Here is a 288,358-nt window from a genome sequence, read left to right as displayed (position 1 = left end):
TCTCGTGCATTTATCTTACACTACGAAGAGACCATTCGTAACGGAAGAAATACTTCAGTTGATCGATGAAAGAAGGAAGTACAGAAACGTTCAGGGAAATGCAGGAATGCAGAAATAAAAGTCGCTGAGGAAGCAAACTGATCGTCATCTAGCACATCATCAATTTTCTTTTCCATTCTTCTGTATATTATTCTTCTCAGCAAATTGGATGCATGAGCTGTTAAGCTGATAATTGTCGCACTTGTCAGCTCTTGCCGTCTTCGGAATTGTGCGGATGATACTTTTCCGAAGTCAGACTGTATGTCGCCAGGCTCAAATATTCTACACACCGACGCGAATAGCCATTTTGTTGCCACTTCCCCCCCCCCTGATTTTAGAAATTCTGATGGAATGTTATCAATGCCTTCTCCTTTATTTGATCTTAAGTTCTCAAAAGCTCTCCTAAATTCTGATTCGAATACTGGATCCCCTATCTTTACTAATTAGACTCCTGTTTCTTCTTCTATCACATCTGACAAATCTTCCGCCACATAGAGACCTTCAATGTACTTTTTCCGCCTATCCACGTTCTCTTCTGCATTTAATAGTGGATTCCCATTGGACTCTTAATGTTACCAGCCTTGCATTTTGTGTCACCGAAGGTTGTTTTGACTTTCTTGTATGCTGAGTCAATCCTTCCGATATCATTTCTTTTTCATGCAGTCATTTCGTCTTAGCTTCCCTGCACTTCCTGTTTATTACCTTCCTCAGAGGCTTGTATTTCTGCATTCCTGAATTTCCCTGAATATTCTTGTACTTCCTTCTTTCATCGACCAACTGAAGTATTTCTTCTGTTACCCATGGTTTCTTCGCAGTTAACTTCTTTGTACCTATGTTTTTCTTTCCAACTTCTGTGATGGCCCTTTTTAGAGATGTCCATTCCTCTTCAACAGTACTGCCTACTGAGCTATTCCTTACTGTTGTATCTATAGCCTTAGAGAATGTCAAGCGTGTCTCGTCATCCTGTAGTACTTCTGTATCCCACTTCTTTGCGTGTTGATTCTTCCTGAGAAATTCTCCTCCTACTCTTCATCACTACTACACTGTGTATTGTCTATATCTGCTCCTGGGTACGCCTTATGGTGCTGTGATTTCAGAATCTCTGTCTGACCATGATGTAATCCAACTGAAATCTTACCGTATCAATCGGTCTTTTCCAAGTGTACCCCCTCCTCTTGTGATTCTTGAACAGATTATTCGCTATTAGTGGATGAAATTTATTATAGAACCTAATTAGTCTTTCTCCTTTCGTATTCCTTGTCCCAAGCCCACATTCTTCTCTAACCTTTTCTTCTACTCCTTCTCCTACAACTGAATTCCAGTACCCCATGACTATTAGATTTTCATCTCCCTTTGTTTACTGTATTTCCCTTTCAGTATTCTCATATACTTTCTGTATATCTTCATCTTCAGCTTGAGACGTCGGCATGTATACCTGAACTATCGTTGTCGATGTTGGTTTGCTGTCGATTCTGGTAAAAACAATCCTATCGCTGAACTGTTTACTGTAACACACTCTCCACCCTATCGTCGTATTCATAACGTATCCTACACCCGTTGTACCAGTTTCTGCTGCTGTTGATGTTATCCTATATTCATCTGACCAGAAATCCTTGTCTTCTTTCCATTTAACTTCGCCGATCTCTTCTATATCCAGATTGAACATTTGCATTTGCCTTTTCAGATTTTCTAGCTTCTCTACTACATTCAACCTTCTAACATTCCACGCTCCGACTCGTAGAACGTTATCCTTTCGTTGATTATTCAATCTTTTTCTCATGGTAACCTCCCGCTTGGCAGTCCCCTCCCGGAGATCTGAATGGGGGACTATTCCGAAATGTTTTCCCAGTGGAGAGATCATCATGAGACCTCTTCAATTGCACTGCATATGTCCTGTGAATACACGTTATGTGTCTTTATGCAGTGGTTTCCATTGCCTTCTGCCGTTGATCATTGCTGATTCTCCCGCCTTTATCGGCAGTTTCCCATCCCAAGGACAAGAGTGTGCCTGAACCTCTGTCTGCTCCTCCACCCTCTTTGACAAGGGCGTTGGCATAATGAGGGTGACTTCTTATGCCGGAAGTCTTCGGCCGCCAAATTCTGATTATTAATCAAAGTTAAGCTGTGGGGTTTTGAACCGGGGATGGGGTTGACCTACAGTGGGTGAAATATGCAGGAGCCAGTGTGGTTGTCTGTGACTTGGTGACAGAAGGAAGCTGTAAGAAGGAGGTAGTTAACTGGGAGTGCATATTTTTGTAGCTTGACTTGCAGTCCAGGATGGCATACGTGTTTAGACACCTTTAGGATGTCAGAGAATAGAAATATGGGAGAATAGAAATATGGCGGATTCTGATTTATTAACTTGATGGTGGATAAGTTGGGTAAGGTAATGAAATTGGACATCAATTTATAGCTGGAACGAAAGGCATACTAGATTTTGGGGATGGGTTGATGTGATCTAACATACTGCTGGATTCATTGAGTAATGGTTGTTTCAATGAATTTGCTGAAAACTGACTTGAAGCTGATAGGTCGATAGCATGAGCTTTGTGAGCGTGGTTTGTCAGATTTCTGGGACAGCAGGACTTTAGGCGTTTCCACTGCGCTGTGTAATAAATTTGTGGGGGAGGGTAATGTAAATTGTCTTACCCGTTCTCTGACGATGCTTCGAAAGTATCTCAGTCTAGTACTTAATGGACGAACGCAATAACTTCAGTTTTAATTTAAATAAATTTCATACCCTAATTTTTTTTAGTAATGTATTGATAGGTGCTACAGCTGACTAGGGTTATCAAGAACTAGAGATACGATAGGGTGAGAAACATCAAGTTTCAGGCAGAACCCAGAGTATCGAAACTTTATGAGGTTCGGTGTTGGGGAGGAGGTAAAAGGACGGCAGAAATTAGCTTAGCGTTAGGGCTTGTCGTACCGCCGACGATGTTGTCGCTACAGGCGAAGCGTATAAGAACAACGGTGGTCTTTATTGGCCGCTTTTTGTGTGGGCAATGTACGACCTAATTTGTTAGCATGACTCGTTAATGTCGCAATTGTCGGTTACGCTCCCGCTGAATTTTTGTAAATAAGCTAATTAGCGAAATTATGTATAAATAAGTAAACTACTGGATAAATACCGAAGAATTAATACTGTAGATGAAACGAAATTAGTAGTTACAGTTAAAACTAAATAATTCCTTATTACATTCTGTTTACATGTACGTGAGTGGTGGCCACATATAAATTGAGGATCAAACTAAAAAAAAATAGTTAAATAATTATTGATATTTGTATTTGGTGCGAACAGATCACCGAATACAGAAACGCGCGCGACCGAAGTTCTTTTAACTGCTCCGTAAATCACGAAAATTAACAGAAAACATCCAAAGACCGTAAGGGCAGTTTTCTCCTTTCAGTGGCGATGTAAACAAGATTCGATATCCCGGTTAAACCCGCGAAAGAGCGAGAAAGTCATAATGAGTACACGATTAGAAATATCACCTGCAGGAAATAGGAAATAGTTAGAGTTCACAGCTGCCTCTTATACCCCCCCCCCCCCAAAAAAAAAAAAAGCCCATGCAGTCATTATTGAAAGCACAGTTAAAAAGACCAAGTTTCGTGAAAATAAGTGTTTCAGATCCACTACGATGCTAAAGAGTTCACTTCATACTTAGCTGCTCGGCGCACAGACTCGCGACAAAAGCACATTCACCCACACGGACCAAAGACAAAAGAATTCGACAAAATTCCGCCGACCAAATGTCTTGCCTACCCTAAACACCACTGAAGTCAAGATACACATCGATAATAACCACCCTTAGTATTTATTCATACACTTAAAGTACTAGATTACAGGGAAAATTATGGCTGTTGTTTTGCGACCTTTCATTAAAATATCCAAATAGTATTAAATAAGTTATTGACAAAGTACATATAGCATGCCCATATTTAGTTTTGCAACGTTAAGTCGCCTCCTAGGATCCGTCTGTATGTACAGGCTAATCTCAGGAACTGCGGTAGAGATTTTAATCAAATGGTTCAAATGGCTCTGAGCACTATGGGACTTAACATCTATGGTCATCAGTCCCCTAGAACTTAGAACTACTTAAACCTAACTAACCTAAAGACATCACGAGGCAGAGAAAATCCCTGACCCCGCCGGGAATCGAACCCGGGAACCCGGGCGCGGGAAGCGAGAACGCTACCGCACGACCACGAGCTGCGGACAGATTTTAATCGGTTTTCACTAAATGTACTGATTCACGAGGGAGCTTTTAATTTACAAACGCTTCGTACAAATTGTCTGAATTAAGATAAATCAAAATTTAGTTGTGCAAACGATTCCACTGCCACCTACCGAACAGCGGCCACTGAGTTATTATAAAGACTCACCACGTTTACAACTGGTTTGATGGTAAAAGAAAATGGTATAGCGGGAGGTTAGGATAGAAAAGGCTTCAGGATCGAACCCTGGCCAAGTCAGTTTCTTTCCCTCTGCCTTTTAACCTAGAATTCACCTGCCACTGATGTATAGATGCGCCAGAAACTAAACTTGGCTCGGAATCCCCATTATATTTCAACTACCCTATCCCCAGTTTCAGAATTGTTTCGGGACATGCAAGTCACCTAACTGGTATCCATTTGATTGAAATCGTTTCAGAAGAACTGCCTAGTGAAGAAACATGCAAATCCAACATCTGTTCTTTTCAATTATTTATGTCCGGAGGAAAACACAGCATGGTGTGCAGCTTTACTTCGATTATGTAAAGAGAGTTTTGCATCAGTGCAACAAATGACTCAACTTCATGCTTTCTGCTTCCCTTGAGTCAAACACAGACGTGAACACGATTCTCTGCGTGTTGGAGCGAAAATTAGTACTTACCTGGACTCTTTAAAATTACACAAAAGGCTGTTAAATGCATCTTCATTGGCGAGAATGAGATTTAGACATGGGTACGATCTTCTGGATTGTACTTTAGAAATGCCTTCCGTATGAATACACAAGATTTTTAAATATTTCTACAGATGGTTCGGGGACGCATTTTGAAATATGACCACAATTTCAAATTGCCAATTTCTGCGTCCCTCAGATTACCAGTCGCATTTCGCACTGTTACTTCTCTGCAGCTCCTTCCAATAATGAATAGGGAGTTACTCAACTTTGAAGTATTGTAATAAATATGATCAATAACGAAAAGATGACCACCACATCATCAGGATGTGATGTGAGACTTACAATTTAAATTAAAAGAAAATTTTAACCAATAGTTTCCATGCAGTAGTTTGGGAAGAACTGCACAGTGAAACAATATGCGGATCATAAATACGCGGTGTTTTGTTTTTGTTCTTCAAGTAAAGTGTTTTCCGAAAACGTATACTATGTGATCAAAAGTATCCGGACACCTGGCTGAAAATAACTTACGAGTTCATGGCGTCCTCCATCAGTAATGCTGGAATTCAGTATGGTGTTGGCACAACCTTAGCCTTGATGACAGCCTCCACTATCCCAGGCATACGTTCAACCAGGCGCTGGAAGGTTCCTTGGGGAATAGCAGCCCATTCTTCACGATTGCTGCACTGAGGAGAGGTATCGATGTAGGTCGGTGAGGCCTGGCACTAAGTCGCCATTCTAAAACATCGCAAAGGTGATCTATAGGATACATGGCAGGCTTCTGTGCAGGCCAGTCCATTACATGGGCGTTATTGTAGTGTAACAACTCCGCCACAGGCCGTGGATTATGAACAGGTGCTCGATCGTGTTGAAAGATGCAGTCACCATCCCCGAACTGCTCTTCAACAGTGGGAAGCAAGATGGTGCTTAAAACAGCAATGTAAGCCTGTACTGTGATAGTGCCACGCAAAACAATATGGGGTGCAAGCCTTCTCCATGAAAAACACGACCACAACATAACACCATCGCCTCTGAACTGTGCTGTTGGCACTACACAACCTGCCAGATAAGGTTCACCTGGCATACGCCATACCCATTCCCTGCCATCGGATCGCCACATTGTGTATCGTGATTCGTCACTCCACATAAGGTTTTTCCACAGTTCAATCGTCCAATGTTTACACTCCTTACACCAAGCGAGGCGTCGTTTGCCATTTACCGGCGTTGTGTGTGCCTTATGAGCAGTCGTTCGACCATGAAATCCGTGTTTTCTCATCCCCCGCCTAACTAAATGGTTCAAATGGCTCTGAGCACTATGGGACTTAACTTCTGAGGTCATCAGTCCCCTAGAACTGAAAACTATTTAAACCTAAGGACATCACACATATCCATGCCCGAGGCAGGATTCGAACCTGCGACAGTAGCGGTCGCACGGTTCCAGACTGTAGCGCCTAGAACCGCTCGGCCACCCCGGCCGACCCCCGCCTAACTGTCATAGTACTGGCAGTGGGTCCTGATACAGTTGGCAATTCCTGTGTGATGGTCTTGATAGATGTCTGTCTATTACACGTTACGACCCTCTTCAACAGTAGGCGGTCTCTGTCGCTCAACAAATGAGTTCGGCCTGTACGCTTTTGTGCTGTACGTGTCCCTTCACGTTTCCACTTAACTATGACATCGGAAACAGTGGACCTAGGGATGTTATGGAATGTGAAAATCTCGCGTACAGACGTATGACCCAAGTGACACTCAATCTCCTGAACACGTTACAGGGTCATCTCGCGTACAGACATATGTCACAAGTGACACCCAATCACCTAATCGTCTTCAAAGTCCGTGAGTTCCGCGGAGTGCCCCATTCCGCTCTCTCTCGATGTCTAATGACTTCTGAGCTCACTGATACGAAGTGCCTGGCAGTAGGTGGCAGCATGAATCACCTAATATGAAAAACGTATATTTTTGTGGGCGTCTGGATACTTTTGATGACGTAGTGTACTTCAGAAACTTTGCTTCGTTTACGTACAATAAGTGCTTTCAGTAGCGCAGCAGATGTGTCAGCTTTATTCTTCCTGCTTTCCCTCACTAAAAGCCACATATGGAAACGATTCTTTGCGTGGCGCTGCAAAGAAATCTGTCACTAGGAGTCCACTACAAAGAATTGTGGCATGAGTCTCAACAAGGCATCATAGTGCGCACAGAGCTTCACAAGAGGAGTCGTGTAACACGAACTACGTGTAGATCATGTGTGTTTCATCTTGTTTTTTTTTCCGCCTTTTATTAGTGCCACCTCAGACAGTCTTCGATACATACTGAATCATTCGATACCTATCGAGTCTTTCACGCACACGTACACCCATGATAGGCGTACTTTGGTTATAAACTTATTACTTACATGACGATTTACTCTCATCACTGGCATGAAATGTCACTCCAAACGCCAGTTCAATATTGCACACTTAACAGACGTATCCCCAGACAAATTTTCTGGAGTGCGCTGCTTTCATCGCGTAAGTTATATGAAACTGATGATATTCACTTACTTAACGTTGTTCTCTGAATTTTATTCGTGGGTTTACTCGTGGCACCAAACAAAATACACTACAACAGTTAAGTCGTCTGGATATAGATACTTAATGCTACCGGTGAGGATCTGGGCCGGGTGGTTAGTGAAATAATAAATTATGGTTACTCGTTCATTAGGAAATCTTAGGTAAGGATCTGAGACGTACTGCCTTCCTTTTACGTCTAGCTCCGGACGATTTATAGTTGTGGTACATTTGCATATCAGCCTTTAATAAATTCGATAATAATCCTTTATCCAAATGCTTGATTTGAAAATTAGTTTATTACAATGTTAACTGACATCGTCATCTTTGATATGATTCGTCGTATGATCAGAATGCTACTGTGGTTTAATTGTCATCAATTTTATAATTTATCATAATTAAAGACGATAGTAATTTTTATAATATTTCTCCTTGAATCATGCTTGAAGCGGCAAAAAGATCATATCATCGTTACGATTATTCTGGTACATTTATTAGGGGTCCGTGCATCATTCGGTAAAAGTAGAAACCTTTTAGAGTCACCCTGTTGTTCATCTGCCTGTCTGCTCTCCAGGAATGAGAAGAAATATCATAGACATTTCTATCACATACTGAGGTCTATGGTCTCTTGGAGGTGTAATAAATGTAAGGTTGTGAGATAATGAGGCCAAAAGGAACGGCCGTTTACGTCACATATTTTGATAGTCTTAAATTCACTCATAAAGACCTATAGGGTACTTTCCATTGTTCTACAATGATGAAATACGACGAGACGTAAGGTTACACAACACATATAGGAAAAAAACAACTAAAATCGGTAAGTTCTCATTGTTGTTGTTGTGGTCTTTAGTCCAGAGACAGGTTTCATGCAGCTCTCCGTGCTACTCTACCTTCTGAAAGCTTCTTCATCTCCAAGTACCAACTGCAACCTACATCCATCTGAATCTACTTAGTGTATTCATCTCTTGGTCTCCCTCTACGATTTTTACCCTCCACGCTGTCCCTTGATGCCCCAGAACGTGTCCTACCAACCGATCCCTTCTTCTAGTCAAGTTGTGCCATAAATTAAAAAAAAAAGAAAAAATGGTTCATATGGCTCTGAGCACAATGGGACTTAACATCTGAGGTCATCAGTCCCCTAGAACTTAGAACTACTTAAACCTAACTAACCTAAGGACATCACACACACATCCATGCCCGAGGAAGGATTCGAACCTGCGAACTTGGCTGTCGCGCGGTTACATACGTGACCTACCCATCAAATCTTCAGCATTCTTCTGTAGCACCACATTTAGAAAGCTACTATCCTCTTCTTGACCAAACTATTTATCGTCCATGTTTCTCTTCTATACAAATACTCTCAGAGAAGGCTTCCTGACGCTTAAATCCATATTCGATGTTAAAAAATTTCTCTTCTTCACAAAAGCTTTCCTTGCCGTTGCCACTTTATATTGCGTACCCTCTCTACTTGGACCATCATCAATTATTTTGCTCCCCAAAAAGTAAAACTCATCTACTACTGTGTCTCACTTCCTAGCGTAATTCCTTCAGCGTCATCTGATTTAATTCGTCCACATTTCATTATCCTCGTTTTGCTTTTGTTGATGTTCATCTTATTTCCTCCTTTAAAGACACTGTCCATTCCGTTCAACCGCTCTTCCAGGTCGTTTGCTTTCTCCGCCAGAATTACAATGTCTTCAGCAAACGCCAAAGTTTTTATTTCTTCTCCATGGATTTTAATTCCTACTCCAAATATTTCTTTTGTTTCCTTTACTGCTTGCTCACTATACAGGTTGAATAACCTCGGGGATAGGCTAATACCTGCCTCACTCCCTTCCCAACCACTGCTTCCATTTCATGCCCCTCGACTCTTATAAATGCCATCTGGTTTCTGTAAAAATTGTAGGCCTCTACATCCTTATATTTGTCCTGCCAGCTTGGCTATTTTGCACTTCCTGTCGATCTCATTTTGGAGCTTCTTTTTTCATTTGTTATCCAAATTCAAATAAGAAATAGAAACAAACAGTAGTTCTGCATTCTAGCCGACTGGATCCCAATGGTGAAAGTCAAACATCAGGCCAGGATTGTCTTGATTGCTTATATTACGCGTTTCTAAAATTATCCTTCATCAGATATCCGGGCGCGATTACTACATATGATACGGCATTTCAAGATGTATCTGAAACAAACACTCGCAGACTAAGGTAGTAATTGCTCCTGGATATGTGATGATGTATAAATACCTAAATGCGTCATTCGAGCAATATAGCCTGTTATTGAATGGTGTTTGACTTTCTCCGTTGTGATCCACTCAGCTTGAATGGAGGACTACTGACAGTTATAATAGTAGTCGCTTGCCTCCTGCGTGAATATCTCTCATTTATACAGGGCGCACATGAAGTCCAGGAATACTTTCAATTATCTATTGCACGAGATCCAAACATTGTACAGATATGATACATACGTCATTTTGAAACCCTGAATTTTTTTTTTTTTTCATTTATACTGCCACAGCGTAGTTTGCTAATTTGCCGATAGTCAGCGCTAGTCGCAAACCTGGCGAGTTGAGGTGCGGACCGAGCTTTCTGTAAGTTGGTGTTGAAATGGTTCAAATGGCTATGAGCACTATGGGACTTAACATGTGGGGTCAAAATGGTTCAAATGGCTCTGAGCACTATGAGACTTAACTTCTGAGGTCATCAGTCCCCTAGAACTTAGAACTACTTAAACCTAACTAACCTAAGGACATCACACACATCCATGCCCGAGGCAGGATTCGAACCTGCAACCGTAGCGGTAGCGCGGTTCCAGACTGAAGCGCCTAGGACGGCTCGGCCACATCGGCCGGCTGCTGGTGTTCGACAACAACAAGTGTGTTACAGCTGTTCAATGGATGTTTAGAATCAAGTACCGTAAGAAGCCACTAACAAGGAAGGCTATTTACCACTGGCACAACAAATTCGCTGCGACGGGTTGCTTGTGCCCGGAAAAGAGAGGCGGAGGTCCCAGTGTGAGTGAAGTGAATGTGGAGCGCGTACAAGAGGCTTGGACATGTTGCTGCAATTGCTGATGCCTCAAATGAAATCGGTCTCTCCACTCATCTTTCAGCAGGATGGGGCTCCACCCCATTTTCATAGTGAAATTCGTGGGTACCTGAACACGGGGCTGCCGCATCAATGGATCGGCCGTGCTACATAAGGAGACAGCTGTTTCTTGAAATGGCCACCCGTATCATCAGATCTCACTCCGTGCGACTTTTTTCCGTGGGGACCCATTAAAGATCTGGTGTAAGTACCGCCTCTAGTACGTGACGTAGCAGAGTTCCGGGAGAGAATACGGGAGGCGACTGCCACAGTCGACGACGCCATGCTGGGACAGGTATGGCAAGAATTCGATTACCGGGCCACTCATGGTTGGCATATCGAATGTTTGTAAGAAAAACTTTGCGAGTTTGCCTTCAAAATGCAATATTTATGACATCTGAACAATGTTTAGTTCTTTTGTAATAAATAATTGAAAGTGCTCCCGAACTTTATGTACACCCTGTGTTATCGAAATTAAAACATTCTCCAAAATCTTGGAATCCTAGGGACCGGTACCTTGTCACTATCAATTCAGACAGTAGGCAAAAATGGTCGACATTTTCCATTCCCGGAATGGAGAAACAGTCTATATTCATAATTAAGTTTGTACGGAACCCTCTATGCACGATCCCCACTCGCACCTAGCCAATCCTTTTTAAGCGTGTTTGAAGGCTCTGTTACGCAATTTCGTTGAAAACATATAATATTAATCCTTCATTTCGTCCATCTTTGTTGCTATTGTGTCGTCTCTGCCCTTTCAGCCAAGTGCCTCACGCTACAGCCTCGCATCCGAGTGTTCCACTATGCATTCCACAAATACCTCGCTCGCTTCGCCTGCCCGGCTGGCCGTCAAGACATTAAGCACCGCTTCTTACATTATGAGCTGGCTTCTCGTAATGTCACACGTACAAGATCCGATATTGAAAGGGTGGACGCAGATATTTGCCTTGACCTGAAAGGTACCATACCATTATCAGGTCATGCTATTCAGGGAAACCGTGGAAAATGTACATCTGGATACTCATATCAGGATTTGAACCGTTGTCGTCCAGAATTCGAATCAAGTGTTGTAAACCACTGCGGCACGGTGCACTGCGCCGGTCCTTCGAAGGTGCCTCTGAAACAGTAAAATCTCTGATATAAGAACGTAGGCTTCCACGGCCAGTGTCACAGTGATTAAAATTCTTCTGGGTATTATGCCGCGCCATTGCTAAAAACTAACAACAGTCATAAACTAAAACCGACGTTTCGGCCCAATTGCAATGGCCTTCCTCAGGGCATGACTGGTTTTACATGGGAATAGGTGCTTCTATTTATTACAGACTATCGGTGTCTGGCGCCACTGTAGTGAAACTTTTAATTGGCCCTCTAATATGATTGGCTAGTCATGACGTAAGGGAAGATGGAAGGAAAGAGGCTATTCGTGGATGTCCATATCGTCAACGATTGGTAACTGTCCGCCAATCAGCGTTCGGCTTCTGGTCGGCAAGTTTTCCTCCTGGTGTGCGCGGAAGTAGACTGACAGTTGCTCTACAGCTGTTTGTGCAGCTACATCCGTGTCCCATGTAGCTTCTGCGCCGCGACCGCTCGCGGCCCGTTGGACTGGGATGGCCGGCAGCCAGGACGCTGGGAGTTTGTAGCCATCTTCTCTGTTGATGCTGTCAGGCTGCTTAATAATTTCGGTCGCCTCCCGTATTTTGCGTTCTCGCGTCCACGATTCTTTCGCCGGTACTCGGGCTTCCTGGAACCTGATTGGCTGTCCACAGTCACGGTGGTGTTCCGCTGTCACAGATTTATTACGTTGTTGTAATCGTACATAACGTTCGCGTTCTGCTACTCGTAAGCTGACAGGTCTCCCTGTTTCTCCTATATAGGCAGCGCCGCACTCACGCCGTAGTTCGTAAACGTCTGCAGTGTTAAGATTGTTGACTACATCCGTGGTGGAACCTATCATTTCGTGGACCCTGTGACTGCTTCGAAAAATCGGTTTGAAACTCGTCGGCGGAGGATGTTGCCTAGCCGTTCACTGACGTCTTTTACATATGGTAAGTTTACCAGTGGAAGCTTCTCTTCTTTTCCTTCTTCTCGTGTTCTGCTCCCTTTGGTTTTAGCTACCTTTCTTATGATGTTGTCATCATAGCCGTTGACACGAAGCATATGTTGTAGCTCGTTTAATTCTTCTTTGATGTTATTTTCATCGCTTATCCGGTAGGCTCGGGCAGTTAACGTATGCAGAACAGAATACTTTTGAGCTGGATGGTGGTGGTTCTCCGCGTGCAGGTACCGATTAGTGTGCGTTGGTTTCCGGTACACTTTGTGTCCCAGTTTACCTTCGGCAGCTCTGTATACTTCCACATCTAGAAATGGCAAGGTACCATTGTTTTCAGTCTCATGTGTGAACTTTATATTTTTGTGCGGGCTATTTACGTGCTCGAGGAAGTTTCCCAATTCCGCTTCACCGTGAGGCCAGATAACGAATGTGTCGTCCACATATCGTAGCCAACAATTCGGACGTAACGGAGCAGAAGCTAGGGCCGTTTGCTCAAAGGCTTTCATGAAGATGTCCGCAGCTACAGGGGAGAGCGGGGAACCCATTGCCACTCCACCTAAGTGTTCGTAATATTTTCCCGCCAGGTGAAGTACGTAGATGACAGCCATAAGCGCACCATATCGCAGATATCTGGTGGGATCCGATCCTGTAGAATGCGCATAGTCTCCTGAATAGGTAGGTTAGTGAAGAGAGACTTGAAGTCAAAACTGACCATAATGTCTGATGGCTTTATTTGCTGTTCCCTAATCAGTTGTATGAAGTGGAAGAGTCTTCCACGTGGGAGTCTGTTTGTCCCACAAGACGGCGTAAATTAGGTGCCAGATGTTTCGCAACATACTCCGCTATCCTGTTTCCCGCCTACCCACGCACGGCACTCTTTCGTGTTTGGTCGGTAACGCCACCAGTCATTCATAATATTAAATTAATTCTTTTGTTAATCTTTGCAGGATGATTTTGAGTAACTGAAATTTCAGTTATGTAGACAGTAGAGTCAGTCTTCAGTATTGCCATATTGGTTTCTTAATGATTTAAACATTAAAGACCAATATTAGAAGTTATGCATCTTGGTGCTAAATCTGATGTGGTACTCCCTACTATCCGTTATCGCTCAAGGACAACTCAGGCTACTCTCATCACCTTTCCGCACTCCCGACCCATATGGCATGATGGAGTTGTAAAAGTTCCGTAGGCTTCCGTAGATTACATTAATTTTTCTAACGTAGTCTTCCTTGTAGCTTTTGGTCAGTTAAAGTCATACTTTCGTTACCTGTACGTCGTATGTATTGCGTACCAGTCGAGGGTTACCTCACAACGATCGCTTTCTTTACGTAGGCGATCAGTGTCTTACTAAATTCCCCCAAAACTCGGAAGCGGTGAATTGTCGAGAAACTGAGTGGAGATATACGAAGGGCCGGTAACCTACAGAACATTTTTGTCGTACGTAGCTATACTCCTGTCTGTGAAGAATAACCAGTATTTATAGCGAAACCGAAAGCGCCAATTTTTAATTCAGTTTTTATCCAAGAATTGTTGATTTGTGTGTGAAACAGAGTGATGCTGTAGTAACAATGAAGGCTTATCGTATATCGCTAGAAAACGTAATTTGCTCAACAAAAAATAAAAGAATAGGGAAGCAAAATATATCAACCATCGCTTCAATACTTCGCCTAACTAACATGAAACATGTTTCTCTAATTCAAAAACAACTTTTGTATTTACAGTAATAACAGGAACCTCTTGCCTTCGCTCATGATGAAGAACGCTTTACTGAGTACAAGCTAACAACAATAATTACACATATATTTTTATGTTTGGCCGGCCGCGGTGGTCTCGCGGTTCTAGGCGCGCAGTCCGGAACCGTGCGACCGCTACGGTCGCAGGTTCGAATCCTGCCTCGGGCATGGATGTGTGTGATGTCCTTAGGTTAGTTAGGTTTAAGTAGTTCTAAGTTCTAGGGGACTGATAACCACAGCAGTTGAGTCCCATAGTGCTCAGAGCCATTTTTTATTTTTATGTTTGTGCATCTAAACTGTCCTTGAAGAAAATAATTGCTTTGGATACATATAATCGCAAAATTTACGCGATGAACTAGTTTTTATTACTTACAAAATGCAATTTATTTTTGCTAGAATAGAAAATACACAATGGACTATCATTGAATGATGGGCGGTTCTAATAATGGGCAAAATAAACTACAAACAAACAGAAAAAAGCTGAGGGAAGTCGTCGGCTCCCATTTTCTCTCTTACACGTTCATTAATGTCTCTTTTCCTACGAATTTTACTAATACTGTGGTAATCCTACTATTTCCTACGTCATTTATGTTGGGTACCAAGGCTACCGAACCTTAGTTTTGGTAGAGCGCAGCTCTAGGCATGATCATGTCACTTGTGGGTGGGTATCCTGTCTTTCCCACCGGCTCGCACAACTGCACCAACGTGTACAGTTAGACACGCTTATTAAATATACCAAATTTGGACATGTGGGGAAGTTTGCATAAGTGAGGACAGAGCTGATTTTTTTCTTCATATTTATTGCCTGGGGTTTTACTCATACTAATACAGAGGTAACACTAGTTCTCTATACCAACTAGTTCGATTCAAACTAAAAGATACTTATGCTCAACACAGGCTTCCGAATTCCGGTGTAGAATAGAGATGAAGATGGAGTCAGATTGTGGGCAGTTAATGTATCCTAGGAACGTGTAACCATTAAACATGTAAAATAAGATCCGATGTTTCAGGATTTTATACTGTTTACGATTTGGTGGCAGACTGAGTTTGTTGATATATAATCAATCCAGTTCGATATGAAATGCATTTTCCAGGAGTATTTGCTTTAAGGTATGGTATAAGTATGTAAAAATATTATTGAAACAACATCCCTACACTCAACACAGTGTAGTCGTTTTACAGCAGTTACAGCGTCAGTTCTCTTTTCTCGGCAGACAGGTTTTTAATTTTCTCCCGGACATTTGCCAGGAGGTACCACTTTTCACATGAATTGTTCGCATTGCGATTTTCAGTTGAGCATCCGTGAAAATCGGTGATACGATTTCGTTTAGCTGAATGATTTTTAGATATATTTTTATTGAAGGTTCAGCGAAATATATTTATCAAATCGGACGCGACATATCGCATTCGAAATAATATCCTTCACAGCAATAGTATGTGTTTGGTTCACAGGCACTATGTATGAAAATTGATGTCAAGGAAGAAGTTCTATATGTGTGCAACACGAAGACAAGTATTTTTTTTCTGTAACTGACTACTAAATTAAGCGATTTAACATATATTGCGGCTCATATTTTTTTTTAAAAAATTCAGAATTTAATTAATTATTAGCCTTAAGATACATGTAAAGTTAATGTGAGAAACCGCAACTTTCCTAATCCTTACCTGCCAATAATTTTAATGCCACGTAATTATAGTTAAAGCAGTGATACACACGACAATATCGCCTCCTCTAAGAGTTTTAACCTTCCCACTACATTGGTACCAATCTGAAATCCAGCCCAACTTTATCTCCCACTCTATAGAATCTACGTATTACCAAAACCTAACTCCCCACAAACTGTTATCCAACTCAAAACCGTATGCTAAACTTTGACTAAACAGAACCTAATCTGAACTGTAACTGATCTGTATGCTACTAGTCTTTACGTTAAATGCACAACTGAAGTAAAACTATTATCTGGCCCTAATCAACATTTCACCTAATCTCGCGTCATGACGACATCATTGCAGAGTTCTCTAAAGCACAACAGCAAATAGCAAGCAGGCAGCGGCTAAGCTGTATTTCTGTTTCTGAGTACATATTCAAACTGTTGCATGTGGTAATGAGTAATGATAAACAGTGCGATGGGGAGAGTAACTTCACTTGATCTTCACTCATAGCGTTGGTGTGAATAATGTGCGTAACAAAGTGAATAATGATTTAAAAAGGGTAGAATGTTAACAGAGCATTTTTATAAAAATCAAACAAATTAATCAATTGATATGTTAATGCGTGACTCAGAGAAGTGAGGTGGTCTTCCTCTCAGCTCGGAGCAAGTTAACTAGAGGACAATTAATCATTCCTAGCTGCGCAGTGCTGCAGTCTCACCTCAAACTTCTTCTCTTCACAAATAATAACTTTATGCAAAATATATATTCTCTTCGCTTTCTAATGTAATCGTCTTACTCGTCCTTGCTGTCCTTTACAATCAATCTTTCTTCATCTAATAGATGCCATCACAAGTCAACACACCACTACTGAATACGTCAGTCACCTCCATACCTCAACGATCAGAATGTGCAGATGCAAAGACCAAGGATTTTTTAACATTAGCGTAATTTGCTCTCGCTCTGATGTGCACATCGATGACATACAAAAAGCAAATGAATTGACACCTTACTGAACGTTGGATTTCTTCTCCCCGAAATAAATGTAAATACATTGCAGGAATGTCTGTTTTAGGTAAGAAGTAGCGACAGGCTTCCAAAAAGACACTATACAACAGAATCTTTCGAATGACATTCTGCACTGGAATAACTCAGTAGTCCAAACAGAAAAATTAATATTTTATACAACTGGGTTTCATTAGTTTTCCAGAGTTCAAATGTTGATTTTTTTCTGTATCGAATATTGTCATAAAGCGTATTATTCGATTTACCTAATACAACAGAATAAGAAGAGAGGTAATACGACATGTCTATAACGTTAGATAATATTGCTGGACTGAGTCAGTAGTGACATTCATGAAATTGATAGAACGGCATAGCATTGAGATTTCGATGTACTACGAGTTACCTAAGGACAATGCCTAATTAATCGTATTTCTTACTGTCTGGCATGTTATCTGCCTTGCAAATGATTTTCAAAAGACAGAGTACCAGCTATGAACTGAATATTCTTGACAAACACGATGACAAAGAACTATATTCCATTTAAAAATATACTTTGACTCTTGGTCGACAGCTGTGTCATTATTTAAAATATGAGTCATTGCTCCGCTTGAATGAGGGAAAGAAACGATTGTGGGCTGGAGAAATAACTGAAAGATTCAAAGGAGTATCAAAACGACCAGTGTCTAGACAGATTACAGCTATCTGGAAGAAAATATTTTTATTGTTAGGGTAAATAGCTCGGTTTGACAGTAGACCTGAAGCAATAGTCACTCATCAATAATTTTTAGTTCGTACAAATTCCGGATTTAAACTATGTGTCATCATAGTCACAGGCTTACGCATGAACTTTAAACAGTTTCAGTACCTAGTCTCTAGCTACAATCCTTAAAAATAGCCTCACATGTAGACTGTCATAGACGTAATGCCTGTAATCTTGGGAGATGGGATGAAAGGATATCAACACCTGCAGTTTAAATTGCTAGTATTTTTCAAACCACGCTAGCTGAAAAAAGACCCACTTCACTTCCACTTCATTTTGATTTCTTTTCTGAAAATATTTATTATCACTCCATAACATTAAAGCACATCGTAGATTTGAAAAATCAAAAGTTATTATTCATCTGATAAGTTTCTTTGTAGCTTGTTCATTTTCTTCCATAGCTACCTCTCAACAACAGTTGACGACAGATGCCTTTTGCAATTACAATATCAGCGCACATCCACATCAGTGGAGACGGTACTGGTCTGAAGATAATCTATGTGTGGCTGAAACCGGCTACGATACAAGGTCGCTGAGGTTCCAATTATGAGTTCATAAACGACTTGCAAGCAATGTAGACTCACTGGATTTTCCTAGTATGAACCGAAGTCTGCAATCTGCCTTATCTACGACTGAGGCTATGTGACTATTCCATTTCATATCCCCAAAAATTGTTTTACCCAGGTACTTTATAAGAGTGTGCCATACTGACAATGTAGCTAAAGTATATTTTTTTTCATTTTGTTCACTGCATATTTTTTCATTTTTGTACATATGAAATTGCCTGTCTTCGCATCACTTGTAAACCTATTCCAAATCTGACTGAAGATAGGTGCAGTTTTTTAGAGGATACATCATCATCTATAATAGCATCATCTGCCAAAAATTAATATTGTCTGCGACTCCATTAATATAAAACATGAACATCAAGGGGTCCAATCCACTTCCCTGGAGCAGTGACTAAGTTACCTCTAAGCCTGTCACTGACTCTATATCAAAGATAACTGCGTCCTCCCTACAAAGAGACAATCAAATCACAAACTTTGATACACCTTATAATCTTACTTTTGTTATTAACTATTGGTATGATGCTGTGTCCAGTGCTTTTCGAAAATCAAGAAATATTGTACTTAGCAGACTGCCTTGATCCATGGCTTTCAAGATGTCATCGTGTAAGAAAAACCGAAATTGAGTTTTACATGACCGACGTATTATGTTCCAAATTCCTCATGTTCTCAGAGCTCAGAATATGTTCTAGGATTCTACAATGAAATAGAATGATAGTTTTGTGTATCACTTACTGTACCCATCTTGTAGATGGCTGCTATTTTGAATTTTCCGAATCAGTGGGAAAAGCTTTCTGGTCTAGGGACCGATGGTATATTACGGTTAAAATGGAAGCTAAATCATCCGTAAATTTTGTGTAAAATCTGACAGAGATTCCGTCGGTTTCAGGAGCTTTGTTTAGTTTTATCAGTTTCTTGCTCTTTCTTAGCGCCACTGATACTCGTCCTTGGAACGGTGCGACAAGTCAGCTGGGGATGTAATTCTGCAAGTTCCTTTGTACGGAAAGGTAAGAAAACGGAATTTAGAATTTCTCATTTTGCGTAGCTACCCTTATTTTCCGTTTCTGTATCATCCAGGAGCGTCGGGACTCTAATCTTGAACTCCATGGCAGCCTTTACGTATGACGTGAATATCTTTGGGTTCTATGAGATGTTTAGGTAAGATTCTGCTACGGTAGTGACTGAAAGTTCCACGTTTTGCCCACTTGACAGTCAACGCGTTTCATTCTTCATTTCTTTCTCTCAAACCTATGTATGCTTTTGCACCTACAGCGCATAGCTGGGAAACATTAATCAGAAAGTTAACTTCGATAATCGTTAATCCGTTTCTAAAAAAGTTAACTTCGTTAAACGATAAAGCGTTACTTTGCGGGAGATTTTCCGGAAGTTAAAGTTAACCGTTAGTGAAATGAGCAAGTGAATTAAGCGTATTACCGTTGCTTAAATAGAAATGTTTTGGCTGGGGTAGATAAGGTAGCACGTTGAAGATTAATAAAAACAGTTTAATCATTTAATTATTTGGTTTTATAATTATTTATTTACAAATGTTAAATCACGGGAGAATCAAAATACAGGTGCATATTTTCCTTCACGAACAACATGTCAAAGTATCCATCCGAGAGAGGTGGTCATTTAGGAGACATAATGTCTAACATTGGAGGGCATAGGGGTATTATACTCAATAAATTAATTCACTAAAACATTTTCCCAAAGAAATATAGCATCGTTAAATGAGTCTTTTGACTTCATGACTAGATACATTTTGACTAGGCTCTGGGCTTTATTTTTTTATGAATGTGTTACTACTTGGCTTGCTTTCAGATTGTTGTGACAGATAGCATCCGATTTTATGACTTAGTTCCCTCAGTCAACGTACTGACAAAGAGTAGTACTTAACGCGAACTCAGTAAACAAACAACAATAAACAGACAATGCCAACGCTCGCACTCAATTGCTCACATCAACCGACCGCACCCCGATGAAGCTACACACCTACACGACCCTAACTTGTAAGAACATGATTTCCTCGTGTGGCGCGGCGTCATTTCTGTCATAAATAGGGGGCACCTAATTAATGATTAACAGACACAAAGAAAGTTAACGGAAGATAGAGTCCGTGGGCGTTTTCTAACATTAACTTAAAGGTTAGTCCGTTACTCGGAAAGTTAACTTCGCTAATTAACGATTAATGGATTAACGGTCTTGTGCCCAGCTATGCTACGAAGCATAGTTTCTCTAGAAGAGTATTTACAGTGATTTCAAGCGATGCAGGGAGTCTCCCGTCATGAACTGTTCTACTAGGTTCCTATCCTGTGCATGGTCGACTACTCTTTTCGACGTGAGCCCCGATGCCATTACTTACTCCTGTCCAGAGCTAGACATTTTGAGCTCATCTTTGAGATATGACACCCCTTCCTCTTCACCTACGCAACTGTAAGTGTAAATCTCCCACTTATTTTAACTACCCTTCGTACTTTTACTTTCTACGACTACATAATGCACACTGATATCAGTTTCTACATGGATTCACACAGAAACCAAGAGCCCATCTTCTTTAACTTACTCTAATAACTGCACTGGGGAATGGTATCCTTCAACGTGTAAAGAGTGGTAAAACTTTTGGGTTGCGGATATGTAGGACAAGATAGTATGTGATGAGATTTTGGATAAGGATTTTCTAGGTCTTGATGACCGTGGAAGGATGTAACGGTCTTTTGGATACATTTCAGTTCTGCCCACCCAAACACTTATTGATCTCAACAGTTTGCTGCTCCGCTGTGCTCCGAAGTCGCACCCGCGGCTCCTCAGTTGGTGACACGTCTCGCGGGCGGCAGTCAGGTGATGGAGGCGGCCTTCCAGGGGGAGCCGTCGGCGGAGGCGGTGCGGCAGGTGGTGGGCCCCAGCGGGACGCCGCTGAGGCTGCTGGCGCTGTGGGCGGCGCCTGGCGCCGGGGGTGGCGTCGGCGTCTGCCACAGGGCTCTGTGCCTGCTCTCACTGCTCATGCTCACCGTCATCCCCATGTGCACTGCCTCCAAGCTGATCATGGCCGACGACGTGGACTTGGAGGAAATTACAACTTGCGGCCTCGTGATCGTGTCAACTGTGGGCATCCTTATTAAGGTGAACACCTGTGTTATTTCCAACTCAGGATCATTCGGACCTCTTAGTAGTCACGTATTGCACACATGGGATGTCTGCTGTTTGTTCTTTTGCTCTCGACGTCTAGCTTTCGTCAATAATAGTAGTGTGTGGTGAGCATACGAGCCAAAACAATGACTCATTACAGTAAAAGTATTTTTATCTGCTCCGTCATGTTACAGCTGAGACAACTGCATGTATTATATTTCGCTGTCAGTAGCATAAACACTTCCTTAACTACAAATTCGTTTCAGAAGTCATGATATCCTGCCATTTGCCAAGGTTGGAGAGGAGGGGAGGGGAGAGGAGAGGAGGACCACCCCACACCTCAACAACTTTTGCTTGAAGCATCGCCATCCTCAACGCCGAGCACCTGAGATCAGCATCAGCACTGCTTAATCTCTAACGTCACTCCAGGAATAAAAACATCCTGCCACATGCCGAAATCAAGGAGAGGAGGGTCTCGCCAACCTCCGGCACTTTTGCCAAACATCATGAAACACTCCTGTGTTATGCCCCCACACATGTTACCTCTATCCATAAACAGTAAAGTATGTAAACTGACAAGCAGTTGTCGACTATTTTTGCCTTACTGGCGTCCAACATTCGTTGTAGGACAGGCTCACGAATGACACTGATCAATTTGATTTGAAGCTATATATCATGAGCCATGGAATATTGGAATGAGTAGACACCATGTTTCTCTACAAAAAATTAAAAATCAATATTTGCTTGTATAAAAATAAAAAGAATGAAATAGGAATTTTTATTTTTTTGAAAATGAGATTTTCACTTTAAATACGATCCCACAAGCGCTCAAAATACAAATGAAAGCGAATAAACATTCACTTCACACCTGTTCCTGTCACCAGCAGATTGTTGCACTGTAGATGACATGTACTTAGCGCCACCAGCAGATGGCTACACTGAAAAGTCGACCTCGGTTCGATCTATGTACCACACCAACCCATGGCTCTACAGTGAAAGCCGTCCTCAGATCGTTGGTTGACCCATAATTAATTAGTTCTCATATGAGCAACAGATGGCTCTTCTGTAAAAAGGCTACAGATTTTTAAATTAAATATTTTTCACATTTTCACAGTTAGGATGTTGTAATTAAAATACCTGCAAACTATGTCGGCACCGGAAGAAATACAATGTGTACATAATGTTATTTGTTGTTGTGGTCTTCAGTCCAGAGACTGGTTTGATGCAATTCTCCATGCTACTCTATCCTGTGCAAGCTTCTTCATCTCCCAGTACCTACTGCAACCTACATCCTTCTGAATCTGCTTGGTGAATTCATCTCTTGGTCTCCCTCTACGATTTCTACCCTCAACGCTGCCCTCCAATACTAAATTGGTGATCCCTTGATGCCTAAGAACATAACCTACCAACCGGTCCCTTCTTTTTGTCAAGTTGTGCCACAAACTTCTCCCCAATCCTATTCAATACCTCCTCATTAGTTATCTGATCTACCCATCTAAGCTTCAGCATTCTTCTGTAGCTCCAAATTTCGAAAGTTTCTAATCTCTTCTTGTCCAAACTATTTACTGTCCATGTTTCACTTCCATACATGGCTACACTCCATACAAATACTTTCAGAAACGACTTCCTGACATTTAAATATATACTCGATGTTAACAAATTTCTCTTCTTCAGAAACACTTTCCTTGCCACTGCCAGTCTACATTTTATATCCTCTCTACTTCGACCATCATCAGTTATTTTGCTCCCCAAATAGCAAAACTCCTTTACTACTTTAAGTGTCTCTTTTCCTAATCTAATACCCTCAGCATCTCCCGACTTAATTCGACTACATCCATTATCTTCGTTTTGCTTTTGTTGATGTTCATCTTATATACTCCTTTCAAGACACTATCCATTCCGTTCAACTGCTCTTCCAAGTACTTTGCTGTCTCTGACAGAATTACAATGTCATCGGCTAACCTCAAAGTTTTTATTTCTTCTCCATGGATTTTAATACCTACTCCGAATTTTTCTTTTGTTTCCTTTACCGCTTGCTCAATATACAGATTGAATAACACCGGGGACAGGCTACAACCCTGTCTCACTCCCTTCCCAACCACTGCTTCCCTTTCATGCCCCTCAACTCTTATAACTGCCATTTGGTTTCTATACATATTGTAAATAGCCTTTCGCTCCTTGTATTTTACCCCTGCCACCTTCAGAATCTGAAAGAGGGTATTCCAGTCAACATTGTCAAAAGCTTTCTCTAAGTCTACAAATGCTAGAAACGTAGGTTTACATTTCCTTAGTCTAGCTTCTAAGATAAGTTGTAGGGTCAGTATTGCCTCACGTGTTCCAATATTTCTACTGAATCCAAACTGATCTTCCCTGAGTTCGGCTTCTACTAGATTTTCCATTCTTCTGTAAAGGATTCGCGTTAGTATTTTGTAGCCGTGACTTATTAAATTGATAGTTCGATAATTTTCACATCTGTCAACACCTGCTTTCTTTGGGATTGGAATTATTATATTCTTCTTGAAATCTGAGGGTATTTCGCCTGTCTCCTTCATCTGACTCACCAGATGGTAGAGTTTTGTCAGGACTGGCTCTCCCAAGGCTGTCAGTAGTTCTAATGGAATGTTATCTACTCTCGGGGCCTTGTTTCGACTCAGGTCTTTCAGTGCTCTGTCACACTCTTCCCGCAGTAACATATCTCCAATTTCATCTTCATCTACATCCATTTCATAATATTGTACTCAAGTACGTCGCCCTTGTATAGGCCCTCTATATACTCCTTCCACCTTTCTACATTTCCTTCTTTGCTTAGAACTTGGTCCATCTGAGCTCTTGATATTCATACAAGTGGTTCTCTTTTCTACAAAGGTCTCTTTAATTTTCCTGTAGGCAGTATCTATCTCACCCCTAGTGAGATAAGCCTCTACATCCTTACATTTGTCCACCAGCCATCCCTCCTTAGCCATTTTGCACTTCCTGTGGATCTCATTTTTGAGACGTTTGTATTCCTTTTTGCCTGCTTCATGTACTGCATTTTTATATTTTCTCCTTTCATCAGTTAAATTCACTATTTCTTCTGTTACCCAAGGATTTCTACTAGGCCTCGTCTTTTTACCAACTTGATCCTCTGCTGCCTTCACTACTTCATCCCCCAAAGCTACCCATTCTTCTTCTACTGTATTTCTTTCCCCATTCCTGTCAATTGTTCCCTTATGCTCTCCCTGAAACTCTGTAAAACCTCTGGTTTAGTCAGTTTATCCAGGTGACATCTTCTTAAATTCCCCCCTTTTTGCAGTATCTTCAGTTTTAATTTACAGTTCCTAACCAATAGATTGTGGTCAGAGTCCACATCTGCCCCTGCAAATGTCTTACAATTTAAAACCTGGTTCCTAAATCTCTGTCTTACCATTATATAATCTATCTGAAACCTGTCAGTATCTCCAGGCTTCTTCCACGTATACGACCTTCTTCTATGATTCTTGAACTAAGTATGATTAAGTTGTGCTCTGTGAAAAATTCTACCAGGCGGCTTCCTCTTTCATTTCTTACCGCCTATCCATATTCACCTACTACGTTTCCTTCTTACCCTTTTCCTACCACCGAATTCCAGTCACCCATGACTATTAAATTTTCGTCTCCCTTCACTACCTGAATAATTTCTTTTATTTCATCATACATTTCTTCAATTTCTTCGTCATCTGCAGAGCTAGTTGTCATATAAACTTTTACTACTGTAGTAGGCGTGGGCTTCGTGTCTATCTTGGCCACAATAATGCTTCACTAGGCTGTTTATAGTAGCTTACCGGCATTCCTACTTTCCTATTCATTATTAAACCTACTCCTGCATTAACCCTATTTGACTTTGTGTTTATAACCCTGTATTCGCCTGACCAAAAGTCTTGTTCCTCCTGCCACCGAACGTCACTAATTCCGACTATATCTAACTTTAACCTATCCATTTTCCTTTTTAAATTTTCTAACCTACATGCCCGATTAAGGGATCTGACATTCCACGCTCCGATCCGTAGAACGCCAGTTTTCTTTCTCCTGGTAACGACGTCCTCTTGAGTAGTCCCCACCCGGAGGTCCGAATGGGGGACTATTTTACCTCCGGAATATTTTACCCAAGAGGACGCCTTCATCATTAACTTTACAGTAAAGCTGCATGCCCTCGGGAAAAATGACGGCTGTAGTTTCCTCTTGCTTTCAACCGTTCACAGTACCAGCACAGCAAGGCCGTTGTGGTTAGTGTTACAAGGCCAGATCAGTCAATCATCCAGACTGTTGCCCCTGCAACTACTGAAAACGCTGCGGCCCCTCTTCAGGAACCACACGTTTGTCTGGCCTCTCAACAGATACTCCTCCGTTGTGGTTGCACCTACGGTACGGCTATCTGTATCGCTGAGGCACACAAGCCTCCCCACCAACGGCAAGGTCCATGGTTCATCATGTATCCACTGTTTAATTGAGATTAATACAAGAATAAACGTTGTAAGACACAAATTAATTAATGAGATGTCATAACATTGCAATTAAAACCGCAACAGAGTTGTAAACTAATTACTTTCTGCATCTAAAATGTTGAAAAAATTGAAAAATCTGCAAACTACATCTGCAGCGTGGAAAACGCCATGTTCACATAGTTAACAGGATAAATGAGGTCTTTAGCCCCCGATTTCACACTGTCACGAATATATTGCTGCACGGTTAAAAAACACTACTGCGCTCTAAATTAATTATTTATCCATATCTAAAATGTTGAATATCTCCAAAATAGTTCAGCAGCGTGAAAAGGTAGAGATGTTTACATAGCTTGTTGAGATTAATACATCAACAACGCTGTTTCATGACACAATGTTGACAAAAAAATCTGCATATTATAAGAAAGTACAACGTAACTTCCACATACACACAAATTCAACACATTAGTGCCCATAATTCTGAAGTATGCACCCAAATCGTAAATTTCAAGGACTAACAACGGTTGATATTTTAGAAGTTAGACCTAATACTACGATAGACTTACTCACAAAACACTCTCAAATTATAAATTTACGCGTCTTAATATGTTCCCAAGCACCATTTCAGAGGGCAAAGATAATACGTGTTATCTCTAGAAAAAAATATAAACGAAGCTATAAATGCCTATTATCGCTATTATTATAAATGACTGAGGCCTACTTCAGACTATGTAAATCATATCAGTTTGCAGTCAAAAGACTCCCTAAAGCCTTTGTGGAACGAATTTGTCAGACTTTATTGCTCTCAATATTCTAAAACATAGCAGTACATAAAGGACGTTGTTCACACATGTAAATACCTAAAGTGAGTATTGCATCTTCAGAAACTATGGCTCAAGAAAATAAAAAACTATACCAAAAACACATGCATAAAACGGTCGTCATGCTGGGGGAGGAAAGAAGATATAAGGCACTCTTATTACCAAAATATTACTTAGAAAACACAAGAAAACGTACATTTTGTAAACAGGTGACCAAAGATGGTAATGAAATGTTACATTTCCAAAGACAATACAGGTATCAGTGTTGATATCTCGGAAAACATTCGTATCATATACTGCGAAACGTCTAACACTTTGCAATCACAAAGTAAATATTCCTGCATAACCTTCCTGTTTAACACTTTAAAATACATGTTGATCGCAATACAAGCTGAATCTCTAAACAAATTGAATTTTTACGCCTTCCAGACACCAAGAGCCATTATAATACTCCTGAAATCTAACACAAGGCTTTGAATGATTACCCTTCATTACTATAAATGCTAAACAAATGACGCAACGCATCTTAAAGTGATGCTATTTTCTGTAACGTATAGATACACTATGTGATCAAAAGTATCCGGACACCCCCAAAAACATACGTTTCTTGTATTAGGTGCGTTGTGCTGCCACCTACTGTCAGGTACTCAATATCAGCGACCCCAGTAGTCATTAGACATCGTGAGAGAGCAGAATGGGGCGCTCCGCGGAACTCACGGACTTCCCCGTGATCAAGTGATTGGGTGCCACTTGTGACATACGTCTGTACGCGAGATGACCCTGTAACATGGTCAGGTGATAGGGTGTCACTTGTGTCATACGTCTGTAAGCGAGATTTCCACACTCCTAAACATACCTAGGTCCAACGTTTCCGATGTGATAGTGAAGTGGAAACGTGAAGGGACTCGTACAGCACAAAAGCGTCGTCTGTTGACTGACAAGAGACCCCCGACAGTTGAAGAGGGTCGTAATGTGTAATAGGCTGATATCTATCAAGACCATCACACAGGAATTCCAAACTACATCAAGATCCACTGCTAGTACTATGAGAGTTACGCGGGAGGTGAGAAAACTTGGATTTCATGGTAGAACGGCTGCTCATAAGCTACACATCACGCCGGTAAATGCCAAACGACGCCTCGCTCGGTGTAAGGAGCGTAAACATTGGAAGATTCAACAGTGGAAAAAGTTATGTGGAGTGACGAATCACGGTACACAATGTGGCTATCCGATCACAGGGTGTGGGTATTTCGAATGCCCGGTGAACGTCATTTGCCAGTGTGTGCAGTGTCAACAGTAAAATTCGGACGCGATGGTGTTGTGGTGTAGTTGTTTTTTTCGGATAGGGGGTTTGCACGACTTATTTTGTGTGGCACTATCACAACACAGGCCTACATTGATGTTTTAACACGTCCTCGCTTCCCATTGTTGAAGAGCAATTCGGGGATGGCGACTGCGTCTTTCAACACGATCGAGCTCCTGTTCATAATGCGCGGCCTGTGGCGGAGTGGTTACACGACAGTGATATCCCTGTAATGGACTGGCCTGCACAGAGTCCTGACGTAAATCCTACAGAACACCTTTCGGATGTTTTGGAACGCCGACTTCGTGTCAGGCCGCACCCACCGACATCGGTACCTCTCGTCACTCTGTGAAGAATGGGCTACCATTCCCCAAGAAACCTTCCAGCACCTGATTGAAAGTATGCCTGCGAGAGTGGAAACTTTCACCAAGGCTAAGGATGGGCCAATACCATATTGAATTTCAGCATTACCGATGGAGGGCGCCGCGAATTTGTGAGTAATTTTCAGCCAGATATCGGGATACATTTGATCACTTATGGTAGTGTATGTAGACGTAGACGTAGAGATCATGGTGTTCTAGAAAAATAGTGGATAACAGTTTGAAACGACGGTAGAGATACTACCAGTGTTTGATGCTGCTTCAGCTGGAATATACGGTTAACATCAAGCCCTCAGACAGATTGTCCATGTTCGGCCTTTCGATAAGCAAAGCACAAACAAATTGGCTGTAGCCTTACGAGGTACGATACCTCAACATTGTAGGTTAACAGCACGCCAGTGCCGGTTTGCAGAGACGAAGAAATCAACGTCGTAATACCCGGAAAACACAGACAAAACAATGTTATTACAGCAGCAATAGTAGTGCAGAATCACCAATAACTGCCGATGTGAAGTAATTATTTCCTATAACATAATAGTTGAAAAGAAAGATACAAGTGATCATATACATACCTAAGTAGTTTTTCAGAAGAATCAGACACAGCCTATTCCGCAGTGGTCTCCAGCCTGCTAATACAATGTTCCTTAGCCAAGGAAGACGTGATAAGTTTCTGGATACTTTGTAAAAATCAACTGGCACCGAGTGAAGCACATCGAAAATTTTGTTGGAATACGTTTAATACACTTAAGGAGTCGTACACAGGGTCAAAGCACATGTTCCCTCCTATTCTCAGGCATAAGATACTGTTACAGACACTATTTGGATTCTGAATGTAGTAGTGTTCTGTCCCGATACATACTAACTGCAAGTAAAATTATGACGATAACAACACAGTAATAACCATTTCAAGCGATTAACGGTGATGGAATAACAGCTTGTAACGACAGTTTAAAAGCGCTCCATGGTAGCCTTCTGTCATATTCCGATGGTGAGCCTCTCTGCACACAGCAAAAATGTCTATTCTTGTGTTTGACTGCCATTTTGTTATTCCTTTGGTTTTAATCTCTACAAAATATTGTTCTATTGCTAGGTTCCCAAAAACGAGGCCACCAATTTTTATATGCAATTTAACCATCCTCTATAAGCAGATGTAAGTGGGAATGGAGCTTTATAAAGAGATTTTTCTTGTGTCCTTTAATGTAGTAAACAAGCTTCAATCCATCATTTTCGTCTACGACTTACTGCTGTTACCACTGCTTTTAGAGCAACTGCAGTTTTCTTCTATTCACCAGTCGTAGGCGTATTTCACCATACACATTGTTTAAGGCAATATATAAGCCCGTCCTACACATCTGAATTTCACTTGCAGTTTATTGTCTCCAGTTTTCCTTTTTTGGCTTCCATTCAAAGTTTTCTTTTTGGTAGACGCATCACAGTAACTGCACATAAGTCTGTATGATACATTCACTCTTTTTCTTAGGACTGGTGGGATAACATTGATCGTTAGCACCAGTCCTAATCCGGAATTTTCTGTATTTGACGATATTATGGAGTACAATGTCATTGATTTAGAGTAGTATGTTTCCCGTGCTTTTATACAGCAAGTCCGTTTAGTACTTTGCTGTCTTTGTTGGAGTTAATCTTAAGACTCTCCACGTTGTTTACAAGTAAATAATTAAAACTGTACGCCAGCAGACCATAGTTTGTACGACTGCAAAGGTATGTGTTTCATGACTTGTGTCTGATTTTCAACTACTCTGTCATGGAATAACAGTACGTCACTTCGGCAGTTATTGGTGAGTCTGTACCGCAATTGCTGTTGTAATACCATTATCTTGTCTTTGTTTTCCGCGTATTACGGCGGAGGCAGCAAACCAGCACTGTCAAATTGTTAAACTGCATTGTTGAGGTACAATACTCCTTAAAATTTGTTGTCGTTTTGTTTGAGATTTGCTGATTCGAAATTCCAACATGCAAGATGTGGTTGAGGGCTTGATATTAAGCGTATATTCCATCTGAAGCAGCATCACGAGCTTGTAGAATCTCTAATTTTTCAGTTGTGATCCACAAATTTCTTAGAAAACGCCGATTTCCACATTTACGTCTACGTATCTATACATCACAGAGAACAGAATTTCTCTATGCGTTGTGTAATTTTTTTAGCATATATAGCAATAGAGAGTACTCATTCAAAGTCTTGTGTTAGCCGTTAGATCTATTATGGTGGCTCAGTTCGTCTGCAAGGTGTACAAATTTTCGTATGGATTTAGCTTATATTACAATAAACACGTATTTTTGTAAGTTAAATAGATAATTCAGGTGCAGCAATATATAATTTTTGCTTAAAAAGTGTGTGACATCTCACAGTATACGACAAATAGTTTTTTCCGAGATATCGACTCTGACACTGAAACCTACACTTTGGGGCCATACTTAAGAATTGTTGAAGCACTGGTTCAGGGGATATATGTATACATGGGAATTAATTCACACTTTCTCTTACACTGTAGACATTTGTGACGTCACCTTGCCTGATTTGAGTCAACGTTTCTTTTTTCATATATTAACCTCAATTAACTTTGTATGCATCGTGTTTCTTCCGTTACCTTGTAAATATTTCATTTGAATGTTGTGAGTTAGCCTAAGTAGTTTGTCTGTTTGCCTGCTTAGCTAACATTTATACTTCTGCTTGTATAAGCTTTGTCAGGGCAGCTTCACAACATCGAATTTTTAAGCCTAACTTCTAAAACGTCAAACGTTATTAGGCGTTAAGAGGTTCCATTTGGGTACGTACTTTATAATTTGAGACACTAATTAGGAGCATTTGTGAAAGTTAGCTTTCGCTTTGTTTTACATTGAAAAAATTTATTGCAATATTGTGATATTAAACAGCGTTTTTCATGTATACACTTCAACAGTCAATGTAGACTCGCCATTTTTCGTGCTGCATGTGTGTTTTGCAGATATTTTAGAGTTTCTTCAACGTCTGAGACGTGGAAACATAATTAATTTAGAGCTCCGTTCCGTTTTTCAATTATGCTGAAAAACACTGGTGACAGTACGGAATCGTGGTCTAAAGGTCTATCTTCTCATCAACTGTCTATGTAAACACTAAATTTTTTCAACATCTTAGATTAATTGATTTACAAGTCTGTTGCGTTTAAACTACAATATTATGACGTCCCATTAATTAACTTCAGTCTTGCAGCGTTTTTATATGTCATCTTAACAAAGTTCAGGATAAATATTGCGCTCCCTTACCTCCCTAGGTAATTATCAAATCCTTGTGCAGCACCATATCTCAAACGATTGTCTTCACATTTTCCAGCAGTCTCTGATTCACTGCCATACATTGCTGTGCTCCTGCAGTACATTCTCAGAAATTTATTCCACACATTCTGGGCTGTGTTTGGTATTAGTATATCATATACTAGTAGATTTCGTTAGGTCCATTAAACCTTCTTTGCCTCTGCTAATAGGCTTCTTATGTTCTTCTCACTTCGTCTGTCATAGTAGCAGAATTCCTTCACTTCATCTACTTCTTGGTCACGAATTCTGAAGTGAATTTTCTAGCTGATCTCATTTCTGGTACTCCTCATTAATTTCTTCTTTGTTCGATTTACTCTCAATTCATATTCTGCACTCATTAGACTGTTGATTCCATTCAAAAGCTCCCACAATTCTTATTCATTTTGACTTAGCATAACTAAGTCATCTGCAAATGTTGTCATTTATTTATTTTAATTCTGAATTCTAACACCATTCTTGTAACTTTCTTTTATTTATGTAACTGCTTCTTCGATGTACGGATTGAACATTATTGGTGAAATATTACATCCTTGTCTTACACTGTTTTTAATTCAGGCACTTAGCTCTTGATCTTCTTTACTCTTGGTTCACATCATATTACTCTTATTTCCCTATAGCTTACTCCTGTTTTTCCCGAAAGTTCGAACACTTTGTGCTGTTTTATATTGGCGAAAGGTCATTCTAGGTCCACAGTTCTTTCGAATATGCCTTCATATTTCATAATTCTAGCTCCCATTATCAAGCACAATGTCAGGAGTCCCTCTCTCATGCCTTTTGCTAAAGCGAAACTCATCGTCAGTCTAGCAGATATTCAATTTTCTTTTGCCCACGTTGAATGCAAGAGCCTTAGCCTTAGTACTCGGGCTTATTTGTTATTATTATCTCTAGTACTGTAAGGATGGTATATTTATAAATGTCCCATTATGTCTTCAGGCTCATAGATTCTACACAACACCTAAAATAATCGTCTGCTTGCCACCTCCCCCAGTAACGTCAGACATTCCGAAGGAATGTTATCTATCCCTTCTGACTTGTTTGATCTCAAGTCTTCCTAAGCCCTGTTAAATTCTAATACTGCATCCCCTATGCCTTCCATACCGACTCCCATTTCTTCGTTCACGTCATCAATAAGTCCTCCTTCCTCTTAGCTGCCTTTAATGTCTTCCTCCTATCTATCTGCTCTCCAGCTGCACTCTTTATTACCACTATCACTTTTGATTTCACTGAAGACTGTCTTGACTTTCCTCTAAGTTGAATCAATTGTCTGACACTCTTTCCTTTTTTCGAGTTCTTCACATTTTTCGTGCAGACAATTCGTCTTGGCTCCTCTGACCTTTCTACAGACATCCACTTTTCTGTGTCCTCGGTAGGTCTTACAATCCAGTGTGCGATTTCGGAATGTAGCTGAACACCATGTAATGCAGCCAGAGTCTTCCTGTCTCAGGACCTATTGCAAGTAGACCTCCTCTTGTGTATTCGTTATAACTAGCTGAAATTTATTGCAGAACCTACTATTTCTCGTCTCTCATTCCTACTGTCAAACCCCTCTATGGTCTACCTCTTCCCCTATTATAGTTTTTCTATCCCCCTTGATTAGTGGATTACCTTCTCTCTTTACATACGGCATTGGACATTCAGTTTCTCCATATTCTTCGTCCAGCACTTAATCGTTTGCTTGTGACGTTGATATGTACACCTAACTGTTGAAATTCACCATCAATGATAAGATCCGCTATCTTTGTAAAAAATTTTATTTTCTTTGTGCTTTACATGTTGAAAATAAAATAAATCACAAATATATGGAATATTATCTTTGATGATAAACTTTTGTTGTTGAGGTTTGTTTGCTGCCGATTCTGACAAAAACTATTGCTGAAACGTTCACAGTAATTCACTCTCTGACCTACCTCCCTATTCATAACGATTCCTATTCCCATTATGCCATTTTCTGCTGCTGTTGATACTATCCTATATTCCTCTGATTAAAAATACTTACTTTATTCCCATTTCACTTCACTGACCGCCACTATATCTACACAAGTTCACAACACTTAAGGACGAAAGTAACTTTCGCATGATGTGACAGTGCCAAGCAACATAGTTGGATGAAAGAACTGTTACAGAGTAGTACAGAAGGTAAGGGAAAGAAATACCTAATGACAAGAACAGGAATAACACATTTGTTTAAAAACAGTGGGGGGGGGGGAGTGTGATCGCCACTGATGGATATGTTTGCTCTACAATGAGCCCCTGTGTTGGCCACATGATTGGTCTTGTCGTAGGGCGTTCTATTTCTCCAACTGCTGGATGGTCGTCGCTTCATGGATATGTGCTGCAACACATCTCTCCCAACGCATCGCACACGCGCTCAGTGGGATTTAAGTAGGGAGAGCGGGCAGATCGTTCCACTCTCGGAATATTTTCACGTTCCAAGTACTCCCCAACCTGGGGTGTTCCTTGCGGAAGCATGTTGTCATCCATAACAAAGGAGTCAGTGGCGAATGCACCCCTTAAAAGACGCACTTGGGGAAGGAGTACAATGTCACATAACGTTGACCAGTGAGTGTATCGTTTGTAATGATTTGGAGGTCTGCGTGCCAATGCAACATTATATCCCCCCACACCATTTCTTGGACCATAATGACTATGTTCCATGGTGGTGGATGTATTCGTATATGGCCGGAGGAGGGCACATACAGGGTGTAAAGGGTATAAGTGCAGTTATTTCTACTGATGCCTCGGAACGATGTACTGAACAACATTGCATAAGTATTTACGTATTACCACACTAAAAATTATAGCCATTACTAATCCTATGGTGGTCTAGCGGTTCTAGGCGCGCAGTCCGGAACCGCGCGACTGCAACGGTCGCAGGTTCGAATCCTGCCTCGGGCATGGATGTGTGTGATGTCCTTAGGTTAGTTAGGTTTAAGTAGTTCTAAGTTCTAGGGGACTGATGACCACAGATGTTAAGTCCCATAGTGCTCAGAGCCATTTAAACCATCTTTATTTGCATGAAGTGTTGAGTACCATTTGAACCAACTAATCCTATGTTATTAATTTGGTTAGTATCTCCAAGTACACTTGGCAAGAGCTTGCCATTAGTGCTACTTTTACCCTGGACAGCAGGTCAGGCGTCGAAATATGGATGCGTGGACGCAAAACGGTTAGTCTATACTGACAAGTTGTAACCTCCCCACAAAAGTAAATTGAAATTAATAATATTATGGATAGCAATTCTAATTTTTGTGTGACCTCAGAACAAAACTGATTCCCATTTATAATCTCCGTGCACAAATGCATTCACATTTAATGTACCCACAAAATTCTTTTCTCATTTAATGTAAGCTCGAAACAGAAAAATTCCTAAACCTCATAATAAAAAATAAATTCAGTAACCTGGTAAAATTTGGACGACAGCAGTGCTGCGTCATGGCCCTGTAAGATCATTCTGAATAAAAAGCAAAAATTCTTACCTCAATAAAAAAACGGCGAATATATCTGCTCTTACCTATATTTTTTTTTTTTTTTTGACGCAGCTCCGTGCAATGCTGGCTTATACATTTGTGATTTGTGAAAGGAAGCAACTGATTTTTTTAAAATGAAAGCTTGTTTTTTTAAAAAAATTAATTTATATTACCAAAATTATTATTAGGACATTTTTAAAACATTTGGATGACAGTTCAGATACATTACTAGATATGCGCGACGCTGCTTCTTTACCTTATACAATAATACACCATCTCCAGATTCCTGACCAGAGCAGACTGCAGACAAGCGCAGACAACCTCAGACAAGCGACTAGCCACAACTAATTGATACAGTTACACGGTTCGTACTGCAGTCAACACTGCTCTCTGGTCAGCGATTCTATATCGCAGGCAGCGCATACCTCTTACATAACCCTCCACTGGGGGGGGGGGGGGGGGGCAAAATTTTGGCAGCGATGGTGAGTCAATTGGACTTGCCATGAGCAACAAATTTTTCTTAATTAACTAATTTTACAGTCACAGAATATATATATATATATATATATATATATATATATAAGTGCAGACAATTCTACGTTGGCGACTAATTCTACGTTGGTGTACCTTACAAGAACGTGGTGTTGACACGACATGCTGTCCACAACCTTGAGCGATAGAGATGTTATTATGGTCCCACTGTTTGGTGTACCTAATGTACTATGCACTTATATATATATATATATATATATATATATATATATATATATATATATATATATATATATATATATATATAAGTGCAGAACATGAAATAAAATATAGTGCACATGCACTGAGTACAGAACATATCAAGCAATGACAAAATGTATACGCAATGAGTACAAAACATATTAACAAATGACATAAAGTGCATATGCACTGTAGTACAGAACATATCAGGCAATGACAAAATGTATACGCAATGAGTACAAATCATATTAGCAAATGACATAAAGTGCACATGCACTGTAGTACAGAACATATCAAGAAATCATAAAATGTATACGCAATGAGTACAAATCATATTAGCAAATGACATAAAGTGCATATGCACTGTAGTATTTTTTTACCATTTTACAAGAACTAGGATAGGAAAGGGAAGGATTGCATCATGGTTGTAGCACAGTAGGTTGCACGTAGCTGCACTGAAAGTCCATATCTTTCTACAGAAGCACAGCACCAAGTGAGACAATCTGAAGTTCTCTTCCCTGAAGTATTAATCAGTGTAGCCAAGACACTGAAATGTCGTATTAATATTCAATGTTATCATTTTGGTAGTACATTAGGTACACCAAACAGTGGGACCATAATAACATCTCTATCGCTCAAGGTTGTGGACAGCATGTCGTGTCAACACCACGTTCTTGTAAGGTACACCAACGTAGAATTAGTGCGAAAACCAAATATAGTGCTCCATGATCATGAGGATAGACAGGACAAACGGATATTGCAGTAATTCCTGGTAATTAGGTCAGAAGGTGAAGGACATTAAGTCTTATGCCAGTCATCATTGAGAATTACACTAGTCTATCAACTGATTTGAGTAATTGGAGGCACTCATCGCCTAGCTAGTGAACATTTCTGTACTATGTATGAAGTATTACAGAATAATGTTCATAAGTCATCTGATTATAGTGAACATTGGCACTCATTGCCCAGTTACAAACAATTTTATGCATTATTCAAAAGTGATCATTCAACAAGAGTTAATTAATGGCATACTATTTACATAACTCAGCTACTAATAGTTATCATTGGCACTCATTGGCCAGTTACAAACCATCAGAAGTCATGCTTCAAAACAGGAGTTAAGAAGTGTAGCATCAAGCTACTAGTATTCATATATATAGCATGTAACTGACATAATACAAATATAAGGAACAGTGGCATTCATTGACCAGTTACTAAACATATAGCAAGTATTAAATATTACAAAACATTTTTCATCATTCAAGTGACATACGACATATTTAAAATAATTATTGGCACTCATTGGCCAGTTACAAAACATCAGAAGTCATCATTCAAACGGGAGCTAATGAGTGTAGCATCAAGCTACTGGTATTCATATATAATAGCATGTAGGTGACATAAACAAATATAAGAAACAGTGGCATTCATTGGCCAGTTACTAAACATATAGCAAGTATTAAATATTACAAAACATTTTTCATCATTCAAGTGACATACGACATATTTAAAATAATTATTCGCACTCATTGGCCAGTTACAAACCATCAGAAGTCATCCTACAAAACAGGAGCTAAAGAGTGTAGCATCAAGCTACTAGTATTCATATAAATAGCATGTAAGTGACATAATACAAATATAAGAAACAGTGGCATTCATTGGCCAGTTACTAAACATATAGCAAGTATTGAATATTACAAAACATTTTTCATCATTCAAGTGACATACGACATATTTAAAATAATTATTGGCACTCATGGCCGGTTACAAATCATCAGAAGTCATCATTCAAACGGGAGCTAATGAGTGTAGAGCATGTATGCATTATTACAAAATATCATTCACTATTACTCAGAACTCATCATTCAAGTGACATATGACATATTTAAAATGTAACACATTGTAACTATTACTCAAGGTCTGTGATTAGAAAAACATCATTCAGTATTACTCAGAACTCTCTTAAACTGGTAGCATTATTTGGGACTGGTAATACATTTTTTATGCTAGCAATGCATTGCGTTGGGATCGATAATTAATTGCTGGGGCATAACAAAATTTACTCTTGACTTATGAGGATAGGTAATGTCATTCGTCATGAGTCAGCTGTAGCAAGGTTATGAAACAAGTAGAGTATATGTGATCACATTCATGAATGACACACACAAATGGATAAAAAAATGCAAGTACTAGAACAGGTTTAATGACCAACTGCTTATAGATTAGATTAGAATAGATTAGATTAGATTAATACTAGTTCCATGGATCATGAATACGATATTTCGTAATGATGTGGAACGAGTCAAATTTTGCAATACATGACATAATTAAGTTAATTTAACAACATACTTAAGTTAGTATAACAACTTTTTTATTTTTTTGTTTTTTTTTAATTTTTGTTTTTATTTTTTATTTTTTTCTTAATTTATATCTAAAAATTCCTCTATGGAGTAGAAGGAGTTGTCATTCCGAAATTCTTTTAATTTCTTCTTAAATACTTGTTGGTTATCTGCCAGACTTTTGATACTATTTGGTAAGCGACCAAAGACTTCAGTGGCAGTATAATTCACCCCTTTCTGTGCCAAAGTTTGATTTAATCTTGAATAGTGAAGATCATCCTTTCTCCTAGTATTGTAGTTATGCACACTGCTATTACTTTTGAATTGGGTTTGGTTGTTAATAACAAATTTCATAAGAGAGTATATATACTCAGAAGCTATTGTGAATATCGCTAGATCCTTAAATAAATGTCTGCAGGATGATCTTGGGTGGACTCCAGCTATTATTCTGATTACACCTTTTGTGCAATAAATACTTTATTCCTCAGTGATGAATTACCCCAAAATATGATACCATATGAAAGCAATGAGTGAAAATAGGCGTAGTAACCTAATTTACTAAGATGTTTATCACCAAAATTTGCAATGAACCTTATTGCATAAGTAGCTGAACTCAAACGTTTCAGCAGATCATCAATGTGTTTCTTCCAATTTAATCTCTCATCAATGGACACACCTAAAAATTTGGAATATTCTACCTTAGCTATATGCTTCTGATTAAGGTCTATATTTATTAATGGTGTTATACCATTTACTGTACGGAACTGTATGTACTGTGTCTTATCAAAATTCAGTGAGAGTCCATTTACGAGGAACCACTTAGTAATTTTCTGAAAGACATTATTGACAATTTCATCGGTTAATTCTTGTTTGTCAGGTGTGATTACTATACTTGTATCATCAGCAAAGAGAACTAACATTGCCTCTTCATGAATACAGAATGGCAAGTCATTAATATATATTAAGAACAACAAAGGACCTAAGACTGACCCTTGTGGAACCCCATTCTTGGTAGTTCCGCAGTTTGAGGAATGTGCTGATCTTTGCATATTATGAGAACTGCTTATTTCAAATTTCTGCACTCGTCCAGTTAGGTAAGAATTGAACCATTTGTGCACTGTCCCACTCATGCCACAATATTTGAGCTTGTCTAGCAGAATTTCATGATTTACACAATCAAAAGCCTTTGAGGGATCACAAAAGATCCCAATGGGTGGTGTTCGGTTATTCAGATCATTCAAAATTTTATTGGTGAAAGCATATATGGCATTTTCTGTTGAAAAACCTTTCTGGAAACCAAACTGACATTTTGTTAGTACTTCATTTTTACAGATATGTGAACCTACTCTTGAGTACATTACTTTCTCAAAAATTTGGATGAAGCTGTTAGAAGGGAGATTGGACGGTAATTGTTGACATCAGATCTATCCCCCTTTTTATGCAAAGGTATCACAATAGCACATTTCAGTCTATCAGAGAAAATGCCCTGTTCCAGAGAGCTATTACACAGGTGGCTGGGAATCTTACTTATCTGTTGAGAACAAGCTTTTAGTATTTTGCTGGAAATGCCATCAATTCCATGTGAGTTTTTGCTTTTAAGCAAGTTTATTATTTTCCTAATTTCAGAGGGAGAAGTGCGTGAGATTTCAATTCTATCAAATTGCATAGGTATGGCCTCTTCCATTAACAGCCTAGCATATTCTAATGAACACCTGGATCCTACTATATCCACAACATTTAAAAAATGATTATTAAAAATATTTTCAACTTCTGACTTTTTGTTCGTAAAGTTTTCATTCAATTTGATGGTAATACTGTCTTCCTGTGCTCTTCGTTGACCTGTTTCTCTTTTAATAATATTCCAAATTGTTTTAATTTTATTATCAGAGTTGCAGATTTCAGACATGATACACATACTTCTGGATTTTTTAATAACTTTTCTTAATATAACACAGTAGTTTTTATAATGTTTGATAGTTTCTGGGTCACTACTCTTTCTTGCTGTCAGATACATTTCCCTTTTCCGGTTACAAGATATTTTTATACCCTTAGTAAGCCATGGTGTGTTAAAAGGTTTCTTACGAGTATATTTAACTATTTTCTTGGGGAAGCAGTTTTCAAATGCATTTACAAAAATGTCATGAAATAAATTATATTTTAAATTGGCATCGGGTTCACGGTACACGTCATCCCAGTCCAACTGCTGTAGGCTTTCCCTGAAATTTGCCATTGTTAAATTGTTGACTGAATGTACTACTTTGGAGGACTGTTTAGTATTGCTGAATGGAGTTATGTCATATATTGTAACTAGCTGTGCACCATGATCAGAAAGACCATTCTCAACAGGCTGAGCATTTATCTGGTTAAACTTATCTTGGTCTATAAAGAAGTTATCTATCAGTGAGCTGCTATCCTTTACCACCCGAGTAGGAAAATCAATAATGGGTGTCAAATTGAAAGAACTGAGTAATACTTCAAGGTCATTTCTGCTATTACCCTCTTTCAGAGAATCTACATTGAAGTCACATTAATTTCATGAATAGCTTCTCCTGGGAAAAAAAAAATACAGAATGGACTATTAAGCTGAAAGAAGAAACGCATATTATGCTGAAAAGTAGTGAACTTCGAATTAACAGGTAATGAAATGTGTATTAAATATATGTGTTCTCTAGCTGTCCTTTCCAAAACCTTCAGTCATCATACCATGCGACATAAGACATACTGTCAAAACGAACTGCAACAAATACTTAAATAACTACATAGCATTTCTTAACTAACAATAAATATATAAACTTAAAACTGGTGCGTTTAGTGGCCATATAAAGTTTATTACTATCAACACCTGTAAACAAAAACTTCTTTATTCATATCACCATAACTTCATTATTATCATCACCTGTAAACAAAAACTTCATTATTCATATTACCATATTCTTCATCACTATTCATCACCATTCATTATCATCTACAAAAAGACACTTAATTATTCATTATTCATATTACCATTTACTTCATACAACAATTCATAGTACAGAGTTTCATATTTCTAGCATATTTCATCACTAAAACTAAGATGTGTAGTTCGGTCTGACAGCCTGCATCAATCGCCTCGTATTCTGAAAGAAAAAATTTGTTAAGACCGCTATCATACGATGTGTATCGTAGATTCTTGTTAATGCTTGTTAATTCTGATCCATTTACTCTTCGTGACGAGGTATTGCATCTTCTTTCGTTCATTCCGAAGGTGAAATTCCCATTTCATGGTAATCCACTGTGGTTTGTTTAATTTATTTCTTTTACACGTTATTGCTTTCTGAAAATGATAAACAATGATTAATGTCTTGCATTTAAATCATATACCCATTAAATAAAAACTGGTTTCTAGTGATATAATTGAGCATACAGCATAGCATGACAGAAAACGTAACATGTCAAAAACATAGACAGTGTGCAGGTGCAAAATTGTACACAGAGTATCACAATGTAGCAGCAAAAAAAAATGTAAAATAGTCACGATGTTGAGATATCATAAGACAAAATGTCAAAGTCAACTGGTGTTTGTTATATCTTAAAGATTTCATAGTGCATACAAACAAAACGGGAAAACAATCATACATACATCAAAAATGGAAAATGTGCACGGTCTGACGTGTAACGACAAGAAAAGCGACCTGCTAACCTTACCTTGCCGGGCACTTGCCAAGAAAAAATACGATAATCATCAGTAAGTAGTCACATAAACATAATTGCATCATTGGTCATATAAAAATCAGGAAACGGCATTACAGTGTGATAAATCATAAAGTATATTCATTTAATAAAGGTTTTATTATTGGAGACATGGTGATTGCCCTTACTTTTTCTGGTTCTCAAAGTTTCGACGTGTACTACATTGGGGTGAGGAATGCTGCGAATTCGATATGGACCTGCTTATAGAAGCTCAAATTTACTACACCTATTCTTTCCTCTGCTGGATAAATAGTGTGTACGTACTAATATCTTCTGTCCAATGTGAAAGTCACGGCGTGTACAAACCTGTTTTTGCTGTCTTCTCCGGCGCTCTGCGTCACGTTCGATGTTGTTCAGCGTAATGTCAACTATTTCATGGTGTCGTAGTCGACGAGATGTAGGAAAGGTTACTAATTCTTTAATTTTGTTAGGTGGTTCAACATTTTTCAGTATAACAGTCGGAGATAGCATAGTAGATTCATTTGGTTTGGAATTAATTACATCTTGGAATGAGTGTATGTGTGTGTGTCCCAATCAATATGTTTTTTATGGCAGTATATTCTACACAGTTTACCAATTTCTTTCATTAGTCGTTGACAAGGGTTCGAAGAAGCATGGTACCTGGATATATAGATCGGAGAAATGTTTCTAGCTCGTAACATACGTGTCCATATAGCAGATCGAAACTGTGATCCATTGTCGGAATTTACTTTCAATACATGCCCTACATGAAATAAAAAATGTTTTAAAAATGCTTTCGAAACAGTTTTAGCAGTAGCTTTGCGTAACGGAGTGAAGGTAACAAATTTTGAAGTGAGTTCAACAGCGGCAAAGATGTAACAAAAACCTCTATTAGTTCTGGGAATCGGACCAAAAATGTCTACAGCGGCCATGTGTCTCAATTTAACAGGTACAATGGGATGTAATGGAGGAATATGTGAAGTCGTATCTGACTTAGCTTTCTGGCAGATTTTACATGACGCTGAAACTCGTCGAGTACGTTTCTCCATGTTGGTAAAATAACAGTTCTGTCTCAGTATAAGAAAACATTTTCTGGCTCAGTAATGTGCGTAACTTAAATGAGTATACCAAATTAATTGGTTAACAAGCTCGTCAGGAATACATAATAACCAATTGTTGCTGTCAGGGTGAGAGCGGCGAAACAGAATATTATTCCGTACAGTGTAATGGTTTCTAATGGTAACATTATTCCTATCTTGCCAAAGGTGTTTAATTTCTTTCCATACGTTATCTTTACTCTGCTCTTGTGCTATGTCTTGTAATGACGACGAAATGAAATTTTCAAATGCAACTTGTTGAATGTACATGACGCTGAAATTTGCTTTGCAGAAGTTGGTTGCGATGTCTTGCTGATTGTTGCTGAGAGAACGGGATAGTGCGTCTGCTACAATATTTTGTGTGCCGGGAATGTGAACAATTGTAAAATTAAATTCCTGTAAATAAAGTTTCCATCTGCTTAATCTGTCGTGTGTAAATTTAACGGAAAGTAAAAACTGTATAGCTCTATGATCTGTGTAAACGGTAGTGTGTCTTCCATAAAGAAAATGCCGAAATCTCGTAAATGCCCAGACAACATATAATGTTTCAAGTTCTGTAACAGAATAATTGCATTCAGCAGGTGACAGAATGCGACTCGCAAAGGCGATGTTTTTAATTACTGTAGTGCCATCTTCTTCAATTTCCTGAAAAATGTGTACGCCTAAAGCGGTGTTAGAACTGTCGGTGGCAATGGAAAATTTTGTGGAAGATCTGGATGTGATAAAAGTGGTGCATTCAACAAAACTTGTTTCAGGATCACAAATTCAGAATGTGCTTGCATATCCCAGGACCAAATATTGTTTTTACCTGTCAATTAACATAATCTAGGGGTGTCTAAAGCAGAGTAATGAATAAATTAACGAAAAAAGTTAATTAAACCCAAAAAGCTGCGTTGTTGTTTCTTCGTCGTAGGAACAGTAATGTCACGTAAAGCTTGAAGTTTTTCCGGGTCAGGCGCACTGCCCTCTGCTGAAATTACATGTCCAAGAAATTTTATAGAAGTTTTGTCAAAGTGCGATTTACTGAGATTAACTGTGAGTCCTTGTGCACGAAAAGTTCGTAACAGTTGTTCAAGAATCAGATTGTGTTCAGACCAGTTAGCTTCTGCAATAAGAACGTCGTCTACATACGTTGTGATTCTGTCTTTAAGTTCTGTCGGAAGTATACTATTCAAACCGCGAATAAATGCTGCTGAAGAAATAGTTAAACCGAACGGTAATTTACAAAATTGATACCAGTCACCAAAACAGAGAAAAGCCGTATACTTTCTGCAGTTCGGATGGGGTTGAATTTGCCAAAATCCCGATTTCAAATCTAATGTGGAATAAATAGCAGTACCATGAAATTTCTGTAGAAGGTCTTCTAGTGTCTGTGGGCGATCTGTTTCATTAATAATAATGTCGTTGATGTGACGCGAATCAAGTACGAGGTGAAGTGAACCATCCTTTTTCTTAACAATATGGAGCGGGTTTATGTACGGACTAACTGCCGGTTCAATAATTCCTTGGTCAAGCATAGCTTGCAATTCTTTCTTAACTTGTTCTCTGTGAATATACGGAATGGGATAATGATTGGCTTTAAATGTGTCGTGCTGTTTAACTTGAAATTCACACATAAAACCGGACATAGCGCCAGGAACGTTGTCAAAAACTGGAGCTTGCTGTAAAAGAGTTTTGCGTAGTTGCGTGCGTTCATCGTCTGTATTTGGACTGCTCTGTTTAACTTTATCAGAAATCATTTGCATAACGTCATAGTCAGCTTCGTCTGGAGTATTATACGTACGTATCTGTGAACAATGTGGAATGACAGTCTATGTTACGTGATGCGGAAATAACCTCTGTACAATTAATTGTTTGTTCTTATGCAGATAAAGAGTGCTGAAATTCTAATGCCAGTTGTACATTTTCATCCTTTAACATTAAATAGGAGTTTTGAAAGTCAATAATTGCGTCGTGTTGTACCAGAACATTCGTACCTAAAATAACGTCTGTCGTCAATAAGGGAACAATCCAAAAATTTGAGTGAAATGTATGACCTGCAATACAAAATGATAAATGTGTCTGTAATTTTTTTTACATCTACTCCTTTAACAGATACTGCTCCTTTTACTTTAGTTTTGCCTAATGGTAACGTGGGATAGGTATTCTCTTTGTTACATTCGTTGAGAGTTTCCTCATTTATAACTGACATAGGTGATCCGGAATCGATTACTGGTGAAAATTTGGATGATCCAATCTTTACTTCAATGAGAGGGTGTGAAATGGTTTTTTGAATAACTGGTCTTTCCTGCAAAATAGTGTCTTGGATGTCGTCAAAAGTAATAACATTTTCGTGAACAAGATTCTGCGTGTCAAAAGCATTGCTTGCGTTACTGTAAGATGCAACCTGTACTGTATCTAGTCAAATTCTATCTGACGTGCTATTATTTTTGGGAGGATGCTGTGGCATTTCCACTATTTGTACTGTTCTGTTATTTCGTCCTGACGTATTACGTTCGGGATGATATCTACTGTCTGGTTCATTCATGATAATATGTTGTTGCGGATGATTTTGTTGTTGGTAAGACCAACTGTTATTAAACGTACGCTGAAAATTATGTGCATTACTTTTACGTCTGTCATAATAGTCATTTCTATACGGTGCATTGCAATATGAGCTGAAATAGTGTGTTTTCTGTACGTACTGATTTCCTTGTTGCTGTGCGTTACTATTTGTTGGAGCTGACTCTATATGTGTAGGCGGCGAAACATTAAAGCTTGGTTAACCTTGCAGACTGCATTATTGGTTAGGTATGCTAACCGGCTGGCTTTCATGCTGTTGCGGTGAAAAACGTCTATTGTTACCAAAATGCGGTTGCTGATAATTTTGACGATTGCTGAAAATGTTGTACATGCTGATGATTAAAATTTTATCTGTTATTAAAATTACACTGGTAGTTCTTGTCGCTTCGGGACTGTCTAAAGAAAACTGTCACTTTCGGTAAAATTTGTCATATCCGGTTTTCTTTACTCGTTTCTAATCCTAGATAGACCGATATTTGAAGAGCTGTTTTGATAGATATAAAGGATAGTAGAAGAGAAAGCAGCAGTGCAGAAAATTGAAGATGAAATAGCACTACTACGGCTCGGGGCCCTGTGCACGCTACGGCACATATTCATTAAAGCATAATGAATCCCCTGAGGTCAATTACGCACTGCAAATAAATTTTGGTTTCTGTGTTACAGGCAACGCCGGTAAAAATTAAAAAACAAGTTGTTGTATCCAATCCAATGCTAGTTTCTGCATTACAGGCAATGGTGGTGAAAGTACAAAAATAAATTGTCGTATCCAGTTCAAAGCGTGTACCTGTGCTCTGTCATTTTTAAATACCTTAGATTTTTTTACGGATAAAATTTGCTTATAATCAACGTTATCGTCTCTGAATGTGTGAACAGGTTCAGGATTGCATGAGAATCTATTTGTTTGTGTCATTTCGGATTCTAAGTCGCGTGGTCTCTGTAAATTACCTAAGTTACACTGGCTGTGTGAGTGTGACAAATGTTCAGAACGTGGCGTATGCTGTGACGTGTTAGTGACTGAAACAATTTTCATTTCTGTCACTTTAAAACATTCGTCAATTTGGCTGTTCTGTTGTTCAAATTTCTTATCGACTTCTGTATCCAGAGTGCGTGGAACTTCTGCTGACATTAATTTAAACTCGTCGCGTATCTGTGTTGCGTTTCCTGAACATTGTTCAGTGGCTGCACTACTTTCATCTCTAAGTAATTTTGTTGTCGCTGCATCTGTATTACTTAATTCTTGTGCAACAGATCTAATTTCTTCACTACTGTTACTAGCACAATCCTTAATTTCCTCACATAATTGTTCTTTAGTATCATGATGTTGCACGGTAACGGCTGTAATCTGTTCACTAAGTTGTTTGTTCTGTTCATTAAGGTTGTCGTGTTTTTCGTTCGACTGTTTGAAACTTTCATTAAATTGTTTGCACGATTCATTAAGTTGTTTATAATTATTGTCTAGTTTTTCATTAAGTTGTTTGCAATGGTTGTCGAAATTTTCATTAGGTTGTTGTACGATTCATTAATTCGTTTGAGATTTTCATTAAGTTGTTTGTGCTCATTGTCTTAGTTTTTCATTCATTTGTAGTAATAATGCCATAACTTGATCCCAGCCAAATTATCAGCTCTATTCTCTGTACTGTGTGATGGTGTATCTGCATGTGTCACGTTTTGTGTAACCATTTGGTTATTCTGTGATTCTTGAAAATGATTGCTAATCGGATGTGCACTGTTGGTCACTACACCGGAATCAAATAAATCTAACGTATTCTGATTACACTGTTCATTTTCGTTAAAAAAAATTATCTGTTCGTTACGTAAATTTTGCAAATTAGGCGTGTCAAACTGGGCAGCGTTCATTGTATCGGAACGTGCCGCGTCATCAATTGTTACATTTACTCTGTACATAATTGGATTTGTTTGCAAATCATTAGGATCAAAATCAATATTAGTGGTCGGTACACACTGATTATCTGTAATTAGGGGATTATCACTATTACACTGAGTGTCGCAAATATTATCGGTCTAGCTATTCGAGTCGGCTATTTCACTCATTGCACATCGCGATGTACTGTTAACAGTTTTGCAAACTACATTTAAGTAAATAAGAGCAGATATATGACTACTTCTCAGAAATTCACAAAGAAATACGATCCTGGCCGGATGTCGCCAAGTGTAACCTCCCCACAAAATTTTTCACCGCAAAACCTCTCAACAGAAAATGTGAACATAAATAATATTCACGCCAAGTGTAACCTCCCCATAAAATAAATTGGAATTACATAATAATTATTATGCATAGCGATTCTAATTTTTGTGTGACCTCAGAACAAAATTGGTTCCCATTTATAATCTCCGTGCACAAATGCATTCACATTTAATGTACCCACAAAATTCTTTTCAGTGCTGCGTCGTGGCCCTGTAAGATCATTCTGAATAAAAAGCAAAAATTCTTACCTCAATAAAAAAACGGCGAATATATCTACTCTTACCTTTTTTTTTTTTTTTTTTTTTTTTTACACAGCTCCGTGCAATGCTGGCTTATACTGTACATTTGTGATTTGTGAAAGGAAGCAACTGATTTTTTTAAAATGAAAGCTTGTTTTTTTAAAAAAATTTATTTATATTACCAAAATTATTATTAGGACATTTTTAAAACATTTGGATGACAGTTCAGATACATTACTAGATATGCGCGACGCTGCTTCTTTACCTTATACAATAATACACCATCTCCAGATTCCCGACCAGAGCAGACTGCAGACAAGCGCAGATAACCTCAGACAAGTGACTAGCCACAACTAACTGCTACAGTTACACAGTTCGTACTGCAGTCAACACTGCTCTCTGGTCAGCGATTCTATATCGCAGGCAGATATTCCACGTAGTGCTGCAATACAATCATCCAAACAACATCCGGTGGTAAAGTTCGTGGTAAGAGTGTTCAACGTAGAGAAAAAAATAACCAACACACTGATGTGTTTGCATGTGAAGGTAACACATATAAAATCATCTGCATTTATACGTGTTATATCCTGTATAGTGCACCGAAGAACATCCTCGAACATGATCGTTTTGGTGATCCAGGTAGTATTATGTGCGGAGGCATAATGCAACATGGGCATATTGTCGCCATGTTTGTCTTTCAGGGGGGAATTCGGTACCGACTTTGTTTTCACGGACGACAATGAGTGGTTGCATCGAACAGTGCAGATACTCCCGCTCTTGAAAAGAGAGGATATTCGGCGAATGGACTGGTCTGAACGCTCCCCAGACTTAAATCCGATCGACTACGAGTTGGGGAGACATTTCACAGCACATCCAAATGCACCAACGACCGTCCAGCATTGGTGGAGGAATGAAACATCCTGCCACGACAAGTCCTTACCAAACTTGAGGTCGGCATGGGAGTTTGTTGCAGAATATGCACTGCCGACCATGGTGATCAAACGCCCTACTAGAAACCATGTCCCACGTATTGTACTGTCCGTGTTACCATCAAGATTCGTGGTGACTTGAGTGTAATTATTGTCTTTGAATTGAAGTGTAATTTCTGTTCGTCTTATTGTATATTTCATTCAGTTACCTTCTGAAATATATACTGAGAGAACAAAAGTCATGCGATACCTCCTAATTAATATCTTGTCAGACATGCTTTAGCCCGATGTATGGCAACTACCCAATTTAGAATGGATTTAGCAAGTCGCTCGAGGTTCTCTGCAGAAATATTGAGCCATGCTACCTCTATAGCTGCCCATAAACGCAAAAGTGTTGCCGGTGCAGGATTTTGTGCATAAACTGACGTTTAGAATGCTCGATGGGATTGATGACTGGGCGTCTCACTCGCTAGAATTGTCCAGAATGTTAAACTCATCTATTCGGAAGAATTGTGGTCCGGTGACATGTCGCATTGTCATCCATAAAAATTCCATCGTTGTCTCGGAACATGAAGCCCATGAAAGGCTGCGAATAGTCTGCAAGCAGCCGAACATAACCACGACCCAGTTCATTCCATGTAAACACAGCCCACACCATTATGGAGTGACATTAACTTGCACAGTGTCTTGTTGACAACTTAGATTCATGGCTTCGAGGGGTCTCATCAGCTCGACCAACTGGAACCGAGACTCACCTGACCAGGCCACGGTCTTTTGGTCGTCTATGATTCCAGCGATAATGATGGTGAGCCCACGAGAGGCGCTGCTAACTATGTCGCGCAAAGGCACTCACGCCAGTCGCCTGCTGCCATAGCCCATTGAGGCCAAATTTCACCACACTGAACTACAGATACGTTCGTCGTACGTCCCACATTGAGATCTGTGGTTGTTGCACGCAGTGTTGCTTATCTTTTAGCACTGAGAACACTTCGCAAACGCCGCCAGGGCCGTCGGCAGCTGCTTGTCCGTGGTGAGAGGTAATGGCTGAAATTTGGTATTCTCGGCACAGCCTTGATGCTGTGGATCTCAGAATAGTGCATTCCCTAGAAATTTCCGAAACAGAATGTCCCATACTTCTAGCTCCAACTACCATTACGCGTTCAGCGTCTGCTAATTCCCATCGTGCGGCCATAACCACATTGGAAACCTTTTCACATTAATCAACTGGGTACAGATGGCTGCTCTGCCAAGGTACTCTCTTTTTGTACTTTGTGTACCCGATACTACCGCCATCTGTATATGAGCATATCGCTATCCCATGACTTTTGTCACTTCAGTGTACTGTAGCACATCTCTCTATGTATGGTCCAAATTTCATCGAGGTACACTACTTCGAGTGACACCTCATGCGAAAATTAATGTCGTCCTTATGTTTTACACATCACTGTATATTAAATAAATTTCCCTTACTTTACGTCTGTGATCACAAATTTTCTGTCATTAGACAACCGGTTTCAGTCTATAATGACCATCTTCAGATCTGTTCTATAAAAATATGTCCTAATGTACTGTAGCCATAGTGGCATTGTGAAATGTTAAACACAGTACTAGCACCAGCATCGTCAAATACACTCCTGGAAATGGAAAAAAGAACACATTGACACCGGTGTGTCAGACCCACCATACTTGCTCCGGACACTGCGAGAGGGCTGTACAAGCAATGATCACACGCACGGCACAGCGGACACACCAAGACCCGCGGTGTTGGCCGTCGAATGGCGCTAGCTGCGCAGCATTTGTGCACCGCCGCCGTCAGTGTCAGCCAGTTTTCCGTGGCATACGGAGCTCCATCGCAGTCTTTAACACTGGTAGCATGCCGCGACAGCGTGGACGTGAACCGTATGTGGAGTTGACGGACTTTGAGCGAGGGCGTATAGTGGGCATGCGGGAGGCCGGGTGGACGTACCACCGAATTGCTCAACACGTGGGGCGTGAGGTCTCCACAGTACATCGATGTTGTCACCAGTGGTCGGCGGAAGGTGCACGTGCCCGTCGACCTGGGACCGGACCGCAGCGACGCACGGATGCACGCCAAGACCGTAGGATCCTACGCAGTGCCGTAGGGGACCACACCGCCACTTCCCAGCAAATTAGGGACACTGTTGCTCCTGGGGTATCGGCGAGGACCATTCGCAACCGTCTCCATGAAGCTGGGCTACGGTCGCGCACACCGTTAGGCCGTCTTCCGCTCACGCCCCAACATCGTGCAGCCCGCCTCCAGTGGTGTCGCGACAGGCGTGAATGGAGGGACGAATGGAGACGTGTCGTCTTCAGCGATGAGAGTCGCTTCTGCCTTGGTGCCAATGATGGTCGTATGCGTGTTTGGCGCCGTGCAGGTGAGCGCCACAATCAGGACTGCATACGACCGAGGCACACAGGGCCAACACCCGGCATCATGGTGTGGGGAGCGATCTCCTACACTGGCCGTACACCACTGGTGATCGTCGAGGGGACACTGAATAGTGCACGGTACATCCAAACCGTCATCGAACCCATCGTTCTACCATTCCTAGACCGGCAAGGGAACTTGCTGTTCCAACAGGACAATGCACGTCCGCATGTATCCCGTGCCACACAACGTGCTCTAGAAGGTGTAAGTCAACTACCCTGGCCAGCAAGATCTCCGGATCTGTCCCCCATTGAGCATGTTTGGGACTGGATGAAGCGTCGTCTCAAGCGGTCTGCACGTCCAGCACGAACGCTGGTCCAACTGAGGCGCCAGGTGGAAATGGCATGGCAAGCCGTTCCACAGGACTACATCCAGCATCTCTACGATCGTCTCCATGGGAGAATAGCAGCCTGCATTGCTGCGAAAGGTGGATATACACTGTACTAGTGCCGACATTGTGCATGCTCTGTTGCCTGTGTCTATGTGCCTGTGGTTCTGTCAGTGTGATCATGTGATGTATCTGACCCCAGGAATGTGTCAATAAAGTTTCCCCTTCCTGGGACAATGAATTCACGGTGTTCTTATTTCAATTTCCAGGAGTGTATATACAAATAGCATCATATACAAGAGTCAGCTTGTCAGCAATACTACTGTTCAAAACAGCAGTATGTTTTGAACAATAGTGCTGCTGACAAGCTGACTCTTGTATATAATCTTATTTATGACGATGCTGCACGAAATAAGTCCTTTGCTAGTCAACTGTGATACACCTGCAGTACCATCTGTCACTGCAGGCCTAGTGCCCGGCCTCTCATCTGCACCGTACTGCCATGTATCGAAGGTTCTCTGTCTATGTCGAGAATATTTCTTGCGTTTGGGCCTTCTGTACCTTCTTCCCGCATCCATCTGACCCTAAGCGTTCACGTTTAGTTTACGTCCTCTCTATGGGAGTTATTTCGCGTCCTATGACCTCTCCCGCAATGGTCAGAGGAAAATCTTCCTCTTTGAGCAGTGTTAACTTGATACAGATTATCATTTTGCTCATGATTGTTGTTATTCCGATTGTTTCTTTCATTCAGGCGGTTATTATATTTGCTAAAACTGCAGAAAAAGTACGGTGGTTATTGCCTACAAGTCTCTTGTAATCTTCTGGTAATTTCTTCAAGAGTTTCCATATGATTTCGGAATCACTCCTTCGATTCCTTGAGTCAGCCAATCTCCTATACCATGACTAACAAAATTCTTTCTTGTTCATTCAGTCTTTACCTCCGTACATTTTCACCATTATAATCTCACGCCAGAGGCTATTTCGTACCTGCTCGGACCAATACTCATCTGAGAACTTCTGTCTAATTCACTGGAGGTCATTGCTTCAGTGCTTAAGTTAACTCCCCATTGTTTAGCATCTCATGCTAAACCACTAATTACAATATTTAGTTTTTCCTGATGTGTGATAATTTCATGAAATAGCCTTTCGCAGTTATTAATAAAATCTACAGGGGGTAATCCACTGTTCTCGGTAAGCATCAAATTTTTCTCCGCCCTATAGTACCTTGTAAATTGGTATTCTGTCTACCACATAATGGCCGTTACATGTAATCTTCCTTTCTGGGTCACTAAGTTTTTCTTTTATACTGGAAATGTTATTGCAACACTTCTCTTCGCAATAATCTACTTTCCTTTCTAGGTTTTTCTCAGGCTCTCGAACAGTTAGTCTCGGTTGAGAAATCTGTTCTTTGTTCGCCTTCGTAATTGCTTTCTTAACAGGAGAAAATCTTTCCTCAACCCTTAACTCTCCCATAGGCTTGAACTGTTCCTGTATTTTCTCTGCTTCGGTTTCATGTCTGTCATTAATGCCCACAATTTCGGCTGTATATGACTTGCAGTTTCACCTAAATCTTTCACATCTTTCTTCATGTTAATCAGTCTCTCTGTCGGAAAACCTATTTTATTATTCACTTTTTCTAACTTTTGGGTATTCCTTTCCATTTGTTCACTCGGTTTCTTAAGTTTTTCGTTCATACTAGCAGTGTTTTCAGATAGATTTTTAGTAACCTTAGCCTGTTCCTGACTAATTTTATTCTGACTTCCAAATTTTTCATTTTGAGCCAGCATTTGTTCGCTGAAATTTGATGTGTTCTTGTTTTGCGCTATCAGTTGCGTATGCGTACTGTGTAGTGATGCATACATATCAATCGGTTGTTGTTCATTTTGTTGACTATTGTCTACCCCCTTGTCTTCCTCCTCTTTTTTTCTTAACCTGAGATGGGATTAACAGCATAGAAGTCTCTTTCCCCAAATCAATATTTTCTACCTGCTTTCCCATCAGTAAAATCGATTGCTCTCTGACCTGCTCTTGATCACTGTTTTCAGAAGTGTCATCGCTCTTACCCTCCTGCTGTACTCCTCTATACTGCATATCCATTTTTAATAAGTGCTTAAACCACATATATAATAATTTATACTGCTGTACCTTTCTACTAACTGCTTTAACAAATTCGTGCTCCTCGGACCTTTATACTTCTTCCAAAAGAATCCTATCTATCTGTACAATGTATAACTGTACTTAGCTACTTATGGATTCTTAACTGCTGTAAAAGGTCCTGTCACCAGGTGCCACGTACAACGCTGCCTCCACTATTGTAATTTAGTGTGCTTTGACCTAAATAACACAAAAACCTTTCTCTATGTTGTCACGTATAATATACCCCAAAAGAACAAATAGTCCTGTTATCAGAAAAGCCACATATAGCCCTGTTACTAAGATTTAGCTTAGTTTCTGAATAAAGTACACTATGTAAGGGTAGTCTTGTTATTAGGAAAAGCTAATCAATACAGTTACCCTTTTTGCAGGATTTGACCTTATGTCTGGTCTAATGGATAAGTAAATCAGACTATTCATTTCTTTTCCTAGGATTTTACCCAGGACAACTCAGTTCCAAGTTCATTTAGTAGTTCAGAACGTGTACTAATGGTCGCCAGCCTATCTAGGCAATTAAGCAGTGAAGTATTTGAAAAGCAGAAGTATGAGTTTCTGCCTACTTTCTTCCTACTGTTTAATTTGGTTCTTCAAATAAATATTACTCCGTGTAAATAATGTTGGTGTAGACACTGGAATTTCTTTTTGACTACTACACCCTTATACATTACGTTTTCAGAAGAGAAAAAGCCGAGTAGATAACTTCAGGAAATTCCCCATGTGAGACTTTCAGAAAAGCATTTTTTATAATAAACAAATTTAAATACTAAATTACATAGATACTGAAGAACACACTTTTTATATTGAACATTTCACTTCAAGAAAACATCCTTACTGGAATTTACTTTAAAAAGCTATTATTGTTTGAACTAACTCTGTATATTCAATCACCACATTCTAGAAACTTAGCTACACTCTGATTGAATTTTACGTAAGCAAACTTTTACTATAACACTTTGCAGTGGTTCAGAAAACGCAGAAACAATGTAAATGGTGCTTCTTTATATTAACTTGGCACTTCATAAGTCTGTAAAATAGGATACTCGAATTCATCAAACACCAGGAAAGAACCTTATATAGGTGTGTGATTAAGATGAAATAACAGGGTGAACCAATTTCTTTAAAGCTCAAGAATGATTATTAAAACATAGTTTAAATTAATGGTTCACCCCGTACAAAAGTAAATTTACTATAAGAAACTCTTATCCGATGGCTGTAGGCTTGGGTGTGGCGAACAGTTATAGTAGCTACACTACCCACAGTACGGCCTGCAAGTCTCTTGCTGCGTGGGCTCAATTTCTCTTCTTTGCGTCGTTCAGTTCTACTTACAGTATCCCAACAACTCGCAGCTATGTCGTAAGCCGTTTGCATTCTCCATCCGAGGCATTCTGTGTGAATTTTCGGGCAAATATTTTCCTGCTCCACAAAGGTGTTGCCTCAATCGCTGCTGCCTACAGACTGTGTGACTTACTTTCCGCTCGGTTGCTCTAGGTAGCTCGCCAATTCGTCCTTTCACTTTTAGCACTCCCCAGAGCCACTTTCGTTTTAAACGAAAGCACAGTGGCTTTTACACACCACCTGTTTTTATATTGTTGCTATTTGTTTAGATTAACATGAACAATTTATACACACAAATATTTTTAAATACGAAGGGTCATCAGAAAATTATTCAACGTAATACACAATTTACATAGTATTTTACCTACATTACTCACATACAACGCAAAGAACTTCAATCTCCAGTATAGTACACTTTACATTGCACATACAGAAAATGTAGTACCAATATGCGTCAATTTGAAAGCAAAAAAATAATTATAAAAATCTAAATGAACCAGAAATAAATATTGCTATAAGGAGACTTCTACATTATCTCATGTATGTTTTCTGAATTTTCCTTGCAAGTTTATTTTTAATCATGAAAAATGCGTTAAATATCGCAAAGTGTACTTAAATAAGGTTTGAATGTAAACTGTAGGCTGCTCCGTAGGTCAATCCCTTACCGCTTTATTTGGCACTGAAAATCGTTCCTTTCTGCATGTCAAATCAAATTATGACCGTTCAACTAAACTGAGGCCTCGAGCTTGCTACATGTCAGTATATCACAACAGATAAAGTTTTTGGCATGGTCTGTATAATCCTCTAGCCCCAATTTTGAGCAGACGAAAATATATCGTATTCTTAAGATTTCATTCGCATAATGTGTTCACCTAATTGCAATAAGAAGGAAGTTTCCCGCATGTCAGCGGTATTGAAACGTCATCACGAAATACAATTTCGTAAGCTTTCCGTACATAGTATTAAAGATAATGCTGCCATAAATAAACCTGAGAAGAAAAGACAGTTCAGCTCTAACATAATATTCTGCTGCCAGTTTCATCTTGGTACATAGTTCGAAAATTTAAACAAGTTGAATGAAATTTAAAACTTTGCGTGTGATTTGTGTAGGATGTAAAAACTCTCCTCCTTATATCAGCATGCTATCAATCGTTAATTTTTAACATATGGTCGAAGTCTTGTAATTGAACGAGTAACCCATAACAAAATAAGAATTTTTATTGGCTGATTGCGAAAAGTAAAAGTCGCTGCGTGCTCAGATTACTATTATTATTATTCTAATTAAATTTACGTCCTGTTTTTGCTATTTGTCAGGCCTTATCTTTCAGGCTGACATAAAACTGAAACTGTGTACAACACGGTTATAACACCGAGCGAGGTGGCACAGCGGTTAGCACGCTCGCCTCGAATTTGGGAGGACGATGGTTCAAACCCGCGTCCAGCCATCCTGATTTAGGTTTCCCGTGATTTCCCTAAATCGCTTCAGGCAAATGCCGGGATGGTTCCTTTGAAAGGGCACGGCCGAGTTCCCTCCCTAATCCGATGGGACAGATGATCTCGCTGTTTGGTCCCCCCAGTATCACCAAACTCATCGAAGTCGTTCTTTCCCATAATGTCGTGGCAGGCTCTCGTTGATAATTCGTTTAATAGTTTTTTAAGATAATGTGCCTGGTAGAAAGAAAGGCAATGTATTATTTGATTGCGACGGGCAAATACGTTTGCGGCTAGAAAAATGAAACTAATCCCAGTTTTCATTCACAATATTAAATTCTATTAGATGGGAGACCAAAAGTTTAGTTGTAATTATCAGGGATGAACGCTCCACTCATATTCTCCAGTTGGACGCTCAGCTGCTTTTAGCGAATGCTAGAAAATGGCAGTACAACATATTAACATAAGCATTAAATTAAAAACTTTTGACAAAGTGCATTCAGAGGAGACTCCGTCGAATAATATGTGCATTTGTAATGTGCGAAATAGTTTTCACTGTGCCTTCCTAAGGACCCTTTTTTATGAAATTGTTTCATGAGACATTTGGATCGTTACATTTACCTAATTACCTAAAAGTTTATGCTGTGCTCCTGTAGGTTAGGGAAACAAATCTTTTTGTTGTCAACAGCACTTTGTTTTATTTGTGGACTAAACAGGCAGCAACTCGTTGAAACATGTCAATGAACTCAAGTGCGCACGTAGTTCTTAATTGGAAACATTCTGTCGGACGTGACAGTCCAGAAACGTTCGAGCAGAAATGATCGAGTGTGATGCATTGACCAAACTTTTGTTCGTTTCAGGCAATATGCTTCGTCCATCAGCGCGGCACTTTGCAGCAGATGGTGAGACTGATGGCCGTCGCCCAGAGAACGCACTGCAACGCAGAGGCGAGCACTCGTATTCGACACGGCTACCAACGGTTCGCAACCAGGCTTTTCCTCTGTTTACAGGTCAGGTAAAACATGAGTGTCTTCTAAAATCGTCAGTTCCGCCTAAATTCTAAAAGTAATTATATAGAAAGCCCGCCCCCATTTAATTAATTTAAACCTGTCACCTCACGGCAGACAAGGACCCTGGTTTTATGCCGTGCACCTTCATATCAAATGTGACCTACCTGTAAGTAAATGCAGTCTACGATTATTAAAGGACTGTCACAAAGAGCAGATAAAAAAAAACCTTCCAGTGAGGGTTCCGTATAAACTTAGTTATGTATATAGACAGTACATTCATTCTGAAAATCTAGAAACTCGACGAGTTTTGCCTGTTATCGACATTGGTACTGACTAGATATCGGTCCCAGGGATTCCAAGACTTTCAAGAATGTTTTAATTTCGAGTTTGAAATCGGGTAACAATACAACAAAATAATATATTTTTGGTGATATATAATTACAAATTAAAAGATTTCTAACTTTTTCCTTGATTTGTACTGTAAAACCATGCTTCTTGCCAAATTTCATGGTTCCATATCAACAGAAAGTATCTTATAGGTTTTAACTACACTATGTGATCAAGAGTATCCTGACACCTAGCTGAAAATTACTTCCGTGGCGCCCTCTATCGGTAATGCTCGAATTCAGTATGGTGTTGACCCACCCTTACCCTTGATGACAACTTCCACTCTCGCAGGCATACATTCCATCAGGTGCTGGAAGCTTTCTTGGGGAATGGCAGCCCATTCTTCACAGAGTGCTGCACTGAGGAGAGCTAGTCTGTCGGTGAGGCATGGCAGGAAGTCGGCGATCCAAAACAACCCAAAGGTGTTCTATAGGATTCAGGTCATGACACTGTGCAGGCCAGTCCATTACAGGAATGTTATTGTCGTGTTACCATTCTGCCACAGGCCGTGCATTATGATCATGTGCTCGATCGTGTTGAAAGATGCAATCGCCATTCCCAAAATGCTCTTCAACAGTGGGAAGCAAAAAAGGTGCTTCGAACATCAATGTAAGGGCTGTGCTTTGATAGTGCCACAAAAAATAACAAGGGGTTCAACCCCCTTCCATGAAGAACACGACCATACCATAACACCACCGCCTCCGAATTTTACTGTTGGCATTACACACGCTGGCAGATGACGTTAACCGCACATTCTCCATACCCACACCCTGACAGCGGATCGCTACATTGTGTACCGTGATTCGTCACTCCACACAGCGTTTTTCCACAGTTCATTAGCCCAATGTTTAAGCTCCTTAATCGAGCGAGGCGTCGTTTGGCATTTACCGGCGTTATGTGTGGCTTACGAGCAACCGCTCGATCATGAAATCCAAGTTTTCTCACCTCCCGCATAACTGTCATAGTACTTGCAGTGGATCCTGATAGTTTCAAATTCTTGTGTGATGGTCTGGATAGATGTCTACTATTTACACATTACAGCCCTCTTCAACTGTCGACGGTCTCTGTCAGTCAACAGATGAGGTCGACCTGTACGGTTGTCTGCTGCACTTATCCCTTCACGTATCCACTTCACTTTCACATCGGAAGCAGTGGACCTAGGGATGTTTAGGAGTGCGGAAATCTCGCGTACAGACGTATGACACATGTGACTCCCAATCACTTGACCACTTTCGAAGTCCATGAGTTCCGCGGAGCACCCCATTCTGCTCTCTCACGATATCTAATGACTACTGAGGTCGCTGCCAGTAGGCGGTAGCACAGTGCACCTAATAGGAAAAACGTATGTATTTGGGGGATGTCCGTATACTTTTGATCAAATAGTGTACTTGTGTGACCCACAGGCCGTATCTTCTGACAGCACTGACTTAGCAGCTTCAATTCTTTACACCACCAAAGAGCCGTATACATCAGTACATGACATAGATTTCAACTGGATACCTCTATTCAATCCTGGCAGAAAATGGTCTTAAGAGACTGAGGATAAGACAGTCCGATAACAAATGGAAAAAAGTTTCTTTTCATGTGATATGACAACAAATTAATAATTTCAAATTTTTCCCTCACTTATACATTTCTTCTTGCCAAATTTTAGGATTCTAGACTAACGGGAAGTACCCTACAGGTTCTGATGAGTGAGTTTCCAAGTGTCAAAATACATAAAATAAAAAGCTGTATCTTTTGATTTCAAGGAATCAGAAGCTAACTTTTATTACAGCAACAAGGAGCCGTACACGTAAATTTCAGCTTGATACGTAAATCCGTTCATAAGAAAAATGGGTTTTAACAGACGAACAGAGAGTCTGACAAAAAATAAGATATTCTTTCGTATTATATAATTACTAAGTAACGATTTTCCGATTTTTCCTTCCCTTGTAAAATAAAACATTCCTTCTTGCCAAATTTCAAATGGATTTTGTAGACCTTATTATATGATACACATTTAAACATGTCCATCGCTGAGAAAAAGGGAAAGGCGGACAGACAGTCAGATAACAAACGACAAAAATACTTTTTTCGTCTGATGAAATGGAAAATTCATAATTTAGGGATTTCTTTTCCTATGATTGTTCTCTGAATTCTTGCTTTTTCTCAACTTTCATGATTATAGACCAATTTCAGGTAACCTGTAGATTTTGATGATTGAGTTTGCTTCAAAATATTATTGACGTTAATGGCCGTCCCTTTTTACTGCGTTGACTTAAATGCAAACTTCCATTATACCGCCAAGGAACCACACATCTTAGTATATGATATAAATTTAAAATTAGAAATTTACCCATTATGGAGAAAACTTCCCCCATGAACCATGGACCTTGCCGTAGGTGGGGAGGCTTGCGTGCCTCAGCGATACAGATGGCCGTACCGTAGGTGCAACCACAACGGAGGGGTATCTGTTGAAAGGTCAGACAAACATGTGGTTCCTGAAGAGGGGCAGCAGCCTTTTCAGTAGTTGCAGGGGCAACAGTCTGGATGATTGACTGATCTGGCATTGTAACATTAACCAAAACGGCCTTGCTGTGCTGGTACTGCGAACGGCTGAAAGCAAGGGGAAACTACAGCCGTAATTTTTCCCGAGGACATGCAGCTTTACTGTATGATTAAATGATGATGGCGTCCTCTTGGGTAAAATATTCCGGAGGTAAAATAGTCCCCCATTCGGATCTCCGGGCGGGGACTACTCAAGAGGACGTCGTTATCAGGAGAAAGAAAACTGGCATTCTACGGATCGGAGCGTGGAATGTCAGATCCCTTAATCGGGCAGGTAGGTTAGAAAATTTAAAAAGGGAAATGGATAGGTTAAACTTAGATATAGTGGGAATTAGTGAAGTTCGGTGGCAGGAGGAACAAGACTTTTGGTCAGGTGATTACAGGGTAATAAATACAAAATCAAATAGGGGTAATGCAGGAGTAGGTTTAATAATGAATAAAAAAAATAGGAGTGCGGGTTAGCTACTACAAACAGCATAGTGAACGCATTATTGTGGCCAAGATAGACACAAAGCCCATGCCTACTACAGTAGTACAAGTTTATATGCCAACTAGCTCTGCAGATGATGAAGAAATTGATGAAATGTATGACGAGATAAAAGAAATTATTCAGGTAGTGAAGGGAGACGAAAATTTAATAGTCATGGGTGACTGGAATTCGTCAGTAGGAAAAGGGAGAGAAGGAAACATAGTAGGTGAATATGGATTGGGGGGAAGAAATGAAAGAGGAAGCCGCCTTGTAGAATTTTGCACAGAGCATAACTTAATCATAGCTAACACTTGGTTCAAGAATCATAAAAGAAGGTTGTATACCTGGAAGAATCCTGGAGATACTAAAAGGTATCATATAGGTTATATAATGGTAAGACAGAGATTTAGGAACCAGGTTTTAAATTGTAAGACATTTCCAGGGGCAGATGTGGATTCTGACCACAATCTATTGGTTATGAACTGCAGATTGAAACTGAAGAAACTGCAAAAAGGTGGGAATTTAAGGAGATGGGACCTGGATAAACTGAAAGAACCAGAGGTTGTACAGAGTTTCAGGGAGAGCATAAGGGAACAATTGACAGGAATGGGGGAAAGAAATACAGTAGAAGAAGAATGGGTAGCTCTGAGGGATGAAGTAGTGAAGGCAGCAGAGGATCAAGTAGGTAAAAAGACGAGGGCTAATGGAAATCCTTGGATAACAGAAGAAATATTGAATTTAATTGATGAAAGGAGAAAATATAAAAATGCAGTAAATGAAGCAGGCAAAAAGGAATACAAACGTCTCAAAAATTAGATCGACAGGAAGTGCAAAATGGCTAAGCAGGGATGGCTAGAGGACAAATGTAAGGATGTAGAGGCTTATCTCACTAGGGGTAAGATAGATACTGCCTACAGGAAAATTAAAGAGACCTTTGGAGAGAAGAGAACCACTTGTATGAATATCAAGAGCTCAGATGGCAACCCAGCAAAGAAGGGAAGGCAGAAAGGTGGAAGGAGTATATAGGTGGTTTATACAAGGGCGATGTACTTGAGGACAATATTACGGAAATGGAAGAGGATGTAGATGAAGATGAAATGGGAGATAAGATACTGCGTGAAGAGTTTGACAGAGCACTGAAAGACCTGAGTCGAAACAAGGCCCCGGGAGTAGACAACATTCCATTAGAACTACTGATGGCCTTGGGAGAGCCAGTCATGACAGAACTCTACCATCTGGTGAGCAAGATGTATGAGACAGGCGAAATACCCACAGACTTCAAGGAGAATATAATAATTCCAATCTCAAAGAAATCAGGTGTTGACAGATGTGAAAATTACCGAACTATCAGTTTAATAAGTCACAGCTGCAAAATACTAACGCGAATTCTTTACAGACGAATGGAAAAACTGGTAGAAGCGGACGTCGGGGAAGATCAGTTTGGATTCCGTAGAAATGTTGGAACACGTGAGGCAATACTAACCTTACGACTTATCTTAGAAGAAAGATTAAGAAAAGGCAAACCTACGTTTCTAGCATTTGTAGACTTAGAGAAAGCTTTTGACAATGTTGACTGGAATAATCTCTTTCAAATTCTGAAGGTGGCAGAGGTAAAATACAGGGAGCGAAAGGCTATATACAATTTGTACAGAAACCAGATGGCAGTTATAAGAGTCGAGGGGCATGAAAGGGAAGCTGTGGTTGGGAAAGGAGTGAGACAGGGTTGTAGCCTCTCCCCGATGTTATTCAATCTGTATATTGAGCAAGCAGTAAAGGAAACAAATGAAAAATTCGGAGTAGGTATTAAAATTCATGGAGAAGAAGTAAAAACTTTGAGATTCGCCGATGACATTGTAATTCTGTCAGAGACAGCAAAGTACTTGGAAGAGCAGTTGAACGGAATGAACAGTGTCTTGAAAGGTGGATATAAGATGAACATGAACAAAAGCAAAACGAGGATAATGGAATGTAGTCAAATTAAATCGGGTGATGCTGAGGGGATTAGATTAGGAAATGAGACACTTAATGTAGTAAAGGAGTTTTGCTATTTAGGGAGTAAAATAACTAATGATGGTCGAAGTAGAGAGGATATAAAATGTAGACTGGCAATGGCAAGGAAAGTGTTTCTGAAGAAGAGAAATTTGTTAACATCGAGTATAGATTTAAGTGTCAGGAAGTCGTTTCTGAAAGTATTTGTATGGAGTGTAGCCATGTATGGAAGTGAAACATGGACGATAACCAGTTTGGACAAGAAGAGAATAGAAGCTTTCGAAATGTGGTGCTACAGAAGAATGCTGAAGATAAGGTGGGTAGATCACGTAACTAATGAGGAGGTATTGAATAGGATTGGGGAGAAGAGAAGTTTGTGGCACAACTTGACTAGAAGAAGGGATCGGTTGGTAGGACATGTTTTGAGGCATCAAGGGATCACAAATTTAGCATTGGAGGGCAGCGTGGAGGGTAAAAATCGTAGAGGGAGACCAAGAGATCAATACACTAAGCAGATTCAGAAGGATGTAGGTTGCAGTAGGTACTGAGAGATGAAGAAGCTTGCACAGGATAGAGTAGCATGGAGAGCTGCATCAAACCAGTCTCAGGACTGAAGACCACATCAACAACAACATGAGGAAAAATGTATCTTAACGGACAGACAGCCTGATAACTAAGGACAATTTATTTTCTTGTGATATACTTACAAATTAATGATTTCGCGAGTTTTCCTTTCCTTTTACTGTGAAACCCTGCTTCTTCCAAAATTTCATGATTATAGGTAAACAGCAAGACGCTTGTATATTTTGATGACTGAGTTTGCGAACATCACAGTACAGGATATAAAACGGCCGCATCCTTTGATGGCACTGACGTAGAAGCTTCAGTTTTCTCTGCTGACAAGAGACTGTAGAGCTTATTACGTGACATAAATTTCAAATTGATACATCTAATCTTTCCTGAGAAAAAGGGTTTTTAAAAGTCGGACAGACAGACAGACCGACAACAAAGTGTCTATAAGGTTTCCGTTTTTACAAGTTGAGTTAACGAACAGAAAACTGAAATAATATTCACTGTAGACTTCATGCATCTACTAATAACAAATCGTGTCGTCGACGGACTGCAGATCACGTTACGTCACGGAACGTCAGGGTTTCTTGGGAAGGAAGTTTTGATAGTATCGTCTGCTAGCATCGTAAATTAACGTATTTTCTCTTCGTCACTCGTGTTATAGTAGTGGATTACTTGCTTCTGCTTCTTTGTTATCTCCATTTTCTTATTATGCTTTGTTTATGTAGCAAATGCAACTGTTCTATGCTGGATATTTTTTCAAAAAAAATGGTTCAAATGGCTCTGAGCACTATGGGACTCAACTGCTGTGGTCATAAGTCCCCTAGAACTTAGAACTACTTAAACCTAACTAACCTAAGGACAGCACACAACACCCAGCCATCACGAGGCAGAGAAAATCCCTGACCCCGCCGGGAATCGAACCCGGGAACCCGGGCGTGGGAAGCGAGAACGCTACCGCACGACCACGAGATGCGGGCGATATTTTTTCCATTCGGTGTTCTTACAGAAACGAAAAATTATTTAGGTTTTGTAATAACAGAAGATAGCTGACGCCCACAATGTATACAAATGAGAACATAATTCAAAAGAAACAATTTCCTTTTCGTTACATTTTAAGTGAAAAGGTCAGCTTCAATGCATTGGTTATGTCGTTATTAGTACATAAGGGGGGAAAACATAACTGGTACGGTAAACGGGCTCTCTCTATTCCTTTACAACTATAATTTCTTGTGTTTGTGTGTCTGTATCTTCCCTCTCAAAGGAACGTCGATATTTTGAAATTATATTTTACTTCTCGGCACCTTACCAAACAAAAGTAATCTACAGAATACGTTATGAAGTTTGCCTTGGCTGTTAACAAACTTTGTCGGTGTTAGTTTCTAGATTTAGATACTAAACTGTTACTTTTTGTATCTCGGACGGTAAGTCATAACCTCTTTTTCGCAGTTTTGCACTGGGCTAACCGAATCGAAGTGACATGACGTGACTGACAGTGTATATAGAAGCGGACGTCACGGCACCATTAAGGGACGCCCATTGATTTTGCTCTTCAAAGCTAACAGCCCACGTTATCCCACGTATCAGAAACAAAGTGTTTCTACAAAATGCCTATGTCGAGGTAACAGAGCTTTAATATTACTGGTATTTAAAAAAATAATGTAATATTATATTTATCCCTTTTCCTGGTGGCAAAGCTCCTGAAATGGTGAAGTGGTGCACAGAAAATTTTTTCTTGTGGATAATGAAATTATATATTTCGCCAACCAGCATCAGATTCCCATCAGACCGACAAGAACGTTGACCAACGGCATTGTTTAGAGACCAGTGACCGATCTCAAAATTACCCAATGTGCGTAATTACATTGCCCTGATACTGATAGAAAAGACCGGTAAAACGGTCTTAGGGACGCTGAAATAAAATTTTGGTAAAATAATAGCCGATTTAACACTAGTAGCGTTCGGCTGCGGCCACCAAACAATTCGCCGGAAACTCTCCTTCGCTGCAGCATGAAAAAGTTCTAAAATGCAGCATAAAAATTTGATATGGGGAGTTAATGAAAAAGGGAAGTAGATTGTTAATTTAAACGCGGCAATTGTAATTAAATTAGCGTAACTATTTAATCAAAGTTACAGATACGAGAGCGACTATTACATTTTGTGAAACAGCCATCGAAAACAAACGAGAGAGAGCTCACAGCGCCTGCTTTTATACAGGGTGGAGCAGAGGAAACGTAGGTTTGCATTACTGAATGATTGGGACACGGTTTGATGAAAATAATAGAAAGTGATACATTTCATAATGCAGTTTTGAAATGTATGTACAATGTCTTGGATATGACGTCCTTCTTGCTGGATACAAATCTGGATCCTATCCCGAAAGTTACGCATGGCTCTCTCCAACATTTGACTCGGCATAGCTACAATTTCCTGCCGAATGGAATTCTTCAGGTCATCGATTGTGCGAGGCTTGTTCATGTAGACTTTTGATTTTAAATATCCCCACAAAAAGAAGACACATATCGACAGATCGGGTGAGCGAGGGGGCCAGTAAATATCACCATATCTCGAAATAACATGCCGTGGGAACATTTGTGAAACCACTTCCATGGATGCTCTCGCCGTGCGGGCTGTGGCACCGTCCTACTGAAACCATGTTTCTCTCATGTTCACTTGACGCCATTCAAGTTCTGGACGAAGAAAGTTGTTTAACATTTTAACGTAGCGCGCCGATAACACAGTAATTGCAGTTCCTTCCTCTTCAAAAATATAGGGTCCAACAATCAAAAAAATTGTTCAAATGGCTCTAAGCACCATGGGACTTAACATCTGAGGTTCTCAGTCCCCTAGACTTAGAACTACTTAAACCTAACTAACCTAAGGACATCACACACATCCATGCCCGAGGCAGAATTCGAGCCTGCGAGCGTAGCAGTCGCGCGGTTTCGGACTGAAGCGCCTAGAACCCCTTGACCACAGCGGCCGGCGTCCAACAATCCCCATCTTTGAAATGCAACACCACACTGTTACTTTTAAACTGTGGAGAGGTCTTCAGTGTTATAGATGTGGGTTCCCCGGCTCCCAGTACCGACAATTTTGAACATTGATGTAACCGTCTACGTGAAAATGTGCTTCATCACTCATGAAGACTGTAGCATCTGCATCCACCGTAAAAATTTCGTCAATTACGCGACAAAACTCTCTGCTCTGGACAAAATCCCCTTCACTAAGCTGCTGGACGATCATTATCTTTGACGGGTGAAGCTTAAGATCATTGTGTAAGATGTGGTGACGCGAACGACATGACACCCAGCGCTACAGCCTGTCGTCTAGCCGATCGTTTTGGACTAGCAAGAACTGCCGTTCTCACTCGGTCTACATTTTCTGGAGTACGAACTGAACGGGCAAGACCAGGCGGTTTCTTTTTCATCACAGATCCTGTACTAAATGCTGCAACCCATCGGAGTACAGTATTTCGACGAGGCACTGCACCTCGACGTCCAACTATAAAACTTTGACAGAAAAGACGTTGCACTGTGACTACGGAATCACTGTGTCTAAAGTAGTGCTCGACAACGAACACACGATGCTCTACGTTCCAACGCTCCATAGCGACTGAAACAGCATTGTATGGGCAGTCTGCCAAGATTCATTCAAAGTCAATACCCCCTCTCGTCACCGCGTACTAGCGGTTCAAAAACCATGCGTTTCCTCTGCTCCATCCTGTATAATGCGAACAAACTAGAGAGAGAGAGAGAGAAAGAGAGAGAGCTCACAGCTCCTGCTTTTATATACTCCTAAAAGAAATTACGGCGTCTCCCTTCAACTTGCTTTACAGTTGCGATACATAAACATTTCTCTGGAATATTCTTTATCGGAACGGCAAAAAAATACATTCCTTACATTAAATCGTGATCTTTTCTCTTTACTTTACAGATTTATTTACACAGTAAATGTATTTTAGCCTTAATTAAAACACTGGGGCATAGTCTATTAATTATTAAAAAAAGTAACTTTTCAGCGTCTACAAAGGGAATCTCTCTATTCTAGCGATATAATGACTTTCTAAATACATAGGACGCATTACAGACAAACCCACGTCATCCCTAGATCACGTGACCACTGTGCCAATGTATATTGCCAACACAAAATAAATTCTGCTCATCTTAATGCTTACTCCAGAGATATTTCTACTGTATGGAGTTGAAGACTGTCGTCATAATTCACCTGAAACTTTGAATGACAATATAAAAGTGGAAATCGATCCGCCCATATTCTAAACTCACTGAAAGCGCTAACAGAAACCTATCATTTCCCACGGCAGATACGATTACAAAATGTATCGCAGACAGAAATCTATGACACGAAAGTTTACTTAATTGACCTTCACGTAAATGCGACACAAATGTGCAAAGCTACGAACAATCTATACAGAATGAAGTTGATTCAATGGGCCCGTATCAGTATCGTAAGACAAAGCATCGATACGACAACGAAAATTGACACGTCCTATCATGACAGTAGCCAGAATGGATTTCTACATGTCCGGCCCCAATAAAAGCTGACCCGATAAGTCATATCTTCCACCACCAGATGTGCTGTTTCAGCAGGTAGATGATTATAGAATTTCGAAGCTGACAAGGGACTATCGTAGCTCACGCTAATATGCGTTCGTGAGAATAAGTGTTCGTGTAAAAGCAGACGCCCTTCAATGTAATGTTTTCGTATGTCCGTTGGCACAGACAAGTTTTACGCAGGAGTCGTTTAGAAACTGTCAAATTCATCATCACAAGGAATGAAAAATCGACTCACATTTTAACTCTTGTACTAGTAGTACGGCTTCCGATCCACTGGGCTGAGTCAATCTTTCCTGTTCTTTAAGCGCAGATACAGGCACCATTACTCGTCACTTGTAACCTGTAATAAGATCCCTCGACGATTCTATGGCCACTTCCTATTCTGTCACTAACGAAAATCGTTCAGTACACCAATTTTATACGTGGCCAACGTGTACCTAGTAGTTGATAACATACGGTGAGACGCTGCGTAAAGAAAAATCTCATCGTCATTGTTAGTAGTACTTTCACGTTATGCATTGCCTTTCCATGCACTGTTTTCAACTGTAAAAATACTATTGTTGAAAACAGAGACGTTCACAATCAGCAGGGGCAACGTCTGCTCTTCTAAATAGTCGAAAGTGTGTGGACCATGAGGTGAACCCAGACTTCAGTAGAACTGAACACAACCCGAGCACGAGTCGATAGGGACGAACTGGGTCGGTTAATAAGTTTGTGCCATGATTTTTTTTGTTAGTACAATGTACAGTAGCTTACATTACAGTACAATACACAATAACAAGATTGATGAACAGACAGTTATGTAATCGCCATCCTTATTAAAGATGGCGTGTACTGGAGTACGAAATTATGGAAATGGGAGAGGATGTAGATGAAGATAAAATGGGAGATATTATACTGCGTGAAGAGTCTGATAGAACACTGAAAGACCTAAGTCGAAAAAAAGAGCCCTGGAGTAGACAGCATTCCATTAGAAATACTGATAGCCTTGGGAGAGCCAGCCCTGACAAAACTCTACGATCTGGTGAGCAAGATGTATGAGGCAGACGAAATACCCTCATACTTCAAAGAGAATATAATAATTCCAATCCCAAAGAAAGCAGGTGTTGACAGATGTGAAAATTACCGAACTACCAGTTTAATAAGTCACGGCTGCAAAATGCTAAAACGTATTCTTTACAGACGAATGGAAAAACTGGTAGAAGCCGACTTCGGGGAAGATAAATTTGGATTCCGTATAAATGTTGGCACACTGACCCTACGACTTACCTTAGAAGACATAGTAAAGAAAGGCAAACCTACGTTTATAGCATTTATAGACTTACAGAAAGCTTTTGACAATGTGGACTGGAATACTCTCTTTCAAATTCTGAAGATCGCAGGGGTAAAATACAGGGAACGCAAGGCTATTTACAATTTGTACAGAAACCAGATGGCAGTTATAAGAGTCGAGGGGCATGAAAGGGAAGCAGTGGTTGGGATTGAGTGAGAAAGGGTTATAGGCAATCCGCAATGTTATTCAATCTTTGTATTGAGCAATCACTAAAGTTTATCGATGACATTGTAATTCTGTCGGAGACAACAAAGGACCTGGAAGAGCAGTTGAACGGACTGGACAGTGTCTTGAAAGGAGGATATAAGACGAACATAAAAGTCTTGTTCCTCCTGCCACCGAACTTCACTAATTCCCACTATATCTAACTTTAAACTATCCATTTCCCTTTTTAAATTTTCTAACCTACCTACCCAGTTAAGGGATTTGACATTTCACACTCCAATATGTAGAACGCCAGTTTTTTCCCCCTTGTAACGACGTCCTCATGACTTGTCCCCACCCGGAGTTCCGAATGGGGGACTATTTTACCTCCGGAATATTTTACCCAAGAGGATGCATGCTCTCGGGAAAAATTATGAATGTAGTTTCCCCTTGCTTTCAGGCATTCGCAGTACAAGCGCAGCAAGGCCGTTTTGGTTAGTGTTACAACTTCACATTAGTCAATCATCCTGACTGTTGGCCTTGCAACTGCTGGAAAGGCTGATGCCCCTGTTCAGGAACCACACGTTTGTCTGTCCTCTCACCAGATACCCCTCCATTGTGGTTTCATCTACGGCACAGCTATCTGTATCGCTGTGGCACGCAAGCCTCCCCACCAACGGCTAGGTCCATGGTTCATGGGGGGCTTGGCAAGGTGGACACCCAAACGGAACAGATGGCGTCGCAGTGTCAGGCATGTGCCGAAAATCTTTCCGCTCTGCCACAAAAATTCTCTCCTTGGTCGAAGTCGCAATCACCATGGCGACGTATGCACATATAGACTTTCCGGGACCTTCTTGGAACTCGTTGGTTGACTTTGGTAGACTCTTATAGAAAGTTTCCTTTGCTGTGTCAATGAACTCGACAAAGTCATGTAGTACAATTCAGGCGTTGTTCTCAACTTTTTACCTCTACGGTTTGTCTTAAGTCAGTGTCGCACAACGGCCCTCATTTGCCGTCAAATGAATTCGAATCATTCTGTGTACGCAATGGCATACAGCATCTAACTAGTGCACTGTTCCATCCATAGACAAAAGGCAGAGCGCAACGTTTTGCCAGAACCTTCAAGCAGCAGATGGCCAAACTTCACACTTTACGCATCAGAGATCAAGCATTGCAACAATTTCTCGCCTCCTATCGCTCGCAGTAGTAAAGGAGTTTTGCTATTTGGGGAGCAAAATAACTGATGATGGTCGAAGTAGAGAGGATACAAAATGTAGACTGGCAATGGCAAGGAAAGCGTTTCTGAAGAAGAGAAATTTGTTAACATCGAGTATAGATTTAAGTGTCAGGAAGTCGTTTCTCAAAGTATTTGTATGGAGTGTAGTAATGTATGGAAGTGAATCATTGACGATAAATAGTTTAGACAAGAAGAGAATAGAAACTTTCGAAATGTGGTGGTACAGAAGAATGCTGAAGATTAGATGGGTAGATCACATAACTAATGAGGAGGTGTTGAATAGGATTGGGGAGAAGAAAAAAATGGTTCAAATGGCTCTGATCACTATGGGACTTAACAGCTGTGGTCATCAGTCCCCTAGAACTTAGAACTACTTAAACCTAACTAACCTAAGGACATCACACACATCCATGCCCGAGGAAGGATTCGAACCTGCGACCGTAGCAGTCGCGAGACCACCACGGCCGGCTTGGGGAGAAGAGAAGTTTGGGGCACAACTTGACTAGAAGAAGGGATCAGTTGGTAGGACATGTTCTGAGGCATCAAGGGATCACCAATTTAGTTTTGGAGGGCAGCCTGGAGGGTAAAAATCGTAGAGGGAGACCAAGAGATGAATACACCAAGCAGATTCAGAAGGATGTAGGTTGCAGTAGGTACTGGGCGATGAAGAAGCTTGCACAGGATAGAGTAGCATGGAGAACTGCATCAAACCAGTCTCAGAACTGAAGATCACAACAACAACATCGCTCGCATTTACGAGATGGACCTTCGCCGGCAGAATTGCTTCACGGCCTCCGCCATCGGACACTGCTCCACCATCCTCAACATGCGGCTTTGAAGGAAGACCGGAAGTATCGCTTCGCGCCCCATTATATTGTGTTTTTCAGGGGTTTTAGCGGCAGCAGAGGGTGGGCGAGAGGTGAGATTCTTCGTCGATTTGGCTCATGTACGTGTCTCATTTCAGGCCCAAACGGATTGCAGCACCGACATCACGGTCACATTCACCACTGTCAAGTGCACAGTGATTCTTCTATATCACTTCCCACAGATTCACGGATCCCGAGGCCGGCTCGGCCACAGCATCCGCAGAGGGTTTTATCACGACATCATGGGACGACCCCATGGAGACGGAGCATTTACCTCCTCCGCTTCCTCTCTTCCTACCAATGGAGTAGGACCCCCTCACGCCACAGCAGCCAACGCATTCTATATCTTGTTATGGGCCTCAGGGGTTGAAATCGTACCCTTCTGGTCGTTTTCCGGGGGGACGTTTCTGCCAGATGGCGGAGTACGACTGAAGGTCTGCCGTCCCCTGCAGCTCAAGCTTCTAGTCCATCGCAGTATCCACTCTCCTGCCTCCTCAGCGTTGTCGAGCTCCCTATATGACGACGGCCCGTCGCTTTGAGGTGGGGGTGGGGGGAGGGAGGAGGAATGTTACGGCGTAAAGTCAAGCGCCGTCACGCCAGGCGGGGATTGGAGAGCAGAAATGGCTGCGACAAGGCGTCGATGGCTGGGTGTTGTGTGTGATGTCCTTAGGTTAGTTCGGTTTAAGTAGTTCTAAGTTCTAGGGGACTGATGACCATAGATGTTAAGTCCCATAGTGCTCAGAGCCATTTGAACCATTTGAATTTGACAAGGCGTCAGCCAATTGCATGCTGACCGACCCCTCTCCAGGAAGACAACGCGACAGCAGCGGCCTCTATACGAAGATGACATAAGCGCCACGCAGGACATGTCGCGGCCCAGCTCAACATCAGCATCAAGACTGGCAACTAAGACACAAGCGTCAACTCATTTATTTTGTCTGTTGCCCATTGCTTACGGCACATCTGTTTAACACATCGTTAAGTACTGTTTTTTTTTTTTTTTCCTTTTCGTAATAAAAATTCATTCATACTATTTGCTTGAATGTTATCTAGCGATCCGAGAGTGTAGGTAGACACCCCACAATTCGACGACTAGGCAGGATTCAACAGTGCCTATGTTTTTCTTTCGAACTTCTGTAATTTTCCGTTTCAGAGATGTCCATTCCTCTTTAAATGTACTGCTTACTGAGCTATGCCTTGCTGCTGTGTCTATTGCCTTAGAGAACTTCAAGCGCATCTCGTCATTCCTTAGTACTTCCGTATCCAATTTCTTTGCGTATTGATTCTTCTTGACTAATCTCTCAAACATCAGCCTACGCTTCATCACTGCTACATTGTGATTTGAGTCTATATCTGCTCCTGCGCACGCCTTAGAATCCATTATCTGATTTCGGTATCTGTCTGATCATGATGTTATCTAATTGAAATCTTTCCGTTTCACCTGGCCTTTTCCATGTATACCACCTCCTCTTGTAATTGTTCAACAGAATATTCGCTATTACTAGCTGAAATTTATTACAAAATTCAATTAGTCGTACTCCTCTCTTATTCCTTATCCCAAGCCTATATCCTCCTGTAACCTTTTCTTCTACGCCTTCCGCTACAACTGCATTCCAATCCCCCATGGCTATTAGATTTCTATCTGCATTTACGTACTGTATTACCCTTTCATATCCCTATATACTTTCTCTGCCTCTTCATCTTCTGCTTGCGGAGTCGGTATGTATACCTGAACTATCGTTGTCGGTTTTGGTTTGCTGACGATTCTGAAAAGAACAAGCCTATCACGGAAATGTTCACAGTAACAGACTCTGCGTAAGTTTCTGTGAAATTTCCCTTCTTCAGTTAAGAAAAACTGAAAGCTGTCATTTTTGTTGTTCGTCAGATTTTCAGATTGATTAAGGATCGCCAATTTGAGTGTACAATGAACGTTAGAGAATAGTGTGCATAGACTGCTTTCTATTCTTCACCGAAAACTGTCTAGAGAATCAAAAATAAAACAAAGGAATTACAAAACAATCTGGGAAATTATAGGGAAGGACGGGCTTAGATTATCTTAGATAATTACTTGATAAATAAATTTACTGAAGTTCATTCAATTACAATTGGTATAAATTGTGGTTTTCTCCACAAATTTCTGAGCATTGGCCGAAAAATACATCATCAGTACTTGCAGAGGATGTACCAGGGAAGATGGAATAAAAGTGCGATGGCTGACTCTTGTTGCGTGTTAAGAGGGACGAACGTTCAGTGACGAAATCAGAAACGCGAAATTTCGAAAATTAAGTGTAACAGACTACTGACAATGCTGGCAAGAGTACTGTGTATAGTTGTATTTTTACGATGTTCCTATAAAAATAAGCAATAATTACTATAAAAATATAGAACTTGACTGAAATTTCGGTTTAGTATTTGTGCTTCAGCTACTTAATTCTTTAAAATACTACACCTTAGTTTGTGAAATGTTCGTATGTGAAAGAAAACAAATTAGAGTAATTTTAAAAATCGGGTTTACTAATTGATTATAGAACACTTATTTGTGAGCAATTGTGTGACAGCAGTTTTAAGGCTGGTTCGTGTTACCTGTAGTTCAATGCAGCTGTTTAGCTCCGATCCTCTGCAGGTGGTGGCAGGTGTGTTTCCAGTCGTGGGGTGGGGCCTGGCCCCCGTACTGTCGTGCGTCTTCTACTCGGCCAACTCGTCTCTGCCATGTGGGAAGACGCCCTTCCCTGTGTGGCTGCCACCAGCCCTCCAGGTGTCTCCAGGATACGAGGTGATGTACATCACGCAAGTTTGTAGCCACCTGGTGACAACCAGCACGACCACTGGCGTGAATCTGTTCTTCATCAATCTCATGCTGATGATCGCTGCTGAATTGGATGTCCTGAATGAAAACATTTCTGATGTCCGCAAGGCCACTGGTACATCAGCTGGTGGTGAAGTTGAGGAGGACGCAGTAGCATCCTATGTTTTCACCGCTGATCGGCGAACCAGCACGCAGAACGTGTTCGGAAGACGAGACATCTCAGATGGCGTGCAGTCGTCGGCCTCGGTTCAGCGTCACCCGTCTGGAGACATCATCATCGATCCTGATGATGAGATGTACCAGCAGCTAGTAGTGAACATACGGCATCATCAATATATGATCGAGTAAGTTATATGAAACATCAATCAACATTTCAGATATACATCATAATACTAAATTGAGTATATACACTGTTGAGCCCAAAGATTACGACCAACTGGTAACTGGCGCTTTGATCCATCTTTGGAACGCAATACAGCAGCTAATCTGTGGGACACGGAATCGACAACTCCTTGGTAGTTCTCCGGAGGTATGTGGCAGCAGACGTCTACGCAGAGGTTATGCAGTTCCCGTTAATTATGGGCCTCTGACTAGTGGACGCGGATCTGTCGTTCGTTAGCGTCCCACATGTGTTCCTCCGGATTCAGATTAGGCGAATTTGTGACTAAGAGCTTAACGTGAGTTCACCATCATGCTCCTCAAACCACTTTAGGAAGAATCTGAGTTTTTCACACCGACTGTTTTTCTACAGGGAAATACCATCATCTTCAGGGAAGCATGAAAGGATGCAAGTCGTTTGCAATAATGATGATATAGTCCACAGCTGTGGTGATTGGTTACGAACCTATGTCCCTTGGAAGCCCTAGTGAACTGTATAATACTACCGCCAAAGGCCTGCGTCCATGTGACAGTGAATGTTTCGAGCAACCGTTCGTCTCGATGATGGTATCCGGACGCAACCATCACCTGATGTAACACGAAAAGCCATTCATTGGATCAGGCGACATACATCCATTGACCCACAGTCCAGCCTCGATGTCTGTGAACACTGCAGTTGTAATTGACGATGTACTTGCGTCAGTAAGTGAGCATTTAGGGGACATCTGCTGCAGAACCCACTCTTTAACAATATGCGCTGAACGAAGAGCTCGGAAACACTCTCACCTGCACCAGCGTCGTACCTTGCCATCAGATCTGCCACAGATCGTCGCCTATCCCGTTCTACACTGCAAAAAAATGGTTCAAATCGCTCTGAGCACTATGGGACTCAACTTCTGAGGTCATTAGTCCCCTGGAACTTAGAACTAGTTAAACCTAACTAACCTAAGGACATCACACACATCCATGCCCGAGGCAGGATTCGAACCTGCGACCGTAGTGGTCTCGCGGTTCCAGACTGCAGCGCCTAGAACCGCACGGCCACTTCGGCTGGCTTCTACACTGCAGTTAAGCCTCCACCCTCCACGTTCTGTCACGGCACGTGGACGTCTGACACCTTGTTAGTAACTCGTCATCTTACCATGCTTCAACCACTTTGCATAGATGCTCACGACAGTAGCGCCCGAGAGGCCAATTGGCTTCGTCGTTTCTGAGCTGCTCATTCCCAATTGCCAGGCGATAAAAATCCGACCTTTGCCACTCCTGTCCCTATATTTCCCAATTTACCACCCGGCATCGTCAATAGAACGATTCCTCATTCGTCTCGACTGCGCTTACGTACTTTCCATATCGTATCAAGCGCCTGCAGCGCCAACAAGCAGCATTTCATCTCGGGGTGGGCAGTGGTCATAATGTTTTGGCTCTTGATTGTGTCACAGTGAAACTGGTTGTGTTACTTTAAGACGGATCGCAGTATAACGATGAGTATGGTCTGAAGATGGAGAACAGTGCCTGAAACAGGTAATCTTGAGTTAATAAAACAGCGATCGACTACCTTTCTTATAAGGAGGAAGACTTTATGGAAAGTAATTTAATAGCTCCAAACCCTAATGATGTGAAGCACAACCGTAAGTTTGCTTTATATTTTGGTTTGTCTGAAGCACCTCATTAAGGGGTATAACTAAGGATCCCCTACAAAATTATGTTACCAATATAAGGGTCATAACTAGTGCCCCAGCTTCAGGCATGACTGCAATGACCGCTCTAGCTCCCCTACAAAAACGGTTGAAAAGAAAACATTAATACAAGCGATAAATTATTTTAGCTGAGAGTGCGATTTAAAAACAGCAATCCAAGCAGAATTACTTGGAAGCAAATAGAGCATACTTTCATGTCAGCTGATTTTGTAAAGGAAATGACGAGCTAATGTGGACCAGACATTAATCATTTCTTCTAAAATATTGCCAGTACTGGACGTCGTAGAAGAAATGTTTTTAACAAACAGCTTTGGTAATACCTGACTGACATGATGAGCAGCAAACTGCAACAATCTGCTGATGATGCAGCACTGTATGGAAAAGTGTTGTCGTTAAATGACTGTGCGAAGATACAGGATGACTTAGATAGAATTTCTATGAAATGTGATGAATGGCACCTTGATCTAAGTTTTAAAAAAGAAAGAGTAAGCCGGTGCAGAAGAGGAGAAAAACAATCCTATAATGTTGGAATAAAGTATTAGTAGCATACTGCTCGAAACCTCAATTAAGTGTCGAGGCGTAATGGTACGAAACAGAGTGAGTACGGGTAGAATGACGTAGAGAAGGATAATGATTGACTTAATTTTATTGGGAGAACGCTGGGAAACTGCAGCTCATCTATAAAGGACACCATATGTAAAACATTAGTGCAACCCACTCTTGAATACTGCACCAATGTTTGGGATTCCCACCAAACAAGACTAGAGGTAGATCTCGAAGAAATCTAGAGGCGCGATGGTGGATCTGTCACAGGTTGGTTCACTCAACACGCGAGTGTTACTAAGATTGAAGATTCTAGGTTTTTAGGCCAAGTCATGTTTCTTCTGTAATTCTGCTACCCAGATTTTAGCTAAAATAATGAGAAGGAGAGAGAAAGCCAACATGAAGTAATGCATTAACAGCTGCGGGCTGGTAGCTGTTCTATGCGTGGTGACACTTGGGTCGGATTAACAGGTTTGCGAGATGAGGCTAGCCGCGCTCTGCGTTAAACTGCACCACACCACGCTGATGACCATAGCAGGTGGGTCGACGTCATGACACCACGGCAAGTCTCTTGTCATGGGTGACATAACTAGGAACAAGGTATTAGTGATACGAAAGTGGCTTAGAGCGATATACGTACGTCTGGATTTTGAGGCAGATGACATTTTCTCATGACCCAAATTCAGCACCGTCACCACAACGCCAAGGGCAATGCCGGACAATGAGACGACTGGCCATCACCAGCTGCGGCCCTGGGTCAAGACCAGGACGCACCTGCTGCCACAGCATTACGTTCCTCATGGATCTTAGTGCTACAACCCCACCAACATGCCATCCACGTCTGCTGCCACCAGCACTGAGTTCCTAGCTCGACTTAAGTGCCTCAGTGCCAGCCACAATTCGACTTTTGCCTGAGGGCAACAAGACGACGCCCTCGCACATCCGGCCTGCCACGGGCCTTCTGTAAGTATCGCAGGATGCCTATGCAACCTCTTGGCGGAAACCGGCGCGAACATCAGCGCCGCCTGTCACGATAGTGTGTGAGGCGTGTTTACCTCACCAATCTGTGATGCATCATGTGCTGGAATTAAACAAAGGCGCTCTTTACTGGCAACAGCGTTTGCACTGGGCCTACAATTCTGTCACCACCACTCACTCACCAATTGAGTGCAACTAGACTCTTCACTCCTACACGAACGATTTTTCGATTCCTCTGTTGGCATCGTCTTCGGGAACTCGTAGTGTTTACAGTTAGCCTAACACTGTCAAAGACCAATGCACCGTTCTATTCTCAATCCTGACACAAATTTACAACAGGTTAGCTCTAAGATGAATGCAAACCAGACTACTTCACGAACAAATCTTCACTATTCCCGGTTAAAAAGGAGCAGCCGCTGGTAGGGTATGTAGTGCCTCTCTCTTGTCCCATGGTGATTTTTCCCCGCCTCCATCCGATCCACATTACATGTTTTAGAGTGGACATACAACAGGTTGTTACAAGGCCCTTAACAAAGAATTTTTTCCGACTTGCCCACTTGTCACCATCCTCCTTTATTATATATATACTCTTGTGTTGCTGTCATTCATTGTTAAATGCTTGTGGCGATTGATTGCTAGTTTGCCTCATTTTGTGCAGACAGTCACTGGATCTGTGAACTAGCCTATATCAAGGACAAATACACTGCTGCCACCGTAAATGCAACACCAAGAAAGACAAGAGGTAGCACAACAAAATTTATTTTGTAGATAACATGTTGACCAAGTATCAAATGATTACGTTTACAGACGTCTGTGACATGTGGTTCCTGCCAGAATCAGTAGCCAGAGTAGCCGCCATTGTTGGAGATCACCGCTGCCACACGTCTCGGCATTGAGTCAAAGAGACGTTGGATGTGTTCCTGGGGTATAGCAGCCCAAGCAGCTTTCACACGTTGCTAAAGATCATCTGGTGTGACAGCTGGGGATGTAATCTGGGTCACTCGTTGAGCAACCATGGACCACATGTTTTCTATCGGCGAAAGATCCGGAGAGCGAGCCGGCCAGGGAAGCAATTCAATCTGGTTATTGGCGAAGAACCTTTGGAAAATGCGTGCCACGTGTGGTCGCGCATTATCCTGTTGAAATATGGCTGTGGCCGAGCCCTGAAGGTAAGGAAGGACAACTGGCTCCAGCACCTCGGATATGTAGCGCCGGCTATTTAAAGTACCGGCAATGCGTACTAGAGGCGTGCGAAAGTAATATCCAATACCGTCCCATACCATAAAACCCGGTGCAAGACCAGTGTGGCGGTGCATAATGCAGCTGTCCAGCATCCTCTCTCCACGGTGTCTCCACACTCGAATCCGACCATCGTGGTGCTGCAGTGCTGCAGACAGAAGCGTGCCTCGTCAGTAAAGACAACGTCATTCCATTCTGCCGTCCACATCCGTCTGTCATCACACCATTGGCGACGGAGACGTCTGTGGTTCTGCGTCAATGGTAGACGAAGCAATAGACGTCTTGCGGACAGACCACTCTGCTGTAAACGGCGTCGAATGGTACGCGCAGACACTGGATGATGCGTTACAGACGCAATGTGCGGTGCTATGGTTCGGGATGTCACTGAGCGATCCGTCACTACCATGCGCACAATTTGCCTATCATCACGTGCAGTGGTGCACCGAAGTGAATGCGATCGACCACGTCGGTCCGTCGTACCCTCCTGCATCCAACGGTCACATATCCGCATTACAGTTGTTTGGTTTCGTCCAACACGACTAGCGATTTCTCTGTATGATAATCCACAATCTCGGTAAGCCACTATCCTTCCTCTGTCGAACTCGGATACTTGATCAAAAGATGTTCGCTGTTGTCTACGAGGCATAACTGATCGTCTTGTGAAACAAACACAAGGTAAACACACGTGCCGAACGTACACTCGTCGAAATCGCCAAGCCTTAAATGGCGCTATGAGGTGGCGCCACAGGCGCGCGTGATGTGCATCTGCGCTGAAATCCTAATCAGTTGCATATCTCATCGCTGCAAACCCATGGTGTAAATTTCACTTGATTCGGATGCTTCCTTCAGGGTGTTGCATTTACAGTGGCCAGCAGTGTAGTTAAGGGTAAACAGCGTTGACACCACCAGTCTGCAGAACTACAGAAACTCGTCCTAATCAAAAAATCCCGCACCGCAGTGCTAAATCAAATGTCGCGTTGTATACTTTACGATTGAGTCAGCCATGGTACACCAAACTGCATGTGAACACTACTTACAGGCTGCTTGTGAGCCACCGTTCAGCCTGTCTCGGCTTTGCTCGGTGTTTCTCAGAAGCACTCGGTACAATGCGACATTTCAGTTAGCACTGCGGAGCGGGATTTTTTGGTCAGCACGAGTTTCTGTAGTTTTGCAGAATCGTGGTATCAACGCTGTTTAACCTTTGCTATTTGTCCTTGATACAGGCATGGTCACAGATCCAATGGTCTTTCGCACAAAAGGAGGCAAACTAGCAATCAATCGTCACAAGCATAAAAAAAAAGTACAAATGTGTGTAAATTCCTAAGGGACCAAAATGCTCAGAAAATCGGTCCCTAGACATACACACTACATAAATTAACTTGTACTAAGAACAACACACACACACACCCATGCACGAGGGAGGACTCGTATCTCTGGCGGGAGTGGCTGCACAATCAGTGGCATGGAGCTTCTAACCGAGCGACCACCCCGCGCGGCAAGAATTTAAATATGAATGATAGTAACAGACGAGGAGGATTATGATTCTAAGTATCTAGCAGTAACAGAAAGGGAGGATGATGGTTCTTTGTGTCTATTAAGCAGTCGCATAATAGACGGGAACCGCCAATTTGCTATGGAACACCATTACAACGCCGTGCGGAAATTAAATAAAGATTTAGCTGACGACGAAAGAGCGAAAGAATGCAATAGACAAGATTCATTGTCCTGTACATGTAGAAGCACTTTGTGCTAAATTTGCAGGCGTGGAACACGTGATTACATTCTTGGTACGAAATTTGATGAAGTCGCACACAACTTTTTACTGTCATTTGAAGCAGTTCTGGGCAGAATTGAACGAAGAGTAAGGAAATTTCAAACATTATTGCAAAGTACGATGGTTAAGCCAAACGGACATTTTTTGAATAAGTTTTCGATTTAAAATATGCTATTGTTGAATTTAAGGAGGAATAAGAAGACAGGAACGAAAATTATAGCATCCGGAAAGGATGCAAACCATGAATTTTAAGTGAACTTGACAGCACACTGCCCAAAATGAGATATTGCAAGGTGATTCTGTTTTGATAGAGATGACTTTGAAAAATAAACTCACATTGTGGAATGGACGAATTCTGGCAATAAGCAAGTTCTTTTCACTAAGCTTACTGACGTTAAAGAAGACTCCTGGTTTGAAGAAGTCAATGTTGCCTTGAAAGAATTACCAGGATAATTTTCTAAATGTTTTGAGCACACTGCTAACCTTGCATCTGTTTTCAAGCTGTTTTCTCGGTTATTTGCTGTAGCTGTTAAAGCACCCCTGTGCACGCATATATATAACTGACTGATCAGCAGGGCTAATCCAATTTAAAAGATAAATACTGTTGTGTTAGAATTGTCAAGGCAGTCTCTGTTGTTTTCTTCTGGCAGAGTTTCCACATCTCCATAATGAGACTGAGAATGTGACAGAATATGTCGATCAACATATGTGTGTGGAAGGCTTTCTTCAGTTACGAAAGTAAATACGTCATGATTATGGGACAGCGTAACAATTGCTGTTTGCCGATAATTTGTACCAGATTAAGAATTATGTCCACAGTACTCCAAAAATAACCGAATAATACCGGAAAATTTGTTTCGTTCGTGAAATGTGTTGTTGAGAAATATGAAATCTGGTCAAATGCAGTGCAACTGCATTACCATTTAAATGCGGCACATCCGTAGATTCCACCTCTTCCCCCTCCTCATACTCATTCAAGGGACCTGGCGGTGGGAGAAGTATGCAGGAAACCAACAGGGCTTTGGCATGCGGGCAAGAGCCACTCTTGCATGCCGATTTCTTTGCTGTCCCTGTTTCATGAGGTAACTGTACCGTTACACTAACAGGACGTAAAATTTTGGATGAGAATTTGGTTTTGTCGTGCATTTAACGTGTACATCTAGTTGTTTTACAGTAGATACAGCTCTACAATTTCATCTATTATATAAGGCGCAGTCAAATTAAAACGAGACAGATGGTAAACTGTTCATTATTTTAAAAGCAGTCTCCATTTTAATGCGTTTATCCGACTGTGGCACGAGAAGGTTCGAATGGCTCTGAGCACTATGGGAGTTAACATCTGAGGTCATCAGTCCCCTAGAACTTGGAACTACTTAAACCTAACTAACCTAAGGACATTACACACATCCATGCCCCAGGCAGGATTCGAACCTGAGACTGTAGCGGTCGCGCGGTTCCAGACTAAAACGCATAGAACCGCTCGGCCACACCGGCCAGTTGAACGAGAAGGACAATGCCTTCATGGAAAAGAGGTTGCACCGCCTACGGAACCATGATTGTACCAAGGTATGCTCCTCTTCACCAGAAGCAAATCGATGGCAATGAATGTCTTTCTTCAGTGGTCCAGAAATATGGAAATTGCGTGAGGAGAAATTGTGAATGTATCGAAGATGTGTAAGAGCTTTTCAACGAAACTTCTGCAACGTAGTCTAAACTACCTTGCCAACATATGTGCAAACTTTATACTGCAACAGAGGGATGCCATCTGTCAATATTCCCGTGTGTTTGGACTACAGTGCTGAAGTTTCGAAGGGAAGCCATTACAGTCCCGATATCTCCCTGCGTGATTACCATATCTTTGGTGGCCTGAAGAAAGACGTCCGTGGCCGTCTATTTCCTTCGGAAGAAGATATTCACGCCTTTTCTTTATGTTTTGTAGGCAACCATAAACATTTTCCCACGAAGGCAGTGACACTCTTGTCTCAAAGTGGGATAAAATGTTAACAGTAATGAGAATTACTTTTGAATTAATATAGAGTTTTCTTACTTTTTCCATATGTCTCGTTTCCATTTGACTGCCCCTAATACGTCAACCAGAATATTACATCGCCGACATGGGGTAACACCAAAGCAAGATATCATTTACTGTCGGAACAGAGAAGAAAAAGAAGAACACAAAAAAACTCCATTTGACACTCGTTAAAAGATTCACGAATATTCCATGGTTAATCTTTCATACACAGCTGTGTTTGGCGCTATTGTAAGACCAATCTATTGTTTGCTAAACCGGTACCACTGCCCCTCGCGGTTATCCCCGTAGCGACTCTTTTGTTTTGAATGACATACTATAATCTGTTTTCAATTACTGCATGTTATGCGATTGTAAAATTAAATGAAATATCATTATCGATAAATAAGAAACTACATTTATCATAACATGTCCCGGACGATTTTGCTAAGTGGGACAAACTGCAGGAAACGTGCCCTTAGACTATAAGGAGCAGGAAACCTGATATGCACATATGGTCGGAAACACATTCCAAGAGAGTTACACCCACTTGGAGGCGGAGATGAAAGATCTTTGGGTGTGTAGGTTACAATGATTGAAAGAGCTCTTGAGAAAACATCAGGCAAATGGGAATTTTCTGTCTCTACAAGTGTCTTAAGCTGTCGGCGCACCGACCGTGCTGTCGAACGAGTTCAACTTCCTGCTGAACGCTCAGAAACGATGCGACTTCTACACACGATACGTGGACTCCAACGTGGTATACGCGATTGCTACGCGCTCCAGCGGTCGTTGTCGGCTATATCTGGCTCATGAATCGAAGTGTTTACGAAATGTTCAAAATGTACAAATGTGTGTGAAATCATATGGTACTTAACTGCTAAGGTCATCAGTCCCTAAGCTTACACACTAATTAACCTAAATTATCCTAAGGACAATCACACACACCCATACCCGAGGGAGGACTCGAACCTCCGCCGGGACCAGCCGCACAGTGTTTACGACATGGACGGGGGTAAAATACCTATATTAGTTCTCTTTAAATGTACTTTCCTCCCTTATCCATATCCTAGTCAGGCAGTTCTGTCTGTGGTATTCATAAATTAAAACTTCGACATCCTTGAAAATATTATGATGCAATAGGGAAAGTACCATGTCGTGTCAATAAGGACATCGGCTTATAAAAGTTCCATTACAAATGTGCGATACAAATTTACAATAGTTCTCCACGTAATATAAAAATTGTCTCATCATTCTCACTTTTTAGTGAAACATTAAGATCACTCATACTTGATCACTGTCAGTATTAAATAGCAGAATCTCTACAACAGTTGAATTAGAAAACTTAAAAGAAAAAAAGGGCGAAATATCTTACTGCAGGTAGTGCAAGATATCCTGCAGATTAAGCCAACAGAATAAATTCACTCGTCAAAAGGAGTGCACTTTTACTTACTCAACATCTAATATTATCGTATATACTTAAACAAATAAAAAAGTGTTCAAACAAATTTCGGGCTTGCAGCCGGTCGTCGTTCAATACTTCGCACGATATTTCAACTGGGCACCTGCCAGTCATCTTCAGGTGAGCCGTCGCAGACTGGCGATAAAGTTCTCCGCTCCGCAATATATAGCGTACTGTAACTATTCTGCGCATACGTCGAAAACTTGATAGTTGAACCAACACTGCCCGCCGGCAGCGCCCTCGCTGGTGGAATAGCGGAACTCAGTCGCCCTCTGCGTTGCTGTTTACCACGGCCGTCGACGCACTCTGTCGTCTTCGATTTGAGCAAATCGTGGAGATGATGGGATTCCATGCACTGTCCAGCTGGTAGCCGCTGTCACGGTTTAACAGATTTTCCGCCAGTCGTATTTCTACGGATTCTTTAATAATGGAGTCCCAGGAAGACGTTGCTGTAGACAAAATCATTGTTTTCTCATACTCCATTGAATGTCCAGTAGAAATACAATGTTCAGCAAGAGCGGACTTGCTTGGCTGCAAAAGGCGGGTGTAACGTTGATGTTCAGTGCAGCGTTCTTTCACGGTGCGTGTGGTTTGACCTATGTAAGCCATACCACATTGGCACGGTATCTTGTAAATTCCGGCCCTTCGTAGTAACAGATTGTCCTTAACTGATCCCACAAGGTCCGCAATCTTCGATGGTGGGCGGAAAACCACTTTTACCTGAAATTTTCGGAGGATTCTCGCTATTTTAAACGAAGTGTTGCCAACGAAAGGAAGAAAAGCTAAAGATTGTTCCGGCATGTTCTCCTCTTTATTCACTTCCTGCTTCTTAGTTTTAACTGTTAGTGCCCTGTTAATCTGCCGGATGGAATACCCACTTTCGCTGAATACTGTCTTTAGATGGGCGAGTTCTTGAGATAAGCTATCTAGATCTGAGACAGTATGAGCTCTATGAACAAGCATTTTAAGCAAACTCATGGTTTGCGATGGGTGATGGCAACTCGATGCTTGCAGGTACAAATCAGTATGAGTGGGTTTCCGGTAAACTGAATGCCCTAGAGAACCATCATTCTTCCTTCGAACCAGGGCATCCAAGAAAGGCAAACAACCATCTTTCTCTATTTCCGTGGTGAACAGGATGTTGCTATGAATGGAGTTGAGGTGATGTAGAAACTCCATTAATTTATCTTCTCCATGAGGCCACACTATGAAAGTGTCATCCACATAGCGCCAAAAAACTATTGGCTTCAGGGCAGCTGATTCAAGCGCTCTCTCTTCAAAGTCCTCCATAAAAAGGTTGGCGACCAAAGGAGAGAGGGGGCTACCCATGGCGACACCGTCAGTCTGTTCAAAATATTCTTGATTAAACATAAAATAAGTTGAGGAAAGTGCGTGCCTGAACTAAGCAGTGATATCAAGCAAGGGACTTAATTTTGCACCTACACCTACAGCACCGCCATTAATAAGTATTTTGAGTGGTGTTGAAGAAGCTGTACGACGTCTTCCTTTGGATGCCGCAGACGAAATAAGAAGGGAAACTTGCCGTGCTCTGTTGAAGGCTCCTACTCAACGCAGTAATTTAACGTCTGCAGAAAGGGCTGCATTACGAAATCTGAGAGAGGACCCTGACGTAGTGGTATTGAAAGCTGACAAAGGTAATGCAACTGTTTTGTTACCTCGTGGTGTGTATAAAGATAAGATGTATGGTCTGCTAAGTGACTCTACCTATAGGAGGATTGATTACGATCCTACAGGACGTGTGCAACGAAAAACTTCAGCACTATTAAATTCCTCCTCCTTACCGCAAGAGACCATCAAGAGGTTAAAACCACATGGTTGTGTACCTCCAAGACTGTATGGCCTTCCAAAGATTCATAAAGAGGGTCTTCCTCTGCGTCCAATAGTGAGCAACATTGGAGCTCCTACATATGATTTAGCTAAACATCTCGCTTCCTTACTGAGACCTTTCGTAGGCAAGTGCTCACATCACATACGAAACTCAGCTGATTTTATCAATAGACTGGGGGCTCTTCGTCTTAGCAGTGTAGACCTTCTAGTATGTTTTGATGTGGTCTCACTTTTTACAAAAGTTCCTCTTGCAGATTCTTTGACACTGATTGGTAACATGTTTCCTGTTGATATCACTGCTTTGTTCAGGCACGCACTTTCCTCAACTTATTTTATGTTTAATCAAGAATATTTTGAACAGACTGACGGTGTCGCCATGGGTAGCCCCCTCTCTCCATTGGTCGCCAACCTTTTTATGGAGGACTTTGAAGAGAGAGCGCTTGAATCAGCTGCCCTGAAGCCAACAGTTTTTTGGCGGTATGTGGATGACACTTTCATAGTGTGGCCTCATGGAGAAGATAAATTAATGGAGTTTCTGCATCACCTCAACTCCATTCATAGCAACATCCAGTTCACCATGGAAATAGAGAAAGATGGTTGTTTGCCTTTCTTGGATGTCCTGGTTCGAAGGAAGAATGATGGTTCTCTAGGGCATTCAGTTTACCGGAAACCCACTCATACTGATTTGTACCTGCAAGCATCGAGTTGCCATCACCCATCGCAAACCATGAGTTTGCTTAAAACGCTTGTTCATAGAGCTCATACTGTCTCAGATCTAGATAGCTTATCTCAAGAACTCGCCCATCTAAAGACAGTATTCAGCGAAAATGGGTATTCCATCCGGCAGATTAACAGGGCACTAACAGTTAAAACTAAGAAGCAGGAAGTGAATAAAGAGGAGAACATGCCGGAACAATCTTTAGCTTTTCTTCCTTTCGTTGGCAACACTTCGTTTAAAATAGCGAGAATCCTCCGAAAATTTCAGGTAAAAGTGGTTTTCCGCCCACCATCGAAGATTGCGGACCTTGTGGGATCAGTTAAGGACAATCTGTTACTACGAAAGGCCGGAATTTACAAGATACCGTGCCAATGTGGTATGGCTTACATAGGTCAAACCACACGCACCGTGAAAGAACGCTGCACTGAACATCAACGCTACACCCGCCTTTTGCAGCCAAGCAAGTCCGCTATTGCTGAACATTGTATTTCTACTGGACATTCAATGGAGTATGAGAAAACAATGATTTTGTCTACAGCAACGTCTTTCTGAGACTCCATTATTAAAGAATCCGTAGAAATACGACTGGCGGAAAATCTGTTAAACCGTGACAGCGGCTACCAGCTGGACAGTGCATGGAATCCCATCATCTCCACGATTTGCTCAAATCGAAGACGACAGAGTGCGTCGACGGCCGTGGCAAACAGCAACGCAGAGGGCGACTGAGTTCCGCTATTCCACCAGCGAGGGTGCTGCCGGCGGGCAGTGTTGGTTCAACTATCAAGTTTTCGACGCATGCGCAGAATAGTTACAGTACGCTATATATTGCGGAGCGGAGAACTTTATCGCCAGTCTGCGACGGCTCACCTGAAGATGACTGGCAGGTGCCCAGTTGAAATATCGTGCGAAGTATTGAACGACGACCGGCTGCAAGCCCGAAATTTGTTTGAACAGTCAATTCGCCGGGAAAATTTTAAAATTCACAAATAAAAAAGTGTCCGAACTTATTAAAAACACGAAGGTTGAAAAAAAAACAATATTTAGATGTAGTGGGACGTGAACTACAAACCAACAATGTTATTATATTATGAGTCCATGACGCTACTCATAGCGCCAATGTGCTCACTGCAGTATTTAGTTTATCTACCTCGTTACTATGTCCTAAAGCTTCACTCGTAGCTAAATTACCAACTGAATTTTAATTATAACAAACTATTCCAAGAACAATGCGTTTTAATGGATCCTCAACATGTCGTTGCCGTCAAATGGCATACTCTCATAATACGTAAGTTACAATAATTATTTTACCACGAATATGACGTTTGTCGTAATTTCATTGCAACGAATCATACAATTAACGGCTGTTTGCGAGAGTTCCTCGGAGTGCTAGTGCTCAGAAACGTATTATATACATACGAGGTTCAACTGAAATCCAATATGGCGCCTCACAACTCTTCACCGAAGGGACACGGCGTGCTTGTGACGTAGCTAGCGTTCTGCTGTCTCATAGATCAACGTTCAAGCGCGCGTTCAGAATATCTGACCTACTAGATATTGCTCTGCCCGTTCGGAAAGACTCAACAACGTGCTATTCAACGCTCTGACTTCAGAAACTCGGCTCGCTGAACCCTCAACGTTCGGATGCACGGTCCGTGTGCCGACGGCTTTAGCTCCACTCTCAACTGGGCAGTGACCCATGAACCATCATCATGTAATAACCAAATTATTCTTCGTACCACCAATGGCTTGTCTTCCAGCAAGGGAGGCAGGTTCATCCACAAGAAGTGCAGATGTGCCTTGTCTGACAGACATTGTGGAAGGCGCAATAAAGGTAGTCTCATCTGTGAACAAGATGAATGACAGAAATCCCAATGCTGCACATAGCCCCACACACACACAGGAATACTGAGAACACGATCATTTTGGTGGTACAGGTGACATGGTGTGGGGAGTCGTTATGTTGCCTGGTCATACTGCCCTTAAAAAGTCAGCGTTATTGTGTTACTGTACTCCTTTCCAAAGCGCATCGTTCAGAGGTGCTTTCAGTCCTGACTCTTGACCTGAAAGATTTTTTCTGAGTGATTGGCGTGACTATATCGAACACAACACGTGGAGGAGCTCTTGGCACTAGAGAATATTCGGAGAATGAATGGGCCTGCCCGTTCCTCTGACTTAAATCTCATCAGGCACTTGAGCTATACGTCGGGGACAACTGCTCGACGGTAGATGGTGCATGAGTCCAGATGCACAAACGACCATCCAGCACTTGTCAGCAGCCTTCGTGGACCAATGCAATGCCCTACCACAGGAACTCCTTACCAACTTCGTGGCCTGCTTGGGAGGACGTTGCAGATTAATCACTGCTGTCCGTGGTGATCGCGCACCCTGTCAGTAACCAAGTCCCGTCATTTTTAATGTCCAGAGGACGGTAATAAATGGCGGTGACTCCAGTAATGTCTTTGAATAAAAATGTCATTTCCGTTCGTCTCATTTAGTTATCCTCTGTATTATACTGTTACGCCGTTTATTATGGTGCAAGTTACATTGTGCTATGTTACTTGACAGTGTAACATCATGCAAAAGTTACTTTCGTCCTAAAGTGCTGCACAACAGTGTATTTATGTAGTTCGTTGAGGACATTAGTTAGTGTTCTCAGTACTTTTGAATTCCTCGTGCTAAACCACAAGTGACAGATCCTCAGGGCGTCCAAATTACTTTTTGTTGGTTTCCAGCATGTCAAAAACATACAGCTGGAAAAGTGTAGGGGTAGTATTGACCCCTGAGGTAGTCTTTCATGCTTATGAGATTGTCCTGGATTACTCACCAGTATTAAGCCAGATAATCGATTTGATTTAGTGACCGAAAATTGAAATGTATGCAATTGGAAGTATCTATAAAGATCTCATCCACATTGGAAGTCTTCTCAGCGATGGATGAGAACTTCCAATACAATGAGTCACTCGCCACAAACAGAGCAAGGTGCTAGACTTAACGCTGGTCACTTAACAGCAGCGAGAGAGACAGGTGACTAATCTATAATGTAAAATCACGTAGTCTTTCGCGATCCATTAGTTCTGTTAAAAATTCTCGGTACTCACACTTACAAATATTGCCACTTGACCATTGGAAAGACTATGGAATTTAGAATGCGTGAACGCCTTTAATAGAGATAAGACAATAATACTAAGTAGAGCGTTGGGGTGTTCACTTTGCACCGAGAGACTGCACGGGAGTAAGTCCCGGATTACAAATGATGGAAACGATGACGCTGCGAGTGGCGTGACGCCCATCGTTCAGAATACAATCCCTGGTCGCAGTGACCGTTAGTGAATCTATGCATCGTCGTTACATCTTCAACAGTCAGTCACTTTCCTGACAATGACAGCCTCGGGTATTGTCGAAAGCTAGCTTCGACCATTAATGCTAGAAAGGCATTGGCAACATTTAATAGCAGACCCTCATGTGTCCGAATCACCTAACCAACCAGCGGAATACGATCTTTAGTTTAGTATACTACAGGCTACTCACGTTTGTCGTGAAACATACTGCACCGTTATTTCTGTTCTTTTCTCTTTTTCCTTATTCCCATACTCGTCGTTGTGATTGCTGTAAATTCTATAAACATTAGTGTCTTGTCTCAAACTAATGTATTTGTAGCTCTCTGTCACCTGTTAAATGTAGCCCATGAGAAATATGATATTTTACTTCTCTACAATGGTTTTATATCAGCAACTTTTTTTTTCTAAATGTTAGCTTAGCTGCAAGAACTATTGTCTCCAAATTTTTCATAACTGCATATTTATACACAGAATTATATGTGTATTTTGTTTCTGTTTCAGGTCTGTCACACTGCTGCAAACGGCAATGGATTACCCAGTTTTTATTCTCTTATTCATGAACATGTCTACCATATGTGCGAACATATTAATCATTTTTGTGGTACGTGTAATATGACAAGTGTAAGTTGTTACTAAAGCCATGTGAAACAGAAATAAGCTGCATTTTCTTATGTTTACAACTGTGTGATTCACACGAGAACATAGCTCTGGTGATAATAAGAGCATATTTCTCGACATCCAACTCACAAGGGACAGGTATTTCTGATACACGAAGAGGTTTCTCGAGCTTACAGGGGACAAAGATAATGCTCCGATAATGGATATAACATCAACTCAACATAAGTAGGAAATTTTGATTTAGATAACCGAAGAGTCGTAGGTGAACATTTATTAGAATGTTGTGAACAAATAGCTTGATGATCATTAAGATGCTAGCAAGAATACAGTTAACAAGAGGACATACCACGGAAAACTTGGAATGTTGAAACATCATCATTGTGAAGGAACGTTACAACAATCCTACGAGGTCCATCCTCATCTACCTTGGACACGAAGCGACAGATTAGCTTTAACCGTTGGATAAACACAAGAACGTGGTCAAAATAGTAGCATTCGTATTTGAAAAGAAAGGTAAAATCTGAATCACTCAATCCGTTAACAGGACCTCTGGTCTGACGAATAGTGCAGTCTTTCGTTCGCCGTCACACTATGATGGAGACTACCCAGCACCCCTTTGATAGCACTCTGAGAGGAACTGGGGCTGTCTTGGACAGTCTGGAAAGAGAAAAAATTCCTACCCCTCTCCATGATCGAACCAGAGATCTCCAGGGCCGGTGTCCCGCACTCTACCCGCACGAACATCAGGACCAACGCAATAGTAAAAGATAATATTATTATTGGAAGGAAACTATGAGAGTTTGGTACATGTTATACAACTTAAGGTGCTTCAGTCTGGTTAATCTTCATAGCTGTTCCATCTGAGGTAACATATGTTAAACATTTATCGAAACTTCTAATGCATGAAGCAACTCAGTACTTCTTATTTTCTCGTGCCAATTATCAAGTACTAAGCGTAGATTTATGTTATTTGAGTGCTAGTCCAGAAACTGAACCCAGTTTCTTGCGTTCGTAGGTTACCTGATAAGGCCTTAATTCTGAACTCGTGGTCAGATGTGTCCTCTGTCAGTATTTCTATCCTTCTCTTTTAATATTCACTGGGGTCATTCCGACTATCTTTCTAGATCAGGGTAATGAGAGAAAGTAAACGCAAGAGAAAGTCAGTTGCTTTGGGAGTTCTGCTCAATTATGATCTGAAGAACGTCTTCTGAGTATGTAATAGCTGGAAGATGATACTTGTAAAGTGAGGCTTTGAGAATACTGCGCTAGCTGGACAAGAGACAACCATTTCTCGACTGGATAGAACTTTGTTGCAGGAGACATGAACATACACTTCGGCATATGTGATACTGCCACAGGTGGTCATAAAAATAGTGTTAGTAGTGTTAGAAACTTATAAAATATTTTTAAAAAATACTACACTTACTTTACAACCCAATGCGATCAAAAACATTTTTCGGAGAAACTTTTAATATTTTTCGTACACTGCAGTATTTGCTCTAGTTTTTTATCTTGAGCAACTCTAGTTTTATACGTAGAAATAATCAACAACCAATTGCAAAACAGAAATTTAATTTCTCAACCGGTTTCGGCCACTTACTGTCCTTCTTCAGAAGATTATACCTCTCGCTTTACTTGCGAGTGTCAACAACAACATGCATACACGCCTACGGCATTTTGGCGTATGCCTCTTATCGTTGACTCTCGCAAATAATGTCACAGATACAAACTTCTGAAGAAGGGCACTAGCAAGTGCCTGAAACTGGTTAAGAAATTAAATCCCTTTTATGCAGCTGGTTGCTGATTATTTCGATACAAGAAAAAAATTATACTTCTCTACATACGATGACAAACAGTGGATAACATTTATGTTATGTGGGTCATAAGTGATGCAGAATTTCATCCATTTGAAGAGTACACCCTGTTGGGAAACTCTTTATTTGAAAGTCAACAATATACAGTTCTCAACCTCCAGAAAAGCGTTGTTTCCTCACAGCCCGCTTTCTTTAGATATCTAGGATGTTGTGCTCTCTCTCCTAGTGTTTTGCCAACGACGGTTTGATCAAAATAAACGATTTTTAAAAAGGATAAGAGACTATCACAAGCTCAGTAAACACACGGAACTTCAAATTACCAAAAATAAAAAAAATAGTTTAAGCTTTTCCGACCTCTTGTTGACGCGTTACTCTTTTGGGCGCAACTCGGGATTCCCGGCCGGGGACAATTTTCATATCTGACAGACAACAGAATTGTAAATACGGCTTTGGAAACATTTACCTTTAGCACGAACCCATCATAAACGTGTCAACGCCATAAAACTCGCCATTGCACTCCGCAACGAACATGAGGCTAAAACGGGGTAAGGTCAGAATAAAAACGTAACACTAGTAGCACTTATACACTGACCTTATGCAGTATATTTTTATTTTCTAGACACGCCTTGGAATAAATGCCCTATGATCTTTTGTCTGTCATTGGGGTGTATGTTTCCTGTTGACTCTTTCACTAGCGAATATTTATAAAGCATTTCCTGTGTACAGCTAAATCAATCCGTCCTCTGCAGAACAAACTGCGCGACGTTTCTAACAGACTGTGGTCGAGATACCGACGCGTTGCAAAGGCCAATATGAAAACCTAACGACTGTTAGAAGCTGAAGAGAACTGTCTCAAAAATTAAACATTGAAGCTGTAAACAATTCTGTGTGACAGCGATATTTCAGAACAAACTAAAATTGCTATTCCATTTTCTATATGCTGTAGAACGTTTCCACATATAGGTCTTGCTGCAATCGTGCTCTGAATGCACACCTAGTATTTTAATTTTACGAAACAGCGCAAAGGACTTACGTAGGGTGATAAAAGAAAGTTATGTTAAAGGTAAATTAAAATTTATCATCGTAAGACTCTGCTGCGTATTACATAATGAATTTCAAGGCGAACAACAAATTTCAGGTAGTAAAATTGTTCGATATTTAGCCAGGTTAAAGAGATTTTACAAGATATTGTGGTGTCAAGGCAGGTATATTCCATCTTTACCGATCTCACTTTAAATAAAAGACTGTTCATTTCTTTAGAAAAGGGGAAGTAAGCAGTACTGTATTCATACAAGTATATCATACACTATTAGTCACAATGCATTTTCAATGTTACAACATACCCCGGAAAAAGTAATGGGACAGGAACTATGCACCTTTATCTGAATCATTTATCAGATAGTCTATTCTATCAGTGCAGTGAATTTCAACGTCCACCCTTCAGTATCATTAGCCTTACTAACAGTATGCACTATTGTTGTTTCAGAACGGCATGAATCCTGCGTCAGCCCTCAAGTCTGTAGTGGCAAGCCTCTTTTTCATTTCTGAAACTGCAATTTACTGTTGTTTTGGACACATCATCGTTCAACAAGTGAGTATGGGAAACAGGAACGACATCCTCTATGTTAATAGTAAATCACTGATTTCATTGGTAGCTTAAATCGGAGTATTGTGTTATACTAAGTCTATGTCTTGAACACTACACCTGCTCCAATAATCTCATTTCAGAGAATATAATATACTGTGATTTGCAAACAAGTATGTTTACCTGTAAAAATAAGAAATGCCAACATCCATAATTTTTATAAAACATATTAATTCCACGACCTGTTTCGACACTTCATTTGGCCTCTATGCATACTGAATGGTGATACCCAACCCTCGGTGTATTAGGATGGGTTCCACGTATATCCACTGGTCTCGTGGACTTCTGTTTACACAATGTGTGCGCTGTAGCCGTCTAGCAACTGCCTGGTGGAAAGTATTATAATGCACATACATTAAATTGTTACAGAGTTTAGTGATAGTGTTATTATACAGGAATATTTCTGTTGTCTGGGATTTATATATGTACTTCATTCATCTCTACGCTAAATGTAATGCGTTCGTTTGATAGTTAAGTTTCAAGGACGACCTTTTCCACACACTGTCTACCCCAATGGAACAACAGTCATAAGGACGACCTTCTGCACACGTTCACTACCCCATGGGAACAGTAGTAATATTGTTATTTTTTACTCTATTTTAAGGTTTTATAGACAAGATTAGCATGTATTCTTGGTTTTCAAATGATGTATTGAATTGTTCTTTGAAACTAAACGCGCCTTGTGTGTGTTTTGTCGTGTTGCGCACTCTTGAGTCTATTGAAAGTCGCCTTGTTTATTTGCAAGTTCGTTCGCCAGTCTCCCCAGATTCTCTCCAACTCCAAGTCGACCTAGTGTAGCTGAAACTTTCTATAATAATTAGAATGACTGGAAAGCGCAATATTTACGTTCGGGTCTCACCTAATTATTTGTCACAGATGGATGCACGTTTATTTTTTCCTTGAATACAACTTTTACTCTTACTATCGAGTTTTAATACGTAATGTTCGCAATTATAAATTCCCTTCGTCTTTGTCAGAACAAGAACAAAATTGGAGTCGGTAACATCACATTCGACAACAGAGATAATATAAACCAGAGATAATGAAACGATAATGTTCGCTTTCCTTATGCAAGGAGTAACGTCTTTAGTTCCTACACACAGCACGGTACCTGACACAGTTATTTCAAAAACAAAACCGGATGTTACACTGTCACGTTGACCATCCCACAGAAACATTGATTGTTTCGTGACTAAATGTGGTCTTTGTGTTAACTCGGTGTATAAGCTGTCTCCATTCCACATTTAATCCAAATCCATGCAGCCGTTTCAGTATGAAGAACAAACGTACATGTACACACTCACAAAAATTCGCATTTATATATAAGACTGGGAATTCAGGAGGTTATCTCCATACCGGTACATGTCCATCCGTTTTCTTAATATTTTAAGTACTTCATAATCTCCACTGTATCTTCCGAAACTGCAGATATTGAGTTTAAATACATTGAAGCTGCAAAGAGACTGGTACAGGCATGCGCATTCAAATACAGAGAAACGTAAACAGGCGGAATACGGCTCTGAGGTCGGCAACGCCTATATAAGTCAACAAGTGTCTGGCGCAGCCGTTAGATTGGCCCACTCGTGTATCCATGATGACTGCACTACATAAAGCTTCACACATCGCCTAGGCCCGTCAACACCTACATTGGACTGTTGATGTCCTTTCCATGCGCGTGATGTTCATATCTCAAAAACGTCCATCCTAGTTCTGTCTTTCTTCTTCACTGTCCACATTTGAGCACCATAGAGGAAAACACTATATACAAAACACTTCATTAATCTTTCTTCTTATTTCGGCCTTATCGCTGCAGAAAGCTTTCCTTTTTCCTCTTTCGCTGTTGCTTTTTTGCTGATTTAATTTCTGTGTTACTCTTCCAATCGCATTTTATCTGCTTCTTAAGTATTTGAAGCTTTGTACGTGTTCCAATCCTTCTCCATCGAGCATTGTCTCTGCCCTTTCATTTCCTTCTGGTGACATTTCTTTTATTATCTGTCTACCGATTCTCATTCGAAAACTGTTGTCCTGACCTTCAGTAGTATCCACCATATCCCCTAATTCATTTTTACTATATGATTTATATACCTGCACATATACAGGGTGAGTCATAAATGAGGAAAAATATGTCGAGGACCTGATACTGCTGTAGTGTTGCGGAATAGTAAAGAGTTGGAAACGTGGAATATTGTCAAAAATTTCGCTGCCTATGCCGAGAGCCAGAGGCAGTAGGTTAGCCAAGAGGTAAGAGGATTGCACATGTATTGGAATGTGTCGTCACACAGGGGGCAGTGGCCTGGTTACACACAAACAGGCGAGAGAGAATTGCTTAGCACGCGGGTTTTTGTTAGACGGAGACTTTCGTAGAGTGTAAGACAGAGGTATAGCGTCAGCTGTACTGCATTTCATAACTTCGCGTAAGTCTGCCACAACACCACGTAACTCTGTCACAAGAACTCCTAAGGGGCGAATACGACAGATACATCAGCAGTATAAGTGGAACGAATGCGTTCATTACAAACGAGCATGACGTCAGGAGGTCGCTCGTGCTTCCTTTAAATACGTCAGCTTTTATAGCAACAAGGCACTCGCAGTTAGACTTGAGTTAGATGTGTACTGGGTCGCTGCGTAGTGCTCAGCTCGGTGATCGACATGTTAATCTTTATTAATGAGATGTTGCAGTAAGGGCGGCCCATCCAGCAGCAGACGTGAGGGGACAGTACCAGCTCTGGACCTCTCTGCTGCCGCCGTCAATCATCAACCCAGGATTAGCAGACATCACGGCAGACTCGCTCGCCGCCAATGCTGACCACATCAGTGAGCCGTCGTCGAGATCGTGTGGGGTCTAGGCCCTGTGCATCCGCCGTCACAAACAGGTGAGCCGACGACGTTGGGGGACTGCAGCCTGTTCCGCCTGTCCACCGCGGACGAGCCACCAGGAGGAGCAGGGAAGAACGAGAACGCTTCTCGTGCCGACAGCGCCGGGACTCCAAACCGGAGCCACCTACGCGCAGCGGCCTGCTGTCCGCCGCCGAGCAGGCCGGCCAGCCGGGCGCCGCCAGCCACGCACGGCCGAAATATGGGCATTCCATCGCTACGTCACAGCACGCGGCGCTGCGCTAGCAAGACTGGCGCGGCCCGGAGCTGGTGTCATGACTCCGAGTCAGTGAGGACTCGGGGAAGGTCGTTGATATCACCAAGCTCAGCCAGCATGTGTTACGCGGGCCACATTGTACTCGGTAGGAATAAAGGTGTCATGAATTAATAATGTTTCTTGGCGTTTCTGACGCGTCCACAGTCATTTTCTAGCACCCTGTCAACTGGAGAGGTCACCGATCGGCTTCCAGTCCATCGTATTTGACCGGGACCACCGGGGCGCCTACACTGCTAAGCGTAACACATGGCGCGCCGTTGTTAATTTCGTCCTCCTCGGTGTACTTTGTATGTAAAACAAAAACACCCCTTACCCATTGAACGAGATACCGACAAGCCTCACGATCACGACATGTCATTCACCCATAGACACAACACATGACACACCAATGAGCTGATATGTATCTGCCAGCTTTTGAAAGATACGAGAAAGAACAAATCCATTCGTAATGTATATGAAATTGTATCAGAACTTGTGACTCAAACGTTGCCGGCGGTAACGGAGTGTGCAGTCCCATATTAGGGACTGTGTGTCCTGTAAGCGGAAAGAATGGTCAATGGCGGAAGTAAAACCGCGGCGTGCATGACGTGTTTACAACACTTCCGCGCTGCTCACTCTGCCCAATACTCGCCGTGTCGATAGCTGCTAATGTCCGCGTTGCAGTGTTACTACAGTACCATGGCAAGTTTCACAAACGAGGAATACGCTGACATCCACCTCACCTACGCGCTTGCAGATGGAAGATCTGACGTTGCAAATCAACTGTATCACTAGAGGTTTCCTAGCCGGCGCCTTCCATCCGCAAAAACGCTTTACTCTGTGGACAGGCGCTTGAGGGAGTACGGTGCATGTGTAGCACCTCGAGGATTTAGTGGTCGTGGTCGAACGTCGACGTACAACGTGGATGACGAAGAAAAAAGTGTTACAAACTGTTGCGAAGGACCGAACAATAAGCACCACGTCTCTCGCCACTGCGGTCGGAATGTCACAATCTACTGTTATGCGAGTACTCCATAGAAACCATTACCATCCTTTTCGCATGCAGAAGGTACAGGCATTATTGCCGAAAGTCTACCAGAGGAGGCTGGACTTCTGAAACTTTATCCTATGGCGTCACACCCACGACCAGCATTTTTCACGAATAATACTGTTCACCGACGAAGCCTATTTCAGGAGGAGGGTATAGTGCATTCACATAATTGGCACGAGTGGGCTGAAGAAAACTCCCGCAGCACAGTGATACGAGGGTACCAACAACGATGTAGTGTCAATATCTGGTGTGGTATTATTGATCACCATCTCAAAGGGCCTCATGTGCTAACACAAAGGCTTACAGGAGAGCGGTCTCTGCGTTTCCTGGATGCTACATTACCGTAATTGTTGGAAGACGTTAGTCTGGCCTCTCGTGTGAACCTGTGGTACATGCATGATGGTTTCCCCGCTCACTTCAGCGGCACAGTGCGACGCCACCTGGACAATACCTTCCCTTCGAAATGGATCGGTCGTGGAGGCCCTACAGCATGACCAGCAAGATCGCCAGACCTGAATCGACTGGATTTCTTTTTGTGGGGCCATCTGAAATCTGTGATTTATGAAGGAGAGGTTGTTGATGCCAACGCCCTTCAAAGCAGGATACAACATACCTGTGATATTACCGCAAAGAGATACAGACATGTTGGATCGTGTTCAGCAATCCTTCCTGCGAAGAATTCAACTTTGCCACATGTATCGTGGCCGTCATTTCCAGCAGTACTTATAAACAGCCACTGCAGCTTCTGGTCATGCGTTTCTATGTCAATTTCTATTTGTACAGCTGTATCGTATTCGTTTGTATTAACTGCCACATACCTGTGTAGTTGTATTTTGTAATCTGCATCTATGTACTCGTTTCTTAAAACTAAGTCTGGGACACAAAAACTATGTTATAAAACATGCATGTAGAGTAGTGCAGCCCCTCCTCACGTTCCTTTCCATATGCCAACTAACCACGATACATAATACCGGCCAGCGTAACCGGTATGAGACAGATGTGGGCGCTGTCGTTGCTCGCAGTGTCACGCAGACCGTCGCTTAACGACGTATGCCTCGCCTTCTTGTGAGCGGCTAGACTACCTACAACACTCGCATGTTGTGCCATGTTGCCGATCTGTCCCCTTGGCCAATGTCTGCGCACAGTAACACCCTAAAGGCCACTTCTGATTTCCAGATTTTTACCGTTCAATTTGTCGTTTTATTGACATAGGAACATGCGGAAAACGAATTTATGTTTATATCTCAGTGTGTGACACTTTTCACGATATGTTTTTCCTCATTTATGACTCACCCTGTATATGTACATGCATTACCTTGATGTGACATTACATACTATTAATTATTGTTTTCTGTTTGTAGTCTAAATATAGGTTGACTTGGGTTGTGATGATTGCAAATAGAAAACCTGTGGTTTGTCTATTCACATGTTTTTGAAGGACAAAGAGTCACATTCTTACATCAAATTTTTGCATGTGACTGACACTGTGTATTCGTTTTTAGTACTTGTCTGCTTTAACTACATCTACTGATTCATAACGACATTTATACGCCACATTTGGTGACATGAAGTAGCAGAATATGCGGTCTGTGGTCATTCTTTACCACACTTCTTGATTCTTCCATGATTTTTTATGAGTTCTGTTTGTACTATCTTTGGCACTTCGCCTGACGAGTACGATTACCGCGTCTAGAGTTTCTGATATCTTCTGACATAAGTTGATATTATGATTAGTAAATGTTATGTGAGCCAAGACAGAGGATATGTTATAGTGAAGTGCCATTGTACCGATATGTATGTATAAATAATCAGTGTCCAGCTCTTCAAGTAACATTCCAACTACAAGTTTTAAAACTTCCTTCTGTATTTGTCCGTTTATTCTACATTGTGTATATTGTGCCGTTATAGTCCTTCAGTGATTATGGTTTTATGAACGTAAACCGTCAGAGGAATGAAGTAATTTTCGTACAGCGGATGGTTGCTAATGTACACTCCTGGAAATGGAAAAAAGAACACATTGACACCTGTGTGTCAGACCCACCATACTTGCTCCGGACACTGCGAGAGGGCTGTACAAGCAATGATCACACGCACGGCACAGCGGACACACCAGGAACCGCGGTGTTGGCCGTCGAATGGCGCTAGCTGCGCAGCATTTGTGCACCGCCGCCGTCAGTGTCAGCCAGTTTGCCGTGGCATACGGAGCTCCATCGCAGTCTTTATCACTGGTAGCACGCCGCGACAGCGTGGACGTGAACCGTATGTGCAGTTGACGGACTTTGAGCGAGGGCGTATAGTGGGCATGCGGGAGGCCGGGTGGACGTACCGCCGAATTGCTCAACACGTGGGGCGTGAGGTCTCCACAGTACATCGATGTTGTCGCCAGTGGTCGGCGGAAGGTGCACGTGCCCGTCGACCTGCGACCGGACCGCAGCGACGCACGGATGCACGCCAAGACCGTAGGATCCTACGCAGTGCCGTAGGGGACCGCACCGCCACTTCCCAGCAAATTAGGGACACTGTTGCTCCTGGGGTATCGGCGAGGACCATTCGCAACCGTCTCCATGAAGCTGGGCTACGGTCCCGCACACCGTTAGGCCGTCTTCCGCTCACGCCCCAACATCGTGCAGCCCGCCTACAGTGGTGTCGCGACAGGCGTGAATGGAGGGACGAATGGAGACGTGTCGTCTTCAGCGATGAGAGTCGCTTCTGCCTTGGTGCCAATGATGGTCGTATGCGTGTTTGGCGCCGTGCAGGTGAGCGCCACAATCAGGACTGCATACGACCGAGGCACACAGGGCCAACACCCGGCATCATAGTGTGGGGAGCGATCTCCTACACTGGCCGTACACCACTGGTGATCGTCGAGGGGACACTGAATAGTGCACGGTACATCCAAACCGTCATCGAACCCATCGTTCTACCATTCCTAGACCGGCAAGGGAACTTGCTGTTCCAACAGGACAATGCACGTCCGCATGTATCCCGTGCCACACAACGTGCTCTAGAAGGTGTAAGTCAACTACCCTGGCCAGCAGGATCTCCGGATCTGTCCCCCATTGAGCATGTTTGGGACTGGATGAAGCGTCGTCTCACGCGGTCTGCACGTCCAGCACGAACGCTGGTCCAACTGAGGCGCCAGGTGGAAATGGCATGGCAAGCCGTTCCACAGGACTACATCCAGCATCTCTACGATCGTCTCCATGGGAGAATAGCAGCCTGCATTGCTGCGAAAGGTGGATATACACTGTACTAGTGCCGACATTGTGCATGCTCTGTTGCCTGTGTCTATGTGCCTGTGGTTCTGTCAGTGTGATCATGTGATGTATCTGACCCCAGGAATGTGTCAATAAAGTTTCCCCTTCCTGGGACAATGAATTCACGGTGTTCTTATTTCAATTTCCAGGAGTGTATTTCATATCTTTTCCATGTAGTCTAAAAAGGAGCATGACGTCTGGGAAGCTCAAACATAGTATCCTTCATCCTTTAAATTTTACCCCCTTGTCACCAGTGGGCAGTAGTCAATCATGATTTCCAAGGAAACATTGAACCGAGTGGGATGCAGCTGCCTTTTCTTACTCTTTCTCCTAGGTCCGCCCAGTTTGTACATTCTATTCTCACTTTCACTTATGCTTTTTGATGTAAATATAGTGATTTTATAAGTAGTCTGGTTTTCCAGTCCACACTCTTTTCCCTCTTTGGAATTGCTACGTTATCCCAAGCTACACAATCAGCTGCCTTTTCCAGGTGTGTAATACATGTATATCTCTTCCTTTTCAAGAAATCTCTCTTCCAAACTTCTCAGTTTATCTATTGTACCTCTTCTGCCTGTATTCCGCCTAAAAGCAAATTTCTCCTCTGCCAAATTCTCCACCATCAGCTTTCCGAGTCCTTCATTAAAGCCGGCCGGAGTGGCTGAGCGGTTCTAGGCGCTTCAGTCTGGAACCGTGAGACCACTATGGTCGCAGGTTGGAATCCTGCCTCGGACATGGATGTGTGTGATGTCCTTAGGTTAGTGAGGTTTAAGTAGTTCTAAGTTCTAGGGGACTGATGACCTCAGAAGTTAAGTCCCATAGTGCTCATAGCCATTTGGAGCCTTCATTAAAGGTTCTTCACAGAAAAGGGGCTAATCGTCCCGTGCTCACTGTACTCCTTGGGTCCCTGTTTCTGTGGCACTGAAATCATTACCGTAGTGAGAAGGTCCTTTGGCCAGTCACCACTATTACACAGTTTGTTAAAAAACTCAGTGCTTCTCTTACTTCTTCTTGGTTGAAACATTTTAGTACTTCTCCTGGTATCGTATCTGTACCAACTGTTTTCCCATTTTTCTGTGTGGCTGTTGCGCTCTTTACCACTTCCATTATGATTGATGGTCTTTCTTCATCATTTAAAGCGTTTACGTTTCAGACTGTTGTTTTGTGATCGGCCATGCAACTGTTCCAAGAAGTGCTCCCGTCTCTGGAGTACGCCCTCACGATCATTGTACAGCCCAATGACATTTTCACGCTGCAGTAGAGGATCGCTGATATTAAACATTCTGGCATATTAAAACTGTGTGCTGGACCAATATTTTTTTTATTCAAGATATCAAATTTTAAAAACTGACATCCCCGACTGCATCTTAATTGTAAATCTGTTACATACATCCTATTACTTTACCATTCCGAAACCATTTACACAAATCGACTGAGCTACCCAAACACAGCTCACGACCTGTCCTGACAGCCTCACTTCCGCCAGTACCGCATCTCCTACCTTCCAAACTTCACAGAAGCTCTCCTGCGAAACCTGAAACACTAGCTCTCCTCGAAGAAGTTCGGGTCTCGGTCCGGCATACTCTTTTAATCTGCACAGGAAGCTTCATATCACCGTACACTCCCCTGCAGAGTGAAAATTTTCATTCTGGTAGTATCACTCAGTCTGTGACTAAGCCATGTCTCCGCAGTATCCTCTCTTCCAAGAGTGCTAGTCTTGTACGTTTTGCACGAGAGCTTCTTGAAGTTTGGAAGGTAGTAAATGCAGTACTGGAGGAAGTAAGCCTATGTGGACGGATAGTGCTTCGTGATTGTGTATTTCAGTCAGTAAAGCTCTTGCCTGCGGAAGGCAACGGTTCCGACTTCGAGTCTCGGTTTGGCACACAGTTTTAATGTGCCAAAAAGTTTCATTGCAAATCATATTTTAGTCTTAACTGAGAATTTTTACACTAGCACTACTTGGTGAGCTTTAGTCCCTTGTTGTAGTCTTTTATTTGTTGTACAATAAATCATATGTTACCTTCCTAATCATTTCTTCAATTGCGTCGTACTCCTCTATTAGCCATTTTCCTAGCCTGCTCTTTTTCTCAAGATACTTCATTATTCAGCCTGCGATTGATCTTCCTTGCATTTTCATTGTTCTTCCTTTTGAGTTTCCTTCTCTCACCCATCTTGGAAACCGTTTTCTGTTTAACTCATGGTTTTTTGGCCATTTTCTATTTACGTTTCCCATAATTTTCTGCCCTTTCTTTATGATTCCATCGTTCCGCATATTCCAGTAATCATTCACGTTATCAGATTGTTCTGTGTCTCGCACTGTCTTAATAAGCCGAAACGATAGCACAATTTTGGTAAACATTTTTGGAATACAGTGATCAATTAATTGTTATATTTTGATTAAAATTCAGTCTTGATCACGTTATATCTGTTTTAATGGGTAACCGGTTTCGGTTTTTTTTATAAAACCATCATCAGACCTGTGAATAAATTTTAAGAAATACTAGATACCAATCTTTAAATGAATGAAAAAGTCTAATGATGTCAAAATTTTAACAAAATAAAATAAAATTAATTATACCCATTGGCTCCCTTGGGTTGGTAGGTGGAGCTCTCCTTGCTGCTGTGCAGTCAACTGATGGTTATGAGTGCTGAGCACGAGCTTAAATATGCAGAGGCTCCGCCTACTTCCTGTCACACTACTTCATAACTGCCAATCAGCGTTCATAATATGACGCCATCGTCAAAGTATAAAAGTAGGAAATACACTAATAACATAAAATTGATTCATTTAAATATCTGATTAACAGATAGTAGTTATGTCTACAACTTATTTATATTTAGGATAAAAACAGTGAATTACGATGTGTGATAGCTGTGCCCTCTATGGACAACCTTAATACTATTACAGTGCCAGTTACATCAAAGATGAAAAATCCTTGGCGTTGTGGTATATATCGATTATACCGAGTCGCCTACATCACACTTGCATCTTTGTTGCATGCTGCAGAATCGTCTTGTTTTAACTGTAGTTTTTATGGCAATGTTCTTTATAGCATTAGGTTAGCAGCCAATAGTACGTTCACATTGTGTATATCTGAATAACTGATGAGACTGCTGATGCTGCATATTTTACATATATTGCTTTTGCCATGGGTATAACTAATCTTATATACATATATATATATATATATATATATATATATATATATATATATATATATATATATATATATATATATATATACACTCCTGGAAATTGAAATAAGAACACCGTGAATTCATTGTCCCAGGAAGGGGAAACTTTATTGACACATTCCTGGGGTCAGATACATCACATGATCACACTGACAGAACCACAGGCACATAGACACAGGCAACAGAGCATGCACAATGTCGGCACTAGTACAGTGTATATCCACCTTTCGCAGCAATGCAGGCTGCTATTCTCCCATGGAGACGATCGTAGAGATGCTGGATGTAGTCCTGTGGAACGGCTTGCCATGCCATTTCCACCTGGCGCCTCAGTTGGACCAGCGTTCGTGCTGGACGTGCAGACCGCGTGAGACGACGCTTCATCCAGTCCCAAACATGCTCAATGGGGGACAGATCCGGAGATCCTGCTGGCCAGGGTAGTTGACTTACACCTTCTAGAGCACGTTGTGTGGCACGGGATACATGCGGACGTGCATTGTCCTGTTGGAACAGCAAGTTCCCTTGCCGGTCTAGGAATGGTAGAACGATGGATTCGATGACGGTTTGGATGTACCGTGCACTATTCAGTGTCCCCTCGACGATCACCAGTGGTGTACGGCCAGTGTAGGAGTTCGCTCCCCACACTATGATGCCGGGTGTTGGCCCTGTGTGCCTCGGTCGTATGCAGTCCTGATTGTGGCGCTCACCTGCACGGCGCCAAACACGCATACGACCATCATTGGCACCAAGGCAGAAGCGACTCTCATCGCTGAAGACGACACGTCTCCATTCGTCCCTCCATTCACGCCTGTCGCGACACCACTGGAGGCGGGCTGCACGATGTTGGGGCGTGAGCGGAAGACGGCCTAACGGTGTGCGGGACCGTAGCCCAGCTTCATGGAGACGGTTGCGAATGGTCCTCGCCGATACCCCAGGAGCAACAGTGTCCCTAATTTGCTGGGAAGTGGCGGTGCGGTCCCCTACGGCACTGCGTAGGATCCTACGGTCTTGGCGTGCATCCGTGCGTCGCTGCGGTCCGGTCCCAGGTCGACGGGCACGTGCACCTTCCGCCGACCACTGGCGACAACATCGATGTACTTTGGAGACCTCACGCCCCACGTGTTGAGCAATTCGGCGGTACGTCCACCCGGCCTCCCGCATGCCCACTATACGCCCTCGCTCAAAGTCCGTCAACTGCACATACGGTTCACGTCCACGCTGTCGCGGCATGCTACCAGTGTTAAAGACTGCGATGGAGCTCCGTATGCCACGGCAAACTGGCTGACACTGACGGCGGCGGTGCACAAATGCTGCGCAGCTAGCGCCATTCGACGGCCAACACCGTGGTTCCTGGTGTGTCCGCTGTGCCGTGCGTGTGATCATTGCTTGTACAGCTCTCTCGCAGTGTCCGGAGCAAGTATGGTGGGTCTGACACACCGGTGTGAATGTGTTCTTTTTTTCATTTCCAGGAGTGTATATTTTTTTTAAAAAAAACAAAATAGTAGATGCTTTTATTATAAAATTTCGTCAAAAAGGTCGTAATAATATTTTTCGCGAAAATCTATTTGTTCATTGAGCAGCATTGATGATTTGGTTTTCAAATGAGCATATATCTCGATTTCTTCTAGGATATTCATCAGTAAGCCTTTATTTGCGTAATGAAGAACTTGTAAATTCTGTTGTACTGTCCCCTCAGCATGATTATTGAATGTTATATGATGACCAAAAACAGACTTTGTTCGTGAGGTACCTGACGTATGTTCTTTGTACCTTACTGCAAAATTTCGACCTGTTTGGCCGATATATATTTTTTCACAGTCTCTACATTGGATCTTGTACACTCCTGATCTGGTAGATTTTCCATTATCTTTATTTACGGTATATCTTAATTTTTGTTGTAAAGTATTGTCAGTTGTAAATGCTATTGTTATTCCAGAATTTTTGAATAAATTAGTGATTCTATCTGATATGTTTCCCATATATGTCATCTTCATATATTTTGGATTACTTATTAGTGGAGTACTTTGTGATTGTTGTACTTTATTAAAAATGATATCTACCTGTCGTGTGTCGAAAGAATTGGTTTTTGCAATTTGTTTTAAGATGGTCATTTCCTTTTTGATCTCATTAGCTTCTAGCGGTAATTTTAGTATTCGGTGTATCATAGACTTAAAAAATGCTTTTTTATACTTTGTCAGGATGACATGATGTAGCATTAATAATAACATCAGTGGTTGTAGGTTTCCTGTATATGGTGAATAAATATTTCCCGTTGTTATTAATTATAGTGAGATCTAGGTAGTTAATAGATTTTTGATTTTCATGCTCAACTGTAAATTGTAACTTCGGATGCATAGAGTTTAATTTTATAGCAAGTTTCTCAATTTCGTCTTTTGAACCATTATAAAGTAATAATGTATCGCCTACATATCGCTTGTAATATATGATTTTATTTGCGGTATCAGGGTTATTTTTCAAGAATTGCGTCTCAATGTGGTTTACGAAGATGTCTGCTACTGTCCCAGCCAAAGAATTTCCCATTGCTAAGCCATCTTTCTGACAATAGATTTTAGTATTAAACGAGAAATAATTGTAATCTAAAGTGTATTCAAGTAGTTCTATAAGTTCGATTATTTCGTCTTTAGTCATATTTTTGTATTGTATTAAGTTATCCCTAATTATATTAATCGTCTCAGTAATTGGTATATTTGTATATAAATTTTTAATATCTAATGAGGCGAAATTTGCACTAGTTGGAATGTCTATATTGTGGATTTGTTGTGTTAGTTCATAACTGTTTTTGATACTGAAGTTGCTGTCATATGTATAGAGTGCTTTCAAAATTTTATTAAGTTTCATATTTAGTTTATATGAAGGACTACTTCTGTAGTTGACAATAGGTCGTATAGATTTCTCTTTTTTATGTAGTTTGATCTGTGATCTTAATTTAGGTATTTGGGGATTCATATTTTTCATCATATTTTTTTCCTCAGGGGTCAAGAGGTGATTATTTTCATCGACTAGTTTCTTAATCTTTAATTGGAACTTTGGAGTGGGGTCTTTAGTTACTTCAACGATCCCATTTTCATTAAAAAATGAGAGTGTTTTAAATATATAATCATCTTCTTTAATAATTACAAGGGTATTTCCTTTATCGGCCTTTACCACAATTGCTTTCTCTGCTAGTAGTTTATTATTGATATTTTTAAGTGTTTTGTCTTCAGTTTTTCTATGTAGTTTATTTTTCTGTTTTAAAATTAAGTCCTTCGTTTTTAGGGCTATCTTACATGCTTCAGATTTATTTATTTTCGATATTTTGCTTGTTGCTATAACATCAGCAATTATGTGTTTAACGTTGGTATTATTTAGTGGGGGAGGTAAGTTATATTTTAAGCCTTTGTCAAGTAGCGACATTTCGGACTTTGTGAACTGAATATCTGTAAGATTCATTTTCCTTGGATAAAAGTGATGTATATGGTTGACCTTTTCTGAAAGCTTATTTTGTTGTTTAGCTATAAGTAAATCAATTTTTCTCTGATGTATGTAAAATATGCAGCATCAGCAGTCTCATCAGTTATTCAGATATACACAATGTGAACGTACTATTGGCTGCTAACCTAATGCTATAAAGAACATTGCCATAAAACCTACAGTTAAAACAAGACGATTCTGCAGCATGCAACAAAGATGCAAGTGTGATGTGGGCGACTCGGTATAATCGATATATACCACAACGCCAAGGATTTTTCATCTTTGATGTAACTGGCACTGTAATAGTATTAAGGTTGTCCATAGAGGGCACAGCTATCACACATCGTAATTCACTGTTTTTATCCTAAATATAAATAAGTTGTAGACATAACTACTATCTGTTAATCAGATATTTAAATGAATCAATTTTATGTTATTAGTGTATTTCCTACTTTTATACTTTGACTATGGCGTCATATTATGAACGCTGATTGGCAGTTATGAAGTAGTGTGACAGGAAGTAGGCGGAGCCTCTGCATATTTAAGCTCGTGCTCGGCACTCATAACCATCAGTTGACTGCACAGCAGCAAGGAGAGCTCCACCTACCAACCCAAGGGAGCCAATGGGTATAATTAATTTTATTTTATTTTGTTAAAATTTTGACATCATTAGACTTTTTCATTCATTTAAAGATTGGTATCTAGTATTTCTTAAAATTTATTCACAGGTCTGATGATGGTTTTATAAAAAAAAAACCGAAACCGGTCACCCATGAAAACAGACATAACGTGATCAAGACTGAATTTTAATCAAAAAAAAAAATGAAACGATAGCAGTTCAATAATTCTTTCTTCCCCGATTTTTGCTTTCGCTGGGATCCCCCTGCTTCTGCTTTTTTAAATTTTATTTCTTTTTCTGTCATAAGGAAATTGTGGCCGTTTTTAGTATCTACACCAAATAATAATGCGACTTCTTGATTCCGTTTCTGTGAATAATTCCGCTAGCATAAAATCAGTGTAGTTTCTGTATAAATCCCTAAGTCGTGTCCATGCGTAGGTCACCCTGTGATTTCTGAACCATCCAGTTGTTACAACTATGCCTCTATGATTCCTTCCTTCCGATTTCCCACGACAGGGTTTCAATCACCTGCTAACGTCTTGCAGTGTCCTTGATTATTGTCAATTATTTTCTCTATTATATTACACATTCCCTCTACGAGGAAGTTAGCAATACACCTGGATAACCTACATATATTTTTGTACTTCTTTCAGCCGTACGCTCATATCCATTCAGCTGCATAGTCTACATTTTCCACACTCTGAGCCATTTCCATTGTTGTAATCTATCCTACTCTATTCCTTCCTTTAATTTGCCATTTGCCATACTGAACAGTACATTACCTATTCATATGAAAGCAATTCTCAACGTTCATCCCACCTTATCCCGACAACTCCAACCAGGTTCACATTATTCTTTTCCATCTTTACGATTCCCTAATTCTCCTGCTTGCAACAGCTTTCTGATACTGTAGATATCGACATTTGTTTTGATATTATTCCTCCTCTGAACACACCAGCCTCCCTCCCCTCCCCATGGAGATCAAAGCGTAGGATTGTTTTAGCTCCTGATATTGGTCTAAATTGTGAGCAAGCCATGTTTGAATGTCACATAGGGATATACTGGTGTAGTTACTCGTTCATAGTGACATTTCGTGTTGCGTTTTTACTTTACCGTATGTTGGTAGTACACCCTGATGGAAAAAAAAATCATAGTGGTACGAAAGGGTTGTGCGACATTAACGAAGGTTGGCAGTCGTGTTTCTACATATGAAACATGGCGTCTATTTTCATTTCGCGCCAGTCGCATAAACGTTGTGCTAAAAGCAGCATTATGAGGATACAAATCAATAAGTTTCTTTTAATTTACGTCAATGGTCACAAATTTTTGTTAACAGTTTACCGGTTTCGGTCTATAATGACCATCATCAGATCTGTTTCATAAAAACAAAGTCCTAATGTACAGCAGCCATAGTGGCATCGTAAAATGTTAAATGCAAATGTTATGACGATGCCACTATGGCTGCTGTACATTAGGACTTTGTTTTTATAAAACAGATCTGATGATGGTCATTATAGACCGAAACCGGTAATCTGTTAACAAAAATTTGTGACCACAGAAGTAAATTAAAGGAAACTTATTGTATATACAGGTCACTGTTTTATTAGCGACAATGCCACAGCTTATGATACAGAACAAGTTTGCTTCCAGTACACGCTGTAACCATTGCGATCGTTAGTTGTCTTTGAGACTGATCATGGTGAGTTGATGTTGACAAGAATGCTTTTAAGACGACTACGATGCCATTATCAACGCCTCACTGAGTTCGAACAGGTCTATATCTACATCTAGATCTATATGGTTACTCTGAAATTCACACTTAAGTGCCTGGCAGAGCGTTCATCGAACCATTCATACTACTTCTCTACCAGTCCACTCTCGAATGGCGCGTAGGAAAAAGGAACACCTAAATCTTTCCATTCGATCTCTTATTTCTCTTGTTTTTTTACGATGATCATTTCTTCCTACTTACGTGGGTGTTAACAAAATATTTTCGCATTCGGAACAGAAATTTGGTGATTGAAATTTCGTAAATAGATCTCGCCGCAAAGAAAACCGCCTTTGTTTCAGTGACTGCCACCCCAACTCGTGTATCATATCAGTGACACTCTCATCCCTTTTGCGCTCTAACACGAAACGAGCTGCCCTTCTTTGTACTTTTTCGGTGTCCTCCGTCAATCCTACCGGGTAAGGATCCCACACCGCGCAGCAATATTCCAGCAGATGACGGACAAGTGTAATGTATGCTGTCTCTGTAGTGGGTTTGTAGCATCTTCTATCCGGTTTATTTTAGTACCCATGTGGATGACCTTTCACTTTTCTTTGTTTAGTGCCAATTGCCATTTTTCACACCATACAGAAATTCTCTCTAGGTCATTTTGTAATTGGAATTGATCGTCTGATAATTTTACTAGACGGTAAATTACAGCGTCATCTGCAAACAATCTAAGGGGGCTGCTCAGATTATCATCTAGATCGTTTATGTACATCAGGAACAGCAGAGAAATTATCTTGCGGAACGCCAGATATCACTTCTGTTCAGCTCGATGATTTACCGCCTGTCACTACGAACTGTGACCTTTCTGAGAGGAAATCACGAAACCAGTTACACAACTGAGACAATACTCCATATGCACGCAATTTGATTAATAGTCGCTTGTGATGAACTGTATCAAAAGCCTTCTGGAAATCTAGGAGTATGGATTCGATCTCAAATCCCTTGTCGACAACACTCATTACTCCATGGGAATAAAAAGCTAGCAGTGTTGCACAAGAAAGATATAATCTGAATCCGTGTTGGTTATGTATCAATAAGTCATTTTCTTCAAGGTGATTCATAATGTTCGTGTAACAGTATATGATCCAAAAGCCTACTGCAAATTGAGGTCAGTTATATGGGTTTGTACTTCAATGGGTTACTCCCATTTCCTTTCTTGAATATTGGTGTGACCTGTGCTACTTTCCAGTCTTTAGGAACAAACCTTTCGTCAAGTGAGCGGTTGTATATGATTGCTAAGAAAGGCGCTATTGTGTCTGCATACTCTGAAAGGAACCTGATTAGTATACCATCTGCACAAGAAGACTTGCTTTTCTTGAGTGATTTGAGTTGTTTCGAAACAGCGAAGATATCTCCTTTTATGTCACTCAATCTAACGGCTGTTCTGGTTTCGAATTCTGGAATATTTACTTCGTCTTCTTTCGTGAACGAATTACGGGAAACTATTTAGTAACTCCACTTTAGTGACATCATCATCGGTAATAGGGCTAAGAGAGGCTATATGTTCCTTTGCGTTACTGCAGAAAGACTTGGCAGGAGTGTAGCCACTGTGCGTGATTGCTGGCAGTGGTGATCACGGGAATCTATGGCCTCAAGAGGATCAGACTCCGGATGGCCAAATGATACTACCAAAAGGGAAGACCATCGTGTTCGGCGTATGGCCTTGGCGCATCGTATTGCATCTGAAAAAGAAATCTGAGCAGCAGTTGGTACCACAGTGAGACAACGAACTGTTACAAATCGGTTACTTCAAGGACAGCTCCGAGCCAGACTCCTTATAGCCTGTATTCCACTGACCTCAGATCACCGCCATTTGCGACTACAATGGTGTCCAGCGTGCGTTCATTGGAGGGCCGGGTGTAGGTCTGCTGTGTTTTCTGTTGAAGGCTGATTCGGTCTCGGTGCGAGTGATGGCCGTGTGTTGGTTAGAAAGAGGCCAGTTGAGGGCCTGTAACCAACCTGTCTGCGTGCTGGACACACTGGACCTACACCTGGAGCTATGCTCTGGGGTGAGATTTTGTACGACAGCAGGAAAATTCTAGTGGTTATCCCACGCACTCTGACGCCGCAATTGTACGCCAGTCTGGCGGTTCGACCTGTTGTGCTGCCATTCATGAACAGCATTACAGGCGTTCTTTTTTTTCCAGCGGGATAACTACTGTAGCCCAACATGATCTACAGTGTGTTGACACGGTGTATTTGCTGCTCGATCACCAGATCTGTCTCCAGTCAGCAGGTATGGAACATAATCCGAAGACAACTCTAGCGTTATCCACAAAGAGCATTAACCATCCCTGTTCAAATTCAAATGGCTCTGAGCACTATGGGACTTAACTTCTAAGGTCATCACTCCCCTAGAACTTAGAACTACTTAAACCTAACTAACCTAAGGACATCACACACATCCATGCCCGAGGCAGGATTCGAACCTGCCACCGTAGCGGTCGCGCGGTTCCAGACTGTAGCGCCTTTAACCGCTTGGCCACACCGGCCGGCAACCATCCCTGTATTGACCAAGCAAGTGTAACAGACATGGAACATCACCCCACAAACTGACATCAGACACTTGTACAACACAATGCATGCACGTTTGCATGTTCGCATTCGACGTTCTGGTGGTTACCGGATATTAATGTGCCAGCATTTCATATTTGCAATGGCTTGTCTCGCTCTTACATTAGCCTGTGATCATTCAATATTAATCACTTAAATAAGTTATTCACGAAATATCATTATTTTACATTAACTATTTTTTGTTGTTGAGAATTTTCTCCGTCAGTATACTTTAAAAACTCTTAAATAAATTTACAGAAGAATTAAAAACCTTTTGCCACTAAACAGAAGATTATAGTTACTACCGCGAAACACACACGCGCTGAATAAGCTGTCACTGTAGCTTCTGCTGCTTCAGCCAATAAATATTTAAAACTTATCCGAGTCTGTTTTGCTTATAATCCGTATGAAATTTGCAGGAATGTCGGTGGATAAATCTATATAACAATAAAATATAACTGCTGAAGTAAAGCAGCCAATTCTAGAATTTAAATAATTCGCTTGCAGGGGCCATAGCCTCTCGTATAATTTCATGTAGCCTTCTAAATGTCTTTATCATAATTTACATTTTCTTATCGCATGCCAACCTGAAATTTCTTCAGTAGATGTCTACACAGAAGTTTTATTCAACTTGAAAAATGTCGTTGTTGAAGGGTTTGTTGGTTGGTTGATTTGTGGGAGGGAACCAAACAGCGAGGTCATCGGTCCCATCGTTTAAAAGGTGATGAATAAATAGGTGATGTGTACTTGTTCCAGCAGTGAAGGCTTATCTTTTACCATGCTGAATGTCATTGTTTCTTACGGCAGCATCACACGTCTCCACAGTCGAGGTCTTCTAGCTCACATCTGTGCGGAAGCAGTTGACTCGGAGGTAGCCGTGTTTTATCTGTAGGAATCGAAAAACGTTTTACAACAATTGAAGAGCAGAAACAAGAAGTCATCTTCGTTTCGAGCACAAAAAATTATGGGTAGCTCATATCACCATTAACAATGATCACTTTTCTTTAATAGTATCAAACACATCAAGCGAGATTTGGCGGCAAGGGAGGCGGGTGGGGGTAGGTGACGGGTAGGAGTACAACACGCCCTCATTTCAGAGACTGGTGGAGTGTGAGATACGGTTTCTGACACCCACCCTACCCTCCAAATTCCCCCAGAGATGTATATGTTCCACATTTGAGCCAGGGTAAGGAACTTAAGAATGACGCTGTACTTCAGCAAATGTACGAATAGCATTTTGGTTGCCAGCAGTTGCAGACTTGAAACAAAAAAGCCTCTAAGTGCCAAAATTATAAATTTCAGGAATATGAGTGTTTAGTACACTAGGTAATTAACGGTCATAATTGCACGATTAATATGATTTATTTGAAAGTTAAGCATAGTAAAGCTCTAATTTCCAAAGAAAATTACAAACATTGTATTGTTACAGTATAAAAAACTTACTGAAAGTGGAAACGTAATGAAAAGCTCTCAGTAACACTGTTCAGTACTCAGCAAAAGCATACTGGAAGTTAATTATGCTTTTGTATAACCCTCCGTGGTCATTATTTGTCAGGTACTGCGTCACTTCAATCAAACGTTCCTTCTTTTCTTCACAGATGTGGCTTGAAACATCCAGGGAAGGTAGCTGTATTTTCTTGATGTCCTTTACTCGTACAGCTTTCCTCAAAATAGGGATACCTTCTCAGGCTTCCATTTCATTTAAACTTCTCCTGATCTTAACTCCATGAGGCTTATGTTTGTCTAACCTCAGCCTCTGTACTTCGGATATGTTGGCTCTGAGCACTATGGGACTTAACATCTATGGTCATCAGTCCGCTAGAACTTAGACCTACTTAAACCTAACTAACGTAAGGACATCACACAACACCCAGTCATCACGAGGCAGAGAAAATCCCTGACCCCGCCGGGAATCGAACCCGGGAACCCGGGCGTGGGAAGCGAGAACACTATCGCACGACCACGAGCTGCGGACTTCGGATACGTTTAGATTTGCTGTCTGTATATAGCAATCTGCTGTTTCCTTGAAATATAAGAAGTCAGACGAATTCACGTTGCTGACTATAAATGGCTTTATTTGTCATGGCGATTGTATCATGTACTTGGAACGTTTGGTAAAGCTAGAATAAACATTCTGTCCAGTTATGGAGTAGGTTATCGATCAGTAATGAGACTTACCTCGTATGACACGCAGGTTTTTCTAGCAATACATTTATTACTTGAACTTAATAATTCATTCCATTCATTTTGCAGTTTTCTCCTCGTTGCTGTCACAGCAACTTCTCCTATAATACGTCGTTTTTGTACACTCAGACTGTTACAAGCATCTGCTGCCTCCTCCATTTTATCTGGCACCGAGCTGTAAACGCGCTGAACATAGAGCCTTACATGTGGTAACAGCAGTGGCTAATAAGCGTCATGCCATCCGTTGCTTGCATTTGGAATTACGTTTCCTTCAATGGCAATTTGAGCCTTTCATATGTTTTTGGGCTTGGCACGTAGATATCATTTCACACAGAACTTCAAAATCCAATTCCACTTAGAGCCTTTTTTATTTCAGGTCTTCAGTTTTTGCTTGGAACTGTGTCTTTGAGGCAACTATCTGTCAGACAATGTTGAACGTCTGATATGTCCAACTACGACCCGGCCTTTCCTCCTTTCTCTCTGTTCGTTCCATTTTTCATTCCGTGCGTCGTAACTCACCGCAAGGAGAAGTGCTAATGGGGTTCACGTTCTGTCACTATACCAAATGTTTTCTGAAAGCCACCTTCATTCACTGCTCCCTTGAATCTAGCCCCTGCACTTTCTACTTTTTCAATCAAATTATGTTTTCATTTTTTCCTTTAAGATGGAACGCACAGTGCGTGTAAAATAGCAATGAGCATTATCCGTAACAGCTGTGTGCAGTAAATCTATGTTCAGTGTGTGTGTGGTTTGAGGTTTTCTGGCGCTAAACAGCGTGGTCATCAGTGCCCAAACGCATAGAAACAAGAGCACATGCGGTGAAGGGACGAAGACGGACAGCGAACAAGGAGAACGGCTAAAAGACACAGGCCTGACGCAGTTCCAAATCCTCACATACATAGGCAAAACAAGAGGAAAAGAAACGCACTAAAAAAGGAAAGTAAACACAAGGAAAAGAGAACAGAAATCGAAGTGAAACAAGTAGGTAATCGTGACTGGCGGACCTCTTACCTAAAACCTGGGTGAGCCAGTCACCCAGCAGCACATTAAAATCCTCTCCCTAAAATCCGAGGCAACAAATTGGACAGGACACAAAACCGTAAGACCTTAACCACAGTCGTTGCGTCGTCTTGCAAAATAGAGGGCAAATCCGGTTGCAAGGAAACCACCTCCCTCTGGTCAGAGAATAAAGGACAGTCAAGTAAAATATGGCGGACAGTAATCTGGACGCCACAAGCACTGCAGATTGGGGGGTCCTCCCGGTGGAGTAAAAAACCATGCGTTAAGGGACTGTGCCCGATGCGGAGGCGAGTGAGGAGAACCTCATCCCGCCTCATGTCTGGTAGGACGTACGCCATGGCCACGTGGTGGCCTTGACCAGACGCAGCTTATTTTCACCAACTGCCAGCCACTCCTCTTCCCATTGACGCATAACACGAAAACGCAAAATGGAGGTAACAGCATGGAGGGGGACGGCACATTCAACAACGTGAGGGAGGGAACATGCATCTTTGGCAGCCTCATCCGCCAGTTCGTTTCCCTAATACCCACGTGCCCCGGCACCCAGCAGAAAGAAACCTCCTTCCCCTGCCTTTGCAGTTGGAGTAGGGCATCATGGATGTTCTGGACGACCGTATCCGCTGGGTACAAGTGTTGCATGGTCTGAAGGGCACTCAGGGAGTCAGAACAGATGAGAAACTTAAGACTGGGAACACATCTCATCCGCTCCAATTCCCGCAAAATCGCAAACAATTCGGCATCAAAGATGGTAAACGCCGCAGGAAGCCGTAACTTGACGACTCGATCAGGGAAAACAACAGCACAACCAACATAGTCCCCCTGTTTAGAGCCATCCATAAATACTGGTACATGGTCGGGATGCTGATTTAAAATATCGTAAAATAAGGAGGTAAAAACAAACGCAGGAGTGTAGCTCCTCCGGTACTCTGACAAGTCTAAAATGACGCTGGGCCTCTGGAGCAACCAGGGAGGCAGGCGGGTAAAACCCTGGAGTTGGGGTGCCACACGCTCCGCACCAAGGAACTCAAGCAAATGCTTGGCACGAATCCCAAATGGTCTCGTTGCCCTGGGACGACTGGAAAAAGAGACGTTCCATAGGCGGTCGGGCAACAGTAGGGTACGCAGGGGAGGTAGGACAGGCAAGGAATTGACACGCCCGTCGCACCATGAGGAGTTTCCGCCGGATGGCGAGCGGCCTGATACCCTCATGGTGCACTGCGTCAAGAATCTTCAGATACGAAGGCCTCGCTGACCCATACACGGTGCATCCATAGTCAAGACGCTACCGGACGAAAGCCCTATAAAACTGCAGCAGACGCGCCCGATCTGCTCCCCAGGACCGATGGCTCAGACACTTCAAAATATTCAGTGCCTTCAGGGCCCGCACCTTGAGGTCATTAAGGTGCGGCAACCACGACAACTTGGAACCAAAAGTGAGGCCCAGGAACCTCACAGTGTCTCTAAAAGGAAGAATGGTGTCCCTCAGACGTAATTCAGGGGAGGTAAAAGCACTTCGAGAACGATTAAAGTGAACACACACACATTTGTCTGCAGAAAAGGTAAAACCCGTCTTCGCAGTCCATGCCTCTAATCGCTCTATGTTCATAAGTGGTCTCAGAAGAAAGTGCAACTAATATCTTTCCGGCTCATGACTTTTTTCTCAAAATTAAAAGACCGAAATCGTTACCATGGAGCAGGACCTAAGGAACTGGGTCCATACTTACTACTTTGCGTAGTAATATTCATGAATTATTTCTTATTGCACAACAACGTAGCACTGACTGCCTAACACACCTACGCACATTATCGGTATACAAATATGCTTAATGGTTTAGCAGAAATAGTATTTCTCATTCACGCTAAACCTAGTCACTGAAGGGGTCTTCTTGTCCCCACATTAAAAATGTAGTTTGCTTGCCATTGCTGAACCAATATGTCATCAGATTGTCCGGTGTCTGTTACGGCAAACACATCTCTAAGGAGCACCGAAGATCCCAGTTGATCAAATATCATTTATCATTAGAAGTTTAAGTCTACTTGCGACAAATATTTTTCAATTAAGTGATTGCTCACGTTCTAATAAACTGAAACAAATGTACTCAGGATTTATCATCAGAGTAACCACACAACAACATGCGTTGGTTCATCGTGAGAAATTTGTGACGAATTTTCTCTTCCCCAGAAGATATAAAATCATGCCAATATGTAACAGTGGGTTGGCTCATGTTAAATTTTCGTTCTGTGGCACTGAACTGAATTTTCCATCTCTCTCCATTTCATACTAAATTACTAAACGATATGTATGCAGTCGAATGTTCTGTGATTGACTGACCTAAATAAGGTGCAGTAACATGCGTTTACAGAGGCCGAATTTTGTACTGCGCTGGCAATCAGTTTCGAATTTGTTTGCTTCTGTCTCTCACCCTCCCGCCCTTTCAAATATTTACGTCTGTTTCCAAATGAATGTAACACGCTTAATGCTACGAGTTGCGTAAATTTAACGAGCTATCGAATTACGTGATTATGGCCATTTTCCGTGTTTAATGAGCGGCTAGTCGGTGATTAAAAGTGACTTCACACGACTCTGTGAGTCTTCGAATCGCAGGATAGTCTATCTGAGCATACATTCCGTTGCAGTTGCCAAGAAAAAGAGCGATTCATTCCAGTTACTGGTTTTGGAGGAAGGTGTACGCATGTAACTGAAACGCAACACTTGCAATGTCTTCCTTGTACTAGGCTATGTGAGTGTAGAATCAAAAATGTTTCTCCCAACAGCCAACATAGAAAATAAAGACTATCAAGAATCAGTGACGTAAAAATTTTTCATTCAAATACATAAAGTCTGCTTTCGAGTCAGCTATCATATCTGGCATATAATTAATAGTTATCCGCCTTTCTGCCACCATCCGATCATTAGGAGTATCCTGATATGATTAGCAACGTCAAATGTTGTGTACATGCAGGTGTTCATGTACCTGTGTATAAAGTATTTAACATTTATCCTCATAGTACTGCTAATGATCTGATGATGACACAAGACCGAAACGGGTAATATTGTGCATTTAATAACAAATTGATGTGAAACGAAAATGTTTAGCTGCGAAGTTCTTACCAGCAATAATGTAGCACATGAATAGAGAGGCTACATGTGACTAATGGCAAGTTTCAGTTTCACTTGCTGTCCAAAGCGAATTAGTGATCCCTGAGCTCACAGAAGTCGGCATAAGCGAATTAAGTTAGCGCAGCGGTGACGGAACCGAACCGTCGTCGACTGGTGACAGGTAACAACTGCTGATGAATCCTCGACACCTTTGTTGGTGGGAAGAGGGTAATCATCTCGAACGAAGCTCATATAATCAGAGTCACACATGAAGTGCCAGGTTCGTCAGTGGAAAGCTAACACTTGCATTACTGGGAAAACACAACAAGGTGGTGCCATTCAGCTTGGGAATATGATTTACAGCATTTCACATTTGCAATAGAGTTACCAGTTTCTCTTTACACAATATTCCGACAAGTTCCCTTGTTGTTTTCGTTGGACTTCGAGCACAGATTTCCTTGTCCGCTCTCTGGACTTCATATAAACTGTGAACGACGTAGTTTGTTCACGACATTTATGACCGAGTTTTCTGCGGGGGATCGGAGGAAACAAGATTCATTTTCCAAACCCCGGACACATAGACAGCCATGGGAGACTATAGGTGTGGGGGAGCAAGCAGTGCACTTCAGTGCATGTACCTATACACTCTGTCACTGGAGGAATGGTCAGTATTGAGGGAAATGACTGGAACGATCATTGGAAGCAAAAACGTTATGTGCTCTTCTTCGTCTTTGGTAATGTGAAACACATCTCTTCTATTGCAAGCTCTTTGCCTTGTATATTTTGAAAGGAAGTAATATAGACCAAAACAAGAAGAAATTGTTGTGTAAACATGTGCTCTTAAGTACATACCTTAAGATCTGTGAGCACTTGTCCATCCTCGCACTTGTGGGACATATAAATCTTCTACTGAAAAAAGTGGTCATATCTCTGATGCTATGCGTTTTAGATACCATGTTTATTAAAAAATTATTTCTTGTTTTGACCATTACTATTTCTTCCCTAAATGTGGAAAACAAAGAATTTATAGTAGAAGATACTTGTATCATGCAACCGAAGATGAAGAAGTGCTCATAGCTCTTAAGGTTTTTAGAGCCCATGTATAATGGAATTTATAGCTTCAAAAGATTGTTCCTGTGATTTGACTAGATATCGACCATCCCTCTTGGTATGCACTCCTGTCATACTAAATGACTTAAGACGGTACACAAGGTACGTTTCCAGCTGGACGTTGTCTTACTAACGGCATTCACGGGCAGTATTTCACACAGTTATGGAACGGACTGTATTCTACTCATTAAGAGATACAGTCTTACGTTAAAGATACACCACAATAACGCGTATTTATGTTAGAAACTGCGTGTATGCATCGAGGCAGCATTACTTATGCCGCGTAATTTAACCAGCGTATACTCATCGAGTGTTTGGGAACGGAAGCATTTGGCGACTCGAAGAAAACTTCAAACACAGTTTTGAACGTCTTCGAAAATTTTTTCGTTGACACCCCGCACAAAATAATGAAAAGAAAAATCTTACCGCTTACTCTACAGTTTAGCTGTGGTAAAACTTCAGCATCAGACATGACGTTTAACCATTTCTTTGCTAATTACTCGGAAAATATTTTGCAGACAATGCCCTTCTATACCATTGAATACACTATCAAAATTTATCACTGTACGACACACAGTTCAGCAGACACGTCGTCATAAACATTGAGATGCATGAGAAACTAACTTTTCTTAAAACGGAGCTGCTGATGCTGTTTTTAAAATGAGAATTCGATTCTTTAAAAAATGCAGCTGTTGGGGGCGGGGGATTTCTGATTTTGTTGCTGGTGAACTCTGGTTTAGCACGACACGGCACAACAATCCCTTCGCAATTATGTTTCCTGTATACAAAAGAATTATCTTGTTACATCGCTGTTATTCTCAGCGGCCGGGCACAAAACATACGCGGCCCGAAATCGACCGATGTCTACCGACCTCAGCCGACCCAGAGATAGCTCCCGTTCAAGGCGTTGTAAACGAACTGCACACACTGCGTGCCGTCGTAGCCGTCTTTAAAGGACGAGTCGTTCAACAGAAATACAGAACCAACAGAAATTCTTTGCCAGCGCTATAAACAAAGCTACGAATAAGAAAACGGTAAGGATTGCCATTCTGCAAAAACTACTTCATAAACGAGAAAGCAGAGAGCTATTGAGGTGTTTTCCGATGTATTTAGCCGAACTATTAGCCGATTCCTGTGCTGCACTTAATCCAAGGCCTCTTTCTCTGTTAATGAAAGTATGTGCCAATTTAACTTCTACTGCCTCCCTCAATACACCTTCCCTGAAATTAGTAGCCGGCTCCGTTACGATGGTGTGGTATCTTTGTGCTCACTGAAAGGCATTGTTCGGTCACAGCTGAACTAGTTGTCTGCTGGACTCGTGTGTAACGTTTGTAATCCTTACATCTTTCTTCGAGAGTTCTTATAGTTTGTCCTACGTTCGTACTCAAAATAATAAAAACTATCGGGAAACCTTTACGTAATTGGGAATTGACCACTACACGTCATTAGAGGTGGCCCCGACAGTACAAGAGAAGGCGAGGTGTATTGTGTGTTCAGTGGTGAAGCAAGAACAATAGAACGGGTCGCTCAGGAGAGCTCAGTGATGTCTGAAAGCAGCCTAAGTTGTTGCTTAAGTGATTGTTAAGTGGAGACGCGGAGCTACAGCCACAGCTGAACCAAGGTCACGAAGATCACGTGTACTGGCAGACAAGGACCGTCGAACAATCGCATGAAACCAATGCGGAAAGCATCATTCGTGATGTCCAGTGTGCTTCAAGCACTCCTGACATCACAATAACTCTGCGCATGGATTAAAAAGAATGAACTACGGCGGTCTAGATGTTCTTCATAAGCCACAAATTTCTGTAATCAATGCTACGCAACGTTTAAGATAGTATAAAGAGCGACGCTACCGAACAGTGGATGAATACAAAACGATGATTTGGAGTGATGAACCACACAGTCCGATGGAAAGGTTTGGGCTCGGTGAAAGCCTGGAGCAAGTTACCTGTCATCATGTGTACTTCCAACAGTAACGTGCGAAGGGGGTGATACTTACGTACGGGGCTGTTTCTCGCGGTTAGGGTGTGGTCCCCATACTGCGCTCAAGAAAACGCTAAATTCGGCGGGATGTGAACGCATTTTACAGCATTGTGTACACCGTACAATAGAGGAACAGTGCACAGACGATGCCTGTTGGTATTAAAAAGACAATGTGTACTGTCATAGAGCAGCAAGTGTGAGGGAATGTTTTGAGGACAATACTATTCTTGAAATGGGCTGCTCTTTCCAATATCCCGACCTGAACCTAATGGAACACACACGGGCCTAGTTAGAACCCCGAAATCGCTCCAGACCTCAACATACAACATTCCTACCTTGTCTATTAACGAAGAACAGGCTGTCATTCGTCCACAGGCAATCAAATACCAAGTTAACTGTGTCGCTAGTAGAGTTCAAGCCGTCATAAAGGCGATGCCTGGACAAATCACAATTTACTGTTCACTGACTGATGTAAACATACGTTTATTCAGATAGTGACCGATACGCCACTTTCGCACGTAAGGAGTGTACCGCAAATTTTTGGGCCTCTAGGTTACCTGCCAAGCAACACAGTAGACCTTTTTGATAGCCAGGAACGTTAATGAGCTCTATCCTGCATTAAAGCAATCTTGTTCCTATTTACTTTTTCCAAATTTCAATTTGTGGGTAAGTATAAATTTCTAATAAACCACTGGTAGTGATTTCTACGAAAAAGGAAGCCCTAGCGACTCGACGACCGTGCAACAGGTAACACTAAACATTCACTTTCTAGAAACCATAAACGTTCTGGAGGGTTTTAGTTGATGTCTGCGATCCTGAAATGCGGCAGTTAGTATTCGTTATTACGTAGTATCGCCTCCTCTCTGAAAACTTTACATTATAAAGAGCTTCTGTCATTACCTTCCTCCAGAATTAAAGTTTGAAAATCCATTTGGTACAGTCTGTGCTATACTTAACATCGTGCATAAGCTGAAATTGCAGGCATAAAGCTATTAATACGTGTGATAGACGATTTGAATGATAGGATTTAATACCGGATTGGCGTACGCGAACGTCATTTTATACGGAAGTGTTTGGTCCCTCTGCAGACATTTCTTTTGCTCCATTTTCTATTTCGTTCATCAACATAAAGGTGTTTCGAGTGGAGGCATTTATCTGTTAAGTACCCTGTTTATGTAGGTTGCACTGCTAGGGTTGATCTAAATTCTTCATACAAGTCCAGTTGTTTTTGTTGCTCCACGTATCTCAACCCAGTAACTCACACTGAACTTGTATTAAAAAATCGTCCTTTTACTTGTTCAAAGAGTACTGGCGTCGTAGTCCAATGGTCGGAAGAAAAACTTAACATTATTTAAGTCAGTTCACCACAGGAAAAAGTTTTTAAGTTTTAAATTTCTCATCCAATAAGGTTTCTATATGCCTGTATTAACTGAATTCTGTTTGTTTACCACCAATAGAATATGTAGATTTCACAGCATCCAATCTTCCCTTGCCCTTTTCCAGAGCGAGCGTCTGACCAATTCCGCGTTCAGCTGCAACTGGCCAGATGGCAGCGCACGTTTCAAGCGCTCGGTGCTCATCTTCATGCTCAGGGCTTCACAGCCGATGGAGATAACAGTTGGAAAAATGTACTCCTTGTCAAGGCAGACGCTCCTGCAGGTAGGTGATGGTTAATCTAATGATACATTGTGCCAAAGCTTCATTTTAATAAAAGTAAAGCTCTCCATGGTAACACCAATAATTTACGAAACTTTGAATGCTTCACAGAACTCTAGTCAGTCACCATATTTTCCAGAAATTTTGAGGCTCTTTGCGTCTCCACAAATAGAGAGGGACGACCCGAGATGGATTATTCGTATGGTAATCTGAAGACAAACTTCAGAAGTCTAGGGATAGCGACATGCACATATACAGATGGCGGTAGTGTAGCGTACACAAGATATAAAAGGGCAGTACATCGGTGAAGCTGTCATTAGTACTCAGGTATTCCATGTCAAAAAGTTTCAGACGTGATTATGCCAGCACTAAGGGAATTAAGAGACTTTGAACGTGGAATGATAGTAGGAGCTAGACGCATGGGACATTCCTTTTCGGGATATTCCGACATCCACAGTGTCAAGAGTATGCCGAGAACATCCAATTTCATGCGTTACCTCTGACCATGGACAACGCAGTGGCCGACAACCTTCACGTAACGACAGAGAGCAGCGGCGTTGTCAGTGCTAACAGACAAGCAACACTGCATGAAATAACCAGAGAAATCAATGTGGGGCGTACGAAGAACGTATCTGTTGGGACACTGCGGCGAAATTTGGCCTTAATGGACTATGGCAGTAGACGACTGACGTGAGTGCCTTTGCTAACAACATGACATAGCCTATAGTGCCACTCCTGACCTCGTGACTATATCGGTTGGACCGTAGATGGCTGGAAACCCCTGGCCTGGTCAAATGAGGCCCGAATTCGGTTGGTAAGAGCTGATGCGAGGTTTCGAATGTGGCCCAGACCCCAAGAAGCCATGGAGCTAAGTTGTCAACAAGGCAATTGTTCAAGCTGGTGGTGGCTCCATAATGGTGTGGGTAGTGTTAACATCAAATGGACTGGGTCCTGTGGTCTATTTGAGCCGATCGTTGACTGAAAAGAGTTTTATGTTCCCAAACAATTATGAGAGTTCTATGAAATAATGCGCCATATCACCAGGCCACAATTATTCGCGGTTGGTTTGGAGAACATTCTGAACAGATAGAGTGTATGATTTGGCCACTCAGATTGCCAATCATGAATCCCAACGAACATTTATAGGACATAATCGAGAGGTCAGTTCATGCACAAAATCCTGCACGGGCAACTGTTTCGCAATTAAGGACGACTATAGAGGCAGCAAGGGTCAGTGGAGTTCCAACTATTGTTGATTCCGTGCCACGTCGAGCTGCTGGACAACGCCGGGCAAAAGGACGTCTGATATGACATTAGGAGGTATCCCATTACTTTTGTCACTTCAGTGCAGATCCCATTTTGGATTAAACAGTGAACCTCTCATCATTATCGCTTTATGTCTTTCAAGTAAGAAAAGAAAGAGTCGTATGCCATTGTTGGCTGGGTGATGCCAAGGAGGTGTTCAGCTGCCTAATCGTATGAGTTTTCTGCCGCACTTTATGCGTCGGATCTGTACTTTGCTTAGTGTAAGAAATTGTAACTGGTGTGTGTACAATGTTTGATCTGTATGATGACGACACGTGGAGGTGAAACCTAGTGTGGGCACAGGATCAACTCCTCTTGAATAGCACCAAAAAAACAGCCGAGTGTTATATGCTAACGGGAGGGTCACTATCAACGGCTTCGCATGCCCTCATTTCAGGAGAGACCACAGAGAGGGTTACAAATTAATCGAGGATTAAGTACGGCACAGGGGCAGCCGTGGCAATACATCAGAAATTTGGAGTGCTGTCCGACAACAGGACGAAATGGTAATTTCTGCAAGTAGTCGCCCTCCCCAGATTCCCATACGTTCCGTTCTGTTTTGTCTGAATAGGACGTTGAGGCTGCCCGTCCAGCGGAACCCTATTGTCCTTCCGGAGCCCCAAATTAGGCTGGACAGCCAGTACTGGTGTTTAGTCCTTTTTAATAGCGATCTCTGTTTCTGAATCGCCATTAGCGCGCCTGTCCCAAGCGAAACGCTGTTTGTTCTCCGAAGTTGGTGATTCCCATGAGCCGAAAGCAACAAGATACAGAAGATCTTGTAGACTCAGTTAATGACAGGTTTCCCCAGAATCGAATTGAAATAAAAGTGCATTAGTGCTCCTTACCACTCAAGTAGTTAAGCGTGGAAGTAATTTGACCAAGAAAAGCAAGCATCGTGTGAATAAAAAAAGAGAATGAAGATGGCAGCCAAGACAAATGCTTATCACTATCTAAATAGGAATAAAAATGTGAGAAGATGGCTTGACACAGGCTGACATCATCCAACTCCTCGTGCGTGTATCTAGGATATCGTAACTTCCACCGAGCATGGCGGCGCTGGACTTGGGTTGTTGATGTGACAAGGTATCGAGATGATGGAAATGGGTGCAACAGATGATGGCAGCCCATGGTACCACGGTCCTTTATTGTTTAAGTATTATTTACAACCATTCAGTCTTACTGGGCACGAGTGTTAATCTCTGGGAACTCAGCGATTGCGGCAAATACGCCGTTACATTTGTCCTCCCAGCGCGGTTCCAGTCAATGACAGAGATTACCTAGCCCCACTGATGCTGTGTTATGCCCCATGGATTCCTCGAGTAGCAAAGGCCGTAGCAGATCCGGCGCGGTGTCTTGTCCCGGTGAAGGTGACCACGTGATGGTGAGGTGACCAAGTGTTGGCGAGGCGACCCAGAGCTCCAAACACCGTACTAGAGGACGAACGGGTACAGCTGTTTGCGCGGGCTCTAGCGGGCTCGTGGGATGCCCGGAGAACAAGAAGGCAGCTTCATCCCGACGAGTAGTCCTGCAGTGGTGGCAGAGCACAGGGCCGCCGAAAGACCAGGCAATCCAGTCCCGTACGCAGCCAGTGCCCGGGACAAGATGTTGCAGCAACAGGCGCCGATTCATGCATTACAGGAAGGACTGAGGTTCATATCCTCACGTGACCATGATAAATCGGATCGGATCCATAATTATTGTTTGCGGGATCGTTCGGAAAACAGCTTTGTAACAAACAACAAAGGTTCAGTCGAAGTCTAGCCTAATTCCATCGACACATGTATCTAGCCTTCCAAGAAAGGAAGTATAATGTTAAAGGTCCTATCAACCACAGGTCTCACCTCCGTAATCCCGTATTCAAGGTCGCTAACGCAAGATTGTATTCCATTCTGAAGTAACCTGTTCAAATCCCTGAGGAAAGGGTTTGGGGTAAAGTTTTAGAGCACTAGACTTTCCAGCAACGATGTGACTCACGTTCCAAACCTCTCCAGAGAAGAGTGTCTTGGGAATCAGAGTCTCTGACACTGCTAATTGCGATTCGCCCCTTGGCTGCGGACGTTCCCTTTTTACTTGAGAGGAATAGACCACATGCTGGAACAGGTTAAACCCGTCCCTTCCCTCATCATGATTTACCACAGAAACACACACACACACACACACATCCATTGCAGGCACCTACAAGAAGAAGATACATTTAAGTCGTAATTCTCACACACCGCGAGGAGTGAAGCCACTGAGCACGGGGGAAGACAATAAGACAATCGCTTTCCGTTGGGTGTAAGACCCCTCTTTCTATTAACGATGAGCTCTCAGAGACGATGTACAGGGTCAGCTAGGACAAGAATGACGAAGGAAGTCTGCCGAGTTCTTTTCAAAATAGCTTGTATGCGTGTTAATCGATCCAGCAAAGCCACGGCTTACCTAAATCAAGGTTGGATGCGGTGATATGACTCCCGGCCGTATCGGATCTAGTGTCAATCATAGCGGCATCTAGCACCCTAGTAACCCTTCCGGTATGATATCGCTGGTATCTAATAATGTGTTGTACGTTATTTCGGGCAATTGTTCCTTATACTTCTCGAGAACAATAAAGTACGTGAAAGTACTTTGTTTCACATCGTTTGATATTTCTAGGAGTCACCTTACGTATATCGTTAAAAAGTAATTCAGGTTACAACGAATTGGTCATGTATCTGAAGTATTAACTGGGTTCTCCTTTCCGAACCCAGTCTGACCACAATTGTCAATATTCTCAAAATTCCAGTTGAGAAAGAATGAGAATCTTTTCAAATCACAATCTTTTCAACTAAATACTGCTGACTCCTAGACTTTGTGAAGTGAGTAACATCTCTCCATGGTTTATTTACGTCATGAAAAGTTTGCCGTTGGCCTCCAAACTATTGCTCGTTACATATCGGCACTCGTCGAAACATTTGGTGCCCTTACGAGACGACTGCTTCCAACCTCAGTGATCTAACAGTTGTAATACTGCACATGAAATGTCTTCGCAGTTGCAAATATGAACAGCTATCAGCTGTATAAGAGAATGACGACAGTGAGAATTTGTGGCAGACCGGGACTCGAGCCCGGATTTCCGCTATACGCGAGCGTTCGCCTCAACGGCTTTCACTATCCGTGCACCAATCACGGCCAGACCCAGGCTTCCAAATGTCGTTGTTTCTACGTCACAACGTGTACACATATATTATGTAATTCCCGTATAGTAGAGGACATTTTAATTGGAAGCCCCTGCCCGGTATCACCGGATTAAAAAAAAAAAAAAAAAGAACCACTGCATCGTTCTTCTTAACAACACTGGCACTGGCAATATCGTACTTGTAGCACTTTTGTAGCGATGGTAATCCTTGTACTACGTGTTTCAATTTTTGTTTTGTGTGAGGAGGACTGAGTGCAATAAAGATCGATTATTGGGTTTTATAGCTTTATGTAATAGTGAATCATGGATAAAGACAACTTTAGTATATTAAACACTCCCTGTACACCTACAAAACGTAACCTTGATCGTGAAACGGATGAAATAGATAGTGAATATATTAACCTAAAAATGCCCCCATAAGGTTGATACGACTATACAGAAATGAAAGCGATTTCAGAAGTATAAAAGTCGATGGGTAGTGGAACATGGTGTTTGGCTAACTAATGATCAACAGAACGAATACAATGGAAACTGCAAATTATTTGAAATTGTATTTACAATTTATTCAGTTGGAATAGATCTGGTTACTGTAAAAATCCTTAGTGCATGCATGTGTTGTGATGTATGTATATATACTGTTACGGTTATGAAGGCTGGCTGTACAGGTGGGTGAGGTAAACGGTTTATTCTTGTTAGCTTTAGATTAAGTAACACCTGAAAACAAAACATCATCAGTATAAATTAGGAATGATAAAAAAACTTCTAGGCTTCTTCACTAATTTCAGGACTCTGCTTCTGCTTCTTCGTCTATAGTTCACCTTGCAGTGATTAAAAAAAATGTTACTGGGGCTGAACCAGCCTTAGCACCTTATAGTATAAAACATAATTTGCCCTACAACCGTACAGACTGTACTGTAAAAGTCAATAAAGTCGAACAGACCACGGGTAATACTGCCGGTTCATAGTGTGCAATGGGCACAATATTTCGGCCATCAGACGTGTCACCTTCGTCAGTTGCGCTGACCAACTGAGCTCCTGATTGGCTGACTGATTTTGACTTTAGGGGATGTCTGGATCCCGTTTCTTTTGTAGTTATGGCACTTGTGGTGCCTTGCCATCTTAACTGCTCTACTCGTTTGCCTTTTTAATTCTCATTCTTCTTTTGTTACACTGTGTCTCTTACTGCGCGCTTTATTCAGGTAATAGGCACGGCCGCCTCCTGAGGTTGCTTTAAAAAAACAGGTGGACCACCCCTCCCCCCACCCCCCCACGCCCACGCCGGCGTAATGGCCAACACGAAAAAATCTATTTCCATCTCTGCCTTATGGTTAGCTTTCACTAAAGCAAGGTCTCGCAAGATGTGGGTACTGTCGTGATTGCGTATGTCTGGTTAAGGTTAACCGTTAATAAGCACTCATCTGTGAGCCGTGTTGCGGCTCGCGTTGGTGCTGTTTGTAGGTTTTTGCCCTCTGTTGCAGGCCAGACGGTATGGTTTAGTTGGCATGGTTGCGGTTGTTTGTCCTCTTCTCGTGTTGACTGGCGCCTCTTGGTTTCGCAAGCGTTGCCTGTCCGCTAGTGGCAGCAGCTGCGGTTATCGATATGTAGTAACTGTTGCCCTATCTTTGGGGCGACGTCGTTGTTTTACCGTGTTGTGTGAGTGTAGCAGTTCGGTGGCGACTCAGGAGGAGAAGCCAGGTCCGCGCAGTGCCAGACACGCCGGGACCACTTGCGGCACGCATGGACCTCCGGATGGAAGGGCTGTGGTCACAAGGGTGCACGACTTCGTCGTAAACCGGATCCGGCAAGCTTTAAGTTGAGTGCATTTCAATCCAAGTAGAGCGAAGTCAGTCACCCGTGTGGGCCCCGTAGGACGTATGTCATGTTGTGACAAATTATCATCGCACCGTCATGTGCAGTTTGGTGGATCTGCGTACCGCTTAGTACTTGAAGACCCTGCTGTGTTAAAAGCACATGGCTCAGTGATTAGATGGTGTGGTTACTCAACTGTGAATTAATAAAGCAGCGAAGAGATTTGTTTCATTCTGCCAACCATCGTCAGAGTTGTCACAGTGAGTTCAGTGTGCATTTGTGTACCTAATGAATTTGATGTCACCCATTTGGTACTTGGTTTTGGCTCACTTTGGGATTGTTTCCGCACTGACGTGTGGTTGCTGATTCTGGTTGGTTATATTTCGGTTTTGCCTCGCACGCAAATCGAGTGGGGTTTTAGTTACTGTTAGTTTGTCTGGTGTTCTGTACTGTGACTTGTTTGGACAGATTTTCGGGTTTTTGGAATCGGACGGAAATATGGTAGTGGTTCCTTTCTCGTTCCGGGCGCTCTAAACACAGAATTCTGAGAACGTAGTGCAGACCGCCGGTTGCGGCTTTGGCCTATTGTTCCATCGTTGCATTTGGTTTATGGGACGTCAGGTAGCTTCAGCAAGACTATCATTAGTCATTCGTTAGACTGCCATTTGTCTGAGTTACCATCTTGTGAAGTGAATGCAACTCTTGGCTGCCTATCTCATCGCTCGCGAAACTGTTTGTTGTCGGACCTTCTCAGAGGTCGATTGCTGGAGTACCGTCTGTGACTGGTCCTTGTGTTTTATTTTTTTTATTATTTATTAGCATACCTTGAAATGCCTACATTAAAGGTTATGTATGTCTTGTTAATAGTTCTAGTTGCCTTCTGGAATTAATCTAGCAGTGTATGGGTTGTGTTACAAGGTTCACCATCATCTTATTTCACCCATTTGGTGAGCAGTTGCTTGTTCCTTTTAATTAACCTTTGCTTGTATTTGCTATTTTAAAGCAGGTTCTCTAAATCTTTTTATATAATTGCCTTTCCTGGCAAGTAAGGCCTTCTGCCGTGATTGTGATAATTTGCTAAAAAAATTGATATTTTTATTTTAGCAGTAAGCGTTAAAACCTTAATTACTGCCACTCCAGGCGTCTAATACCTTCTACTGTGTTTGTGGCCACTTATCTTTTAATATTTCAATACCTGTAAGTTGTAAATTGCAGCGAGTTCTTAAACATTCTTAATTTATTGCCATTCTTGGCGTGTAAGGCCTTCAGCCGTGATCACAGTGGATTTTTTAAACATTATTTGTATCTGTATTTTATGGTGATTTGCTAAATTGTAACGCACTGAAAACACTATCATTTACACAGTAGTTTATTCCTTCATTAATATCGTGTGGCATTTTTTATTTATTGTTGAGTCTGGAATTACTGTTTTAAAAATAAATGTGTGTAACTGTAAAAGGCAACCAATAGTAACTGATTACAGTCCCGTCCACAATCGTAATCGAATCCTGGCTTCTCTTGACCATGAGGTTTTAATCTGGTCAAAAATTGAAAGAAGGGTAGAGCGATTTGATTGGCAACGGGGGGGGGGGGGGGGAGAAGCGCGAGAAAGAGAGAGAGAGAGGGGGAGGGAGAGAGAGAGAGAGAGAGAGAGACGAAGTGCCAACGGGAAAAAAAGCCTTTGCAATAGTTGGGTCGGATAGTAAAAGCAGTAGCTGATATCTTGCTGACTGCGACAAGTCATACAAGGATACGTTATAGTGATAGAGGGTATCATACAAGCGAATACCGTGTCAAGACCATCTTCGTCTTAAGAGGTCAGTCCGTTACGGTGCGGTGCTGTTGTGTAAGCTGTGGGACACTCCTGCAGCGCTGCACCTGTTGTGGCTGGGCGCCGGGTTAGACCCAGATCGCCCAGCGGTGTGTGGTAGGCGTGCTACGTAGCCAAACGACCGGAGACGTTCGGTCGCGTAGTGGCACCACTCTTCCTGCGTTGACTGCGCTGACAGGTTAGAGTGAGGGACGCTGCCTAGAGTCCACTGGGTAGCGGATGACGTAGCCGATGCCCTCGAGCGTCTTGATAGCAGTAGCGACCCACTCATCGGAGCAAAGCTGCTCGGAGCCACTGGGTTTCCGTGTTTTTGCGGCAGCACCAGTGTTTTCCTTCAGTGCGTCCGTCGCGCTGTGTTTCTCCGCCAGCTGCTCCGCGAGGGGAGCGGCGGCAGGTGTCGTCCCTTCCCCTGTGGCGTTCGCACGGACATCGTGTCCCAACTGCGAGCGCAGTTGCCGCAGCTTGCTGTACGGTTCCTCCGTCTCTGCAGAAAGGGTGGCCTTTAGAGCTGCCCTCTCTCCATCCGTGGCGGCTTTGAAGGCCGAAATCGCATCCTCCGCCCCGGCCGCTAGCATGGCGAACACCTCCCGCGGCTTGCAGGGCCTGCTCTGCTACCGGCGGCGGCCGGTCCCCCGCGCCACTCTCACTAGCGCGGTATTCCGGACGCCTATGGGCAGTGGAAGGTACCTTCTCAACTCTCAGTTCCGTCTTTGTTAGGCGGCGTCATCGTCGCTTCTGCTCGGTTTGCGCCTTGTCCCCAGCGGAGCCGTCGCTAGCAAAAGACTGTCAGCCACGCCAGTTGGCCACATGTGGCCCTCCGCAGCGAGCGCAAGTTGGCGCCTCGTCTCGTCGTCCGTCACAGGTGCGGGTATCGTCCGCACTTCACGCACTGCGGAGACCTGCGGCAGTAATTAGCCACATGCCCCTCAGTTTGTCACCTAAACCACTGGGGCTCAGCGTCCATACCAAAGGGGAGAGCTTCGGTGGTCACAGAAAAGCATAAGAGCTTCCTTAGCCCGAAGATGTCGCCGTCATCCGTCGCAGTTTGAACGACGACGATGTGTAGCGGCGGTTGCTTCTTGTTCGTCCGATTGTGCAATTTTGCAGTTGCGCCCCGGAATCCGGCGCGTAACAGCCTCTCTTGGACCGCCTTCTCGTCGCAGATCCGTGACAATCGGACTAGACTTTTAATTGGATCATTTACCGACCCCCCCCCCCCTCCTCCGACTCAGAAGATATAGTTGTTGAACAGTTCAAAGAAAATTTGACTCTCATTTCAAATACGTTCATCATTCATCAAATTATAGTCGGTGGTGACTTCAGTCTACCTTCGATATGCGGGAGGCATAAAACTCATCCGGAATTGTACAGGATGCTTTCTCACAAAACTATTTTGAATAATTACTGCATGAGGCCACTCGAAGCCTAAATGGTTGCGAAAGGATACTTGATCTCTTAGCAAGAAATAATCGTGGTCAAATAGTGAGTATGGTAACGAATACAGGGATTAGCGACCACAAGGCAGTTGCTGCCAGGCTGAATACTGTAACACCTACAACCATGATAAAGAAACGCAAAGTATATCTGTTTAAAAAAGCTGATAAAAATGCTCTTAACGCCTTTTTAAGAGACGATCTTCACTCCTACCGGCCTCATCATGTAAGTGTAGAAAAGTTGAAGAATGATTTCAAAGAGATTGTATTGAAAGCAGTTGAGAGATATATACCACATAAATTAATAAGTGATGGTATTGATCCCCCATGCTAGACATAATGGGTCAGATCGCTGTTCCACAAGCAGCGAAAAAAGCATGCCAAATTTAAAAGAACGCGAAATCCCCAAAACTACCAATGTTTTGCAGAAGTTCGAAATATGGAGCGTAATTCAATGCGAGAAGCTTTTAATAATTTCTGCAATCAAATTCTGTCTCGAAATCTAGCAGAAAACCCAAAGAGATTCTGGTCAGATTCCTCAAGTCACACCAGTACCCAAAAAGGGAAGTAGGAGTAATCCGCTGAATTACATATACTGTACATATACTGTATTCAAACATTATGAAGTATCTCAAAGAACCGATTTATTGACACATAGTCAGCAGGGATTCAGGAAATACAGGGATTCAGGAAATATCGCTCTTGCGACACACAACTAACTCTTTATACTCGTGAAGTAATGCTATCGACAGCTGATGTGAAATTGATTCCATATTTTTAGATTTCAAGAAGTCTTTCGTCTTCTAACCAATCTGCGTGCCTATGGAATATCGCCTCAGTTGTGCTACTAGATTCGTGATTTCCTATCAGAAGGGTCACAGTTCGTAGTAATAGACGGAAAGTCATCGAGTAAAATAGAAGTAATATCCGGCGTTCCCCAAGAAAATGTTATAGGCCCTCTATTGTTTCTGATCTATATTAACGACATAGGAGACAACCTCAGTAGCCGTCTTATATTGCTTGCTGATGATGCTGTCATTTAAAGTCTTGTAAAGTCACCAGATGACCAGAACGAATTGCAAAATGATTTAGATAAGATATCTGTATGGTGCGAAAAGGGGCAATTGACCTTGAATAACGAAAAGTGTGAAGTTATTCATATGAGTACTACAAGAAATCCGCTAAATTTCAATTACGCGGTAAGTCACAGAAATCTGAAGGCTGTAAAGTCAACTAAATACATAGGGATTACAATAACAAATAACCTAAACTGGAACGATCACATGGATAATGTGGGTAGAGCAAACCAAAGACGGCCATTCATTGGTAGAACACTTAGAAGGTGCGACAGGTCTACTAAAAAGACTGCTTACACCACGCTGTCCGCCATATTCTGGAGTACTGCTGTGCGGGGTGGGATTCGTATCAGGTGGGACTGACGGATGACATCGAAAAGGTACAAAGAAGGACAGCTCGTTTTGTATCATCGCGAAGTAGGAGAAACAGTGCCACAGACATGATACGTGAATTGGATTGGGTTGTGTTGTGTTGGGGGAGGAGACCAAACTGCGAGGTCATCGGTCTCATCGGATTAGGGAAGGAAGTCGGCCGTGCCCTTTTCAAAGGAACCATCCCGGCATTTGCCTGAAGAGATTTAGGGAAACCTGGGAAAACCTAAATCAGGATGGCCGGACGTGGGATTGAACCGCCGTCCTCCCGAATGCGAGTCCAGTGTGCTAACCACTGCGCCACCTCGCTCGGTCACGTGAATTGGAGTGGCAGTCATTAAAACTATGGTGTTTTTCGTTGCGACGGGATCTTCTCATGAAATTTCAATCACCAGTTTTCTCCTCCGATTGTGAAAACATTCTGTGGCACCCACCTACATAGGGAGATGTGATCATCACGATAAAATAAGAGAAATCAGCGCTCGCACTTGCTCGTTCTTCCCGGGCGCCGTTTGAGAGTGGAACGGTAGAGAGACAGCTAGAATGTGTTTCATTGAACCTTCTGTCAGGCACTTTATTGTGAATAGCAGAGTAATCACGTAGATGTAGATTCAAGAATAGTAGAAAATACAGCACTCAGAATATACAACCTGATGGTATAGTTCATTGCAAAATTACACTATTTTCTTTAATATAGAATTTGGTGACAGCTTTGAGAGCACAAGCTATTAATGAAAACATTCAAAAATTGTGTTATGGTCTCTTAGGTACAGCACAAACAAATACAACTTTTCTTGTACGTGAATTCCGAGCAAAGGGTGCTCCTACAACACCGTCGCACACAACGGCAGGAACAATTAATGCCTCGATAGACGGACTGCAAGTCAGCCGGCGGAGGGACAAGCAGTGTATTGACAGACTGTGGGCGTACGAAATGGGGATCGCTAGCCCCAAACAGATCGAATGCTCACGCCCACACAGCAGTAAAAGGCCCACAAGCAACCAAGTGTAGTACAGACACTGACTGCGTGCACACAAAATCAAATTAGCACAACTAAGCACAGAACACGCCAATTAACCATTAAGTGCAGTGAGACGACTTCAAACAGTTGCGTAAAATGTAAATTACAAACACATGAGGGTAACAGTCATGTCAAGTGAACAACCCATGGCAATTAAATCTCAAAACAGTTGGGTCAAAACAACATCCAAAACTGCCATAAATCTAGTTCACGAAATATTCAGTTTTAAATCTGGCTTACAGTCATCGCTTTTTCGGTGTCGAGGGAACACCCTTAGCTCCCCTTAAAATATCTGGCGGAATAACGAGGCTTTCGAATACGACTGGCTGATTGGAAATAGACAGTGCGGCATGGAACACACTAAATGCCAGTACTGAGAGAGGCTAAAACAACAAATACCCACAATGACCACAGATTTTCAGTGTAATAATGTCAGTGAAACAACTCAAACCCAGTCGCGGATAACTTGAATGACCCGACCCACACAATAAATCATGAATATGTATTCAGAATTGAGGACCAAACGGCAAACTGCGCTTAAAACAACTTCGGGGTACACACACCTGCAGATATAGAGGACAGAAAAATGATCAAATAAAACTACGCTATCACAGGAAAATCACCTTGAAACATTTCCAAGAGTCCTCGTCTGACAGCATAAATTGCCTAACTGGCAGACAAGTGAAGCAGGTCCAGATAGCAACGGGCCCCCGGCGCCTAGGCTCCCCGGCTCGTCCACAACACACCGCAAGTAATGGCGACACCGACCAAATCCACGACTACTTCGCGTGGCACTTGTCACGCTCGTACTGCCCTCACCTCTCTCCAACACCCCGTTGTTCGTCCGCCAGAGCGCGCTATATCGCTCTCAGCTTGCAACGGACGACCAAAGATAAAAACAGAAGGGGGAAAGGAATAAGTCGGCTGTGAGCGCGAACCCCTGAGAGAACAGCTCGTGGGGGAAGGGATATAGGTTGACCGCGCTTCCTCAGGAGCTCAGTTCGGCAGCGCACCTGAAAATGGCGACATGTCTGATCACCGAAGTATTGCGCCCGTTCGTCATAATGAACTGGCAGTACACCCGCGCGAAGTGTTCGATCGACAAATATGTCGAGAAGGACTTACAACTCACAAAATCAGTTACGTTAATTAATCTACAGCTTCAGATATTCGTCTGGCCAGAACCAAAATAGAAATGCTAGTTGCATTAATACGCTCCTCAAATGAAATAAATTTTAAAACAGAGACAGTTTATTTTATTGCTTTCAAACTGACGACACTAACAAACAACACATAAAACACGAGGTACTGGCGGAATTAAAGCTGTGAGAATCGGGTGTGAGTCGTGCTTGGGTAACTCAGTTGGTTCTTAATTTAAAAAATGAGTTAATGTAGCAACAATGAACTTCAACAAGTGTCATAGGACGTCCGCACCGAACAAATACAACGATCAATTACGAACAAAATGAGATTAAAAAAAAAGTTGATAGAGCACTTGCCCGCGAAAGGCAAAGGTCCCGAATTCGAGTCTCGGTCCGGCACACAGTTTTAATCATCCACAAAGTTTAGTATCAGCGCACACTCCGCTGCAGAATGAAAATTTCATTCTGGAACACTAAAACTGTTTCCATTATTGGCACAATATTTTACAGCCAAAAATGGCATTCTGCTTAAGTTAAAGGAAATTTGTAGAAATACGAGTAGTAACAAATCTTCTGATAGCATGTTGCAAACAAATCGAAAGTTAATGAAAAAATTTTAATTCTCTTCACACTATATCTCAAATAAGTGCTGACAGCAAAAAGCTAATTTGGGACTTACACATTTTTTATTTACAAATATGAAGGATTTGGTATCTGATTTGATTAAAAACATTCTTTATTTACAAATATGAGGGATTTGGTTCCTGATTTGATTAAGAAAAACAGTCATGCACACACAAAGCCTTACTGCATGAGACATCACATGCGTTTCGTGTGAATGTAAAATGAACGTAATTTTGAAAACTTATGCTCATTTTTCCCAGTGTCGTAAATCTACATGGATACTCTGCAAATCTCATTTAAGTACCTGGCACAGGATTCATCGAACCACCTTTACAATTCTCTATTATTCCAATCTCGTATAGCGGTCGGAAAGAAAGACCAATTATATCTTTCCGTACGAGCTCTGATTTCCCATATTTTATCGTGGTGATCGTTTCTCCCTATGTAGGTTGGAGCCGGAAAAATATTGTCGCATTCAGAGGAGAAAGTTGGTAATTGGAATTTCGTGAGAAGATTCCGATGCAACGAAAATAGCCTTTCATTTAGTGATGATGTCCAGCCCAAATCCTGTATCATTTCATCGACACTCTCTACCATATTTCGCGATAATACAAAACGTGCTGCCCTTCTTTGAAGTTTTTCGATGTACTCCGTGAGTCCTATATGGTAAAGATCTCAAACCGTAGAGCAGTATTCTAAAAGAGGCCGGACAAGCATAGTGTAGGCAGTCTCCTTTGTAGACATTTGTAGACCTGTTACGTTTTCTAAATTTCCTGCCAATAAAACGCAGTCCTTGGTTAGCCTTCCCCACACATATTCTGTGTGTTCCTTTTAATTTAAGTTGTTGGCAGTTGTAATTCCTAGGTATTTAGTTAAATTTACGGCCAATAGATTTGTCTGATTTATGGTGGAACCGAAGTTTAACGAATTCCTTTTAGTACTCTTGTGGATGACCTCACACTTTTTGCTATTTAGGATAGGGCTGCCAATTTTCGCACCATTCAGATACTTTTCACCTACATCGTTTTGCAATTTGTTTTGATCTTCTGATGACTTTACTAGTCAATAGACGACAGCGACAGCTGCAAACAACCTCAGACGGCTGCTCAGATTTTCTCCCACATCGTTTATATAGAGAAGGCACAGCAAGAGGGCTGTAAAAGTACCTTGGTGAACGCCAGAAATCACTTCTGTTTTACTCGATGACTTTTCGTCAGTTACTGCGAACTGTGACCTCTCGGACAGGAAATAACAAATCCAGCCACGTGACTGAGACGATATTCCATAAGCATGCAATTTCACTACAAGCCGCTTGTGTGGTACTGTGTCAAAAGCCTTCCGGAAATCCAAAAATACGGAATCGATCTGAAATCCCTTGTCAATAGTACTCAACACTTCATGCGAATAAAGATGGTTTAAATGGCTCTGAGCACTATGGGACTTAACATCTGAGGTCATCAGTCCCCTAGAACGTAGAACTACTTAAACCTAACTAACATAAGGACATCACACACATCCATGTCCGAGGCAGGATTCTAACCTGCGACCGTAGCGGTCGAGCAGTTCCACACTGAAGCGCCTAGAACCACTCGGCCACACAGGCCGGCGCGAATAAAGAGCTAGTTGTGTTTCAAAGATCAATGTTTTCTAAACCCATGTTGACTTTGGGTCAATATACTGTTTTCTTCGAGGTAATTCATAACGTTCGAACACAGTATAAGTTCCAAAATCCTGCTCCATATCAATGTTAACGATATGGGCCTGTAAATAAGTGTATTTCTCCTACTAACTTTCTGGAATATTGGTGTGACCTGTGCAACTTTCCAGTCTTTGGGTACGGATCTCTCGTCGAGCGAACGGTTGTATATGATTGTTCAGTGTGGAGCTAATGCATCAGTATACTCTGAAAGGAACCTAATTGGTGTACAGTCTGGACCAGAAGACCTGTTTTCTTAAGTGATTTAAGATGCTTCACTACTCCGAGGATATTTACTTCTAAGTTATTCATGTTGGCAGCTGTTCTTGATTCGGTTTCTGGAATATTTATTCTTTTGTGAACGCATTTCGGAAGGCTGTTTCTAGTAAATCTGCTTTGGCAGCACTGTCTTCGATTGTATCTCCATTGCTGTGGCGCAGAGAAGGCATTGAATGTTTCACGCCGCTAACGTACTTCACATACGACCAGAATCTCTTTGGATTTTCTGCCATGTTTCGAGACGATGTTTCGTTGTGGAACCTGCAATAAACATCTCGCTTTGAGGTCCGCGCTAAATTTCGAGCTTGTGTAAAAGATCGCCAATCTTGAGAATTTTGCGTCTGTTTAAATTTGGCATGTTTGTTTCGTTGTTTCTGCAACAGTATTCTGACCCGTTTTGTGTACCAAAGAGGATCAGAACCGTCGTTTGTTAATTGATTTGGAATAAATCTTTCAATTGCTGCCGATACTATTTCTTTGCATTCTAGCCACATGTGGTCTATATTTATATTATTAACTTGGAAGAAGTGGAGATTGTCTCTCAGGAAGGCGTCAAGTGAATTTCTATCTGCTTTTTTAAATATGTAAATTTTTCGTTTATGTTGAAGGATTTAAGGGTTAGAATATTCAGTCTCGTTACGACAACCCTATCTTCACTAATCCCTGTATCCGTTTTGATGCTCGGTATTAACCCTTTGTCTTGTGATAGCGTCTTTCATTCATAATCAAAACGTGTTGGGTCCCGGGTTCGAATCCCGCTGCTGCTTAAATTTTGAATAATAATCAGCATTGGCGGCCGAAGACATACTACATAAGAAGTCACCACTCATTCTGCCACCAACGGCCTTGACAAGGAGGGCGGAGAAGCGGACAGAGGTTCGAGGCACTCTCTTGTCCTAGGGGTAGGAAACTGTCCCTAAAGGCGGAGCAATCAACAAAGATCAACGGCATGAGGATGCAGAAGGCAATGGAAACCACTGTAATAAAGACCCGTAACGTGTATCCACAGGACATGTGGCATGTAACTGAAGAAGTGTCATGATGATCTCTCCACCGGCAAAAGATTCCCGAGTACTCCCCCATTCGGATCTCCGGGAGGGGACTGCCAAGGGGGAGGTTACTATGAGATAAAAGATTGAATAATCAACGGAAGAAAAACGTTCAAAGGGTTCGGGGCGTCCAATGTCAGAAGCTTGAACGTGGTAGGGAAACTAGAAAATCTGAAAAGGGAAATGCAAAGGCTCAATCTAGATATTGTATGGGTCAGTGAAGTGAAGTGGAAAGAAGAAAAGGACTTCTGGCCAGATAAGTGTAGGTTAATATCAACAGCAGCAGAAAATGGTATAACAGGAGTAGGATTTGTTATGAAAAGGAATGGATGGTAGAGAGTGTGTAACTGTGAAGAGTTCAGAGACAGGGTTGTTCTTAGCAGAATCGACAGCAAAGCAACACCGACAACGAAATTTCAGATATACATGCCAACGTCGCAAGCTGAAGATGAAGAAGTAGACAAAGTATGTGATGATATTGAGAGGATAATACAGTACGTAAATGGAGATGAAAATCTAATAGTCATGGGAGACTGGAATTCAATTGTAGGGGAAGGAGTAGAAGAAAAGGTTACAGGGGAATATGGGCTTGGGACAACGAATGAGAGAGGAGAAAGGTTAATCGAGTTCTGTAACGTTTCAGCTAGTAACAGCGAATACTCTTTTCAGGAACCACAAGAGGAGGAGGTATACTTGGAAAACGCTTGGTGATACGGGAAGATTTCAGTTAGATTACATCATGGTCAGACAGAGATCCAGAAATCAGATACTGGATTGTAAGGCGTACCCAGGAGCAGATATAGACTCAGATCACAACATAGTAGTGATGAAGAGTAGGCTGAAGTTCAAGACATTAGTCAGGAAGAATTAATACGCAAAGAAGTGGGATACGGAAGTACTAAGGAATGACGAAATACGCTTGAAGTCCTCTAAGGCTATAGATACAGCAGTAAGGAATAGTTCAGTAGGCAGTACAGTTGAAGAGGAATGGACATCCCTAAAAAGGGAGATAACAGAAGATGGGAATTAAAACACAGGTACAAAGAAGGTAACTGCGAAGAAACGAATGGTTCAAATGGCTCTGAGCACTATGGGACTTAACTTCTGAAGTCATCAGTCCCCTAGAACTTAGAACTACTTAAACCTAACGAACCTAAGGACATCACACACATCCATGCCCGAGGCAGGATTCGAACCTGCGACCGTAGCGGTCGCGCGGTTCCAGACTGTAGCGCCTAGAACCGCTAGGCCACTCCGGCTGGCAAAACTGCGAAGAAACCATGGGTAACAGAAGAAATACTTCAATTGAATGGAAGAAGTACAAAAGTGTTATGGGAGGCTCAGGAATACAGAAATATAAGTCGCTGACGAATTAAATAAATAGGAAGTGCAGGGAAGCTAAGATGAATTGGCATTGAAAAATGTGAAGAAATCGAAAAAGAAATGACTGTCGATAGGACTGACTCAGCATACTAGAAAGTCAAAATAACCTTCGGTGACATTACAAGAAAGGGTGTTGACAGTAAGAGTGCAACGTGAGCTCCACTGTTAAATGCAGACGAGAAAGCGGATAGGTGGAAAGAATACATTGAAAGCCTCTATGAAGTGGACGATTTGTCTGATGTGATTGAAGAAACAGGAGTCGATTTAGAAGAAATAGGGGACCTAGTATAAGAATCAGAATTTACAAGAGCTTCGGAGGACTTAAGATCAAATAAGGCAGAAGGGATAGAGAACATTCCATCGAATTTCTAAAATCGTTGGGGGTAGTGGCAGTAAAACGTCTATTCACGTTGGTGTGTAGAACATGAGTCTGGTGACATACCATCTGACTTTCGGAGAAACATCATCCACACAATTCCGGAGACGGCGAGGGCTGTCAAGTGCGAGAATTATCGCACTATCAGTTTAACAGCTCATGCATCTAAGTTGCTTAAAAGAATAATATTCAGAAGAATGGAAAAGAAAATTGGCAATGCGCTAGAAGACGTTCAGTTTTGCTTTAAGAAAGGCAAAGGCATGAGAGGGGCAATTCTGACCTTGCACTTAATAATGGAAGCAAGACTAAAGAAATATCAAGAACCGTTCATAGGAAATGTCGACCTGGAAAAAGCGTTCTACAGTGTAAAATGCTGCAGGATGTTCGAAATTCTGAGAAAAATAAGAGTAAGATGTGGAGAAAGACGGGTCATATACAGTATGTACAACAGCCAAGAGGGAGCAGTAAGAGTGGACGACCAAGAACGAAGTGCTTGTATTAAAAAGGGTATAGGACAATTATTAGTCTTTCGACCGTACTGGTCAATCTGTACATCGAGGAAGCAATGATGGAAATCAAAAAGAAGGTTCGGGAGTGGAACTAAAACTCAAAGTGAAAGAATATGATTGATACGATTGGCTGATGGCATTGCTATCCTGACTGAAAGTGAAGAAGAATTAAATGATCTGTTGAATAGAATGAACAGTCTTAATGCGTACAGAGTATCGACTGAGAATAAATCGAAGAAAGACGGAGGTAATGAGAAGTAATATAAATGAGAACAGCGAAAAACTTAATACCAGAACCGAAGGTCACGAAGTGGATGATGGTAAGGAGTTCTGCTACCTAGGCAGTAAAATAATGAGTGACGGGCGGAGCAAGGAGGATTTCAAAACCAGACCAGCAATGGCAAAAAAGGTATTCCTGGCCAAGAGAAATCTACTAGGAAGAAATTTCTGAGAATATACACTCCTGGAAATTGAAATAAGAACACCGTGAATTCATTGTCCCAGGAAGGGGAAACTTTATTGACACATTCCTGGGGTCAGATACATCACATGATCACACTGACAGAACCACAGGCACATAGACACAGGCAACAGAGCATGCACAATGTCGGCACTAGTACAGTGTATATCCACCTTTCGCAGCAATGCAGGCTGCTATTCTCCCATGGAGATGATCGTAGAGATGCTGGATGTAGTCCTGTGGAACGGCTTGCCATGCCATTTCCACCTGGCGCCTCAGTTGGACCAGCGTTCGTGCTGGACGTGCAGACCGCGTGAGACGACGCTTCATCCAGTCCCAAACATGCTCAATGGGGGACAGATCCGGAGATCTTGTTGGCCAGGGTAGTTGACTTACACCTTCTAGAGCACGTTGGGTGGCACGGGATACATGCGGACGTGCATTGTCCTGTTGGAACAGCAAGTTCCCTTGCCGGTCTAGGAATGGTAGAACGATGGGTTCGATGACGGTTTGGATGTACCGCGCACTATTCAGTGTCCCCTCGACGATCACCAGTGATGTACGGCCAGTGTAGGAGATCGCTCCCCACACCATGATGCCGGGTGTTGGCCCTGTGTGCCTCGGTCGTATGCAGTCCTGATTGTGGCGCTCACCTGCACGGCGCCAAACGCATACGACCATCATTGGCACCAAGGCAGAAGCGACTCTCATCGCTGAAGACGACACGTCTCCATTCGTCCCTCCATTCACGCCTGTCACGACATCACTGGAGGCGGGCTGCACGATGTTGGGGCGTGAGCGGAAGACGGCCTAACGGTGTGCGGGACCGTAGCCCAGCTTCATGGAGACGGTTGCGAATGGTCCTCGCCGATACCCCAGGAGCAACAGTGTCCCTAATTTGCTGGGAAGTGGCGGTGCGGTCCCCTACGGCACTGCGTAGGATCCTACGGTCTTGGCGTGCATCCGTGCGTCGCTGCGGTCCGGTCCCAGGTCGACGGGCACGTGCACCTTCCGCCGACCACTGGCGACAACATCGATGTACTGTGGAGACCTCACGCCTCACGTGTTGAGCAATTCGGCGGTACGTCCACCCGGCCTCTCGCATGCCCACTATACGCCCTCGCTCAAAGTCCGTCAACTGCACATACGGTTCACGTCCACGCTGTCGCGGCATGCTACCAGTGTTAAAGACTGCGATGGAGCTCCGTATGCCACAGCAAACTGGCTGACACTGACGGCGGCGGTGCACAAATGCTGCGCAGCTAGCGCCATTCGACGGCCAACACCGCGGTTCCTGGTGTGTCCGCTGTGCCGTGCGTGTGATCATTGCTTGTACAGCCCTCTCGCAGTGTCCGGAGCAAGTATGGTGGGTCTGACACACCGGTGTCAATGTGTTCTTTTTTCCATTTCCAGGAGTGTATGTATGGAGTACAGCATTGTATGGTAGTGAAACATGGACTGTGGGAAAACCGGAACAGAGGAGAATCGAAGCATTTCAGAGGTGGTGCTACAGACGAACGTTGAGGAAAGGAATATGTGGAAAACACTGATAAAGAGAAGGGACAGGATAATACGACATCTGTTAAGACAAGAGGTAATAACTTCCACGGCACAGAGGGAGCTGTAGAAGGCAAAAACTGTAGAGGAAGACAGAGATTGGAATACAACCATCAAGTAATAGAGGACGTGGATTGGAAGTGCTACTCTGAGATGAAGAGGTTGGCACAGGAGAGTAATTCATTGCGGTCCGCATCAGACCAGTCAGAAAACTTATGACCCCCCCCCCCTCACCAACAAAAAAAAAACACTTAACAAAGGATTATTTGTTGCTACGAGGTGAAGTGTGTTGGCACGACCGCTTACTATACGCGTGGGCTCATGAACTAGCTGCTCGATATAATTTTCAGAGAATGCGTATAGCACAGTTGCGGATGATGTTTTATGCGTACCTCCAGAATTAAACATGTATTTGCGCCAACCTATCGAGGGCAAATTAAAGTCACCACCAACTATAATCGTATGAGTCGGGTACGTGTTTGAATTCAAACTCAGGTTTTCTTTGAACCTTTTAGTAACTGTATGATTTGAATTGGGAGGTCGGTAAAAGGATTCAATTATTATTTTATTCCGGTTGCTAACAATGACCTCTGCCCATAATAACTCATAGAAACTATCTACTTCAATTTCGCGAGTACTAACAGCAACAAACATGCCACCGCCAACCGCGTTTAGCCTGTCCTTTCGGAACACCGTTTGATTCTTCGCAAAAATTTCGGCTGAGCTTATATCCGGCTTTAGCCGGCTTCCAATGCTTATATCGATTTGAGCATCAGTGCTTTGTATTAGCGCTTGGAGGCTTGATACTTTCCCAACACAGCTACGACAATTTACAACTGTTATACCGATGGTTTCTGTATCTACGTTCCTCATGTGTTTGACCTGCATCCTTTGTAACAGAAGCCCTTCTTGTGTTATCCCGAGATAATATAATCTAAAAAACCGCCCAGTCCACGCCACACAGCCCCTTCTACCCGTGTAGCTGTCTCCTGCACATAGGGGACAGCTGAAATATGGTAAAAAATGTAGAATCAGTTGAATGAGACTTTCATGAAATGAAACGCCATGTGGGAAACAAGATCGCTTTTTCTTTTACCCTGGCCAGATACATTATCGAAATGGAAAGCCATCAGAACTTATTTTGTAAGCTTAGGAGAAACCTGTGCGAATGCTTTTGTAAAACGTATTGATGTTTAACATTGACGATCTTGATTGTATTTTACTTGCACTTTTCGTAGCCATATTTTAAATTCGCTTAACAAAACTGCAAAATGCCTGGAAGTCAACTGGATAACTATTTTACATGTGTATAATATCATAAATAATCTTCAATCGGACTTATTCAGTAGGATGATGGTTAAAATCTATCCGCACTCGTCCAGAATTAGGTATTCAACGATTTACCTAAATTTATCCAGGACAATGCTGGGACTATTCCTTTGAAAATGGCACGACCCATTTCCTTACACATTGTTTAATAATCGGAGTTTGTGCTCCATCTGTAACGATCGCGATGTGAACAGGACCTTAAACTCTAACCGTCCTTTTTTAAAAATTATGGGCTAACAAAAAGAAAACAGTATATCTCCTTTGGACTGAAAATGGCAGAAAATTGAACAACTGTCTTCAGCTCAAGTGACTTGTAAGTTTCGCGATTTTTTAAGTAATTTATTAACAGAGCTTTAGAGTAGCTAAATAAGTAGTTCTATTTTAATGACACCAGATGATTATTTACACTAAGCTGCACAATTGACGCTCTTTGGCCGTTGTTTGTGCCGTCTTCTAGTCTGAGAACTAAGCAAGCTAATTGTAGCACCGCAGTTTTCCTACTAAGTACGCCTGCATTTGTGCGCTTCACACCAGGCTTTTGAACTACTTTCTACGGAAACTCACTTAACTTTATGTCCATCTTGTTAGCCGACTTTAAGCGCCTCTCAGTCCCAATATCCACTTCAAGGATGCATGATAATTAACAACTTTAAATTTACGACTATGCATACAACAATGGAAACACGAAATACCGCATGTTAAATCTAGTATATCTTTTTTGGTAGTCAAATAGTTGCCCTCAGTCTTATTTAACTGGTGAGATAAATATTACACTGGATGCTGCTTTCCACCTGTTGTGCTACTTCAATCGGTACCTAACGCGGTATTGCTTGCATAGCATGGTAGTAAAAATTCTTTGCAAAAATCACGATAAACTAATACAAGGTCTGACGTTAATATCCCCTTTAAATTTTGAAATGCTGTTTGACGTTCTGATGTGTAACGAAATATAACTCCCATTTTTTAATAATGTAGTCAGCGGTTGTGCAATTTGTGAAAACTCTGATAAATTTTCGATAATAATAAGCTAACCCAAGAAATTACTGTAATTCTTTTAAAGTTTATATAACTGCTATATCACGCCGGCCGAAGTGACATGAGGATCTGTCCTAACATCATCTTGGCTAGCAATATGTCCAAGGTAATAAACTTCTGAACATGCAAAATGACATTTGTCCATTTCTGCGTAAGACGAACTGTTCTTAACCTGTGAAATAATTCCCGTAAGTGCTTTACGTGTTTATCTAAAGCTTCATCAAAAAATATTATGTCATCCAAACACGTCGCAAATTTTTTAGGTTCCAAATTCCGAAGGACTCTGTCAAACAAGCGCTGGAGTTTTGCAGACGCGTTCTTTAAACCAAAAGGGCATTCTGCAGCATTGGTGCAGTAAACGTTGTCTTGAGCCTATCTTCCAGGTATACGTCAGTTCTGTGATCGCCAAATCCATAGCGTAAAAGAATACACACCTCCCCAGATTATCCAAAATTTTTGTTATTTTAGCTACCGGATATGCATCAGTTACTGTTGTTCGACTGAAAATTTGTAATCACATTTCGATATTTTTCGTTCGAGCAGGTGCTATATTTCTTACAGTACTTTGGTATGTGATTGCTCGTTGGAATCTAATTCTGTCTTATGGAAGTGGCTGCCGACGGGCCTTCTGAATCAAATGAAGCTTTCTGCTGCGTGACCAATCGCTACTCTTTAAATTAATTACGCAACTCACATGTACTGACCGTTTCCTTGTTATTAACCTTCTTAGTCTTCTTTACCAAGTACTTCTAGTGTAGCTATTATTAACCCCTTCAGAAGAGTTACTTCGTCCATTCCGAAATTTTCCATGCTTATTGGCATGATAATCTAAAAAAAAATGGTTCAAATGGCTCTGAGCACTATGGGACTCAACATCTCAGGTCATAAGTCCCCTAGAACTTAGAACTACTTAAACCTAACTAACCTAAGGACATCACACACACCCATGCCCGAGGCAGGATTCGAACCTGCGACCGTAGCAGTCCCGCGGTTCCGGACTGCAGCGCCAGAACCGCTAGACCACCGCGGCCGGCATGATAATCTGACCCTCTACGTTTTACGCATGTGCTATACTTCCTCGTATAAAACAATAACGCTCATCTAAAACGTCGTCACCCAAAAGAGGTTCTATCAAATATAAAACTTGCTGCTGTACATTGAGATCTGCTGTAACCCAGATTAGGTTCCCTGAACCTACCGGTACTCTGTCAGACAGAATAACTTTTAATGAAGGTGCACACAGTTTATCTGGTACTACCTCAGCAATAGATGTATCTTTCAACTGCTGTACACATCGGATTCGAATTCTTATTGAGTTCAACTGTCTGTTCCCAAACGTCCATTTTACCATGATGCCTAACCAGAATGTCTAATCCAAGTTTGTAGAAAATTCCTGTTCCACAGTTGGCAACGCCTTCATATGCTCATAAAAACATACGCTTCCTATCCTAAACTTGAGCTATGTTGTCCAAACTGAACCTATACTATTATTCCTTACTGCGCTCAGTCTGTAATTCTCAGTTTTCAGTCTCCTCTTGCCCACGATGTCCAGGCCCACAAAGTACATGTGCCCCGTATCCTCTAGAAATTATTACTTTTTATGATCCATTCAAGCTACCAAGCAACATTCGGTCTACTCTTACGTTTTTACTCAACCGATGTTTATTGGGAACGCTTCCCGAGACAAGGGACATACCCGTTGGCGTCTAATGTTTTCCTTTCGCCATTCTATTTGCCCTATTTTTCGGATCCATAAACTCAAACGTTATGCCCTAAACGTCTGCGATTGTAGCATATTGGCTGGTGACCTAGTTCCTTCAAATGCCCCATCTGACCACAACGGTAACATTTCTTACCAGACGCAAGTATCTGTCCCTTATTGCGCACATTTGTTGCTGTAAATATTTATTGCGAGTGCATGGCAACACAAAGTTCTGCAGCTAAATGCTCAGCGTTTTCTATTTGCACCTGATTTGAAAATATCTGGGGGAATCCCTCTCAGGAGTACGTCTAAAGACCTACTCTCTGCTTCTTTAAACATGACTCAGTCTGCATCTGGCTTTTGTGTTGGCTCGTAAGTCTGTGCATTCACTTTGCGTATCATGTCAGAAGACGTCTCAACCGTTTCATCTACTCCCTGTGTCAAGCTACTGAGTTACTCCCTCGAAAGCCATGCACTGTTTGGCTTCCTATGCCTTTGCTGTACACCATCTGCTAATGACGACGTTGTGGACGCCTTATTAAGAACTTCATGATTCATGACATAAGTAACTTGACAATCTACAAGTACGTTTTATCTGACTACCTATTGAACTCGGCGGTGGCTAATGCATCGTTTATAAATACGGGATCATCCTCAGATGTTCCAGGAAAGGGGTTTATGGAATTTGAAGCTGCATGATTAGCGGATGAGAAAGGAATATTTACTACATTTTTACTTTCAATCAAGCACGATTGTGGCTTCTATCCAACTGAAAAATCTTGTTACTGGTGACTTAGCCATTCATTATATACTTTCTACTGTTCAGTGTCCTCTTACAAATTAGAGCCTTGATCCATATGAGCGGGTATCATATCATTAGCGCTAGCTGCTCGCATCCGTGCCATGTTTGTGCAGTTTACTTTCACCTTTTTTTTTCTCGACGATCTCGTAAACTGAGATATGGCCGGGAGAGTGGTATGCTGACCACATACCGCTCCATATCGGCATCCAGTGACGGCTGCGGCCTGAGGATGACACGGCAGCCGGTCGGTATCGTTGGGCCTTCGTGGCCTATTCGGGCGAGGCAATAATCTGCTGCGTGACTATGTCTTCTACATGTATCATATGTCGCAGGTATAGATTTATCACAAGGTGCACAATGACCGGTCAGATTAAAAGTTTTATATGTCAGAACACGCTACTCTTGCCCACAATTACACTTAAATTGAGATAAATTAACTGGCGCACTTTGAGTACTAAAGTTAACTTTCCAGTATTTAAGTCCTATTCTGGACATGTCAAAATATAGTTTCCCTCAGAATAAGTACAATGTGTCTTTCAAACTTGCTCTATGTGAATGTCGCAGAAGTTGGCGTGCGAGGTTGGAACCACTTCCAGAATAGATATCCTCCTTAAGCTTGACCAATATCTTGCCCTCCAATTCCATTTCATGCTGGTCTTCAGGGCGTCTTATGTCCAATTTGTAGGGTTTGCCCACTCGTCGGTTGGAAACTCCTGCTGTTGCGTCAGGATGGAGGCTGGTTCGTCTGAAGACGCAGTAAAACAAGATTAAATATTGCTTCTTGTCGCTGTGTCTTGTACAGCAGCTGGTGGCTTTTTAAGATGGAGTGGAATCTGGTGAATCCCGACTCAGGGCTGCCGAAGGTCGCTGCGTCAGCCCCGAGAGCAGGCCGTGAGTTGGAGTGTCATGGGTTCCCTGCCTGTAGGCGCTTCCCATCTGCTATGGACGAGGAAGTGACCAAGCTGTGTGTATGTTTGCTCACACGTCATCCTGAGAGTATTCGATCTCCCTCAGGTCAGTTCCCATGTTGTCCCATCAGATGACGCACAGTGTCGGATGCCTTCATGTCTTGTTGAATACTGATTCTGGCTCACTGGTTTGGTAGTCCTTCTGATCCAAACGATGCTGAAGTTTCACAGCAGCTGGTGCCCCGCACTGGAATAATTTTGGTAGACTCGTGGACTGCCATCAGTGGTAACTTCAATAATGGATGCTGGTTTGCAGTAATCCATGGTTACAGAATGGTGGTCATCGCTTCAGGCAGTCATAATATGACCAATATTGCAACAATCTCACACAGGACGTTGCAATACAGTAATCAGAGAAGTTTGTGCAAATAACATGAACGCCATTGATCCTACTGACTGACTCTCTCTAGGCTAGCAGAGTTGAGTATTTGTGGCGTCAAGGAGTGGCTTTGCTGTGTGACGTCACTGTAATCACCGAATCAGTCTCGATCGTTGGGACTGGTCAGTGGTCTTCATTTGTGCTGTATTAGCTTAACCAGTTTGTTTCAGTATCATAACAGCTTCATAAACCCATAATAGGTGTTGTTGCACCCTACCTAGTACTTCTTGCATAATGTTATGAGAGTAAAGAAGGCAGGTCGGTCTGCACTTCTCTTAGAGTTTTTTTGCTGAGCTCGCTTGCACTCTCGGGCAAAAATGTTAATGTTGCTTTCTTGGTGACTTGCTAGCCATGTCTAAATATTTATGCCTAGTATCTGGCTCACGCTGATACTTCTGTGTGCTTGAGAAATGCTGGAGCTTACAAACGTTTTCTCTCTCCCATTCCCTTACTATCGGGATGTATAACAATTCAGAGAGAGAGCTTGTTTGTGATGAAGATGTGAAGCATATCTGAATCTGATAAAAATGAATTACTTATTTATCTAAACATAAATATAATTTCAAGGATACTGTGAAACGTTTTTACAGTGAAAGTATTTCTAAAAGCAATAAAAAATAATTTTTACATAATGTAATTGAACAAAATAAGTAATACTTTACTGTGAATCAATGTGTCCCCCCCCCCCCCCCCCGTTCAATGTACTTTACTCATTCTAAGAAAGGCTGGAAGCCCTATCCATAATGTAGGTACAGGATATTATGTAAACAAGATCAGCAGTTCCAGTGAAATTCAAACTGCAGGTACAGTCTGAACAGCGCGACCGCTACGGTCGCAGGTTCGAATCTTGCTTCGGGCATGAATGTGTGTGCTATCCTTAGGTTAGTTAGGTTTAAGTAGTTCTACGTTCTAGGGGATTGATGACCTCAGATGTTAAGTCCTATAATGCTCACAGCCATTTGAACCATTTTTTGAACCAAACTGCAGGATTATAAAAATAAAGCTGTTGAGAGCAGTCTTTACTGCTGGGATTTATACGATCGTCAGTGGTATGCCGTTATAGACTCTCCCAGCAAGTTTCATTGTCCATACATCTGGTGCATGTCCCTTGTAATTTATATTAATTTACATACTGGTAGTCGTATGTGTTGCTCTTGTTAGGAAATGATTATTTCATAACAGGATAAAGCGTTTTGTGCGATAGAATTCTCACAGACGAGATCCATGCAGAGCAATTTAGTATTAAGTGAATAGCCAGCAGTCAATTTGAGTCGAGAGATCAGTGGTGATAATTTTAGATTGTGCTGCACATAAAATATTCAAACAATGGCGAATTACGAGGAAAGTTTACAACAAGAAGTCAACCAAAATCAATGCTTTCCGTTAGTGGATACCATCACGGAAACGCATGAACAATGTAAGTGACCGAGCATGGTGACACAGTGGTTAACACGCCCGCATCTCGTGGTCGTGCGGTAGCGTTCTCGCTTCCCACGCCCGGGTTCCCGGGTTCGATTCCTGGCGGGGTCAGGGATTTTCTCTGCCTCGTGATGGCTTGGTATTGTGTGCTGTCCTTAGGTTAGTTAGATTTAAGTAGTTCTAAGTTCTAGGGGACTTATGACCACAGCAGTTGAGTCCCATAGTGCTCAGAGCCATTTTTTAGTGGTTAGCACACTGGACTTGCATTCGGGAGAACGACGGTCGAACCAGCGTCCGGCCATCCCGATATAGGTTTTCAGTGTTTTACCTAAATCGGTTTAGGCAGATGCCAGGATGATTCCTTTGAAAGGGTATGGCCGACTTCCTTCCTGATCCTACCCTAATCTGTTCGCTCCCCTCCCCCCCAATCACCCAACGAACAAAACAAGTAACGCCTCGTCTAGTCTAAGATGTTTCTAATTTCGTCTTTCAACTATCGTTTGATTATAATCACTTTGCATTTGACAGTGAAGCACCATCGTTGCCTATTAGATGACAGGACCGTTGGCATCTTGCAGTCCACCGTAGGAACTCTGCATTGTTACTGTCTGCTCGACATACTCTGTTGCCACTGTCGGTTCATCGCGAAAGGTCGCAACGCAGTTCATAGCTCTCGTTCGGCCGTGAGGTACAATGCAATTTTAATCGCACTATGATGAAATTATCCCCTCACAGGATGAACATTCCACATTTCGAAGACACAATCGGGATTCCATGCTCTCAAATAGGCGCAAATATGGATGAGGTAGCCAACGGAGTACATGGGAGGTTCGTAAACATTTGAGAACCGCGCAAACAAAACTCTAGATTGGCCATACCAGGATTCCTGATATGTCGATGCTGCTGGATTATAAAAGTAAGGGAAGCTACATCTGGAATGATATATCATTTTCGGTGTATCCGCGAAAACATAAACCCCACAGTTATGACACTATCGAGGTCTTTACCTCGAGTTGGTCTATTCCACTGTATTTTGATTACTCCACTAAAACGCCGTATTTGTTCTTCGATGACGGATAACTGAACAGTGTATGACAACACAAAAACTTCTGTTTTGGAAAATAAGTACCACATACGTTAATATCGCTGCCATAGTCACCGACGACAATCTGAGGAAGCGCAAAGTTGCGATTCCTTGCTGAAAACAATGCGACGTTGTTCATGAACAGAGAGTGCTTCCTGGTCGTAGCACCGCTCCAAGCAGCCGTTTGTGTTGGGTTGTTAACGGTAGTCTACGCTTGTACAGTATTTACCTAGTCCGTCTATGGCCAGTCTCCGATTATTGGTGCCGGATGACACGAAGTGGTGTGGGGAGTGCATTACTTGTTCTCAGGTGGAAGGCGCAAAGGCGAAGGAGGATGTGCTTGGTGTACAATACGGCGATTATCCGTTGCGGTGGTCACAAGTGTTTTGCGGGAAACTTAACGACGCTTATGTCTGCTCTCACATTCCCATGCAGTCCAGTATCGGGCCACTGTCATATCCGAAAGCCCCACAAATCTGGATACTGCATGATTCGTCCAGACGGTCTAATACAGTCCCACAATGAGGCCGTTTGCTAGCTCCGTCAGTTGCTGATAGCCCTGTCTCGAACGAGTACACGGCATCTCCGTGTCCTTCACGGTGGTCATCCAACATCTGACGCTGTTTATGTCATTTATAAACCTTACTAGGACATGGTACAACACTAAATGCGAACAGCACTAACACTGTCGGGTTGACGTTTATCTGCCACACAAAATTGCAATTGTCGACATTTACATACCCACAAATGGTGCGTAGTTGTACCAAGTTACTTTGACATCCAACCATATCTTCTCTGAATTGCCCTTTTTTTGTCAGGCATTGTATATTGCAATTATCTACCATATGTACGCAGTCGCAATATAATGGAAACGTGTTGTGTATGCACTCAAAGTCTTAGTCACATCTGTAAGAACAATAAAATGGAACGTATTCTATCCTTGATGACGACAGGTAAGGTATAATTTTGTATGACACCGAGTGTAAAGTGCCTGCAATCAAAGTGAAATTATTTATCTACAATACTCCAGCGGAAGGGAGTATTTCAAAAAGACTTACTCGGATGCAATACCCGTCAATTCAGTGAAACGCATCTGTTTTAATTTGACTCACGGAGTAAGGTGGCTGGTGAAGCCCTTTATGCCGCCCGTCATTCAATGATTGTACCGGGTGAGATTTTGGTACAGAGATAATTAGGATCGGTGCAATTGACAGAAACATTCGTCCAACTCGTTGAGTTCATAACAAGGATACAGCTGAAATACGCTCAGAAATCGTAAAACAGAAAGGAAAAAAATACAAAACGAGGAGAGCTGGAACTAAACTGTAATATATTGTGTTTTCGAAAGAAAGGGGAATTGAGGTTACCGTAGCCAACAGGAACACGTAGATCGCTGAATGGATTATTTCGCTGCAGCGACCGCCACTGACAACTCCAGAACACCAGCTGAAGTTCAGACCTCGCAGCGAACTTCCTTTCCGCCTGCAAACGCAACTGACCCGCTGCTTTCTGCGCATAACCGACGCGTCGGCTGCAGGCTTGATGGGAATTCTGCAGGCCACGTCCACCATTTTCCGCTCGGATACAAAGTGGCGGACGAAACAAGTTGTTGCACAACAGACAGCAAACCACCACTAGTCAAAATTGACTACATATCAGGTTGGTTCACAACGACGAGACCAAAGACATTTAGTCTCTAAAATCCGTGTTCGCTCAATTAATATTACTTGGGTTACGGAAGTAGCACCAGTGAAGCTTCTTGGCACATTAAAACTTAGTGCCGGAACAGTTCTCGAACCTGGAACCTTTGTCTGCTACGGGTTAAATTTACTGCCGACTGAGCTACCCAAGCACCTGTGTTTGCAGAAACTTCACAGTGAGGGGTAAGATTCTAATTTTTATATAGCTGATAGCGTTAGATTGTAGACATGTCATACCCCAAAAACCAGATTTTGTGGCAGATACAGAAAATTTAGTTCAGCTGGAAACACTGATAGTTCTCTGATCAATAGCTGTGTCAACGTAGATAACTTTGAAATCCAACATGTAAAAAATTCCCGAGGCAATGAAAAATAGTATTTTCATATTGTTAACACCCTTTTGGATAACAACTTTTTTGAGATAACTGTCCAACATTATACCCTTATGTTATTAAATGACAGGGTATACATCGAGCTAAGGTAAAGTTAGGAAATATGATAGCTTTTAATCATTTACCATTTGCGTTAGGTCGTCACTGAAAATTTAAAACACTGAAATTAAAAAAAAAAAAGTCAGAACTACTGATCAAATCCTGTCAGATTTTAATAAAAACACACGACAGTTTGAACACCAACTCTAAACATCATTAGCGTCAATACCTTCATGGACCCATAGCAAGAAAACTGTGCACCTGTGGTCTTTTTCTCATATAATTCTGTATCCACAGCTCATTAATAACCGGTATTCCAACAGTAGCAAAATGTGAGGAAAACATCAGCGTGCTAGAAACAGAAGACTTCGCCATGTGCACGAAATTGTACAGGGCTCTATTATTGGCGATCCGAGGCTATGGAATCACATGCAGTGGACTTTCGACGGACAAAATGTAACTGCTTTTATATACAGGATGATTTTTATTAACGTTTAAGAACTCTGGAAGTGAAGTAGATGGCGTTGAGACGTAGGGCTGCAGACGTCAGGACATACCCTAAAAGTGGATGACTAATGACGAACTTATGATGTCACCAAATTACGTGAAAGAGAAATGTAGTCTAATCATGCCGGTATGGGGCAGTATTGTACGTCATTCCGTTAGGTTACTCTGTTTTCATTCTTGCGAGAGTGAAACGTCATTGGAACAGTCATCGAAATTCCATGGACACTGGTTCAGAGTAGATTAAAACCATTTAATACCGTCGGCATATTAATGAATAAATAATGAACTGAACCATACATTTCTATTAAATCATGTCCTTAGTTACGACCAAGAGAAAAAAATGCTAGTGCGAGAGTGAAAAGTCATCAGAGTAGTCAGCAAAATTCCATGAGCACTGGTTCAGAGTAGATTAAACCAATCAATACCTTAAACATATACCGAATGATCAAAAAGTCAGTATAAATTTGAAAACTTAATAAACCACGGAATAATGTAGATAGAGAGGTAAAAATTGACACACATGCTTGGAAGAACATGGGGTTTTACTAGAACAAAAAAAAGCAAAGTTCACAAAATGTCCGACACATGGCGCTGGACAGCAAAACGTCAGTGACTGCGTATGACAATCGTGTATAAAAGGAGCTGTAATGAGAGAGAGAATCAGATGCGCCAGCAGTCGCAGCATGTTGACGTTACCTGAAAAGGCGCTTTTAGTGGAGCTGTATTGTCAGAATGGGGAGTGTGCTAGTTCAGCGTTACGATCCTATCCCCATAAGAAGGGGATTCGAACGGGTAAAAGTCCGTTGACAAATGCAGCTGTGGCGAGAAGGATTTCGAAGTTCGATGCCACGGGTTGTTTAGACGATATACCCCGTAGTGGCCGACCGAGCACAAGGCGTAATGATGCTGAGACAGTTTATGAAGAAATGGAGACTGTAGCGGGTTCGTCTATGCACGGGGAAGTCAGCGCTCGTGCAGTCACACGTCGCACCGGCATTCCATACACTACTGTTTGGTTGGCACTTAGGCCTACCCTCCGATGCTATCAGTACAAAATCCATCGGCATCATGAACTGTTACCTGGCTATTTAGTGAAGCGGAGGGAATTTGCGGTGTGGGCGTTTCAAAAGATGGCGGAAGATGACGATTGGTTGAGTAACATGTTGTGGACCGACGAAGCTCATTTCACGCTATGACGGTCTGTCAACGCCCACAGCTGCAGAATTTGGGCTACTGAAAGTCCTAGAACTGTCGTGAAAACTCAACTGCATGACGAGAAAGTCACGGTATGGGTTGGATTTACCACATCTACCGTTATCGGGCCTTTTTTTATTCGAGGAAATGCGTGATTCTGGTTTTGTGACTGCTACCGTGACGGGTGAGAGGTACGCCGATATGTTACAGAATCGCATAATCCCCAGCCTGGCTGACAGACACCTCCTGGAATGTACGATGTTTATGCAGGATGATGCTCCACCCCATACTGCTAGACGCGTGAAAGATCTCTTGCGCGCGTCGTTTGGTGATGATCGTGTGCTCAGCCGCCACTTCCGTCATGCTTGGCCTCCCAGATCCCCAGACCTCAGTCCGTGCGATTATTGGCTTTGGGGTTACCTGAAGTCGCAAGTGTATCGTGATCGACCGACATCTCTAGGGATGCTGAAAGACAACATCCGAAGCCAAAGCCTCACCACAACTCCGGACGTTCTTTGCAGTCCTGTTCACAACATTATTCCTCGACTACAGCTATTGTTGAGGAATCATGGTGGACATATTGAGCATTTCCTGTAAATAACATCATCTTTGCTTTGTCTTACTTTGTTATGCTAATTATTGCTATTCTGATCAGATGAAGCGCCATCTGTCGGACATTTTTTGAACTTTTGTATATTTTTGGTTCTAATAAAACCCAATGTCATTCCGAGCATGTGTGTCAATTTGTACCTACCTACATCAGTTTTCAAATTTAGACTTTTTGACCACCCGGTAAATGAATAAATAATCGATCTGAACGTCGCTCTTATGCTATTGTTCAAAAGTAAACTGTTTGAAACAGAACGTTACGCTCATTACAAATGCGGAACTACTAAATATCAGAAACAGAGATCAAATAGTGTGTGCTACCTGCATAAACTCACTGCTTTGATGAGTTAATTACAGCGCGATGGGCGTTTAACTGTGGAGAAAATTTATTAATTTTGACTGTGTGTGCCTTGCAAACTATTAGCCAAACAATTGCTTGTCACTAGAGCGCTAAAAAAAAAGAAAAAAAAAACAATCCTTCATAATACAACTACGCAGACACGCACATTCGGATGACTCGTCAGGCTTCCCTAGTAGTGTACAGTAGTACATATAGCCTTCGGCAGTATTACATGAAGCTGGTGTACTACAAATAAAGTCACATATTGGTGAAATCGCACGTTCGTACGATTTCACACCTGAATCGAGTATACTGTTTCCACCGACAACAATGACGTAAGAGGGAACTCAGTCTAGATCAGGATAATGATATGTAAGCAACTAATTCACTTCTATTACAAAGATATTATCCTATTATTCGACGTGGTTGATTCCGGGGAACAACTGAATAGTTGGTAGCCGGACAAGATCCTTAATCGCTGTGCTCCGTCGCTCATTTTCATTGGTTCTATGCGACATACTACTACGTAAGGTAAATCATAAATACGGTTACACAGTTTATAGAGAGATGAGCTACAGTAGTATCAGAAAAGAGGTCAATACAAAATATTTTCATTTCTGTCTCATTTATGAAATACCCTTTTACGAAAGAAGGACTGAAGAATACTAATTAACGTCCGGTCGTATATGATGCCTTCCGAGACGGATCATAAGAAGGGATTAGTGCGGAGTAGGGATGGAAGTCGACCGTATCCGACCAAAGGAGACATCCCAATATTTGCCTTAAGCGATTTAGGGAAGTCACAGAAAACCTACATCTGGATGGCCGGACAGGGATTTGAACCATCGTCCTCCCAAATGCAAGTCTGACACTGATTGTATCTGGCGCGCCGATTGAATTTGCGAGCTCAACACACTGATTGGCTGTCTTCATACTCAATTAACTCGAAAACGGCGGAACGTATCGAATTTTTTTCTTAACATTTATTTCTCAGCACAACCTGGCTTGCAATTACCGTACAACGTTTTCAGACTGTTTATGGCCACCCTGTATAAACACTTTTTAAACCCAAAGGCAGTAACCAATGACAGAACCATGGGTTATAATAACATCCACAGATAAAGCCCGCGAAACCAGTTATAATTTAACAGAATTTTTTGGACAATCTAGCTAGGAAGCTATAGCTATTATGATTGAAAGTACAACCAAAGCTAGATAGCCTTGCGGCGGCACTGAGAGAGCAAATTTTACACTACTGGCCATTAAAATTGCTACACCAAGAATAACGGTTATTCATTGGACAAATATATTATACTAGAACCGACATGTGATTACATTTTCACGCAATTTGGGTGCATATATCCTGAGAAATCAGTACCCAGAACAACCACCTCTGGCCGTAATAACGGCGTATTGTGACGAGCCAGCTGGTCGGCTACCATTGACCAGTTGGTGAGAGATCTGGAGAATGTGTTGGCCAGGGCACCAGTCGAACATTTTCTGTATCCAGAAAGGCCCGTACAGGACCTGCAACATGCGGTCATTCATTAACCTGCTGCAATGTAGGGTGTCGCAGTGATCGAATGAAGGGTAGAGCCACGGGTCGTAACACATCTGAAATGTAACGTCCACCGTTCAAAGTGCCGCCAATGCGAACAAGAGGTGACAGAGATGTGTAACCAGTTATACCCCATACCATCACGTCGGGTGATACGCCAGTATGGCGATGACGAATACACGCTTCCAATGTGCGTTCACCGCGATGTCGCCAAACACGGATGCGACCATCATGACGCTGTAAACGGAACCTGTGTTTATCTGCTCTGCATAGAAACTAACAGTTCTTGATCGTTAGGAGAGAAATTTATTTTGTACTTATTTGCTGCGCTTAGCTTTTAAATAGTTTTTCTGGGAAAACCTAGCGTAGTTTTCGCGTCTCGTATTTCAGTGAGTGTTTCTTGATTATCAGAGTAGCTCATCAGAAGATTATCTTGGGAATTTGTCACCGTATAGAGTAGGGTAAACATAGTCATGTGTAGGGACTGTGGTTGTTGTGAGCGGACGCAAGGAGAATTGGCCACTCTTCGGAGGCAGGTGGAGGCTTTGTCTGTTAGGCTCATCGAGCTCGAGGCGCAGGCGTCGGCTCGTAGTGGCGTTTGGGCAACTGTGGTGAGACCTATGCCTACTTCGGTGGCCTTGGAATCACATGGAACCCCTGATGTCGATGCGTCTTCCGGCAGTGAGCATCTTACCGGTCAGCCATCACTCCAGGGTGAATGGCGGACAGTGGTGGGCTCGCGCGTGCCTGGCCGAAAGGCGAAGGTGGGATCTGGCCGCGTGGCAGCTGCCTTACCCCTTTCCAACAGGTACGGGGTGCTTCCTAGTGGTGATGACATCGTTTCCGAGCCACCACAGGATGCCTCGCCTGTTGGGCCAGTGGCCGATTCTCCGGCAAGGTCCCGACAGTCACAGAGGGCGGGCCTATTAGTTATAGGGAGCTCCAACGTTAGGCGGGTTATGGAGCCACTCAGGAAAATAGCGGGTAGGTCGGGGAAGAATGCCAGTGTGCACTCGGTGTGCTTGCCGGGGGGTCTCGTCCGTAATGTGGAGGAGGCCCTTCCGGCAGCTATTGAACGCACTGGGTGTGACCGGCTGCAGATAGTAGCACATGTCGGAACGAATGACGCCTGCCGCTTGGGTTCTGAGGCCATCCTTGGTTCCTTCCGGCGGCTGGCTGATTTGGTGAAGACAACCAGCATCGCACGCGGAGTGCAAGCTGAGCTTAATATCTGCAGCATAGTGCCCAGAGTCGATCGCGGTCCTCTGGTTTGGAGCCGTGTGGAGGGTCTAAACCAGAGGCTCAGACGACTCTGCGACTATAATGGTTGCAAATTCATCGACCTCCGTTATTGGGTGGAGAACTGTAGGGCCCCCCTAGACAGGTCAGGCGTGCACTACACACCGGAAGCAGCTACTAGGGTAGCAGAGTACGTGTGGCGTGCACACGGGGGTTTTTTAGGTTAGAGGGACCCCCCCTTGGGCGAAACGATAAAATACCTGACGGCTTACCAGAGAGAACATTATCATCGTTGATAAAGAACGTCCGTCCTCAGAGACCAAAAACAGGAAAAGTTAACGTAATATTGGTAAACTGCAGGAGTATCCAGGGCAAGGTTCCTGAATTAGTATCGCTTATTGAAGGAAATAGTGCGCATATAGTATTAGGAACGGAAAGTTGGTTAAAACCGGAAGTGAACAGTAACGAAATCCTAGACACAGAATGGAATATATACCGCAAGGATAGGATAAACGCCAATGGTGGAGGAGTATTTATAGCAGTAAAGAATTCAATAATATCCAGTGAAGTTATTAGCGAATGCGAATGTGAAATAATCTGGGTTAAGTTAAGTATCAAAGGTGGGTCAGATATGATAGTCGGATGCTTCTATAGACCACCTGCATCAGCAACCGTAGTAGTTGAGCGCCTCAGAGAGAACCTGCAGAACGTCGTGAAGAAGTTTCGTGATCATACTATTGTAATAGGGGGAGACTTCAATCTACCAGGTATAGAATGGGATAGTCACACAATCAGAACTGGAGCCAGGGACAGAGACTCTTGTGACATTATCCTGACTGCCTTGTCCGAGAATTACTTCGAGCAGATAGTTAGAGAACCAACTCGTGAAGCTAACGTTTTAGACCTCATAGCAACAAATAGACCGGAACTTTTCGACTCCGTGAATGTAGAAGAGGGTATCAGTGATCATAAGTCAGTGGTTGCATCAATGACTACAAGTGTAATAAGAAATGCCAAGAAAGAAAGGAAAATATATTTGCTTAACAAGAGTGATAGGGCACAAATCGCAGAATATCTGAGTGACCACCATCAAACGTTCATTTCTGAGGAAGAGGATGTGGAACAAAAATGGAAAAAATTCAGAAACATCGTGCAGTACGCCTTAGATAAGTTCGTACCGACTAAGGTCCAAAGCGAGGGGAAAGATCCATCGTGGTATAACAATCATGTACGAAAGGTACTACGGAAACAAAGAAAGCTTCATCATAGGTTTAAGAGTAGTCGAATCATAGCTGATAAGGAAAAGCTGAACGAAGCGAAAAAGAGCGTAAAGAGAGCAATGAGAGAAGCATTCAACGAATTCGAACATAAAACATTGGCAAACAATCTAAACAAGAACCCTAAAAAGTTTTGGTCATATGTAAAATCGGTAAGCGGATCTAAATCCCCTATTCAGTCACTCGTTGACCACGATGGCACCGAAACAGAGGACGACCGAAGAAAGGCAGAAATACTGAATTCAGTGTTCCGAAACTGTTTCACTGCGGAAAATCGTAACACGGTCCCTGACTTCAGCCGTCGCACGGACGCCAAAATGGAAAATATTGAAATAAACGATATCGGAATTGAAAAACAACTGCTATCACTTAGTAGCGGAAAAGCATCCGGACCAGACGAGATACCCGTAAGATTCTACAGTGATTATGCTAAAGAACTTGCCCCCTTTCTATCAGCAATTTATCGTAGATCTCTGGAAGAACGTAAAGTACCTAGCGACTGGAAGAAAGCGCAGATCGTTCCCATTTTCAAGAAGGGTCATAAATCAGATGCGAATAATTGTAGGCCTATTTCGCTTACGTCAATCTGTTGTAGAATAATGGAACATGTTTTATGTTCTCGTATTATGACGTTCTTAGATAATACAAATCTCCTTCATCATAACCAACATGGATTCCGCAAACAGAGATCATGTGAAACTCAGCTCGCCCTATTTGTCCAAGAAATTCACAGTGCCGTAGACACTGGCGAGCAGATTGATGCCGTATTCCTGGACTTCAGGAAGGCATTTGATACGGTTCCGCACTTACGTTTAGTGAAAAAAATACGAGCTTACGGAATATCGAACCAGGTTTGTGATTGGATTCAGGATTTCCTAGAAGAAAGAACACAACATGTCATTCTTAACGGTTCAAAATCTGCAGATGTAGAGGTAATTTCGGGAGTACCGCAAGGAAGCGTGATAGGACCTTTATTGTTTACAATATACATAAATGACTTAGTTGACAACATCGGTAGCTCCGTGAGGCTATTTGCAGATGACACGGTTGTCTACAAGAAAGTAGCAACATCAGAAGACTCATACGTACTCCAGGAAGACCTGCAGAGGATTAATGAATGGTGCGACAGCTGGCAGCTTTCCCTAAACGTAGATAAATGTAATATAATGCGCATACATAGGGGCAGAAATCCATTCCAGTACGATTATGCCATAGGTGGTAAATCATTGGAAGCGGTAACGACCGTAAAATACTTAGGAGTTACTATCCGGAGCGATCTGAAGTGGAATGATCACATAAAACAAATAGTGGGAAAAGCAGGCGCCAGGTTGAGATTCATAGGAAGAATTCTAAGAAAATGTGACTCATCGACGAAAGAAGTAGCTTACAAAACGCTTGTTCGTCCGATTCTTGAGTATTGCTCATCAGTATGGGACCCTTACCAGGTTGGATTAATAGAAGAGATAGACATGATCCAGCGAAAAGCAGCGCGATTCGTCATGGGGACATTTAGTCAGCGCGAGAGCGTTACGGAGATGCTGAACAAGCTCCAGTGGCGGACACTTCAAGAAAGGCGTTACGCAATACGGAGAGGTTTATTATCGAAATTACGAGAGAGCACATTCCGGGAAGAGATGGGCAACATATTACTACCGCCCACATATATCTCGCGTAATGATCACAACGAAAAGATCCGAGAAATTAGAGCAAATACGGAGACTTACAAGCAGTCGTTCTTCCCACGCACAATTCGTGAATGGAACAGGGAAGGGGGGATCAGATAGTGGTACAATAAGTACCCTCCGCCACACACCGTAAGGTGGCTCGCGGAGTATAGATGTAGATGTAGATGTAGATCCGAAAAAATGACGATTCGCCAATCGTGCACCCAGGTTCGTCGTTGAGTAGACCATCGCAGGCGCTCCTGTCTGTGATGTAGCGTCAAGAGTAACCGCAGCCATGGTCTCCGACCTGATAGTCCATGCTGCTGCAAACGTCGTCGGACTGTTCATGCAGATGGTTGTTGTCTTGCAAACGTCCCCATCTGTTGACTCAGGAATCGAGACGTGGCTGCACGATCCGTTACAGCCATGCGTATAAGATGCCTGTCACCTCGACTGCTTGTGATACGAGGCCTTTGGGATCCAGCACGGCGTTCCGTATTACCCTCCTGAACCGACCGATTACATATTCTGCTAACAGTTTTTGGATCTCGACCAACGCGAGCAGCAATGTCGCGATACGATAAACCGCAATCGCGATAAGCTACAATCCGACCTTTATCAAAGTCTGAAACGTGATGGTACGCATTTCTCCTCCTTTCACGAGGCATCACAACAACGTTTCACCAGGCAACGCTGGTCAATTGCTGTTTGTGTATGAGAAATCGGTTGGAAACTTTCCTCATGTCAGCTCGTTGTAGGTGTCGACACCGGCGCCAATCTTGTGTGAATGCTCTGAAAATCTAATCATTTGCATATCACAGTATCTTCTTCCTGTCGGTTAAATTGCGCGTCTATAGCACGTCATCTTCGTGGTGTAGCAATTTTAATGGCCAGTAGGGTAGTTAAGGTCAGTCTTGCAACGACCATCCACGGAAACACATACGCCCCTCTGCTGGAGAGCTGAAAGGCTCATCTTTTAAGATGTTTCTCACCAGATTAAAATACCGTCATTTCTTTGTTGATGGTGCATTGAATGAAGTACACAGTAGCTGCTAGCGTTTCACTCACTGCTGCCTTCGGTCTGCCGGTAATTCGACCTTCAGACTTAGCATGTTCTAACCCAAGTCTCTTCAGCTGCGGAATGCCGAAAGTTGGAAGCGTGTGTCTCAATTTGGCAGAAGGCAGGCAAGGACAGCAGGCTTCAAATACAACACAAAGAAAAACATTGCTGTGTCGGCATCGATGCACTTGAATCACGGTTGCTAGCGGTTCTACGGCTAGTTAGGGTTAATGCCACTAAGCGAAGGACGTTCTCTGAAGCCGACACTGCGCAGGCACCGGTCTTAAATCGGACAAAGGGGAAATGCCGCAAGCACTAACGCGAAGCCATAGCATTAGTAGATAGATTATAGCGTGCAAATATACAATAGAGCGAAGACTTCTATCGATAGTAGGTTGAGAGCCGAAAAACGGCGCAGAAACAGTGTAGTACATCCGAAGTAGCTGCGGAGAAACGGGAGTGAGAGATAAACAGTTCTTGCTTGTCAGGATATGCTCGAGTATTCTATGGGCGTTTTTGGTTTCGTATATCGCTTAGCAGACAGGAGTTAATTTATTCAGCTTGGACAGTCATTCAGGAGCGCATTCGTCTGTGGCACGCTTTTAGCGTCAGCTCGTGCTATGCCCACTTGTAGCGGCAATGGAGACAGCACAGCCTGCAGGGTACACGTGCTGATGGGAAGTGACGTGCTGAACTGGTGTTGTAACACCCCACCCGTCACTTATCTGGTTTTGGTGTGTGTTCACCCCAGGTAATTGACTAATAGATCAACAGAGAGTGCAAAACTGCCGCAATGTCGGATAACGCAAAGAAAGTAATAAGACTCTCTGACTCCTGATTGAACTGCGGTGGCAGTGTTGACATTAATTGATTCAGAATTGATCCCTTTTAATTAAGAAGGGGTGCACATTGATGTTATATTCAGCTATTGAACACCAGATGCAAATGTTGAACATAAAATTAATTAACAAAGTGACTTGGGATTTCAACTACTTGATTGAAAACAGATGCAGTCGATTAGCACAGATTTATTTTAACTCATGACTTTCAATCATCACATTACATGACTCTCCTAACAGTCAGTGGTAATACATTGCGTTTGCGTGGATTAAAGCGCGATAAATCAAAAGTAATTCCTATCGACTGACCCAGGCGTAATGCGAAGCGCGAGAAGAATTCTACAATACACGGCCCATGAAACCCTCGTGGAAACTTTGCCGACGTGATCCAGCAAGTTAATCAATGGCCGGAGTGGGCGCAATATCACCGAATTCAGCGTGGCGGAGCGGTGTCATTGTGCGGACGTCGACCGACCTCGTGGTGCTGCAAGGCTGCGCTCGTCTATTTACTCCTAGCTATCTTGCTCAGTGCATAGCTGAACCGAAATTTCCTATCTCCAAGCTCAATCGCTCCGTTTGCTAAGTCCTAAACTGCAGAGATGCTCACTCTTTCTCAGGTAAGCTGAGTAAAGAACGCCACGTCCGCACTCTAGGCAAGCTCTGAACGGAAGATTTCTACAGAGACTTCTCACAGTCCGCTCTTTGCCTCAGTTTCCCCTCCAGCAAAATCACTTACGCCAATTGCAGCACAAGTCGCGTTAATTATGTGTCGCTTCGCAGCACCGACCAATGCCTGCTCTGGGAAGTGAACAAATTCCCACAAAATTTCCCCTCTTCTCAACTTCTGCTACATAGCTCCTCCCAGGCCACCCATCAAGGTTAGCGTCTGCACAGACACCAAGTTTTCTGGAATTCTGACTCCCAGGAGAGTACTTCCAATTCCTTGGTCCTACGTTCCCATCGGAGGCCGGCGTATTTCATGCTGACGCTCTTCACCTGATTTACTACAGGCTCTGCGGACCGTGAATTCACCGTGAAGTTGCTCTAGTCATGAACACGTATATTTTGACCTTTGTTGACCGCTCCATCGTAGCTTTGCGCGGCTTTCTCGCATGTTTCACAGAAAACAGGATGACGGACGTTTATCAACAGGCGTAAAGTTCTCCGTCTGTTTCCCAGTACATCAGTATGGCGTCAGGGTCAATCACCCATGCTGTCACTCATCTTAAGGCGGCTGGAGGCCGTGCCCCGTTACCGCTTTCTCAGAGCTTGAGCCGCCCTAAGCTGCCTATTGTCGCTTCCCTTCGCCATTCCCCATCAGGCCACGTTCAATTCTAAATACTTCCTTGGGGTAAACTAGCGTCCAGTAAATCGACTCATTTCCACAAAGTTTTCATGTCGTGTGAATTACTTTAAAACCATCACCTGACATTAATTATTCCACTATGTCCATACTATACCCTCTACAAGATGCATTGTGCCTTGCCAGTTATTTTGTTCAGCCCTACTGTTCGCTCAATGTGAGTTAGGTGATCTTTAATGACTTCATGTAAGGGGCATAGTTCTTGCCATCTTACAGTGTCATCGGCAAAAAAGTGGTTCAAATGGCTCTGAGCACTATGGGACTTAACTTCTGAGGTCATCAGTCCCCTAGAACTTAGAACTACTTATACCTAACTAACCTAAGGACATCACACACATCCATGCCCGAGGCAGGATTCGAACCTGCGACCGCAGCGGTCACGCGGTTCCAGACTGTAGCGCCTAGAACCGCTCAGCCACTCCGGCCGGCAGTGTCATCGGCACACCACGTTGAGTCGAAAGTGGCGGCCAAGCACTGGTCGTTGCTGCGATGCGTCTTCTCCATTGCGACAGATTGTGGCGTTGTCCGCTGTCAAGCTCTCAACCAATGGCTAGGAAGCACCGAGAAGCAACTGGCGTCCGCAGCTTTGGCAAGTGGTCCACAAAACACCTTGATCGACTAGAGATAGAACGATCATATTCACAGGACATGTACATTAGTACGTTTTGCACAAATGGTTAACAATTCAGTCACCTCGGTCAGCATGTGTACTGTTGCCTAATAGTCATAGGTTCCATCATTGGCCCTGATAACTTGTTCCATGCATGATGGCATCGACGCGTGTAAGGCGCCAACGGTGTCCTATAGTACAGCCACTATGTTGCATTCACCTGGTTTCAAAGTTATACTGTTGTGATTGGCACTGTGTGACTGCGCTGCACCTGTCGTTTCACCATATCCCACAAGTTTTCGATTGGCGATAAGACTGGTGATATGGCGGCTCAGGACAAAATGCTGACATTCTGTGACACTATGAGGCACGTGTTCGTGCAGCAACAAGTGGTCGTACATCGTCTTGCTGAAAAATTGCGTCTGGAATGGTGTGCAGAACGGGTGTGACTGTGGGTCGCAGGCTGTCATTCACGAACGTCATACTGATCACAGTGCCCTGGACACGCACAAATTGTGATGTTTGGTTGTATCAAAGAGCACCCCATACTATAAGGCTGGACAAACTGATGGAAATCCTAAGGAAACATGGAGCTGACTGGAGGGATAGACAGCTAATTAGAAATTTATACTTGAACCAGAGAGCAAGAGTAAGAATAGGAGGTGTGATGAGTGAAGAAATTGAACTGGGAAGAGGTGTAAGACAAGGTTGTTGTTTATCACCAACACTGTTAAATATATATCTAGAGAAAATTACTAGTGAAAGGTTTGATGAAAGAACGTCTCCTTTGTGTAGGGGGTCGGAGAGAGGAGTGTATAAGATATGCAAGCGACATGATTGTGATGGAAGAGAGTGCAACAGAGGTGGAACAAATGTTAGATGATCTGAAAACAAAGTTAGAAGAATATGGAATCAAGATTAACAAGAATAAACCGAAAAGCATGGTAATTGGAGGAAATGGAAGAAAATGTTGTATGAAAATATGGGGAGATGAAATAGAGCAAGTGAATAACTTCAATTACTTGGGAAGTGTAATAATGGTTTATATGTATTGCTCAGCAGAAATTACGAAAAGAATTGCAATAACAAAAGAAGGACTCTAGAGGAAACGGAAATTACTTTCTGGACCACTAAACAAAGATCTGAGGAAAATACTTGCCAAACGTTACATCTGGTGCGTTGCACTATATGGTGCGGAGACCTAAACATTGAGGAAGGAAGATGAAAGAAGACTGGAGGCACTAGAGATTTGGATATGAAGAAGAATAGAAAAAGTGAAATGGGAAGACCGAGTAAGGAATGAAGAAGTGTTAAGAAAAAAGAAACATGCTGAAAGTAATCAGAAAGAGAAAACGGAACTGGATTGGACATTGTATGAGGAGGGACTGTTTATTGAAGGAAGGAATAGAAGGAATGATGGAAGGAAATGGGGGAAGAGGAAAAAGAAGATATTAGATGCTGGACGATATCAGAGGAGCCAAATATTCAGAAATGAAAAGACTGGCTATGAACAGACAAAAGTGGAAGAGACTTAACCTATGAGAAGACCTGCCGTAAGGCAGAATATCATACTACTACTACAAGGCCTTGAGGTGGCACTGTATGTTTTGTGCCAATGCAGTCACTGTGACGCCGTCCCCCAGTCTGTGGCGAACCAAAATGCGACCATCATTTTGAAGCCCGGAATCGTCCAACCGCCAGGGTAGCCGAGAGCGCTAGTGCGCTGCTTCTTGGAATCGGGTAGGCCCTCCTCGTTAATCCGCCGCACAGTTTCGATCTGGGGGCCGGTATGCCGGCCAGTCTGGATGTGGTTTTCAGGCGGTTTTCCACATCTCGCTAGGTGAATAGCGGGCTGGACCCCACCTTCCACCTCAGTTATACGAATTGCAGACATTTGAAAAAAAGTTCCCACCCTTCCATGGCTTACACTAGACGCAGACAGCTGGGGTACACTAATTCCATCCTGGGGGGTTCGGGGTGGTGGCAGGAAAGGCATCCGGCCGCTTGTCTGTAGTAACAACACATGTACCATAATTACGGTTAGGTATAACTCCAATTGCAAAAGTGCGATAAGAAATAATGTCTCTCTCATTGTAGGCTTCCAATCCTTCAAGAGGTTTCTCAGTACCTCTCAAAACAGCAATTGTTAACCATGCATTGCCACTAACTACTTCTGTCGTAGTACAAGAAAATTGAATCTTGCAACCAACAAAAGTAATAGGTCCTTGTAGTAACTCCTGTTGACCAGTCTCATTTGGTGTAATTGAAAATGTATCCACTGTCTTGTACACTGGCATTCTGCTCCTCCTCACGTATCTTCTGCGACGGTAAGGCATGGCTGTGTGCTTCGTGCGGCTGCCTCGAGTCGAATGAGCCTGCAGCTGCCTCAGAACAGGATGTACTTCCTGCCCCCCACCCGTGCGCGCAGCGCCAAGCGCGCCGATTGCGCAACCACTTCCGGTGATAAGTTTGATTTTCCAGCAACACGGGCCTAGTAATACTAGGGCCCGTGTTGCGCTCTCTCTCACACACTCCACAGCGCTCTCTCTCGCACACTCGCTGCCTCGCTCAGCGGCTAAGTTCCACTCAAGGTCACGCGCCACACACAGAAACACAACTGCAATACACACAGCCAAATCAATAGGAACACGGCCGACCCCGCAATGGCGTGGGACAAAGGCCCCAAGAATGAAAAAAAGAAAAGAACCTGGATTCGTCTGGAAACACTATCTGATACCATTCATGTCGCCAGTGATCTCGCTCCACACATCATTGCCATCTAGCATGATTCTGCATATTCGTCAACGGTAGGCAGAGAAGTGGACGACGCACAAGAAACCCTGCCGCAGTAAACGGCAACAGACTGTCATCTCTCTCAATGTACAATGTGCTACACTCGTCCACTGTTGCGCCAGAGACTAGGCGGACGCAGGTCTGTCCTGCATTGCCATTCGGATGAGTTGTCGATTTTCTCGGAGGGTTGGTCTGCGTCATGCGACCCTACCCATCTCGTCGTGCTCTGCGGCCTTCCGTGAACCATTCTTCACACAGTCGTTGCACGGCCGAAGCACTTCGCCATACACGAGCAGCAGTTTTCCGGATGGAAGCATCACATTTTCTCAAAAAATGGCTCTGAGCACTGTGGCACCTAACTTCTGAGGTCATCAATCCACTAGAACTTAAAACAACTTAAACCTAACTAACCTAAGGACATCAAACACATCCATGCCTGAAGCAGGATTCGAGCATGCGACCGTAGCGGCTCCCCACGTCGGAGGTTCGAGTCCCCCTGGGGGACGGGTGTGTGTGTTGTCCTTAGCATAATTTGGTTTAAGTTAGATTAAGTAGTGCGTAAGCTTTGGGACCAATGAGCTCAGCAGTTTGGTCCCATAGTACTTCCCACAAAATTCCAATTTGACGATACGATTCGCTCATACTTCCGCGAGGCATTCTGCGCATCTGCTCAAGTCACACTGATCCATTACCTCCGGTTTATAGCGACAACGAGACCCGCAGTTACATTTTACCGGTCTGTCCCATGTCTAGTCGTTCAAGTTGTTTGTCCTCAACTGGACTGTACTTAACGGCACTCGAAAGCTGCGGCTAACAGAGTCTGCCGTGTTTCTTGTCCAACTGACCGAATAACGACGGCTTGGCTTTATCAGGTATAATAGCTGCCGCTCTCTGCTGACTTTGCATTAGTGGCAGTGTCGGTGTGTAATGCCCAACACTCTGGAACACAGGCAATGACAGAAGCAGTCATAAGCGTCTGTAGGTCGTCCTGTAGAAACTTACTTGAAAGCTGGTCTGATGGCATGGGTAGTTGCTTTTGCTGCTCGCACAGTTCAGTGATCAGTGCTTCCTCTCTGTGGCTCTGATCTGGATACTGCTCTGGGCTCCACCTCTCTACCAAGTTCTGTTATACTTTTAAACCCTTACAGTAGAATGACCTGGAAGGAATTTAGAATAGCTATTAATGTAAAGTTTGTGTGAGCATCACTGTATTCTAACCATACTAACTGTATGTTCTAACACCTAAACATTTAAATGAAATGTTCTGAAAGTCTTGTAAGGTTGTTGCAGGGTGGGATCTACTGAGATATAACTGTTAACAAATAATTCGATACATTGCGCCATTTCCGATTTAAAGTCTGGAGTTAGCCAGTCAGGTCGTAGTGTACACAAAATCAAGAGCCCTGCCGGAGACAGTGTCGCCCAACCTGTTTTTCGTTTGGTTTCGTAACTGAAATTTATGACTTCCGAAAGTGGCAAATTGTGACTGATAATGAGCATTTAATGAAGTGGTAACTCACGGATCCACAGATGTCTGTGCGTTATCGCATTTTAGCACAAGCAAGTTCTTGAATTTTCGAGCACATTACGACCTGATTGGCTACCTTAAATGCAAAATAGCTCAGAAATGGCGCAGACTATCGATTTTTTCCTTAATAGTTATTTCTCAGTACAATCTCCCCGGCAACGCCCATACAAGCTCTTCAGACTGTTTCTGACTACTCAGTATTTATGCCAAGGGATCATCTAAAAGGCGTGTATTCTGTAGCACAGTGAGACACTCGCACCATACGAAATGTTTCAGCCACTGAATTGGTGTTGGAGCAATAATAAGAACTGTTTCTCGGGGTACCACAAACAGTGTCTGCTTTACCAGTGGTATCACTGTCCAACCGAATCTGATAAGAGTAGGGTAAAAGATTTTTTCGAGAATACTTGTACTTACGTCAATTTGATATTGATATTATTGTACCTATTTTAAGAAAATAATAATTAGAACAAAGATTTTATTACTAAGAAAAAAATGGTTTGTAGTGTTATGAATGAACCTTTTTAGACGGCACGTGTAGGACGTACTGAGAGTGTGTACCGAACTACTGGACACTTACTGTTCCAGGCCACACATTAATTTTGAACTGCTAGAAAAGTTTGCCTACTCTGTTTTTATGGTTGCAAAAATGTACTATTCCATCTTTCTCAAATGTTGCCAAATTTTCAAACGGGACAATGATTACATTGGAGTTTTCAGTTGTATCGATGATTTTCTTTGATAACCTACCAAAATATGCTTTGGTTAGTGGCTGTAAACCTTATTTCTGTTTTACTTCCTAATTGTTCGAGGTAGAAGTCAATCAAAAATTCAAAATTAAATACTTTTGGAAGTATGTTTACTGAGATGTTTGCTTTCTTTTGTTGTGAAGAAACTGGCACCAAACTTTGTTAAAGAATTTCTTGTATATCTTGTTTACCTGTTTTTCAAGCATGTAATCAGATTATCATGTGTTTTTTAACAATAGCTTGCCAGCTTTCTAAACCATAAAAAAATGCTTTCGGTCATTAGCCTACAAATGGGTTGTCTTTTGTCCATCGCCATTTGACACAACTATCACTTTCACTGCATGTGGGATATTCTGTGATTTTTTTGTTAACAAGCTGGATTAAATTAATATTTCGTCTGGCCGACAAGCAAATACACTGAATAAAAGGTACCAGTCCATTGATTACAACACTCATCAACAGCGAGTAATTTGTTTTCGTGTGCATAAATCAGTTATTATTGAACATCACGTTCTCATTTGAAATACGTTAGTATATAGCACAGAATGTATTAAGAAGCACAATAACATCAGTTTTGTTCATTATGTCTACAGGTGCTGAACGGCGCATATACCTTATTCAACATGTTGTATCGCCTGAATAGCACAAAATGAGTTGAACAACGCTGGCAGCGATGTAACAGTTCGTGGATGGTTTTACTTCATCTGGAAATTTACCAGGAATGCACAGACGTAATTCTTGCAAAACAAGGAAATCTATTTGTGTTTGCACTTAAAATATAGGTTAGCACAATTTATTTTTTGTTGTGATTTGTAAGAGTATGAAATATAGAAAATACATCATGTATAAAATAGCATTGTCATGACAATGTTAGCTGTGGAAGTTCTCTTTCTTGAAGGAGGAGTGTTTTAATTAATGGTTTATTAGATAACCTGAAATCCCGAGCGCCCCTGTTCAATATATATGCAAGTTCGTCTCTTTTGTAATAATCTGGCTTAGATGTACCACTGTTATAAAGGCTCTAAGTAAAAATCCTTCGAGATGTTTGACCTCCTTACGGATCATAACTAGCGCTCTAGATCAGGGCCTGATTCCTCAATAAATTTCCACTGCTATTACAACTGAATTGAATCACTCTCTAACATATACTAGATGTATCATAATTCATGGTGCAAACGCATACAGTTGAAAGTAAAAGTCTCGGTAAATATAGGATCTAAAATGCATACCTTAATAGCTACGAGCAATTTTTCGTCGTCGATACTGTGAAGCAAATCTCTCTACTGCAAGCTCTTTACTTTCCACATTTCTGGGAAGTAGTAGTATGGACCAAACCAAGAAAAAATGTCCAGTAAAAATTTGCTCCAAAATGCGTACCTTAAAAGTTATGAACAATTGTTCATTAGAAGAGATGTGTTTTCAAGTAGCGAAGATGAGCATATGCTCATAGCTCTTAAGGTATGCATTTTAAAGCTCATGTTTACTGGGCATTTTTTCTTGTTTTGGTCCACATTACCATTTCCCAAAATATGGGAAGCAAAGAGCTTGCAATAGAAGAGATTTGCTTCAAAGTTTCGAAGATGAAAAATTGCTCGTAGCTCTAAAAGTATGCATTTCCAACCCTATGTTTACTGAGACTTAACTGTGATACACTCTGTATAGTAATGACACTCCTGCAAATTTTTGTTGTACACAGCAACAGCAGCGCTCTAAGCGGCCGAAAAGCTACACTTCAAAGTACGATATCGAGTGAGTGCGGATAAACTATCGTTACAATTGAGAGCATATTTAGTGCCATAAAAATCGGAAGTTACTAAAAGTTGACACAATATTTGACACTCTAGTTTCCTAAATACTGTGGGAGGTTCTGAACAGTATATTACAGGACAATTTATTCTCTTCTAACCTAGGGATATTTTCTGAAGTAACACTTCTTTTAAGAAGAGAAAGTTACTAATAAGCAGCAGAAGACTGACCTTTTGAAGAAAGACCTCTTCCATTCGATCAGGATAACTTATTACCACTCACAAATGAATGGTGCTCCACCTATTCGCACTGCTTTTTACTAAAAGTAAGTTTTATCGGTACCTCTGTGATTTCTAGTTACTATTTTAAATGTTTTTCTACCTTCCTACAACCTAATACGCTTATGACTGTTCTTTAATTACTTTGGCTAGGAAGAGTTTCTGATGACTGTTTTAAACTGAAGGATGCCAGTTCAATAACTAAACATGCGATACTGAAGTAACATTGCTTGTTCTTACTTCTTAGTAACACTTCATTTCCTTTAGGCAAGGTCCACACTTACCCAGAGCATTACATACAAGAAAAATACTATGTTTTTAAGACTGGTCTAAGGTAAGTAGAATGACAGTGTAACTTTGTACCAGTTTTAAAACTGACATTATACTCCAAAAGGCATAATTAGCATATATTTTCTCATTTCCAAGCACTCGATAAATGCAGACGAAAATGTTACAGTGTTCGTTGTGATATGTAAATATCTTGTGCCCAGTAATTCCAAAAAATGGATAAATTGCTACAAAGTTTCTCAAGTTGACTGTATATTAACTCAACAACATGAAGTTTTTTTCCCTACTCTTATATTACAATAGTAGATGTGGAAAGTAGAAAACTTGGAATGAATGCAGTATCTACATTGTTTAGCGTATCAAATAAGCCACAACAACCCAGCTGTAGGGAAAACCACGCATGAGTGATAATAAAACGTCAAATGCAAAGAAAACGCGGAAAAAACCGGTTCCACAATTCTTGCTACTTCTTATCCACAGACGGCAAGAATCTTCCACACAATTGTTCTTGAAGCAAAAGTAATTTATATACAATTTATAAAATATATTCACGGACTAGAAAGTTGAATGAAGTGTAAGACTGCGCTAATCACTAGACTTCATACAAAGCTGTTACATGTCAAGGGAAGTGTCTGTCATAATGAAGCTATGGTCACAGGTTCGAATCCTGCCTCGGGCATGAATGTGTGTGATGTGCTTAGGTTAGTTAGGTTTAAGTAGTTCTAAGTTCTAGGGGACTGATGACCTCAGAAGTGAAGTCTCATAGTGCTCAGAGCCAATTGAACCATTTGTCATAATGATGTAACAGAAATAGATGCTTCTCAGTCACGAAATATGTGTTTATATTCCTTTGCTTTCAGCGAGTAAGTTGCAATTATACATATATTCAAAAGAATTTCTTCATGAATAATTTGTAGTTGTCAGTTAACCAGTCAAATTTGAATATTTTTACATTTATTCCACAATCATTCATGTCTCGTGATAACATATTAACACTTGGAAGGCAAGCATGTAATGCCAGATTGTTGATTACGTGCAAAAATAATTCAAACAGAACATTAGCATTACGGGTTAGTTTCTTACCGCTAGGAGCGCTAGTGTCACATAGTAACAACTTTCACATCTGTGAGTCTCGCAGCTGTATAATTATGATATTCTGTGATTGAACTGACAGGTTCATGGAGTAATTATGCCTTTTAGTGTCGCACGTCTATCTGAAATGTGCGCTTTAGGCAAATAATTAGCGAAAATAAAAGGAGCTTATTCACATTCCATTTCTTTCTTTGAATCAAACCACTGACCACTGACAGCAAAATGTAAAATTTCCTGTTAAATACATGACAGACAATGAAAGTCGTACAACTAAACTGCCTATCAGTTTGATTTTTAATCAGTAATAACTGCAATAGTCCGGACGTGGCGTAACCTTAAGAACGCCAGTCCAGAATAAAAGCAATGTAACGACTATTTTTCTTTGCCACATTAGTATCTATTTTTCATAAAACAATGGCTGGTTGTTGAAGTAGTGCCTCTTTCCTTTGGGAATGGTTCCGCAGTTCCTTCGCATCCACATCAGTTCTGAGTACTCGACGCCCTGGACACGAAGGTCCATGGCGTCTAGGACATTCTGTCAGGCCTAACATGCAACAGACTTTTACACATTTTTAAAAATCTATTTTTTCTCTTGCCATCATTCCCTCGTCAGTCAGCAGTTGCTTAATTCCATTATATTCACTTTATCATTGTAATTTAATACCAGGAGTAAAAACAGTACATTGTTACCTGTTTTTTATGAACGCTTCGTGCAGCACTCGTGTGGGCAGCATGTAACCTTTCGCAGCAAATGTAGAATGGGTCCATCATGCCAATTGGGAACAATGAATAACTACAGAATATTATTAAAAAATATATCCAAAACTTTTATCGTTCCATTACTTGAAATTAAAGAGATTTTTACACTTATATCCATCCATACGCCGATGCATGTCTGCCAAAAGTAGAATAGGTGTTTCACCACATCTGAAAGACGAAAGTTTGTATAGAGTGTGAGTAATACTGGTACTTTCAATATCGTGCCTGCTGAAACGTGGGTTCTATTATTGCTAATCCAAAATATGTACATTATAGTAAAGGAAGTCCAAATACTACGTTGCATAACGTGAGATGGGAACAATTTAAGAGCAGAAAACATTGAGAAATAAATTCGATACTACACATAAAATTTTTAATAAAATTGGCTTTTCAGTTGTTCTTAATATCAGCTGTGTATATCTTCGCATAATATGTACTCATCTCTAAAACTAGTAATGATACTGAAGACGTCGGAGTCGAGGCTTATCAGTGAAGGTATTGCACCTGTATCAACTGAAGTTTCATATAGATTAAATATGTCCCTTGTTCAGAATTATATCAAAAACATTTCTGCAGAAATTAAGCAAAAACTGCAAGAGTTTGTCAACTTTCACCTATGTCACTACACTAGCGAAGTTTCAAGAAAGAACAAAAGGAAATGGAGAAAGGATTAAGTTAAAAACCGTTTAGTTTTTCAGAATAAATTTTGGGATAATGTTATACGTGAATAAATGCGTTCATTGTATCAAACCATCAGTAGAATATCAAGCAACCTTTCAAAGTACTTCAGTGACGTTATTACCCAATCTGCATATTGAAAGTCCCATGAAGCATATTAGATGTACTTCGGGGCGGGTGGGAGCCTATATCATTTACTAGAAAGCAAAGAGTCAAGGAGGGCATCTCCAGCAATAAGGCATGCACTCATTGACTGACTGGGGACACAACTTGAACGTTTTTGCATGATATCTGACTACCACTATTCGTGTTATTTACAAATAGGGAAACCACTGTATTATATTATCCAACGATTAAGATACTGATATTTCTCGAGTGACATATTTATTTATTAAATAACTTACAAAAGATAAATGTGTCCAATCGAAATTTTTTGGCTGCCTCTAGAACTGCTTTGGTGATAAAAGCTGTCCTCTGTCCTTTTGTAGTAATAAAACTTTTTATGTTGCTTGGAAGGTGTATCATACGTAAGTCATGACGATTCGGTTGGTTACCAAGGGTTGTGTGTATGGGATGATTTACAAATGAATTTCACGTCGTTCAAAAAAAAAAGAAAAAAAAAAGAAATGGTTCAAATGGCTCTGAGCACTATGGGACTTCACTTCTGAGGTCATCAGTCCCCTAGACTAAGAACTACTCAAACCTAACTAACCTAAGGAGATCACACACAACCATGCCCGAGGCCGGATTCGAACCTGCGACCGTAGCAGCAGCGCGTTTCCAGACTGAAGCGCCTAGAACCGCTTGGCCACTCCAGCCAGCAATTTCATGTTGTGTCAACCTTTTTTTTTTTTCCTATGACACAAATGTATAGAAGTTCAAACGTCTTTGCGTCGACAGCTGTGTAGAAGTAATATGTCAGGTTAGATGATTCTTCATCCAGTCCAGATAACGACAGCTTTAGAAGACACAGAAGTATCAGTGTTAGGCCCAAAGAACGCCAGTGGTTAACTTCTGGATCATGCGCAACAAAGTGCTAAGATTGAAATGATCCTAAAAGGCGGTGAAGCTCACATAATAATAGGAACAGAAAGCTGGTTCAATGTGAAGTTAACAACAATGTGATTTTTTTGGGAGAAATTGAACCGTACATGGAAATAATAGACTAATAGGAAGTGAAGTTGATGTATTGATTGTAATAAACAGGAAACTCTTATCCATCTAGACAAAAGCGGGATCTGTATGAGGGATTGTTTTGGCAAGATTCAGTGTCTGTCCACCACCAGACTAACCTCCTGATGTCTAATATCTAGTATCTAATGTCATATCTAATATATTTTATATCTACTAAAACTAATGTATTTGCTCTAGTGGCAACAGCAAACAGTTCCGACCTATTTGAGGACGTCCACATCAAAATTGGTATCAGTGACAATGAGGCAGTTGTAACAACAATGATTACCAAAGAACAATTGACAACTAAATCAATTTGGAAGATTCATATGTTCAGTAAAATACACAACTATGAAGTTTTGTCCTATCTCAATGGCGAACTTGTAACATTTAGCTCAGGATATCAACATGTGGAGGAACTTTGGCTCAAGTTTAAAAGAACAGTTGACTATGTAGTGGATAGTAGAAAAGTTCATGAGGGGAGAGACACTCCATGACTTACAATGTGAAGGAACTTCAACAAAAAAGAGAGGCTACTGCAGAACAGGCGTAAAACAAAGCATAGAGCTATAGATAGACAAATAGATAGATAGATAGATAGATAGATACTGAACGAAACGCGTTTGGCTATCATGAGAGTGATGCGTGAGGTCTTCAGTGACTACCGAACTAGAATACTGTCAAAACATCTCTCACAAAACTCAACGAAATTCTGGTCGTATCTAAAGGCTGTTAGTGACACCAAATATAATGTCCAGTCACTCACGGACGAGACGGGAACTGAAACTGAGGAGCAGGAATGCTTAGCTCCGTTTTCAAATGTTCCTTTCTGAAGGAAAACCTAGGAGTATTGCACCAGTTTAAATCTTATATCACTGGAAACATGAGTGAAATACACTGACGAAAAAGAATCACACCACCAAGAACGAGTTGGCCGACATGAACGAAAGTTGGTAGGCGTGTTTCTACATCTGGGAGATAACGTCTATTCCAATTTCGCACCATTCTCGTTATTGTTATTGTTGCACTAGTAGCGCCACTATGCGGACGCAAATCAGGTTTGCTTTAAAGCACGTCGTAACGATAGTGGGCGTCAGTTGCCTTAGAGACAGGAAATGGTGAGTTGATGTTAGGCAAGAATGCCTTTAAGACGGCAAAGAGGGCATTATCAACTCTTGACTGAGTTTGAACGAGTCATGTAATAGGGCTACGAAAAGCTGGATGCTACTTGTGCGATATTGCAGAAAGACGTGGCAGGAAGGTAAGCCACTATACATGATTGCTGACAGCGGTGGTCACCAGAAAGTAAGGTTGCATGACGACTATGCTGTGTATGGTCACGCGGCACTACACCGAGAGGGAAGACCATAGTGTTCGGCGTATGGCTCTAGCGCATCGTACTGCATTTGCAGCAGCAATCTGAGCAGCAGTTGGCACCGCAGTGACACATCGAACTGTTACAAATTGTTTGCCTGAAGGACAGCCCCAAGCCAGACGCCCTGTAGCGGGCATTTCACTGACCTCCAGACCGTCGCCAATTGCGACATCAGTAGCGTTAAGCGGAGCTCGCTGGAGGAGGGAGGAGGGGACGGGGGCTTTTGGGCAGAGTAGAGGTGTGTTGTGTTTCCTGATGAAAGCTGGTTCTGCCTCTGTGCCAGTGACAGTCGTTTGGCGGATAGAAGGAGGCCAGGTGAGGGCCTGCTACCAATCTGTCTGCGTTCTAGGCACCCTGTATCTATACTTAGAGTTGTGGTGTGGTCTGGGGTGCGATTTCGTATGGCAATAGGAGCACTCTCGTTGTTACCCTATGCACTTTAAGTGCAAATTTGTACATCAAGCTGGTAATTCGACCTGTTGTGCTGCCATTCATGAACAACATTCCAGGCGGGTATTTTTTTCCAACAGGGTAATGGTTGGTTGGTTTGTGGGGTTGAAGGGACCAGACTGCAAAGGTCATCGGTCCCAAAAGGGTAAGGCTCGCTCACATACCGCTGTCGTAGCCCAACATGCTCTACAGAATGTCGTAGTGTTGTCTTGGCCTGCTCGATCTGCATACTGTATCTGTCTGCAGTTGAGCACATATGGTACATCACCGGACAACTCTAGCGTCATGCACAACCAGCATTGACGGTCCCCGTTTTGACCGACCAAGTGCAACAGACATCTTACTCCATCCCACAAACTAACATCAGACACCTGTACAAGATTCTTGCCGTTACACCGATTATTAATGTACCATCGTTCAACATTTGCAATGGCTTTTATCGCACTTACATTAACCTGTGTTAGTCAGTTATGTAACACATACAAATGTATTTTCGAAATTTCAGTTCTTTACATTCATTATTTTTAAGTTTTTTATTTTTTTACTGTCAGTGTAGATACTAGTGCCATTCGATGAAATCGTTAAAACTGAGCTTGGCTCTAGGAGTCAATGGAATCCCTAGCAGTTTAGTTATCTCTTCTTCTAACTACTATTTCCTCCCATGAACCACGGACTTACTTTCGGTGGACTGGCTTGCTTGCCTCAGCGATACCAATAACTATATGGTAGGTAACGCCACAATGGAGAGTATCGGTTGAGACGCCAGACAAACATGTGGCTCCTGAAGAGAGGCAGCAGAGTTTTCAGTAGTGGTAGAGGCAACAGGCTTAATGACTTATCTGACCTTGTAACATCGACCGAAACGCATTTGCTGTGCTGGTACTGTGAACGTCTGAAAACAAGGGAAAGCTACCGCCATAGCTGTTTTCGAGTGCATGCACCCCTACTGAATGGTTAAATGATGCTTGCGTCCTCTTGGGTAGGATGTGTCGGAGGTTTAATAGTCCGCCATTAGGATGTCTGGTCGAGGACTACTCACGAGGATGTCGTGATCATGAGAAACAAAACTGGCGTTCTACGGATTGGAGGGTGAGTGTTACATACCTTAGTAGGGCAGGTAGGCTAGAAAATGTTTAAAGGGAAATGGGCAGGTTGAAGTTAAATAGAGTGGAAATTAGTGAAGTTTGGTGGCAGGAGGAACAGGACTTCTAGTCAGGCGAATACCATGTTATAAATATAAGGTGTAATAGGGATAACGAAAGAGTGGGTTTAAAAGCGTACAAGAAACTAGGAATGTGGGTAAGCTCAACTAGCTCTGCAAATGATGATAAGATTGAAGAAATGTTCGATGAGATAAAGAAATTATTCAGGTAGTTAGGGTAGACGAAGATTTAATTTTGATGTTGGGCTGGAATTCGCTCTAATCAATTCAAATGCAGAAAGAATCACCATGACATATTCATAAGTAGAAAAGACTGACCAAACCATGTTTGAGCATGTGTTCAGTGGAGTAATAGAATTTCATAGGAAACCTGTACTACAGAATTAGTATCCATGGGAGCAAGATAGTTACATCCATTGTAGTTGTCGTATGCACGCAACGCTGATCTATCAAGTTACTGGTTCGCTATCTTGTTCCGAACGGACCGTGATTGACCCTTTTTTCCTTATTGCAGTTTTGAGATTATGCTCAGTACAGAGTTGACATATGAAGGACTGATAGCCTTACCAGTAAAGAAAAGCCATAATTGTCTTCGTCCAACTTGAACCATGTAACAAAATACTTAATGTGGGTCTTCCTGTAGAGAAATACTTAGTCTGTGTGGCAAGAGGTTCTGCTGATGGTTTGTAGTTAGTCTGGTTTTGTGTGATTAATCATTGCAGTTCAACTTCATTTAGTACAACAAAATTTAGTCAGATAACCATGTAATTTACTGTACTTTTCGTTGTGGATGGAACATTTCTATCGACAAACTTATGTCAGAGGCCATGATGTTCACCCAGCACATGTACTTTGCGCCTCACGTCGTATGGGCATGCATGTGTTAATTGTACTGGCAGTTATGAAGTGCTTGGAGCTTACCTTACATTGGAAGACCTGGTACGCCATGTGACGGTGTGAGGTTTGTGGACTGGAGACTCACTGGAAGTACAGAATTCGTTGTGAATTTGCAAACGCTCTTCAATTTGATATAATGAATCACTCACCACATAACTTGTAAAACCGTTTTCATCATACGACAGAGGCAGATAAACTCCAGTAATGTACCTAATACGAACTGTGTACATTGGCTGTTTCGACGGAGTGGTCGCGCTATTTATCCAGCCGCTGACACACGTTAATCAGAAAAGTTACTGCGAGAAGTGAACCGTTAAGTCATATCGCAATTAGGAACAAGAAATACGCTATAAATACGCTGAACTGTCTGTGTTCGTCTCGTAACGTCAATGGTATAAAAAGTAGTACACAGATTGGTCTTCTTCTTGACAAAATGTTTGCCGGCCGAGGTGGCCGAGCGGTTCTAGGCGCTACAATCTGGAACCGGGCGACCACTACGGTCGCAGGTTCGAATCCTGCCTTGGGCATGGATGTGTGTGATGTCCATAGGTTAGTTAGGTTTAAGTAGTTCTAAGTTCTAGGGGACTGATGACATCAGATGTTAAGTCCCATAGTGCTCAGAGCCATTTGAACCATTTTTGACAAATTGTTTGCTTAGTTCTATCTTGGGTTCATCTTGGGCAGACGTCTGGTTGATGATTTTTCTAACGTTTCGACAGTACGAGTGGCTGGCTTTATTAAAGCTTCACATTCCATTGCTGGTGGCAGACTTGAGTTCGGAGCTGTTTAGATCAGGGATGTTGTAAGGAGTGTGTCAGAACTCTCCGTTACATAAAACAATATATCCAACTTAACGCAGTTCTTTGCATTGTCTAAGCACTCGGATATCGATGGTAACAATCTGAGGATGAAACATGGGAGCGCGATTCTAAGCAGTGTTGTGAGACGAGGTCTGTTTGCGACACTGGCGGTAGTAGTGTCGGTCGAGAGCTGTGCAGCTGCAGCAGCAGCGGCTAAAGCTTATTGTTACTAAGAATGAATTTAATAAAAAGGAGTTTGCTTGGGTTCTGTTAATTACTAAATAACTTTTGAGAAGGGATTTCATTAATTAAGTCTATTTAAAACTTCATAATAATCACGAACAAGTATTAATAATGACAACGTGCCATTAATGACTGAGTGCCAGATTGACAAATTATTTAAATTTCAAAGTTACATTACCAAATACTAACCACAGCATATTGTTTAGATGTGGGGAATAATCATCATTATTTGGAGGATACGGAGCCTTCTTTCACTGACAAGCAAAACATGGGATTATTGCAAACTCGGAATAACAATCACGAGCCTAGCACTGCCATTGCTTCTGCGCTATGCTTGCGAATTTTACCTCGAATTCCATCTTCAAGCGCAGTTAAGTCATCTAAATCCCTCCTGGCTATATAAATGAAATCAGGCTTTGAGTGTGGTAAGCCCTGCTATCACCAACGTGTTGGCAGCGTGACACGTCTTCTGTCTCCGAGCTCTCGACCGACAGTACTTTTCCACTCTCGCACACAGAACTCGTCTCACAACATTGCTTATAATCGCGCTTTCATATTTCGCCCTCAGATTGTTACTATCGATATCTGAGTGCTTATACAATGCAAGGAATAGGGTTAAGTGGGTTAAGTTGGATATATATTGTTTTATGTAACGGAGAGTTCTTACACACTCCTTACAACGTCCATCCTCTTAGCTTACCGGGGCCACGCTGGAAGATGACCAGTATTTGTGAGCCACACGTAACGTACTTAACATTAACAATAATTACTGGAGAAAAAGGGTGTGGGAGGGGGGCGACGGCCAGAGGTGTATAGTTAGCTCTTTTAAGTAATTTAGAATTTCTTAATTTATGATTCTTTATTCAACAAAATCAAGACAGAGTTTATTTGAAGTTTTATACATGAGAGTTCATTAATAATTTTATACAAAATTAATGTGACATTTGACTTTGAATATGGGAAAGTAATGTATTAGTGTTAGGTTCGGTCTAAGGGGATGCTATTTTCAGAGTGTTCTCGAGAAGTGCGTCTGAGATTTTCGTACTATTTCTGCTGATCGTGTGCTTTACTGCTGAAAATAACCGTTCACAAACGTATGTGCTTCTAAACAAGAATGACAAATGTAACGCATGACTGCGTAGCAAGGGACATTTTTTTTTATGGTAGGTATGACTTTTAAAAGTCGAGCAAAGACATATGATTAATTTTTTCTTTTAGCTGAATGCCAGACTGCAACTCTGTGCATTATATCCGAAACACTTCTGCCGACGTATCTACATTGTTCGTAAAAGGTATCAATAAATATAAAAAAATTAATATTTTTTCAGAAATCCTAAAATAGATGTTCAGGTGCTTGCTTAAAATGGTATTGTATGGCTGTGTATGTCATCCTGCCCTTAGGATTATGTTTCAATTGATCAGCAAGAACTTCATCTGCATGGAACTATATCACCTACAAGGCATCATTTTTCTAGATCTAAAACAAATATTCACGAACGTTGTATGATCCTTTTAACTATAAAACAAACCAAAAACGAGCGAATAATATCCCTATTACATTCATGTGTGTGAATAAACTGTTTTCATAATGTTACCCATTTTCAGTAGTCATCTTTCATGTGTGATGTCAGTGATAGTACGTTACACTGTCTCAGCGGCAAACATTATCGAGATAATTTGTGAAAAAATATTATCTGCAATGTTTATTCTTCATTAGAAGAAGAATTTGACAGTGTGTAATCAGCAAAATTGAATGCAACTAGGATCAGAACTTACGCACTCTACTTGCTTACATGTACGGTGCAAAGGAAAGTAGCTGCAGATATTCTTACAAACGACTTCATATAGATGTTATACTTTAAAACGTAGGAAATGTTACTATGGATTGAACCTACCACCGCGCGGGATTAGCCGAGCAGTCTAAGGCGCTGCAGTCAAGGACTGTGCGGCTGGTCCCGGCGAAGGTTCGAGTCCTCCCTCGGGCATGGGTGTGTGTGTTTGTCCTTAGGATAATTGAGGTTAAGTAGTGTGTAAGCTTAGGGACTGATGACCTTCGCAGTTAAGTCCCATAATATTTCACACACATTTGAACATTTTGATTGAACCTACCGTCGCTTGTATCAGAAGATATCAGAAGGTAAATTCACATGTGACAAATGGTAGCTGAACACGAAATGAAGACGAGTGCCTAAAATGCCATCGGTAAATATTGACACTATTGCTCATTTCTTCGCTATAGCTCAAGCCGACCAACTCAGAAATAGTAGCCTACACGCGCCGGAGAAAATATTGTGAATGTGTCAACACCATTAGAATCGATTGCTTGTAGGAAATAAACTAATAACAGCATTTGAGACCAGTAGTATTTATACTTACCAGTATCCTTAAAGGGTTAATTAAATCGTGCGTCATGAGTCAGAATATCACATGCCACGGCCTCTTCCTATACATCTATAAATGAATTTTATCTTGATCAAATGAATACTGTTCGACCGCGGTGAAATTAACATTGTTTGTATTTTCAAACAATGTTTAATTTTAAATACCGTAGTTCTTTCACTGCGTGTAAAAATGTACCTCTTATGATAGAAACGACCGCAGCATAATGGATAATAACAATTTATTCTGTTTGCTGACGTTTAGCGGACGTTTGAAGCCACGTAAATTGCATTTTATTGTGTAATTGATCAAATCAAATAAAATTTTATCTTCTACGCATGCTTGTGAATTTAAAATCACAACACGACAGAGCTGAATATGGTTGGATCAACAGAGAGAAGAAAATAATTGCATTTGTATACATATGGACAAGTATTTCAAAACGGAAATATTACGGACGATTATATGTTATTGCAGTACAGACAACGAATTTTCCGCTCCCGTGTTCAGCTTCTCTCCCAGCTAGTTTCAGGGTAATGATAGTGAATATTTAAAGACCTGACAAAATATTATCGTTAGTTAACATACACTCCTGGAAATGGAAAAAAGAACACATTGACACAGGTGTGTCAGACCCACCATACTTGCTCCGGACACTGCGAGAGGGCTGTACAAGCAATGATCACACGCACGGCACAGCGGACACACCAGGACCTGCGGTGTTGGCCGTCGAATGGCGCTAGCTGCGCAGCATTTGTGCACCGCCGCCGTCAGTGTCAGCCAGTTTGCCGTGGCATACGGAGCTCCATCGCAGTCTTTAACACTGGTAGCATGCCGCGACAGCGTGGACGTGAACCGTATGTGCAGTTGACGGACTTTGAGCGAGGGCGTATAGTGGGCATGCGGGAGGCCGGGTGGACGTACCGCCGAATTGCTCAACACGTGGGGCGTGAGGTCTCCACAGTACATCGATGTTGTCGCCAGTGGTCGGCGGAAGGTGCACGTGCCCGTCGACCTGGGATCGGACCGCAGCGACGCACGGATGCACGCCAAGACCGTGGGATCCTACGCAGTGCCGTAGGGGACCGCACCGCCACTTCCCAGCAAATTAGGGACACTGTTGCTCCTGGGGTATCGGCGAGGACCATTCGCAACCGTCTCCATGAAGCTGGGCTACGGTCCCGCACACCGTTAGGCCGTCTTCCGCTCGCGCCCCAACATCGTGCAGCCCGCCTCCAGTGGTGTCGCGACAGGCGTGAATGGAGGGACGAATGGAGACGTGTCGCCTTCAGCGATGAGAGTCGCTTCTGCCTTGGTGCCAATGATGGTCGTATGCGTGTTTGGCGCCGTGCAGGTGAGCGCCACAATCAGGACTGCATACGACCGAGGCACACAGGGCCAACACCCGGCATCATGGTGTGGGGAGCGATCTCCTACACTGGCCGTACACCACTGGTGATCGTCGAGGGGACACTGAATAGTGCACGGTACATCCAAACCGTCATCGAACCCATCGTTCTACCATTCCTAGACCGGCAAGGGAACTTGCTGTTCCAACAGGACAATGCACGTCCGCATGCATCCCGTGCCACCCAACGTGCTCTAAAAGGTGTAAGTCAACTACCCTGGCCAGCAAGATCTCCGGATCTGTCCCCCATTGAGCATGTTTGGAACTGGATGAAGCGTCGTCTCACGCGGTCTGCACGTCCAGCACGAACGCTGGTCCAACTGAGGCGCCAGGTGGAAATGGCATGGCAAGCCGTTCCACAGGACTACATCCAGCATCTCTACGATCGTCTCCATGGGAGAATAGCAGCCTGCATTGCTGCGAAAGGTGGATATACACTGTACTAGTGCCGACATTGTGCATGCTCTGTTGCCTGTGTCTATGTGCCTGTGGTTCTGTCAGTGTGATCATGTGATGTATCTGACCCCAGGAATGTGTCAATAAAGTTTCCCCTTCCTGGGACAATGAATTCACGGTGTTCTTATTTCAATTTCCAGGAGCGTATATTTAGTAAACATCTGCAATCTTGTCTCATATTTCAGTTACTGTTATTAATTAATATAACACACTAATTTATACACGTTACCAGGTAATAGTAAGACTGGTAGTGGGAAGTATGATAAATGGCCAGGGCGGGAAAAGTGACCACTGCATATTTTTTGTCCTGAATAGCACTGCTCCTTGTCGCGAAGTGCTCACACTCGTTTTAATATACAGTATGTCCCCATTTTTGTCAGTGAAATTGACAAAGGAAGCTTGTTTCGTTGTTTTTTAGCAGAAACTTTCTGGTTTATGAGTCTTCTGATTCATTTACATTATTCTAGTTACCTTATGCAGACTAATATTTGTTTTTACAATATCAGTATTTAAACAACTTTTTTTCCTACAAATATACACTGAAGCGCCAAAGAGACAGGTAAAGATATACAGACATACACGCAGGCATAATACGACACTGTGGTCGGCAACGTATGTATAAGACAACAAGTATCTGTTAGGTTGGTTACTGCTGCTACCATGGCAAGTTAAGTGAGTCTCAACGTGGTGTTACAGTCGGCGCACGAGTTATCGGAAACAGCATCCTCGAGGTAGCCATGAAGTGGGGATTTTCCCGCACGACCACATCACGAGTGTACCGTGAATATCAGGAGTACAATAAAAGATCAAATCTCCGACATCGCTGCGTCCGGAAAAAGATCCTGTGAGAACGGGGCCAACGACGACTCTTTAGAGAGTCGTGCAACGTGACAGAAGGACACCCCTTCGGCAAATTGCAGCAGATTTCAGTGCTGGGCCACCAACAAGTGTCAGCGTGCGAAACATTCAACGAAAAATAATAGATGTGTGCTTTCGGAACTGAAGACCTACTAGTGTACCGTTGATGACTGCACGACACAAAGCTTTACGCCTCGCCTTGGCCCCGTAAACACCGACACTGGGCTGTTGATGACAGGAAACATGTTGTCTGGTAGGACGAGTATCGTTTCAAATTGTATCGAGCGGTTGGACATGTACTGTTACGGAGACAGCCTCATCAATCCATGGATCCTGCTTGTCATCAGAGAACTGTTCAAGCTGGTGGAGGCTCTGTAATGGAGTGAGGCACGTTCAGTTGGAGTGAGATGGGAACCCTGATACGTCTAGATACGTATCTGACAGGTGACACGTACGTATGTATCGTGTCTGATCACCTGGGTCCATTCATGTCCATTGTGCATTCCGACGGACTTGGGCAATTCCAGCAGGTTATTGCGACACTCCACACGTACAGAATTGCTGCAGGATGGCTCAGCGGACACTCTTCTGAGTTTAAACAATTTCCGCTGGCCACCAAACTCCCCATGCATGAATATTATTAAGCATATCTGGATGCCTTGCAACGTGCTGTTCAGAAGAGATCTCTACCCACTCGTACACTTAAGGATTTATGGACAACCCTGCAGAATTCATTCCCTCCAGCACTACGGCGCGGCACTTCAGCGAACTCGCTGGGCCCTATATAACATTGGACAGGTGTATCACTTCCTTTGGCACTTTAGTGTAGTTCCTCGTTATATAGTTCAGGTTGATAGATTCTTCTGTGGAGCAGTAAAGTGTAATTCATTCACATCATTCTTGTTATCTCACTAGTAGGCAGAATAATACGTTTTTACAATATCAATATTTAAACAACCTACAAATATACACTCCTGGAAATGGAAAAAAGAACACATTGACACCGGTGTGTCAGACCCACCATACTTGCTCCGGACACTGCGAGAGGGCTGTACAAGCAATGATCACACGCACAGCACAGCGGACACACCAGGACCCGCGGTGTTGGCCGTCGAATGGCGCTAGCTGCGCAGCATTTGTGCACCGCCGCCGTCAGTGTCAGCCAGTTTGCCGTGGCATACGGAGCTCCATCGCAGTCTTTAACACTGGTAGCATGCCGCGACAGCGTGGACGTGAACCGTATGTGCAGTTGACGGACTTTGAGCGAGGGCGTATAGTGGGCATGCGGGAGGCCGGGTGGACGTACCGCCGAATTGCTCAACACGTGGGGCGTGAGGTCTCCACAGTACATCGATGTTGTCGCCAGTGGTCGGCGGAAGGTGCACGTGCCCGTCGACCTGGGACCGGACCGCAGCGACGCACGGATGCACGCCAAGACCGTAGGATCCTACGCAGTGCCGTAGGGGACCGCACCGCCACTTCCCAGCAAATTAGGGACACTGTTGCTCCTGGGGTATCGGCGAGGACCATTCGCAACCGTCTCCATGAAGCTGGGCTACGGTCCCGCACACCGTTAGGCCGTCTTCCGCTCACGCCCCAACATCGTGCAGCCCGCCTCCAGTGGTGTCGCGACAGGCGTGAATGGAGGGACGAATGGAGACGTGTCGTCTTCAGCGATGAGAGTCGCTTCTGCGTTGGTGCCAATGATGGTCGTATGCGTGTTTGGCGCCGTGCAGGTGAGCGCCACAATCAGGACTGCATACGACCGAAGCACACAGGGCCAACACCCGGCATCATGGTGTGGGGAGCGATCTCCTACACTGGCCGTACACCACTGGTGATCGTCGAGGGGACACTGAATAGTGCACGGTACATCCAAACCGTCATCGAACCCATCGTTCTACCATTCCTAGACCGGCAAGGGAACTTGCTGTTCCAAAAGGACAATGCACGTCCGCATGCATCCCGTGCCACCCAACGTGCTCTAGAAGGTGTAAGTCAACTACCCTGGCCAGCAAGATCTCCGGATCTGTCCCCCATTGAGCATGTTTGGGACTGGATGAAGCGTCGTCTCACGCGGTCTGCACGTCCAGCACGAACGCTGATCCAACTGAGGCGCCAGGTGGAAATGGCATGGCAAGCCGTTCCACAGGACTACATCCAGCATCTCTACGATCGTCTCCATGGGAGAATAGCAGCCTGCATTGCTGCGAAAGGTGGATATACACTGTACTAGTGCCGACATTGTGCATGCTCTGTTGCCTGTGTCTATGTGCCTGTGATTCTGTCAGTGTGATCATGTGATGTATCTGACCCCAGGAATGTGTCAATAAAGTTTCCCCTTCCTGGGACAATGAATTCACGGTGTTCTTATTTCAATTTCCAGGAGTGTAGTTCCTTGTTATATGATTCAGTTTGACAGTTTCTTCTTTGGATCAGTAATGGCTTCCTATCGACAAAGGTGTCCACACTACTAGTTGGAGAAAGTCATAAACGTATTCACCCCAGCAAGAGTTACTTACTTCCAAAAACTCACACAGAATAGAACAGATAAAACTGATTTCTAGAGCCTTTTATATACAAAGTTATCTCCTTTTCTTCTGTACCTTTGTCACAATTTTGAATTACTTAAGTTATTTTATTTATAACCATCTCTTATGTTATTTTTGGCCTTCAGTCTCAAAGGGTACAGGCTGGACACAGGAAGAACGTAGATACAGGAACCGTCGGGATAACACTTGTAAATGTCATAGCTGTGTTGGGAAAGTACCAGAGCTCCAAGCGCTAATAGAAAGCACTGATGCTAAAATTGTTATAGGCACTGGAAGTTGGCTTAATCCGGATATAAGCTCAGCCGAAGTTTTTGCGAAGAACCTAACGGTGTTCCGAAAGGATGGGCTAAGTACGGTTGGCGGTGGCGTGTTCATTGCTGTTAGAAGTAGTTTATCTTGTCGCGAAACTGAAGTAGGTACTTCCTGTCAGTTAGTATGGGCAGAGGACTTTGTTGACAACCGGCATAAAATAATAATAGGATCCTTTTACCGACCTCCCAATTCAGACGGTAGAGTTGCTGAAAGGTTCAAAGAAAAACTTGAGTTGGATTTCAAACACGTACCCGACTCATACGATTATAGTTGGTGGTGACTTTAATTTACCCTCGATATGTTGGCAAAAATACATGTTTAATTCTGGAGATAAGCACAAAATATCATCCGAATCAGAGTCAAACGCATTCTCTGAAAATTATTTCAAGCGGTCAGTTCATGAAACCGCGCGAATAGTAAACGGTTGTGAAAACATACTTAAGCTCTTAGCAACAAATAATCCCCAGTTACTGACGAGCATCAAAACCGATGCAGGAATTAGTGAACACAAGGTTGTCGTAGAAAGACTGAATATTTCAATCCCCTAAACTTAAACGAAAAATATACTTATTCAAAAAAGCAGATAAAAATTCAATTGACGCCTACCTCAGAGGCAATGTCCACTCATTCCATTTGTAAGTGTAGACCAGATGTGCATTGAATTCAAAGAAATTGTATCGGCAGAAATTGAGAGTTTTATGCCAAATAAATTAACAAACGACGAAGCTGATCCTCCTTGGTACAGAAAACTGGTCAGAACACTGTTGCAGAAAGAATGAAACAAACATGCCAAATTTAAACAGACGCAAAATCCTCAAGATCGAAATTTGGCGCGGACTTCAATTTGACATGGTTTTAACAGTTTCCACTGCGAAACTTTGTCTCGAAACCTGGCAGAAAATCCAAAGAGATTCTGGTCGTATGTGAAGTATGTTAGCGGCAAGAAACAATCAATGCCTTCTCTGCGCGATAACAATAGAGATACTATCGAAGACAGAATTACTAAATTCAACTTTCCGAAATGCCTTCACAAAAGAAGACGAAGTAATTTTTCCAGGATTCGAATCAAGAACAGCTGCAACCATGAGTAACGTAGAAGTAAATATCCTCGGAGTAGTGAGCAACTTAAATCACTTAATAAAAGCAACTCTTCTGGTCCGGACAGTACGCCAATTAGGTTCCTTTCAGAGTATGCTGGCTATTAGCTCCATATACAACTCCTTCGCTCGACGAAAGATTCGTACCCAAAGACTGGAAAGTTACACAGGTAACGCGAATATTCAAGAAAGATAGTAGGAGTAATACACTTAATTACAGGCTCATATTGTTAACGTCCGTATGCAGCAGGATTTTGGAACATTATCAATTACTTCGAAGAAAACGGTCTATTGACACACAGTCAACATGGATATGGAAAACATCGTTCATGTGAAACACAACTAGCTCTCCATTCGCGTAAAATGTTGAGTGCCATTGACAAGGGATTTAAGATGGATTCCGTATTTTCGGATTTCCGGAAGGCTTTTGACACTGTACCACACAAACGGCTTGTAGTGAAATTGCGTGCTTACGGAATATCGTCTCAGTTATGTGAGTGGATTTGCGATTTCCTGTCAGAGATGTCACAGTTCGTAGTAATTGACGGAAAGTCATCGAGTAAAACAGAAGTGATTTCTGGCTTTCCCCAAGGTAGTGTGATAGGCCCTTTGCTGTTACTTGCCTATATAAACGATTTGGGAGAATATCCGAGCAGCCATCTTAGATTGCTTTCAGATGGCGCTATCGTTTACCGACTAATAAAGTCATCAGAAGATCAAAACAAACTGCAAAACGATTTATAAAAGATGTCAGAATGGTGTGAAAAGTGGCAGTTGACCCTAAATAAAGAAAAGTGTGAGGTCATCCACACGATTGCTAAAAGGAATTCGTTAAACTTCGGTTACACGATAAATCAGTCTAATCTAAAGGCCGTAAATTCAGCTAAATGCCTAGGAATTACAATTACAACAACTTAAATTGGAATGAACACATAGAAAATGTTGTGGGGAAAGCTAACCAAAGACTGCGTTTTATCGGCAGGACACTTAGAAAATGTAACAGAGCTACAAAGGAGACTGCCTACACTACGCTTGTCTGTCCTCTTTTAGAATACTGCCGTGCAGTGTGGGTTCCTTACCGGATAGAACTGACGGTGTAAATCGAAAAAGTTCAATGAAGGACAGCACATTTTTTATCGCGAAATATGGGAGAGAGTGTCACTGAAATAATACCGGATTTAGGTTCGACATAATTAATAGAAAGGAGTTTTTCGTTGCGACGGAATCTTCTCACGAAATTCCAATAACCAACTTTCTCCTCCGATGCGTAAATATTTTGTTGACACCGTCCTACATACGGAGAAACTATTACCACGATAAAATAAGGGAAATCTGAGCTCGTACGGAAAGCTATAGGTGTTCGTTCTTTCCGCGTGCTACACGAGATCGGAATAATAGAGAATTGTAAATGTGGTTAGATAAAACCTCTGCCAGGCAGTTAAATGTGATTTACAGAGTATCCATGAAGATGTAGATGTAGTTGTATTAAAAAAATCCGGTTGGAAACGCTTTCTTGCTGCTGCTTGGTGTTTCTTCACATACTAGGACGTGAAGAGGCGTATAAAATGTAGCTTTGTTACGGAGAACTGGTCTCTACGTAAAAATTCAGGAAGATGCATGTAATTCCAATATATTATTTTTTTGTTCACTTACAAATATTTGGAGTGATGCCTTATAACACGTAATGCTGCGCCACGAATAAGTATAGGCGTGGATTTGGGGAATTCTAGTAATTTTTGCGCAGCTATGGTGGGAAGGCAATAGTTAAGGGACCTACTGGCACATCGAATGGCAGGCGCGGGCAATATTGATATTCTGCAAACGATTCTGCGAGGCAAGTTCACGACACCGCTCGCAGGCTAGAAGGTACGGCCCGGTGGCCACAGTATACAAATGTTACAAATGTGAAGTGCTGTGACGATCCCATGCGTTGCAGTTGTAACAGCGCCTAGTGATGTCTGTGTGTAGGGGCCGAAGCGTGCTGAGGAAAGCTGACTTTTTAATTATCAAAGAGCACTCCACCTGTACTCTCCAAAGGAACTACTCCAGAGGCGTAGGGTAAAGACGTATAAATAAGCGAGAACGGACGCTCATAGCAGGTAGTCGTGTCGCCGTTTTGTCCGTGTCGGAGAGAATGACGATTGTGTAAGATGCAAGCCAACCACGACTACCTTTTGGTGACGGATAACAGCGGCCAACCGACCCGCTGAAGCTGTCTCCAACCTCCTCCCACGGACGCGTCACTGCTGTGGCAGGGTGCGTCGCACCTTGGAGCTGCACCGGCGCTGGGAGCGAGAGGGTTGCTGCCCTCTTCTCGGTGGGTGTCGGCGGCCGGCGGACTGCTAGCTGTCGTCCGCAGAGGCCGGCCCCGCAAACTCGCGGCCTCTCGGGTGCAGATCTGTCTGCTGACACTGAACGAGCTGCCCTGGTCTCACTACAACGACGGCGGTCAGCTGCTTCCCTTCACTTAAGGGAGCAGTTAGCCGTGTTTCGGGCCACGGACACTGTTAACGCAAGCGGCGGCCACGTACCTGTGGCGCGTGTAGAACTGCTACGTCAAGGCTGGGATACCAGACACCGACGCTGCAGATTCTGTCATTCGAGCACGCTACAAGGCGCCATCGGCGAGTTCAGCGCAAAGCGGACTGTGTACCTTCGATGTAATAAAGTCAATGACACACCTGCCTATGTTTCTCTGCTCGCATCAGCGTGACTCATATCGCTCTCCCAAACCATTGGTGAAAACTGGATTTTTTTGAGTGGTCGCTTTCCCCCTCCCCCTCCCCCTCCCTATCCCCCTTCCTATGTGTTCCGAGGTGTGCCTCTGCAGTGGCAGTATTGATAATTCACCTAGAAAGGCTGACGACCACCGCTCTAGATGTTATTCTATTCGTACTACGAAGAAGAATATTGCTTCAAAAATCTGTAACAGTCATGGTTGACGAAAACAGTTTCTTATGATCAATCTCTAGATCACCATGTTATCGGTGCTTTCTGTGCAGGCACAACAGTCATATGATGATATGATACTTTTGTTATTTGGATTTGAGAACAATGATAAACTGGTGAGAATTTCGTCCAAGTGATGAGCTGCAAACCGTGAAACAAATGGCTCAAATGGCTCTGAGCATAACGGCCCTTAACATCTGAGGTCATCAGTCCCCTAGACTTATAACTACTTAAACCAGGTAACCTAAGGCCATCACACACATCCATGCCCGAGGCAGGATTCGAACCTGCGACCGTAGCAACCAGCGCAGTGGCGGACTGAAGCGCTTAGAACCGCTCGGCCACAACGGCCGGCTAAACTGTGAACGAGAACGAGGGAAAGGGACTGTCTGTACGCCTCCGTATAAACCCTAATTCCTCTCATTTTATCTTCGTTGTCCTTACGCGCGATATATGTTGGCGGGAGCAGAATAATTTGTCAGTCAGCATCAAACGTCGGTTCTCTAAATTTTCTCAGTAATGTTTCCCGAAAGGAGTGGCGCCTTCCCTCCAGCGATTCCAATTTTAGGTTTCCTTTAATTTACGTCTATGGTCACAACCTTTTCTGCTTAACAGATTACCGGTTTCTGTCTTTAATGACCATCATCAGATCTGTCTGATAAAAACAAAGTCCTAATGCACTGCAACCATAGTGGCTTTGTCAAATGTTAAATGCGGAATCAGCACCAGCATCGTCAAATACATATAAATCACATCACATCTGTTAAACAGAAAATATTGTGACCATAGACGCAAATTAAAGGAAACTTACTACATATACGGGTCACTGTATTTTTCGCGACGATGTCGCAGCTTGTGATTCCCATTTTAATTCCCGAAGCATCTCCATAATACTTAAGTTTTCTTCGAACCTACAGGTAACAAATCTAGCAGCCCTCAATGTCTTCGTTCAATCCTACCTGGTACGGATCCCGAACACTCGAGCAGTACTCAAGAATAGGTCGCACCAGCGTCCTGTATGCGGTCTCCTTTACAGATGGATCACTCTTTGCTAAAAGTCTCCCAATATACCGAAGTCGACATTTGGTTTCCCTGCCACAGTTCTCACATGTTCGTTCCACGTAGTATCTCTTTGCAACGTTACGCCCAGATATTTAAACGACTTCACTATGTCAAGCTGGACACTAGTAATACTGTACCCAAGCATTATAGGTTTATTCTTCCTACTCATCCGTTTCAACTTACTTTTCCCACATTAAGGGCTAGCTGCCATTCATCACACCAACTGGAAATCTTGTCTAAGTCGTCTTGTATCTTCCTACAGTGATTTAGCTTGGACACCTTACCGTACACCATGGCATCAGCAGCAGACAACCGCAGACTCCTGCCATCCTGCCCGCTAAATCATTTATGTATATAGACAACAACAAAGGTCCTATCACACTTCCCTGGAGCACTTGTCTGTGATGAACACTCGCCATCGAGGGCAACATACTAGGTTCTTACACTTAAGTAGTCTTAAAGCCGCTCACATATCTGTGAACGTATTCCATATACTAGTACCTTCGTTAAAAGCCTGCAATGGGGCACTGTGTCAAATGCTTTCCGGATATCTAGAAATATGGAATCCGTCTGTTTCCCTTCATCCATATTTCTCAGTATATCGTGTGAGAAAAGGGAAAGCTGAGTCGCGCACTAGCGATATTTTCTAAAATCACCTTGTTTCGTGACATCTAATCAGTAATACAAAAGTTATTTGATAGTAAAATGCTTATGCTATTTCAACTAAAGTGATTTTTATAATTTTATGTTATGTATTTTGCAAATATTTAACGTGCCACCGATTTTGTAAGACTGGCACAACCAAAGTGTCTGTTGTTAGTTAATGAAGTCATTACAAACTTTCCTGAGATACATTTACCACGAAACAGTGATTTGTCTTGGGTATTTGTTTCACTGAACATGACAGCAGATATTATTGCAGCACTTTTGGTCAGGTATTAATAGTTCAAAAATGGTTCAAATGGCTCTGAGCACTAGGACTCAGCTGCTGAGGTCATAAGTCCCCTAGAACTTAGAACTACTTAAACCTAACTAACCTAAGGACAACACACACATCCATGCCCGAGGCAGGATTCGAACCTGCGACCGTAGCGGTCGCGCGGTTCCAGACTGTAGCGCCACAACCGCTTGGCCACCAGCGGCCGCTATTAATAGTTAATAACTGTTATCGGTTTTTATTAAGTGCCTATAATTTCTGTATATTACCAATCACTTTAATAGTGTTGATGTTATACGTGGTTTTACATGTAAAGTCTAGCGCAAATAATACATATTGTGTCTCCAAACTAATTAAGACATTCACACCATGTTTGGGTTATGTGACAGATAAAATCACGGAGTTATGTTTGCGTGTGTTCCACGTTGTAGTGAGTGAAACATGATGACAACGATACAAGAAAAATCTCAGTGTTTAGAATGATTTATTCAGGCGAAATTGTACACTCAGGTTCAAAGGAACTTCCAAACGCGATACAGGAAGCAGCTACCCTCGCGGACGTCGATACGCCGAGAGGAAGCGTTGATGTGGAGCATCACGCTGGACAACCTGGAAGAAATGAAGCCGACACAAAACGGACACCGTTAGCTTTTCATCGTTCACCACCGAAGTTTGTTCGGTCGGCGTCGCAGGAGCTGCAAATCTCTATGGCAACCGTGCACCGGGTCCTTCGGAAACGTTTAGAGATGTATCCATACCGACTGCAGCAGCTGCACGCATTGAAACCAGACGACAAGCCACAGTGCACGCAGTTGGCTGTGGACGCTCTTCTCCGTGTAGAGGAGAATGGAAAATTTTCTAAAACACTTACCATTTTCTAACGAAGCATTATTCCACGTGTGTGGTAAGGTAAACAAACACAATGTTCACATCTGCGGCGCTGCCAATCCGCATTCTGTGACGAAAGGGATACATAACAGCATGAAAGTAACTGTGTGATGCTGTTTGATAGCTGATCGCATTGTGGGGCAAATTTTTTCTCATAAAAAAAGTTAATTCTAGCAATTACGATTTGTATAATCCATCCAACCGGTTTCCAACGAGATTTTACTTTAACCTAGTTTCGACACCGACTAAGGGACTCTTCTCAGAAAATCCCAGCACTTATCTAAAATAATTACAAAACCATTTACATAGAGAAAAACCAGATATAGAGAACAGTTATACGGAACAGATTTATGAGGAGAGTATGCTTATATGTAGTAACAGATGAACAGATTTACGACCAAATGCTCTCGTCATATAAAAAACTTGAGAGGAAGATACTATTTAAACCATATAAACAGTATACAGCATGTTTCAGAAGTGATGGTTAATAATTCACACGTAGAAGGTACAGTCAAAAGTATTTAATAAGCTCCAATAAAAATGGTCCACAGATAAACCGTTACCTAGGTACGCATTAATTCGAATTGGAAGCCAACCTTAAACGCTCCTGGATACCACAGTATTTGCGTTGGTATCTCAAGGTTTGGGATCAATTATCTGTTTATTTACGATAGCGTAACTATTTCCCTTTCCCCCTCCGTGCACTGTGCCATACCGGCCTCACAATCAGTTGCGAATTTGTAGGCGCCATGGACATGAAGAGTACACTGACATGCACTTCATGTATGGTAAAGCGAACGGCAGTGTCCTTGAGGCTGCACGATTGTATGAAGAAGCTTTTCCTCTGTGTATGCAGCACGACAGGCGTACATGTAGCAGGTAACATCAGCGCCTTAGAGAAACTATGAATTTAGCATATCATGTACAAGGAGATCGACCCAGATCCATGTTTAGGAAAGGGTGTTACGCATTGTACACGAACGTCCGATTACTTCAACAAGGAGGATTGCTACCCAAGAGCGCGTCCTGAGGCATAGCAGCGTATAGCGGATTTTACATCGGCAAGTACTCTATTCATGTCATCTCGAGCGTGTGCGTATGCAGACTTTCCTCCTAGAGAGAATTTCTGCCAATTGGTGCAGTAACACTGTACCCTGAATCCCTCGTTTGCAAGCAGCATTCTACTCGTATTCACGGATGAGTCTGGTTTACTCGTTACGACAACTTTAACTACCACAAACGTCACATTTGGGCCGATAGCAATGCTAATACAACAGACGTATCGCGACATCATCAACGTTATACCTGGACAGGACTGCTCGGAGACCGCATAACTGGACCACACATCCTACCACAGAGACTAACCGGACAGCATTATATGTGGTTTCTGCGGTTTATAATGTTGTGCCCTGCCCGCAACGTAATAACATACTATTTTCTTTTTCTATCGGAATATTAGGGTTTAAGGATATAATTTAACCATTGAGTCAATGAACTGCGCTCCAAACAGAGAATATGTACTCCCAGAACAATGAGAGTGGAGTATCATTATCATCTGTATTTTGTTCTGTATAAGAATGCGCGTTCGTCTTTTCTTTCTCTTCTTTAATCGCGCGCCTTTCCGACAGCATCTTATGCAATCAGACCCCTATTTTCTTCCATTTTGTTCGAATGACCTAAACTTGTATTCCTGCTGTGAAATTATATTATCATTCTATTATTATCGCCAATTGCGAGTACTAATATGACCTTTTTATGAATGCTTTATTCTTTAGCTCCAGAGTTGAGCTAAGATTATTGTAATTTCCAAGTATTTTGCCGAAATACGGCAAAATTCTTTGTTATGTTCAAGACTGTGGGAATTATTCACAAAATGTTAGATTTCTGTACAAATTATTTACTTAGTTAAATAATAATTCTTTAATTTAATAGTTCTCCTTTCATTTCGTAATAGTAGTACCAAATTTCCAATATATAGATGTTATAGCCTTTTTTTATGGTGCCAACGCGATACTCACGAGATTAAATAAAATTATTCTGAATTTCTCGCGAGGCGAGAAGACAGGAATTTCCCTGAGATTACAAAAAGAAAAAAATACAATTTTACCGTTTTTCAGCACGCTGCTTGCCTACTGATCTTCACTTCAAGCAAAAAGCGTAAAAAGAGTAAAATAAATTAAGAAGTGAAGTGACAATTTTGAGCGTTCAATAGTATTGCGTGCGTTTTCTGAGCAAAAGAATTTTTATTATGAAGTCAAAACAAGTGGCGTGTGTGTGAAATATCTCATTCATTTACATTTAATTAAGGATAAGAGGTGATACCCCTAATTATTCCGCGTACTAATAGTAGTGGGTGAATATTTAAGTATTAAAAGTAACTAGTGTCATGGGTATATTTAAATAATAGTAGAACAGAAATTTAATTGGGATACATTAAGTTTGAAGAAATATTGCTTAACAGTCATTCAATTACTGAACTATTGCCAATATCGATAAGCTTAGGGATCATCCATCGTAATTTACGTTAGCCGAACCATAAATTTCCACAGTTCCATAATAATATTCACCCATATTTATAAAATATACCATAGTCAAAAAGATTCGGTATAGATTTCTGCGGAGGATACTTCCTGATGTTCATGATGATGTCCCACTGAACCAACTCCTGAACCTGTAGTTCATAAATGACGGTGCTGCAGCACATTTTCATTTACGAGTGCGCCAACTTCGAACTCGGACGGATGGTCAGCATTGGATAGGTAGAAGAAGGCCTGTGCCATGGCCTCCAAGTCTCTGGATTTAAATCCCATGGATCTATGGGGGGACATGTCAAAAGCCTGGTCTACGCTAGCGAGGTCAACTCTCTTGCCGAATTGCGCTTGCGGATTGAAGCAGCCTTCCAGCACTTACAAAGCTAATATGTAAGAAATTATCAGCCTCGATTGCGGTGACGAAACCAACCTTTACCTAGGCTTCAGCCAAAGTAATTGAGCCTTCTTCAGAAGATAAACCTGATTCTGTAATATACGAGGACATGGTCTAGAAATAAAACTAAAACAGCCTGAATAGGTGTAGTCACATTTAAAAAACGCAGTACATAGGTACTGAGTCACCACCAAGACTTGACTTAAGCTCCGGCGAGCACCTCGTCTCCATGGACACCGTGCGGTGGGCTTCGGGACCTCACGTGGAACTCGAGTCCTTCAGCCTCCAAGGTTTTGAAAAAAACTTCGCCTGTTTGGCGCATATTTGGCGAGAAACCTTTGTGCCCTCTGCCGTTTTCTGTTGAAACCATTCCAGCATGGCTTGATTCAGTTCTACATATGTAAACATATTTACAGCCTTCCGCTTTGACAAACTTTCATTTGAGGGAGAACTGCCAGCAAAGTTTGTGTTTGTCTTTCCGAATATCACGTATCACAGTTTTACTCACATTGTAAATGAATGCCAGATTTTGCCTTCGTCGAGTTTGCGTGTTATTTCCAGTTTCTGCTGTATCGTTAACTCAACGCGTTTTCGCTTTTCAGACATTTTTCGACGCTAGCAGATGCCCGTTACTACGTACTGCAACAATTTCAGTCCAGCCTTGCAGTGGTTGAGCCACACATTGTTTACTATACTCGTGTAGTAAAGTGTGGTTATCGCTCCCCCGTAAACACTCCCGCATTAAAGAAAAATTTTCAACGCATAAAAAGTGGAGAAATGGGCTGTGGATAACACACAAAGCAGATAATCCGCCCGCGGGTAGTCCGGAGTTTACTGTATACCCTACCAGGTCTGGTAAGAACACCAGACATAACCCATACTAAAGCACTCCGATGGCCGTTCTAGCTGTCACAGGAAACTGGAACTTTATTTACATAACCACCTATGGTGTGAACGCGTTCAGCGTTACACTGACATCGGACGCTATATCCTAAATGCTCAACTTTTTTTAACTGCCAGTATGCAAGCATGTATAAAATCTTTATTAAAAAATGATACATAACTGGCTCCCTACGGGGAACCATTATCATGACGTGACTTGAATAATTAACGCTACAAGCGTATTTTATATATGTATTTACAAATAGGAGCACAAAGGTCATTAAATTAGCACATAACTACAACAACACAAAGATTAATAATTTAGAATATACGAAAACTTGTGTGTATTACACAATTCGAATATATTTAAATACTGTCATTTAAACTAGGTATATGTGTAAAATTGGCATGAAATCTTTGAATTTTACAATAAACAAGTTCATCTTGAGTTAGTTTCATGTTCCACGGACCTTTTGTACAGTTAATCGTAATGATGTTGAACAAGTCATTTCCCAAACATATTACACATTCATATGTCAGTATGGCTACATGTTGACCACTTACTTTCTTTGTACTGATGTGAGTTATTACCACCCACCAACTTATACACATCACAGAAACAGAAATTATTCTGCGGAACAGATGGAGCTGTCAAGAATAAATATTCTCAATTTATTGTCAAATTTAGCTTTGCTCTCTGATGGTCATCTTATATCATTGAATAAATGATTACAAAGTTTGGTGGCATCTTTGTGCACACCTATTTGTGCGAAAGACTACCTTAAAGTGGAGTAATCTAACGCATTTTTTTCTTCTGGTGTTGTAATTATGTGCATCACTGTCCCTTCTGAACTTCAGTGGATTTATTTACAACTTCATGGAGGAAAAAGTAAACTGTGGGGTTGTTGTCAAATGCCTAACTCCCTAAGCAACTCTTTTCAAGATGGTCTTGGATGAGGACCACACATTATTCTTACTGCATATTTTCGAGCAATGAACACTTTATTTCTTGTAGTTGAATTACCCCAGAAATCATTCCATATGACAATATGCAAAAATAAGTCAATTTATTGATTTCTCTCTCGCCAGGATTTGCAATGAGTTGCAGGATTTGCAGTGAAAGTGCATATGTTGCTAAACTAAGCTGTTTTTGGAATTCCTATAGTTTCCCTCCTAGTTATTATTTCCTCACCATGTGTTACACTTACAATTTGAGTAGTACTTCCAGACGTGCAGAATTAAATATGTTGTGTCTTTTTTAAATTTTGGGTGAGACCGTTCACAGCAGACAATTCAATAATAGTTTTAAGAACATTATGTACCATTTCTTCTGTAGCAGTGTGTACATTTGGATGATCATCCACAAAAGGAAATAGTTCTGCTTCCTATGTATTAGGTCACTTAGATATCTGAGAAATAATAGTGGACCTAAGAGATAGCATTGTGGAATCCCATAAGTAATTAGTCTCCATTCAGACGAATTCCCTTGTCTACATTGGTTGAATTATGAAGTATAACTGACAGCACTCTTTTAGTTAGATATTACACTAGTCACTGCTTGACTATACCATCAGTTCATTACCTGGTGCTATTTTATTTAGAAGTCGTAAAATTCAACAAGTGAATGTGTGAATGGCATTCTGAATTGAGAAACTTCTCTGATATTCACACTGTGTTTTACTGCTGCTCAGGTATCATACTGCTCTAGGATACATGACCTCAAAAATTAAAAAAAAAATTATGTCAGTAGTGAAACAAGGTGATAGTTACTGATATATCTCCTGTCACCTCCCTGTAGAGGGGTTTAACGGTGCCATATTTCAATCACTCTAGAAAAATGCCCTGACTTAGTGATGCAAAACATATTTCACAAAAGATAGTGCTTATTGTGTGAGAACAAGTTTTTAGTACTCTATTGGAAACTCTTCAAGACCAGATGAGCTTTTCTTTATGACAGAATATGTAATTTTATTTCATTCAGAAGAAGAAGTGAGCAAGACATAATTATGATAGAATTTTATGTAAACTGATTGTTCAGGGCTATTGATTTTTCACTTGAACTCCTTGCCCTTATTTTTCTACTGCATATCTGCTACCTGTGAGTGATCAGTTATGTCACTTCAATTTAAATTGATGTTATTCTGTTGTTGTCCTGTCTCCTGTTTGACTGCGTTACTTATACCCTCAAGTCTGTTGTTGGAATTACTGATATCTAGCTTGATGTGTGCTTTCCTTGATTTTTTAATAATTTTTCTCAGTAATTTTGAGTAATTTTCCAGTGCATAGCTACTGCAGACTCTTCATTTGTTCTTGCCAAGAGATAGAATTCCTTTTTCCTTTTGCAAGATACTTTAAACTGTCTAGTGATCCATGTTTTTTAGATCCATGTTTCATATCATTTCTGATTAGCTTATGTAAAATCTATTTCTAGTAATTATATGAATTTATCATGGAATAAATTAAATTTCGTATCACCCTCAGGTTCGTAACAAATTTTATCCAAAGCTACCTCTTGCAAAACTATACTTTAAAGTATTTAGCCTGTAATCATTGATTGTTGTAAAGAGTTTCCATTGATAAGTATCTATACTATAAGACACTATCTTGTTTATCCTAACTGTGCATCATGAGCAGAGAAAGCTTTGTTATTGGGTATGCAATTTCTTGTTTTGAGCTTCATCCACATCAATTTATACCCTACTGTCTTTATTCACCTGTGCTAAGATTTAAGAACTGAGTTAAAATTGCAGGCACCAATTAAGGCTTCCAGATAATTTTTCCTTTTAGAATCCTTTAGAAAAGCTACATTGAAAATCATAACGGGCTATTAACTGCTTGCTGCTGGCAGTAGGGAATCCATATCCCTCACAACCTGTTCAAAATTTCCTAGCAAGAATCTATATACAGTTATCATTAAAATTCTACTATTTTTCTGTATTAAGTCACCAGCACACACTTCTTCGTCATGATCGCTGCTAAATCTAGTTGTTTCAGTTTTTTAACTTTTGTTCTGTTTTCATAAATGTAAGAACTCTCGTTTTCCCATGTTAGTTCCACATGAATAAGATGCAAGAGTTTAACCTTTTATACTTAAATTGTCTAACTCTGTGGTTATATGTTCCTCAGATAGACACATTATGTCCACCTCACCAGAGCTCTCCAAATTTTCCAAACAAACAAGAAGCCCTTGTCTGTTATTACTCATTCCTCTAACATTTTACTGAAATAAGTTAAGCCACTTTTCTGTGCTTTCTTCTGTTGTTTTATCGTCTTTCACAGTTGGATACTTGAGTCCTGTTCCTAGCCTACAAATTATACCCCTCAGACAGTAGCAGCCAGAGGGATCTTGTTTGGTGATGCTGGAATCCCATAAATTTTCTTCAAGAAGCTCAACCAGTCCATCTTTTTCCCTCTTTTATTCCAGTGTAATTATGTCCAGCATATCCTTACTTTTCAGTTATAACAGCAGGCGCTGAACTAATATGAGATTTCATTTCAGTCAGCAGTATCCTGCTGAACTCTTTGTGAGCCTGTGGCTCACAGCAGTGTTGACCTGAGAACACTCACGCTGCCATAGGTCCTCTGCAGTACTCAGATTTGTGTGTAAAGTTACTACCTTTTTCCATCCAGGTCAGCCCTACAGTAATTTCCTTCTTTAGCCAGGCTGTTTCCTGCTCCACCCACTATGATCACTTGATCCTCTATATCAAAAGCCTTACATAAATTTCCTACAGCCTCTTTCACATGACTTAATTTTTGCAATACTTGTGCCGAGGTACCCTGTTCCTGGTTTTTACAGTACCAAATGGCCTACACCTCCGCCATGGCTGCTGTCTAGTAGGAAGGCTCCTTTCTTCCTAATCTCCTTTGTTACAGATGTTCGCTTAGTTTCTTTGCTAGCCGTCTGCTGTACCCTTCCGTGACTTGCAGCTGGATGAGGCTCTTCCCCTCCTACTTTAGGTAACAAGTAAAACTTATTAAATACTGTAAGTTGAAAAAGTTGAAGAGCTGTTCATATTTCACGCAATTCTTGATACCTTTTTCCCAGTTCCCACCTATCTAGTTCAAATTTCGCGTAATCTAATTCAGACTGAAGGGAACATCTTGGCTTTTTGTTCAGCGATTTTGTTGTCCTTTTGGCAGAACCTACAGTCCCATGGGACTGTGTTGAATTACCCTTTCCATTCCCCATTACAGTGTCCCCCAATGGAATTCCAACGCACAGTTTACTCGTACCACTCCCTGTCCTGCGGCAACATCTACATTTATCGCTCATTGTAATACGGAATAAATACTTAAAAAAACAATTAAATCACTGTAGTTAAATTAGGCTACAGGTCAGCACGTCAGATGTGTGATATAACGTAAAAAGTTACCTATCTCCACTCAAAAGTACATGTCAGCCCTCACTTAGCAGCAGAATTTGTTAATTAACTTAGTTACAATAAAATGTAACTTTTAATCACAACTTTTCACTAGTATTATCTTATATTAGACAATGTTTAAAACTAGCAGAAGAAGAGCCTATCCATGACAGGAGTTTCTATTCGATAATATAAAATAAAACTAAACTCCTCCCGCACAGGCCATGAGGGCCCAAAGGTACCGACTGGCCGCCGTGTCATCCCCAGCCCACAGGCGTCACTGGATGCCGATAATACACTGTAGAAAAATATTACAGGAACATATGCATCAACGTCCCGTCAGTTAAATCCACTTTGATACAGAAGGTACATGGGACTTATTGCTTAGCCCGAGATCTTCGCTTCTGATGTACGCAACGACTGACGGCATTCGCTATCAATCTGCTGTGTTACACGTTACAGTACCAAATGATCCCTCAGAAGAAAGTGACTACTGTTGTCAAATAGTGCCCTCTAGTGAGGTACACACGCGGCAGGTGTCATTTGTGGTCGTTGTATTCAACCAAGCAACGCAGTCTGACATCTTGATACAAGAACGTTGGATTTTCCATAGAATTGCTGCAGATGCCAGTGTCTCTGCATCTATCATCCCACAGGTTGTGGACACGCTAAAGAGAGAAAGGCCAGTACATGAGGCGACTGGGACAGGGTTGCCGGCTCATTACACCCCCGAGTGTAGACCGATATTTAGCCATCTCTGAGCTGCGGCGTCGTACAGATACCGCAAGAACACACTGCAAGACTATCTCAGAAGGGCCTTTGGAGCCGCTGTGTCTGGTCAGTCTGTAAGAAACTGGTTACAAGAAGGGACCTTACGACCCAGACGTTTTGATGGACTACCTCGCTTGGCACGACAACATCTCGCACTCGCTTTGATTTATGCCATTCCTATGCCAACTGGCAACTTCGTCAGTTGAGAAACGTTTATTCACAGATGAATTTCAGATACCCTGTCATGCTATGTGATGGCCGTTTACGTGTTCGGGACCCATGGCGAGCGAACCTGCCAAACGTTGTCCAGGATATCGACAGATTCGGCCAAGGCTCTGTGATTTTGTGGGGAGGCATCAGTTTTGACATCCATGTCCATGATCGGCTTACCGCCAGGTAGGGCGTCGAACAGATCCTGTTGCATCATGTGGTGGCTGTTGCATACGGTCGTGGCCCTGAATTCCTTCTCAAGCACGATAATGCCACGGGCCCTGTGGCGGGCGTCTTGTGAAGCTTGGACATTGAAGTAATGGAATGGCCAGCTGTGAGTCCCAACCTAAGCCCAATCAGCATGTGTGGGACATGCTTGGCAGACTTGTTCATGGCCGCTCTATTCCGCCACAAACTCTACAAGGACTGTCAAGGGCTCTCATTGGAGTATGGAGACGGATACCACGAGGTAACCTGAGCATCAAACGTAGGTTTCAGGTGGTGGAAAACGCTCACAGAGAGCATTCACATTATTCAAGCTCTGAAAGTCCAATTAAAAGCACCCAAGATGACGGGATAAATGCTTACTTCCACTTCGTTTGTGACACATGTCGGACCTTTCAGTGCTTGTTATGTTGATGAACCAGAAAGGAATGACTTTTTTGTTGTGTACTTAATTTGTGAAAGATAAAAATATAATATGGTAACATATCCAGGCCTCAGTTATTGCTCAGTGGAGTATGGGAGGCGCCCAAAGTCATATTCCCCTAATTCTTTTGCGCACTTTATATACACAAAACCTCGCATCACGAAATCTTGAATTGCTCAGCTGAAGCAGAGATAAAAGAACGGACTTACACACGAAACGTATTTCAGACCATCACTTTGCTTTATAAACAACGTCTTTTTTCCACTAGTAAAACAGAAGCAGTTACAGACGAGCACCAGCGCTGCCAACCTGTATCACTGGTCATTTGTAATCTGCAATGTAAATACAGCATATTTCCTAGTTGAGCCAGCACAATTAATTTCGATGTGATCTAGAAGTTGAAGTTGCACATGGAAAAGGTTACAGAACACGGTAAAAGATATAGGGCCTACTTCTACACCAACAGGCGATATCATAGACTTTCATACCAAAAACTGTTAAAAGTATGGGTTGTACAGTCAGTGAGAATGTGATACTTATTCTTTAACACGTTAATTACGAAAAGATTTAATAAATTCCGTATGTAATGTCAATGAACAAATATAATGTCAAAACGAAAAAAAGGGAGAACGATTCTGAATATTATTTATGAACATTAGTCAACAACAGCGATAACGTCGAAAGTAATATGACAACAAGAGAATATATAATCGAACAATACATTCGTGTATATGAAAAATAGTCATTAACGTAATGAAATTCATTAACAGGAACAAAGTACGGCTTTTATGTAACAAATATTTGCATATTTCACTTGCAGCATAAATCCCATACATAGTTACGTATGATACTACCAGTCTTCAGCTATTTTGTAATTTCTCCTTTCTAGCTAACTCCTATTTCTGTCTTAAGGCATTGACAAAAATAACGTCTCTATCAAAGAAAAGTAAAGCGGTCATACGGATCCGTTTCCCTGTAATGAGTAAATTACCCTTCTACAGATGTCGAATCGTTTGAACATCTGACACGTGCAGTTTTTCACACTGAGGCGAATGAAACGAACAGCCCTTGCCCTGGTTCACAAAAGAATTTTTGATGGTCAGGCCTGCGTAATCTAATCGAATCGACACTTTATGCGTATCTTGCATCCAGTCTGGTGAGTAAGGTGGTGGTGGCATCTCCTGGAACTGCAGAAAGAATTATCCAAGTAAAGTACAAACAAGGTTTTACTGTTGATACGAATCCTGTGTTATACCAGGCACTAACAAACACACATATTTAAGTTCCTGGCAATGATGTGTTTATTGTAGAGTTTTCATTATTCTGTGCTCGAAATCTCAGTTCAATTTTAATAAGGCATATTTGCGACACTACAATAGTACTTACATTCAGAAAAGTACATAATACAATAAAATATGGGAAAACCTGAGACGCACAGTTTTTCATTGAGACCAGTTTTTACAGTTCAAAGAGATAAATTTCAGGAAAGATGAATAGAAATGAAATAAATTAATGACTCAGTATTTCTGTTATTTCAAAAACTATCTCACGTGGAAAAAATGACATTCTTATCAATATTCTGCAGAGGCAGTTTAATAGGATGGTAAAAAGAGGTTATGTATATAATTTTTTTCTCATTCAGCCAGAATGCTCAATGTTGTTGTTGTTGTTGTGGTGTTCAGTCCTGAGACTGGTTTGATGCAGCTCTGAATGCTCAATAGCTATTTGAAATCATCCCACAGTGTTTTTCTTTTCTTACTTGAATTTGAAATTTGGTGTGAAGAATTCTGAGACTCTTTGTCAATTTTTCTTGATTTTTTTAGTCTTGTTTTTCATGTATGTGGCTATTTTTATGTGTCAGTCCGGAAGTATCAGTCAGTTACATAAAGATTTTCTAGAAATTTCCCCCTGTCAAGTCTGTGTACTATATGCAGAGGTATTTGTAGGATAATTCATGGGGGAAAACTTCTTATTATTACTCATATATCAACTTCCGTGCTACGTTCACTTCATTTTTTATATTTGTAATATTTTACATCAGTTATGTGGTATTTGAATATATTCTAGGAAATACATTAAACTAACATATACCTGTTTAGCTGTGTGCATGCTGTATCCAGGTCATTTCCATAAATGGATTTCTAATCCAGTCTTATTCTACTATAAAATGTAACTACATTGAGACATGCAAATGACACTTAATAAAATTAAGTAACATTGCAGTGTAACACTAATTTTATAACCGTAATGATGACACAATGACACCATGGTTATTGCTGTCACAGAGAACAGATAACGTCACACCACTTTTAAAACGCAATATATCAGAGTTCTAGAACAGATGTAATTAATACCCCATGTGTGTCTCAAGTACATTTTGTTGTTCTGGTAACATGTGGTTGCATTTCAGACTCTCTTCGAACTTTGTCCTTAACTTTCAACGTAAGTATGGTTTGTGACGCTTGAAAAAGTGATTTAACACCAAACAAAAGAATAACCAATAAAAACTAGCTACTTTCTGTGAAGTGAAGGAGACTATCGAAATACTGTCACAGCTTGTCACTGAAATATTTCTAAACGTTTTTGTCATACTCTTGACCGAAAGATATATAAGCTTTCACAAGAAAGGAAAGCAAAGCGAATATTTTAAATGAAGTAAACTAGCAGAAGATTCAGACGGAGAAGTGTATTAAAACCCATATTGTTTAAACTGTGTACTGCAGACCACTGTGAATATTGTCACAGAAATATCCAACTACTACTAAGCACCAAGTAGGTATTTACATAAGCCAAGAACAGAACTCTCCGATCACGTTAACAAAAATTAAATACTGCTACTATATGTTTGCATGAGCGGTGTGTAGCAAGTGTACCCAAAATACCTAATGATAGGTCTGTTCTAATGGTGCTAACCATAGAATTTCAAGTGGCCAATTCATCGGAACCGTCAGCAAAATGTTAGGTTGGTGAAAAACATTAACAAAGAGAACACATACACATGCTAGAGATTTGGTCGTCAATAATACATTCTCCTTCATTATTTACAACAGTCTACCAACGCTCGGGTAACTTTTTGATTCCATGTCGAAACCATGTGGTTTTGAAGCGAAGAATTTGTTGAACTATATTCGGAGCGCATTTTTATCCGGAAACAGAGTTCCTTGAAGGCTATTCGACAGAGAGCGGAAAAGGTGAAAATCTGAGTGCCCAAGATTAGGTGGATAAAGTGGGTGAAGAATGACTTCTCAACTAAACTCTTGTAGAGAGTATTTTTTACAGTCTAGTAAAATGCGGGCTGGCTTTATCGTGGAGTAGCAACACTTCACGCAGTCTTCCTGGTCACTGTTGTTGGACTTCGTCTGCAAGTCGTCTCAGTTATTGTTAACAAATGTCAACAGTGATGTTTTGACTTCGAGGAAGCAAATCGTAGTACAACACACCGTCACTGTTTCACCAGATGCATAACATTACCCTTTGTGGATGCACGTAGGTCTTCGTACGGGGAATCGCTGTTTGTTTGGGCTCAAATATACTTTTCTTTTTCTTAAGTTAACATAAAGACCCCATTTCTCGTCACCAATAACGATACAGGACAGGAATGGTCGGTGTTGCTCACAAGGGAATCAATGACGACTAAGTGGAGATGCACATATGGCTAAACGCTGATTTTTGAACTTCGGAACTGCATGCAAATTTTGCATGAAGTTGAAACGATCACCGTTCACCACATTTGCCAGTTGTCGAGTACACTGATGTATATCATTGTGGATTAATGCGTTTAAAGGATCTTCATCAAACCCTGAAGGTCTTCCTGGACGTGGTTCAAATGGTTCAAATGGCTCGGAGCACTATGGGACTTAACATCTATGGTCATCAGTCCCCTAGAACTTAGAACTACTTAAACCTAACCAACCTACGGACATCACACAACACCCAGTCATCACGAGGCAGAGAAAATCCCAGACCCCGCCAGGAATCGAACCCGGGAACCCGGGCGCGGGAAGCGAGAACGCTACCGCACGACCACGAGCTGCGGACTCCTTGACGTGGAGAGTCACTAATTTCGAAACGATCTCCTTAAAACGAGGAAACTATTTTCTTGCTGTGTTCTGTCCAGAGCCATTACCCGAATACACGGCACAAATGTTCCGGGCTGCTTCCGTTGTTGTCACCACTCTACCGATCTCAAACAGAAGATGTGTCGGAAATGTTCCTAACCTTCACTTGGCACTGTAATTTCTAGGGTCCGCAGTTCCAGTCACCATCTTCAAATAACAAGATGACAATATGTAAACGCAAATAGTAACAGTGAAATAAAAATAACACATGACAATCCATAAATGAACCCATAGCAACCTAAACACGAACATGCAAAATAAAAACGTTACCAACTTATGCAGCAACCTAACGATTCATTGTTGCAATATACTGAAACGAATTATTTCCAAAACAATGGAGATGCTGATAGAAGCCGAGAGTGAGGAAGCTCAGTTTGGATTTCGGTCGACAGTATAGGCAATATTGAGCCAACGGCTTACCTTAGTAGACAGGTTGAAAAATAGCGAAACCTACATTTATAGCATATTTATGTTTAGAGAAAACGTTTGACAACATTGAGTTAAATACACTGTTAGAAATTCTGCGTGAAACTCAGAGAGTTAAGTTAGGTATCGAAGTGCTATAAGCAGTAGACGAGTTTAGCTGTTTGGGGAGCAAAATTAGCGATCAAAGTTAAGAGGATAAAAAGTGTAGGCTCTCAATACCAAACAAGTGTTTCTGTAAATGCAATATTTAATAAAATCGAATATAAATTTATGATTTAGGAAGTCATTTTTTGAAGTATTTGCCTGAGGCGTAGCGTTGTACAGACGTCAAATGTAGATGATAAACATTTGGGACAACTTAGTCGGTGTAATTCATGGTGAGCGGCAAGACGTTAGTGTCCAACGGGCACAATAATTCGGCAAGGAACCTCGCTTACCTCGCTTGTGCTGACGGGATTGATTGCCTAGGGGCTGGAGCAGCCCTCTTATCTCCTCTCACGCTTCCTCAGACCTGGCGTTCTGAACACCGTCCACGCCCAGCCGCGGGCGTAGTATCAGCATCACGTCCCGCCCACCCCACCCCCGCCGCCGCCCACCGACAACTCGCCCCGTCCGAGGTTCGCGCCCAGGGACGCGTGCTAGCGGCATCTCTCGACTGTTGCTCCGCCTGTTCTCTAAGTCGGTTCGTCGTCAGATATCTCCTTCCTCTTCTTAAACGCAATTTGGGTTTCCAGGAAGGATGTAGGCCCTCTCACGATTTATCAGCGCTTCCCTTACTCGAAGTTTGATAGATTTTTTAACAGTACGGTCCCAGACGTAAGAGATTTATTCCAGAATCTTAGTATGGTCGTAATCAGTTCCACGCAATTCCGACAGGCAATTTTCCGCGACTTCTGACCTTAAAGCTGTTGCAGTTTGGTGAGCCGTTGGTGTTCTCGGTAACGATCTTCAGGCAGTACGAACCCATAATCTATGTAAGTTGTGCCACACTAGTAGAGGTTCTGATAGTCACCAGAGTACCACAGTCAAGTCATCCTCGACACTGCCAAGCAGTGATTGTGTTTTAGCTGGTGGGTGAATCTTTACTTGATGTTTCCGAAGAATTCGACCTATCTTTACGAATAATGCGCCACAAAACGGAATAAATGCAATGTCCGCATCCTCCTCACGTCTCTTTTTGTGTCCACCAGTTACACAGTAGATCTCTCCGAATGTTCTCCCGGAAAGCCGTCCTCAGATCTTCAGGCTCCTGGTTGATTCTCTCATTGACGTTGAGAGTGTGAGACCTGTACATCAGTGTTTAGAGAAGGGCGTTACTCTGCGTCTGCTTGTGGCAGCTGTCCGCCTGCAATTATAACTTGGAGTGGGTCTTCTTACGGTACATGCTGTGACCCAAAGTGCTTCAAAAAAATGGCTCTGAGCACTATGGGACTTAACATCTGTGGTCATCAGTCCCCTAGAACTTAGAACTACTTAAACCTAACTAACCTAAGGACATCACACACATCCATGCCCGAGGCAGGATTCGAACCTGCGACCGTAGCAGTCACGCGGCTCCGGACTGAGCGCCTAGAACCACACGGCCAACGGGGCCGGCCCAAAAGTGCTGTCCGCACCTCTTTTCACAAGTACATCCAGAATGGACACCATGACATATGTGTCGACTTCCGAGCTAAAATGGTTGTTTTGGACACCATTCAATTTGTCTCTTCCAAATGGCTCATTTGACGAAGATGTCGTCAGCATTCCGGAAGAAACAGTTAGGTTTCCTTTGGCCTGATTCTAAGTCTTACTCCTTGACATCTTCCAAATACATGTTCCTGAAAATCACCGAAACTGCTCTCCTCAAGGCTAGTGTTTCCGTTATCCAATAGAAAGTATGTCTACATCAAGAAATGCCTAAAAAGATTGTCCTCCTCTCTCTCAAATTTCTGGTTAATAAATTCCAAGGGTTCTTGTAAGTACACTCTGTTGAAAAGCAAGCAACGAATACAAGAAGAAACGGGCACAAAGTAAACGGTCTATTATCTTAAGGAGGTGATTTCACTATTTGAACCTCTGGGACATACAGTTTCAACCATACATCATTTTCGTGAGATGTAGTTCAATTCAGTTTCGAATTTATCACAGACACAATAGAACATCCTGAAATTTTCATGAAGGCATAAAGCCTAAAAATATTATACTCCTAAACAGCAAACGAAAATGGGCCTAAAATTTCATAAATATGTACCAAAAATGAATACTGCTCCAGTGGTTTCATTTCGAAACCACTCATAAAAGCAGTAGCAGAAAATCAAATTTACGTTACACCAATTTTAAATATACCTACCTTTACTGTCAATTATCTCCTCAATACAATCATTATAGAAAAAAAACCACATATCCCAATGTCCTACAATCATGTACACAATATGTGTGCCGCCTGTTGCTTTGCACTACATTCGTAGAAGTACCTCATTGCACCACCACATATTTCATTTTAACAGCAGCGTGGCTAGTTGCATGCGAAAGGAAATATTTCGAAAGAAATTAATAAATTAAACTGATGGTTTCAATTAGAAACCACTGCTACTCAACTGGTTAAAGTGCACACCAAAATAGATGGAGTTGCAAATATGATGTGTATAATTCCTAAAGTAAGGGCGAAGTATATCCTTCAAGTATTTAGCCATTACATCGCAGCCAAAGTTGCTGACAATGGGGCGCAGAGGTAGCTCATCTTTGTGAAACTTCCAAAGTGTATAATATCTCGATGGAAGAGTTGTTGCCTGCCGGAGTGACCGTGCGGTTCTGGGCGCTACAGTCTGGAGCATGGCGACCGCTACCGTCGCAGGTTCGAATCCTGCCTCGGACATGGATGTGTGTGATGTCCTTAGGTTAGTTAGGTTTAATTAGTTCTAAGTTCTAGACGACTGATGACCTCAGAAGTTAAGTCGCATAGTGCTCAGAGCCATTTGAACCATTTGAAGAGTTGCTGTGCGCGGCAGCTTCGTAACAACTGTATCTGGCAAGCCGAATTTTTTGAGGAGAGCCTTAGTCTTAAGAATGAAATTTTCATTCTACAGCGGAGTATGCGCTGAAGGACCTTTGCCTTTCGCGGGCAAGTGCTCTACCAACTGAGTTACCCAAGTAAGACTCACGTCCCGTCGCCACAGCTATAATTCCGCCAGTACCTCGTCTCCTTCCTTCCAGACTTCACAGAAGCTCTCCTGCGAACCTTGTGCAGAACTAGCACTCCTGGAAGAAAGGATATTGCGGAGACATGGCTTAGCCACAGCCTGGGGGTTGTTTCTAGAGTGAAATTTTCACCCTACAGCGGAGTGTGCACTGATATGAAACTTACTGGCAGATTAAAACTGTGTGCCGGACCGAGATCGAACTCGGGACCTTTGCCTTTCACGGCAAGGGCTCAACCAAGTTTTTTTTTTAAGTGCTCAACCAACTTTTTTTTTCAGGAAGTTCAGGGCGTGGTACACGCCGCACTAGCAGTGGGGTCTCTTCACGGCACTGCCAGTTGGGTCATAGCACTAAGTGTGCAGGAATCTTAACACAAAGCTCCCATTTTCTGATGTAAGAAAGGCAAAGAAACCTCTTCTCTGAGTAGAAAACGAACACTGATAAAACTTAACAATTCTTCTTGAATCTCACAAATACTTTGGAAGTCGAACACGAGTAATTCCGACCAAAATGTTTTGAAAAAACTCTTCGTGTAACATAGAAGTTTCGGAAAGGTATTAGTAATTAATAGTAAGAACACAAGTGACTTTAATTATCTTCTGTTAGTTCTCGTTCAAGGTGTTGTAGTGGTTCCACATATTTAACCGACACCCATTCTTTCAAAAATGATCTTCAGCATGTGCCGTACTGCTTCTTCTGGTTGCGATGCGTGCTGATTTTTGCGTATTCAAACTTCATGTAAACGCGGAATTCTATCTCATTGTCGCCGCGCGGGATTAGGCGAGCAGGCTGGGGCGCTGCAGTCATGGACTGTGCGGCTGGTCCCGGCGGAGGTTCGAGTCCTCCCTCGGGCAAGGGTGTGTGTTTGTCCTTAGGATAATTTAGGTTAATTAGTGTGTAAGCTTAGGGACTGATGACCTTAGCAGTTAAGTCCGATAACATTTCACACACTTATGAACATTTTTTATCTCATTGTCCGACCCAAGTTTGTTGATGACATAACTCATTTTCCCAGTAACCAGCTAATGGCGTTGGTTTTTAATTTCGGAAAGTACGTCATGTCTGGTCTCAGGAGGAGCGATGGTGTTATATATTCCGTCGAGGATCTGGTGAGAAAGGCGATTTGTTGCCTGATCAAATTCTAGTTATTCACATTGCCGCCACAGATGAGTGTATCCACCTGATGGCATTTTCCACAAAGGTGTGTCTGGTTTAAACCGATCCCATATAGTCTCTCGTTGGTGCTGATGACATTGTTACCTGTTTTGTACCATGCGGAAATAGCGTTTGTAGATAGCCCGGCATAGTTGATGTTCCGCCATACAGCTGTCCAGTCACAATTAGGGAATTTCTTTTCAATTTTGTTTCTGCCCTCATTTAACTTCCTTTCAAGTACGATGACGCGCGCTGTGATACATGTTTTCCTTCTTATTTCGTCACTAAGATAACTTGCTTCGAGGAAAAAGTTCCTCACATACTGCAGACGGGCATTAATCCTTCGCACATCAATCGGTGCTTGGAGGCTATGAGGTGTCACAGTCTCAAAGAGCTTTGCGGTTATACATTGTGGAAGTTCTCTGAGTATATGGAAAGTCCGTTTGGGGAACAGAGCAGACGTTTTATTTCGAAAATCCACCAAAACGAGGCCCCCGTTTCTGACATCCAATATAACGGTAGTCGCACCAACCCTGAATATGACTCTTCGCCATAAATAATTGGTAACAGTGGACATGATCCCTTTCCCTAATAGTTTGGGGATTGGAAATACCTGCACAGTGAAATACGCTTTAGACAAAATGCAGGAGTTGATGAATCTGACTTTTTGCACCTGGTCCATAGTTCGATGGATGTTCTCCATTACAGCACCATGAATTTTTCCTCCTAGTTTCAGTCCAGTTAAAAGCAGCCATTCTCATCGGACATGCCATTAAGGTATTTCCAAAGTTTTATGTTTGTTGTCTTGTTTTGCTCATGCCAGTCGGAGGTGATCTAGGCCCCGCAGATTCAATATTTTACTTTTGCTTTCATTTGTTGTCGCTCCCGACGCTAGACAATACTTTTGGATTTCTCTGTCCAATGCAACTGTCTACTCCTTTTTCCTTATTACAACACCCACGTCATCAGTATAAGTTCGTATGACAGTTTTCTCACCACTCAATGTTATGCCTGTTAATCTTGCGTGGACGGTGCGCAGAAAGGGCTCTAAAGAGATGGAAAATAAAAACATAGATAAGGGACTGTCCTGTGGAACCCCTCGCTTTATCTGCATGGGTTTAGATGTTTGGCCATTGATTGCTATTTTCGCATTTATACCTGTTGCAATATTTCTTAGCATGTAGACAATCTGAGGGTGGAAAGCCATTCTTGACAGCGTCGCAAAGAGGTATCTATGACTAACGCGGTCAAAAGCTTTGTTGAAATCTATAATGATTAAAGCACATTTTATACTTGTCACTGAGGTAATGGCAATGACGTCTCTGTATGCAGATAGACTTTCGAATATCGTTCTGGTTGGAGAACAAGATTGATGATGACTCAATATTTTGTTGGAAAAGGCAGAGAGTCTTTTGTTGATAATACATGAAATCATTTTGTAATCAGAACTGAGTGGCGAAAGAGACCGAAAATTGTTTAAGTGGGTTTTGCCTTTACTCTTAGGAATCAGTACTATTTTACTTTCCTTAAAATCTGCAGGGACCGCTTTTCCGTTCAGGACCTCATTAGCCATGGAAGTGATCTTGTCCCCAGTAGCGGACATAAAACTCCACAGGGAGGCCATCAAGTCCCTGAGATGTTTTGAGAGATGAGTTACGCACTACCTCATGCACTTCATCTTTAGTAATAGGTGACAGGATGTCAGCGTTTTCTGTTCCCGACAACTGTGGACCCAAAATAGTGAGAAAGTCCTCTAGAGCTGCATCGTCCACTGTGGTAGGGGCATACAAGTTGTCAGAGTACCTGTGGACTTCGGCCAGCATTTCTTTCTGGCATGTGAGCCTTGTACCAGTATGCGTCTGGACTTCATCAATAAAAGTTTGACGTCTGTTTTTAGCATGCCGTACCAAGTGATACAGAGAAGCTGTTTCATCTGCTACTACTGATGTGACTTTCGATTTAATTTTTAGTCCCTCCATCTGTTGCCGTTTAATGCTTAATAACTTGGCTTTTATTTTTTTGATATCATTCAGACGAATTACGTCATCATGTGCCTGTTGATATACGTCTCTTAAAACTTTATTATAAAACTCTATTGTATTCCTCAACTCCCTGTGCCTCGCTACACTACACTGCATGACATCTTTCCGCAGCCTTCGTTTAGCCGTCCTAGTCCACCAGTCAATGACTGTTGGGTGCTTGTCTGCTGTGCGGAGGCAAATGGCTCTGAGCACTATGGGACTTAACTTCTGAGGTCATCAGTCCCCTAGAACTTAGAACTACTTAAACCTAACTAACCTAAGGACATCACACACATCCATGCCCGAGACAGGATTCGAACCTGCAACCGTAGCGGTCGCGCGGTTCCAGACTGATGCGCCTAGAACCGCTCGGCTACACTGGCAGGCGCGGAGGCAAATAGTTGACGCTACTCTTATTTCCTGTTCCAGTTCTTCGTCAGTTAAAACAGAGATATTCAAATTCCATTGGCCTCTGAATCGACGGGTTGGCTGTACACTTAAATTAAAGCAAGTTAAAAGTGTACTGCGATCGCTAAACAACACGGGAACAGTTTCAACGTCTAATAAAATTTTTTGCAAATTTGGTGACACGTAAATTCTATCTAGTCTGCTGCAGGAGGGGCTGGTTATATACGTGAACTCGACTGACGTCGGGTGCTGAAGTTCCCATACATCCTTAAGTTGTAGATCACTTACTAACTTTTTTAACAGTGGCTAGTAGTTGAAATTGGGTTGTTGATCTTTCTGGTTTAAAACACAGTTAAAATCTCCATCCAGAATAAGAGAACACGGATTTTTCCTCAAAAAATAATTAAGTTCATTTTGAAAAAACTTCGCTCGGTCCAGTTTATGGGAATTTCCTGATGGGGCGTAAAGGTTAAACATGGTCACATCGAAAACTTTTATGCCTACGGCTCTTCCTGAATCTAGTCGCTCGATTTCGGTCACCGGGACGCCTTCCCTTATAAGAATGGCTGTACCGATATTGGCTTCCGTAGAAACATTAACAATTTCAAAAAAGCCTGGGAACCGAAATTCGGTTATCGCAACTTCTTGTAGAAACGCGATATCTGTCCCAGACTCGTACAAGAATTCTTTTAGTGCTGTCAATTTCTAGCGTGACTGTATTTTATAAATGTTAACAGTAGTAATGCTATAAGCTTGCATCACAGAAGAACTTTTTCTTTTGCCGCTCGGTGCAACGCTCGAGTTCGTTCTGCATGCTCCTGTGAGTGATGCTGTCGATCTTGTCCCAGTCGTCTCGATGCATTCTGCTACTTAGTTGATAGAAAATGTCCAGAAGTTCCTGCAAAGTCTCTCCGTGTTGTATGTATTCGCACACGAAGAAAAGCTCGTTCCATTCTGTCTTAGATACGATGTGCTTGGGCGGTGGTGAATAGGCGCTTGCATCTCAAGAACTTCAGTGTAGCACATTCATCTCGGCACCGTGACAGAAAGGCGAGAGAGGACATCAGTCGCGCTTTCTTCTTCCGTCGTTGGTCAAGGCGTCGGTACAATCTGCAAATCTCCTCCCCGTAGAGGCGAAATACAAAATTGTTAAGGCTTTCGTGGCCACTTGTTGACAAACTGACTATTCGCTTCTGTCTCGGGTTTTTCAGCCGATGTTCATCTAATGATTTTTCTGACGTTTCGCCAGCACGAGTGGCTGGCATTGTCAAAGCTTCACCCTCCATTGCCGGTGGTGAACTGGAGGCGAGCTCGCGGCCGCAGACTATATATACCTGGCGCGGCAACGTCCGAGGGCTTCTCCGCGGTCATTTCCGGTGCCGTTCTCCTCTTGCTACCTGCGACAGCTGCGTACTGCAGCGAACGACCGTACGGAGAAACCTGCGCAACACAGAAGCTCTACCACATCGGCTGTATGGATTACCCAAGATCCATAAGAACAACGTTCCACTGAGACCGATCGTTAGCGCTCCTGGCTCACCAACGTATAAATTGGCGAAACACTTGGCCTCTCTGCTCCAGCCACACGTGGGGAAGACCGACACATACATTAAGGACTCAGGACATTTCACTGAGAAGCTGAAGAAACTGAAACTTGCGCCAAACGACATCCTGGTCAGTTTTGATGTTGTTTCGTTGTTTACGAAAGTGCCACTCAGTGACGCTCTGGAGCACATCGGTTCCATGTTCCCGCAAGACATCAAAAAGCTCTTCCATGCATGTCTCACCACGAGCTATTTCACGTGGAATGGCGATTTCTACGAACAGCTGGAAGGCGTCGCCATGGGTAGTCCTCTCAGTCCAGTGGTGGCCAACTTCTTCATGGAACAATTCGAAGCACAGGCACTGGACTCGGCGACTTGCAAACCTAAGGTGTGGTACAGGTACGTTGATGATCCTTTCGTGGTGTGGAGCCATGGTGAAGAACAGCTCGGTGGATTCCTGAGACACTTGAACAGCCTCCATGCCAACATAACATTAACCATGGAAGTAGAAACGGAAAGGAACTGCCATTTCAAAATGTGCTGGTCACAAGGAACGGCGAAAACCTGGGACACAGCGTGTATCGAAAACCGACACACACGGACCGATACCTGCACAAACTGTCAAACCACCACCCGAGCCAGAAAAGAGGCATGATTAGTACGCTCGTAACGAGAGCAGGACGAATATGTGAGCCTCAACACCTCAAACGAGAAATGCAACACCTGGAAACTGTTCTGAGGAGCAATGGGTACTCCACAATTTACATTAGAAGTGTAACAGAGCCAAACACTCGGCGAAGTAAGAAACCAGAAAAAGAAATGTCGTGTACGGCCTTTCTGCCATACATTCCCAGAGTGACGGACAGAATCGGCCGTATATTGCGCAAACACGGCGTAAAGACGATTTTCAAACCGACAAGGAAGATCAAAGAGTGTCTTAGATCGGCGAAGGAGAAAAGAGACCCACTTGCAATGTCGGGAATATACCGTATACCATGCACATGCGGTAAAGTTTATGTCGGAATGACTGGACGATCAATTAACACCAGGATCAAATAGCATAAGCGACATTGCAGGTTGGGGCAGGTGGAGAAATCGGCCGTGGCAGAGCACGCACTGAATGAGACCGACCACGTAATAAAATTCGCCGACGCGGAAGTTCGGGCTGTAGTGAAGCACTATCACACGCGCTTGTTGAGAGAAGCTGTAGAAATCCAAAAACACGCGAACAGTTTCAACAAGAAAGAGGAAAGCCTTAAGGTAAACGGATCCTGGCTTCCCGTACTGCAGCGAACGACCGTCGCAGGTAGCAAGAGGAGAACCGCACCGGAAATGACCGCGGAGAAGCGCTCGGACGTTGCCGGGCCAGGTACATATAGTCTGCGGCCGCGAGCTCGCCTCCACCACCGGCAATGGAGGGTGAAGCTTTGACAATGCCAGCCACTCGTGCTGGCGAAACGTCAGAAAAATCATTAGATGAACGTCAGCCGAGGAACCCGAGACAGAAGCCAATAGGCAGTTTGTCAACAAGTGGCCACGAAAGCCTTAACAATTTTGTATTAGGCCTCTACGGGGAGGAGATTTGCAGATTGTACCGACGCCTTGACCAACGACGGAAGAAGAAAGCGCGACTGATGTCCTCTCTCGCCTTTCTGTCACGGTGCCGAGATGAATGTGCTACACTGAAGTTCTTGAGATGCAAGCGCCTATTCACCACCGCCCAAGCACATCGTATCTACGACAGAATGGAACGAGCTTTTCTTCGTGAGCGAATACATAAAACACGGAGAGACTTGGCGAGAACGGATCAGGAACGTCTGGACATTTTCTATCAACTAAGTAGCAGAATGCATCGAGACGACTGGGACAAGATCGACAGCATCACTCACAGGAGCATGTAGAACGAACTCGAGCGCTGCACCGAGCGGCAAAAGAAAAAGTTTGAAAGATGCCGGAGGCAGACCGACAAGGCGATTCACACACAGTGGTCAACCTCACTGAACGACAATTGACCGAAGAGGAAGTGTCTGTTCTTCAAAAAGTAGGGAATTTCGCTATCATCCCGAGAACTATACCTATGGAGGACATCATTGCCAACTCCGAAGCAGCCATTCGGACCCTCCCTTGTGAAAGGGCAGAGGAAATATGCACTGAAACAGCCAGGATACTGCGCCGAGCAAAACCACCAGCTTGCAACCTGAAGAAAGAAGAGGTACAAGCCATTAAGAATCTCAACGCCGACAAGAGTATATTGGTACTGCCTGCCGATAAGGGGAATGCGACCGTCGTAATGAAGACCGAAGAATATGAGCAAGGGATCCAAGACGTATTAGATCCGACGACGTACCGAAAACTAAGCGCAGATCCGACGCAGCGTATCACTCGGAATACGAATCGATTAATCAATGCGTCTTCTCTGCCGGCGGACATACAGAGAAACCTGCGCAACACAGAAGCCCTACCACATCGGCTGTATGGATTACCCAAGATCCATAAGAACAACGTTCCACTGAGACCGATCGTTAGCGCTCCTGGCTCACCAACGTATAAATTGGCGAAACACTTGGCCTCTCTGCTCCAGCCACACGTGGGGAAGACCGACACATACATTAAGGACTCAGGACATTTCACTGAGAAGCTGAAGAAACTGAAACTTGCGCCAAACGACATCCTGGTCAGTTTTGATGTTGTTTCGTTATTTACGAAAGTGCCACTCAGTGACGCTCTGGAGCACATCGGTTCCATGTTCCCGCAAGACATCAAAAAGCTCTTCCATGCATGTCTCACCACGAGCTATTTCACGTGGAATGGCGATTTCTACGAACAGCTGGAAGGCGTCGCCATGGGTAGTCCTCTCAGTCCAGTGGTGGCCAACTTCTTCATGGAACAATTCGAAGCACAGGCACTGGACTCGGCGACTTGCAAACCTAAGGTGTGGTACAGGTACGTTGATGATCCTTTCGTGGTGTGGAGCCATGGTGAAGAACAGCTCGGTGAATTCCTGAGACACTTGAACAGCCTCCATGCCAACAAAACATTAACCATGGAAGTAGAAACGGACAAGAAACTGCCATTTCTAGATGTGCTGGTCACAAGGAACGGCGAAAACCTGGGACACAGCGTGTATCGAAAACCGACACACACGGACCGATACCTGAACAAACTGTCAAACCACCACCCGAGCCAGAAAAGAGGCATGATTAGTACGCTCGTAACGAGAGCAGGACGAATATGTGAGCCTCAACACCACAAACGAGAAATGCAACACCTGGAAACTGTTCTGAGGAGCAATGGGTACTCCACAAATTACATTAGAAGTGTAACAGAGCCAAACACTCGGCCAAGTAAGGAACCAGAAAAAGAAATGTCGGGTACGGCCTTTCTGCCATACATCCCCAGGGTGACGGACAGAATCGGCCATATATTGCGCAAACACGGCGGAAACGGATCCTGGCTTCCCGTACTGCAGCGAACGACCGTCGCAGGTAGCAAGAGGAGAACCGCACCGCAAATGACCGCGGTGAAGCCCTCGGACGTTGGCGCGCCAGGTACATATAGTCTGCGGCTGCGAGCTCGCCTCTAGTTCACCACCGGCAATGAAGGGTGAAGCTTTGACAATGCCAGCCACTCGTGCTGGCGAAACGTCAGAAAAATCATTAGATGAACGTCGGCCGAGGAACCCGAGACAGAAGCCAATAGGCAGTTTGTCAACAAGTGGCCACGAAAGCCTTAACAATTTTGTATACCAGAAGAAGCTATTTGGGATGAGGATCGGAATGATTATAGCAGCAACGTGCTTCTCTAAAAGTCACGATCTTTACAAGCTGTGTGCTCATTACATGTACTAATTTCCTAGAAAAAATTTGACTCGTTTTAAACAAAGTGCTTGAAAAGAAAATTATCCTGAAATCCAGACAATGTGTTGCTATAAGTCACTGTGGTCCTGAGCTACCCAAGCACGACTCACGCTCCGTCCTCACAGCTTTAATTCCGCCAGTACCTCGTCTCCTACTTTCAAAACTTCACAGAAGCTCTCCTGCGAACCTTGCAGAACTAGCACTCCTGGAAGAAAGGATATTGCGGAGACATGGCTTCGCCACAGCCTGGGGTTTGTTTCTAGAGTCACATCTTAACTCTACAGCGGAGTGTGGCACGTTGTATTCGTTCGTGTCTACTGTGAAAGTAGTTACATATTAAAATGACATCACGCATTTACATACACCCACAAAAGGCGGAGCTTTAAATTTACAGGTACGTAGTACACACTTGAAAATGGCAAACAGCACAGACAATCTCAGAATGGTGTAAATAACAACGATGGTATAACAGCCAGGGTGGATCATGAAATTGTCTTCAGTGATCTTTGTACAAAAGCTGTTAATTACACATTCATGTGAAATGCAAAGAGACTTTTTGCTGTGAATGTTAGTGAGGATATCTTCCGAAATGTTGTTGCCCTGTCCAGTCAACATAAACACACAGAGAGGTTCAACAAATACAATGAGGAATATACGGAATAGTTTGTAGTACATATATATCACCTAATACTTACTACACGTATACTTAATCTCAATTAGAGAGAGCCACTCACATTATGGATAGCGCGCACTCATTCTATGATATCAAAAATATTAAAAAACAATAATAAATTTAATCATGACATATTACATAAAACTGACAAGGCACACAAATTAGAAGAAAATATCGTCCATAGTAGGCCTTCATTCATTGTACAATGGGCCATCCGCACGATAGAGTTTGAAACGAGGCTCGTCCGAATAGGCAACATCGTTCAAATGGCTCTGAGCACTATGGGCCTTAACATCTGAGGTCATCAGTCCCCTAGAACTTAGAACTACTTAAACCTAAGTAACCAAAGGACATCACAAACATCCATGCCCCTGGCAGGATTCGAACCTGCGACCGTAGTAGTCGCGCGGTTAAGGACTGAAGCGCCTAGAACCGCTCGGCCACCGCGGCCGGCAATAGGCAACATGTTTCCGGTCATCAACAGTACGATGTTGGTGTTGACGGGCCCAGGTGAGACGAAAAGCTTTGTGTCATGCAGCCATTTTCAAACTCGTACTAAAGAAAACACCATATGGATGAATACTGCATTAAATATATACATCGCGAAAAACCATTAAACATCACTAAAATTTTGTTTAAATTCTATAAAATCATGTTACTTACTTACATGTAAGCATTATGCAATATTTCGTATGTTTTGTGGCATACAACTGAAAACACATTCCGTATGTGCAGCCATATGTGAAACACTTCATCTACATTGCAATTAAAGAACGAAAATATCGTCCTAGAAACACATAGCCACATATGAACCACAAGACTTCCACGAACAGACTGAGAGTGAAATCAACTGCTACAGGTTCTTGCAAAGATACATTCAAACATAAAATAGATGACTATAGATAACGTACATCTTCGTATATTACATGTTTTGCTGCCATACCGATAAGGGCAAACTGATTTTATGTACAAAAACAGATTTTCTGAAGCATACGTTCTAACATCAAAATATATTAAGGAAATATATGTTACAGCATTAGTGTGATGTACCGGTACGTGAAAATACACATTACAGACAGTATTTACACATATTGAAGGCACAAATCCAACAATGTGTTTTAAGTGACATTCAGTAGAAAATGATTAAAAAAGCTACAGTATGAAAATAAATTTTGTGCAAAGTCTTAAGTTTGTCAAGGATAAGATAGGGATCTGAAAGTGGTAGTATTCGTCTAAAATGGAATTAAGACTGAAGAGCCAAAGAAACTGGTAAACTTGCCTAATATCGTGTACGGGCCCCACGAACCGGCAGAAGTGACACAAAACGACGTGGCATGGACTCGACTTATGTCTGAAATAGTGCCGGAGGGGACTGACACCATGAATACTGCAGGGCTGTCCAGGAATCCGTAAGAGTACGAGGGCGTGGAGGCCTGTTATGAACAGCGCGTTGCAAGGCATCCAAGATATACTCAATTATGTTCATGTCTGAGGAGTTTGCAGGTCAGCGGAAGTGTTTAAACTCTGAAGAGTGTCCTTTGAAGTACTCTGCAACAATTCTAGACGTGTGAGGTGCCGCATTGGCATGCTGAAATTGTCCAAGTCCTTCTAAATGCACAATGGACATGAATGGATGTAGGTTATCAGATAGGATACTTGCGCACGCGTCACCTGTTAGAGTAGTATGTAGACGTATCAGGGGTCCCATATCACTCCAACTGCACACGCCCCACACCATTATAGAGCTTCCATCAGCTTGAACAGTTCCCTGACGCATGCAGAGTCCATGGATTCACGAGGTTCTCCATACCCGTACACCCTAACAACCGTAACAAATAAATACCCCACTCATACGGTTAAAGTTGGTGGGGACTTCAACCTTCCCTCGATATGTTGGCAAAAATAGTTGTTCAAAACCGGTGGACGCCCCACACCATTATAGAGCCTCAATCAGCTTGAACATTCCCTGATCGCATGCAGGGTCCATGGATTCACGAGGTTCTCCATACCCGTACACCCTAACACCCGTAACAAATAAATACCCCACTCATACGGTTAAAGTTGGTGGGGACTTCAAACTTCCCTCGATATGTTGGTAAAAATACTTGTTCAAAACCAGTGGTAGGCAGAAAACATCTTCCGAAATTGTCCTAAATGCTTTCTCCGATAATTATTTCGAGCAGTTAGTCCACGAACCCACGCGAATTGTAAATGGTTGCGAAAACACTCTTGACCCCTTAGCCACAAACAATCCAGAGCTAATAGAGAGCATCATGACTGATACAGGGATTAGTGATCACAAGGTCGTTATAGCTAGGCTCAATACCGTTTCTTCCAAATCCACCAGAAACAAACGCAAAATAATTTTATTTAAAAAAGCGGATGAAGTGTCACTAGAAGCCTTCCTAAGAGACAATCTCCATTCCTTACGAACTGACTATGCAAATGTAGACGAGATGTGGCTCAAATTCAAAGATATAGTAGCAACAGCAATTGAGAGATTCATACCCCATAAATTGGTAAGAGCTGGAACTGATCCCCCATTGTACACAAAACAGGCCCGAACGCTGTTGCAGAGGCAACGGAAATGGCATGCGATGCTCAGAACAACGCGAAATCCCGAAGATTAGCTACAATTTACAGACGCGCGAAATTTGGCACGGACTTCAATGAGAGATGCCTTTAATAGGTTCCACAACGAAACATTGTCCCGAAATTTGGTAGAAAATCCGAAAAAATTCTGGTCGTATGTAAAGTACACAAGCGGCAAGACGCAGTCAATACCTTCGCTGCGCAGTGCCGATGGGACTGTTACCGACGACTGTGCCGCTAAAGCGGAGTTATTGAACGCAGTTTTCCGAAATTCCTTCACCAGGGAAGACGAATGGAATATTCCAGAATTTGAAACACGAGCAGCTGCTAGCATGAGTTTCTTAGAAGTAGATACCTTAGGGGTTGCGAAGCAACTCAAATCGCTTGATACGGGCAAGTCATCATGTCCAGATTGTATACCGATTAGGTTCCTTTCAGATTACGCTGATACAATAGCTCCCTACTTAGCAATCATATACAACCGCTCGCTCACCGATAGATCTGTACCTGCAGATTGGAAAATTGCGCAGGTCGCACCAGTGTTTAAGAAGGGTAGTAGGAGTAATCCATCGAACTACAGACCTGTATCATTGACGTCGGTTTGCAGTAGGGTTTTGGAACATATACTGTAATCAAACATCATGAATCACCTCGAAGGGAACGATTTATTGATACGTAATCAGCATGGTTTCAGAAAACATCGTTCTTGTGCAACGCAACTAGCGCTTTATTCGCACGAAGTAATGGCCGCTATCGACAGGGGATCTCAAGTTGATTCCGTATTTCTAGATTTCCGGAAAGCTTTTGACACCGTTCCTCACAAGCGACTTCTATTCAAGCTGCGGGCCTGTGGGGTATCGTCTCAGTTGTGCAACTGGATTCGTGATTTCCTGTCAGGAAGGTCGCAGTTTGTAGTAATAGACGGCAAAACATCGAGTAAAACTGAAGTGATATCAGGTGTTCCCCAGGGAAGCGTCTTGGGATCTCTGCTGTTCCTGATCTAAATAAATGACCTGGGTGACAATCTGAGCAGTTCTCTTAGGTTGTTCGCAGATGATGCTGTAATTTACCGTCTAGTAAGGTCATCCGAAGACCAGTATCATTTGCAAAGCGATTTAGAAAAGATTGCTGTGTGGTGTGGCAGGTGGTAGTTGACGCTAAATAACGAAAAGTGTGAGGTGATCCACATGAGATCCAAAAGAAATCCGTTGGAATTCGATTACTCGATAAATAGTACAATTCTCAAGGCTGTCAATTCAACTAAGTACCTGGGTGTTAAAATTACGAACAACTTCAGTTGGAAAGACCACATGGATAATATTGTGGGGAAGGCGAGCCAAAGTTTGCGTTTCATTGGCAGGACACTTAGAAGATGCAACAAGTCCACTAAAGAGACAGCTTACACTACACTCGTCCGTCTTCGTTAGAATATTGCTGCGCGGTGTGGGATCCTTACCAGATGGGATTGACGGAGGACATCGAAAGGGTGCAAAAAAGGGCAGCTCGTTTTGTATTATGACGTAATAGGGGAGAGAGTGTGGCAGATATGATACGCGAGTTGGGATGGAAGTCATTAAAGCAAAGACGTTTTTCGTCGCGGCGAGATCTATTTACGAAATTTCAGTCACCAACTTTCTCTTCCGAGTGCGAAAATATTTTGTTGAGCCCAACCTATATAGGTAGGAATGATCATCAAAATAAAATAAGAGAAATCAGAGCGCGAACAGAAAGGTTTAGGTGTTCGTTTTTCCCGCGCGCTGTTCGGGGGTGGAATGGTAGGGAGATAGTATGATTGTGGTTCGATGAACCCTCTGCCAAGCACTTAAATGTGAATTGCAGAGTAATCATGTAGATGTAGATGTAGATGTAGATACATCCATCCGCTCGACACAGTTTGAAACGAGGCTCGTCCGAATAGGCTACATGTTTCCGGTCATCAAAAGTACAATGTCTGTGTTGACGGCCCAGGTGAGACGGAAAGCTTTGTGTCGTGCAGTTATTAAGGGTATGCGAGTGCGTCTTCGGCTCCGAAAGCCCAAATCGATGATGCTTCGTTGAATGGTTCGCACACTGACACATGTTGATTGCACAGTACTGAAATCTGCAGCAGTTTGCGGAAGGGCCGCACTTCTGTCAACTTTGAACGATTCTCTTCAGTCATCGTTGGCCCTGTTCTTGCGGGATATTTTTCCGGCCTCAGCGGTGTCGCAAACTTGATGTTTTACCGCATTCATGATATTCACGGTACGCTCGTGAACTGATGGTACGGGAGAATCCCTTCCTCATCGCTACCTACAACACCACATTTAAACTTACTTAAATCTTGATAATCTGTCATTGTAGCAGCAGTAACAGACGTAACAACTGCGCCAGACACTTGCTGTTTTATATAGGCGTTGCCGACCGCAGCTCCGTATTCTGTCTGGTTACATATCTCTGTATTTGAATACTCATGCCTACACTAGTTTCTTTGGTGCTTCAGTGTATACGCTTTTTGGTATGTAAATACATCAGCACAATGAAATATAATAAAGGTACACGATGCCTACTATACAGTTATCTATATTTCTGGTACTTCTCAGTTTAGTATAAGTGTAAAAGGAGCCTATAACTGAAACTACAATAATGTACATATCATTATTTATGAAGAGTGTGAGAATTGTAACTGAGGATGAGAAGTTAATTATGAGTGAGATGGGAACATATCATACAAGCATTCACCAAGTACAGCACTACTAGACATACAGCAGCTGCACATTGAAATTAAATAATATGTATAAAAAACATCTCTCTAATCGTCGATATACAATCCCAAATGGTCCACACATTTGTAAATATTGTTACATCACATTAACATACAAAAATTAACAGTGCACTAAGTCACTGAGATGAATATTTAGAAATCAAGTGATATGTCAAAGGATTTCTAAAATAATAAGTATCATAAACAAAAGCAACTTACATTCACAGTTTATTCTATAGTGGTACTCGATGTGTGCCGTAGCTAAATTATAACTAGTAAAATTGGTATAAAACATAGCCATGATTAACTACGCAACATATAACCTGCTTGCAGTTTTCCAATAATTATTTATTTTTTCAATCGGTTTATTCATTGAGCACATATTCAGGCTGTTTGTTAAAGGTAGTGTAGATTTCGCTTTCCTTTTAAATATTCATAAGCTTGTCCTTCTAAGTATGTGAAACACCTCTAATATATTATCTTTATTAGATGTATGTTTGCTGTTACGTAAGTGACTACTGAAAGAAGATTTATCATTTGTACTGGCATTCAATTTCTCTCTCAGTCTCGTACAAAACTTACTACCTTTTTGTCCTGTGGAAAGCGTATTACAAAATTTACATTTAATTTTATCAAATGCCTGACTGTTTCATAGATTTTTCATGTATTTTCTGCGTATGAACTTGCAAGATTCTATTCAATTTGTTGTGAGGTCAAAATTCCGTTTCTACCTTAGTGTTACCAATTCTGTCACTGTTTCCTCATATATACGTCCATTCAATGGCAATATTGTGCTCTGGTTGATAATTTGTTAATTGTTTTACTGCTCTATTTTCTTTCGTGTATTGTCTTAACAAATTATTTTTGTACCCATTTCTAATCTCAGTTTCATTTAGTATATTTAACTCTTTGTCAGTTTCATTTTTGTTGAGAAGAATGTTTAAAATCCCATTCCTCATGGAAGAGGAGAATTCTTTTTTATGTGAATGTGGGTGGCAAGAGGTCTTGGCTAATTTCATATACTGTCGTAGTTTTCCAATAATCGCCAAACTGTGCGACCCACGGATCTTAGGTATTTTTAAAGCAAAACTTTATGTGAATTTTATCCATAGTGGATGCTGTCGAACTCCGTGACTGTTCCTTTATGGGGTGTAGAAAAATATACGCTACCAGTTACAATAAAAGGTTATTTATTTGTCATACGATCGGTTCCGGGCTTGCGCCCATCTTCAGGTGTTTATACATTCATGTAGATGTTTGTACTTTTGGAGATCACTGTATAAATACAAAAAAAAATTATTTGCTGGTGGCTACACAGATACAAGTGGGACAATTGTAAGTGGTAAGGCAGCATTTGACGAAAATATATCTGTACTCACATAAAGATGAAGCACCATTATTACAGTTATGCTGTGGTGATAGTTTTGCCACTTAGTTACACACTTATCGTCATTTTCGCGTACTTATTTCAGTTTTACCAAGTATAGCGTCATATTACACTATTATGATGTGCACTGGTGAAATACACTATGTTTACATACAAACATGTGGGCTGTGGTTTACATCTAATCTTCCTCACTAATATTTAACCACATTACCCAGTAACTTACTGGGCAATGTCAGGAGTGTTTTGTTTGTCTATGGGTACACAGCCTCCAAGAATTTTGTGAAAGAAAATATTATTTGCAGTAGGCTGTACAATCATCCTTTATTTGTTGTCGCATTGGCCAATTTCAGCACTAAATAATTTTCAAGCAACGATAAAAGAGTATACAATATGAACGAGTAGTACATTAAATATATATACTGCGGAAAACCATTAAACATCATTGCAATTGACTTTAAATTCTATAGAAGCAGACTTACTTACTTATATAGCAGCATTATGCTATACAGGGTGAGTCACCTAACGTTACCGCTGGATGTATTTCGTAAACCACATCAAATACTGACGAACCGATTCCACAGACCGAACTTGAGGAGAGGGGCTAGTGTAATTGTTTAATACAAAACATACAAAAATGCACGGAAGTGTGTTTCTTAACACAAACCTACGTTTTTTTAAATGGAATCCCCTTAGTTTTGTTAGCACATTTGAACATATAAACAAATACGTAATCAGTGCCGTTTGTTGCATTGTAAAATGTTAATTACATCCGGAGATATTGTAACCTAAAGTTGACGCTTGAGTACCACTCCTCCGCTGTTCGATCGTGTGTATCGGAGAGCACTGCAACATACATCGCGTTTCTACAGAATGATTTGCCAACGTTGCTCGAAAATGTCCCACTGGAAACAACTGATTTCTGCCTCAGTCTGTGTGTGGAAGTCCTGTGGTTCACACGTGTGATGACGTGGTTATATGGTTTTAGGACGATGTTTTCGTTCTTAAATTGCAACCAAGATGAAATATTTTACACATGGCTGCACATTTGGAATGTGATTTCTCTTGTATGCCACAACAGATACGACACATTGTATAATAGTTATGGATAAGTAAGTAAGACTGCTTCTCCAGAGTATAAACAGAATTGTAGTGATGTTTAATGGTTTTCAACAGTGTGTGTATTTAATGTAATACTCGTCTGTGTTGTGATTTCCTTTGCAGGTGCTTGAAAATCACTTTCTGCCGAAAATGGCTAAGTACACATCGAATAAAGGATAACTGTAAAGCATACTACAAACAATGTTTTCTTCAACAAAATCCTTCGATTTTGTGGACTTAGATGAGGAACTTGAAATCCTCATCAATGGCACAGCACGCGCAACAAGTTACAGTAGAAAGTAAAAATTTAAATTTCATTAAAATTTCTCCAGTGTTGCATTAGTTTATTTATTTATTGTATAATGAAAACACACCCACACAAACAACCTAAAAAAACCACTCCCATATATATATATATATATATATATATATATATATATATATATGCCCTCTTACATCCCTTACACTCTTCATAAATAATGATATGTACAGTACTTTAGTTTCAGTTACAGGCTATGATTAAAAGTATACTACACTTCGAGGTAACAGAAATATATATATACTGGCAAGCCAAATAAACTGGTACACCTGCCTAACATCGTGTAGGGCTCTCGCGAGCACACAGAAATGCCGCTCGGCAAGTGTCTGAAGTAGTACTAGAGGGAATTGACACAATGAATCCTGTAGGGCTGTCATAAATCCGTAAGAGTACGAGGAGGTGGAGATCTCTTCTGAACAGTAAGCCATCCCAGATATGCTCAATAATATTCATGTCTGGGAAGTTTAGTGGCCAGCGGAAGTGTTTAAACTCAGAAGACTGTTTCTGGAGCCACTCTGTCGCTATTATGGACTGTGTGGTATCGTATTGTCCTGCTGGAATTTCCCAAGCCCTTCGGAATGCATAATGGACATGAATTGACGTAGGTGATCAGATAGGATGCTTACTTACGTGTCAGTGTAACAGCAGTATCTAGAAGTATCAGGGGTCCCATGTCACTGCAACTGCACACGCCCACACCATCACAGAGCTTCCACCAGCTTTAAGAGTTCCTTGCTGACATGCAGGTTCCATAAATTCATGAGGCTGTCTCCGTAGCCGTTCACGTCCATCCGTTCGACACAGTCTAGAACGAGACTCATCCGACCAGACAACATGTTTCCAGTCATCAACAGACCAATGTCGCTGTTGACGGATCCAGGCGAGGCGTAAAGCTTTGTCATCAAGGGTACACGAGTGGGCCTTCTGCTCCGGAAGCCCATAACGACGACGCTTGATTGAATGGTTCGCACGCTGACACGTGTTGATGGCCCAGCGTTGACAACTGCAGCAATTTGCCGAATAGTTGCACTTCTTTAACGTTGTACTATTCTCTTCAGTCGTCGTTGGTCTCGTTCTTGAAGGATCTCTATCCGAGCGCAGACAGGTAGGAGATTTGATGTTTTACCGGATTTCTGATATTTTCGGCACACTCGTGAAATGGTCGTACGAGGAAATCCCCGCCTCATCGCTACCTCGGAGATGCTGTGTCCCATTACTCATGCTAAAACTACAATACCACGTTCACACTCACTTAAATTTTGATAACCTGCCGCTGTAGCAGCAGTAACTGATCTAACAACGGCGCCAGACACTTGTGTTGGATAGGCGTTGCCGACTGCAGCGCCGTTTTCTGTCTGTTTACATATCTGTATTTGAATGCGCATGCCTATACCAGTTTCTTTGGCGTTTCAGTGTATATCGTCCGACAATTTTATGAAAAATGCGTTACACAGGCGAAAAATTTCTTTACTGAGGAAGAATTCGTCGAACTTAGTTCAGAGCTCATTTCCATGGAGAAAGCATGTTCTTTGACGGTTGTTCGACAGAGAGCGGAAAAGGTAAAAATCTAAGGTCACAAGTTCAAGTGAATAAGTTGGTTGCGGAATTTCCCAACCGTACTCCTGGTCGTTGTTCTTGGATTTCTTCCGCAAGACGTCTCACTTGTCGACAATAAATGTCAGCGGTGATGTTTACATCTCGGGGAAGCAATTAGTAGTACACAACCCAGTCGCTATTCCATCAGATACGTAACATTATCTTTTGTGGATGCGCGCAGGTCTTTGCTGCTTTCTTTAGGCTCAACCATCCATTTCTTTTCCTCATGTTAGCGTGAGGACATCAGTTCTCGTCACCGGCAACGATACAGGATAGGAATGGTCAGTGATGTTCACGAGCCAGTTGATGCCGGGGAAGCGGAGATGCAGATGAGGCCACCCGCAGAGTTTTGGCTTAGAGAATGCGGTACCCACAAACCCGATTTTTTAAGTTTTCTCATTGCGTGCTAATGTCGCACGATGGTGGAGTAATCACAGTTCATCGCATTTGCCTGTTCCCGAGTACACCGATGTGGATCAGTGGATCATTGTGGATTAATGCTTTTAAACTATCTTCATCAAACACCAAGGACTTGCTGAACATGGAGAGTCAGTACTGTCTAAACAGTCCTCCTTAAAAAGGGAACACCATTTGATCGCTATGCTCTGCCAAGTGACATTATTGCCATACATGGCGCCACCACTGCTATCACCAGTCTACTGAACTCAAACGAAGAATATCTTGGAAATGTTCCTATTTCTCCAATTGGCTCTCCATTTTCTAGCACCCACAGATCTATTCACTATTTCCAACTGAGAAAATGACAACTTTAAACTCAAAAAGCAACTGTGAAGTACAAAGAGAAAATGGCAATCGATAATTTAAGGGCTTATTTCAATAGTCGTACAAGTCTAGTTTTGTTCATTCTGAGATACAGAGTCCTAAAGTTAAATGAGCGCTGAAAAACCTGCAGTTGACATACCAGAAATATTCAAGTATATGGCTTGTTGCTAGATATGGACCTTCCTTTCTATTTGTTTGGATCATTAATTTCAGCAGCATTATAGGCAGAAAAGTGGAGGTAATGGAGCTGTACCACTATTGACATAATGTAAATTGGACATTGTATATAAACCCTTAATGTATCACATTCATTGGTGTTAGGACAATGTTTATGTTCCTATTTTGCCCACCACACCTATCAGTGTACACAAATACTTGTTTTGAGAAGTGACACACGTTTCAATATGTTTCAATAAACAGATACCAATTTTCTGTGAACCCCTTGATCCAGATGTTTCATCCGTAAAATACATATGGATTTTGCCGTTAGTTAAATTGTGTCAACCAAAACTTACATGTTTCTTTTGTAGTCCGATATCGATGTTGTCAGTTTAGGAAACGCAAGTGCGTTTTTCAGGTCAAAGGTAAACACTAACACCTGGGAATCCGCCTCTTCACTATATGCTGTGTCTCTAGCCATTGCTGTTCTTGCAGCTTCAGCCCTCCTAATGTGAAGCTCCTTTTCGGTTTGAAGCTTTCTTTTTCTTCTGCATTGGCAGCAGCGTCCATTGCAAAGCTCAATTTGACACAAAAAGAGCAAGTGTCTTTACTTGGTGGTCGAAGGATTTTTCGATAAATGTACTCCCCAACAATTTCTTTATTCTGAGATATGCATTTATCTTTGTACAAATCGTACGTTTTGGTCACACACACAGGTCAGGATTTAGAAACCTTTTGTGGGGACTGTCCTTCCTTGCATAATGGCTCTCGGAAACTGGAAAGGTTTTGATGTGTTCGTTTACAGCATTGATCAGATCTTCCGGTACAGAGAATTTGTTCTGATGTTTGCCCCTTCCATCATGGTGAGGTGTACCTTCTTCCTTGCGTTTTGTTAAAAGCCTAGAGAGTCGCCAACAGTTTTCGTTCACATGTAATCGATATTCATAAATACAGCTTTTCTGAGAACCAGAGCCATCTCTTGGCTGTCGGCGGTTAACTGAATGATACGTGCATAAACCATTCAGGTAACTATTGTGGCGATTAATATCACCCATAGCCCAGAAATTGTCAAATAACGCCTTCCTCATCCTCTGAAATTTTATTGAAACATTTACGTGCACACCTGCAGTCCACTTTGCGAAATGTTTTTGGAGGAATTATTTTACCAGTTGCTGTGACGTATAACTCCCCAGTGTTCCTTTTTTTTCTTTTGAATGTGTTTTTCATATGTGTCCGTCTTCCTTTCACCCTTCTTGCTTCGAGTACGCTTCCTTTCTGTCTGCATATTTGCTGCTGCACCGTTCGCACAGGCATCAGTAACAGTACTCCTGTTTGGTCATTTTTTGCACTTTCATTGAAAGTTCCATCGTCATCGGTATTGGTATCTAGATAGAAAGTAACACAAGTTATGATTTATACAGCACCAGATGATTGAAAACATATGTATATGTGAAATACATTAAGATGGATAGCTTCATTTTCCATTGTTGTTGCCAACATGACCTTCACTCTCGTATATTACTTTTTTGGAACAAAATGTCTATAATGCTGAGAGAAAAGTAAGTAAATTCTTTTTACCTGCAATCGTTTGAAAATCTGGATCATCAATTGTATCACAGTCACTTGATAATGCTCCTGAATCCATCATCTTCGCCAGAAATAGCAACAAGCTGCAATGCACAAAATCACACGGACTTGTACCACTACTCAAATAAATTCCTGCTTGCTTTCTCTAATGCGTCAGCATTGAGGTGCTCTGTGTTGGCAGCAGGACGACACTGGAGCTGTCCCACAATGCAAATAAGTTGAAAACGACTCGTGTGAGTACGCACGTGAGGGTAACTCCATTTTTTTAAAAAGTGGACTTGTACCACTGTTGAAATAAGCCCTTTAAATAAACCCTTAGCAACCGGAATACCAACGTGCAAAACGAAAACGCTACGAACTTATGCACTAACGAAACAATTACATCTACAAAACTGTTCACCTACCAGAAATTCGATTTAAGTGTAAGACTGGCCGAATCATTAGACGCAACAGCTTTTTTTTTTCGCTTGTCAAGGCAAGTATCTATCATAACAAGAAAAGACAACAAAAGAAATATATGATTCTCACGTATGAAATACGTATTTATAGTCTCTGGTGTCAGCGCAGTAAGCTGCACTTATACACTTATTCGAAAGTATTTCTTCAGAAATAAGTTGTAGCATATGTCGTCGAATCAGTGAGATGCGGCTGTTTTTACATGTCTTTCGCTATAGTCAGTGTCTCTTAGTAATTTAATAACGAATGGAACTCATAAACATAACAATTAATTCCTCAATTAAGTAGAAAAATTATGCAAAACATCAATTATCCTTACGACACTGGGATCGTCTGCTGCGCTTGGAGCTCTAGTGTCGCCCCAGCTGTCAAACGGTAACAAGTGACACACCAGAGTGTCGCTACTGTACGTATTAGACTGTGGTTGCACCCTAACGCAAGATGAGCAGTGGGTGCCTAACGGACGTCTGATCATTTTGTTCCAGGTAGCCCCTCGGCCGAGCAACATGGCAGACGACGAACTGGACGCCGTAGTCCCGTGTGCGGCGCGGTTGCGCACCCTGGGCTACTGGCGGAGGAGCGGCGCCTCGGAAGGAGTCGGGCGGTACCTGCGCGGCTGGCTCTCGTGCGCGCTCATCACCTGCATCACGCTCAGCGCCGCCGAGAAGCTCATCACGGACACGGCCTCTGACCTGGCCGAGATCACCATGACCGCCTTCGAAATGACTGTGCCGCTCACTGTAGTGTCTAAGGTAACAGGGTGGTGTAGGCAACGCCAAAATTATCATGATGACACACCATTCTGTCCGCCAACGATGTACAAGGCGCGTTTTTTTAAGTAAGTACCGTTTTGAAATAAAAAAAAAGTGCTATGATATCTCAATAATTTTATTTTTACATGAAAGCCTGTACCTTAATCTACGCACTGACGCCATTACAGTCTGATTCTTCCTTGTTTACGGTGTGTACTGAGTGTTTAAGGTGCCTCCGATAATCGTGAGTCCCGCCGACTGTGAAGTACGAGCTGTTATTTCTTAGTGCTAAAGGCCTAAAAGCGATCGATATTCATCGTGAGATCTGTGCAGTGTACGGAGAAAACATTATGAGTGATGGAATGGCAAGAAAGTGGGTGAGAGCATTTAAAGATGGCTGCACAAATGTGCATGATGAACAATGGAGTGTGCATCCTTCGGTCGTTAATGAACGTTTGATGCAGGAAGTATACAATAAGGTGAGAGAAAACAGACGCTTCACGATTTCCTCCTTGCGGGATGACTTTCCTAATGTTTCTCGTAGTGTTTTGTATGTCATTGTGACCGAGCACTTGAATTGCCGAAAATTGTGCTCACGTTGGGTACTGAATATGTTGACGGATTTGAACAAAACCAAACGTTTAGACATTGCATTGACTTTCCTTGAGCGTTACCACAACGACGGTGATGATTTCTTAAGTCAAATTGTTACGGGCGATGAAACATGGGTGGCGTACGTCACACCAGAATCAAATCAACAGTCCATGGAAGTTGAGCAAGGGCATCGTTTTGCTGCAAGACAATGACCGTTCGTATGTGGCGAATCAGACCAAAGATCTCATCACATCTATTCGATGGGAAACTCTAGATCATCCTCCGTACAGCCCCGATCTTGCGCCCAGTGACTGCCATCTGTTCCTGCACTTGAAAAAACACCTGGGCGGTCAGCATCTTCAAGACGATGACGAAGTCAAAACAGTGGTGATGCAGTGGTTAACAAATCAGGCGGCAGACTTCTGTGAGGAGGGTATTCAAAAACTGGTACAACACTATGGCAAGTGCCTCAATATTGACGGAAATTATGTAAAAAATTAGATTAGGGTACAGGCTTTCATGTAAAAATAAAATTATTGAGATATCTTAGCACGTGTTTTTTTAATTTCAAAACGGTACCTACTTAATAAACACGCATCGTAGTTTCTGGACAGAGTGTCTCCAACGTCATGTTTATGTCCTACAAATACAGCGACAGTAAAGGGTGGAGCATGAAAATGCCAAGTTCCTTTTCTATACTCATCGGAACGTTTTGTTGGCGGTATCGCTGCAGGTATACTCTGCGTCTGCATTGAGATATTGGTCCGCTGTGATCACGAAATGTGTGCTATCAATTCAGGAGCGAATCATATTGATGACCATTGTACCATTAATGTTATTGCATTCACAGTTACTTTCTCCATCGAAATATGTTTCGACCATGAATTATCACAAAAGATTTCCGAAGGTGATCAGCCGCTTTTCTCTCATTACCTAATATTATTGTTGATAAATTCAGCGTCAAGTTGTCTTAACATGCACGAGCTTCCGATCAAGTACTCCTCCGTCAGTGTGAAGTTGTGACTGTCGTTCACAGAGCTGAGATTCATATAGGGACTTCTGGTAACCACCTTTGGATCGCTGCCATACCACTTGGAGCCGTCCAAGATTATCAGTCCATTATATCGCTTCTTATTGCCTGATTTTTACTCTTTTTCGTTTCATAGTTGAAGGAAATTAGTTTCATTACATTGCGCTTCTGATTACGACTTCTCGTGTGTACCGCAGTCGTTGTAAATATGATTTTCGTGCTGTGATTGCGTTCGACTCGCATCCGTGGGGTGCGGTAAATGATTCCAAATTTGTTTTTGTTTCATGTAAAACAGTTCTGCGGACTTGTGTGAATCTGTTACGAATCTCAGTCTGAACTGCTCGATTTAAATGTACTGTAGGTATACTGCACGCAGTTCACTATTTTGCTTTTTTTTTATCCGTTTTCCGTACCTTCTCAAACTGAATGGAGAACTCGATCTTACCAGGTTTCGACAACTGGTACTCAGCTTTATTGTATCTTGCCGTGGAACGAGTTTGTAATTCTGCTTTTAATCATGTTGCTTCTTGCCATAGAGTGCCATGCATTTCAGTATCTTTCAGAGTATTGATGTGGGTGTAGATGAGTAGGCTCTCCGCTTTATAGTCCTGGTGACTAGAGCATTTCCTTGCAAATGTTAAAAATGTGCCAGAAGTTGCGCATGTGTTTTCACACGTTACTAATAGTTACTACAAACAGTACGTTTTAAAAGACGTTGCTGAAAGTTTCGGTGGGCACAATTAAATGGACGGTAACAAAAATAATATATATTAACAGTGCATTTAAATCGAGCAGTTCATACTCGGTTTCGTAAGCAGTAATAAATAGACATGAGTCCACAAACCACAACGTGGTGAAACCAGTTTCTGTTTCATATGAAACGAAAACTAATATAGGCCCATTTACCCACCCAATACTATGGATAAAAGCAAAAATTAAGCAGAATACGAGCAACATATTTACTTTACAATTCAAAGAGTCCAGCAAGCACAAGAAGGTCGTAATCAAGAGGACATTTCCTCTTGATAACAGCTACACGGCTGAAACTGAGTTACTGGAATTTATAAATAAATACTCTTTACCCTCAGGTTATCAGATCCACCCATGAAGTTTAAATGAAAAGTATTATCATCTAGTACTCTCATTTAGAAAAAAAAAACAACAAAAATACACATTTCCGTGCCATATTACTCATATTCAAACATCACTGCCACGCCACTTGGAGCGCTGCTGTCGTTTACTGTTTCCGTGTCGTAACATAGCCCTTGAACTTATGATATTTTGGTTTTCTGTGGTGCCATGTGGTTGCTTCTGCAGTCGTTATACAGCGGCGGTACCGCATGTGACGTAACTGGTGCGCAGTCCAGCGACTTAAGGTAATGTTTTTGTTGCAAGACCGTCGCGCCTCTTTCAAACTTCCGATGGCTGGCTCCCAAGTTGTGTTTAACTGCAGGTCGCCACATTTACTGAGGCTGTTTTCCGACAGTTTTATCTCGATCGCTTCTTTTATGATGCTATCCCAGAAACTATGTGTCAGCTTTACAGTAGATGTTTGTTTGAATGCAGTTCGCTGTCCGCCTTCCAGAGCAAGAGTTTCTACCATTTGTTTCTCAGGATACAGTGAGCGGAAACACCCCTCACGTTCTATACGACGCTGTTCGATTGTACGCACCGTCTGTCAAACATAAAACTAACCAAAACGCACAGTACATTGCATATTCCTTGAGTTCTATACACTGCATCACTTTTCACCGTTCTCATTACTTCTTCGTTTTTTTTTTTTTTTTTTCTGGAGACCCAAAGACCGAGTCGATTACATGCCTATATTGCAACCAGCTAATCTCTCCTTGCATAAAACAGCATACACATAAGCTTCTTCGGGTCCTCAGGAGCCTCCTGGTCATTACTCCTTGGTGAATTAGCTGCTGAAGTTTGTTAGTTATTGTTGCTGTTTTCTTTGAAAACTTTCCGTAAGGGGCTCAATTCTTTCGTCAAGTTCTCAGGTCTGAAACGGCTTCTGCTCGATGTTGATGTACGAGTAGTTCAGGTAGCTCTCCACGCTATTTTATCATGTGCCAACGTCTACAGCTCTGCACAAATCGTGCAAGCTACTTCCACTTGAACGTGGTTATTGTATTCAAGCCTTGATTTCTTTGTACAGTTTTTAACCCCATACTTCCGTCAGTTACCAAACTGACACTTCCATAATTAGTAAGGCTGTGTCCTATCAACCGACCACATACGTAAGCCAAGTACTGCCATAATTTTATTTTCCCTCCATTTCCATTTAGTAGCTCTTAGTTAATTATCCATCCAACATTGATTATTCTTCTGTAACACCATATCTCAAAACCTTCAGTTTTATGTTCGACTGATCTGTCTGTGGTCCACGTTTCACTTGTGTCAAGCCTACACAGCAAACAAATATCCTCAGAAAATACTCCTTAATATAAAACGTAAACAATTTTTTTCTCTTACACCACCGCTTTTCTTGGTCTTAAGGAAGTTTTTCTTCGTGGACTGTTCTTTCATTCTTACATTAACAGTTTATTTCACACCACACGGGAATATGATTTCTTAAAGAAACTTACAGCGGCTGCGGGAACACACATAGAAAATATTTACCTTGTTATTGCCTTTTTGCATTTTATATCCTTTCATTTGTGGCCATCATTACCTAGTTTGTCCGCCCCCGGTAGCTGAGTGGTCAGCGCGACAGAATGTCAATCCTCAGGCTCCGGGTTCGATTCCCGGCTGGGTCAGAGATTTTCTGTGCTCAGGGACTGGGTGCCGTGTTGTCCTAATCATCATCATTTCATCCCCATCGACGCGCAAGTTGCCGAAGTGGCGTCAAATCGGAAAAACTTGCACCCGGCGAACGGTCTACCCGACGGGAGGCCCTAGTCACAGGACATTTTTTTATCACTTAGTTTGCTGCTCATTTACTGAAACTCATCCACTACTTTGAGTGTCTCATTTTTTAATCTAATTCTGTCAGCGCCACCTGATTAAATTCGATTAAATTTCATTACCCATATTTTACTTTTGTAGATATTCGTCTTATAACCTCTTTTCAAGATCATACGTCTCATTCTGCTGATCTTCCAAGTTCTTTGCCGTCTTTGATGTAATCAATGTAGTAAAATCAAACATATATACACGTGCAGTTGAAGGCTTGAGAGCCACTAGGAATGCTGTGACTGCGCAGTTGACTGTTTAAGAGATTCCCCATATTTCATTGTGAATAACAGAGTGGGTTTTGTACATGGTTAAAACATTTTGCACCTTCCTCACTGTATGCTCAACACACAAGACGAGTATCCGCATTTGAACTTTAACAGAGTTAGGCAATAACGATTCACACTGCCCAATTACCATTAGTGAATGACTCTCGTAGTGTGCGACGTCTTAGGTAAATGGACCTTACAAATCTTTTAAATGCATCTTACAAAACATAATAGCTCTGTGTGGTCTGTTTTATATGTATACTCGAGATCTATTAAGAAAATCTCAGAGCGATGATAATGACAGTTTTCCATTGTATTACTTATCCCTTTTACTATTGTACATTGTAACGGGAAAGAATTACCTTGTATTATTTTGAGTGTTTAAGGAAACCATCGTGTTTTGCAAATCTATGTCTGCTACATCAATAATAATGGAAACTTTGAATTTTAACCAATCCGTCGAAACTAATATTTTACCTAGGCGGCAGTTGTAAGTTACCAGTAGGTATCTCCCTGCTGTAGCTAATCCACTTGCTCTCTTGTTCATTACCCATATGTGTCGTGTTTCAACAAGTGTAATTCAGTTACTACTGTGCCATGTGATTTTTATCGACAGTGCGGCACTGCACGCCATACAAATCAAAGCAAACGATGACAACACCAGCAGTTTCAGGAAACTTGTTGTTTATGTAAGAGGAAACTTCGTAAATCGGTCACTGTGTGTTCATTCAATGCATGGAGTGCACTGACCAGAGATTTGCACCTAGTCCGTATAAGTCAGCTCGTCATGCCTCCTGAGAGATAGCTATCCTTCATGTTTGCATTTTATAGAATTGGTATTCATCTGCTAACTTCCAAAGACTGATCATACAGATGGAAAATAAAAATTTCCTTATCTTAAACATGACTGCGATTCAGCAACTGTATAGATGTGAAGAGATTGAAAGAAAAGGCCAATCAGTTGCAAATCAAGTGTATTTAGTCCTGGACCTGAGTTTCGATATTTCTGAAAAAATCTTCTTACCACCATGTGATGCCACAAGGCCACTCCTTCCAAAGAAGATATTTTTAGAAGTATTGAATCCTAGGTCAAGGACTAAATAAACCTTCATATTGTGGCTGGTTGGGTGATATTTTCCATCTATTAAGAATTTCCTTTCACATTTTGGTTTCAATGACGAAACCACATTCCGTTAGAGTGACACAGAGAACAAGGTAAGAATTTTGGGAACACGTCAGCTAGCTACCACTGTCAGGCACAAGAGAAACTCTCCAAAGTCTCATATGATTGGACAGTATTTTTTAGAAAAACTGGTTACAGGATCATCACACATCTACATACATCGAAGATCAGGATATTTATACAGTCGCGACATCATACCAGAAATTACATTTTTTTAACAGGATGCAGCATTTCTTAAAAATGTGTGTCCTCTCCAATGGATCAGTTGAGACATGGCAGTAACATGGCTACCCTCTGTCCAAACTCATCAAACTCCTCCTCCATAATTGAATTAATTAAAGTAATAAAAGAAAGAACTGAGTTGCTATGAGTATGTCTACTGTATAGAGAATTTTATTAGGCGAAATGTGGTGAAAACCGCAATGTGATCCAAGTAGTAAATCAAGAGATATTCTAACTTTAATACAGCTGATTGATGTCATTTCGTGTGTGCCAGAAGCGAATGGGATCCGCCATTGTCGCGGACTGGGGCAGACGTGGCCCAGAAAATGCAAGTCACTGAGACGCAAGTGAAGCCATGGCATCGAGAAAGTCGCGAAGGCTGGCAGATGGATACAAACCGTATCCTAAGCAGAAATACTGCATAGTTTGCAGCAGTGAACATCTCATCATCCCAGATAGGTGGAACAGTCTAAACTGGAACGTAAAATATGATAAATTTATGTGCTGTAATAGTTAGGAGACAGATAAAATTCTGGCAGGTATCATTTTGCAAGGGTATCTCATGGAAATACCGACGGAAGGTAGTCTGATATTAAAAACAGTAATAATTCTGGAATGTGATTGGGTGACATCATTATCACCCTGGTTGGTAAGCGGTAGGGAGGAAACGTTCAGGAAATGATCATGAATAGCCCAGTAGACAGTTCATTGAAGAGGAATGGACATCTCTAACGGTACAATCACAGATGCTGGAAGAAAAACATAGGTACAAAGTAGATAATTGCGAAGACACGATGGTAAGAGAAGAAATACTTCAGCTGATCGATGTCCGAAGGAGCTAAAAAAATGTCCAGGAAAATTCTGGAATACAGGAACACAAGTTGCTGAGAAATGAAATAAGAAGGAAATACAGAGAAGGTGAGGCGAAATGGATCCATGAAAGTGCAAATAAATCGAAAAATAAATGAGTGTATGAAGGACTGACTCAGCATATAGAAAGATCAAAACAACCTTCGGTAAAATTAAAAGGCCGTAGCATTAAGAGTACAATGGGAATTTCATTGTTAATGCAGTGGAGAGAGCAGAAAAATGGAGCCGGCCGGGGTGGCCGAGGGTTCTAGGCGCTACAGTCTGCAACCGCGCGACCGCTACGGTCGCAGGTTCGAATCCTGCCTCGGGCATGGATGTGTGTGATGTTCTTAGGTTAGTTAGGTTTAAGTAGTACTAAGTTATACGGAACTGATGACCTCAGAATTTAAGTCCCATAGTGCTCAGAGCCATTTGAACCAGAAAGCTTCTGCCGGCCGGTGTGGCCGTGCGGTTCTAGGCGCTTTAGTGTGGAACCGCGTGACCGCTACGGTTGCAGGTTCGAATTCTGCCTCGGGCATGGATGTGTGTGATGTCCTTAGGTTAGTTAGGTTTAAGTAGTTCTAAGTTCTAGGGGACTGATGATCACAGATGTTAAGTCCCATAGTGCTCAGAGCCATTTGAACCATTTGAACCAGAAAGGTGGAAATAGAACACTGAAGGCCTTTGTGAGAGATAAGACGTGGGTGAAGAAGTGGTAGAAGAAGGAACAAGAGACTGCATAGAAGAGGTAGCGGATCCAGTATTAGAATCAGAAATTACAAAATGGTTTAGAAGGCTGAATAAGGCAGAAGGGGTAGACAATATTCCATCGGAATTTCTAAAATCATTGGGGGAAGTCGAAACAGAATGATATTCAAGTTGGTGAGTAGAATGTATGAGTCCGGCGATACACCATCTGACGTTCGGAAAGACATTACCAACAATTCCGAAGACTGCAAGAGCCGACAAGAGCGAGAATTATCGCACAGACAGCGTAAGTTTCTGACAAGAATAGTACACAGAAGAATGAGAAAGAGAACTGATGATCTGTCAAACGACCATCAGTTTGGCTTTAGGTCAGGCAAAGGCACCAAAGAGGTAGTCCTGTCGTTCATAGAATTTGTATACGTGTAAAAAGCGTTCGACAACATCCAATGGGTCAGGATGTTCAAAATTCTGAGAAAAATAGGGGTAAGCTATAGGGAAAGAGGGTCGTACGCAGTATGTACAAGAGCCTAGAGGGAACAATAAGACTGAAGACCGAGAACGGAGTTACTTATTCTAGGCATGCTCCCACAGTATGGTAGGTCAGCAGCTGTTTAGTACTGAGGAAATTGGCTTATTATTTTATTTCGTGTGGTTAGTAGCAAGGTATGTGGTTTCAGCCTGGGACTGTCGGCCCGAAATCGGTACCACTAGGGATGCATTTTATATCAATGCAACTGAGACAGTAGAAATAACAGAATTATGCTATTTCCTAGGGAAATAAATGCTCTAATTAGAAAGGGTGTAATACTGCGATTTAGTCTTTCGCCGCCACAGCTCAATCTGTAGGTCGAAAACGCACTGATGGACATGAAAGAATGGTGAAAGAACGGAATTAAAATTCAAGGTGAAAGGATATCAGTGGTAAGATTCTCTGATGACATTGTTATCCTTAGTGAAGGGGAAGAATTACAGGGTCTGCTGAATGCATGAACAGTCTAATGAGTAGAGAATATGGACTGAGAGTTAATCTAAGATAGACGAAAGTGATGAGAAGTAGCAGAAATGAGAACTGTGAGAAAATTAACATCAGGATTGGTGATCACGCGGTAGATGAAGTTAAGTGATTCTCCTATCTATGTAGCACAATAACCCATGACGGACGGAGTAAGGAGGACATAAAAAGGAAACTAGCACTGGCAAAAAGTGAATTCTTGGCCAACACAAGTCCACTAGTATCAAATTAATTTGAGGAAGAAATTACTGAGAATGTACGTTTGGAGCAAGACATTGTATTTAGTGGACTGTGAAGAAACTGGAATAAAACATAATCGAAACATCTGAAATGTGGTGCTATAGAAGAATGTTGAACATTAGGTGGACTAATAAGGTAAGTAATGAGGAGGTTCTCCCGAGAATCGATGAGGAAAGAAAGTATGGAAATCACTGACAAAAGAAGCGATATTATGGTAGGACAGCTGTTCTGGCATCACGGAATATCTTGCATGGCAGTAGAGGGAGCCTTAGTGGGTAAAACTGTAGAGGAAAACAGAGATTGGAATACATCCAGCAAATAATTGAGGCTATAGGTTGCAAGAGTTATTCTGAGATGAAGAGGTTGGCACAGCAGAGGAACACGTGGCGGGCCGCATCAAACCAGTCAGTAAACTGAATACTCAAAAAAAAAAAAAATCTTGTGTATGTTAAGTAATAATTTCTTTGCTAGTCAAGTCGCGTAGGAAATGAATTCGAGCGTTGATTATAAATAAAATTTGATTCGTGACAAATTCGCAGTCTTAGGTGATGTCAGACAATGCGCAAAACGTATGCCAGTTGCAGCGCCATTATTGGCAACAATTTGGCTGATTTTACTGGTCCAATGTTTGCTGCCGCTGTGTTGTGGCGTTAACGTCGCTTATGACCGTTTGGCTGAGACGGGGAGAGAATTACGTTATTTCGTGTTCGTTGAAAAAGTGCCAACATTTCCTAAACTCTCCTGGTGGTTTGGTAGCAAGACTCGGGTGGCAGATACGGGTTGAAAGCGTAGTACGATTGTGGCAGTTTAGTACTGTACAGTCTGATGCAAGTATCTTCCACTGACGTTTCGGTAGTGTCGAGGCGGGAGTAAAAAGTTGCGTTCGCGAGAGCGCTGTGAAATCTGACTGAAGCATTTGTAACTTTGTACAAGTGTTGTACACCTGTGAAATTGGAACACACTGGACCTCGACAATTTGTTAAGCTTTCGGCAGATTTCTCTGTGATTCAATTGCGGGTGTAACCTCTTCCCCACAGTGTTATTTACCTAGCACATTTGTTCTCAGAACTGTTATAATGTAGTGCAACGTGCTGGTAGCTGTCCTGTAGGTAAGTTTGACAGTTGGGGAAAATGCGGTTGGAAAAGACGCAATACCAAAAAGGTAGGTCTGCTATTCATCAAATCAACCCACCCCTGTTAGATTAGCATTTTCCAATACAGGAGTTTAGTGGAGGTATGTTGTGATTTACTGTTTGTATCGCCGTTATTTTCTCCTGTAGCAATCCGATGACTTTTGCCTCGTTCGACAGAATCAAAGGGGTAGAATTCGTATTTACGTGAAATACGAGACGGATGAGGTTACAGGTGAATGCAGAAGCTCCAGAGATGTTTATAATGTATGGGATGAGTTTACTATCAAGTGGATGTTTTTCGTGCATCTGTAGAAGTGCTCATTGAAATGTTCTTAAAGGTAAATAAAAGATTCGTTGCTAAATCTAAATGTAAAGAGCATTCCAGGGTTGTATGTGCATGCATGCATAAGATAAACCCTTGTCAAAAGGAATGGTTCTGTTGAAAATGATATATCTGTTGACCTAATGAATAAGTTAAAATTCACCGATTTTTATAATGTTCACTGTCTTATGAAATCGTATGTATCTTTATCGAACACTGTGTGCTTGAGTTGAGTGTTGTTATATACAATACCTTATAAAATCACCAGAAAACTTGTACATACCCTGTTGTAGTAACAACCCTGTTACATACAATGATGTTAATTTATTTATTTATTTACTTATTGTTCCATGGGACCAAATTAAGGAGAAGTCTCCAAGGTCGTGGAACGAGTCAATACATGAAATTATAACACAATAGTAGAAACAGATAAAATGCAATAGAAGAAACATATTCAGGCGACAAGTCGTAAGTTTAAGTAAAGAAAATCAACAATGTAACACGGGAATTTGCTTAATTTTTCAGCTCTTCCAGGAGCTCCTCGACAGAATAGAAGGAGTGAGCCATGAGGAAACTCTTCAGTTTAGACTTAAAAGTTTTTGGGCTACTGCTAAGATTTTTGAGTTCTTGTGGTAGCTTATTGAAAATGAATGCAGCAGAATACTACACTCCTTTCTGCACAAGAGTCAAGGAAGTGCATTCCACATACAGATTTGATTTCTGCCTAGTATTAACTGAGTGAAAGCTGCTAACTCTTGGGAATAAGCTGAAATTGCTAACAGCAAACGACATTAAAGAAAATATATACTGTGAGGGCGATGTAAGAATCCCCAGACTATTGAATAGGGGTCGACAAGAGGTTCTCGAACTTACACCACACATATCTCGAACAGCCCGTTTTTTAGCAAAAATACCCTTTTTGAATCAGAAGAATTACCCCCAAAAATAATACCATACGATATAAGCGTATGAAAATATGCGAAGGAGACTACTTTTCGTGTTGAACTGTCACTTATTTCAGATACTGTTCTAACGGTAAATAAAGCAGCATTTAGTTTCTGAACAAGATCCTGAACATGGGCTTTCCCCAACAGCTTACTATCTATCCGAACGCCTAGGAACTTGAACTGTTCCGTCTCGCTTATAATATGCCCATTATGTCTGGTCAAAACATCGGTTCTTGTTGAATTGTGAGTTAGAAACTGTAAAAACTGAGTCTTACTGTGATTTAGCATCAAATTATTTTCCACAAGCCACGAACTTATTTCATGAACTACATTATTTGATACTGTTTCAATATTAGGCCTACACACAAGATCCTTCACTACCAAGCTGGTGATATCAGCAAACAGAAATATTTTTGAATCACTTATAATACTAGAAGGCATATCATTTATATAAATAAGAAACAGCAGTGGCCCCAGCACCGATGTTATCGTAAGTACTTTGCTCATCCACAGGGAGTGTGCTGCATTCTCCAGCGAGACACCATACACAACCTGGTCGACTTACTGGTGGACATGAGACGCCGCTACGGCGAAAGAGACAACGGCCCAGGCCGACGAGCCGCTTGTCACCTGCATGTCCTCATGGTACAACGCGTGCTACTGGTACGTCGTACAGTGGCTCTGTTTCCGACCCTAACAATGGTCTCTGACTATAGGCTCCAGTATTTCCTCCACAGTTAACCGAGGTGCGGTGAGTCGATAAAACGTCATACACAGGTTTAACTCCAAGGAAATTTATATACTTTCCTTCAAAGCTGAGTTTATTATCTGAAGTATCGCGAGGCCCATACGTAATGCGGTATTGAACACTAGAGGCCATGAAAGGGGGGCCCATCAGAACAGAAGAAAGCCTTGAGTTCGAGTCATCAGTAGAGATGCTGTAGCAGCAGAATGCGTCAGTGAGGAGAGCGGACTAGTCATTGTTTGTGACTAGTCTTTGTATGTGACTCGTGTAACAAATCTATCAGGCATATTTCAACCCCTCTACAGCTGCCCAATTTCACTGTTGGCGATGTGATCGTATAGTGCAAACGAGAAGGCACAACCAGAGCTAAACCAGTACCAAGCAAACGACATGAACTGACGGACAGGGCCTGTCGAGCATTACTGATGGTGTGACTTTACTGATGGTGGTTGTGAAACGTAATTTGTAGTAACAAACCCACCATTCGTCTGACCATAGTGTACGTCAGACACTCTGTAACTAAATTCTCTTCAAGAAAGTTGCATATTTATGCAGATGACAGCGATGTAATGAAACAAACCAAACCGAATGTAAAATGCTGGGCTAATCCAGAATACTGGTGGAACATTAAAAAAATTTGAAAACAACTGACGATGCGCTCCAACTGGGCTGGCATACATATGGTTTTCATTGCCAAAAACAATTCAAGGAGGGGTTAGTACGCCATCAAATAAGCAACACACAAATCTGTTAAAAAAAAAAAACCATGTTGTTGAGGGCCCTTTTCCTCCTATTAGGTTGGTGTACATTAGCAACAGTACAAACACAAGGATACAAATTCCGTACAACATTATTCACGTAACTTGCACTGGAGCCCCTAAATCTTAGTAATATCATTCGTCCGTAAATTCGGCTATCTAGCGACCCCAGTCGGATGTCAATAAATGATACCGCCGGCACGCGGGACTCTATATACAAAACGCCAGTATAGTTCTGTATTGTTTTGCCACCGAAACACACAATATCCTCAAAGACAATAAAACTGACACTAACAATCGGGACCTGAAAGTCATCTGCGATTACTTAACCCAATACTGAGAAAGTACACGACAAGATAACAGGCATTGTTCTACTTCCAGCATCAGTGTGAGAGATGATGTAACAGCGTGACATAAGCTTTGATCATCTGGGCTGACGACAACTAAATTTCTAAGTAAAGTCACATACAAAAATATGATTTTAAAACACCAATTCCAGTCACTTCCTACGCATTTGTTTATAGTTCGACTCTGCAGACATCAGAGGCCTATCAAACAGTTTATTGCATCACTGAGGCGTACACAGAAATCAGCTACAGATCCGTCCTCAATCGACGCCCGTTGATATCTGCGTCGAAAACGGGACACTGAAACGTGCTCATAAATTTTGGCTGCCTATGACGTCAGACTTGTCACAGTTCTCAAATTATGATGTTCCACGTGTGTTCCTCCCCGATAAACTCACTCCGATATCTCCTTATATTAATGTTGTGGCACTTTGTCCGTTTTAGAAGTTACAAGGAGAGGTCCCCAGCGGTCTGATCGACGTTTTCAAACCATCTATACTGTGATTTAGGATAAGATCCCGGATATCACACATTGCAGCCATTCACCCTGATGCGCTCCCCTTTGCTAAAAACATTCGGAAATTCGTTTGTCACTTAATAGTGTTAAAAGAAGCCGCAGTAAATGACATATTTGTGTGGTGTAATCCATAAGCAAGTCGCCTCAGAAGTAGGAGTTTGTGGGTTCGAAACTTGATAGGTGCAGTAGTGTTTTTACCTTATCTCTTTCTCTTTTTATTTCAATATTTATCTTATCTTTATCCCATGACTTTGACCATCATTTTTACCAGTTAACTGACTTAAAATAATTTTTTATTTCCATTCCTTTATCACATAATTTTAACAGTAATATCAATTAGATTTGCTCTCATTTTTCTTCCTTCATTCTTTTTCCACTTAAATCTTTGTTCGTGTATTTCTTATTAATTTTATGCATTAATTTCGTTTTAACTTTTTCTGTCATTACGCTCATTTTCGACCACATTATTGCGTTCATTAGTTTTATTTTTTCAGCTATTTGTCAAAAACTGACATTTTTAGCCCATGTCTGTGCACAAAATATAGCTTACTTCTTACATAGAAGATAACAGCTACCACACCCTTTTTACAATGCAATTTATTTATTTAAATAGCGCTGATATCAGTTTCGAACTGACAGATTCATCTTCAGACGGATACTTCACGTTTTACATTGGTTTTCGCGATTTGTTTTCCCAACTGGTGATATTTTCTTATGGTGGTGGTGCCCCTACAACCAAAACGGGATGTGATACTACGTCCTTTTAACTGTAATTGTGCCTCACAACTATTTTAAGTGATGTATTACAGGTAAGATGTTCCAGTGCAGACTGCTTATGATCTTGGAGCGGCTAAAACTGTTAAGATGCACTTTTTTATGTGAATGTATGCACATAATGTAAACCACTATTCACACACTAAAAAGTTTGATCACATGGAGGTATGTATACAAAGATGGCGATATTACAATCGTAATAATGCCAACGACTTCGACTCTCAGAGATATTTCGTCAACAGATGCAAAAGAAACTCAACGAATCTCAACATCAAATGTAACAGGAAATGTCTGTCAGCACAGTAACAACAAACTATATAAAAGTGAAGATTAATTCTAAAACCAGTACCGCCAAAATAGTTAAAGCAAAACTTGAAATCATGTGGCTCAAGCCAGAGATAAAAAATGCAGTGTAAAGAGAAAGAACTTCTCAACAGGCAACTATAAAGTCTACACTTGCGATTTGGAAACTGCCTCTCCAGACTTCAGTTCTCTAATATCCTACAATACATTAAGGACTTCACTGTAAAAGAACTACAGAACACACTGTGTGGGCATTAGAAAAAACTTAATGCTTAGAAAATGAAAAAAAGAGAACCTCCCCCCCCCACACACACACACACAGACTCATATGATACCCAACATCAGTTTCATGAAAGAAATATTAACTCAACTAACATCAGTTTTACGAATAATGAATTTGCACTCATAAACAAAGGTCTAAAGCGTAGCATGGAGCCCAGACTTAATGGCAATAACTTGAAGAGTCTTATTGTGTCTATTAAGTTTGCATGTGATGCCATAAAATTAAATTAGAGGGAAACCAATGCTTTAGCCTTCATAGCCAATAAAATAATAACAAGACGCCTCTAAAACGACTGTTCACACAGAAACAGTGACCTAAGCGTTCTAAATTGTATGAACTCCAAACTTCCTAAGATTAAAGCTTTAATAATCAAAGCTGATAAAATTAACTGTGAAGTGATAATGTATGAAAATTATTATGTTGACCAACCACTTAATTCTTGAATAGTAATAACATAACTGAATCAGATTTTGACCCTACTTCTAAATTTAGGCCAAAATTACTAAAACACTTGTTGTTGTTGTGGTCTCCAATCCAGAGACTGCTGCTCTCCATGCTACTCTATCTTGTGCAACGTTCTTCATCACCCAGTACCTACTGCAACCTACATCCTTCTGAATCTGTTGAGTGTATTCATCTCTTGGTCTCCCTCTACGATTTTTACCCTCCACGCTGCCCTCCAATACTAAATTGGTGATCTCTTAATGCCTCAGAATATGCCCTATCAACCGATCCCTTCTTCTAGTCAAGTTGTGCCACAAACTCCTCTTCTCCCCAATACTATTCATTACCTCCTCATTAGTTATTTGATCTACCCATCTAATCTTCAGCATTCTTCTGTAGCACCACATTTCGGAAGCTTCTATTCTCTTCTTATCTAAACTATTTATCGTCCACGTTTCACTTCCATACCTGGCTACACTCCATACAAATACTTTCAGAAACAACTTCCTGACACTTGAATCTACACTCGATGTTAACAAATTTCTCTTCCTCAGAAACGCTTTCCTTGCCATTGCCAGTCTACATTTTATATCCTCTCTACTTCGACCATAATCAGTTATTTTGCTCCGCGAATAGCAAAACTCGTTTACTACTTTAAGTGTCTCATTTCCTAATCTAATTCCCGCAATATCACTCGATTATATCCGACTACATTCCATTATCCTCGTTTTGCGTTTGTTGATGTTTATCTTACATCTTCAAAAAAATGGCTCTGAGCACTATGGGACTCAACTGCTGAGGTCATTAGTCCCCTAGAACTTAGAACTAGTTAAACCTAACTAACCTAAGGACATCACACACATCCATGCCCGAGGCAGGATTCGAACCTGCGACCGTAGCGGTCTTGCGGTTCCAGACTGCAGCGCCTTTAACCGCACGGCCACTTCGGCCGACCTTACATCTTCCTTTCAAGACACTGTCCATTCCGTTCAGCTGCTCTTCCAGGTCCTTTGCTGTCTCTGACAGAATTACAATGTCACCGGCAAACCTCAAAGTTTTTATTTCTTCTCCATGGATTTTAATTCGAGCTCCGAATTTTTCTTTTGATTCCTTTACTGCTTGCTCAATATACAGATTGAATAACAAGGGGGATAGGCTACAACCCTGTCTCACTCACTTTCCAACCACTGCTTCCCTTACATGCCCCTGGACTCTTACAACTGCCATCTGGTTTCTGTACAATTTGTAAATTGCCTTTCGCTCCCAGTATTTTACCCCTGACACCTTCAGAATTTGAAAGAGAGTATTCGAGACAACATTTTCAAAAGCTTTCTCTAAGCGTACGAATGTTAGACACGTAGGTTTGCCTTTCCTTAATCTATTTTCTAAGATAAGTCGTAGGGTCAGCATTGCCTCATGTCTTCCAACATTTCTACAGAATCCAAACTGATCTTCCCCCGAAGTCGGCTTCTACCAGTTTTTCCATTCGTCTGTAAAGAATACGTTTTAGCATTTTGCAGCCGTGACTTATTAAACTGGTAGATCGGTAATTTTCACATCTGTCAGCACCTGCTTTCTTTGGGATTGGAATTATTATATTCTCCTTGAATTATGAGGGTATTTCGCCTGCCTCATACATCTTGCTCACCAGATCGTAGAGTTTTGTCAGGGCTGGCTCTCCCAAGGCTATCAGTATTTCTAATGGAATGCTGCCTACTCCAGGGCCCTTTTTTTCGACTTAGGTCTTTCAGTGTTCTATCAGACTCTTCACGCAGTATAATATCTCCCATTTTATCTTCATCTACATCCTCTTCCATTTCTATAATACTGTCCTCAAATGCAACGCCCTTGCATAGACCCTCTATATACTCCTTCCACCTTTCTGCTTTCCCTTCTTTACCTAGAACTGGGTTTCCATCTGAGCTCTTTATATTCATACAAGTGGTTCTCTGTTCTCCAAAGGTCTCTTTAATTTTCCTGTAGGCAGTATTTATCTTACCCCTAGTGGTATGCGCCTCTACATCCTTACATTTGTCCTCCAGTCATCCATGCTTAGCCATTTTGCACTTCCCGTCGATCTCATTTTGGAGACGTCTGTATTCCTTTTAGCCTGCTTCATTTACTGCATTTTTATATTTTCTCCTTTCATCAATTAAATTCAATATCTCTTCTGTTACCCAAGGATTTCAATTAGCCCTCGTCTTTTTACCTACTTGATACTCTGCTACCTTCACTATTTCGGCTCTCAAAGCTACCCTTTCTTCTTCTACCGTATTTCTATCCCCCATTCTTGTCAGTCATTCCCTAATACTCTCCCTGAAGCTCTCTACAACCTCTGGTTCTTTCAGTTTATGCAGGTCCCATCTCCTTAAATTTCCACCTTTTTGCAGTTTCTTCAAAGTTAGTCTACAGTTCATAACCAATAGATTGTGGTCAGAGTCCACATCTGACCCTGGAATTGTCTTACAATTGAAAACCTGGTTCCTAAATCTCTGTCTTACCATTATATAATCTATCTGATACCTTCTAGTATCTCCAGGCTTCTTCCATGTTGACAGCCTTCTTTCATTATTCTTGAACCAAGTGTTAGCTATGATTAATTTATGCTCTGTGCAAAATTATACCAGGCGGCTTCCTCTTTCATTTCTTAACCCCAATCCATATTCACCTACCACGTTTCCTTCTCTGCATTTTCCTACTATCGAATTCCAGTCACCCATGACCATTAAATTTTCATCTCCCTTCACTATCTGAATAATTTCTTTTATCTCATCATACATTTCGTCAATCTCTTCGTCATCTGCGGAGCTAGTTGGCATGTAAACTTGTACTACTGTGGTAGACGTGTGCTTCGTATCTATCTTGGCCACAATAATGCGTTCACTATGCTGTTTGTAGTAGCTTACCCGCATTTCTATTTTCCTATTCATTATTGAACCTACTCCTGCATTACCCCTATTTGATTTTGTATTTATAACATTGTATTCACCTGACCAGAAGTCTTGTTCGTCCTGCCCCTGAACTTCACTAATTCCCACTATATCTAACTTTAACCTATCCATTTCTCTTTTTAAATTTTCTAACCTACCTGTCCGATTAAGGGATCTGACATTCCACGCTCCGATCCGTAGAATGCCAGTTTTCTTTCTCCTGATAACGACGTCCTCTTGAGTAGTCCCCGCCCGGAGATCCGAATGGGGGACTATTTTACCTCCGGAATATTTTACCCAAGAGGACGCCATCATCATTTAACCATACAGTAGAGCTACATGCCCTCGGGAAAAATTACGGCTGTAGTTTCGCCTTGCTTCAGCCGTTCGCAGTACCAGCACATCAAGGCCGTTTTGGTTAGTGTTACAAGGCCAGATCAGTGAATCATCCAGGCTGTTGCCCCTGCAATTACTGAAAAGGCTGCTACCCCCCTTCAGGAACCACACTTTTGTCTGGCCTCTCAACAGATACCCCTCCGTTGTGGTTGCACGTACCGTACGGCTATCTGTATGGCTGAGGCACGCAAGCCTCCCCACCAACGTCAAGGTTCATGGTTCATGGGGGGACCAAAACACTTGAGAATTGTAATTTCCTCCTAACTAATTGGAAAGTGCGTGACTGCATTTCCATGAACCCCACTGTTGGCGATGGGTAGCAGCGTAGCCGAGGTGTTGTCAGATATTTACATAAATCACTTAGAGCAGACATTTCTTGAGGGTAACAATAACGTCATCAGCGAAATCGCCAAAAGAAATGTTTATTTTGCGATTCTTAACCCCACTGGCACACACAGCTGATGTACATAACCTATCAGCTGATGTATAAGCAACTGTATAGTGCACCTGATGATGGCAGCATGTTGCCGAAATGCATTGTGCTAATAAAGTAAAAGTAAAGAGTAACTGAAGCAGTATAAATTATTCCACATAATCTTATAATACAGTCGCAGACCTCAAACAGCTTCCGTATAACATGGATAAATTTAAATGAAATTACATGTTTCATGCGCGTCACCGCTTAAGTGTGACTTCCTCGTGTGACCTCTCCTTTCGCAGATCCATGAGGCTACACTGAGGCAGGTCGGTCTGTCTCCCTCCGCACGACTCCGCACTCCGTGATGATCTGTGTGGGCGCTGGGCGTGCAACCTCCTTTCCCTGCAACTCCCTCTGGCAATCGGCCAACTTACGTTAACGTTGAGTTGTATTCTTGAAGAAAATGCCGCGCGAACCGCACTCCGTGTTCCAGGTGATGGCTCTGTCGATAATCGGGGCGTGGGTAGCGGCGCCCGTGCTGCCCCACATCTCGTCGCTCCGATCACACAACGGCTCTGCCGTCCCGTGGCAGACGCCGCTGCCGCTCTGGCTGCCGGTGGACATCCAGCGCTCTCCGCTCTACGAATGCCTGTACCTGATGCAGTGCGTGTGCCTCTTCATGTCCCTCGCCTCCGCTTCAGCACTGGACGCTTTCTTCTGCAACGTAACGCTGATGATTACCGCCGAGCTGCAAGTTTTGAATGATAACATTTCCTCGCCGAGGGCCAGAGAGGCGGCTGTAGTCGAAGGAAGTCAGAAGTCTCTGCCGATGGTCTTTTGTGATGAGGACGAAGCTGCCGTCCTAACGTTTAACTACGGTGCCACGGAGGTTCCTGCTACGACAGCAACAGGGAAGGATACTTCACGGAATCAGACATACCTCCGATTAGTTGAAAATATTCGTCACCATCAAGCAATTCTGCGGTAAGTTATGTTCAACACTGCCTGTATTCACAAAATTCGTACTGTCTACTGTCTGTCGGTCTATATTAATAATTCAAGCACTGTGTACTCATAAATGACTTTTACAGTCCATAGTAACACACACTTTACGCCAAAACATCATCAAACCGTTTACTGAGCCACTTAGGGAGTTAAGTGACTATCTACAACGGGAAACTACAAGCGCGTCCCATTAGTCATTGGCAGGTGTCCGCCTGCTTAGCTGAGTAGGCCGGCATGGTAACTCAGCGTGTTAGGTCAGAGGGTTAGCTGCCCTCTGTAATAAAAAAAACTGAGTTAATGGATCAACAACGAACTGAAACGGGAGTCTTGCGACGTCCACACCGAGCAGATGAAACGAACGAAAACGAACAAAATGAGATTACAAAAAAAAAAAAAAAGTGGCAACGTACTTGCCTACCGTGCAGCGGGCCGGGTTCGATTCCCGGCCGGGTTAGAGATTTTCTGTTGTGTTGTCCTCATCATCATTTCATCCTCATCATCGGTACATAAGTCGCCCATTGTGGCATCGACTGAAATAAGACTCGGCGGCCGAATGCGTCTTCCTGGCCAACAATGACACACGCTCATTTCATTGGCAGGTGTTAAGTTTGATTATTATGATGACTTGTAACCTGAAGGAAAGCATGTTTACACGTGGAATATGTAAATACTAGTACCTGTCAATTTCTTTTGTTTATTTTATTTTTAAGTCATTCGGTTGCAGAAAAGCCAACAAAAGGAGAAACTACGTCATGTTATCCACAGCTGCAGGAACAGGAAATCTATGAACTACACGAACTACTGTAACTGTTCTTGAATATTTCCTACAGGTGGCGGTTCACATCTGTTACATATTTAAAAGACGTCATGTAGAAAACACAGGCAGCAGCTAACTCGACGTAGTATATTTTCCGACCAGCTGCGTGCACAGACGGTCGTTCTCGGTCACTGGAAATAGTATCTCTACATCCTAGGCGTCAGATATCAGCATTTTTCCGTTACGTTAGGTCAAACTATCCTCAGAAATGTTTATCCTTAATAATCTGGAATCAGAGAGTTGAGACTGTCACACCATTGTCATCACTGATATAATCTGGTGTTGGACTGTAAATGTTACTATTTAGGAAAAACATTTTTGAAGCAGTTTTGATTTAATCGTAACTAATTCGATGCAAAACTGTTGTTTTGGACGTCATTACTCTTTACGTACAAGGTCGTTAATGTGATCCGTTGATGAGTATGATTGTTCATGATCGGAACTGGTATCAGAATAAAGTGGTCTTAGCAGCGGTCGGTGTTTTCGATATTACTTACTTTGTTTTTGAATGTTCACTACTAGCTACCGCTTGCGTAGCTAAGTGGTTACCGTGCTTGACAGCTACGCCGAGGACCCTGTTCGATTCTCGGTACTATAGCGCTTTTCCTTGTTAGACGCGGTGGAACGGAGTGCATTCAGCCTCATAATACCAGCTAAGGAGCTGCTTCTATCAGAAGTAGCGGCTTTATGATCTGGGAAACTGACAACGGCCGGAAGAGCAGTGTGAAGACACCATGCCCATCCATACTCCATTCCAATGACGCCACATGGCAGAGGATGATATGGTGGTCGGTCGGTACTGAATGGCCAAACAAGGCGATCAGATGGAGCTGAAACACTTGCAGATATACATTTATGCGAAGCATGCAGCTCTTGCCACGGCAAGCAGCTTTTCGCAGATACTACACATGCGCACCTAGAATTTGTCCCATTTCTAGCAGTGTAGAACAGCGTGGTGCAGTCGGTGACACGTGGTATTAGGAATTAGCTTTAATATATTATGATACGTTGAAAAATTGGCGACGAGTCAGAGTTTTTATGATGATTTATTTTGCCTTTGCTAGTTATGGGCTGGTTTGCACATCTTCAGACGAAGTCTAGGTTAGGTTGTCATGTGACAGTTTGGTTGTGAGTTGGGAAGCCAACGAACATGAAAGCAGAAAACCTGGTTGTGATGACAGACTCATCTGTAGATTGTCTTGAGATCTACGTTGGGTTGTAAGGTAGCAATCTGTCTGTGAGTTGGAGCAGCCAACGAATGTGTAAGCAAAATACCTGTCTGTGGTAGCCTTCCTAACAATAGCAGGGCGTCACGTCCAGGCCCAAACAATTAGTTGACAAAAAAAAAAAAACAACAACCCTATATTGATCGTCAAATGACATCAAAGATTGTGGCTGGAAAGAACTCTAGTTTTCAAGCGCGTCCTAGGACCGCTCCTCTAGTCCGAAAATTGCCACCGGGAGTGCGGGTAGTCTATAAAAGTGAAGCCACCATAAGTGGAAGTCACGCGCTAGACCAACGTTAAACTGACTAACGACCCTGCGCTGCCATGTTTCAGCTGTCTTACGTGGTTGCGCCTTCGTTCCTCTCCACACAGCGTTATGCGCCCCCTTCACGGTGTCCATCGTGATTACGGCCTGCAGCGTCACTGCTCAGTTGGCTTTCCGTGGCCACCCGCGTCACACAGGCGCGCTGTATCAGCATTCGACAAGTATTCGCCTCTAGCATAGGAATTTCGTTGTGGTTCACCATATCACGTTGAAAGTTGATTTGCACTTTTTGCAGCGCAGGGTTATTACTTAGTCAAACTTTGATCTGGGCGTGACTTCCACACAGTGTCCTCTGGTGGCTTTGTTTTAGAGACTGCATGCATTCCCGATAGCAATTTTGGGACATTCTTTGCAACCGCAATTTTGGATGTTATTCGACGATGAGGTAAAGGTTTACATAGTACTTGTTTGGGCAAGGACATGAAGTCCTGCTGCTGTTACTTTAAATTATTTTTTAGTTTTTGAATGGTAATCTTCAAATTTTTTTAGAATTTCTTAATTGCTTAATGGAGTAGGTTACAGCTGTTCTTTGGATTTCAGATGCAACTGATAATGAGGCTATGATCCCATTGCCATGCTAGAGTACAGCGACTTCCGTCGTGTAAGTACTTCGCCCAGTACGTGGTGTTAGTTTGGCTATGAGTTGCTGAAGCCAACGAATATGAAAGCAAAATACCTGGCTGTGGCGACCGACTGATCTGTAACTTAGTCCGAGCTGTAACTTAGGTTAAATAGTGATAGTTTGCTTGTGACGTTGTAAAGGCAAAGATGGTGACAGTAAAAAACGGCCTGAAGTGTCTTCGGCTCCGCAGAAACGTAACCATTTTCCACATCAGCATAAGTGCAGTCCGTACAACTGTACACTGCGCTATACATCACATGAACAAACCACGCCTCATGGTTCCCATCAATTCTTCACACTTCACGCAGAAGTGCTCAGTTGCTCACAGACTTGATGGCCCCCTCGCTGACAGGGGTGACCCTTCGTCACAGGAGTCACTTGAAAACACAGGATAATTTGTAGACTGTCGATGGAATGCCTCGACATGCGAATGATCATCAGTCCACAAAGATCTTTAACACGATACCGATTATTGCTGTCATAGTACATATCCCTTGGCGTGCTGCATAGTGATTTGGAATTAATACCCCATGCAAAGAAGATGTTGATTTACTCTTATTTTATTTACTGGACTATTTCCATTAGTTTCCGAGTGCTCTTCAGGCAAAACTTTGAATTATTGTGTAATTCCACCTGTTAGAGTACTCGGACATACCTCATTCACTACTCTTCTTACCGTTTTTGTTATAGATGCATCAGACTGCTGGAGACATCGATGAAATACTCGATTCCTTTCCAACTCCTCACCAGCGTCACATCTGTGTGTTTCGTTCTATTCGTTTGTGCTGCGGTAAGGACTACATACATAATTGTTGTGTTTTTTTCTCTAATTCCGTGATAGCAACAAAATAAATGTACAGTCCTGTTTTAACATTACTATAGATGTGGATGTGCATACACAATAAATAACGTATATTCGTATCACTTGCCGCTAGAAATTTGTCTAATTCATGCTTATTTTTTTGTCGACTTTTGTAGTGGCATAGTCATCGTGAAGACCAGCTGAAACCATTACGCTTACAGGATGTACATAACACCTATGGCGTGACTTTAATCACTAGCTAATGGTTTATTAAAAGACCATTGCCACATGTAATTACTTACATCATCGCTACATGAGGCATGAATTACAGTTCCTGTGATGTAGTAAGATACGCATACAATGTGCATTAGAGCTTCATGAGAGAGACGACATTCTTAGTCATGGATCATGTGTGTACTCGCTTTCGGGGGGCGCGGACTTCGGGTCCACGTCTGGGTTGGCTGATGTACGTATTTCCTGATTGCCATAAACAACTACAGGCAAAGAAACTTCCTGGCTGATTAAAACTGTGTGCCGGAGCGAGACTCGAACTCGGGACCTTTGCCTTTCGCGAGCAAGGTAGAGCACTTGCCCGCGAAAGGCAAAGGTCCCTAGTTCGAGTCTCGGTCCGGCACACAGTTTTAATCTGCCAGGAAGTTTCATATCAGCGCACACTCCGCTGCAGAGTGAAAATCTCATTCTGGAACTACACGCAAATTCCGAATGGTTTCTGAATAAGGCAACGACCGCTTCCTTCCTCCATTGAGTGCTAGTTCTCGAAAGACCTCGGAATCCACGAGTCGATAAACCTCAAACTATTTTATTCTCTATCTTTTACGTCTACATCTACACTCCCTATATTTACACTATGTAGAGGAGGAAACTTTAGTTAAACTATCGTTTCCCTCAATTACCTCGTCAATTCGCGAATGCATGGAATGAACGACAGTCGTGTAAGCTTCCGTATAAGATACAATCACTCTCACACGAATATCACTGCCGTACCATTTTTCTGAACCATCAGCCACCTTACTGGTTTGATGCGGTCCACCAACAATTCCTCTCCTGTGCCAACCTCTTCATCTGAGAGTAGCACTTGCCTCAAACTATTGCCTCAATTATTTTCTGGGTTTATTTCAATCTCTGTCTTTCTCTACTCGTCTTATCCCCTTCAGCAACCCTCTAATACCATGAAAGCTACTAGCAGATGTCCTACCATCCTGTCCCTTCTTCTTGTCAGTGTTTTTCATATATTCCTTTCCTCGCCGGCTCTGCTCAGAACCTACTCATTTCTCACTTATCAATCCACCTAATTTTCAACATTCTTCTTACGAAGCACCACAGTTCAAATTCTTCGATTCTATTTTCTCCAGTATTCCCACAGTAACTGTTTCAATACCATACAAAACTATGCTCCAAACATACATTCTGAGAAATTTCTTCCTGAAGAGAAACTGAGAAATTCGCCGAATTGTTTACGCTCATAAGGGGCGGTGGTGTTACCAACGCAGATGTTGACACAAATTACTGCAGATTGAGTAATGTTGACGTGCGCCGGCCAATAAGAAGACATCCATGGGCTATTGACTCTTCCCGCTTCTATTTCCCTCCTTCCAGATAAAGTTTTTCGACACTAGAGTTAAAATCAGTATTTTTAATGACTTACCATATATTACATTTATTGCTCGCTTCTTGAATTTTTATGTTGTTAACTAATAGTTGTGCCAGTTTAAATATATGTAGTTTTTGCGTGTACATCTTACGTTTTTCGCTACACTGATTTGTTGAAGCAGTCGTTACAGAGAGGCGGCGGTCTGAGCAGTGCCTTGAAGACCATATTATGTATCCCGTACCTGATTTTCGAAACTGGAATCTACTGTATATATGTACAAGAAATCATCGACCAGGTAAGGAAACCAATACTTGTGTATTACATTTTAATGTCATAGAAAACTATTATAGTTGTCAATTGGTGAGTCCTAATAGGGCGCTAACCGTTTTGTCAAAAAGTGAAGCACAGTTTGATACAGTTCATTCCGGGGAATTTGAGGTGTCTCCTGTTTCATCGTGGAATAATGGTATCATGAATATTCATACGTCTGTTGACAGATATAAATAATTTGTCAACTTTCATTCTTTACCTATTCCGGCTTTCGAGATAATCCTCTCAATAGTTTCCAGTAGCTTTTATAATGTAGTAGCAAAGTCTACGTCTGATAACAATCACGAAACGTCACGATATGATTGTTATAAGCCGTCCGCTGTGTCCGAGCGGTTCTAGACGCTTCAGTCCGGAACTGCGCTGCTGCTACGGTCGCAGGTTCGAATCTTGCCTCCGGCATGGATGTGTGTGATGTGCGTAGGTTAATTAAGTTTACGTAGTTCTAAGTCAAGGGGACTGATGACCTCAGATGTTAAGTCTTAGAGACATTGTTTTGATAATTATAATACACACATCAAAAGAAGTTTTGCATCACCCCGGTTCCCAGAATTCCTGAAGATAGACGTTGACAGCGGATATTGTGTCACAGACACAGTCCCTTTGATTGTTCAGAAATGTCACTAAACCCGCCCGAACTTGTAAACAACCACGCATGAGCAGCGCCTTTTAGACGGATGGGATAAGACAGCCGATCAGTTCCAATCCTTCCACCAGGAAGGAGGTACACGGCTCGTGTTGTCTGTAGTTCAAGCATGCCTAGACGGTCAATAACGCGGTTCGATCGCATCTGCATTGTTACTTTGTGCCAGGAAGAGCTCTCAACAAGGAAAGTGTCCAGACGTCTCGGAGTGAACCAAAGCGATGTTGTTCGGCCATGCAGAAGATACAAAGAGACAGGAACCGTCGATGACATGCCTCACTCAGGCCGCCCAAGGGCTACTACTCCAGTGTATAAACCGCTACCTACGGATTGTGGTTCGGAGGAACACTGACAGCAACGCCACCATGTTGAATAATACTTTTCGTGCAGCTACAGAACGTCGTGTTACGACTTAAACTGTGCGCAATAGGCCGCATGACGCGCAACTTCACTCCAGACGTCCGTGGCGCGGTACAGATGGGCCCAACATCATACCGAATGGACCGCTCACAATTGACATCACGTTCTCTTCACCATTGACTATCGCATATGCATTCAACTAGACAATCGTCGAAGACGTGTTTGGAGGCAACTCGGTCAGGCTGAACGCCTTAGAGACACTGTCCAGCAAGTGCAGCAAGGTGGAGGTTCCCGACGTTTTGGGGTGGCATTATGTGGTCATGGAAAGCGCCATAACGGCTGTGAATCCCATCCTCCTACCGATAGTGCAACCATATCGGCAGCATATTGGCGAAGCATTCGTCTTCATGGACGACAATTCGCCCCCCCCCCCCCCGCTCCCCCCCATCGTGCACATCTTGTGCACGACTTCCTTCACGATAACGACATCGCTCGACTAGAGTGGCCAGCATGTTCTCCAGACATGAACCCTATCGAACATGCCTGGGATAGACTGAAAAGGGCTATTTATGGACGACTTGACCCACTAACCACTCCAAGGGATCTACGCCGAATCGCCGTTGAGTGGGTCAATCTGGACCAACAGTGCCTTAATGACTTTGTGGATAGTATGCCACGACGAATACAGGATGTATCATTGCAAGAGGACGTGCTACCGGGTATTAGAGGTACCGGTGTGTACAACAATCTGGATCACCACCTCCGAATGTCTCGCTGTGTGGTAGTACAACATGCAATGTGTGGTTTTCATGAGCAATAAAAGTGCGGAAATGATGTTTATGCTGATCTGTACTCCGATTTTCCGCACAGGTTCCGGGACCGAGGTGAACGAAAACTTGTTTTGATGCGTGTAGATGAGTCGCAGTAAAATATTAGTTGTAGTTTCAAGCGTCTAGATTATTTAAGAATGACATGTAGTATAACCACTTGCAAGTTCTACATTCAGCTATTGAATCAACTTCCAAACTACGTGTCCCAAAGCCTGGTCCACATATGTACTGTGAACTGCACTGTATTGTCTGTGTCTGAATAATATTGTAGGATTAATGATAAAGAAACATATTTATGAGCTGTAATTAAAAGTAGATGACGACCAATCTCAGATTTTGTGTATTGCTAATTTAAGCCTCGCGGCTTAGGAAAGGTTTACTAGATAACATGGCACAGTGTTGAAGCAACTAGAAACGACTGCACTAGCTGTGCGGCTTAGTCTGCTCGTCTGACTACAGACCTCGCCTACTAGGAAGTTCTAAATGGTCGTTTGTTAATTTGTCTCATCACCTTTCCAGTTTGCCTCGTAGTAGGATGTGTGCTTTACTGTTATCATCGTCAATTGTCATGTCGGCATCTCACGGCAATTCAAGTACTCCTTTTTATTTCAGAGGGAGAAACTGATCCATTCAGCTGTTAATTACGAATACATGCAAGACGGCGCCGGCTGCGGGAAGACACTGCTCATATTCATGCTGATGGACTCATCCTTTGTAGAGATCAAAGTCAGCAAGATAGTACCGCTTTCTAAGCCAACATTTTTACAGGTAATACTCGTATCGTGAAATCAATCGCAAAAGAACTGTTTTGTGAAAGGCTGAAATATGAAGATAAAATTAATACATAGAAGAGCGTCTCGCGGGAGGTGAGGAACAGAGCTTTAATAAATTACTCCAAGCTACATTGAGGCAAAAATACTACATCAGATACACAACAACATCTATCTAAACGTTCCTCCAGTAACTTTTAATAGGTTGTAGCCTCCTTAAGAACTATTTGTCACACTAACTCGGAGATCACAAAAATTGTAGAGATCTGTAATTTTTTGGTAAAATTACACTCTTTTCAGATCTAGTCAGTTTTATATGCAGGATGTAACGAGTATAAGCGCAGATATTTTTATATGTGGTACCTCAATACGTACACACATCAGTGTGCTGGTTGTTCTTTCTCTGCGCCAAACAGTCTTCCCTCAAACACGTCAGCAACTTTACGACCGCCGTTTCCTGCATGATCGTAACATTATCACTAAGTCGACAGCGCCTGTCAGTATAGACAGTTTTGTCTCAACGAACCTACACTTCAACACCTGACCTGTTTGCCAGGGAAAATAAGTATTAATGGATTGTCTCTGCCATACATACTTGAAGGTACTAACGGTTGTGTTCTGCCCACTCGGCTAATACAGGGTGCATAGCTGCTTTTTCGGATCGCTAGACAACAGTTCAACCAAATCGTATTAATGGAGTTTATTACAAAACGACATGATTACGATACTTAACTTTATGAGATATAGACGTGTCCCAAGCAAGCGGCGACAGACAAACATAGGCAAACTCTTCAGTATATACAATTAGTAATACAAGTGAACCAATACAGTTTTCTAAGTCGCTGCTTTAGCGTTAGTAGGTCAGCTCGATGTCAATTCGGACCGAGGCTAGGCGGCGAAGCGCTTGTATTCTCTTCGTGTAGAGGCCGCTCCTGTCTCGGTGTCGTCTCGACCTACAGAGCGGTCGGTCAGCGTACCATTGGCTGACGTAGTCTCACAGCGCTCTCTGCTGCAACGTTCCTGGCCGACGTACCGGCGCTTTAAGTTACGCCCGGACACTAACCAAGCTAAAAACATGCGACTTTTAATAGGTGTAATTATTAGTCTGCAAATAACGTAAATATTGATGCAATGTTGTCCTGTCTCAGGACGTGTTTCGGCAACCATTATCATGTGCCAAACTGCTACTTATACATCAATTGTTAATTACAAATTCCCCTCAGGAATCTGTAATTAACAACTATGGTAATAATTATAAGTAACAATGAATGTTGGGAACTGCACAGTGTAATACACAGTTGTATTTATTAATTATGTAGACTATCGATTTTGGTCAGTTTGAGACAAACTTCATGTCATAAATCGTTTCCAACCGTGTATCTCACAACCGCAATGACAAATCATTCTGAAGTGTTCTCTTTAGGTATAATAAGTGTTGTATCCGATTTTTCCTCTGTCTTGCAAGTTAAGCATTAATGTTCCACAGTGTAGCGGCCAGATTTAATAAGGGTTGCAGCCCTTCGACGCCCTCCCTAGCATGGTGCCCAACACAAAAAGTTCTACGGTCACCTTTACAAAAACCGCCAGTGATCACAGTAGTGCTGACTGTACGTTTGGATGCGATCACCCGCTAATACCGTCCCAACGAAGAGATAGTAGAGAGATGTGAGTGGTGAGAAGTGATTTTAAGGGTATACTGGAAAAAGTGCCACTGCAAGTGCCACGGGGAAAAAAATTATTCGATAATCTGGGCGGATTTAAGTCAGCGGCGACACCTCATGCTTAGATCTTAGGATATATTAGTTGAGACAAGATCCAGTTGTGGCTGGTGTCGGACACTGTGTCCTGGACTAGCTGTAGCGTAGGCGTACCTGTAACATACCAAGCCGCCATCTGAGTGGTCAATTTTATTATGATTCCGGCCGCTCGTTGTATCGAATTTTGTGAGGTTTATTTGTGTCTTGTGTGTCCGACTTCTTCCCTGCTTGTGCTAACTACTTGCCTGTATGAGTACAGATGGTTGTATGAGTCAGGTTTGCTGTGATAGAGGGATTGTTTATGTGCTTATTTTAAGCCTTTCGTAAGTCGCTAATTTGCTCGCACGAAAAGTGTTTTTTTGAGCTGTTGTGCTTCCATCTATGCTTGTGATTGTAGTTAGATGCAGAATGAAGTGGTTGGTCTAACGTCTCGAGTCCTTATATAGGGCGAATTTTTTGAATGCCTCCACTAGAGTATGGAGGTGGAATTCGTTATGTAAATCTGCGGTGCGCCTGTATCTTGCAGCATAACTTATAAACCGTAGCGCTTTTTTCTGTATGAACTGCAGACGGTGCAGACGTGTTGGAACTGCGTAACCCCAGACTATATCTGCGTATGTCATCAGTAAGTGTCATATACCTCGACCTTGATACCCTCTTTACAGTTCAGTGTGCTTCTGTTGAGCATAGGATACAGTTGTTTGAGTCTCGTGCGTGCTTTGAGGCCTAATGCGCAATGACCACTACGGAGGAGTTGGGAGCCCTTCATCTACATGTCAGGATGGCGTCCGGCTCTCACACCTGGGCATTGTGGGTTGGATCGCTGGCGAAGGCTACAAGAGTCCGTCTGAAGAGCAAGGTCCACAGCCCCCGTGCCACGCGCACTGGTCTGGCGTCATGTTGACGGACATGTGGGGCCAGCGTTGTAGTGAAGGTATCATTAGTTGCTGCGCTCAGCGCGGCACGAACGCGGAGCAGGTTTGCTTGGTTATAGTCAAAGCATTGTGGAAAAGTGACTGCAAAAATTGTTATCTGAAAACCAATATTATGAGAGTACAGGAAACTAAATTTTAAATAGAGTTTCTTATGTATGAAACTTGATCCAGCATGGCGAAAATGGCCAAAAGCATCCATAAAGTTGTACAAAATTAGGTTTCTTTAATAAGTAAAAAACTACAGCTCAATACAAAAGTGTTAAGATAAAGTGCTGTAGGACATAAAGTGATCTGTCGATTGTATTTTTATTAGCACGGACTGATTTCTGACGTTTAGAGATACTGTACATCGAAAAAACCCTTCAGATCGGGTTCTCTATAACTTGGTAACATTCACGTTCCCGTACTTCCTATTAACTGTCAGTATAGTCCGCCATAAGTCAAAGAAGTACATGTTTGAAAAATTAATATATATTAATCATTTTTAGAGAGATATTCACTTTTTGAAAAATAAGGAGATCTCGATAATTTGCTCGACCTTTTTAGCGGATGTCCCTATAGTACCAGACTTATGCTTACTTTCTTCGCGAAGAGTTACGCTACAATGCAGTTAAATAATTTTTTACGATTTTATTAATTGTAAGGATTAAAAAAGTCTTGGAAGATTATATAAACGCGGACCATTTAGATTCAGTTTCCAGAGCGGACGTGCGCCGGTTGCCCCCACCCGCAGCCGACTCCAGCTAATGTAATCCGCGCTTGCACACTAGAATTTATTACTCAGTTACTATTACTTAAAATTAATGAAAGATATTCTAGAATTTTTTCTCGAAAATAGAAGTCTTCATTATTAGCCTCAATTATAAGCGTCACTGATAATTATTAATTGCGTTCATTATATTAAAGGAAAAAGGAAAGTTATCTCGTCTTCGGAATCTTGCAGATTTTTGTTTAAATTCGTTCACAAATGTCAGCTATTTCTTTTTTTAAAATTTCTTTTTCATAAACTAAAAATTGAGCTACTTAAAAAGCTAAGCAACGAAAGTGCAACTTTTTCCAAGTGAGTTTTTGATCCTTAAAATTAATAAAATAGTAAAAATTATTGAATAGTATGGTAGCATAACTCATTGCAAAGGAAATAAGCCTACAGCCATTACTGCAGCGCCATCCACTCAGAAGATCTAGCCAATTATCGAGAGCGCCCTTTTTCCAACAATCGATACCTGTCTAAAATAATTACTATTTCTCTATACTTACAGGAAGAAGTAAATATAGGAACGTGAATACTGATGAGTTATAAAGAACCCGACTTTTACAGTTTTTCGATATACCGGGTGATCAAAAAGTCAGTATAAATTTGAAAACTTAATAAACCACGGAATAATGTAGATAGAGAGGTAAAATTTGACACACATGCTTGGAATGACATGGGGTTTATTATAATAAAAAAAACAAGTATTGCTAGACGCGTGAAAGATCTCTTGCGCGCGTCGCTTGGTGATGATCGTGTGCTCAGCCGCCACTTTCGTCATGCTTGGCCTCCGAGGTCCCCAGACCTCAGTCCATGCGGGTATTGGCTTTGGGGTTACCTGAAGTCGCAAGTGTATCGTGATCAACCGCCATCTCTAGGGATGCTGAAAGACAACATCCGACGCCAATGTCTCACCATAACTCCGGACATGCTTTACAGTGCTGTTCACAACATGATTCCTCGGCTACAGCTATTGTTGAGGAATGATGGTGGACATATTAAGCATTTCCTGTAAAGAACATCATCTTTGCTTTGTCTTACTTTGTTATGCTAATTATTGCTATTCCGATCAGATGAAGCGCCATCTGTCGGACATTTCTTGAACGTTTATATTTTTTTTGGTTCTAATAAAACCCCATGTCATTCAAAGCATGTGTGTCAATTTGTACCTCTCTATCTACATTATTCCGTGATTTATTCAGTTTTCAAATGTATACTGACTTTTTGATCACCCGGTATCTTGAAATGTAAGAAAGGAATCGACGCTTATACAAATTCAGTCGGTAGATCATTTTATGCCCTACAAAGTGTTACTTTACCATTTTTCGATCGGAGCTATACGTTTTTACTTATTTAAGAAAGGTTGTTTTTTTTTTTCAACTTTTTCAGATTTTTAACCAAATTCACCATCTTGGATACAGTTTCATGCAAAAGAAATTCTGTTTCAAATTTAACTTCCAATGCGGTAATTATTTTTTTATTCTTTAACATTGTCAGTAGGAGGGGGGGGGGGGGGGGTTGCGATCTGTTGACTTCAAACGAGTGTGGATAAAAATCGTACGTCAAGAGCGCAACTTCTCTTTACTGATTACCGGTTTCGACCTGTTACCGCGCTATCTTCAGATTACTCTAACCCGTTGTTCAGTGGGTGATACTCAATACACATCGTCCAATTTTTTAGAGCTGAATCGCCCTAAAGTGAAAATCTTTGTTGGTTATGTATACTGACAACGTTAACCACTAATCATATATTGTTACAGTGCCTATTTTGCGGCAAAAGGGGAACTGTAACAACATTTGTTTAATCACTAACGTTGCCAGTTTACATAACCAACTAATATTCCCAGTTTAGAATGTCTTATTTAACTTGGGAGACTTAGCTCTAAAACAATACGTAGATGTGTAATGGGTGTCACACTCTGAGCCATGCGGGGTGGCCGCGCGGTTTGAGGCGCCGTATCACGGACCGTGCGGCCCCTCCCTCCGGAAATTTGAGTCCTCCCTCGGGCATGGGTGTGTGTGTTGCTCTTAGAATAAGTTAGTTTAAGCAGTGTGTAAGTCTAGGGACCTGTATCGTCTGAACTTTGGTCGTTTAGGAATTGACACACATTTGAACATCAGACACTGAATAACATTTTAGACTGATGTGAAGATGGCTCATTACGAGTCAAAACGGGTAACCAGCAAAGAGAAATTGCGATCTTGTAGTACGATTTTTGTACACACATTTTATATGAGTATTTCTTTATTTGGTTTCAGGTAACAATTATTTTTGCAAAATTAAAATTAGTCCCTTACAGAATGTTTCGATTATAAACGAGCCGGCCGAAGTGGCCGTGCGGTTAAAGGCGCTGCAGTCTGGAACCGCAAGATCGCTACGGTCGCAGGTTCGAATCCTGCCTCGGGCATGGATGTTTGTGATGTCCTTAGGTTAGTTAGGTTTAACTAGTTCTAAGTTCTAGGGGACTAATGACCTCAGAAGTTGAGTCCCATAGTGCTCAGAGCCATTTGAACCATTTGATTATAAACGTTGCCGCCCGTGCTGTGCTGCGTCAGATCTAATGCGCCAGACTGACAAGGTGGATGGTCGGCGGCGTTTTGCGCTCGCAGGCGCCCCAGTAGCTCGAGGCCAGGAGGTCCTAAGTTCGACCCTCGAGCCCTCTCACAGTGCCTGGACCCCCTGGCAGACGGTCTTGTCGAGATGACGTGGGCGAAGTGACCTCACGACAAGAGCTGACACTGACACGGACGACGATGACAAGACGGCCAGTATTTATACACACACCAGAGCACATTTACTTTGGTGCTGCTGCTAAAGACGTCACGTGCAGAAGGGACTCCGGTTTCAGTAACAAGACAGGCACTGACGGGCATGTGTCGTGACACAATGCTGCTGATAACCCACTTTACGGCGTCGATCCCTCTTTCGTAGGCCATTAACGTCTACACTGCAAGACGGAGCAGATGCTCATTATATTACAGTACAAGAAGTGCCTTGTAGTGAAGAGTAGCATTCTGAGATTTCTGGGACAGGCTACGTTCATTGGCTGGAGTTGCTTTGTGTTAAAAAAAGGGATACTTCGTTCTACGTAAAAGCCGCTCGGCGTAACCGCGCGGTCACAGCCGCCTTGTCACGGTCCGCGCTATTACGCCCATCGGAGGTTCGACTGCACCCTCGGGCATGGGTGTGTGTGTTGTCCTTAGAGTAAGTTAGGTTAAGTTAGATTAAGTAGTGCGTAAGCTTAGGGACCGATGACCTCAGCAGTTTGGTCCCATAAGACCGTACCACAGATTTCCATTTTTTTTACGTAAATAATAGAATACCTGCCTAAGATGACTATAGTTAACACCTCTCACTATAACTCTCCTAATAACGCACTCTTTTTCACCACACTAAGTGGATTTTATTTTCAAGCCAACTCTTGAACCACGTTAATTTTCTGTGAGTAAAAATGACAAGTAATTCATCTACTGTCTCTTGCACGTGCAATGTTCATGCCGGATCGGAGAAGAAATTAAGCATATCATAATCTAATTCATCAAAACATTCGCCGTGGTAACGTAAGATCCAACTGACCGTACAACAACAAGATTCAATTTTCATACTTTTCTTTAGAAGTATTATGAAATTCTAACAAGTGCTGTTCAAATTCTCATAAGTTGACTCTCTCCTGGGAGGAGGAGGGGGGGGGGGGAGGAGGAGGGTGCTTGCTACGATCATTAGAAAGCAGATTTCATACACTAACATCGAATTGATTACGGGAGGTGTCATACCATTGTATACAAATCACAAGAAAAGCTAGTTACAGTAATTTACTATATAGTCTTACAGTCTGTGTGGATGTCGCTTCAGTAGTGACAACTCTCTCGAAAAGGGATGAGGTAAAATGATTAGGCAGCAAAGGAGAGAATGTGTGGGAACTTCACCGTCGTGGAAAGAAAATTACGATTGTGCTTGTGAAGAACTGGGTACAACAACTATCTAGACTACAGTGATAGGAGAACCCGGTACAGAACGATGGAAAGAACAATGTGGGCTCGAGTCCGCATTTCTTCACACGATTCTCGGAGCATTGGAAAGCAACATTATTACTACTAGCGCGAACACAGTTATTTGGAATTGAACTCCAATGTAAAAACGTACTAGCCACTCGCCACATGGTCTCAAAATCGCTCATGAAGCAACCAGATTCTATCTCCAGAAAAACTACTTACTCGGAGCGAAATGCGCTACTTAGCCGGAGTACCCAGTGCGTCCACGAGTATGAAAACTGAATTATGAACAAAGCAAGAGCGCAAGACGCACAATGGCTCAAAACTAAGTGAGTTTCAGATGAAATAAGTAGAAAAATAAGCGAAGAATTTACGGGTGAGTAAGAAAGCGCTGATACTTTGAAATCTATTGACTTCCTAACTCAAACACGTCGCGAGTTGTGGCCAAGCGGTTCTAGGCGCTTCAGTCTGGAACCGCACGACCGCTACGGTCGCAGGTTCGAATCCTGCCTCGGGCATGGATGTGTGTGATGTCCTTAGGTTAGTTAGGTTTAAGTAGTTCTAAGTTCTAGGGGACTGATGACCTCAGAAGTTAAGTCCCATAGTGCTCAGAGCCATTTGAACCATTTTTGAACGTCGCGTCTTAACTAGTTTTGTGTCCACTAGGAACACACATGCTTACCGGCCAAGGGCTGGAGCTCGACTCTCCCACACAGTCAGCCTCAGAGAAGAAGCCGATTATTTTTGGAGGGGTAGGTGGCGTCCGCTCCGCTAGCACAAAAGCCGCTAGAGCTACTTACTGTTTTAGCACGCGACTTGGACGAGGCGGGCAGGCCCGTGATTCGCTAACGTTGATTCAGGGAGACCTGTTTGCGACACCAAAAATACATGGAAAGCGAAATACTGGGGGACTGCCTGGGAGAATAAGAGGTGGTATTTCTTGGATTTCTACAAAGCATTCAAACTACTCATCTACGCTTTCAAACTGGACGGTCAATGCGGTAAAAGGAAACATGAATTAGAATGCTGCGTTTAAGGATACATAAACCAAAATACTTTGTTCCCATACTCCCTAAAGTATCAGTGCGATTTTGATGCAGCAAATTATGTATCGCACGTTTGAAAATCAAGTAAATTATGAAAGGAGTGCGAAACAAGCGCACGTCTCTCAACATGCCATATTTAAATAGAACTCGTGCCACATTAATGTTTACGTCGCAAGACGGAGGGAATGTTTATTATAATACATGCTGTCCTCAAACAGAACATTGCAGAATGTTTAAATAATGCTAATGTGATATACACAGTTGAACAGGTTTTGTGTATTTTATTACAGTGTTACTGAAGTAGATTTTCATCTCATTCAAAGAGCTCATATTTTACGTAATCAGTGTTGTTGATTAAGCATATATTAAATTAAATAAACGTGGGAGCTAAATCATTTTCTCTCTTTCTTACAGATCTTAAATGGATCGTACACCCTTATCAATCTTCTCTACCACTTCAGTAAACCCGACGAATAAATGAAGTGAAAGAAGTAGTTTACGTATCTTCAAACTCACTAGCCCCATGACACTTGCACTGAAAAATAGCGCACCAAGCTTGAATATTTGAAAAATTTCTTAAAACAGTCACTACAACTGTATACAATTATAATGCATTTACTTGTGTGTTGATTAACAGAACAACTTTCTTCTCATTTAACTACATCAGTGACTTGTTGCTGTAGTAAAGCAAGGTTGAATCGATCTTGTCAATTTTTTATGTTGGAGAGAAATACTGTGTGTACTGCAATAATATTTTGAGTAATAATTAAATATTCAGTTTATTCAAAACTTACGCCCTTCCCTGATTTTAGGAAATGCCCAATAATGCATACTTAATTGATTAATAACTTACCAGTTACTCGTAAATTAACTTCAGTCATATTCTCCTATTTTTTCGTTTTTGTTGGTGCTTAGCGTCTTACGCTCACAAGAAAAATAGTCCAGAAAATGTGGCTCTCCCTGTCAGTTAATGGTGAATATTACTTCCGTTTAGAGGGCTTGGAAGCTTTTAAGTTTACTGGCACTTTGGGTAAAATATCTATAAGTGAAAAATTTGCATCGTTTGTAGACCAATGAGGAGGGATGAGGGACTTTGGCCAACGTCTAGAGTAAATTTTATCTGTGTGCGACACCTGCATGAAACAAAATCGAATGGAACAAAGTTAGAAGTTAGCATCTCCTTAGCAATGAGGTCATTAGAGCCATGTAGCTCATCTGTAATATTTACCTTGCACATTGAAACACAGGAGGCAGTGGAAAACAGAAAATCATTTGTAATAATAATGGTATCCATAGTTTGTCATATGACTGTGAGACAAAGAATGTTCCACATTAACGACCAATTAAATCCTACAAATTTCACTCTTACACACTCACAGTTAAAGACCCCTGTATTTGGGTGGGGGGGTAACACCTATTTTCAGATGCATGGCATCTGTATGGTAGGTCAATGTCCTTCTGAAACACGTTGCTATGACATAGGCCGCAACACGTAACGTTCATTAGAATGCCAAGACCATTACTGTGGAGAGGTCAACACCATTTTTCATCGTTTGGTGACATGAGACAGACAATGATATTGTTGCAGACTTCCGTTCTGGCTCAACTTTAATAATAGTGTAGCAGCGGTAGTCAACCTTTTCTACCTACCACCCACTTTTTTATCTCTGTTAGTAGTAAAATTTTCTAACCGCCCACTGGATCCGCAGTATTTATGATTTATGAAGTAGGGAATTAACTTTATTTTATGAAAGTTATAAAGTGAATTAAAGTGTATGATGACTACTTACCAAACATTTTGTTAATATTTTACGAAAACATAACGAAAATGTTTTTGAAATTCTGATCGCCTTCCGTACTCCATAAAAGTTAGAACACCTGCTATTGGACAGTAGGGACAAGATTCACTGCTAGTGGTACAGACAGCGGAAATTAGCGCCTCTTGCGAATTATGTGCGAACTAGTTACGGGTGATCTTCTTACGATGCGCTTTTATTTCGCTGCGAACAGATCTTCGAAAACGGGAAACGCCAGCAAACAAAACTAATTCTGTGTATTTTGTTTCATTTTTTATATTCTTGCTTTTTAGGTTTACATTTGGTGTTAATCAGATTTAATTTTCCCTTATATTTAATTCTTTTCAAAAATGAGTGGTTTCTTTTATTAAATTGCAATTATTCTTTCTAAAGTGTTCTTATTTTTAACGAAATTATTTTTTAAATTTTCGGACTGTTACCATAGTGCAGTGTGTGGTTTGCGCGTTACTGATCACCGCTCTTGGTTGGTACATTTGTAATTCAATTCATATAAAGGTAGTTTCGAAAAAGGGACATGCAGTGTTGCTCGAAATGTTCAGAATGAAATGTCAAGTTAATGTGGTGAGTTTGTGATTTCAAGTGATGTTGGATGCTTTGGAACGTAATGACGAAGTTTAAACAATCATCGCCAGTAGTCGGAATATAATACAGTTTGCGGGGTGGTGCTAAAGAGTGAGTCCATCTTACGGATGCCATCGGCCTTGTGATACCAATACAGGGACTACGTCATCCGTAAGTTTCATGAAAGCATACATTTACCGTTGTAGACTGTATTGAGCTTTATTAAATACGTGCTATTACCTAATTTCGGCCGTGAGTCACTATCAGACACATTACCTATGTCATTTATTTCATATCGTCCTCATCACTATCTTTTATGTCACACACACAAAACCAGAAGCCATACTCCATCGTAACATACTCTGAGTACTGCAGCCTGACAACTTAGTTTTATGTACGTGGCATAAAGGATGAGCACGACATGTAATACAGAACATAACAAATGTGCTTGATAATGGCTCACGGCCGAAATTAAGTAATAGCACGATTTTAATAAAGCACAATACAGCCCACAACGGAAAACGTATTCTTTCATCAAACACTTGGAGGCTGTGGATTGCATCAGCACGGAAGTAAAGTCCTCATTAGGAAGTTGTGGCTCTAAGGTCAATACAGCCAACAACAGCTGGTAGAGTGGTGTGCTGACCGCCGGCCGCTCCATACGGCATCCAGTGACGCCAGATGCCATTGGCAGAGGATGGCATGGCGGTCGGTCGATCCCGATGAGCCCATTATGGCCTGAACACGGGGTCTCCATTATCTTTTTCTCTCTTTTTTTTAAAAAAAACTGAGACTGCTGCGAGTGAAACGAGCAGCACTGAATTTCGGAATTTGCTATGCTTTCCGATGAGATGTGTAGGATGGGAACTGAGAGCATTACTCATTTATACGCACATTTCATTCTGTATGCTGCTCATACTTATATTTAAAGTGTCACAGTTTACCTTCCTACATTTGTCGTGAAAGTTGATGCCAACGGAGCACAGTTCAAAAATGGTTCAAATGGCTCTGAGCACTATGGGACTTAACTGCTGTGGTCATAAGTCCCCTAGAACTTAGAACTACTTAAACCTAACTAACCTAAGGACAGCACACAACACCCAGCCATCACGAGGCAGAGAAAATCCCTGACCCCGCCGGGAATCGAACCCGGGAACCCGGGCGTGGGAAGCGAGAACGCTACCGCACGACCACGAGATGCGGGCAGGAGGAGCACAGTTCTGTCATTGGTTCCGCTGTGTTATGTAATAAGTCAACAACTCTCCTCGCCAGTTACTAACCTTTATTTGGCACATTTTTCTCCAAATGTAATCTTCACTCCACGGTACGGTAAATTTTGTGACTTACGGTAGTAGATATACCTATGGCGAGCGTAGGCGTCCGTCATCTGCGGGAGGAACAGCAACCACTTGAAACTAAAACAGTCGAGCATCCGCAAGTCGCATTTAACTTTCCTTTATTCACATGTTTCACTTGACAGACGCGGGAATCTTCAAAAATTCAGTATTCAAGGACTATACTTTAAGGGGCTCCGGAAAGCCTCAAAATCATGAAAAGTTCAATTTTTACTTTTTTGCGTTTTCTGAATCTGCAGACTATTACCTTTTAATAGATATATAATTTATTCAATTCCGAAGACTACAACTATTTTTAAATTTTTTTTTAAATGTGTTCTACATGGGCGTGACCCACTGTGGCGCTGTTAAACTGCTGTCAAATGGTGTTATTATTAACGTCCGTGTTCATCAGGTACATTTTAGTGATGTGAGATAAAGTATGTATTGTGGCTAACCTGTGATGGTTCAATATATATCGCTGGTGTGATTGTCGATTGTTTCATGTTTATTTACTCTGTCGTTATCTCGAAAATATTCGTAATTAATTCTGTTTCTTCAGTCTCTGTTTTGTTGAAGTATAATAATGAGTAAAAGTAAAGTTATTAGAAATCCTCTGAAGGCTTTTAAGAAAAGGAGAAATGTTGGAAAGCCAAAGGTATTTAGAAATATGGGAATGAAGATAGGTTCTAACATGGTACGAGCGATGCTTGCTTTAGACAAGGAACGCCTTCGGGCTGCAGACAGGGCTGTAAAGAGTCTAGAAATACAAGCAAGAGTAAACAAGAGGAGGAACAAGAGGAAGCTGGAGGAGGAGTTTGCAGAGGATGAATATAATCCATCCTATGGACCTGGAATGCACTAAAAAGTTAATCCAATCTTTGTCGCTCGATTCCCAAAACTTTTATTTTCTCATACTAATTACATGTTTTCTAAGGATCTTCCAAACATATTTGTTTCAAACTTTCAGTAAATGTTACACAGTACCTTCTGCATAATTTAACACAGCCTTTTTCCAAAAAACTGTATATTTTTGAATATATAAATAAAAAATTGCAAAAAAATGTTGTGAATTTTCATTACAATTGAAAAAAAAAATCATGTTTAATAACTGAACTAAAATTTTGTAAAATCCCTGTGTTAAGTTGTAGCCCATATTCCAATAAATAATCTGTAAAATGTTCAACTTCCTACCTCAAATACTTTGTGAGGAAAGATGTAATTTATAAGCGTTATTTTAACATTGCAAGTATAGGGCGTTCCGGAGCCCCTTAAATATATCAGACTGCCACACATTGACAGTAAATATACGTCACCTCTGCATTACCGTATCATACTTACGTATGCAATATATGTCCGATAGAGCTATGCCACCGTTTTTTAACATCTTGGAGGAGAAGTTGTTCTTATTGAGCCGACAGAGGGAAAAAAACAAATTGTGTCGAGAATGTGCATACATGGGCTCCTGATAAAAAGTTTCGAAATTTAAAGTAGAGAGAGCACATTTTCCTCTCGCATAAATTACAAATTTCTGGTTACGGTAGTACTAACGTTGCCAGTTATGCACGTACATTACTGGCCATTAAAATTGCTACGCCACGAAGATGACGCGCTACAGACGCGAAATTTAACCGACAGGAAGAAGATGCTGTGATATGCAAATGATTAGCTTTTCAGAGCATTCACACAAGGCTGGCGCCGATGGTGACACCTACAAAGTGCTGACATGAGGAAGGTTTCCAACCGATTTCTCATACACAAATAGCAGTTGACCGACGTTGCCTGGTGAAACGTTGTTGTGATGCCTCGTGTAAGGAGGAGAAATACGTACCATCACGTTTCCGACTTTGATAAAGGTCGGATTGTAGCCTATCGCGATTGCGGTTTATCGTATCGCGACATTGCTGCTCGCGTTGGTCGAAATCCAATGACTGTTACCAGACTATGGAATCGGTGGCTTCAAGAGGGTAATACGGAACGCCGTGCTGGATCCAAACGGCCTCGTATCACTAGCAGTCGAGATGACAGGCATCTTAACCACATGGCTGCAACAGATCGTGCAGCCACATCTCGATCCCTGAATCAGCAGATGGGGACGTTTGCATGACAACAACCATCTGCACGAACAGTTCGACGACGTTCACAGCAGCATGGACTATCAGCTCGGACACCATGGATGCGGTTACCCATGACGCTGCATCACAGACAGGAGCGCCTGCGATGGTGTACTCAACAACGAACCTGGAGGCACGAAGGGCAAAACGTCATTTTTTCGGATGAATCCAGGTTCTGTTTACAGCGTCATGATGGTCGCATCCGTGTTTGGTGACATCGAGGTGAACGCACATTGGAAGCGTGTATTCGTCATCGCCATACTGGCGTATCACCCGGCGTGGTGGTATGGGGTGCCATTGGTTACACGTCTCGGTCACCTCTTGTTCGCATTGACGGTACTTTGAACAGTGGACGTTACATTTCAGATGTGTTAAGACCCGTGGCTCTACCCTTCATTCAATCCCTGCGAAAATCTACATTTCAGCAGGATAATGCACGACCGCATATTGCAGTTCCTGTACGGACCTTTCTGGATACAGAAAATGTTCGACTGCTGCCCTGGCCAGCAGGTTCTCCAGATCTCTCACCAACTGAAAACGTCTGGTCAATGGTGCCGAGCAACTGGCTCGTCACAATACACCAGTCACTACTCTTGATGAACTGTGGTATCGTGTTGAAGCGGCATGGGCAGCTGTACCTGTACATGCCATCCATGCTCTGTTTGACCCAATGCCTAGGCGTATCAAGGTCGTTACTACGGACAGAGGTGGTTGTTCTGGGTACTGATTTCTCAGGATCTATGCACCCAAATTGCGTGAAATTGTAACCACCTGTCAGTTCTAGTATAATATATTTGTCCAATGAATACCCGTTTATCATCTGCATTTCTTCTTGGTGTAGCAATTTTAATGGCCAGTAGTGTATGTACGAGTATCTGCACACAATTGTCTTCCCTAAAATATTTACGATGTTTCTCAAATACATTTGAAGAAGTGAAGGAAGGTACAACTGGAGTTAACATTCGTCACCCACGTGCCCTTGTGAATAATTTCGGTATGAATCTTTATCACTTTACAGTAATCACAGAAAAATTTAATCGGGATGGTCAGGTGTGGATTTGAAACTCGCTACTCTCGAGTGTGAGTCAACTTCACCATCTTATTCAGTCAGATTAGATGTCAATAGATCACAGATGAATGCACGCACCCACACACCCACACCCACACCCACACACCCACACACACATACACACACACACACACACTTGTGTCATCTAATTACATTCAGTTTGAATGAGATGGCTGATATACATATATCTCTCTCTCCCACCCTCTCTCTCTCTCTCTCTCTGTCTCTGTCTCTCTCTCTCTCTCTCTCTCTCTCTGTGCGTGTGTGTGTGTGTGTGTGTGTGTGTGTGTGTAAATATTTAGAGGTTGTACTATCCATTTCCCACGTAAGGAACTGTAAGAATATTTCTGTCACTTTTCCTTCTGGAGCTGCGATTAACCTTATTGGTTGTGATCTAGATTTTTTAACTATGTATGTGATCACTGCCTTCGTCTCGCTATTCCTTTTGCTGGAGTGCCATCGCTTGTCTTTCCTGCCGCGCACCGCTTATCACTGTGGTGGCGGTTACCCCTTGTAGTCGAGTTAGCCTAGAGCTCGTTCCACCTTTAACTAAACGGTTATAGTTACCACGACAGTCATGCTAGCTGACTGTATCTCACAATGATTTGTAAGCACGCTGGCAACATTTTTACTAAAACTAGGGAACGATAAGTCAGTGTCTTGACACAATTATTTTATACAACACCATTCTTATCAAAGTATGGTTTTATTTCAAACAATATTTGTCTCGTAACAACGCAGAGTTCAACGGACACACAGAGAATCTCCATGTAATGAAAACGAAGCCGATAACTATATATTCCCTGTGAAGAACAAGAAGGTAAAATACATGACGACCTCTACAACTATACCCCTCCACTCGTCACTAAATAATTTTCTTCTGCTTATAGAAGGAATGCGACTATCGAAGGGTTAAATATCGAAAAAAACTGTTGATGAAAGAGCGGAATAACTGAAGAATTACGGAAAGGCCCGTTACGCAAGTGCCAATTGCAGTAGGATTGCTTCTGCAGATGGAACTTCCCACTGTTCCACATAATGACAAAGAAACACTTGATGGACTCACACGGAATTTTTTTGAGCCCGGCGGTGCTAACACGCAAGGTTACACAACTTCTTCACTACTAGCTCATCGGCTTTCCTTGGAAAGAGAAAGATATCTTACGTACAATGGTGTAGAAAACTTAAGGGCGAAAGTAACATTCGCATTGCCAAGTAACATAGCTCAGTGAAACATGGACCATGCATAAAAAGAACTGCTACGCCGTAGAACAGAATGTTACTGGAAGAAATACACAATGAGACGAACAGAAATGACACATTCATTCATAGACAATAATTACAGTGTTATATAAGAAAGTATCAGCCTCGATTGCGCTAATGAAACTAACCTTAACCTAGGTTTCAGCCCAAATAATTGAGCCTTCTTCAGAAGATTTACCTGAATCTATAATTTGTCTAAGAGGGCATGGTCTAGAAATAAAACTAAAACAGCCTGATTAGGCGTAGTCACATTTTAAAAATGCGGTACATACGTACTAAGTCAACACCAAGACTTACGCTCTGGCGTGCGCCTCGTCTCCATAGAAGCCGTGCGGTGGGCCTCGGGAGCTCACGTGAAACTAACAAGGGAACCTCCCCATCGCACCCCCCTCAGATTTAGTTATAAGTTGGCACAGTGGATAGGCCTTGAAAGACTGAACACAGATCAATCGAGAAAACAGGAAGAAGTTGTGTGGAACTATGAAAAAAATAAGCAAAATATACAAACTGAGCAGTGCATGCGCAGGATAAGCAACATCAAGGACAATGTGAGCTCAGGAGCGCCGTGGTCCCGTGGTTAGCGTGAGCCCCTACGGAACGAGAGGTCCTTGGTTCAAGTCTACCCTCGAGTGAAAAGTTTAATTTTTTGTTTTCAGACAATTATCAAAGTTCAGGCACTCACACATAATCAACTTCGCTCTCCAAAATTCCAGGACATGTTCAGATTTGCTTGGACATATGCAGGATTTGACGGTCTACACACGGAAAAATTTGAAAACGTTAAAAACAAATGTTTTGACAGAGCACAGGGAAAACTGTGCGACTGTGAAACTGTTGCATTCATTTGTTGCAGTTTATGTGACAAACTCATGTTTTCATCACTTTTTTGGGAGTGATTATCACATCTACAAGAAAACTAAAAAGGGCAAGGTAGAAGAATCTTTTTACCCATTCGCCAAGTGTACAAGTTAGGTGGGTCGACAACATATTCCTGTCATGTGAAGCACATGCCGTCACCAGTGTCGTATAGAATATATCAGACGTGTTTTCCTGTGGAGGAATCGGTTGACCTATGACCTTGCGATTAAATGTTTTCGGTTCCCATTGGAGAGGCACGTCCTTTCGTCTACTAATCGCACGGTTTTGCGGTGCGGTCGCAAAACACAGACACTAAACTTATTACAGTGAACAGAGACGGCAATGAACGAAACGGACAGATCATAACTTTGCGAAAATAAAGAAATTAAAATTTTCGCTCCATGGAAGACTTGAACCAATGACCTCTCGTGCCGCAAGTGCTCATGCTAACCACGGGACCACGGCGCTCCTGAGCTCATATTGTCCTTGATGTTGCCTACCCTGCGCATGGGCTACTCAGTTTGTATATTTTGCTTATTTTTTTTTCATAGTTCCACACAACTTCTTCCTGTTTTCTCAATTGATCTGTGTTCAGTTTTTCAAGGCCTATCCACTGTGCCAACTTATAATTAAATCTGACGGGAGTGCGATAGGGAGGTTCCTTTGTAAGTAGGACTAAATAACGCGCTGCGGGGATCATTGCGCATGTCCAACTGAGACCATGACTGCCAAAGATAAAAGACCAACGCAGAAAAACACCTACTCGACCATCTGTGTACAGGTTAACCGAGATTAATGCATTATGGCGTTTACATACTACAGTTTCGCTGTTTTATGTCCTATGTCATCTTTCGTTAACAACGATGGGTGCGTTATGCAGCATTGGTTGTGAAAGGGCCGATATATTATAATCGTGTAAGTCGGGTTAGTGCGTTCGAACTTATATAAATCCATGCATAGTTTGTTACATTTTAGTCATCACATGGTGCAGAGGTTTCATGTTTAAGATTCTCAACCTTTCTATAAGTTATTTGTTTTAAGATATAACTGCGTTGTTCTTTTATCTTTGGCAGTGATGGTCTCCGTTGGACATGCGCAATGTTCCCCGCCATGTTTATTTACAGCGCGTTATCTAGTCCTACTTAGTTTCACGTGAGCTCCCGAGGCCCACCGCACGGCGACCATGGACGCAAGGCGCACGCCATAGCTTAAGTCTTGGTGTTGACTTAGACAGTATGTACCGCATTTTTAAAATGTGACTACGCCTAATCACGATGTTTTAGTATTATTTCTAGACTATGCCCTCTTAGACAAATTATAGTTTCAGGTACATCTTCTGAAGAAGGCTCAATTATTTGGGCTGAAACCTAGGTAAAGGTTGGTTTCATTACCGCATCGAGGGTGATAGTTTCTTACATATTAGATTATCACGATTGCTGACTGGGCTACAATGTTGACAGTACTATAACTACACTTAAGTCACCGCGATTCATGATGAACCCCTGGACATTAAAGAAGGTGGGATATGGTTCGTAACAGGGTGTGTTATCACCACGGACGACTGCATGTTCTGCACGTGGCTTCTATGCGGACCACAAGGCTGGTAAGTTCGTGTAGCAG

The 288,358-nt window shown here is 42.0% G+C and overlaps 1 protein-coding gene across 1 annotated transcript; it reads left to right on the top strand.

Annotated features, from left to right (window-relative positions):
- The first annotated feature begins 57,581 nt into the window (after positions 1-57,581).
- On the top strand, positions 57,582-174,689 carry LOC126236869 (uncharacterized). Its single transcript, XM_049946493.1, has 6 exons — positions 57,582-57,681; positions 74,427-74,953; positions 91,091-91,190; positions 94,508-94,612; positions 124,614-124,769; positions 174,619-174,689. The coding sequence occupies exons 1-6, from the start codon at positions 57,583-57,585 to the stop codon at positions 174,676-174,678; spliced, it is 1,047 nt and encodes a 348-aa protein (XP_049802450.1). The 5' UTR covers position 57,582; the 3' UTR covers positions 174,679-174,689.
- Positions 174,690-288,358: the final 113,669 nt, after the last annotated feature.

The sequence above is a fragment of the Schistocerca nitens genome, chromosome 1 (genome assembly GCF_023898315.1).
Source record: "Schistocerca nitens isolate TAMUIC-IGC-003100 chromosome 1, iqSchNite1.1, whole genome shotgun sequence".
NCBI lineage: Eukaryota > Metazoa > Arthropoda > Insecta > Orthoptera > Acrididae > Schistocerca > Schistocerca nitens.
Note: the sequence above shows the minus strand (reverse complement) of the source record. Positions and strands in the feature narration are given on the sequence as shown.

Coding starts and splice junctions, on each gene's coding strand:
- LOC126236869 (XM_049946493.1), top strand. CDS start 57,583: ATGGCCGTCGCCCAGAGAACGCACTGCAACGCAGAGGCGAGCACTCGT. Junction 57,682..74,426: donor GGCTTTTCCTCTGTTTACAG/GTCAGGTAAAAC, acceptor GATCCTCTGCAG/GTGGTGGCAGGTGTGTTTCC. Junction 91,191..94,507: donor ACATATTAATCATTTTTGTG/GTACGTGTAATA, acceptor TTGTTGTTTCAG/AACGGCATGAATCCTGCGTC.